Genomic DNA, 288,358 nt, shown 5'->3' with positions numbered 1-288,358 from the left:
GAGTTCATAAATATCTTAGTTTTAAGGCTTTTATAGCATTATGCAGTTTTATTTCTTGTCTTCGTACAGTTCTCGTAACTTTAACTTAGAGTGTTGTGCATGAGTGTCCTCTCTATTTCCGATAGCTGACTCTATTGTCTCTTGTCTGAGAACAAAACAAGACACTGAAATATGTTTTCTATTTTGTTCAGTGGGAAAATTCAGCTTCCGGTTACAGTTACTGGGGGATCATTCTACATGAACTTGGCATATTGCTTGTCAGCAAAATCTATTACATTCTTTTTCTTCAGGAGAGACAAAGATTTAAGGGTAACATCTAAAAAACTATTGGAAATAACAAATGATGGGAAGTAATGAACTATGGGAAATAATGAACCATAGGATATGATGAATACCGAGTAAACGAATTGCCGAATATATACGAAATGTAAATGAAAGTGACAAAACACTTTCCATAAGCTTATCCACTGAACGATGCCGACTATATCATGAACATTTGTATATGAAAATATAAGCGACAAACCCATTTTCAGATTCATAAGAAATCGACAAAAGTCATTCTTTATTCATGAGAAATCTATGACAAAATAAGAATCGATTGTACACTTCCGACAATATTATGAGCGTGCGTCCATTATTGACCATCAGATAGTTGTGAGATCAGGTGTTCACAAAAGGTGAGTATATCCTGCCCCGCCCCGCGCATCCGTCACTGACACATGCAAAAGCAAGTATACCGTTCACCTGAAAAGAAACCAACACAGGAACAAATGGTACAAGTCAACATACAAGTAATTTTTGTCACTGATGCGTCAAATGTGGAAAGGTTATCCAGACGTCCACTGTAAAACCTATACTTAGGCCTTGGATGTTGTTTTATTGATCAAACACCTTCTGAGCAAGAGTCGCATGACGCTTTTTAAAATCTTGGTAGAAAGAAAATTTTCGCTTGAACCTGAAAAGGAAGGAAATGTAGAACAAAGGCTGGAGCTGCGGGATTAGTGCTAATTTACGGTACCAGATCACTTATATACTTGAAGCGTAGATAAACCTCTTTACAAATCAGCAAGAAGGGAGCACAATTGGTTCGAATGGGGATTCCTAAATGTCTTACCACAAAGTTTACATAAATCAATTTGATTTCATGGAATTCATGGGGTGGCGGATAAACTTTAGTAACATGAAAGAATCGGGTGTTTTGTTAAGTAGAATATAAGTTTTCAAAACATGGGTCTGGTTGCCTTATAATTTTTGCAACTATCGCATTTAAAGTGGATTCTCTGATTCCTTTAATATTTGGGTTATAACAAGGAATCAATGACATCCATGCTTAATGTCAAAAAAGTGTATGCAAATAAACATGTGCCTCTTCGTCTTGGGTGATGAAGGGGCATACAGTTGATAAGAAACAAGTTGCGCTCGTATTTATATTCTTCCCATTGCCATCAAATCTGCAGGGAAATGAGCTAAGATTAATCTGTTGTATCTAAATTATTTTGCTTACCCATCATGGACTACAGTGTCATGAGGGGGTTTATGCAGAATTTGTTCCAGACAGTGTTCCTTGGAGGGCCTGTCAATATGAAAATTCCATGCCATAGCACATCACGAAATATATGCAATGAAAACAACATAAATGTCAGTGGTGTTCTGGACTCCAGTCAGCCTTCCCCAGACATTTCAAACGTTTGCAAGACGAAATAATTGTCTATGACATTTTTGAAAGAAAGACCATGCCATGCCCTGTGCACCCAAAATCAATCATGGTAGTTTTTGTGTATCTTGTGTTATAACCTCGAATATTTAATCTGGTGTCGGGGAGATGGGCGTATGATGACTGGCGGCTGACAACTGACGTGGATGGTTTACGGCGAGGCGGGCGAGGTGGATGTTGAAAACATTATCAATCAAATATAGCTGGAGCTCATTTTGACAGCATTATATGACCATCGTGTGTCCGTAGTCTAGATTTAAATAAGTTATCTTTGAAGAAAAGTGCATTTGATTACTTGAGATATTGAAGCAATAGACAGAGTTGTCAGATTGAGTTTATGCATCTTCGTGGAACAGACAGATTCACCAGGACTTGATGGAGTAATAGTATGCATAAAGGCTTATGAATATAATCAGCCTTCCATTGCGCTTTCCTGCTTGAGGTATTAAAACCAAATTACTCTTTCACCCCATCTAGGTACAGATGTGCATGCATACAGGCTAGAAATTTCATTGTATTGCTTATGATGTGGCGAAACATTCTTTGATTTGGTTTCCGCTTGTGTGTTCTTACATATGTCGGCTCGTCAGGTTTTCTGGATTTAACCGGTACAGTGGCTTATAACCCTACATGCATTATCTTGTTGTGCTGGACGCGAGAAGGCACACTGCTACTCAATATATTCCTGATGCGTCCTCGTCGTCGTCGCCCTCCTCCTTCTGCTACAACAACTACTACCCTACTGATGTTGCTACCATTGGTACTCACGCTACTGCTACTACAACTATAACTACTACTACAACTACTACTACTACTACTACTAATACTCCAACTACTACCACAACTACTACTACTACTACTACTAACCTACTGGAGTTGCTACCATTGGTACTCACGCTACTACTACTACTACTACTACTACTACTACTACTACCACTACTACTACTACTTCCCTACTGGAGTTGCTACCATTGGTACCCCCAGTACTACTACTACTACTACAACTACTATTGCTACTACTATTACTACTACTACTACCACTACTACTACTACTACTACTCCCACTACTACTACTCCCACTACTACCACTGCTACTACTACTACCTTACTGATGTTGCTACCGTTGCTCTACTACCACTAGTACCCTACCGATGTTGCTACCATTGCTACTCCCACTACTACTACTACTACTACTACTACTACTACTACAAAAACTACTACTACTACTACTACTACTACTACTACCCTACTTGAGTTGCTACCATTGGTACTCCCATTACTACTACTACTACTACTTCTACTATTACTACTACTACTATTTTCACTACTACTACTACTGTTACTACTAATGATGTTGCTCCCACTGGCACTCAAACTACTATTACTGCTTCTCTTACTACACTGCTACTGTTACTAATACTACTACTACTACTACTACTACTACTACAACTACTACTACAACTGCTACTATTACTGCTATTACCAATGCTATTACGAAATGCCAGATTGATTGTCCAAAAAGCTCTTTTCGGTTTCTATCCCAAAATGTGTGATTATGCTCGTTTCTGGAATCAAATAACCACAGGCGACAACCAGACTTAAAACAGTGTATTGCGTGAAGCTCCTTCACGCATCCCCTTCTGACAAAGCAAAACACTATCTTAGAACTGTGCCAGGGACATGTTGTTGTTTGTTTGTGGTTTAACACCACACTCAGCAATATGTCAGTTCATATATGAAGGCGGACTTTAAATCGCGTCTTGACCCGACAAACAAGTTATTGATATCATTAAGAATGAGCATTCTTCCAATGTACGATGACGCGCAATCACACAAATCACGGAGTCCGACCACCGCACAATCAATCGACTGGTACAAGACATGCATGAAGATAGAGTACGTTATCCCTGATATAAATATGCCTGTATGTGTGTCTCAACGATTGTGCTTTAGCTGATTGGACAAGTTCATCCTTTCCAAATACTCCACCTCCGCTCCCAGACACTTGTTTTACACTTGTTTTCCGTTTCATCTAACAATAGTTTATATGTTATGGTAACCCTTTGGGCAAATTAAGTCACACTTTATGCTGGTCCAGAAAGATGTAATTTGTATTTTATACCTGTGACATTTACTCTCAGATTATAGAGGCCACATTTCACACAGGGACAGATGGCGTGAGTTCTTCCTAAACATGCGTTTTTGATTGAACCGTTCCGGAAGGACGTGTAATAGATATTACATAATCCATGTGAAGATGATGTGTATCTGTACGAGTTCAGTGTATATTGGTGGCATGATCCCAATGAAATTGGATCCACTGTTAAGATTCACGCTGAAGTGATTGTGACAGCAAGCTTACCCGATTACAGATTTGCAGATGAGATGTACTGGTGACGTCTTATTGGTATCGTTACTGTATTGATCCATTTAAATGTATTGGGGACGTTTGCGATTTGTGTTGACGCCACTGATGCTACATGCTACAAATTGTACATTTGATAAAGACGAACGATCGAATTTCCGTGTTGATATATAACCATCAGGGCAAACATACCCTTGTTGGACACATGTTAGCCATGTGGGCAATATCGTACTTCAAAGCCTGGGATCATTGAGTATGTGCAAGTAAGCCAGAAGTAAAAGAAAATCAAATTAAAAAAGGCCTCTATGTCATGGATCTTATTGAGATAGAAAAAAACCTCATTAACGACTGTCCAGAGTAATTTTGAAAGTAATTTGTAGTATTTCTTTGGCGCCGAAGGTATGCTCTGCATTGATGTACAATCTAACCTTAATCATAGAAAAATACTCTGGTGGTGGAGAAGGGGGATAGGACGGTATCATCGTGTGAGAAGTCATGTAATCCTCATACACTGGCTGATTTAATCCCATTCTCTTCACTTTTTACTACCAAAACAAAACATCAATACTTATAACATGTACGTATCCTGGTAAAATAGTCACTAATTCAGTTGAATGCAGGAAAGTAAAACTGATTACATGCGTAGAATTACAGTCACGTGCTTTGACGGACCTGCTCTCGACACCTCGGAGATGGAAGCAAGGACTGGAACTATAGATTACTAGTTCCGTGCACATGACCATCAAGTGACACCAGTCAACCACTCCCCACTAGTTTACTTGTTTGTAATATATTGAACTCTATATGACCGCACTTTCTTCAAATAATAACATATAATGTCCTATTTTGAAAACTGATGTGGTACGTGTCGCACTACAATCATTGTTTGTTCTGATACATCGCAATACGCTATTAACAATAACACTAATTCCCGATTCCGTCTCTCAAGTACCACCACTCTCCATCATGAGCTACCATTTTCTTCCACTCGCCACCACTCTCCAACCCTCTCCACCACTTGCCACCCCTCTCCCGCACTCGACAGTGAGCCACCCTCTATCCTCGCAACCACATTCCAGCACTCGCCGCCAGTCACCATCAATCGCCACCACTCGCCATCTTGAGCCACCATTCTCCGCCACTCGCCACCTCTCTCTGATGCACGTCACCACTTGCTACCACTTCGAAACCTCTCACTATCATAAGCCTGCTCTCTCCATCACTCGCCACAGCTCGCCACTGGTCGCCACCGCTCCCCACCATGAGCTACTACTTTCCGCCTCTCGCCACCACTCTCCACCGCTCTCCACAACCCGCCATCTTCAGCCTCCACTTTCCACCACTCGCGATAATGAGCCATCATTAGCTACCACTCTCAACCACTCGCCATCATGAGCCACCACTCTCCACCACTTGCCATCATGACCAACCACTCTCCACCACTCGCCATCATGAGCCACCCCTCTCCACCACTCGCCATCATGAGTGACCACTCTCCATAATGAGCCATCATGGATATACGAGACTGAAAACAGTTTCAATAACTATCAACATGCAAAAGATCAAAACGGTTTTATACATCCTTGCGTTTGATGTGCAATCACCTTAAAGTGCAAGCGAGAAATTGTTCTGTGAATTGTTTCACATGATCGTAACAAATACATGTACATTGTTGAATCATTTAGCATAGAATTGTACACCAAGCGATATATATTCGTCAGTCAAAGTCCCCAAAATATTGGCCGACCTGCCATCGCTCCCTGTGACATTCAAGTATCATAATTGTTTTCGGCGCCGTTAGTCTGCTGTTAAAACACCGCCTACTGATATTTCGTTAACATTTCATGTTTTGTCTTTACAGGTAGTTGCTTAACTGTTATTATAGGCAGTAAACGCTGCAACTCGTGCAATTGAATGATAGATTGGTTGGTTGTTGTTTTTGCTTTTACGCCGCACTCAGCAATATTCCAGCTATATGACGGCGGTCTGTAGATAATAGAGTCTGGACCAGACAATCCTGTGATTGATATTATGAGCATCGATCCACGCAATTTGGATCGATGACATGCTTCAACCAAGTCAGCGAGGCAACTGAATGTGGCTATGGATAAGTAGGACATTTGAAACAGTGCTGTACATATTCACTTGAATATGTCTGAGATTGTGCTTATCGGGTGTGCTTATTCTAAATCATAACTTGAAGAATGCGTTTATGGCATGGATGATAGGAAATGAATAACATTTAGATGTTCACCGTCAATAATAATGCCGTTTGGAAAAAAACATTCCTTAAAACTGATTGAAAAATGAGACAACACTTTCCTCAGCAGAATTCATTCTTTTTTTTAGTGAACAATTTCAACATTAAATCAATAAATGTTTTGTATGTTTTGGACTTTTGTTTCACCAGTGCCAAAGACCATACTGCTTTCCACATGTTGCATTCCCAGATAAACAGGAATGAATAACCTCATAAACCTAACTCAGTTTTGGTGGCGCCTAAACAAGGAAAGAAACCTGTGAAGTTCAGCGTCTCGAATTACTGTATATGTGATCCTTTAAGTTGCCTCGATCCTTGACAGTAATATTCAGCTCATCTGCCCCACATGGCGCCCACAGTGCTGCAGACCGCCCTGTGCTAGGTCCCCTGGGAATGTCCCAGCACGGAACATTTCCCGCTAGTGTTAGGGTGGCGGGGAATCTCGCGCTATCTGACAGGCTAATACCATTCTTGATAATGGAGTTGTGATTATAGTAGTAGTAGTTATAATCAAATTCTGTATTACATTTACAAATGTAGTATAATCTGCTCGGCATTTGTGAGGTGGGAGATGAACCGAAGTGGACCGATGACACTTTCCTTAAAATGTAAAGTGTCTGGTCTTGCCTTTTTGCATTCCATCGAAATATAAACTGTCAGTGCAAGAGAATAACTGCCCAGATTTCCTGGTGAAACAGATTCCACTTGGTGTAAAGGGCAATTAGCTGTGGAAATGATATGAATGGACCACTGAAAATCAGTGATGAGTGAGTGAGTGAGTATGGTTTTACGCCGCTTTTAGCAACATTCGAGCAATATCACGGCGGGGGATACCAGAAATGGGCTTCACACATTGTACCCATGTCGGTAATCGAACTCGGGTCTTTGGCGTGGCGAGCGAACGCTTTAACCACTAGGCTACCCGACAGCCCCGAAAATCAGTGATGACACCAGGTGTTCCAGAGAACTGTTAGCATATCCTGCTAAAAAAATGCTAAGAAATATATTCGTTTTGCAACACAGTGGGGCACAGTTTTAAACAACTGAATTACAACTGACAGAAGGACCGTTCACTCATCAAGGTTACAATATGATTGACCAGGCGTTGTGGAGACTCACCCATTTGGTTGATTGTCCATATCTTTGACTATGGTTACTGTCACTGTGTATCTTTGAAAGACATCATTCAAGAAATTCTTACATAATGCCCAACAGCATTAGAGACAGCCTCCCAATATCGTTTTTCTAGAGTTCATAAATATCTTAGTTTTAAGGCTTTTATACCATTATGCAGTTCTATTGCTTGTCTTCGTACAGTTCTCGTAACTGTAAATTAGAGTTTTGTGCATGAGCGTCCTCACTATTTCCGATAGCTGACTCTATTGTCCCTTGTCTGAGAACAAAACAAGACACTGAAATATGTTTTCTATTTTCTTCAGTGGGAAAATTCAGCTTCCGGTTACAGTTACTGGGGGATCATTCTCCATTAACTTGGCATATTGCTTGTCAGCAAAATCTATTACATTCTTTTTCTTCAGGAGAGACAAAGATTTAAGGGTAACTAAAAAACTATTGGAAATAACAAACGATGGCAATTAATGAACTATGGGAAATAATGAAGCATAGGATATGATTAATACTGATTATACGAATTACCGAATGTAAACGAAATGTAAATAAAAGTGACAAAACACTTTCAATAAGCGTATCCACTGAACGATCCCGACTATATCACGAGCATGTGTATATGAAAATATAAGCGACAAACCCATTTTCATATTCATAAGAAATCGACAAAAGTCATTCTTTATTCATAATAATCTATGACAAAATCAGAATCGATTGTACAATTCCGACATTATCGTGAGCGTGCGTCCACTATTCACCATCAAATAGTGGTGATATCAGGTGTTCACGAAAAGGTGAGTATATCCTGCCCCGCCCTGCGCATCCGTCACTGACACATGCAAAAGAAAGTATACCGTTCACCTGAAAAGAAACCAACACAGGAACAAATGGTACAAGTCAACATGCAAGTAATTTTTCTATCTGATGTGTCAAATGTAAAAAGGTTATCCAGATGTCCACTGTAAAACGTTTTGAAACCTATACTTAGGCCTTGGATGTTGTTATATTGATCAAACAACTTCTGAGGAAGAGTCGCATGACGCTTTTTAAAATCTTGGTAGAAAGAAAATGCTCGCTTGTACCTCAAAAGGAGTGAAATGTAGACCAAAGGCTGGAGCTGCGGGATTAGTGCTTATTGAACGATATCAGATCACTCATATACTTGAAGCGTAGATAAACCTCTTTACAAATCAGCGAGAAGGGAGCACAATTGGTGCCAATGGGGATGCCTCAATGTCTTACCACAAAGTTTACATAAATCAATTTGATTTCATGGAATTCATGGATTGGCGGATTAACTTTAGTAACATGAAAGAACCGGGTGTTCTGTAACTTCTTGTGAGTAGAATCTAAGTTTTCAAAACATGGGTCTGGTGGCCTTAGTTGTTTTGCTACTATCGTATTTAAATGGGATCCTCTGATTCCTTTAACATTTGGGTCATAACAAGTGTATGCAAATATGCATGTGCCTCTTCGTCTGGGGTTTTTGAAGCGGCATACAATTTACAAGAAACAAGTTGAGCTCGTTTCTATATTCCTCCCATTTACAATCTGTGGGGAAATGAGCTCAGATTAATCTGTTGTATCTAAACTATTTTGTCTACCCATCATGGACTACAGTATCATGTGGGGGCTTATGCAGATTTTGTTCCAGACAGTGTTCCTTGGAGGGCCTGTAAATATGAAAATTACATGCCATAGGGACATCACGAAATATATGCAATGAAAACAACATAAATGTCAGTGGTGTTCTGGACTCCAGTCAGCCTTCCCCAGACATTTCAAACGTTTGCAAGACGAAATAATTGTCTATGACATTTTTGAAAGAAAGACCATGCCATGCCCTGTGCACCCAAAATCAATCATGGTAGTTTTTGTGTGTCTGGTGTTATAACCTCGAATATTTAATCTGGAGTCGGGGAGATGGGCGTATGATGACTGGCGGCTGACAACTGACGTGGATGGTTAGGCCGAGGCGAGCGAGGTGGATGTTGAAAACATTATCAATCAAATATAGCTGGAGCTCATTTTGACAGCAATATATGGCCATCGTATGTCCGTAGTCTAGATTTAAATAAGTTATCTTTGAAGAAAAGTGCATTTGTTTACTTGAGATATTGAAGCAATAGACAGAGTTGTCAGATTGAGTTTATGCATCTTCATGGACCAGACAGATTCACCAGGACTTGATGGAGTAATAGTATACATAAAGGCTTATGAATATAATCAGCCTTCCATTGCGCATTCGTGCTTGAGGTATTAAAACCAAATTACTCTTTCACCCACTCTATGCACAGATGTGCATGCATATAGCCAAGAAATTTCATGGTATTGCTTATCATGTGGCGAAACATTCTTTGATTTTGTTTTCCGCTTGCATGTTCTTACATAAGGTGGCATGTCTCAAGATGTTCCTGATTCGTCTTCGTTGTCGTCCTCCTCCTCCACCCACTACTACTATTACTACTACAAATACTACTACTGGTTGTGCTACTACTGACACGCCTATTACTACTACTGCTACTACGAAATGCCACATTGATTGTCCAAAATGCTCTTTTTCTAATTCTATCGACTTGACTTCGCTATTATAAAAGTATGAATTGCCTCCCTGTAGTTATTCATTGGTGTCATGAAAGTATGTCTTAATCGTTTCCAAACAAATAACCACTCGTGATAACCAGACTTTTCGCAGTGTAAACACCGCATGAAGCTCATTCACGAATCCCCTTCTGCCAAAGCAAAACACAATCTTAGAACTGAGATAGGGACATGTTGTTTGTTTGTGGTTTAACACCACACTCAGCAACATGTCAGCTCTTATATGACGGCGGACTTTTAATCGCGTCTTGACCCGACGACCCAAAGATTAATATCATTAGGAATGAGCATGCCTCCGATCCATCAGTCGACTTGTACAAGCATGGGTTGCTGGGGACCATGTCTTGGGAGAAATCCCACAGGAATCGATGGGGGAAGACATGTATGAAGGTAGAGTACGTTATCCCTGATATAAATATTCCTGAATGTGTGTCTCAACGATTGAGCTCAGCTGGTTGAACAAGTTCATCCTTTCCAAATACTCCACGACCGCCCCAGACACTTGGTTTACGTGTAGTTGATGTACAAATAAATACCCACTCCCTAGGTTGTATCTCCGTCTTATTTCTGTTCGATACTGAGGTGCATATATTGCCAACATTAAACCTTCCGAGGAAAACGTACACACATCTTAATCAAAGGCGCGGATACGGACAGTTGAGCAGCCGCACTTGATGTTGGTCCGTTATTGACCTGAGGTCATTAGAATTGGCTGCTGTGCCCATTGACCAGGCTTCTCAAGTGTGGAAATGAGCGCGCATGTTGATGGTCAGTAACCAATATGTTAGCAACATTGATCTCGATTACCACACAGGGTATAAATCTTTCGCCAATACCTCGTTCTGTTTGACTGTAGCTTGATTCAACTAGGTATACCAGGAAAGAACTCAAACCGTGCACGGATGTCTTCAAATTACTTGGGCACTCCTAGTCCAGATGAAAAGTTAATTTGAAGGGTTTGGTGTTACTGGGATGAAAAACGCCAAGAGACTGGACCCGGATCGAAATCCCCTGTAATTGCGGTTTTGATCTTTGACGCGAAAAGTCTATGTCGTTTTAGTGGTTGGTAGTATATTTGATCATTATCAACTCAGGAACGAATGGCCATATAGCATGTCTAGAACGGATGATGTCCAGACCAGATTTCACAAATGCAAAAAGATTGCGTTTTTTGAAGAAGAATGTAGTTGTTATCTGATTTCGTCTGTTTCACAGTAGGATCAAATTATTGTGATGAATCTGTAGGCATATATGTCTGGAGGCTAATGGATGTACACTCATGCACGGAGAATGGTTCTTTAGTGGCTGTATTCCCTTCCTCTATGGCTGTTATGCAACCGGTGTAATAGTGGTATATCTGTATTTCAGATCTGTTATCGCGCTCTCTGTTGACAGTAGTTTATATGTTATGGTAATCCGTTGGGCAAATTAAGTCACACTTTATGCTGGTCCAGAAAGATGTAATGTGTATTTTATACCTGTGAGATTTACTCTCAGATTATAGAGGCCACATTTCACACAGGGTCGCAGGACGTCAGCGCTACCTGAAGATACGTTATGATCGATCTGTTCCGGAAGGGCGTGTAATACATATTACATGATCCATGTGACGATGATGTGTATCTCTACGGGTTTCGTGAATATTGGTGGCATGATCCTCTTGTTTTGGTCGTGATCAACGTGGTAAAATGAAATTGGATCCACTTTAAGATTCACGTTAAACTGAGTGTGATAGAAATAATGTAAGCAGACGTGATTACCGATGTGCTGATGAAGTGTACTGGTGACGTGTTTATTGGTATCGTTACTGTATGGACGCATTTAAAAGTTTTGGGGACGATTACGATTGATGTTGACGTCATTGATGACATTCTACAGATTGTACATTTGATAAAGAGTAACGATCTAATTTCCGTGTTGATATATAACCATCAGGTCAAACATACCCTTGTTTGCCAAATGTTAACTATGTGGGCAATTTTGTACTTCAAAGCCTGGCATAAAAGAGAATATGTAAATAAAACAAAAGTGAAAGAAAATCAAATTTGAAAAGTCCTCCATGTCATGGATGTTCTGGAGACAGAAAAAAACTCATTAAATACTGTCCAGAGTAATTTTGAAAGTAATTTGTAGTATTTCCTTGCAAAAGAGCTGTGGTGCCGAAGGTATGCCCTGCATTTATGTACAATCTAACGTTAATCCTAGAAAAAAACTCGCCAATTTTGTACAAGCAGTTTGTCTTTGTGCATCCAAACAGATGTCCGTGACTTTCGTATTGGGAGTCGATGATTGCAAAACAGTACGACCACACGCGCACGTGGATCACTGAGTAAAATATTTTTGACAAAACTTCGGAAATGAAAGTTTTATGAAACTAAAACAATAAAAGATATAAAAGTGATCAAACCATGTTCATGGTCATAAGAATCTCTGCCACTGTAAGATTCTTACAATATCATGAACACGTTGTTATGAATCACAATCAAATAGCGATAATAACATATTTTCTCAAAAAGGTGAGTGCATCCTGTCTCATCGATGGCACGTCACAAACACATGCAAAGGCAAGTCAAATGTACATCTGATAAGAACATGGAAGCGAAAACATCAGGAATAACTAATCCCAAGTTACAGTTCTATTCTCCTGCTGTGCCGAGCTCAGATGTTCGTGCAACTGTTATACACTCTTGTGTGTGTGACAAACTCGATAACGCAACATAGCTATTGTCATTGCAGGTGCAGGAAAAAAGATATTTTGGAAACAAGATACCGAACATAACTTGGTCAATGATAGTCGGGTAGTGGGAAAGTTGGCTAGGACAGCATCATCGTGCGAAGTTGTCCCCGTAAACTGGCTGATTTCATCACATTCTCTTCACTTTTTATTAACAAAACAAAACGTGAATACTTACAACATATACGTATCCTCGTTAAATCAGCAAAAATAGTCACTAACTTAGTTATATGCAGTAAAGTAAAACTGATTAAACGCGTAGAATTACAGTCACGTGCTTTGACGGACGTGTCCTTGACACCTCGGCGATGCCAGCAAGGACTAGAACTATAGTGGAACTAGTTCCGTGCACATGACCATCACGTGCCACAAGTCAACCCCTCCCAAATTGTGAAACTTGTGCAAAATAAATTGAACTCTATATGACTGCACTTTCTTCAAGTAAAAGTGGATTCCGGGGTTTTCCTGAATATTAAATAACCTGTCTTGAAAACCGGTGTGGCATGGCATAATCAATAAGAAGGCAGCATAATTATGTGAAGGGTGACATCATCAAGTATCCAGTATCGATACGTGTCGCACTACAATCATTGTTTGTTCTGATACATCACAATACGCTATTAAAGATAGTACTTGATCCCGATTACGTCTCTCTTGGAAGCCAGTTGCCATCATGAACCACCACGCTCCATCATGAGCCTACAGTCGTCGCCACTCTCAACCACTCTCCAGCCCTCTCTACCACTCTCCATCACTGGCCACTACTCTCCACCTATTGCCACCATTCTCCACAACTCGCCATCATGAGCAAGCAGTTTCCACCATTCTCCACCACTCGACATCATAAGCCGTCACAAATCCTCATGAGCCATCACGCATCAATACTTGCCAACGTTGACTACCCTGACATTAAGAAAGGGAAATACTTATACTTGTATTCTTACTACTCCTATAGTCGTCAGAAGGGGAAAAAATTGTTCTTCCATTAACTGTCGAATAACCCGGTATACGAGACTGAAAATAGTTTCAATAACTATCCAGTCGCTTCGACATGCAAAAGATCAAAAAGGTTCTATACATCCTTCCGTTTGGTGTGCAATCACATTGAAGTGAAAGCGAGAAATAAATTGGGCAGCAAACGAAAGTATAGGTCGAGTGCCATGATCGATAAAAAAAATAACAAGGAGAGGTATTGTTGTGAATTATAATAATCTAGGGAGGGGTAACAAATGATTAATCAACCACAGTTGATGTAAGCTCAAGGTAAACAATGGTGGGGTAAGAAATTTCATTTTCAAAAGTTGTCTGAAATGTCACCCAAAAATTGTCAGACACACTACAAGTTCATTGTCGACACAGTTGCCTTCAATAGCGTGTTTTACCTCCAGCTGCCTCAATGCATGCTGTGAAGACATGGACTGGAATCCGTTTCACTCGTCAATTCTTGTCCGTTGACGGGAGGCTGGTGACGTGCTCTAATCTGTCTGTCAAGATGGTCCCGCAGATGTTCAATAGGATTCATATCGGGTGAGTGGGCAGGCCAGGGCAAAACGTCAACGTTCTGCTGGTTTAGACAGTTCCGAGTCAGTCTTGTAGTATGGGGTCTGGCATTGTCTTGTTGAAACAATGTCCCCTGCTGCTGGTTTTGTAAGAACGGAAGCCCAACTTGCAGCAACACTTGGTCACTGTACTACACAGCGTTCAGGTTTCCCTGTATAATCACTAAATCAAATCTCTCCCGCCGAATGGATGGACCTCTCGAATACACGCCGGAGCCAAACTTTCCCATATGCGTCGATAAACTCGTTCTCTGCCGTCATTTCGAAACAAGTTAAACCGACTTTCATCAGTAAACAGCACTCGACGCCAATTTCTCACATGCCTCGCCCATCGCAGTCTCAGGCGTCGATGTTGAGCAGTCAGTACCATTCCTCGGAAAGGACTATACGCTCGGAATGCCCTTACGAATCTGTTTCGCAGGTTACCGTCTTCTAATGGTGTTGTCACTCGGGGTCGTCCGATTCTAGGACTGTCCTGTGTCCTCCCTGTCTGCCTGTACCGTTGAATCAGCCTGGCTACTGTCAATGAAGTACAACCAAACCTTCTGGCAATTTGGACCTGTGTAGCCCCCCATTTCCGCCATAACGATGGCCCCCCGCCTCTCTGCTCCTGTGACAGTCGTTGCATTTCTTTTGTTTGCTTTCATCACACGTGGTTATACCCTGCAGACGAACGCATTTATACAGCTAACATGCACGTGCAGTTAATGCCATACGCGGGAAACCTGACAAAGATGGCGCGTTCGGGTGATGTATTTTTTGGTACCTGTTCCTGGGCTGTCATATTCCCAATACCCACTTTCCACTAGTTATCGCTGTTTTTAGGAAAATTACAAATTGCCAAACTGTACTTTCTTTTGCCATTTAGTTTAGTTCTGTGCATAATCTAAATAACTACCCGACTGCCATGAAAAGAAACAAACAGGATATTTCTGCGCATGACTAAACTGGCTATCCATTGCCATGGCATGCAAGAGAGATTATTAATCGACGCACTGATGGTAAATGTCTGTCAATAAATGAAGAGCTACCCCAGGGGTGAATGACGCAACCAGGTAATGACCAATAGTAGATCAGATACTGAAACCAATCGATGACTGATGGTTTCACATGATCATAACCAATACATTGTTGAATCATGTAGCACTGAATTATATACAGAGCGATACATATTCGTCAGTCACAGTCCCCTAACTATTGGCCAACCTGCCATCTCTCCCTGTGACATTCAAGTATCATAATAGTTTTCGGCGCCGCTAGTCTGTTGTAAAACACCGCCTACTGATATTTCGTTAGTATTTCATGTTATGTCTGTACAGGTAGTTGATTAACAGTTATTATAGGCAAGAAATACTGCAACTCGTGCAATTGAATGATTGGTTGGTTGGTTGGTTGGTTAGTTGTTTACGCCACACTTAGCAATATTCCAGCTATATGACGGCGGTCTGTAGATAATCGAGTCTGTACCAATCTTATGATTGATATCATAAGCATCGGTCCCCGCAATTGGGATCGATGACATGCTTCATCCATGTCAGCGAGGCAACTGAATGTGGCTATGGATAAGTAGGACATTTGAAACAGTGCTGTACATATTCACTTGAATATGTCTGAGATTGAGCTTATCTAGTGTGCTTATTCTAAATCAAAACTTGAAGAATGTGGCAGAATCTATTGCAGGGATGATAGGAAATGAACTACATTTAGACGTTCACCGTCAATAATAATGTCGTTTGGAAAACACTCCTTAAAACTGATGAAAAAATGAGACAACACGTTCTTCATTGTTTGAATTCATTGTTTGATCAGTGAACAATGTAAACATTAAGTTAATAAATGTTTTGGACTTTTGTCTCACCAGTGCCAAAGACCATTCTGCTTTCCACATGTACATGTTGCATTCCCAGATAAACAGGAATGAATAACCTCATAAACCTAACTCAGTTTTGGTGGCGCCTAAACAAGGAAAGAAACCTGTGAAGTTCAGCGTCTCGAATTACTGTATATGTGATCCTTTAAGTTGCCTCGATCCTTGACAGTAATATTGTGCTCATCTGCCCAACATGGCGCCCACAGTGCTGCAGACAGCCCTCTGCTAGGTCCCCTGGGATTGTCCCAGCACGGAACATTTCCCGCTAGTGTTAGGGTGGCGGGAATCTCGCGCTATCTGACAGGCTAATACCATTCTTAATAATGGACTTGTGATTGTAGCAGCTATTATCAAATTCTGTATTACATTTACAAATGTAGTATATTCTCCTCGGCATTTGTGAGGTGGGAGATGAACCGAAGTGGATCGATGACACTTTCCTGACATGTAAAGAGACTGCTTTTGCCTTTTTGCATTCCATGGAAATATAAACTGCCAATGCAAGAGGATAACCAGGGCAGATTTTCTGGTGAAACAGATTTCACTTGGTGTAAAGGGCAATTAGCTGTGGAAATTATATGAATGGACAACTAAAAATGAGTGATGACACCAGGTGTTCCAGAGAACTGTAAGTATGTCCTGCTAAGATAAATATTAAGAAATATATTCGTTTTGCAACACAGTAGGGCACAGTTTTAAACAACTGAATTACAACTGACAGAAGGACCGTTCACTCATCAAGGTTACAATATGATTGACCAGGTGTTGTGGAGAGTCACCCTCTTGGTCGATTGTCTATGTCTTTGGCTAAGGTTACTGTCACTGAATATGTTTGAAAGACAGTATTCAAGAAATGCTGCCTTATTTCCAATAGCGCTTTTCTAGAGTTCATAAACATCTTAGTTTAACGCTTTTATGCAATTACGCAGTTCTATTGCTTGTTTTCGTACAGTTCTCGTAACTTTAAATTAGAGTGTTGTGCGTGTGCCTCCTCTCTATTTCCAATAACTGATTCCATTGTCCCTTGCCTGATAACAACAAAACAAGAAACTGAAATATGTTTCCTATTTTGTTCAGTGGGAAAATTCAGCTTCCGGTTACACTTCCTGGGGAGATCATTCTCCATTAACTTGGCATATTGCTTGTCAGCAAAATCTATTAATCCTTTTTCTTCAGGAGAGACAAAGATTTGAGGATAACAATTAAGAGGTATGGGAAATAACGAACGATGGGAAATAATGAACTATGGGAAGTAATGTACTATGGGATATAATGAATACTGAATATACGAATTGCCGAATATAAACGAACGCGATCCCGGAGCACCTGTAAATGAAAGTGACAAAATCCTTTCCATAAGCGTATCCACTGAACGATTCTGACAATACCATGAGCATGTGCATATGAAAATGTATGCTACAAACCCATTTTCATATCCATAAGAAATCGACAAAAGCCATTCTTTATTCATAAGAAATCTATGACAAAATCAGAATCAGATTGTACAATTCTGACAATATTATGAGCGTGCGCCCATGAATGACCATCAAGTAATGGTGGTATCAGGTGTTCACGAAAAGGTGAGTATATCCTGCCCCACCCTGGGCACATGTCTCTGACACATGCAAAAGCAAGTATACCGTTCACCTGAAAAGAAACCAACACAGGAACAAATGGTACAAGTCAACATACAGGTATTTTTGTCACTGATGTGTCAAATGAGGAAAGGTTATCCAGATGTCCACTGTAAAACCTATACTTTGGACTTGGATGTTGTTATATTGATCAAACAACTTCTGAGGAAGAGTCGCATGACGCTTTTTAAAATCTTGGTAGAAAGAAAATGCTTTCTTGTACCTCAAAAGGAGTGAAATGTAGACCAAAGGCTGGAGTTGCGGGATTAGTGCTTATTGAACGATATCAGATCACTCATATACCTGAAGTGTAGATAAATCTGTTTACAAACCAGCAAGAAGGGAGCAAAATTGGTGCCAATGGGGATGCCTAAATGTCTTACCACAAAGTTTACATAAATCAATTTGATTTCATGGAATTCATGGGATGGCAGATTAACTTTAGTAACATGAAAGAACCGGGTGTTCTGTAACTGATTTGAGTAGAATATAATCACAGTTTTAAACATGGATCTGGTGGCCTTAGTTGTTTTGCTGCTATCGCATTTAAAGTGGATTCTCTGATTCCTCTAATATTTGGATCATAACAAGGACCCAATGACATCCATGCTTAATGTAAAAACAATTTTTGAAAATAAACATGTGCCTCTTCGTCTGGGGGTAAATGAAGGGGCATACAGTTGATAAGAAACAAGTTGAGCTCGTATTTATATTCTTCCCATTGACATCAAATCTGAAGGGAAATGAGCTCAGAGTAATCTGTTGTATCTAAACTATTTTGTCTACCCACCATGGACTACGGTGCCATGTGGGGGCTTATGCAGAATTTGTTCCAGACAGTGTTCCTTGGAGGGCCTGTAAATATGAAAATTACATGCCATAGGGACATCACGAAATATATGCAATGAAAACAACATAAATGTCAGTGGTGTTCTGGACTCCAGTCAGCCTTCCCCCGACATTTCAAACGTTTGCGAGACGAAATTATTGTCTTCGACATTTTCGAAAGAAAGACGATGCCATGACCTGTGCACCCAAACTCAATTATGGTATTTTTGTGTGTATCTTGTGTTTATAAAACCTCGAATATTCAATCTGGTGTCGGGGAGATAGGCGTATGATGACTGGCGGCTGACAACTGACGTGGATGGTTACGGCGAGGTGGGCGAAGTGGATGTTGAAAACATTATCAATCAAATATAGCTGGAGCTCATTTTGATAGCATTATATGGCCATCGTGTGTCTGTAGTCTAGATTTAAAAAAGTTATCTTTGAAGAAAAGTTCATTTGATTACTTGAGATATTGAAGCAATAGACAGAGTTGTCAGAATGAGTTTATGCATCTTCATGGACCAGACAGATTGACCAGGGCTTGATGGAGTAACAGTATACATAAAGGCTTATGAATATAATCAGCCTTCCATTGCGCATTCGTGCTTGAGGTTTTAAAACCAAATTACTCTTTCACCCACTCTATGTACAGATGTGCATGCATACAGCCTAGAAATTTCATTGTATTGCTTATGATGTGGCGAAACATTTTTTGATTTGGTTTCCGCTTGTGTGTTCTTACATATGTCGGCTCGTCAGGTTTTCTGGATTTAACCGGTACAATGGCTTATAACCCTACATGCATTATCTTGTTGTGCTGGACGCGAGAAGGCACACTGCTACTCAATATATTCCTGAAGCGTCCTCGTCGTCGTCGCCCTCCTCCTTCTGCTACAATAACTACTACCCTACTGATGTTGCTACCATTGGTACTCACGCTACTGCTACTACAACTATATTAACTACTACAACTACTACTACTACTACTACTACTACTACTACTACTACTCCAACTACTACCACAACTACTACTACTACTACTACTAACCTACTGGAGTTGCTACCATTGGTACTCACGCTACTGCTACTACAACTATAACTACTACTACAACTACTACTACTACTACTACTAATACTCCAACTACTACCACAACTACTACTACTACTACTACTACTACTACTAACCTACTGGAGTTGCTACCATTAGTACGCCCAGTACTACTACTACTACTACAACTACTATTGCTACAACTATTACTACTACTACTACTACTACTCCCACTACTACTACTACTAGTACTCTCACTACTACTACTCCCACTACTACCACTACTACTACCACTACTACCCTACTGATGTTGCTACCATTGGTACTCCAACTACTACTACTACTACTACTACTACTACTACCCTACTGGAATTGCTACCATTGGTACTCCCACTACTACTACTACTACTACTTCTACCACTACTACTTCTACTGCTATTTTCAATACTACTACTATTGCTACTGATGATGTTGCTCCCACTGGCACTCAAACTACTATTACTGCTTCTGTTACTACACTGCTTCTGTTACTACCCTGCTACTATTACTACTACTACTACTACTACTACTACTATTGCTTCTACTTTTACTACTACTACTACTACTACCAATACTACTACTACTACTACTACTGCTCCCACTACTTGTACTCCCACTACTACTACTACTACTACTACTACCCTACTGGAATTGCTACCATTGGGACTCAAACTACTATTACTGCTTCTGTTACTACACTGCTACTGTTACTACTACTACTACTACTACCACTATTGCTTCTACTTTTACTACTACTACTACTACTACTACTACTACTACTACTACTACTACTACCAATACTACTACTACTACTTCTACTGCTCCCACTACTTCTACTCTCACTACTACTACTACTACTACCCTACTGGAATTGCTACCATTGGCACTCAAACTACTATTACTGCTTCTGTTACTACACTGCTACTGTTACTACTACTACTACTACTACTACTACTACTACTACTACTACTACAACTGCTACTATTACTGCTATTACCAATGCTATTACAAAATGCCAGATTGATTGTCCAAAATGCTCTTTTCGGTTTCTATCCCAAAATGTGTGATTATGCTCGTTTCTGGAATTAAATAACCACAGGCGACAACCAGACTTAAAACAGTGTATTGCGTTAACACCACGTGAAGCTCCTTCACGAATCCCCTTCTGCCAAAACAAAACACTATCTTAGAACTGTGCCAGGGACATGTCGTGTTTGTTTGTGGTTTAACACCACACTCAGCAATATGTCAGTTCATATATTAAGGCGGACTTTAAATTGGCTTCTTGACCCGACGAACAAAATATTGGTATTTATTTAGAATGAGCATTCTTCCAATGTACGATGACACGCAATCACATAAATCACCGAGTCCGACCACCGATCCATCAGTCGACTCGTACAAGACATGCATGAAGATAGAGTGCTTTATCCCTGATATAAATATGCCTGTATCTGTGTCTCAACGATTGAGCTCAGCTGATTGAACAAGTTCATCCTTTCCAAATAGTCCACCTCCACTCCCAGACACTTGGTTAACGTGTAGTTGATGTGCAAATAAATACCCACTCCCTAGATAGTATCTCCGTCTCATTTCGGTTCGATACTGAGGTGCATATATTGCCAACATAAAACTTTCCCAGGAATACGTACAGACAACTTCATCAAAGGCGTGGAAACGAACAGTTGAGCAGCCGCACTTGATGTTGGTCCGTTATTGACCTGAGGTCATAACAATTGGTTCCTGTACCCATTGACCAGGCTTCTCGAGTGTGGAAATGAGCACGCATGTGATGGGTAGTAACCAATATGTTAGCAGCATTGATCTCGATATACACACACAAGAAAAATCTCTCACCAATACCTCTTCTTGACTCTAGCTTGATTCCACCGAATAGACCAATCCCGAGAAAGAACTCAAAACTTCCACGGATGTCTTCAAATTACTTGGCACTCCTAGTCCAGATGAAAAGTTAATTTGAAGGGTTTTGAGTTACTGGGATGAAAAACGCCAAGAGACTGGGCCCGGATCGAAATCCACTCTAATTGCGGTTTCGATCTTTGACGCGAAAAGTCTATGTCGTTTTAGTGGTTGGTAGCACATTTGATCATTATCAACTCAGGAACAAATGGCCATATAGCATGTCTTCAACGGCTGATGTCCAGACCCGATTTCACAAATGCAAATAAATTGCGTTTCTGTAAGAAAAGAGTTTTTTGTTTTCTGATGTTGGCTGTTTCAAAGCAGGATCAAATTATTGTGATGAATCTGTTGGCATATCTGTCTGGAGGCTAATGGATGTACACTCATGCAAGGAGAATGGTTCTATACTGGCTGTATTCCCTTCAACTGTGGCTGTTATGCAGCCTATGTAATAGTGGTATATCTGTATTTCATATCTGTTATCGCGCTCTCTGTTGACAATAGTTTTTATGTTATGGTAACCCGTTGGGCAAATTAAGTCACACTTTATGCTGGTCCAGAAAGATGTAATGTGTATTTTATACCTGTGAGATTTACTCTCAGATTGTAGAGGCCACATTTCACACAGGGTCGCAGGACGGCAGCTTCCTGAACATGCGTTATGATTGAACCGTTCCGGAAGGACGTGTAATGGATATTACATAATCCATGTACAGATTATGTGTATAAGTGCGAATTCAGTGTGTATTGGTGGCAAGATTCTGATGAAATTGGATCCACTGTTAAGATTCACGCTGAAGTGATTGTGACAGGAGTAATGTAAGCTTACCTGATTACAGATTTGCAGATGAGATGTACTGGTGACGTCTTATTGGTATCGTTACTGTATTGATCCATTTAAATGTATTGGGGACGTTTGTGATTTGTGTTGACGCCATTGATGCTACATGCTACAGATTGTACATTTGATGAAGACGAACGATCGAATTTCCGTGTTGATATATAACCATCAGGGCAAACATACCCTTGTTGGACACATGTTAGCCATGTGGGCAATATCGTACTTCAAAGCTTGGGATCATTGAGTATGTGCAAATAAGCCAGAAGTAAAAGAAAATCAAATTAAAAAAAGTCCTCTATGTCATGGATCTTATTGAGATAGAAAAAAACCTCATTAACGACTGTCCAGAGTAATTTTGAAAGTAATTTGTAGTATTTCTTTGGTGCCGAAGGTATGGTCTGCATTGATGTACAATCTAACGTTAATCATAGAAAAATACTCTGGTGGTGGAGAAGGGGTATAGGACGGTATCATCGTGTGAGAAGTCATGTAATCCCCATACACTTGCTGATTTCATCCCATTCTCTTCACTTTTTACTAACGTAACAAAACATCAATACTTAAAAACATGTACGCATCCTGGTAAAATAGTCACTACTTTAGTTGAATGCAGGAAAGTGAATCTGATTAAATGCGTAGAATTACAGTCACGTGCTTTGACGGATCTGCTCTGGACACCTCGGAGATGAAGCAAGGACTGGAACTATAGATTACTAGTTCCGTGCACATGACCATCACGTGACACCAGTCAACCACTCCCCACTAGTTTAGTTGTTTGTAATATATTGAACTCTATATGACAGCACTTTCTTCAAATAATAACATATAATGACCTGTTTTGAAAACTGATGTGGTACGTGTCGCACTACAATCATTGTTTGTTCTGATACATAGCAATACTCTATTAACAATAACACTAATTCCCGATTCCGTCTCTCTACGAGGCCAGTCGCCATCAAGTACCACCACTCTCCATCATGAGCTGCCATTTTCTTCCACTCGCCAGCACTCTACAACCCTCTCCAACGCTCACAACCGCTCTCCCTCACTCGCCAGCGTGATCAACCAGTCTCCACCACTAGCCGCCCGACACACTCCACCACATGCAACCACTCTCCCGCACTCGCCATAGTGAGCCACCAGTTTCTACTCCTCGCAACCACTTTCCAGCACTCGCCGCCAGTCTCCATCACTCGCCATCTTGAGCCACCATTCTCAACCACTCGCCACCACTCGCCACCTCTCTCTAATGCACGTCACCACTTGCTACCACTCGAAACTTCTCACTATCATGAGCCTGCTATCTCCCACACTCGCCACAGCTCGCCACTGGTCGCCACCGCTCCCCACCATGAGCTCCTACTTTCCGCTTCTCGCCACCACTCTCCACCGCTCTCCACAACCCGCCATCTTGAGCCTCCACTTTCCACCACTCGCCATCATGAGCCACCACTCTCCACCACTTGCCATCATGACCAACCACTCTCCACCACTCGCCATCATGAGCCACCGCTCTCCACCATTCGCCATAGTCACCCACCACTCTCCACCGCTCTCCACAACCCGCCATCATGAGCCACCACTCTCCACCACTCTCCATCATGAGCCACCACTCTCCACCACTTGCCATCATGAGCCACCACTCTCCACCACTTGCCATCACGTATCACTACTCACCATCGTTGACTATCCCGACTTTAAGAAAGGGAAATACTTCTGTGTATTCTTACTACTCCTATTGCTGTCATAAGTGTAAAAATAGTTTTGTGCATTCTACAATTTACTGTCGAATAACCCGATATACGAGACTGAAAACAGTTTCAATAACTATCAACATGCAAAAGATCAAAACGGTTTTATACATCCTTGCGCTTGGTGTGCAGTCACCTTAAAGTTCCAGCAAGAAATTGTTCTGCGAATTGTTTCACATGATCGTAACAAATACATGTATATTGTTGAATCATTTAGCATGGAATTGTACACCAAGCGATATATATTCGTCATTCATAGTCCCCAAACTATTGGCCGACCTGCCATCGCTTCCTGTGACATTCAAGTATCATAATTGTTTTCGGCGCCGTTAGTCTGCTGTTAAAACACCGCCTACTGATATTTCGTAAATATTTCATGTTTTGTCTGTACAGGTGGTTGCTTAACAGTTATTAAAGGCAGTAAACGCTGCAACTGAATGCAAATGAATGATAGATTGGTTGGTTGTTGTTTTTTGTTTTACGCCGCACTCAGCAATATTCCAGCTATATGACGGCGGTCTGTAGATAATCGAGTCTGGACCAGACAATCCTGTGATTGATATCATGAGCATCGATCCACGCAGTTTGGATCGATTACATGCTTCAACCAAGTCAGCGACGCAACTGAATGTGTCTATGGATAAATAGGACATTTGAAACAGTGTTGTACATATTCACTGGAATATGTCTGAGATTCTGCTTATCGGGTGTGCTTATTCTAAATCAGAACTTGAAGAATGCGTTTATGGCAAGGATGATAGGAAATGAATTACATTTAGATGTTCACCGTCAATAATAATGCCGTTTGGAAAAACATTCCTTAAAACTGATTGAAAAATGAGACAACACTTTCCTCAGCAGAATTCATTCTTTTTTTTAGTGAACAATTTCAACATTAAATCAATAAATGTTTTGTATGTTTTGGACTTTTGTTTCACCAGTGCCAAAGACCATACTGCTTTCCACATGTTGCATTCCCAGATAAACAGGAATGAATAACCTCATAAACCTAACTCAGTTTTGCTGGCGCCTAAACAAGGAAAGAAACCTGTGAAGTTCAGCGTCTCGAATTACTGTATATGTGATCCTTTAAGTTGCCTCGATCCTTGACAGTAATATTGTGCTCATCTGTCCCACATGGCGCCCACAGTGCTGCAGACAGCCCTGTGCTAGGTCCCCTGGGATTGTCCCAGCACGGAACATTTCCCGCTAGTGTTAGGGTGGCGGGGAATCTCGCGCTATCTGACAGGCTAATACCATTCTTGATAATGGAGTTGTGATTATAGTAGTAGCTATTATCAAATTCTGTATTACATTTACAAATGTAGTATAATCTGCTCGGCATTTGTGAGCTGCGAGATGAACCGAAGTGGATCGATGACACTTTCCTTAAAATGTAAAGAGTCTGGTCTTGCCTTTTTGCATTCCATCGAAATATAAACTGTCAGTGCAAGAGAATAACTGCCCAGATTTCCTTGTGAAACCAATTCCACTGGGTGTAAAGGGCAATTAGCTGTGGAAATTATATGAATGGTCCACTGAAAATCAGTGATGACACCAGGTGTTCCAGAGAACTGTAAGTATGTCCTGCTAAGAAAAATGTTAAGAAATATATTCGTTTTGCAACACAGTGGGGCACAGTTTTAAACAACTGAATTACAACTGACAGAAGGACCGTTCACTCATCAAGGTTACAATATGATTGATCAGGCGTTGTGGAGACTCACCCATTTGGTTGATTGTCCATGTCTTTGACTATGGTTACTGTCACTGTGTATCTTTGAAAGACATCTAACAAGAAATTCTTACATAATGCCCAACAACATTAGAGACAGCCTCCCAATATCGCTTTTCTTGAGTTCATAAATATCTTAGTTTTAGGGCTTTTATAGCATTACTCAGTTACATTGCTTGTCTTCGTACAGTTCTCGTAACTGTAAATTAGAGTGTTGTGCATGGGCGTCCTCACTATTTCCGATAGCTGACTCTATTGTCTCTTGTCTGAGATCAAAACATGAAACTGAAATATGTTTCCTATTTTGTTCAGTGGGAAAATTCAGCTTCCGGTTACACTTACTAGGGGATCATTCTCCATTAACTTGGCATATTGCTTGTCAGCAAAATCTATTACAACAATCTAAGACAAAATCAGAATCGATTGTACAATTCCGACAATATAGTGAGCGTGCGTCCACTATTGACCATCAAATAGTGGTGATATCAGGTGTTCACGAAAAGGTGAGTATATCCTGCCCCGCCCCGCGCATCCGTCTCTGACACATGCAAAATAAAGTATACCGTTCACCTGAAAAGAAACCAACACAGGAACAAATAGTACAAGTCAACATACAAGTAATTTTTGTATCTGATGTGTCACATGTGGAAAGGTTATCCAGATGTCCACTGTAAAACGTTTTGAAACCTATACTTAGGCCTTGGATGTTGTTATATTGATCAAACAACTTCTGAGCAAGAGTCGCATGACGCTTTTTAAAATCTTGGTAGAAAGAAAATGCTTTCTTGAAGGAATGAAATGTAGACCAAAGGCTGGAGTTGCGGGATTAGTGCTTATTGAACGATATCAGATCACTTATATACCTGAAGCGTTGTTAATCCTCTTTACAAATCAGCAAGAAGGGAGCACAATTGGTGCCAATGGGGATGCCTAAATGTCTTTCCGTAAAGTTTACATAAATCAATTCTATTTCATGGAATTCATGGGATGGCGGATTAACTTTAGTATTATGAAAAAATCGGGTGTTCTTTAACTTCTTGTGAGTAGAATCTAAGTTTTCAAAACATGGGTCTGGTGGCCTTAATTGTTTTGCTACTATCGTATTTAAATGGGATCCTCTGGTTCCTTAAACATTTGGGTCATAACAAGTGTATGCAAATATGCATGTGCCTCTTCGTCTGGGGGTTATGAAGCGGCATACAATTTACAAGAAACAAGTTGAGCTCGTTTCTATATTCTTCCCAATGACATAAAATCTGTAGGGAAATGAGCTCAGATTAATCTGTTGTATCTAAACTATTTTGTCTACCCATCATGGACAACAGTGTCATGTGGGGGCTTATGCAGATTTTGTTCCAGACAGTGTTCCTTGGAGGGCCTGTAAATATGAAAATTACATGCCATAGGGACATCACGAAATATATGCAATGAAAACAACATAAATGTCAGTGGTGTTCTCGACTCCAGTCAGCCTTTCCCAGACATTTCAAACGTTTGCAAGACGAAATTATTGGCTATGACATTTTCGAAAGAAACACCACGCCATGCCCTGTGCACCCAAAATCAATCATGGTAGTTTTTGTGTATCTTGTGTTATAACCTCGAATATTTAATCTGGAGTCGGGGAGATGGGCGTATGATGACTGGCGGCTGACAACTGACGTGGATTGTTACGGCGAGGCGGGCGAGGTGGATGTTGAAAACATTATCAATCAAATATAGCTGGAGCTCATTTTGACAGCATTATCTGGCCATCGTATGTCCGTAGTCTAGATTTAAAATAGTTATCTTTGAAGAAAAGTGCATTTGATTACTTGAGATATTGAAGCAATAGACGGATTTGTCAGATTAAATTTATGCATCGTCATGGACCAGACAGATTGACCAGGACTTGATGGAGTAATGGTATAAATAAAGGCTTATGAATATAATCAGCCTTCCATTGCGCATTCGCACTTGAGGTATTAAAACCAAATTACTCTTTCACCCACTCTTTGTACAGATGTGCATGCATATAGCCAAGAAATTTCATGGTATTGCTTATCATGTGGCGAAACATTCTCTGATTTTGGTTTCCGTTTGCATGTTCTTACCTAAGGTGGCATGTCTCAAGATGTTCCTAATTCGTCTTCGTTGTCGTCATCCTTCTCCGCCTCCTCCTCCTCCCACTACTACTATTACTACTACAACTACTACTTCTGGTTGTGCTACCACTGACATGCCTATTACTACTACTGCTACTACGAAATGCCTCATTGATTGTCCAAAATGCTCTTTTTCTAATTCTATCGAATTGACTTCGCGATTATAAAAGTATAGATTGCCTCCCTGTAGTTGTTCATTGGTGTCATGAAAGTATGTCTGAAACGTTTCCAAATCAAATAACCACACGTGATAACCAGACATTTCACAGTGTTAACACCACATGAAGCGCCTTCACGAATCCCCTATTGCCAAAGCAAAAACACTATCTTAGAACTGTGATAGGAACATGTTGTTGTTTGTTTGTTGTTTAACACCACACTCAGCAACATGTCAGCTCTTATCTGACGGCGGACTTTAAATCGCGTCTTGACCCGACGAACCAAAGATTGATATTATTAGGAATGAGCATGCCTCCTATGTACGATGACATGCAATCACACAAATCTTACCACCGATCCATCAGTCGACTTGTACAAGCATGGGTTGCTGGGGACCATGTCTTGGGAGAAATCCCTCGGGAATCGATGGGGGAAGACATGTATAAACGTAGAGTACGCTATCCCTGTTATAAATATGCCTAAATGTGTGTCTAAACGATTGAGCTCAGCTGGTTGAACAAGTTCATCCTTTCCAAATACTCCACGTCCGCCCTAGACACTTTGTTTACGTGTAGTTGATGTACAAATAAATACCCACTCCCTGGGTCGTATCTCCGTCTAATTTCGGTTCGATACTGAGGTGCATATATGGCCAACATAAAACTTTCCCAGGAAAACGTACACACATCTTAATCAAAGGCGCGGATACGAAAAGTTTAGCAGCCGCACTTGATGTTGGTCCGTTATTGACCTGAGGTCATTAGAATAGGCTGCTGTGCCCATTGGCCAGGCTTCTCGAGTGTGGAAATGAGCACACATGTTGATGGGCAGTAACCAATATGTTAGCAACATTGATCTCGATTACCACACAGGGTATAAATCTTTCGCCAATACCTCGTTCTGTTTGACTGTAGCTTAATTCAACTAGGTATACCAGGAAAGAACTCAAAACTTCCACGGATTTCTTCAAATTGCTGGGCCCTCCTAGTCCAGATGAAAAGTTAATTTGAAGGGTTTTGTGTTACTGGGATGAAAAACGCCAAGAGACTGGGCCCGGATCACAATCCACTGTAATTGCGGTTTTGATCTTTGACGCGAAAAGTCTCTGTCGTTTTAGTGGTTGGTAGCACATTTGTCATTATCAACTCAGGAACAAATGGCCATATAGCATGTCTTGAACGGCTGATGCCCAGACCCGATTTCACAAATGTAAATAGATTGCGTTTTTTGAAGAAGAGTGTTTTGTTATCTGATTTCATCCCATCACAGTAGAATCAAATTATTGTGATGAATCTGTAGGCATACCTGCCTGGAGGCTAATGGATGTACGCTCATGCACGGAGAATGGTTCTATACTGACTGTATTCCCTTTCTCTGTGGCTGTTATGCAGCCGTGTAATAGTGGTATATATGCTTTTCAGATCTGTTATCTCCATTTCATCTGACAGTAGTTTATATGTTATGGTAACCCGTTGGGCAAATTAAGTCACACTTTATGCTGGTCCAGAAAGATGTAATGTGTTTTTTTTATTCCTGTGACATTTACTCTCAGATTATAGAGGCCACATTTCAAAACAAGGTAGCAGGACGTCAGCGCTACCTCAACATGCGTTATGATCGATCTGTTCCGGAAGGACGTGTAATAGATATCACATGATCCATGTGACGATGATGTGTATCTGCACAGGCTCAGTGTGTATTGGCGGCACGATCCTGTTGTTTTGGACGTGGTCAACGTGGTAAATGAAATTGGATCAACTGTTAAGATTCACGTTGGACTGAGTATAACAGCAATAATGTAAGCAGACGTGATTCCTGATGTGCTGATGAGGTGTACTGGTGACGTGCTTATTGGTATCGTTACTGTATCGACGTATTTAAATGTATTGGGGGCGTTTACGATTTGTGTTGACGCCATTGGTGCTAATAACATGTTGCATAGAATAATTACAATTCAATAAGGTCCCGGTGTGTATTGTGTCAAGAATGACGTACTGTGCAGTATTGTGTCAAGAATTATGTACTGTGGAGTATTGTGTCAAGATTGACGTACTGTGCAGTATTGTGTCAAGACTGACTTACTGTACCGAATTGTGTCAAAAAGACGTACTGTGTCGTATTGTGTTGTATTGTGTCATGAAGGAAGTACCGGATTGTATTGTGTCTATATAAGTGTCTAGGCTCCAGCTGGCACACGAATACCACCCAGCCCCCAATACAACAACCCAGAAACAGACCGGCCCCAGAGTTGAGATCCCTTGCCTCGATCCTTGACAGGCTTTACAAATTAAGTATATTCTCCTCGGCATTTGTGAGGTGGGAGATCAACCGAAGTGGATCGATGACACTTTCCTGACATACCAAGAGTGTTGAAGATCGTTTGCTTGTTGGTCTGCCAGTCCTTCACGATTTCTTCATACAACTGTTCAGACGTAGTTTCTAAACAGTCTGGTTTGGCCGTTTTGCATTCAATGGAAATTTATATTGTCAATGCAAGAGAATAAGCAGACTAGATTTTCATGGCGTAAAGGGCAAGCAGCTGTGGAAAGTATATGAATGGACCTCTGAAAATCAGTGATGACCGGTACAAATGCTACCGGTACCACTTACCATTCATACAATTTGCATAAAAAGTAAGTATGTACTGCCATGCGACGTTAGCATGTAAACAAACCAGACAATTAAGTGATCGATGAACCATAACATACAGTGACACGAGCGTACCATAACTGATTTTGTTAAAATTGATAAAAAAAATGTTTCTTAATTTTGAAATTTGCAAAGTGCATGGATTTTGCTCATAAATAAAACGTCAAAAAATACATTTGTTTTGCAAAACAGTGGGGGACTGAATTACAGCTGACAGGTGGACCGTTCACTCATCAAGGGCTACAATATGATTGACCAGGTGTTGTAGAGACTCACCCACTTGGTCGATTGTCCATGTCTTTGGCTTAGGTTACTGTCACTGGGTGCGTTTCAAAGACAGCATTCAAGAAATTTTGACTTGCCCAAAAACGTCAGAGGCAGCCACCAAGTATCGCCTTTCTAGAGTTCATGAACATCTTAGTTTAATGCGTGTATACCATTATGCAGTCCTATTAGTTTTCTTCGTACAGTTCTCGTAACTTTAAATTATGATGTTGTGCATGTCCCTCCTCTCTATTTCCAATAGCTGATTCCATCGTTCCTTGTCTGAGAAAAACAAACAAACAAGAAACTGAACATCTCTCTTAAAGCTCACTGGGGAAATAGCTCTCCCCCTTAAACTCAAACAAATAACACTAAACTACTGGGCTACAGCATGCACAAACCCATTGTTAAGCAGCCTCATAACAACAACAGAAAATCTACCACTAAGACAGAAAGTCAGACTAATGAAAAAGAAAAGAGAAGACTCCCATTCACCATTTGGGTAAACCACCTTCTCAAAACATACAAACTTAAAAACATAAAACTCACCCCTATCATTCATGACTACTCATATCACCTGCCACCTCCTCATACTGACACTGGTCCCAACAAACATCGCAATAATAACATCAAACAAGCACCAACGAAAAATAATGGCAATGAATTACATACAACAACACTGGCCAGATTGGACTTACATCTACACAGACGGGTCACACAATCAGACGGACCACACAACAGCCCTCGCAATACACACAACCAAACCGAACATAACCACCACATCAGCACGCATCCCAAACCACCTATCCATACATACCGCCGAAAAAACAGCAATCCATATGGCCTTCAAAATGGCAGAGACAATAACGCAAAACAAACTTCTAATCCTCACAGATTCACTTAGCTCAATACAATCAATTAAAAACAGAAATTACACAAACAGGCCACATCTACTACACCGAATACTACACTTAACGAAAACATTAACAGAACAAAATAAACAAATCAATATTGCATGGGTACCCTCACATATTGGGATCAAGGGACACGAAAACGCAGATCAAGCGGCCAAACACGCAGCAAAAAGAAAGTACATTAATTACCCGATAACATACAGAAAACAGGAATATAAATACGTCATAAATAAACTAATAACCAAAGAAAACTTCACGTGCACACTCTACTTACCACACAGAATACTGTACATCAACACAATAGATGCAAAATACACAAAAACTATCCACACACTCCTATCCCCCTACAACTACAAAAAAAAAATCATAAATTATATCACAAAAACAGATATCATAAAACTAATCTAACACCACCCACAAAAGCGACTCAATCATCCAACCAACTTCCTAACGCATATAAACCAAACGCACCTCTCCCAAGACATTTAAAAAAAACTAAAAATCACAAATCATTATTTACTCTCTGCCCACTATCCTTCCAAACAAAACCCATGTGACACAAAACAACTTAAGAAAGCAATCAAATAATTTCTAATTCTTCCGCAAACCATACAAATCATAACCAACACTAAATACTCCAAATAAATCACACTATAGCTAGGCCCCGTCGCAACACACCAACCACTCAGCCCTCCAACCTATTCCCGTGCCCAATAAAACCTTACAATTTTTTTGTGTTGGCTACCTTAGCATATCTCCACTATTCACGTTATTATCAGGACCTTATTTATAAATGATTTATAAAGAATGAACTATGGGAAGTTATGAACCATGGGAAGTTATAAACAATGGGAAATAATAAACTATGGGACATGATGAATATCAAATATACGAAATTCCGAATATAAACGAACATGATCCTTGAGCACCGGTAAATGAAAGCCACAAAACCCTTTCCATAATCGTATCCACTGAATGATCCTGACTATATGGTGAGCATGTGTATATGAAAATATAACTGACAAACCGATTTTCATATTCATAAGAAATCTCTGACAAAAACAGAATTAATTGTACAATTCCGTCATGTCACGAGCGTCCTCGATTAACAATCGAATAGCGCTGGTACCCGTCTCTAACACATGCAAAAGCAAGAATATCGTTACAATGAAAAGGAAAAAAACAAATGGTACAAGAGAAAATACAAATAGTTGTTGTCACTGATGCGTCAAACTTGGAAACGATATCCACATGCCCACCGTAAAACCGTCTTTTAACATTCGGGCCATAACAAAGACCCAATGACAGCCATGCTTAATGTAAAAACATTGTATGCAAATAAACATGTGCCTCTTCGTCTTGGGTGATGAAGGGGCATACAGTTGATAAGAAACAAGTTGAGCTCGTATTTATATTCTTCCAATTGACATCAAATCTGCAGGGAAATGAGCTCAGATTATTCCGTTGTATCTAAACTACTTTGTCTACCCATCATGGACTACGGTGTCACGTGGAGGCTTATGCAGAATTCTTTCCAGACAGTGTTGCTTGGAGGGCCTGTCCATATGAAAATTACATGCCATAGGGACATCACGAAATATATGCAATGAAAACAACATAAATGTCAGTGGTGTTCTCGACTCCAGTCAGCCTTCCCCCGACATTTTAAACGTTTGCGAGACGAAATTATTTTTTGTGACATTTTCGAAAGAAAGACCATGCCATGACACATGCACCCAAAATCAATCATGGTTGTTTTTTGTGTATCTTGTGTTTATAAAACCTCGAATATTCAATCTGGTGTCGGGGAGATAGGCGTATGATGACTGGCGGCTGACAACTGACGTGGATGGTTACGGCGAGGCCGGCGAGAAGGATGTTGAAAACATTATCAATCAAATATAGCTGGAGCTCATTTTGACAGCATTTTATGGCCATCGTATGTCCGTAGTCTAGATTTAAATAAGCTGTCTTTGAAGAAAAGTGCATTTGATTACTTGAGATATTGAAGCAATAGACAGAGTTGTCAGAATGAGTTTATGCATTTTCTAGGACCAGACAGATTGACCAGGACTTGATGGAGTAATAGTATACTTAATGGCTAATGAATATAATCAGCCTTCCATTGCGCATTCGTGCTTGATGTATTAAAACCAAATTACTCTTTCATCCACTCTATGTACAGATGTGCATGCATACAGCCTAGGAATTTCATTGTATTGCGTTTCATGTGTCGAAACATTCTTTGATTTTGGTTTCCGTTTGCATGTTCTTACCTAAGGTGGCATGTCTCAAGATGTTCCTGAGTCGTCTTCGTTGTCGTCGTCCTCCTCCTCTCCCCCCACTACTACTTTTACCACTACAACTACTACTACTGGTTGTGCTACCACTGACACGCCTATTACTACTACTGCTACTACGAAATGCCACATTGATTGTCCAAAATGCTCTTTTTCTAATTCTATCGAATTAACTTCGCGATTATAAAAGTATGAATTGCCTCCCTGTAGTTATTCATTGGTGTCATGAAAGTATGTCTGAAACGTTTCCAAATCAAATAACCACACGTGATAACCAGACATTTCACAGTGTTAACACCACATGAAGCGCCTTCACGAATCCCCTACTGCCAAAGCAAAAACACTATCTTAGAACTGTGATAGGAACATGTTGTTGTTTGTTTGTTGTTTAACACCACACTCAGCAACATGTCAGCTCTTATATGACGGCGGACTTTAAATCGCGTCTTGACCCGACGAACCAAAGATTGATATTATTAGGAATGAGCATGCCTCCCATGTACGATGACATGCAATCACACAAATCTGATCACCGATCCATCAGTCGACGTGTACAAGCAAGGGTTGCTGGGGACCATGTCTTGAAAGAAATCCCACGGGAATCGATGGGGGAAGACATGTATAAAGGTAGAGTACGCTATCCCTGTTATAAATATGCCTAAATGTGTGTCTCAACGATTGAGCTCAGCTGGTTGAACAAGTTCATTCTTTTCAAATACTCAACGTCCACCCCAGACACTTGGCTTACATGTAGTTGATGTACAAATAAATACCCACTCCCTAGGTCGTATCTCCGTCTCATTTCGGTTCGATACTGAGGTGCATATATTGCCAACATAAAACTTTCCCAGGAAAACGTACAGATATCTTAATCAAAGACGTAGATACGAACAGTTTAGCAGCCGCACTTGATGTTGGTCCATAATGGACCTGAGGTCATAACAATTGGTTCCTGTACCCATTGACCAGGCTTCTCGAGTGTGGAAATGAGCACACATGTTGATGGGCAGTAACCAATATGTTAGCAACATTGATCTCGATTACCACACAGGGTATAAATCTTTCGCCAACACCTCGTTCTTTTTGGCTGTAGCTTGATTCAACTAGGTATACAAAGAAAGAACTCATATCTTGCACGGATTTCTTCAAATTGCTGGGCCCTCCTAGTCCAGATGAAAAGTTAATTTGAAGGGTTTTGTGTTACTGGGATGAAAAACGCCAAGAGACTGGGCCCGGATCGAAATCCCCTGTAATTGCGGTTTTGATCTTTGACGCGAAAAGTCTATGTCGTTTTAGTGGTTGGTAGCACATTTGATCATTATCAACTCAGGAACGAATGGCCATATAGCATGTCTTGTACGGCTGATGTCCAGACCCGATTTCACAAATGTAAATAGATTGCGTTAGTGGAAGAAGAGTGTTTTTTGTTTTCTGATGTTGGCTGTTTCAAAGCAGGATCAAATTATTGTGATGAATCTGTAGGCATATCTGTCTGGAGGGCTAATGGATGTACACTCATGCACGGAGAATGGTTCTTTAGTGGCTTTATTCCCTTCCTCTGTGGCTGTTATGCAGCCGGTGTAATAGTGGTAAATCTGTATTTCAGATCTGTTATCACGCTCTCCGTTTTATCTGACAGTAGTTTATATGTTATGGTAACCCTTTGGGCAAATTTAGTCACACTTTATGCTGGTCCAGAAAGATGTAATGTGTATTTTATACCTGTGACATTTACTTTCAGATTATGAGTTCAGTGTGTGTTGGTGGCATGATCCTGATGAAATTGGACCCACTGTTAAGATTCACGCTGAAGTGATTGTGACAGCAATAATGTGAGCTTACATGATTACAGATTTGCAGATGATGATCAATTGGTATCGTTACTGTATCGACGCATTTAAATGTATTGAGGACGTTTGCGATTTGTGTTGACGCCATTGATGCTAAACGCTGCAGACTGTACATATGATAAAGACAAACGATCGAATTTCCGTGTTGATATATAACCATCAGGGCAAAAACATACCCTTGTTGGACACATGTTAGCCATGTGGGCAATATTGTACTTCAAAGCCTGGGGTAATTGAATGTATGTTAATTAGCCAGATGTAAACGAAAATCAAATTTAAAAAGTCCTTTATGTCATGGAGTCCCCCTGGGAAGGTACGTAAGTCCAGTATCATTCAAGGTATCATTTCCTTTCTCTGTGATTTTAATCGTAGTATTTTTGTTGATTTTAACTCTTTGGCTAATCTGTCTGATAATCGCCAGTGCCCAGAGGGATGGTGTAAATCCTGCTGGGGTACCATGTAGGTAAAAGAAGTACCGTAAGTCCCCATGGTCCCTAGTATGGTTGCTGGCGATCTATAGCCCGTTTTTATATTGTATCGTTTGAATTGTATCTGTATACTATTATTTTATTGCTCTAAAACTAGTTTTAAAATTATAATCTGTGATATATTGCTGGTTGTTGTACTGTCCTTCGATGACAGCTTTTGATATATAATATCAATGCCTAACTTGTTTAAGTCACGATATGGCTGAAATACTGCCGATGTGACTTTAAATATTAACTCACTCACTCATTATGTCATGGATCTTATTGAGATGGAGAAAAAACTCATTAACGACTGTCCAGAGTAATTTTGAAAGTAATTTTTAGTATTTCCTTGCAAAAGAGCTATGATAAAGAAGGTATGCTCTGTATTGATGTACAATCTAACGTTAATCATAGAAAAATACTCTGGTGGTGGGGAAGGGGGATTGGACGGTATCATCGTGTGAGAAGTCATGCAATCCCTGCACACTGGCTGATTTCTGCACATTCTCTTTACTTTTTACTACCAAAACAAAACATCAATACTTACAACATGTACGAACCCTGGTAAAATAGTCACTACTTTAGTTGAATGCAGGAAAGTGAAACTGATTAAATGCGTAGAATTTCAGCCACGTGCTTTGACGGACCTGCTCTCGACACCTCGGAGATGGAAGCAAGGACTGGAACTATAGTTTAACTAGTTCCGTGCACATGACCATCACGTGACAAAAGTCAACCAGGCCCCACCATAATATACTGAACTCTATATAACTGCACTTTATGTGTTTCCCTAAGGTTTTCAGAACATATACTAACCTGTTTTGAAAACCGATGTGGTACGTGTCGCACTACAATCATTGTGTGTTCTGATATATCACAATACGCTATTAACAATAACACTAATTCCCGATTCCGTCTGCCTTCGAGGCCAGTCGCCATCAAGTACGACCACCTTCGATCATGAGCTACCATTTTCCTACACTCGCCACCACTCAGCAACACTCGCAATCACTCTCCCTCAATCGCCAGCGTGATCAACCAGTTTCCACCACTCGCCACCCGACACGCTCCACCACTTGCCACCACTCTCCCTCAATCGCCAGCGTGAGCCACCAGTCTCCAACACTCCCCTCCACTTGCCACCACTCTCCCTCACTCGCCATCGTGAGCCACCAGTCTCCGCTACTCGCAACCGCTTTTCACAACTCGCCGCCAGTCTCAATCACTCGCCACCACTCGCCATCTTGAGCCACCAGTCTCCACCACTCGCTAACTCTCTCCGACGCTCTCCACCGCTTGCCATCACGCGAAACTTCTCACTATCATGAGCCACCTCACTCCACCACTCGCCACAGGTCTACACTACTTTTCACCACTCCCCACCATTCGCCACTACTTTTCACCTCTCGCCACCACTCTCCACCACCCGCCATCTTGAGCCTCCACTCGCCATCATGAGCCATCATGATCTACCGCTCTCATCAACTCGCCATCATGAGCCACCGCTCGACATAATGGGCCACCACTCTCCACCACTCGACATCATGAGCCATCATGAGTCACCACTTGCCATCACGCCTCACTACTCGCCATCGTTGACTATCCTGACATTAAGAAATGGAAATACTTCTGTGTATTCTTACTACTCCTATAGTCGTCACAATTGAAAAAATAGTTCTTCCATTAACTGTCGAAAAAACCCGATATACGATATACGAGGCTGAAAACAGTTTCAAAAACTATCCAGTCGCCTCGACAAGCAAAAGATCAAAAAGGTTCTATACATCCTTGCGTTTAGTATGCAATCACCTTAAAGTGTAAGCGAGAAATAGTTCTACGCATTTTTTAAATAACTATCCAATCGCCTTGAAAAGGAGGAAACAGGATATTTCTGCGCATCCCCAAACTGGCTATCCATTACCGTGGCATGCAAGAGAGATTATTAATCGACGCACTGATGGTAACTGTCTGTCAATAAATGTCTGTCACCCCAGGGGTGAATGAAGCAACCAGGTAATGGCCAATAATAGATAAGATATTGAAACCAATCGATGACTGATGGTTTCACATGATCGTAACCAATACATTGTTGAATCATGAAGCACTGAATTGTATACTGAGCGATACATATTCGTCAGTCATAGTCCCCAACCTGCCATGTCTCACTGTGGCATTCAAGTATCATTATTTGTTGCCGCGCCGTTAGTCTGTTGTTAAAACACCGCCTACTGATATTTCGTTAATATTTCATGTTATGTCTGTACAGGTGGTTGCTTAACAGTTATTATAGGCAATAAACGCTGCAAATCGTGCAATTGAATGAGTGGTTGGTGGGGTGGTTGATTTACGCCGCACTCAGCAATATTCCAGCTATTTGACGGCGGTCTGTAGATAATCAAGTCTGTACCAGACAATCCAGTGATTGATATCATGACCCTAGATCCACACATTTGAGATCGATGACATGTTTCATGCAAGTCAGCAAGGCAACTGAATGTGGCTATGGATAAGTAGGACATTTGAAACAGTGCTGTACATATTCACTTGACTATGTCTGAGATTGTGCTTATCGGGTGTGCTTATTCTAAATCATAACTTGAAGAATGCGTCCGTGGCAAGGATGATTGGAAATTAATTACAAGTACTCGTTCACCGTCAATAATAATGTGGTTTGGAAAACATTCCTTAAAACTGATTGAAAAATGAGACAACACTTTCTTCATTGTTTGAATTCATTGTTACTCAGTGAACAATTCAAAAATCAATTAATTAATGTTTTGTATGTTTTGGACTTTTGTTTCATCAGTGCCAAAGACCATACTGCTTTCTACATGTTGCTGATAATGACGACATTCCCAGATAAACAGGAATCAATAACCTTATAAACTTAACTCAGTTTTGCTGGCGGCTAAACAATGAAAGAAACCTGCGAAGTTCAGCGTCTCGAATTACTGTATATGTGATCCTTTAAGTTGCCTCGATCTTTGACAGTAATATTCACCTCCTGTGCCCCACATGGCGCCCACGGTGCTGCAGACCGCCCTCTGCTAGGTCCCCTGGGATTGTCCCAGCACGGAACAATTCCCGCCAGTGTTAGTGCGAGATTCTCTGCCACCCTATCTGACAGGCTAATACTATTCTGAATAATCGAATTGTGTTTATAGTGCCTATTATCAAATTCTGTATTACATTTACAAATAGAGTATATTTTTCCTCTGCATTTGTGAGTTTGGAGATCAACCGGCACTTTCCTGACAAATAACCAGTCTGTTTTTGCCTTTTTGCATTCCATGGAAACATAACTTATCAATGCAAGAGATTAGCAAGCCAAGAATTTCTGGTGAAACAGATTCCACTTGGTGAAAAGGGCAAACAGCTGAGGAAATTATATGAATGGTCCACTGAAAATCAGTGATGACACCAGGTGTTCGCGAGAACTGTAAGCATGTCCTGCTAAGAAAAATGCTAAGAAATATATTCGTTTTGCAACACAGTGGGGCACAGTTTTAAACAACTGAATTACAACTGACAGAAGGACCGTTTACTCATCAAGGTTACAATATGATTGACCAGGTGTTGTGGAGAGTCACCCTCTTGGTCAATTGCCATTCATACAATTTGCATGAAAAAGTAAGTATTTATTGCCTGGCGCAGCACAGCAGTACTCCTGCCATGCAACGTCAGCCTGTAAACTAAACAGACAAATAGGTTATCGATGAAGCAGAAAATCCATTGGCGCGAGCGTACCATTTCTGATTTTGTTGAAACTAATAAAAACGGTAAGTTAATTTGTTAAAAATGCAGAAATCTTGCTCCTTATAGGTAAAAAAATAACGCTAAGCAATGTATTCGTTTTGGAACACAGTGAGGCACAGTTTTAAACAACTGTATTACAACTAACAGAAGGACTATTCACTCATCAAGGGTTACATTATGATTGACCAGGTGTTGTAGAGACTCGCCCACTTGGTCGATTGTCCATGCGTTTTGCAAAGGTAACTCTCACTCAGTGTGTTTCATTCCCAACAACGTTAGAGATAGCCTCCCAGTATCGCTTTTCTAGAGTTCATAAACATCTTAGTTTACGTTTTTATACCATTACACAATTCTGTTGCTTGCAGTCGTAGTTCTTGTAACTTTAAATTAGAGTGTTGTGCGTGTGCCTCCTTTCTTTTTCCAATAACTGATTCCATTGTCCCTTGTCTGAGAACAACAAAACAAGAAACTGAAATATGTTTCCTATTTTGGTTAGTGGGAAAATTCAGCTTCCCGTTACACTAACTGGGGGATCATTCTCCATTGACTTCGTATTTTGCTTGTCAGCAAAATCTATTACATCCTTTTTCTTCACGAGAGACAAAGATTTGAGGATAACATCTAAAATGTAAGGGAAATAACGAACGATGAGAAGTCACGAACTATGGCACGTATTGAACTATAAGAAATAAGGAACTATGGGATATGATGAATACCGAATATACGAATTGCCGAATATAAACGAACACCGGTAAATGAAAGTGACAAAATCCTTTCCATAAGCGCTTCCACTGAACGATCCCGACTATATCATGAGCATGTAGATATGAAAATATAAGTGAAAATCCATTTTCTATATTTATAAAAATCGACAAAAGTCATTCTTTATTCATATGAAATCTATGACAAAATCAGAATCGATTGTACACTTCCGACAATATTATGAGCATGCGTCCATGAATGACCATCAGAAAGTGGTGATAGCAGGTGTTCACGAAAAGGTGAGTACATCCTGCCCCGTCGTGGGCACCCGTCTTTAACACATGCAAAAGCAAGTATACCGTTCATCTGAAAAGAAACCAACACAGGAACAAATGGTACAAGTCAACATACAAGTATTTTTTTGTCACTGATGCGTCACATTTTATCCTTATGTCCACTGTAAAACGTTTTCAAAGCTATACTTAGGCCTTGGATGTTGTTATATTGAGTCGTATGACGCTATTTAAAATCTTGGCAGAAAGAAAATGCTCACTTGTACCTCGAAAGGAGTGAAATGTAGACCAAACGCTGAAGTTGCGGGATGAGTGCTTATTGAACGATTGCAGATCACTTATATACCTGAAGCTATGGGTGACTATTGAGGCATTTTTGACTATTGCGATACTATTGCGATAGTTAAAACAACTATTGCGATACTATTGCGATAGTTGCCCTACTATTGCGATACTATTGCGATAGTTTTCACTTGCAATTATAGCAGGCTTTAGCAGCATATATTTCAGCATTTTGACTGACACCATCAAATTAATTATAACTTTCTGATACTGTGTGTAAAGAAAACAAGAAATGAAATGAAATACAAAATTTCACTTCATGTAACTGGTAAAGTCTTAGGTTACTGCAGTGTTTTAGCACCAATGTGAATGAATGTGATAGAATGACTAGTATTTGATCCCCCTTTTTCACGTGGACGAATATCTGGGTGCCGTCTTGTCAAGTGGTCGGTCAGATAAGTAGTATTTCCTGAATACTTTAGAATTATCCGACAGATTCTACAACTTACTTTTTGCTTGTCTGTCTCGTTTTGCGTTTTGACAAAGCCAAAATGGTCCAATACCCACGATTTGCCTGCCTTATTGGCGACAATTTCGAACTGACATGTGGCGTCCGCCAACTTGTCAATGTTGCCTAGCGACGAGTAGCTAAGGGACGTAACTCTAAATCAAGCAGACAAAGTAGTGCAATCCAAACGAAAGCACGACAGAGGTTAGATGATCATAGGAAGTGTTTCTATGTTTTTTAAGAAAGTAAATGTACCAAACAATTTAACTATCGAAACTATCGATAGTTAGACAAACTATCGCCAATAGTATCGATTGTTTCAAGATGCAATCGATAGTGTACTATCGTGAGACAAGCAATCGCAATCAATCGATAGTTCGATGTATCGTTACACCACTACAAATCAGCAAGAAGGGAGCACAATTGGTGCCAATGGGGATGCGTAAATGTCTTACCACAAAGTTTACATGAATCAATTTGATTTCATGGAATTCATGGAATGGCGGATTAACTTTAGTCACATGAATGAACCGGGTGTTCTGTAACTTCTTTTGAGTAGAATATAATCACAGTTTTCAAAACATGGGTCTGGTGGCCTTATAGTTTTTGCTACTATCGTATTTAAAGTGGATTCTCTGATTCCTTTAACATTTGGGTGATAACAAGGAATCGATGACATCCATGCTTAATGTCAAAACAGTGTATGCAAATAAACATGTGCCTCTTCGTCTGGGGGTTATGAAGGGGCATACAGTTTACAAGAAATAAGTTAAGCTCGTATTTATATTCTTCCCATTGACATCAAATCTGCAGGGAAAGTAGCTTAGAGTAATCTGTTGTATCTAAACTACTTTGTCTACCCATCATGGACTACGGTGTCACGCGGGGGCTTATGCAGAATTTGTTCCAGACAGTGTTCCTTGGAGGGCCTGTAAATATGAAAATTCCATGCCATAGCACATCACGAAATATATGCAATGAAAACAACATAAATGTCAGTGGTGTTCTGGACTCTAGTCAGCCTTCCCCCGACATTTCAAACGTTTGCGAGACGAAATTATTGTCTATGACATTTCGAAAGAAAGACCATGCCAGGTGCACCCAAAATCAATCATGGTTGTTTTTGTGTATCTTGTGTTTATAAAACCTCGAATATTCAACCTGGTGTCGGGGAGATGGGCGTGTGATGACTGGCGGCTGACAACTGACGTGGATGGTTACGCCGGGGCGGGCGAGGTGGATGTTGAAAACGTTATCAATCAAATAAAGCTGGAGCTCATTTTGACAGCATTATATGGTCATCGTATATCCTTAGTCTAGATTTGAATAAGTTATCTTTGAAAAAAAGTGCATTTGATTACTTGAGATATTGAAGCAATAGACGGATTTGTCGGATTGAGTTTATGCATCTTCATGGAACAGACAGATTCACCAGGACTTGATGGAGTAATGGTATACATAAAGGCTTATGAATATAATCAGCCTTCCATTTCGAGGTATTAAAACCAAATTACTCTTTCATCCACTCTATGTGCAGATGTGCATGCATAAAGACTAGACATTTCATTGTATTGCTTATCATGTGTCGAAACATTCTTTGATTTTGTTATCCGCTTGCATGTTCTTACATAAGGCAGTGTGTCAGATTTTCTGGATTTAACCGTTACAATGGCTTATAACCCTACATGCAATACCTTGTTGTGCTTGACGCGAAAAGACACAGTGTTACTCAAGATGTTCCTGATTCCTCCTCCTCCTACTACAATTACTACTTCTACTACTGCTACTACCACTGCTATAACTACTACTACTACTACTACTACTACTACTACTACTACTACTAGTGGTTGTGCTACCACTGACACGCCTACTACTATTACTACTGCAACTACGAAATGGAATCTTGATTGTCCAAAATGCTCTTTTTCTAATTCTATAGAATTGATTTCGCGATTATAAAAGTATGTATTACCTCCCTGTAGTTATTCATTGGTGTCATGAAAGTATGTCTTAAACGTTTCCAAATCTGAAAGGTTTTGATCCCAAAATGTGGGATTATTCTCGTTTTTGGAATCAAATAACCACAGGTGATAACCAGACTTTTGGCAGTGTTAACACCGCATGAAGCGCCTTCACGAATCCCCTTCTGCCAAAGCAAAACACTATCTTTAAACTGTGCTAGGGACATGTTGTTGTTTGTTTGTGGTTCAACACCACACTCAGCAATATGTCAGCTCATAGATAATGGCGGACTCTAAATCGCGTCTGGACCCGACGAACAAAATATTGATATTATTAAGAATGTGCGTGCCTCCTGTGTACGATGACACGCAGTCACACAAATCACCGAGTCCGACCACTGATCCATCAGTCAACTCGTACAAGCATGGGTTGCTGGGGACCATGTCTTGAAAGAAATCCCACGGGAATCGTTTGAGGAAGACATGCATGAAGATAGAGTGCGTTATCCCTGATATAAATATGCCTGTATGTGTGTCTCAACGATTGAGCTCAGCTGGTTGAACAAGTTCATTTTTTCCAAATATTCCACCTCCGCTCTTAGACACTTGTTTTACGTGTAGTTGATGTTCAAATACATACCCACACCCTAGGACGTATCTCTGTCTCCTTACGGTTCTATACTGAGGTGCATAGATTGCCAACATAATACTTTCCCAGGAAAACGTACAGACATCTTAATCAAGGACGTAGATACGAACAGTTGAGCAGCCGCACTTGATGTTGGTCCGTTATTGACCTGAGGTCATACGAATTGGTTGCTGTGCCCATTGACCAGGCTTCTCAAGTGTGGAAATGAGCATGCATGTTGATGGGCAGTAACCAATATGTTAGCAACATTGATCTCGATTTACACACAGGGTATAGATCTCTCGCCAATACTTCGCTCTGCTTGACTGTAGCTTGATTCAACTAAGTATAGCAGTTCCGAGAAAGAATGCAAATCTTGCACGGATGTCTTCAAATTGCTGGGCACTCCTAGTCCTGAGTGAGTGAGTGAGTATGGTTTTACGCCGCTTTTAGCAATATTCCAGCAATATCACGGCGGGGGACACCAGAAATGAGCTTCACACATTGTACCCATGTCGGGAATCGAACCCGGGTTTTCGGCGTGACGAGCGAACGCTTTAACCACTAGGCTACCCGACCGACCCCCTAGTCCAGAGGAAATGTTAATTTAAAGGGTTTTGTGTTAATGGGAAGAGACACGCCAAGAGGCTGGGCCCGGATCGAAATCCCCTTTAATTGCGGTTTTGATCTTTGACTGGAAAGGTCTATGTCGTTTTAGTGGTTGGAAGCGCATTTGATCATTATCAACCCAGGAACCAATGGCCATATAGCATGTCTTTAACGGCTGATGTCCAGACCCGATTTCTCAAATGCAAATAGATTGCGTTAGTTGAAGAAGAGTTTTTTGCTAGCTGATTTCGGCTGTTTCAAAGCAGGATCAAATTATTGTGATGAATCTGTAGGCATATCTGTCGGGAGGCTAATGGATTTACACTCATGCACGGAGAATTGTTCTATACTGACTGTATTCCCTTCCTCTGTGGCCAGTGTAATAGTGGTATATCTGTATTTCAGATCTGTTATCGCGCTCTCCGTTTCATTTGACAGAAGTTTATATGTTATGGTAACCCGTTCGGCAAATTAAGGCACGCTTTATGCTGGTTAAGAAAGATATAATGTTCACTTAATACCTGTGACATTTACTTTCAGATTACAGAGCCCACATTTCACACAGGGTCGCAGGACGTAAGCGCTACCTCAACATGCGTTATGATCGAACCGTTCTGGAAGTACATGTAATAAATATTACATGATCCACGTGAGGATGATGTGTATCTGTACGGGCTCAGTGTGTATAGGTGGCATGATCCTGTTGTTTTGGCATTGGTCAACGTGGTAAATGAAATTGGACCCACTGTTAAGATTCTTGCTGAAGTGATTGTGACAGCAATAACATAAGCTGGCATCATTACCGATGTGCTAATGAGGTGTACTGGTGACGTGTTTATTCGTATCGTTAGTGTATCGACGTATTTAAAAGTATGGGGGATGTTTACGTTTTTATGTTGACCCCATTGATGGTACATGCTACAGATTGTACATTTGATAAAGACTAACGATCGAATCTCGTTGTTGATATATAACCATCAGGTCAAACATACACTTGATGAACGCATTTCAGCCATGTGGGCTATATTGAACTTCAAAGCCTGTGATAATTGATTATATGTAAATAAGCCAGAAGTAAAGGAAAATCAAATATAAAAAGGCCTCTCTGTCATGGATGTTCATTCTCGAGGCAGAAAAAAACTCATTAACGACTGTCCAGAGTATTTCCTTGATGTGGTGCCGAAGGTATGCTCTGCATTCATGTACAATCTAACGATAATCATAGAAAAATATTCTCCAATTTTGTAAAAAGAGTTTGTCTTTGTGTATCTCGTGTCAAAACAGATGTTCATGCCTTTTGTATTTGGAGGTGATGAGTACAAAACAGTACGACCACACGGGCACGTGGATCACTGAGTAAACATTTTTCACAAAGCTTCGGAAATGGAAGTCTTATGAAACTAAAACAATAAAAGAAATAAAAGGGACCAAATTATAGTCATAAGAATCAACAGTCCACTGTAAGATTCTGACAATATCATGAGCACGTTGTTATGAATCACTATCAAATAGCGATAATAACATATTTTTTTCAAAAAGGTGAGTGTATCCTGTCTCATCGATGGCACCTGTCACAAATACATGCACAGGCAAGTCAAACGTACATAGGAAAATGGAAGCGACAACATCATGAATAACTAATCCCAAGTTACAGTTCTATTCTCCTGCTGTGTCGAGCTCAGATGTTCGTGCAACTGTTATACACTCTTGTGTGCCTGACAAACTCGATAACGCAACATTTATTGTCATTGCAGGTGCAGGAAAAAAGATATTTTGGAAACAAGATACCGAACATAACTTGGTCAATAATAGTTGAGTGGTGGGGCTGGGGGCTGGGACAGTATCATTTTGAGAAGTTTTGTAGTCCCCGTACACTGGCTGATTTCATCACATTCTCTTCACTTTTTATTAACAAAAGACAACGTGAATACTTACTACATATACGTATCCTTGTTAAATCAGCAAGTATAGTCACTAATTTAGTTATATGCAGTAAAGTAAAACTGATTAAACGCGTAGAATTACAGTCACGTGCATTGACTGGAACTATAGTGGAACTAGTTCCGTGCACATGACCATCACGTGACAGAAGCGAAACCCTCTCAAATTGTAAAACTTGTGCAAAATATATTGAACTCAAAATAAAAGTGGATTCCGGAGGTTTGCTGAACATACAATAACCTCTCTTGAAAATCGGTGTGGTGTGGTGCAATCAATAAGAAGGCAGCATAATTATGTGAGGGAGGGACCTCATCAAGTATCCACTATCGATACGTGTCGCTCTTCAATCATTGTTTGTTCTGATACATCACAATAACAATAGTGCTAATTCCCGATTCCGTCTCTCTTGGAAGCCAGCCGCCATGACGCATCAACACTCTCCATGATGAGCCACCGCTCTCGATCATGAGCTTACAGTCGTCGCCACTCTCAACCACTCACCACCACTTGCCTCAACTTGTAAACACTCTCCACCCCTCTCTACCTGTCTCCACCAATCGCCATCACCCGCGAGCACTCGCCACAGCTCTCTACTACTATCCACCACTGGCCACTACTCTCCACCTATTGCCACCACTCGACATCGAGAGCCACCATTCTCCACAACTCGACATCATGAGCAAGCAGTTTCCGACATTCTCCACCACTCGAAATCATGAGCCGTCACGAATCAGCACTCGCCATCACGCATCAATACTCGCCATCGTTGACTATCCTGATATTACGAAAGGGAAATACTTCTGTGAATTCTTACTACTCCTATAGTCGTCACAAGTGAAAAGATAGTTCTTCCATTAACTTCAAATAACCCGATATACGAGACTGAAAATAGTTTCAATAACTATCCAGTCGCTTCGACATACAAAAAGATCAAAAAAGGTTCTTTTTAACCTTGCGTTTGGTGTGCAATCATTAGGGGTTGCAAGCGAGAAATAGTTCTGTGCATGATTTAAATAACTATCCGACCGCCGTGAAAAGGAAGAAACATGATATTTCTGCACATCCCCAAACTGGGTATCCATTACCGTGGCATGCAAGAGAGATTATTAATCGACGCACCGATGGTAATTGTCTGTCAATAAATGAAGAGCTACCCCTGGGGCGAATGACGCAACCAGGCAATGGCCAATTATAGATCAGATACTGGAACCAAGCGATGCTTGATGGTTTCACATGATCGTAACCAATACATTGTTGAATCATTTAAAATGGAATTGTATACAGAGCGATATATATTCGTCAGTCATGGTCCCCAATTTATTGGCCGACCTGTCATCTCTCCCTGTGACATTCAATTTTCATAATAGTTTTCGGCACCTCTAGTCTGTTGTTAAAACACCGCCTACTGATATTTCGTTAATATTTCATGTTATGTCTGTACAGGTAGTTGCTTAACAGTTATTATAACCAATAAACGCTGCAACTCGCGCAATTGAATGAGGCAATGGATAAGTAGGGCATTTGAAACCACGGTGTACATATTCACTGTGAAAATATCTGAGATTGTGCTTATCGGTTATGCTTATTATAAATCATGAAGAATGCGTACATGGCAAGGATGGTAGGAAAAGAATTACATGTACACGTCCACCGTCAATAATAATGTCATTTTGAAAAAAACATTCATTAAAATTAATGGTCAAATAAGACAACACTTTCTTCAGCAGAAGTCATTGTTGGATCAGTGAACAATTCAAACATTTATATTAATAAATGCTTTGTATGTTTTGGACTTCTGTTTCACCAGTGCCAAAGACCATACTGCTTTCTACATGTTGCTGATAACGACGACATTCCCAGATAAACAGGAATGAATAATCTTATAAACCTAACTCAGTTTTGCTGGTGCCTAAACAATGGAAAGAAGCCTGCAAAGTTTAGCGTCTCGAATTACTGTATATGTGATCCTTTAAGTTGCCTCGATCCTTGACATCCTTGGGATTCTTATTATAGTAGCTCTTATCCAATTCTGTATTACATTTACAAATTTACTATATTCTCCTCGGCATTTGTGAGGTGGGAGATCAACCAAAGTTGATTGATGACACTTTCCTGACATATTAAGAGTTTTGAAGATCGTTTGATTGCTGGTCTGCCAGTCCTTCAAGATTTCTTCATACAACTGTTCGGACGTAATCACTAAACAGTCTGGTTTTGCCTTTTCGCATTCCATGAAAAAATAAATTGTCAATGCAAGAGAATAAGCGGCCTAGATTTTCCCGGTTGTAAAGGGCAAGCAGCTGTGTATATAACATGAATAGACCACTAAAAAACAGTGATGACAGGTACCGATGCTACCAGTAGCACCCGCCATTTATACAATTTGCATAAAAAGTAGGTATTTATTGCATGACGCAGCACAGCATTACTCCTGCCATGCAACGTCAGCGTGTAAACAAACCCGACAATTAAGTGATCGATGAACCTGAAAATCCAGTGACACGAGCATGCCATAACTGATTTTGTTGAAATTAATAAAAAAATATTTGTTAATTTTGAATTTGCTGTGTACAAGTGCAGAGATTTTGCTTATAAGTAAATGTTAGGAAATATATTCCGAATAAGGACCGTTCAATCATCAAGGGTAACAATATGATTGACCAGGTGTTGTAGAGACTCACCCACTTAGTAATTTCATTGTCCCTTTTCGGAGAAAAATAAAAAAAGAAACTGAAATATGTTTCCTAATTTGTTCAGAAGAAAATTCAGCTTATAAGTGCAACTTCCGGTTACAATTACTGAGGGATCATTCTCCATTAACTTGGCACATTGCTTGTTAAATAATTCATTAAATCCTTATTCCTTAGAAGAGACAAAGATGTGAGAATAAGAACTAAGAACTATGGGAAATAACGAACGGTAAGAAGTAATGATATATGGGAAACAATGACCTATGGAAAATAATGAACTATGGGCAATAATGAACTATGGAAAATAATGAACTAAGGGAAATAATGAACTATTGGAAGTTATGAACTATGGAAATTGTGAACTATGGGACATGATGAATATCGAATACGAGAAACTCTGAATATAAACGAACATGATCCTGGAGCACTGGTAAATGAAAGCGACAAAACCCTTTCCATAATCGTATCCACTGAATGGTCGCGACTATATCATGAGTAGATGTATATAAAAATATAACCGACAAACCGATTTTCATATTCATAGGAAATCTCTGACAAAATCAGAATCGATTGTCCAATTCCGACAATATCATGAGCATGCGTCCATGATTCACCATCGAATAGTGGTGGAACCGTCTCTAACACGTGCAAAAGCAAGAACATCGTTATCCTGAAAAGAAAACAATACGGGAACAAATGGTACAAGTCAACATACAAGTTATTTTTGTCACTGATGCGTCAGATGTGGAAAGGATATTCAATGTCCACCGTAAAACTTTTTGAAAGCTTTTCTGAGGCCTTAGATGTTGTTTTATTGATGAAACAACTTCTGAGCAAGAGTCACATGGCACTCTTTTAAAACGTGTTAGAAAGAAATGCCCACTTGACCCTCAAAAGGAAGGAAATGTAGACCAAAGGCTGGAGTTGCGGGATTAGTGCTCATTGAACGATATCAGATCACTCATATACATGAAGCGTAAATTATACTTCTTGGCCAATTTACCTTGTTTTAACTTTGCCAACCAAGCAGAAATTCATGTGCATGAAGAAACAGATCAGAAGGGGTGCATAATTGGTGCCAATGGGGATGCCTAAATGTCTTACCACAAAGTTTACATGGATCAATTTGATTTCATTGAATTCATGGGATGGCAGATTAAGTAACATGAAAGAATCGGGTGTTCTGTAATTTCTTTTGAGTAGAATATATTCACAGTTTTCAAAAGATGGGTCTTGGGGCCTTATTAAATTTGCTACTATCGTATTTAAATGGGGTTATCTGATTCTTTTAATATTTGGGCCATACCGAGGACCCAATGACTTCCATGCTTAATAACGAAAAGTATTTGCAAATGTGAGACATGTGCCTCTTCGTCTGGGGGTTATGAAGGGGCATACAGTTGACAAGAAACAAGTTAAGCTCGTATTTATATTCTTCCAATTGACATCAAATCTGCAGGGAAATGAGCTCAGAGTAATCTGTTGTATCTAAACTACTTTGTCTACCCATCATGGACTACGGTGCCATGTGGGGGCTTATGCAGAATTTGTTCCAGACAGTGTTCCTTGGAGGACGTGTCATTTTGAGAATTTCCATGTCATAGGGACATCACGAAATACATGCAATGAAAACAACATGTTGAAAACAACATAAATGTCAGTGGTGTTCTCGACTCCAGTCAGCCTTCCCCAGACATTTCAAGCGTTTGCGAGACGAAATTATTGTCTATGACATTTTCGAAAGAAAGACCATGCCCTGTGCACCCAATATCAATCATGGTAGTTTTTGTGTATCTTGTGTTTATAAAACCTCGAATATTCATACTGGTGTCGGGGAGATGGGCATATGATGACTGGCGGCTGACAACTGACGTGGATGGTTACGTCGAGGCGGGCGTGGTGGATGTTGAAAGCGTTATCAATCAAATATAGCTGAAGCTCATTTTGACACCATTATATGGTCATCGTATATCTGAGGTCTAGATTTAAAAAAGTTATCTTTGAAGAAAAGTGCATTTGATTACTTGAGATATTGAAGCAATAGACAGAGTTGTCAGAATGAGTTTATGCATCTTCATGGACCAGACAGATTGACCAGGACTTGATGGAGTAATAGTATACATAAATATAATCAGCCTTCCATTGCGCATTCGTGCTTGAGGTTTTAAAACCAAATTACTCTTTCATCCACTCTAGGTACAGATGTGCATGCATACAGCCTAGACATTTCATTGTATTGCTTCTCATGTGTCGAAACATTCTTTGATTTTGGTTTCCACAAGTATGTTCTTACATAAGGCTGAGTGTCAGGTTTTCTGGATTTAACCGGTACAATGGCTTATAACCCTGCATACATTACCTTGTTGTGCTGGACGCGAAAAGGCACAGTGCTACTCAAGATGTTCCTGATTCGTCTTCGTAGTCGTCTCCTTCTCCTCCACCTGTTACTACTTCTAACCTACTAATGCTGCTACCAGTGGTACTCACATTGCTACTGCTACTACTACTACTACTACTACTACTTCTGCTACTAATACTTCCCTACTGATGTTGCTACCACTGTCACGCCCACTACTACTACTACTACTACTACTACTACTACTACTACCACTACTACCCCTACTACTACTACTACTGCTGCTGCTTTTTGTACAAAATACCACATTGATTGTGCAAAACGCTCTTTTCGGTCTTCTCATTCGTTCGGATTGATTATTAAAGTATTTATTGCATCCCTATAGATATTCATTGGTGTTGTGAAAGTGTGTATTTAGTTTGTCTAAATCTGAAGGGTTTTGATCCCAAAATGTGTGATTATGGTCGTTTCTGTAATCAATCAACCACAGGCGACAACCAGACTTTTTGCCCTGTTTTACGTTAACACCGTATGACGCTCCTTCACGGTTCACCTTCTGCGAAAGCCAAACACTCTCGTAGAACTGTGCTAGGGACATGTTGTTGTTTGTTTAGGGTTTAACACCACACTCAGCCATATTTCAGCTCGGACGGCGGACACATATACTGAACAACAAAAGTTCCTGTGGCATTGAATAAGATTTAATACAAAGTTATGTTTTTTACCACATCTGAAACAATTTCGGTTTGCAACAGAAAAAAAGACCCCTGTAGGTGTTCAAATGGTTTTATTTGCCATACTGACTTCAGAAAATGCGTGATTTCATAAAAAAACATGAATAGCCAAAATGTCAATTTACAAATCAATAGCCTGTGTGTCCACCTCTCTTTGCGATGCCAGCAGCACATCTTCGTTTCATGGAATGGACCAGGCGGCGCACAAAGTCCTGTGGGATATCTATCCAGATCTGCTGGAGCATGTTTCGAAGTTCCTGGAGTGTCTGTGGAACACGTGGTTGACGTCGAAGGCGCCGATCCATCTCATCCCACATGTGCTTGATTAGTGAGAGATCAGGGGAGCGAGCCGTCCAGGGATGACATTCACGTTGTTTTGTTGAAGAGAATCCTGAACAAGTCGAGCAATAAGAGGCCGGGCGTTGTCATGTTGAAAGCCCCACTGCAAGGCCGTCAAGCGTAGACGCTGTCTGCACCACTATAGACGTTCTTGACGGTGGTTTCATGTCAAAATGGGACGTCTGATGGGTCTTCTGGCGACAATCCCTGCACATCTGATGCGACGACGTACTGTTTGTGAAGATATTCGTCGAAGGCCAGGGATGCTTCTTGCAAACACTGTTGCTGGCTGGAATCGATTTCGTATGTGTGTTGTTCGAATCCAGTTGTCTTGTAGATTATTGGTTACGCGTGGCCTGCCACTCCGAGGATGACCTCTGACTGCATTCGTCTGTTGCCAACGTTGCCATAAACACCAAATGGTGTTTCTGTGGACGTTAAATTGTCTTGCAACATTACATTCACTCGATCCTGCTTCAAACATACTCGCAGACGCTCGCAGACGCTCATTTTCGGACAGGCGTGGCATTTCGTAATGTTGATTAATTGCGTAATTGTGTTGTTTTTCTGAGTGGTTATCAGCACGATGCTAAACCATGCATATGGAATCCCGTTAACGGACATGGTTTTGTACCAATTCTTTGGTAGTGAAATGTATGGGGCTTGCATAAAAGTCAACTTTTGCATGAAATGCATGCTTTTCTGAAGCAGTTGCGTTTTTGTGACTTGATTCCATACATGTACTGCAATATCAAAAAACAAATTTTACTTGTTTGAAAAATATACTAAAATATTGGTGTCACAGGAACTTTTGTTGTTGAGTATATATTAATGTTATGAGGAATTATGAGGAATGAGCATGCATCCTGTGTACGATGACAAGCAATCACACAAATCACCGAGTCCGACCACTGATCCATCAGTCGACCCGTACAAGCATGGGTTGCTAGGTACCAATGTCTTCGGAATAAACCCACGGGAATCGATGGGGGAAGACATGCATGAAGATAGAGTGCGTTATCCCTGATATAAATATGCCTGAATGTGTGTCTTAACGCTTGAGCTCAACTGGTTGAATAAGTTCATCCTTTCCAAATAGTCCACGTCCGTCCCAGACACTTGGTTAACGTGTAGTTGATGTACAAATAAATACCCACTCCCTAGATAGTATCTCCGTCTCATTTCGGTTCGATACTGAGTTGCATATATTGCCAACATAAAACTTTCCCAGGAAAACCTACAGACGTCTTAAACAAAGACGTAGATACGAACAGTTGAGCAGCCGCACTTGATGTTGGTCCGTTAATGACCTGAGGTCATTAGAATTGGTTACTGTACCCATTGACCAGGCTTCTCGAGTGTGGAAATGAGCACGCATGTTGATGGGCAGTAACCAATATGTTAGCAGCATTGATCTCGATTTACACACAGGGTATAGATCTCTCGCCAATACTTCGCTCTGCTTGACTGTAGCTTGATTCAACTAAGTATAGCAGTCCCGAGAAAGAACTCAAATCGTTCACGGATGTCTTCAAATTGCTGGGCACTCCTAGTCCAGATGAAAATTTAATTTGAAGGGTTTTGTGTTACTGGGATGAAAAACGCCAAGAGACTTGGCCTGGATCGAAATCCCCTGTAACTGGGGTTTTGATCTTTGACGCGAAAAGTCTATGTCGTTTTAGTGGTTGGTAGCACATTTGATCATTATCAACCCAGGAATGGCCATATAGCATATCTTGAACGGCTGATGTCCAGACCCGATTTCACAAATGCAAATAGATTGCGTTAGTGGAAGAAGAGGTTCTTTTGTTATCAAATATCGGCTGTTTCAAAGCAGAATTAAATTATTGTGATGAATCTGTAGGCAAATCTGTCTGGAGGCTAATGGATGAACACTCATGCACGGGGAATGGTTCTGTACTGGTTATATTCCCTTCCTCTGTGGCTGTTATGCAGCCAGTGTAATAGTGGTATATCTGTATTTCAGATCTGTTATCGCGCTCTCCGTTTCAATTGACTGTAGTTTATATGTTATGGTAACCCTTTGGCCAAATTAAGTCACACATTATGCTGATCCAGAAAGATGTAATGTTTATTTTATACCTGTGACATTTACTTTCAGATTATAGTGGCAACATTTCACACAGGGTCGCAGGACGGCAGCGCTACCTCAACATGCGTTAAGATCGATCTGTTCCGGAAGACGTGCAATACATATTACATAATCCATGTGAAGATGATGTGTATCTGGACGGGTTCAGTGTGTATTGACGGCATGGTCCTGATGAAATTGGACCCACTGTTAAGATTCACGCTGGGGTGAATGTGACAACAATAATGTAAGCTTACCTGATTACAAATGTACAGATGAGGTGTACTGGTGATGTGTTTATTGGTATCGTTACTGTATCGACCCATTTAAATGTATTGGGGACGTTTACGATTTGTGCTGACGCCATTGATGCTACATGCTACAAATTGTACATTTGATATCGACTAATGATCGAATTTCCGTGTTGATATGTAACCATCAGGGCAAACATGCCCTTGATCGACACATGTTAGCCATGTGGGCAGTATTATACTTCAAAGCCTGTGATAACTGAGTTTGTGTTAATTAGCCAGAAGTAAAGGAAAATCAAATTTAAAAAAGTCATTAACGACTGTCCAGAGTAATTTTGAAAGTAATTTGTTGTATTTCCTTGCAAAAGAGCTATGGTGCCGAAGTTATGTTCTGCATTTATGTACAATCTAACGTTATACCTAGAAAAATACTCTGGTGGTGGGGAAGGGAGATAGGACAGTGTCATCGTGTAAGAAGTCATGTAGGCCCCGTACACTGGCTGATTTCTGCACATTCTCTTTACTTTTTACAAACCAAACAAAACATCAATACTTACAACATGTACGTATCCTGGTAAAATAGTCACTACTTTAGTTGAATGCAGGAAAGTGAAACTGATTAAATGCGTAGAATTACAGTCACGTGCTTTGTCGGACCTGCTCTCGACACCTCGGAGATGGAAGCAAGGACTGGAACTATAGTGGAACTAGTTCCGTGCACGTGGTCATCACGTGACACAAGTCAACAAGTCCCCACTATGATATATTGAACTCTATATGACTGCACTTTCAGCGTATTCCTAAGGTTTGCTGAACATATAATAACCTGTTTTGAAAACCGATGTGGTACGTGTCGCACTACAATGATTGTGTGTTCTGATACATCGCAATACGCTATTAACGATAACACTAATTCCCGATTCCGTCTGCCTTCGAGGCCACTCGCCATCAAGTACCACCGCTCTCGATCATGAGCGACCATTTTCCTCCACTCGCCACCACTCTCCAACACTCGCCAGCACTTTCCTTCACTCGCCAGCGTGATCAACCAGTCTCCACCACTCGCCACCCGACACTCCCCTCCACTTGCCACCACTCTCCCTCACTCGCCAGCGTGAGCCACCAGTCTCCACTACTCGCAACCATTTTCCACCACTCGCCGCCAGTCTCCATCACTCGCCAGTACTCGCCATCTTTAGCCACCATTCTCCACCACTCGCCACCTCACTCCGACGCACGCCACCAACGCTTACCACTCCTCGAAACTTCTCACTATCATGAGCCACCTCACTCCACCGCTCGCCACAGCTCTCCACTGCTCGCCACCACTCCCCACCATTCGCCACTACTTTGCACCTCTCGCCACCACTCTCCACCGCTCTCCACCACTCGCCATCATGAGCCATCATTAGCTACCACTCTTAACCTATCGCCGTCATGAGCCATCATGAGCCACCACTCGACGTAATGGGCCACCACTCTCCACCATCCGCCATCTTGAGCCACCACTCTCCACCATCCGCCATCTTGAGGCACCACTCTCCACCACCCGCCATCTTGAGCCTCCACTCTCCACCACCCGCCATCTTGAGCCTCCACTCGCCATCATGAACAATTATTAGCTACCACTCTTAACCACTCTCCACCACTCGCCATCAAGAGCCATCATGATCTACCGCTCTCCACCACTCAACATAATGAGCCACCACTCTTTACCACTCTCCATCATGAGCCTGCACTCTCCACCACTCTCCATCATGAGCCACCACTCTCCATCATGAGCCATCATGAGCCATCACTCGACATAATGGGTCACCAATCTCCACCACTCTCCATCATGAGCTATCATGAGTCACCACTCTCCATCATGAGCCATCATGACTCACCACTTGCCATCAAGCATGACTACTCGCCATCGTTGACTATCCTGACATTAAGACAGGGAAATACTTCTGTGTATTCTTACTACTCCTTTTGCTGTCACAAGTGGAAAAAAATAATTCTGCGCATTCTTCCATTTACTGTCGAATAACCCGATATACGAGACTGAAAACAGTTTCACTAACTATCCAGTCGCCTCGACATGCAAAAGATCACAAAGGTTCTATACATCCTTGCGTTAAGTATGTAATCACCTTAAAGTGCAAGCGGGAAATACTTCTGCGCATGATTTAAATAACTATCCAATCGCCTTGAAAAGGAAGAAACAGGATATTTCTGCGCATCCCTAAACTGGCTATCCTTTACCGTGGCATGCAAGAGAGATTATTAATCGACGCACTGATGGCAAATGTCTGTCAATAAATGAAGAGCTACACCAGGGGTGAATGACGCAACCAGGTAATGGCCAATAGAAGATCAGATACTAAAAAACAATCGATGACTGATGGTTTCACATGATCGTAACCAATACATGGTTGAATCATGTAGCACTGAATTGTATACTGAGTGATACATATTCGTCATTCATAGTCCCCAAACTATTGGCCGACCTGCCATCGCTTCCTGTGACATTCAAGTATCATAATTGTTTTCGGCGCCGCTAGTCTGCTGTTTAAACACCGCCTACTGATATTTCGTTAATATTTCCTGTTATGTCTGTACAGGTAGTTGCTAAACAGTTATTATAACCAATAAACGCTGCCACTCGTGCAATTGAATGATTGATTGGTTGGTTGGTTGGTTCGTTCGTTCGTTTGGTTGGTTGGTTGGTTCTTTCGTTGTTTTACGCCGCAGTCAGCAATAGTCCAGATATATGACTGCGGTCTGTAGACCAGACAATCCTGTGATTGATATCATGAGCATCGATCCACGCGCTTGGGATCGATGACACGCTTCAACCAAGTCAGCGAGGCAACTGAATGTGGCCAAAGATAAGTAGGTCATTTGAAACAGTGCTGTACATATTCACTTGAATATGTCTGAGATTGTGCTTATCGGGTGTGCTTATTCTAAATCATAACTTGAAGATTGCGTCCATGGCAAGGACGATAGGAAACTAATTACAAGTAAACGTTCACCGTCAATAATAATGTCGTTTGGAAGACTTTCTTCAGCAGAATTCATTGTTTGATCAGTGAACAATTCAAACATTAAGTTAATAAATGTTTTGTATGTTTTGGACTTTTGTTTCACTATTGCCAAAGACCATTCTGCTTTCCACATGTACATGTTGCATTCCCAGATAAACAGGAATGAATAACCTCATAAACCTAACTCAGTTTTGGTGGCGCCTAAAACAAGGAAAGAAACCTGTGGAGTTCAGCGTCTCGAATTACTGTATATGTGATCCTTTAAGTTGCCTCGATCTTTGACAGTAATATTGTGCTCATCTGCCACACATGGCGCCCACAGTGCTGCAGACAGCCCTGTGCTAGGTCCCCTGGGAATATCCAAGCACGGAACATTTCCCGCTAGTGTTAGTGCGAGATTCCCTGCCACCCTATCTGACAGGCTAATACTATTCTGAATAATCGAATTGTGATTATAGTTCCTATTATCAAATTCTGTATTACATTTACAAATTGAGTATATTTTCCTCGGCATTTGAGAGGTGGGAGATCAACCGGCACTTTCCTGACATATAAACAGTCTGGTTTTGCCTTTTTGCATTCCAAGGAAACATAAATTATCAATGCAAGAGATTAGTCAGCCAAGAATTTCTGGTGAAACAGATTCCACTTGGTGTAAAGGGCAAACAACTGAGGAAATTATATAAATGGTCCACTGAAAATCAGTGATGACACCAGGTGTTCGCGAGAACTGTAAGCATGTCCTGCCCTACCGGTAGCACCCGCCATTCATACAATTTGAATAAAAAAGTGAGTATTTATTTCCTGGCGCAGCACAAAAGTACTACTGCCATGCGACGTCAGCCTGTAAACAAAACAGACAAATAAGTTATCGGTAAAACAGAAAAGCGCAAGCGTACCATTTCTGATTTTGTTGAAACTAATAAAAACGGTAAGTTAATTTTGAATTTGGCCAGAAATTTTGCTCATTATAAGTATAAAAAGCGCTAAGCAATGTATTCGTTTTGCAACACAGTGGGGCACAGTTTTAAAAAACTGAGTTACAACTAACAGAAGGACTATTCACTCATCAAGGGTAACAATATGATTGACCTGGTGTTGTAGAGACTCGCCCATGGTCGATTGTCCATGTGTTTTGCAAAGGTAACTGTCACTGAGTGTGTTAAATTCCCAACAACGTTAAAGACAGCCTCCCAGTATCGCTTTTCTAGAGTTCAAAAACATCTTTGTTTACGCTTTTATACCATTACGCAATTCTTTTGCTTGTAGTCGTAACTTTAAATTAGAGTGTTGTGCGTGTGCATCCTCTCTTTTTCCAATAACTGGTTCCATTGTCCCTTGTCTGAGAACAACAAAACAAGAAACTGAAATATGTTTCCTATTTTGTTTAGTGGGAAAATTCAGCTTCCTGTTACACTAACTGGGGGATCATTCGCCATTGACTTCGTATTTTGCTTGTCATTAAAATCTATGACATCCTTTTTCTTCACGAGAGACAAAGATTTGAGGATAACATCTAAAATGTAAGGGAAATAACGAACGATGAGAAGTCACGAACTATGGCACGTATTGAAAGATGGGAAATAAGGAACTATGGGATATGATGAATACCGAATATACAAATTGCCGAATATAAACCAACACGGGCAAATGAAAGTGACAAAATCTTTTCCATAAGCGTATCCGCGGAGCTATCCCGACTATATCATGAGCATGTGCATATGAAAATATAAGTGAAAACCCATTTTCGATATTTATAAAAGTCGATAAAAGTCATTCTTTATTCATAAGAATTCTATGACAAAATCAGAATCGATTGTACACTTCCGACAATATTATGAGCATGCGTCAATGAATGACCATCAAATAGTGGTGATATCAGGTGTTCACGAAAAGGTGAGTATATCCTGCCCCGTCGTGGGCACCCGTCTCTAACACATGCAAAAGCAAGTATACCGTTCACCTGAAAAGAAACCAAAACAGGAACAAATGGTACAAGTCAACATACAAGTAATTTTTTGTCACTGATGTGTCACATTTTATCCTGATGTCCATTGTAAAACTTCTAAAGCTATACTTAGGCATTGGATGTTGTTATATTGATCAAACAACCCATCTGAGCAAGAGTCGCATGGCGCTCTTTAAAATCTTGGTAGAAAGAAAATGCTTTCTTGTACCTCAAAAGGAGTGAAATGTAGACCAAAGGCTGGAGCTGCGTGATTAGTGCTTATTGAACGATATCAGATCACTCATATACCTGAAGCGTAGTTAAACCTCATTAAAAATCAGCGAGAAGGGAGCACAATTGGTGCCAATGGGGATGCCTCAATGTCTTACCACAAAGTTTACATAAATCAATTTGATTTCATGGAATTCATGGGATGGCGGATTAACTTTAGTAACATGAAAGCATCGGCTGTTCTGGCACTTCTGAGTAGAATATAATCAAAAGATGGGTCTGGGGGCCTTATAGTTTTTGCTACTATCGTATTTAAATTGGATTCTCTGATTCCTTTAATATTTGGGTTATAACAAGGATTCAATGACATCCATGCTTAATGTAAAAACAGTGTATGCAAATAAACATGTGCCTCTTCGTCTGGGGGTTATGAAGGGGCATACAGTTTACAAGAAATAAGTTAAGCTCGTATTTATATTCTTCCCATTGACATCAAATCTGCAGGGAAATGAGCTCAGAGTAATCTGTTGTATCTAAACTACTGTGTCTACCCATCATGGACTACGGTGTCATGAGGGGGTTTATGCAGAATTTGTTCCAGACAGTGTTCCTTGGAGGGCCTGTCCATATGAAAATTCCATGCCATAGCACATCACGAAATATATGCAATGAAAACAACATAAATGTCAGTGGTGTTCTGGACTCCAGTCAGCCTTCCCTAGACATTTCAAACGTTTGCGAGACGAAATTATTGTCTATGACATTTCCGAATGAAAGACCACGCCCTGTGCACCCAATATCAATCATGGTAGTTTTTGTGTATCTTGTGTTTATAAAACCTCGAATATTCAATCTGGTGTCGGGGAGATGGGCATATGATGACTGGCGGCTGACAACTGACGTGGATTGTTACGTCGAGGCGGGCGAGGTGGATGTTGAAAACGTTATCAATCAAATAAAGCTGGAGCTCATTTTGACAGCATTATATTGTCATCGTATATCTGAGGTCTAGATTTGAATAAGTTATCTTCGAAGAAAAGTGCATTTGATTACTTGAGATATTGAAGCAATAGACGGATGTGTCAGATTGAGTTTATTCATCGTCATGGACCAGACAGATTCACCAGGACTAGATGGAGTTATGGTATACAAAAATGCTTATGAATATAATCAGCCTTCCATTGCACATTAAAACCAAATTACTCTTTCATCCAGTCTATGTACAGATGTGCATGCATACAGCCGAGAAATGTCATTGTATTGCTTATGATGTGGCGAAACATTCTTTGATTCTGTTTTCCGCTTGCATGTTCTTACATAAGGCGGCATGTCTCAAGATGTTCCTGATTCGTCTTTGTTGTCGTCATCCTTCTCCGCCTCCTCCTCCTCCCACTACTACTACTACTACTACTACAACTACTACTTCTGGTTGTGCTACCACTGACACGCCTATTACTAGTACGAAATGCCACATTGATTGTCCAAAATGCTCTTTTTCTAATTCAATCGACTTGACTTCGCGATTATAAGAGTATGGATTGCCTCCCTGTAGTTCTTCATTGGTGTCATGAAAGTATGTCTTTAACGTTTCCAAATCGAATAACCACAGGTGATAACCAGACTTTTCACAGTGTTTACACTACATGAAGCTCTTTCACGAATCCCCTTCTGCCAAAGCAAAACACTATCTTAACACTGTGATAGTGACATGTTGTAATTTGTTTTTGGTTTAACACCACACTCAGAAACATGTCAGCTCTTATATGACGGCGAACTTTAAATCGCGCCTTGACCCGACGAGCCAAAGATTGATATTATTAGGAATGAGCATGCCTCCTATGTACGATGACATGCAATCACACAAATCTGACCACCGATCCATCAGTCGACTTGTACAAGCATGGGTTACTTGGGACCATGTCTTGGGAGAAATCCCACGGCGATCGATGGGGGAAGACATATATAAAGGTAGGGTACATTATCCCTGATATAAATATGCCTGAATGTGTGTCTCAACGATTGAGCTCAGCTGGTTGAACAAGTTCATCCTTTCCAAATACTCCACGTCCGCCCCAGACACTTGGTTTACGTGTAGTTGATGTACAAATAAATACCCACTCCCTAGATAGTATCTCCGTCTCATTTCGGTTCGATACTGAGTTGCATATATTGCCAACATAAAACTTTTCCGGGAAAACGTACACACATCTTAATCAAAGGCGCGGATACGAACAGTTGAGCAGCCGCACTTGATGTTGGTCCGTTATTGACCTGAGGTCATTAGAATTGGCTGCTGTGCCCCTTGACCAGGCTTCTCGAGTGTGGAAATGAGCACGCATGTTGATGGGCAGTAACCAATATGTTAGCAACATTGATCTCGATTACCACACAGGGAATAAATCTTTCACCAATACCTCGTTCTGTTTGACTGTAGCTTGATTCAACTAGGTATACCAGTCCCAGGAAAGAACTCATATATTGCACGGATGTCTTCAAATTGCTGGGCACTTCTAGTCCAGATGAAAAGTTAATTTGAAGGGTTTTATGTTACTGGGATGAAAAACGCCAAGAGACTGGGCCTGGATCGAAATCCCCTGTAATTGGGGTTTTGATCTTTGACGCGAAAAGTCTATGTCGTTTTAGTGGTTGGTAGCGTATTTGATCATTATCAACACAGGAACGAATGGCCATATAGAATGTCTTGAATGGCTGATGTCCAGACATGATTTCACAAATGCAAATAGATTGCGTTAGTGGAAGAAGAGGTTTTTTTGTGATCAAATTTCGGCTGTTTCAAAGCAGAATTAAATTATTGTGATGAATCTGTAGGCATATCTGTCTGGCATGGAGGCTAATGGATGTACACACATGCACGGAGAATGGTTCTATACTGGCTGTATTCCCTTCCTCTGTGGCTGTTATGCCGCCGGTGAAATACTGGGATATCTGTATTTCAGATCTGTTCTCGCGCTGTCTGTTTCATATGACAGTTGTTTATATGTTATGGTAACCCGTTGGGCAAATTAAGTCACACTTTATGCTGGTCCAGAAAGATGTAATGTGTATTTTATACCTCTGACATTTAGTTTCAGATTATAGAGGCCACATTTCACACAGGGTCGCAGGATGTCAGCGCTACCTCAAAATGTGTTGTGATCGATCTGTTCCGGAAGGGCGCGTTATAAATATTACATGATCCATGTGACGATGATGTGTATATGTACAGGCTCAGTGTGTATTGGCGGCATGATCCTGTTGTTTTGGACGTGATCAACGTGGTGAAATGAAATTGGATCCACTGTTAAGATTCACGTTGAACTGAGTATAACAGCAATAATGTAAGCAGACGTGATTCCTGATGTGCTGATGAGGTGTACTGGTGACGTGTTTATTGGTATCGTTACTGTATCGACTCATTTAAATGTACTTGGGGCATTTACGATTTGTGTTGACGCCATTGGTGACATGCTAATAACATGTGGCATAGAATAATTTAAATTAAATGACGTCCCGATGTGTATTGTGTCAAGAATGACGTACTGTGCCGTATTGTGTAATAAATAACGTATTGTGCTGCATTGTGTCAAGATTGATGTACTGTGCCGTATTGTGTCAAGATTGATGTACTATGCCGTATTGTGTCAAGATTGACTTACTGTGCCATATTGTGTCAAGAATGACGTACTGTGCCGTATTGTGTAATAAATAATGTAATGTGCTGCATTGTGTTAAGATTGACTTACTGTGCCGTATTGTGTCAAGATTGATGTACTATGCCGTATTGTGTCAAGATTGACTTACTGTGCCATATTGTGTCAAGAATGACGTACTGTGCCGTATTGTGTAATAAATAATGTAATGTGCTGCATTGTGTTAAGATTGACTTACTGTGCCGTATTGTGTCAAGATTGATTTACTGTGCCGTAATGGGTCATAAATAACGTGGGGCAGTCGGGTAGCCTAGTGGTTAAAGCGTTCGCTCGTCACGCCGAAGACCCGGGTTCGATTCCCGACATGGGTACAATGTGTGAGCCCATTTGTGTCCCCCGGCGTGATATTGCTAGAATATTGCTAAAAGCGGCGTAAAACCATACTCACTCATAAATAAAGTAATGTGCAGCATTGTGTCAAGACTTACATACTGTGCCGTTTTGTGTCAAAAATGATGTACTGTGCCGTATTATGTCAAGACTGACTTACTATGCCGTATCGTGTCAAGAATGACTTACTGTGTCGTATTATGTCATGAATGACGTACTGTATTGTGTCATGACTGACGTAACAGTTGGTATTGTGTCTATATAAGTGTCTAGGCTCCAGCTGACACGAATACCACCCAGCCTCCCATACTACAACCAAGACACAGACCGGCCGCAGAGTTGAGATCCCTTGGCGGAACGCACAAGACAGGAGATTGTTAATTCCGCTAACGCATGTTCCTTCCGGGACTATTGTCTAGAAATCGACCAGTAGCATACAGTTAGGTAAGAAACTAGGTGAAAATAACCATTGTTATCTTACAGTTATCAAAATAAACGGTTAAAGTAGAAAAATCAGAGAGCCCACACGGGATATAAAATATGTTCCATTTTCAATCATTTTCGTCTTATCAATTACTTACTATCACATAAACTTGGGATGAATGATGACCCATTCTCCCTCCTGACTGGTGATCTATAATACGTAGCCGACGCTCTTTAAATGAAAAAATAATCTGGTAATTGATCAGTGAAATAGTTGGCAATCCACGAAGTTTTTTTCTCTCTGTAAATTAATCAGTCGGTCGGCACAAGACTTCCGTCATGTTGGGAAAACTATCGCCAGATAATATTTCTCCATCATGAAGGGCTTTGTGAGTATTTGTGAAGACAACATTCGTCCCCTATCGCCACACCAGGGTTTTTCAATCGAACCTACAAGAAGAGAATGGTAGCTGGATGTGGTGGATTGGCCACGATCCTGCGCCTGAAGATAAACATCTCCATCATAAAACAGTATTCTCGAGAGGCGGACATCATAAAATGTGGTGTGCTGTAAATTGAAAATGTGGACTGGGCTATCAAGGAAAAATATATCAATATTGGCATTAACGAAGGAATGTTTACAGATAAAAGGTAGGAAATGGGAGAAAACCGAATCAAAATCATAAATGGAAATTTAAGCGCGGATTCGTGCCATTACATCTCCTTTTTAGTGTGGACACAACCATATATTTCCCTAGGGTCGTCTCAGTTACTTCAAGTCATTGACCCACTGCAAGAGCGAGTGAGTGAGTGCGTGAGTTATTGCCCTCTGTCAAGGCACACTGGAACGCACATCAAGCGCATGTGACAGGGAGCCCCGAGACCCGATGGGCGGACGCTTTAATCACTAGGCTATGCTTTGGGCCACCATGAGATGCCACATGCTTGTGAAGGATGAGATATTAGCGCGTGTATATACTCATATCCAAACAACTATAACGCCCTCGTCATCCCTCATCTTTGGAGCACAAAACACACAGCTCCTCCCTTACTTTAGAGATCCCAAGTCAGTTTTCTGTTTTTACTAAAGATTCTAAATTTTAACTTATTCAAATTTGTAAATTCAAAGTCAGTGTTATAGTTCTTTACACGCTTCCCGGTGATATGGTTTCTTATTTTCATTCCGAATGATGCACAGCATTTTCAAATGGAAAGTAATTTGGGGGATTGACATGCTTTATTCTTTACCAAAATATGTATTAAAACAGAATCAAGTCGTTTTGGTGAACAGTGAGAAAACTGGCATGTATATATTTTCAGTTATAAAAGAACCTTTTACTGTAATCATATGTTTGGCACTTGACAAAATGATGAACTTCCTCGAACTAAACACACTTGAACTAAACTTACTTGAACTGAACACATTTGAACTAAGCCCCTTGACTAAAAACACTCTGACTAAACATACTTTACAACATAACCTTCTAGATTTGAACTTAACCAGAATGTAATACTTTGGTACTCCGACTGAACACACTTGAACTGAACAATACCATATGCATTTACTTGAATTGAATTTGCCATGTGAAGTTACTGGAATTGAACAAACGCCACGTGAAGTAACTGGAATTCAACAAACGTCACTTTAAGTTACATGAAATGAACAAACGTCTCGTGAAGTTACTGGAATTGAACAAACGTCTCGTTAAGTTACTGGAATTGAACAAACGCTATGCGAAGTTACTGGAATTGAACAAACGCCACGTGACGTTACTGGAATTGAACAAACGTCACGTGAAGTTCATGAAATGAACAAACGTCTCGTGACGTTACTGGAATTGAACAAACGTCACCTGAAGTAACTGGAATTGAACAAACGCCACGTGAAGTTACTGGAATTGAACAAACGTCACTTTAAGTTACATGAAATGAACAAACGTCTCGTGAAGTTACTGGAATTGAACAAACGCCATGCGAAGTTACTGGAATTGAACAAACGCCACGTGACGTTACTGGAATTGAACAAACGTCACGTGAAGTTCATGAAATGAACAGACGTCTCGTGAAGTTGCTGGAATTGAACAAACGTCACCTGAAGTTACTGGAATTGAACAAACGTCACGTGAAGTTAAATACTTGAATTGAACACACGCCTTGTTAAGTTACATGAATTGAACTACCGCCATGTGACGTTACTGGATTTGAACAAACGTCATGTGAAGTCATGTGAAGTTACAGGAATTGAACAAAACGTCACGTGAAGTTACATGAATTAAAAATGTCACGTGAAGTTACTGGAATTGAACATACGGAAAATATATAGGCTCTGATTGAAGTCGGGTTTGAAGAGTTGGTCTTAACACTCGTTAAGTAGTACTTCGGTTACGGTGTACATAGCAGCATGTCATATCACTGTGAGTGGGGTGAGGTAAGTGAAGCAGGTCTGAGACCAAGGGAACGGACATGGTGCGGGGCATCTAAGGTTCATAATTGATCACCAATCAGGCACACCTTAATAGACACCTCTTTACAGCGAATCACAGCGTCTCGGTCGAATGGGCCATCTGCACTGACCAAGACGTGTATTGAGCATGCGCAAAGCGAACATGCACGAGTCGAGTGGATCTAGTTATTGACATTTCGGGGCTATGTCTATGAGGGCGTGTAATGGGGGCCGTGATCGGTATATACAGTACTTCCCCTCTCAGCGTGGTCTCTTAATTATTGCGGAAGTATGGCCAGTAATGAACTCAGCTTGAAATAGTTCGTTAGTGTTGACATCCGACAGTCTTCCTTACATCGTAATCAGCAAGGACAGTGCACCGAGCTCATACCGAGTGGAGTGTTGCTGGCTCGTGTTGTAATGTATTGATCCAGTGGAGAGTGGCGCCGAGGGGTAGCATAACAATATCTATCTCCTTTAATCGATTTCTATAGATGTGAATTTTGTTCAATACTTGGACACAAGATATTTTAGTGATGATGTGTGTGGTCCTGCGCCTGTCTAGACGTTACTGACGTAACCATGACAACACATGGGCGTGGAGTCTCCAAAATGATGTGATTACTGTTATCTCTTTGACGGAGATAGATGGTATTTATGATTGTGTGTGCGTTACGACAGATGGGACATAGATGGCCGAGGCAGGTCGTCGTCACACGGATATTTTAAGAGCGCTTCTAACAATTGTCAAATGCGTTCTCCAACAAACCAGTAAATTTCGGGTACACAAAAACAAAATTGTTTTATTCTATATTTATTGAAATTACAACGTAATAACATAAATTGTAATTTCAAGAAATATCGGAAGCATAATAATATAAGTAGCTGCGCATGCGATTCCTAAAGTGGGAATTTGTCTGACGGAGTGTAAGTGTCATTGGCTACAAAACACCGTCAGCATGACATTTAGTTTTTAATCTGATGGTTGAACGCCATGACTTTCAAAATATGTGTGTGAACCTTCCTGTCAACATCTGAGTGGGTTATGACAGCAGGAAAGGTTCGAGATGTCAGGTTAACACTTTCATAGATAAATCAATTTTTCACCCCAGGGTAAAAAGGATAGATGTATTTCTGATACGGGAAGAATTTACATTTTTCGCTTGTAAGTATTTCTAGAGATATGATTGGCTGTTTGGGGCTAAGTTATATTACAACGGCATTGCCTTGTTAAAGAATTACTGTTGTTCATTGGTCTTAATGGCTAGTGAAATAGTTCATTTCATATTTTTCTCCACTTCTGGCAAACGACATCGTTGGCAAATCATGTGACACTGCATTAGATTTTCTCGATTCTCAAACGCTAGGGGAGGGCGGGCGAGTATTGTAAGGCACCGTAGTGAACAGTCCAACAATATCCTGACACATACTCTTTTTTTTATTATGCCTCAAAGTGAGATTGACCAATCGGAGAGAAGAACTACTGACCCCACATGAGCCCGTACACCGTAGGTTAAAATCCAAGATGTTTTTACTGACCTAGTATGATGCCGTATACCGTCAGAACAGCCATTTTGGATTTTCCACCACCCACCTCACATATTTCACATGAAAATTCTGGTACAGAAATTCGTTTTGCGAAACTGTTTTGTGTTTTAATATCATTAATTTCGATGGTTAAGGACGTTAGTGTTTTTTTGGATCACGTTCGTGACTTTTATAAAGATTTTATAAAGTTAAAATTATCATCAAGGTTTGGCTTCTGAGGTTTGAAGAGTAGTCTCCCTTTGACCGTTAACGTCTCAAGTTGTAAGTGTTAAGTTTTGAGTTTTATGTTTTGAAATGACATGTGCGACAAAGATACCAAATAGTGTAATTATTTCGGCCTAATAAATTCGTTATGGTGTCTTTAGTTGCCGTATATGGGGTCATATTATGTTAGCAGAAAAGTATGACGCCTCGCCCAATATATTTCTGCTAACCTAATATGACACCGTATACGTCAACTTAAGACACCATAACTGATAATATCCCACTTCCGGTTTCCATTCCATGGTTTCTTCTGTTTCAAGTCAGGGATGCGACTGCGGAAACTTCGACAACCAAGTCACCGATATCGCCACTCTGCAAACGGGGATGAGTGAAGGAAGACGCAAAACCTAAAAACATTTTGGGAAAAATCTATCCGTGAATATATTATGTCCGCTTCAGTCACTTTTATCAGCTCCGTTCCATAAGCTGGGAAAAGAATAAAGGGCGATTTGGATATTACATAGTTTTATCTAAGTCTTCCTCATTTTGTCAATAGTTTTAACATTTAGAAGTAAGTTTTCTTTTCTTATCGTAGCAGCAACCACTTACAATGATCACACAGAAATACACCTGATTTCTGCCGTCATATAGCTGGAATATTGCTGAGTGCGTCGTTAAACAACAAACACAACAAACAACACCTGATTTCTGCCTGCGATTGGCCAAATCTGACCACAGCTGTGGAAATAAATAAATAAGTAAAGGATCACCCGATTCTTTACACAACAAAGTTAACCCTGTCATTGGATGACAGCTTAACTATAGTAAAATGAGAGAATTGGATGATCCTTAGCTTCTTGTGAGTTGTATACAAACAAATAATCAGAACACCCTTAAGATTAACCTTTGCAAAGTAAATATGCACAAACATTCGAAAACATATTCAGAGGATTACGTGAGGATGGTCGAGCATGCATTTCTATCCGATAAAACATCGGCTGAACCATTGCCGATGCGACTTTCACTTTTTTTAATTCACGATTAAAACCTTCTTCTAAGTTTAAATAAGCTGTTAGTAAATTGTTGCTTAGTGTTACTTTGATGAGTAGCACGTTCAAGAATGGAATTGAAAGTGTAGACACTGTGTTTATGCAACTAGGTTTTAACAAATGTTATGTTGACACAGTTAAGGGTAGGCTGTGACTACAACAGCTACAACTAAACGGTAACAACATCAACGGGTCACCAACGACAAGGGAGCCTTCAATGGAAACTCAAGTGCGTAAGCAGTCGTCACCACTCGTGACCTATCCATCAATGTCACGTTGGAAATACGAAAATCAAACAGAATGCACGAAAGGATTCACGTAATTTGATACAAATACCCGACAACTTAAATCGTAAAATGTATGGCAATACGCGATTTTTTAAATAATCGTGATTGTTTTTTATTTCGACATTATATTCAAATCCATACACGTACGTTCGTTCCACTCAGTCAACACTGAATTGAATGCAACATTTATTCCACGGAATTTGTCTTTCCAAAATGTAATTCCATTTAAGTGTTTTTCCAGAGTGAAAAAAAATTAAACGGTAGGAGTTATCTCCCCTTAGACAGGATTGTCCGCCTTTTAGTTTAGCGTACTTCCACATCCGGTGGCTGGCAAGCGTACAGTGGCGGCAAAATTTAATCATGGCAACGAGAGGTACGGAAATATTGAATCATGACAACGAATGAACAAGTCTATACATAAATCGCTGAGGAGCTCTGCGTGTGAGTAAGATCTACATACAGGTTGATACAGAGCTCCGGATAAGCTGCGTATCTGCATAAAATACGCATCAGATATGCAGAAATACACAGTAAAATAAAATGCAAGCGTATCAAATACGCAACGAACATTACAGATACGCTACAAAAATAAAACTTGTTCGTATCATCAAAATATTGTGAAGTAGCCCTGCGTATTCGATTAGCAAATCAGCAACTTAGTTTTAAATTATAAACGGGCATTCCCTCAACCTTGCCAAACTCCACGATGACATCATACATCATGATCATTTGCCATCACACTTTCTTGTGGAAGTATCGTGGTATTTTTGAGTCATATAAAGCTCTGGAACCCACACGACACCAGTTTGCAGGGACTAGATGAATAGTGTTTTTAAATATTTAACTTAAATACCCACATGTGTAAAAACTAGTGGGTAACAGAAATTTGAATACCCAGATAGAATTACTGATACCCAATGATTTTAAAATGCATGGGTAAAATACCCACAACACCAAAAGCTTATCTGGCGCTCTGTGATACATGAATGTTAGGATGAGTGTATTCGACTTGGGTAGTGCGACTGCTGCCGCGAGCGAAGCCCAGAAACCGCGTGCTTTCGATGTCAATGTAATTCCATTTAATATGTTTTTGAATCTGAACTGAGAGGTGATAAATATTTTAAAGCAAATGAAATATCAACCAGTTTTAAATCAATATGTATATATATATATATATATTCATATACATGTACCACAAAAGAAGAAGTTATATATTGTGTTCACATTTCAGTGGATTTGCACTGCTTTAAGAGCTGATAAGACAATGAAAGCTTAAATAAAGATAATGGAACAATATAGAAGCTATTTCATTTTGATTGAGATAACATTGTATTTCGTACTGAAGTGTTGAATATGTAAAAATACCATGCATCTGTAGAACCGGAAGAGTAGCCGTATGTTTTTTCATGTCAATTATATTACGTTCACCTTATTCATCGAAATATCAAACTTCCACTCGATGCATGTAAGACAGGTGGAATTTAGCCATGTACAAACATCTTGCCCACTACGTCTTCTATCTGACTCATTCTGTGAAACCCTTACTCCTTATGTCGATTTTATACGTGGACAAGCACCTATCGAGACTTCCCTATTTTATAGAAGTATCTAAATGTCTACCACAACAAGATAAAATATGCATGTAATCAATGCATAGTCATGATTTAGGACAAAATGAATACCCACAGTTGCTTCGATTTATCTGTTTGAATATGCATTTGTCAAATATTATCTGCGGAAATGTGGAAACGTGGAAATGATTAACGTGATTACAAACAAATTGTTACAAATCGAAGCTACATGTAGGAAAGACACATTTACGTTATAACATAACTGATATCTTGACAACAGTTTGGTTGGCATTCTAGAAGTTAGTGAGTAAGTAACAAAACGTACAACTTCATAGATAACAACTTCTGGTTTATTGCATATAGCGACGTTTCGATGTAGATTCTTATACAGTTATCAAGCTGGAGTGACAACAACCAAGTGATGAGAGGTATATATCCATGACATGTTGTGATAAGGCAGACGAGATGCAATATCTTTGATCTCTGTTGATCAAATGTTTGTGACGCCGGATTTCTATAAGTACTGAGAGTTTTCGTTTGGTAAAGTCCTAATGTTTGGTTGAGAGGATTTGGACTTTGTCAAACTGAATGTGATGGCTAGGAAATCTTTGATTGTGGTCTGAGAGGGCTGATTTGCTGTCTGCTTTGATGCGGGAATCTACTGGGCTAATGTAGCTGGTTTGGTTCTGAGCACTGCGCAGGGTGTTTCAGTGTAGAGTTGAGTCTTGGCATTTGAAACACATGGCAATATACTAACATTGTTCATCCCAAACTAATTTCTGGTTTTAAGACTTGTGTCCAGTGGCCCTGCTAAATCAGCAGGTGATTGTTGGATTCCACGGGTCAGTTTATTGTCCAGTTCGTGAATTTTCATCAGGTTGTTGTCCATGAGAGGAATGGCGACTCAGGTCCTGAGCTGGACCTGTACTTGGTAGAACAGACATTGGCGCGTTGTTCCACTCATGACGTCCATGCTGTATTCCTTCACTTCTGGAGGTTGCAGGATGCTGCACTTCTGTGGGATTCCAGTGAACAAAAGAAAGATTTCGTTCCTGGCCAGTTCATGAATTTTTGTCCGGTTGTCGGGTTGTTGTCCATAAGAAGAATTATGGATGAGTGGCGATTCAGGTCCTGAGCTTGACCTGTACTTGGTAGGGTAGACATTGGTGCGCTAATCCATTGTTGGCGTCCATGCTATATTCCTTCACTTCTGGTGGTTGCAAGATGCTGCTCTTCTGTAGGATTCCAGTGAACAAAAGTTCGTTCCTGGCCAGAGACTCCCCAAGACACTTCCGCCCACCAGTGGAGAAGGGAAGAATCTCCTCCAGGAGGGACTTGTTGATCTCACCAGATGCGTCAAGGAAACGCTCGGGTCGGAAGACATGCGGATCACCCCATACTTCTGGGTCATGGCTCATGGAGTACAGGTTGATAAGGATAACAGTGTTTTTGTTGATACTGTATCCCCCCGAGATTGGTATCGGTGATGGTGAGGCGAGGGAGACTAAGAGGTGTCAGTGCCACAAACCGTTTGATCTCATGGAGCACTGCAGCGGTGTAAACCAGCTTACCTCTATCCAGGATACTGGGTCGTCTCCCGCTGCCCACAACGTCGTCCAGTTCTTCCTGGACCCGCCTCTGCACTTTTGGTTTGGCGGCCATCAGCAGTCACATCCACCTGGCGGTGGCTTGCTGTTTGAGGAGGCGGCTGATGATGTGAGAGGCTTTTCCTATGAACGGGAGGCCGATGCGGAAGGGCGCTGTGTTCCCACATTATCAGCCGCCTCCTCAAACAGCAAGCCAACATCGACACCCACTTCACAAGCTCCCTCAAGACCCTGCTAGGAGCAAAAGGCAGGAACACAACCAAACCCCAAGAGCCTAAAGGTGTAGTTTACAAAATTGACTGCAACTGTGGACAATCTTACGTAGGTGAAACATCCCGCCCAATCAACACCAGAATGAAAGGGCACAAAACCTCCACCATTTAATCCGACAGTAAATCAGCCATCTCGGACCATATCAGCAACTGTCCTTATCACAACATCAACTGGGACAACGTCCAGATCCTCTCCAACAACCTCCATGATTTCACTAAAAGAAAACTATCAGAAGCAATCCACGTTCGTCGCCACAAGCCATCAATCAACAGAGATCAAGGCTATTTCCTCCCATCCGCCTACTATAAACTCATCAAGCAACAATCACTTATCCTGTTTATTGGCTTCATGTCCCATTGGCTTCCACCTTTGTGTTCTCTGTCCATCGTGTTGTTACAGTATTTTCCCCTTGTTGTTTACACGTTACCTATGTTATCCCACTCATATATGCAATTGTTGTTACTGTTAATCCTCTACTGTTAATCCTCCACCTACTATATTTATTCTGTACTATGTCCCTCATTCAGTCTTGCTTGACAACGGTATAAGGATCTATGCCGAAACGTCGCTATTTACAGTATGAAAGAAGTTGTTATCCATAAAATTGTGTCTACCTTGTCATCCGTCAACTTCTAAGTAATGCCAATCAAACAATTCATTGCAATCTGGTGATGCTTTTCTACTGAAGGCAGTCCATTACAATACGTGCGTGGTGGGAAAGAGCGTTATCGTTTTGAATGACAATAGTTTGTATTGGTTTGTATTGGTAGTACTGTCCCGTGACCCTTCCATGGACAACATGCAGTGGCGTTGTACCAGTCGTATCGGTACAGAACCACCCTACATCGGTAACGTTGCCTTACGTTGACGTTCGCATGGCGTTCATTCGGACGCTCTCACACACAGGTCCACGGCGATGCAGATTCTGGACTCACCTAAAAACATTTCACGAAACCATCGCGCGATTCCCCCACTTTCTACTTTCAAAACACTATTGGCGTCTGGCTAGAATGTGTCGGTCTGTTAACGGTGGCACGACACGTGGTCGACGGACATTCAGTCGATTTCTAATCGTTTGGTCAGTAACTTGAACTCTGGTGGCATGGCGTAAGTGAACAGTGTTTCGATTGGCTGTTTGAGCTCTGTTTCTTAAAGCCTGGTTTCTGGTTCATCGATCCTGCACTTGTGTTATGCACATAGGGCGCCTTGTTGGTTGGTTGGTTTGTTGTTTAACGCCGCACTCAGCAATATTCCAGCTATATGACGGCGGTCTGTAAATAATCGAGTCTGGACCAGTCAATCCATTGATAATTATCATGAGCATCGATCCCGTTAGTCGCCTTTTACGACAAGCATAGTCGCCTTTTACGGCAAGTATGGGTTGCTGAAGACCTATTCTACCCCGGAATCTTCATGGATCAGGGCGCCTTGTGCGGGGCAAGCATTGACAATTTGGTCCACAGAAACATGGTCAAACGTCTGCAAATCACAGACTGAAACGAACACTTGCTAAGCTCTACCAGTTTGCCAATAGCCCTGTGTTCATAACGCTGCAGACGACGTATTTCCAATCTGATCACAAATATTGCATTAAGCAAGAGTAGAGAGAATCCGTATTATTGTGGATAATGAAAATGACAACAATAATGTCTTCCTGAAGTGTCAGAATCAAGAACGATGCCCTGTCACATTCACCGAGGAGTTGCATTGTGTTGGGACGGCAGGTTTGGGTTCCGAAATCTCTGGCAGTCATTTATTAAATCTGATCTTTGATCGACTATCTGAAGATCCAGGTTAGAATAGGTCTTCGGCAACCTCTGCTTGCCGTTCAAGGCGGCTATGCTTGTCATAAGTGGCGACTAACGGGATCGGGTTGTCAGGCTCGCTGACTTTGTTGATGCATTCAGAGCTCCAGATAAGCTTTTGGTGTTGTGGGTATTTTACCCATGCATTTTAAAATCATTGGGTATCAGTAATTCTATCTTGGTATTCAAATTTCTGTTACCGTCTAGATTTTACTCATGTGAGTATTCAAGTTAAATATTTAAAAACACTATTCACCTAGTCCCTGCAAACTGGTGTCGTGTGGGTTCGAGAGCTTTATATGACTCAAAAATACCACGATACTTCCACAAGAAAGTGTGATGGCAAATGATCATGATGTAACTGTCATCGTGGAGTTTGGCAAGGTTGAGGGAATGCCGTTTATAATTTCAAAATAAGTTGCTGATTTGCTAATCGAATACGCAGGGTTACTTTACAATATTTTGATGATACGAACAAGTTTTATTTTTGTAGCGTATCTGTAATGTTCGTTGCGTATTTGATACGCTTTGATTTTATTTTACTGTGTATTTCTGCATTTCTGATGCGTATTTTATGCAGATACGCAGCTTATCTGGAGCTCTGTGCATGTCATCGTATCCCAACTGCGTGGATAGATGCTCATGATGTCAATCACTGGATTGTCTGGTCCAGACTTGACTGTTTACAGACCGTGGTCACACAGCTGGAATAATGCTGAGTGCGGCGTCAAACAACAAACAAAGAAACAATCTGACAACCGATCATTACATACATATTTCACGACCCCTACATTTTTGGGAGAGTATATTATCAACAATGAAAACGTCTCAAAGCTCTCAGAATGTTGAGTGTCCCACTTACGCACAGAGACGGTGAATAAACAGAAAGTTGAATAAACAAATCATTGCGTCTGGGGCGGTTTACTCTCACTTTGCCAGCAGGCTGGGGAGATTCACTTGTACGGTCCAGTGACTTGCCAGCTATAGCCTGTTCTGATTATCTGAGCTCCTTGATGACTTACCTATGACCAGCTGTGAGCCAAGCTGTGTTCAGCTTAACAGATATGGCTAAATTATTTGATGTGATCATCAACGGACAAATGTTTCAGAGAAGGTAATTTTTTATCATTAATGTCCAAAGAAGGATTTTAATTAACGGTGGTAACCATAATTTGTTCCCAGCACCTACGCTATTCGGTAATAACATCAACAGTTTAAATCATAAGTCCCAAGCACGAGAATCTGATGGCACACAAGTTCAGTAGCGTGTATGGCCACCACGTGCGTTGACAACTGCCACACAACGCCTCCGCATGGACCTTGTGATGCTTGTGAACACATGATTGGGAGACGACGCCATTGTTGCTGCAAAAGGGTGCCAAGATCTTGCAAATTCTGTGGTTGGTTCTGGAGAGTGCGCAGACTTCTGCCAAGAGCATCCCAGACGTGTTCGATGGGATTGAGGTCGGGAGAGCTTGACGGCCAGTCCATGACGTTGACTCCCGCATTCTGAAGGACATTCCTTGTCAAAATTGCTGTGTGGGGTCTGGCATTGTCGTGTTGGAAGATCAAACCGGGTCCATGTGCTGCCAGTACCTGGTCGCGATAGGCAGCAGCGTTGAGGTTGCCACGGATGACAAGAAGCCTGGAACGTGCATTGCCACAGAAAGCACCCCACACCATGACACTTCCGCCTCGAAATCTGTCAACTTCCTGTACACAACACTGGGCGTAACGTTCATGACGGCGCCTCCACACCCTCGCAATTCCATCAGCAAATCGAAGATTAAATCGGGATTCATCACTGAAGACGACTTGATTCCATCGTAAGTGTCGCTGTGCCCACAATTGACGTTGACGTCTGTGTAATTGAGTCAGAGTCGGCCCGCAGTATGGCCGTCGTGCTTGAAGGTGAGCAGTTCTCAGACGGTTTCGAACAGTTTGCGCACTCAGTCTATCCCTAAACAGTTCATTTCTGGTTGATGTACCGTCAAAAATCGGTTACGGAGGTGACGTAAGACAATCTGACAATCCTCTGCATGTGACGTCACACGTGGTGAACATCAATAGCATAACTGGGACGGGGTGGCTGTAGGTGAAAATATGGGACGTTACATCTTCATCTCATCTCTGGGGAATCGTGTATCCATATACTTCAAGAGAGAGTGCGTTAAACCATTGTTGTTGGTGTACAGTTCCAATATAATAATAATGTAATAATGGTGAGTAAAATAGGGATTTCAAGCCGTAAGTACCTGTCGTTATGATGTTTTTTGTCCAAAATACCTGAGTGGGTGAATGAGTGAGTTTGGTTCTACGCCGCTTTTCATAATATTCTAGTAATGTCATGGCAGGGAACACCTGAAGAAGGCTTCACACATTATATCCATGTGGGGAATCGAACCAGGGTCTTCGTCGTGACGAGCGAACACTTTAACCACTAGGCTACACCAACGTCCCGTCCCGGGATGATTGGATTTGGAAACGAGTTGGAACTAAACAACATGAAGGTGAAAGAAAATACACAAACTATACTTTCTTATGTGGAAAAACGTTTAACAGATAACGCAACCTGTTTTGATGGTAACCTTTTCTAAAACAAAGGTGGATCCAGGATGCCGTAAAAGAAGGGTTTCAAAGTTTGAATTCTTAACACCAGAGACCGATGACCGATGAACCATCTCTCTCTATTCTTATCTATTCTTAGCGGATCCGGCCAGCAAAGGGACGCAACTCATTCAAGTATGTGTTTTAGTCTAGCCATTCTCATTTTGCTGGTTAACATTATGATGTAAAATGCACTCAGTGGGGCGCGAAATCATGTTTCAACTGAAAATAAACGTTGTTTGATTAAGCCGTTTGGTGTAATAGGCCGTTTCCGTGGTCTCGTAGATACAACGTCTGCCTAGTGAGCGGAGGTCGGATCTGTTCGATCCCAAGCCGCGTTCTATCAAAAGACGTTAAGAGATGGTACTTGTTGTTACCCTGCCTGTTGATACTGTGCATTCATGTCGTAATTATAGTGCAACGATCTTGACGTCAATGGTTAACCCTTTTCCTCCCAGCCTCACCATATGAGTTTTGTTTATTATGGCGTCTTTCGCGCAGACATTATGGCGCCGATAATCGAGTACTGACTGTTATGGTGCAAACCTTTTCAATATTTTTTTTAAAAATTCGTTTATCCAAAATACCTTATTGTTTCAATATGTTTCAAAATGCACCGAAATTCTATCCTCTTTGTATACAGCAACCATTCGGCGTATCCCCTCTAAACATAAGTCCCCTTTTCCGGGCAGGACCCTTAATGCCCAGCGCTATCTTTAAATGTCAGCTTACAACCCCTTACGTCGCCGGATGTAACGTATGTACACGTACGTGGGTCACTGACCTTGCACCACGCTACGTAATTCGCCTATCTACAAAACGTGACTGACACGATCGTTGTGTCAAAGGTCCCGTACTGTACACTACCCTCCGCGCCCGCCAAGCTCGGTTCGCTCACCAGCTTAAATTGCACGGTCGTAAATCACCCAGGCCCATGGGACTGACAAATATGACTTATGTTCAGAATTACAAATGTTGAGAATCCGCCCAACTCTCAAGAGAACCAGACCTTGGCCCACTTGCACAAAGCGATTTTGCGCTGAGATGATCGTAACTCCCATACGATTTGTGCAAGTGGGCCCAGTTCTCGAAATGGTCAGCCCAACCCAACTAAAGGGAATCCCTTAACTATGGTCAAACATGACTTATAGTCAAGCCACACGAAATGTCCCTGGCCGTTTTAGGACAGATTCACGTCTTCCGGAACTGATTTAAACAATATTTATTTCCAAAAACAATGGTGAACAGGTTAAAGCTATTTAAACACCTCTCCCTACAAAGGACATTTAACAATTAATAAGAGTAAACTGTACATAAAATAATACATTTAGATTAATTGTACCTACTGTTGCAAATATTATGATGTGAATACACAAGTCACACACAAATATATAAATGGTTCTCCGGAACTAAAAACAAAGAAAAATCGATTATAGTGCCTTAAGGCATGCTTAAACGATAACAACCTCAATCCAGCTCACCCAAGGCTAAAATCGAACATAAAAGACAAAGAATGGTCTTATCAGACTCAAAGACACAACAGAACAGAAGGCCACAAACCAAATGGGAAAATGTAGTCTTTATATGAATTAGCGCAGACTTTTCACAAGATCGTAATAAGATTCTAACAGCTCAAGATATTGCCAAAGAGATGAGGCATAACAATACCATTAGCATATATAAGTGTGGAGGGGGCTACGTTGTTCGTCGGGGACAATCTCACAGAATCAATTGACATGCCCAAAAGCATTAACAAAATCAAACTAAATTGGGATACCCGAAACTGGCTTAGTAAAGTCAGATGTACCCGACCACCTTAATCTAGGTGGTAAGGACATAGAAACTATGCCATACAGAAAAAGGCCAATCCAATTCACAAACTATATGCTCTATGGACATACCAAAAAAATCATGCGACCAGCCACCCTAGTACAACGACTGCTCCCGAGTTTCTTGCAAAGAAAACTGCAACACTACGTGTAGTGACTGCAAAAAAAAAGGGTAATTCATCCTTGGCGCCGAAATGTCCAAAACGCTTGGTCAACAAATGCATAAATAAAACACCTCCTCAGCAATCTGAATCCAAATCTAATTAACTCACCAGGTTGAAAAAACCTGTGATGAAAAAGATATAAAGACAAAAAAACTTGAGATGAAGCCCTAGCTCGGAAGAAAATCCCTCACTATAGGCATCTGGGATAATAGTATGTGACTTCGGATGAAGTCACAATTGTGATGACATCAAACCACAAGGTCACTAAAAAGAGTTACACCCTCCTTTGACTTCACAAACTCCCCAAGGTTGAAACTGCTTTAACATCAGAAGTCACTACAAATAAAGAAAAAACAGCCCTACAACGATCAATAGCTGTCACTAAAATTCACACTACCTGGGACAGCTGGGCCCATATATACACTGATGGATCCAAAAATCAACAACAGTGATGGTCATGGGATTCATATCCACAGCTCCAATCCCCAAGCACATTCGGTTCGCCTGCCTGATGGTCAGTTAGTATTTACTGCTGAATTGGAGTCAGTTCATAATGCACTTAAAATCATACCGGAACTACCGAGAGCAAAGACAGCTTCCATAGCCCAAAGATGGCAAGCCAAGTGGGACAAAAGTACGATACAAGATTCAACCCAAGATTCACCAAAAGCCATACTCTTACTCAAATGAAAGGAAAGTTATAATAGCCATCTCACGCCTTATGTCCATCTTGCAATCAACCTGATTCCATTGCTCACTTGCTACTGGAATGTCAAGACCACGCCCCAGCCCAGGCTGGGTTCAAAACAAGAATTGCAGTAAGATCCGCTATCTGTCGTATATCTCCTAAAGCCAAGAGTTGCAATAGCGAAGGCAAAACTAACACTATTTCTAAGAGATCGAAAGCTATTGGAACGCATGTAAACACAGCATCCAAAGAAAAAATGAAATCATATCAATACAAAAACTTAAATTATGTTGATATTAAATCCTGCAATAGATATGGGTTCTCACAAACATGAGCCCCAAAGAGGGCCAGGTCAGCCGATATTGCTGAGGCAGAAGGCGACCTCTTAAACACTTAAAGCAACAACAACAACATCAATCAGGAGACAAGTCCAGATCATCGACAGAAGCAGACGGATTGTGAGCTAGTCAAGGCCGTCGACATCAAAGAATCGACGTCAGACTTCCTGTCTTCATGTAAGTGACAGAGCGGGTCTCTCCACCGGGAACATTGGCCAATCGGACCTGGAGTGCGTTCTGTGACGTTATTATCAACATGTACCCTTTCGACTTATTTCATCCCATCATCAATGACTGTTGTCGTCTGAAAACTCCACCCAAGAGTTTTGTCTTCCATCTTCATCCTGAGCTACCATCCGGTGGAAAACGTATGCCTTTGGACATGACCAACAACTGCCGTGGAGAAGAGACTGGTTAGTGCAGCCACAAGAGGTACACCAATTGTACAACATGGCCAGGAACTCAACAGCTAACCAGCGACGCTTTCAAACGTACTTCACTTATGTCACAGCGTGAAGTCTTAGAGAGTGCAACAGAAGATACCGAAACAGGTTGTTTCGCTGGATGACGCTGCTACAGTCATTCACCTTGAATGAACAATAGTAAAGAGATGTTGTGCCTCTGCATCCAGCATCCAGGGGCCACTATGCACGTTAACAATATTCCAACATTCTGATGTACATTGTGGTATACCTACTGAATGCCACATCAAGGATGAAAATGATACCAAAAAGCTGGTTGTCTGGTGGAGACTCGATTATATAAAAGCTGCCTTCATATAGCTGAAATATTGTGCGGCGTCAAAGGACAAACAAACAAACGAACTAAAAGATTAAGAATTTATATATAATCATTTGTCACATAAAACACAAGTATTTCTCGATTACAATCAATATGAGTATTTCGGTTCTTTGATTGATGTTGACACCAACCACTTTTTGTCTCCAAGGACAAATATAATTGGTAAGAATTTCAGCAACAGTTCAAATATACATGTATATCTGTTAAGCCGACGCATTGTGGGTGTAGCTGTGCATGTAGAACCGCAACATCATGGTATTGAAAAGAGACAACTCCTGCATATATGACTAAGAGCAGATTTCAAACTGATTCCATGTCTTCAGAGTAGCTGTACTCTTTTGCAGTTCCTTGTGTATACCTCGACTCCTGTGGATTCCTGGTTGGAGTCATCTTCCCGAGGCAAGTGAGTTAACTGACTATAAAAATCTAGTTTCCACCATTCAAAATTTCTTTATGGTTTTAAGGTTTGTGCCCTGTGCCCCTCTTCATACAGCAGATTATTATTGGACCCCATGGGTCAGTTCATTGCCCAGTTCATGAATTTTGTCAGGTTGTTGTCCATGAGAAGAACGCTGGGTCAGTGGCGAGTCAGGTCCTGAGCTTGACCTGTACTTCGTAGGGCAGAGGTTGCCGTGTTAATCCATTGTTGGCGTCCATGCTATATTCCTTCACTTCTGGTGGTTGCAAGATGCTGCACTTCTGTAGGATTCCAGTGAACAAAAGAAACATTTCGTTCCTGGCCAGAGACTCCCCAAGACACTTCCGCCGACCAGTGGAGAAGGGAAGGAACTCCTCCAGGAGGGATTTGTTGATCTGACCGGAAGCGTCAAGGAAACGCTCGGGTCGGAAGACATGCGGATCACCCCATACTTCTGGGTCATGGCTCATGGAGTACAGGTTGATGAAGATAACAGTGTTTTTGTTGATACTGTATCCCCCGAGATTGGTATCGGTGGTAGTGAGGTGAGGGAGACTGAGAGGTGCCAGTGCCACAAACCGGTTGATCTCATGAAGCACTGCGGCGGTGTAAACCAGCTGACCTCTATCCAAGATACTGGGTCGTCTCCCGCTGCCCACAACGTCGTCCAATTCTTCCTGCACCCGCCTCTGCACTTTTGGATTGGCGGCCATCAGCAGTAACATCCACCTGGTGGTTGAAGCAATTGTCTCAAAACCTGCCCCAAAGAGGTCGTTAAGCGTAGACAAAACCCTTTCCTTGGACAGCTTAGAGTCTTCCTCACTTACAGATATCAATCTGTCCGTGATGTCACGCATGTTATCACTAGAGAAGTTTGTTTTGTGTTCAATGATCTTCTTTTCACTTGCGTCAATACTTGTTTGGATGAGTGTTGTAAATGCCTTCACTTTCCAGGGCATGAGATAGCGGAGCCAGGGCATGACATCAACAGGGTTTCCGGCACCGACGAATTCCGCGAATGCAGCCGAGTTTAATATGAAATCAGCGAAATCCTTGTCTTCCCGGATGTTTTCTTGTCTGCCGTAGCACAGTTGGTAGATGACGCTTCCAACGGAGTGGTAGATGTATTCCCGAGGGTTGAATGTAGCTCCCTGCTCAGACATGAAGTCATCCACGAGAATGTCTACTTCTTCGTGAATCATATCTTCTATAGGATTTGACTTGGCATTCGAGAACTCGGTCAGGACTTTCATGCCAATTTTCCTATGAATTTTCCAGTGTTCGCCATACTCACCAAAGCCAATACTTTCACCGTTGCTGATAATCTGTGCTGACAAGAACTGGGGTCTACCTGAGAAGTCCTCGCAAGACTTATGTAGAGCTTCCTTAATGGCCTGCTTGCCATTTATAACCACGGCCGACCAACTACCCAACTGGATCTGGAAGATGTTTCCGAACCTTTCCTTCATCTTCATGAAGGTCACGTAGGGTTCGTTTCCCAGTAGCGGGAGGTGTCCAATAATAGGGAACCCCCAGGGACCAGGAGGAGGGGGTTTCAGGTCAGAGGTAAACTGTTTCACCACTTTCATTGCTAGCAATGACGCCATAAAGGTTACCATGCCAACCTGCATTTCTGTTGACTTCAAAAATGTTGACATCAGTTGAACTGGGGAAGATGAGGAATCCATGTTGAATCCTGTAAAAGGAGAAATAAAATAAGAAGGTATAAGTAAAACTTGAGACGAGTAGTAATGGAAAAGTATAACGTTATGATATGTGATATCATTCTAGCTCCGCCAAATTCAGATACTCGGTAAATATCTGCCATTATCATGTTAATATACTTCCCTAAAAGAAGGGGACACTATCACGTCTCCCGATCATGTACTAGACGTGCTCTATGGGAGAAAGGTCAGGACTCAAAGCTGGATATTGCAATCTGGTGATGCTTTTCTGCTGGAGGTAGTCCATTACAATACGTGCGTGGTGGGAAAGAGTGTTATTGTTTTGAAAGACAAAACGTGGACAAGCATGGCGCGCAAGCAGCAGGTAGCACAACTATTGGCGCCAATATTTTGCCTCGGTCGTACTGTCAAGTCAACATTCCATGGACAACATGCAGTAGCGCTCTTCTAGTCACAGTGATCCCGCCTCATATCGGTACAAATCAATCCCTAAATCTGTCACGTTTGATATCTGGCAAGAATGTGTCGACGAAAATTCAGATGATTTCTAGTCCAGCCCCCAGCCCCCCAACATAGTGCACAGCACTATTCAATCAGAGCCCATCTTTCCACTGACTATGAACAAACTGTTCTAGTTTTATAAGTATCTACAACATTTACACATACCACAATAAATAAAAGCCACCTCAAAACATTTAGTGTCAAATTTCTCTCAACATCTCTCGAGGACAGTTTTAAGCTTAATCTTCAGTGATTGAACATAGTAAGACTGGTCTCATAGCACACTTGAATGTCAAATATATTACTGGGATATGGCGGTCCGATTTTGATAATATAAGTTCATGTTTACGCAACAAGGACGTGTGTTTGACAGTAACAATATGCATACAATGTCATTAATTAAATCAGGACCATAGATTCCTGCGAAATACTGCTCTGACGACAATGCACACCAAGACAACTACGCAATATACAGTACTTACAGTGTTTCGTCACGATGCACTGTCCTGTCTCTGCGATGGCCCTGCTCGGAGTGTGTCGAATGTGTCAAGTGAACGCCAGGCCATGAAACGCGACCAGGTTGCTTTGCGCGCGATATCGAGTTCAAACGGGGGTCAAGCCTTACAACGCTTACCTAACTCCCAGAGACGGATCCATTTCTTTAGAGGGGTGTGTGTGTGTGTGTGTGATGGGGGTGGGGGGTGGGGGGCGGGTCACATATCAGCGGGTGGGTGGGTGTCGTGGGACAGGCTGTGCGTGTATGTATCGTGGGGTGTGGTGAGTGGTCGTGTCGGTTGTGATAGGTGGGAGTGTTCAAATTAGTGATGAATTCGGGTCAATATCAATCACAAGTTTGTTTGCTCCAGGCTCATACATGTATGTTCACAGACTGTTGTGCTGTGGCTGGAATATTGCTGACATAAGAACCGAGACATTGTGTTTGCGTCACTTGCACAAATAGCATGAATACGGGATGGCTTGAGGTGAAAATATGGGACGCTATATCAGCACCTTTATCTCATCTCTGGGAAATCGTGTATAACACCAAGAGAGTCGCCTGCCGCATTCGAGTTAAACAATTGTTGGCGTACAGTGCACCACCTTGTAGCACCACCCTGTAGCAGCATGCACCACCTTGTAGCACCACCCTGTTGCACCACAGCCACCTTGAAGTACCATGCACCACCCTGTAGCACCACCCTGTAGCACCACCCTGTAGCACCACCTTGTAACACCAGCTTGTAGCACCACCTTGTAGCACCATGCACCACCCTGTAGCACCACCCTGTAGCACCTCCTTGTAGCACCACCTTGTAGCACCACTCTGTACCACCACCTTGTAGCACCACCCTGTTGCACCACAGCCACCCTGGAGTACCATGCACCACCCTGTAGCACCACCTTGTAGCACCTCATTGTAGCACCACCTTGTAGCACCTCCCTGTAGCACCAACCTGTAGCACCATGCACCACCCTGTAGCACCACCTTATAGCACCATGCACCACTCTGTAGCACCACCTTGTAGCACCACCCTGTAGCACCAACCTGTAGCACCATGCACCTCCCTGCAGCACCACCTTGTAGCACCACCCTGTAGCACCAACCTGTAGCACCATGCACCTCCCTGTTGCACCACCTTGTAGCACAACCTTGTAGCACCTCATTGTAGCACCTCCCTGTAGCACCAACCTGTAGCACCATGCACAACCCTGTAGCACCACCTTGTAGCACCACCTTGTAGCACCTCATTGTAGCACCTCCCTGTAGCACCAACCTGTAGCACCATGCATCTCCCTGTAGCACCACCTTGTAGCACCACCCTGTAGCACCAACCTGTAGCACCATGGACCTCCCTGTAGCACCACCTTGTAGCACCTCATTGTAGCACCACCTTGTAGCACCTCCCTGTAGCACCAACCCGTAGCACCATGCACCACCCTGTAGCACCACCTTATAGCACCATGCACCACCCTGTAGCACCACCTTATAGCACCATACACCACCCTGTAGCACCACCTTATAGCACAATGCACCACCCTGTAGCACCACCTTGTAGCACCTCTGCACTGGTACATAAATTCCATTCCAACATTGTGGTTGTTATCAAGGGAGATAATTCATGTCTTCTCGGTAGTGTTTTATGCAGTTGTAATCTAGTTAAAGGGCAAACACACTCCAACTTTGAAATATGGGTGGGCTGTTTCTTGGCGGATTCAAAGTGTGCTTACTGTGGATATAATATCGACTGATTGGCATGTGGTGAATACGAGGGCTACGTGTATCGGCGGTGGCTAGACGACTGCAAGTTGGAGCATTATTATTGTTGCCATTTGAACACAGAAAGTGCATGATTAGAGAGTATGCAGCTAACCGCGAGGAATTATGGTTTCTCTGTCCTGAATAACGGAATGGTCATGAGCTTTTGGGGATAATCAGGATAATTTACAGTAATTATGAATTATTGAAGAAAAATGTATTGCTGAACTGAAGTCAGGCTATGTTTCTGAACCTTTTAAGTTTTGTTCACATCCATGCAACATTATTGCTTTGACTGATTAAAGATCTTTGATACTGGCTCAAATCAGAACAAAACTATGATTATATCATGTTTTCAAGGTAGAGCTATATTTGCTGTAGATTTGATACCGCTAAATTAAATTTGAAACCAAATACAAAGTACTTTCCTGTAAAGATGATCCCGATGCTAATTCTGCAATCACACCAACTGTTTAAATCAGATGTTATTATTGTAATTTGAAACCTCTGATTCACCAATCAGTATTGAGTATTAATAATTTCCACAAACATGGTAGAATTGACATTTACTAGACCTGGTGAATGAACATTCGCCTTCCTTTTATCAAGTGTTAACTTGTACCGGGGCAAATATTTATCCGATGTTAATTGTAAGACATCACAAAGTATCAGAGTGGTGAACTTGAATTACCAGCAAGGCCAAAAGCCTCCTACCTTTCACGAGCCTTTTGATAGAGATAATCAGCCGAGAGTGTTTCTTTACCGTAAATAAATATTAGGCATCAATAATGTGACAATGACTGCAGTGAGGTTAATATCTACTATTGATTACAGGCACAATTTTTGGGAATTTTAAAAATATTTTTCATTTCATATTAATTGCAGAACTAAGGTTCCAAATATTGTAACAATTCTCCCAAAATAACATGGTTAGCGCCCTGTGTGTATGTTTGCCACGGTTGGCGCCCTGTGTGTATGTTTGACAGGGCTGGCACCCTGCTAATGATGTGTATGTTTCAAAGGGTTGACGCCCTGCTAATGATGTGGATGTTCGCCATGGTTGGTGCCCTGCTAATGATGTGGATGTTCGACATGGTTGGTGCCCTGCTAATGGTGTTTACGTGTCACAGGTTTGGCGCCCTGCTGATGGTGTGTATGTTTGACATGGTTGGCGCCCTCTAATGGGCGTGTATGTTTGACATGGTTGGCGCCCTGTGTGTATGTTTGACATGGTTGGCGCCCTCTTATGGTGTGTTTGTTTGACAAGGTTGGCACCCTTCTAATGGTTTGTATGTTTCACATGGTTTGCGCCCTGCTAATGGTGTGTATGTTTCACATGGTTGGCGCCCTGTTGATGGTGTGTATGTTTGACATGGTTGGCGCCCTGCTAATGGTGTGTATGTTTGACATGGTTGGCGCCCTGCTAATGGTGTTTACGTGTCACAGGTTTGGCGCCTTGTGTGTATGTTTGACATGGTTGGCGCCCTCTAACGGGTGTGTATGTTTGACATGGTTGGCGCCCTGCTAATTGTGTGTATGTTTGACATGGTTGGCGCCCTGCTAATGGTGTTTACGTGTCACAGGTTTGGCGCCTTGTGTGTATGTTTGACATGGTTGGCGCCCTCTAACGGGTGTGTATGTTTGACATGGTTGGCGCCCTGCTAATTGTGTGTATGTTTGACATGGTTGGCGCCCTGCTAATGGTGTTTACGTGTCACAGGTTTGGCGCCTTGTGTGTATGTTTGACATGGTTGGCACCCTCTAACGGGTGTGTATGTTTCACATGGTTGGCGCCCTCTAACGGGTGTGTATGTTTGACATGGTTGGCACCCTCTAACGGGTGTGTATGTTTGACATGGTTGGCGCCCTGCTAATGGTGTTTATGTTTGACATGGTTTGCGCCTTGCTAATGGTGTGTATGTTTGACATGGCTGGCGCCCTGCTAATGGTGTGTATGTTTGACATGGTTGGCGCCCTGTTAATGGTGTGTATGTTTGACATGACTGGCATCCTGCTAATGGTGTGTATGTTTGACATGACTGGCATCCTGCTAATGGTGGGTATGTTTGACATGGTTGAGGCCAACTAATGGTGGGTATGTTAGACATGGTTGGCATCCTGCTAATGGTATGTATGTTTGACATGGTTGGGGCCTGCTAATGGTGGGTATGTTTGACATGGTTGGGGCCTGCTAATGGTGGGTATGTTTGACATGGTTGGGGCCTGCTAATGGTGGGTATGTTTGACATGGTTGGCATCCTGCTAATGGTGTGTATGTTTGACATGGTTGGCGCCCTGTTAATGGTGTGTATGTTTGACATGACTGGCATCCTGCTAATGGTGGGTATGTTTGCAGGACGGAGGCAAGCAGCTGCAGGAGGGGACGGAGGAGAACACCACCATCACCCAGATGGACCTGAGACTGACCGAGTGTGGCCAGGAGTCCGAGTACTGCATCAACCAGATCCTGCATCGCAACCAGGAGCAGGAGCGGGAGGCCAACATCCGGGACATGGAGGCTCACACGCCCAAGATGAAGAAGATCGCTCAGCCTCAGGCGGCTCACCGATACAAGAGCTCTGCAATCATAAGAGTGGCATAGGCGGAGACATATTGGGAGGGGGGACTTTCAGGGCTATTTTTTGTTTTGGCAGGGGATTTGATGAAGAGAAAGTATGTTTTTTGTTTTGCTGCAGGTAATTAAATTTCATTGTAAGTTAATATGGGAAGTGTATGTCAAAGTGTAATCTGTGTTGAAGGCACGAGATATATCATGAGATATATTTCTTGTTGGTATTTTTGAAAAAGATTGTGATCGATTTACTATTGTAAGATATATAATGTATGTGTTTTGGGGAATATTGGTGGATGTAACTCTATCAAATACCAGGAAGTCATTTACTAAATTATGTCTGATTGATTCTTATAATGATTATATACAAGTGTCAAATGTCAATACCAGTATTTGAAATCATGCATCTTTAATGTTACACATTGTCACATTTTGATGGATGAATTTGCTTTTCATAACTTACCCAACCAAATATACAATCGTGAAATCTTGCTTTAAAATAACATTTAAATGTAAGATTCTTAATGAGATATGAATGTTTACAACATGACATCCTTTAGTTATAAAAAGTTATCACCAAATGTTTGCAACAATATTAACCATGAGGTGTTTTGATGATGACAAACATGACATTTGGAAGTTTTATGCTTGTACCAGTCATGTATTAAAGTTTCCACCAAACCTAGAGCAATATCATCTTTCTGAGGCAAGGGAGTTAACTGAGTATTAGAGTCCAGCTCCCACCCTTGCCGAACTAGGCTGGTATTATGGAGTTACTTTTTGGCTGGAGTAACGAGTCTATGCATAGTCCAATCGAAATATCTCAACGAAATCGAAATCCGGTTCATAAACTGTCCAGGAGATTTCGGTCGATTGCAGGATTTGTAAAGCATGTGCACCACCACGGTATTACAAACTGCTACGAGTATTACCTTCATTGTTTCATCCTAACTTCTGGCTGGTGTCAAGGTGGTGCATGGTGCTACAGAACGGTGCATGAGGCTATAGGGTGGTGCATGGTTCTACAAGGTGGTGCATAGTCTCTTCAAGGTGATGCAAGGTACTACAAGGTGGTGCATGGTTCTACAGGGTGGTGCTACAAGGTGGTGCATGGTGCTACAAGGCGGTACTACAAGGTGGTGCATGGTGCTACAAGGTGGTGCTACAAAGTGGTGCTTAGTGCTAAAAGGTGGTGCATGGTACTACAAAGTGTTGAATGGTACTGCAAGGTGGTGCATGGTTTTACAGGGTGGTACTACAAAGTGTTGCATGGTACTGCAAGGTGGTGAATGGTTCTACAAGGTGGTGCTACAAGGTGGTCCATGGTACTACAAGGTGGTCCATGGTTCTACAAGGTGGTGCATGGTGCTACAAGGTGGTGAATTGTACTACAAGTCGGTGCATGGTGCTACAAGTCGGTGCATGGTTCTACAAAGTGTTGAATGGTACTACAAGGTGGTCCATGGTTCTACAAGGTGGTGCATGGTGCTACAAGGTTGTGCATGGTTCTACAAGGTGGTGCATGGTGCTACAAGGTGGTTCTACAAGTCGGTGCATGGTGCTACAAGGTGGTCCATGGTACTACAAGGGGATGCATGGTTCTACAAGGTGGTCCATGGTACTACAAGGGGATGCATGGTGCTACAAGGTGGTCCATGGTACTACAAGGGGATGCATGGTGCTACAAGGTGGTCCATGGTACTACAAGGGGATGCATGGTGCTACAAGGTGGTCCATGGTACTACAAGGGGATGCATGGTGCTACAAGGTGGTCCATGGTACTACAAGGGGATGCATGGTGCTACAAGGTGGTCCATGGTACTACAAGGGGATGCATGGTTCTACAAGGTGGTTCTACAAGGTGGTGCAAGGTGCTACAAGGGGATGCATGGTTCTACAAGGTGGTGCATGGTGCTACGAGGTGGTGAATTGTACTACAAGTCGGTGCATGGTTCTACAAAGTGTTGCAAGGTGCTACAAGGGGATGCATGGTTCTACAAGGTGGTGTATGGTGCTACAAGGTTGTGCTACAGGGTGGTGCATGGTATTACAAACTGCTACGAGTATTACCTTCATTGATTCATCCTAACTTCTGGATGGTGTCAAGGTGGTGCATGGTGATACAGAACGGTGCATGAGGCTATAGGGTGGTGCATGGTTCTACAGGGTGGTGCTACAAAGTGCTGCATGGTGCTACAAGGCGGTACTACAAGGTGGTGCATGGTGCTACAGAACGGTGCATGAGGCTATAGGGTGGTGCATGGTTCTACAGGGTGGTGCTACAAAGTGCTGCATGGTGCTACAAGGCGGTACTACAAGGTGGTGCATGGTGCTACAAGGTGGCGCATGATACTACAAGGTGGTGCTTGGTGCTACAAGGTGGTGCATGGTTCTACAAGGTGGTGCTACAAAGTGGTGCTTAGTGCTAAAAGGTGGTGCATGGTACTACAAAGTGTTGAATGGTACTGCAAGGTGGTGCATGGTTCTACAGGGTGGTACTACAAAGTGTTGCATGGTACTGCAAGGTGGTGAATGGTTCTACAAGGTGGTGCTACAAGGTGGTCCATGGTACTACAAGGTGGTGCATGGTGCTACAAGGTGGTGAATTGTACTACAAGTCGGTGCATGGTTCTACAAAGTGTTGAATGGTACTGCAAGGTGGTGCATGGTTCTACAAGGTGGTACTACAAAGTGTTGCATGGTACTGCAAGGTGGTGAATGGTTCTACAAGGTGGTGCTACAAGGTGGTGCATGGTGCTACAAGGTGGTCCATGGTACTACAAAGTGTTGCAAGGTGCTACAAGGGGATGAATGGTTCTACAAGGTGGTGCTACAAGGTGGTGCTACAAGGTGGTCCATGGTACTACAAAGTGTTGCAAGGTGCTACAAGGGGATGAATGGTTCTACAAGGTGGTGCTACAAGGTGGTGCTACAAGGTGGTCCATGGTACTACAAAGTGTTGCAAGGTACTGCAAGGTGGTGAATGGTTCTACAAGGTGGTGCTACAAGGTGGTGCATGGTACTACAAGGTGGTGCTACAAGGTGGTCCATGGTACTACAAGGTGGTGCATGGTGCTACAAGGTGGTCCATGGTACTACAAGGTGGTGAATGGTTCTACAAGGTGGTTCTACAAGGTGGTGCAAGGTGCTACAAGGTGGTCCATGGTACTACAAGGTGGTGCATGGTGCTACAAGGTGGTCCATGGTACTACAAGGTGGTGAATGGTTCTACAGGGGGGTACTACAAGGTGGTCCATGGTACTGCAAGGTGGTGAATGGTTCTACAAGGTGGTGCTACAAGGTGGTCCATGGTACTACAAGGTGGTGCATGGTTCTACAAGGTGGTGCATGGTGCTACAAGGTGGTGAATTGTACTACAAGTCGGTGCATGGTTCTACAAAGTGTTGCAAGGTGCTACAAGGGGATGCATGGTTCTACAAGGTGGTGTATGGTGCTACAAGGTTGTGCTACAGGGTGGTGCATGGTGCTACAAGGGGATGCATGGGGAAACAAGATGGTGTATGGTGCTACAAGGTTGTGCTACAGGGTGGTGCAAGGTGCCACAGGGTGGTGCATGGTTCTACAAGGTGGTGTATGGTGCTACAAGGTTGTGCTACAGGGTTGTGCATGGTTCTATAGGGTGGTCCTACACGGTGGTGCATGGTGCTACAAGGTGGTGCTACAGGGTGGCGCATGGTCCTACACGGTGGTGCATGGTGCTATAGGGTGGTACTACAAGGTGGTGCATGGTGCTACAAGGTGGTGCTTGGTGCTATAGTGTGGTACTACAAGGTGGTGCATGGTGCTACAAGGTGGTGCTACAGGGTGGCGCATGGTCCTACACAGTGGTGCATGGTACTTCTAGGTGTCTGTGGTGCTACAAAGTGGTGCATGGTGCTACAGGGTGGTGCTACAAGGTGGTGCGCTGTACGCCAACAATTGTTAAACTCGAGTGCGTGCAGGCGCACTCTCTTGGTGTTCTACACGATTCCACAGAGAGGAGATAAAGTTGATGATATAGCGTCCCATATTTTCACCTCAAGCCACCCCCCTATTCATGCTATTTGTGTTCGGCCACCCATATCCTGAAAGGAGCACATGGATGTCCCATGTGATGTTGATGGTTATGAAACGAAATGGTTATGAAACATTTGTATATACATAGAAACTGGGTTAATGTTATAAATTTATTTACACAAAAAAAACAGAAAGATACATTTGAAGCAATCTGAAACAATACAAAAGCTATATTAGTTTGTTTTTTTCGATTCTAGGGCATCGACAATCCCAGCGAGTTGGCAATATGATGTATATGTTGGTTGGTTGGTTGGTTTGTTGTTTAACGCCGCACTCAGCAATATTCAAGCTATATGACGGTGGTCTGTAAATAATCTGGTCTGGACCAGACATTCCAGTGATTAATATCATGACCATCGATGGACGCAATTGGGATCGATGACATGCATCAACCAAGTCAGCGAGCCTGACCACCCAATCCCGTTAGTCGCCTTTTACGACAAGCATAGTCGCCTTTTACGGCAAGTATGGGTTGCTGAAGACCTATTCTACCCCGGCGTCTTCACGGGCCTGATGTAAATATATATATATACAGGCTGGTGCATGGTGCTACAAGGTGGTTCTACAAGGTGGTGCATGTTGCTACAGGGTGGTGCATGGTTCTACAAGGTGGTGCATGTTGCTACAAGGTGGTGCATGGTTCTACAAGGTGGTGCATGGTGCTACAGGGTGGTGCATGGTTCTACAAGGTGGTGCATGGTTCTACAAGGTGGTGCATGTTGCTACAGGGTGGTGCATGGTTCTACAAGGTGGTGCATGGTGGTACAGGGTGGTGCATGGTGCTACAGGGTGGTGCATGGTTCTACAAGGTGGTGCATGGTGGTACAGGGTGGTGCATGGTTCTACAAGGTGGTTCTACAAGGTGGTGCATGGTGCTACAGGGTGGTGCATGGTTCTACAAGGTGGTGCATGGTGCTACAAGGTGGTGCATGGTGCTACAGGGTGGTGCATGGTTCTACAAGGTGGTGCATGGTGCTACAGGGTGGTGCATGGTGCTACAAGGTGGTTCTACAAGGTGGTGCATGGTGCTACAGGGTGGTGTATGGTTCTACAAGGTGGTGCATGGTGCTACAGGGTGGTGCATGGTGCTACAAGGTGGTTCTACAAGGAGGTGCATGGTGGTACAGGGTGGTGCATGGTTCTACAAGGTGGTGCTACAAGGTGGTGCATGGTGCTACAGGGTGGTGCTGGGTTCTACAAGGTGGTGCTACAAGGTGGTGCATGGTGGTACAGGGTGGTGCATGGTTCTACAAGGTGGTGCTACAAGGTGGTGCATGGTGCTACAGGGTGGTGCATGGTGCTACAAGGTGGTGCTACAAGGTGGTGCTACAAGGTGGTGCATGGTGGTACAGGGTGGTGCATGGTTCTACAAGGTGGTGCTACAAGGTGGTGCATGGTGGTACAGGGTGGTGCATGGTTCTACAAGGTGGTGCTACAAGGTGGTGCATGGTGCTACAGGGTGGTGCATGGTTCTACAAGGTGGTGCTACAGGGTGGTGCATGGTTCTACAAGGTGGTGCTACAAGGTGTTGCATGGTGCTACAAGGTGGTTCTACAAGGTGGTGCATGGTGCTAAAGGGTGGTGCATGGTTCTACAAGGTGGTGCATGGTGCTACAGGGTGGTGCATGGTTCTACAAGGTGGTTCTACAAGGTGGTGCATGGTGGTACAGGGTGGTGCATGGTTCTACAAGGTGGTGCTACAAGGTGGTGCATGGTGCTACAGGGTGGTGCATGGTTCTACAAGGTGGTGCTACAAGGTGGTGCATGGTGCTACAAGGTGGTTCTACAAGGTGGTACATGGTGCTACAGGGTGGTGCATGGTCCTACAAGGTGGTGCTACAAGGTGTTGCATGGTGTAACAAGGTGGTTCTACAAGGTGGTGCATGGTGCTACAAGGTGGTTCTACAAGGTGGTGCATGGTGCTACAGGGTGGTGCATGGTGCTACAAGGGGCTGCATGGTGCTACAGGATGGTGCATGGTTCTACAAGGTGGTGCTTGGTACTTCTAGGTGGCTGTGGTGCTACAAAGTGGAGCATGGTTCTACAGGGTGGTGCTACAAGGTGGTGCACTGTACGCCAACATTTGTTTAACTCGAGTGCGTGCAGGCGCACTCTCTTGGTGTTATACACGATTTCCCAGAGATGAGATAAAGGTATGATATAGCGGTATAGATATATGCTGATATAGCGTCACATATTTTCACCCACCCCCTATTCATGCTATTTGTGTTCGGCCACCCATATCCTGAAAGGAGCACATGGGTGTCCCATGTGATGTTGATGGTTATGAAATGAAATGGTTATGAAACATATGTATATACATAGAAACTGGGTTAATGTTATAAATTTATTTACACAAAAATAACTTTTAACAGATACATTTGAAACAATCTGAACCAATTGATATAAAAGCTATATTAGTTTGTTTTTTTCTATTCTAGGGCATCGATAATGCCAGCGAATTGGCAATAAGATATATACTTTTGTCACTGTTTTGTAGTAAGTGATTGCATGTGACGCAAACACAATGTCTCAGTTCTAATGTCAGCAATATTCCAGCCACAGCACAACAGTCTGTTAACATGTAAGTCCGGAGCAAACAAATTGTGATTGATATTGACCCGAATTCATCACTAATTTGAACACACCCACCTATCACAACCGACACAACCACTCACCACACCCCACGATACATACACGCTCAGCCTGTCCCACGACACCCACCCACCCGCTTAAATGTGAAAAACCCTTTTCCCCCTCCCCCTCTAAAGAAATGGATCCGCCCCTGGGAGTTAGGTAAGCGTTGTAAAGCTTGACCTCCGTTTGACCTCGATATCGCGCGCAAAGCAGCCTGGTCGCGTTTCATGGGCTGGCATTTACTTGACACATTCGACACTCTCCGAGCAGGGCCATCGCAGAGACAGGACAGTGCCTCCTGACGAAACACTGTGAGTACTGTATATGTTGCAGTTGCCTCTGTCTTGGTTTGCATTGTCGTCAGAGCAGTATTTCGCAGGAATCTATGGTCCTGATTTAATTAATGACATTGTACGTATATTTTTACTGTCAAACACACGTCCATGTAGCGAAAACATGAACTTATATTATCAAAATCGGACCGCCGTATCTCAGTAATAAATTTGACATTCAAGTGTCCGGTCTTACTATGTTCAATCACTGTAGATTGAGCGTCATACTGTCCTCGAGAGACGCAGAGAGAAATTTGACACTAAATGTTTTGAGGTGGCATTTATTGTGTTATGTGTTATTGTGTTGTAGATGATTGTAACAGAAAATTTGTAGATCTATAACAAATATTTGTAAAACTATGACAGTTTGTTCATATTCAGTGAAAGGATGGACTCCGATTGAATAGTATTGTGCACTATGTCAAACGGTGAGTTCCAAAATATCAAAATCCTCTCTCAGTGTGTGTGTGTGTGTGTGTGTGCGTGCGTGCGTGCATGCGTGCGTGCGTGCGTGTGTTTATGTGTGCGGATGGGGGGTGGGGGTAGGGGATGGGTGGGTTGTCAACATACAACATACTGCATTTGGTTTCCAAAAGGGGGTAGGGATGGGGGGTAGGGATGGGTGGTGGGGGGCAGGACTTGAAATCGTCTTAATGTTCTACGTGTTGTGCCACTGTTAACAGATCGACACATTCTAGCCAGACACCAAACGTGACAGATTTGGGGGCGGTTCTGTACCGATATGAGGCGGGATCACTATGACAAGTAGAGCGTCACTGCATGTTGTCGATAAAATGGTGGCTGTACTACCGAGGCAAAATAATGGCGCCAATAGTTGTGCTACTTGCTGCTTGCGCACCATGCTTGTCCACGTTTTTTTTTTCAAACGATAACGCTCTTTCCCACCACGCACGTATTGTAATGGACTACCTCCAGCAGAAAAGCATCACCAGATTGCAATATCCAGCCTTGACTACTGACCTTTCTCCCATAGAGCACGTCTGGTGCATGATCGGGAGACATGATAGTGTGCCTATTAGGGGAGTATATTAACACGATAATGGAAGTTACATGTATTTACCAAATATCTGAAACGAGCGGAGCTAGGATGATATCTCATATAAGAATGTTATACTTGTCGATCACTACTCGTCTCAGTCTATGCTCACAGCTTCTAATTTCATTTCTCTTTTTACAGGATTCAAAATGGATTCCTCACCTTCCCCAGTTAAACTGATGTTAACACTTTTGAAGTCAACAGAAATGCAGGTTGGCATGGTAACCTTTATTGCGTCATTGCTAGCAATGAAAGTGGTGAAAAAGTTTACCTCTGGCCGGAAACCCCCTCCTCCTGGTCCCTGGGGGTTCCCTATTATTGGACACCTCCCGCTACTGGGAAACGAACCCTACGTGACCTTCATGAAGATGAAGGAAAGGTTCGGAAACATCTTCCAGATCCAGTTGGGTAGTTGGTCGGCCGTGGTTATAAATGGCAAGCAGGCCATTAAAGAAGCTCTACATAACTCTGGTGAGGACTTCTCTGGTAGACCCCAGTTCATGTCCGCACAGACTATCAGCAACGGTGAAAGTATTGGCTTTGGTGAGTATGGCGAACAGTGGAAAATTCACAGAAAAATTGCCAACAAAGTCTTGACTGAGTTCTCGAATGCCAAGTCAAATCCTATAGAAGATATGATTCACGAAGAAGTAGACATTCTCGTGGATGACTTCATGTCTGAGCAGAGAGTAACATTCAACCCTCGGGATTACATCTACCTCTCCGTCGGTAGCGTCATCTACCAACTGTGCTACGGCAGACAAGAAAACATCCGGGAAGACAAGGATTTCGCTGATTTCATATTAAACTCAGCTGCATTCGCGGAATTCGTCAGTGCCGGAAACCCTGTTGATGTCATGCCCTGGCTCCGATATCTCATGCCCTGGAAAGTGAAGGCATTTACAACACTCATCCAAACAAGCATTGACGCAAATGAAAAGAAGATCAGTGAACACAAAAAAAACTTCTCTAGTGACAACATGCGTGACATCACGGACAGATTGATATCTGTAAGTGAGGAAGACTCCAGGTTGTCCAAGGAAAGGATTTTGTCTACGCTTAACGACCTCTTTGGGGCAGGTTTTGAGACAATTGCTTCAACCACCAGGTGGATGTTACTGCTGATGGCCGCCAATCCAAAAGTGCAGAGGCGGGTGCAGGAAGAACTGGACGACGTTGTGGGCAGCGGGAGACGACCCAGTATCTTGGATAGAGGTCAGCTGGTTTACACTGCCGCAGTGCTCAATGAGATCAACCGGTTTGTGGCACTGACACCTCTCAGTCTCCCTCACCTCACCACCACCGATACCAGTCTCGGGGGATACAGTATCAACAAAAACACTGTTATCTTCATCAACCTGTACTCCATGAGCCATGACCCAGAAGTATGGGGTGATCCGCATGTCTTCCGACCCGAGCGTTTCCTTGACGCTTCTGGTCAGATCAACAAGTCCCTCCTGGAGGAGTTCCTTCCCTTCTCCACTGGTCGGCGGAAGTGTCTTGGGGAGTCTCTGGCTAGGAACGAACTTTTTCTTTTGTTCACTGGAATCCTACAGAAGTGCAGCATCTTGCAACCACCAGAAGTGAAGGAATATAGCATGGACGCCAACAATGGATTAGCGCGCCAATGTCTACCCTACCAAGTACAGGTCAAGCTCAGGACCTGAATCGCCACTCATTTATTATTCTTCTCATGGATAACAACCTGACAAATTCATGAACTGGCCAAGAACGAAATCTTTCTTATGTTCGCTGGAATCCTACAGAAGTGCAGCATCCTGTAACCTCAAGATGTGAAGGAATACAGCATGGACGTCATGGGTGGAACAACGCGCCCTGACTCGCCATTCCTCACATGGACAACACCCTGAGAAAAATTCATGAACTGGACAGGGCCACAGGACACAAGCCTTAAAAAACAAAAATAAGTTTGGGAAGAGCAATGTTAATATATTGCCATGTGTGTCAAATGCCAGGACTCAAACAATACACTGAAACACCCTGCACAGTGCTCAGTAGCCCAGTAGATTCCCGCATCAAAGACCATCAGTCTCCAACAGCCAAAACAGACAGCAAATCAGCCCTCTCAGACCACCATCAAAGACTTCCTAGCCATCACATTCAGTTTGGCAAAGTCCAAATCCTCTCAACCAAACCTTAGGACTTACTCCTTATCTTAATCCTTACTGTACACCTGGCTTCATCACCCAGGTTTCATTGCCTGTGTGCTATTTGTTATCCTCACTGTACACCTGGCTTCATCACCCAGGTTTCATTACCTGTGTGCTATTTGTTATCCTCACTGTACACCTGGCTTCATCACCCAGGTTTCATTACCTGTGTGCTATTTGTTATCCTCACTGTACACCTGGCTTCATCACCCAGGTTTCATTACCTGTGTGCTATTTGTTATCCTCACTGTACACCTGGCTTCATCACCCAGGTTTCATTACCTGTGTGCTATTTGTTATCCTCACTGTACACCTGGCTTCATCACCCAGGTTTCATTACCTGTGTGCTATTTGTTATCCTCACTGTACACCTGGCTTCATCACCCAGGTTTCATTACCTGTGTGCTATTTGTTATCCTCACTGTACACCTGGCTTCATCACCCAGGTTTCATTACCTGTGTGCTATTTGTTATCCTCACTGTACACCTGGCTTCATCACCCAGGTTTCATTACCTGTGTGCTATTTGTTATCCTCACTGTACACCTGGCTTCATCACCCAGGTTTCATTACCTGTGTGCTATTTGTTATCCTCACTGTACACCTGGCTTCATCACCCAGGCTTCATTACCTGTGTGCTATTTGTTATCCTCACTGTACACCTGGCTTCATCACCCAGGCTTCATTACCTGTGTGCTATTTGTTATCCTCACTGTACACCTGGCTTTATCACCCAGGTTTCATTACCTGTGTGCTATTTGTTATCCTCACTGTACACCTGGCTTTATCACCCAGGTTTCATTACCTGTGTGCTATTTGTTATCCTCACTGTACACCTGGCTTTATCACCCAGGTTTCATTACCTGTGTGCTATTTGTTATCCTCACTGTACACCTGGCTTCATCACCCAGGTTTCATTACCTGTGTGCTATTTGTTATCCTCACTGTACACCTGGCTTTATCACCCAGGTTTCATTACCTGTGTGCTATTTGTTATCCTCACTGTACACCTGGCTTCATCACCCAGGTTTCATTACCTGTGTGCTATTTGTTATCCTCACTGTACACCTGGCTTCATCACCCAGGTTTCATTACCTGTGTGCTATTTGTTATCCTCACTGTACACCTGGCTTCATCACCCAGGTTTCATTACCTGTGTGCTATTTGTTATCCTCACTGTACACCTGGCTTCATCACCCAGGTTTCATTACCTGTGTGCTATTTGTTATCCTCACTGTACACCTGGCTTCATCACCCAGGTTTCATTACCTGTGTGCTATTTGTTATCCTCACTGTACACCTGGCTTCATCACCCAGGTTTCATTACCTGTGTGCTATTTGTTATCCTCACTGTACACCTGGCTTCATCACCCAGGTTTCATTACCTGTGTGCTATTTGTTATCCTCACTGTACACCTGGCTTCATCACCCAGGTTTCATTACCTGTGTGCTATTTGTTATCCTCACTGTACACCTGGCTTCATCACCCAGGTTTCATTACCTGTGTGCTATTTGTTATCCTCACTGTACACCTGGCTTCATCACCCAGGTTTCATTACCTGTGTGCTATTTGTTATCCTCACTGTACACCTGGCTTCATCACCCAGGTTTCATTACCTGTGTGCTATTTGTTATCCTCACTGTACACCTGGCTTCATCACCCAGGTTTCATTACCTGTGTGCTATTTGTTATCCTCACTGTACACCTGGCTTCATCACCCAGGTTTCATTACCTGTGTGCTATTTGTTATCCTCACTGTACACCTGGCTTCATCACCCAGGTTTCATTACCTGTGTGCTATTTGTTATCCTCACTGTACACCTGGCTTCATCACCCAGGTTTCATTACCTGTGTGCTATTTGTTATCCTCACTGTACACCTGGCTTCATCACCCAGGTTTCATTACCTGTGTGCTATTTGTTATCCTCACTGTACACCTGGCTTCATCACCCAGGTTTCATTACCTGTGTGCTATTTGTTATCCTCACTGTACACCTGGCTTCATCACCCAGGTTTCATTACCTGTGTGCTATTTGTTATCCTCACTGTACACCTGGCTTCATCACCCAGGTTTCATTACCTGTGTGCTATTTGTTATCCTCACTGTACACCTGGCTTCATCACCCAGGTTTCATTACCTGTGTGCTATTTGTTATCCTCACTGTACACCTGGCTTCATCACCCAGGTTTCATTACCTGTGTGCTATTTGTTATCCTCACTGTACACCTAGCTTCATTACCCGTGTGTTTCATTTCCTGTGTGCTTCATTACCTGTGTGCTATTTGTTATCCTCACTGTACACCTGGCTTTATCACCCAGGTTTCATTACCTGTGTGCTTCATTACCTGTGTGCTATTTGTTATCCTTACTGTACAGCTGGCTTTATCACCCAGGTTTCATTACCTGTGTGCTATTTGTTATCCTCACTGTACACCTGGCTTCATTATCCGTGTGTTTCATTTCCTGTGTGCTTCATTACCTGTGTGCTATTTGTTATCCTCACTGTACACCTGGCTTTATCACCCAGGTTTCATTACCTGTGTGCTTCATTACCTGTGTGCTATTTGTTATCCTCACTGTACACCTGGCTTCATTATCCGTGTGTTTCATTTCCTGTGTGCTTCATTACCTGTGTGCTATTTGTTATCCTTACTGTACACCTGGCTTCATCACCCGCGTGCTTCATTACCTGTGTGCTTCATTACCTGTGTGCTATTTGTTATTCTTACTGTATACCTGGATTCATCACCCGTGTTTTTCATTACCTGTGTGCTTCATTTCCTGTGTGTTTCATTACCTGTGTGCTATTTGTTATCCTTACTGTACACCTGGCTTCATCACCCGTGTGCTTCATTTTCTGTGTGTTTCATTACCTGTGTGCTTCATTACCTATGTGCTTCATTACCTGTGTGTTTCATTACCTGTGTGTTTCATTACCTGTGTGATTCATTACCTGTGTGATTCATTACCTGTGTGCTTCATTACCTGTGTGCTTCATTACCTGTGTGCTTCATTACCTGTGTGCTTCATTACCTGTGTGTTTCATTACCTGTGTGTTTCATTACCTGTGTGATTCATTACCTGTGTGCTTCATTACCTGTGTGATTCATTACCTGTGTGCTTCATTACCTGTGTGCTTCATTACCTGTGTGTTTCATTACCTGTGTGTTTCATTACCCGCGTGCTTCATTACCTGTGTGTTTCATTATCTGTGTGCTTCATTACCTGTGTGTTTCATTACCCGCGTGCTTCATTATCTGTGTGCTTCATTACCTGTGTGCTATTTGTTATCCTTACTGTACACCTGGCTTCATCACCCGTGTGTTTCATTACCTGTGTGCTTCATTTCCTGTGTGCTATTTGTTATCCTTACTGTACACCTGGCTTCATCACCCGTTTGTTTCATTATCTGTGTGCTTCATTTCCTGTGTGCTATTTGTTATCCTTACTGTACACCTGGCTTCATCACCCGTTTGTTTCATTATCTGTGTGCTTCATTTCCTGTGTGCTATTTGTTATCCATACTGTACACCTGGCTTCATTACCTGTGGGCTTCATTACCTGTGTGCTGTTTGTTCAGCTACTGCTTATTACAACATGTCATGCATATGTACCTCTCATCACTTGGTTGTTGTCACTCCAGCTTGATAACTGTGTAAGAATCTACATCGAAACGTCGCTATATGCAATAAACCAGAAGTTGTTATCTATGAAGTTGTACGTTTTCTTACTTACACACTAACTTCTAGAATGTCAACCAAACTGTTGTCAAGATGTCAGTTATGTAATAGTGTAAATATGTTTTTGCTAGATATAGCTTCGATTTGTAACAATTTGTTTGTAATCACGTTAATCAATTTCACGTTTCCACATTTCCAGAGATAATATTTGACAAACGCATATTCATAAAGATAAATCGAAGCAACTACGGGTATTCATTTTGTTCTAAATCATGACTATGCATTGATCACATGCATATTTTATTCTTGCTATGTTAAACATTTAGATACTTCTATTAAATATGGAAGTATCGAAAGGTGTTTGTCCACGTATGAAATCAACATAAGGATAAAGGGTTTTACAGTCTTTAAGGATCTTTAAGTAATTCCCAGGTTTCTTTCCTTGTTAAGGCGCCACTGAATAGTGAGTTGGGCTTAACGCCGCTTTTAACAGTATTGCAGTTAAATCACGGCGTGTCAGCTTAATGTGGGAGGAAAGCCTGAAGTAATGCAGGTCTCAGACGTTTACCACTTCGGTGAAACCCCCGAGCACGGGTATGGTGCTGACAAACCTAGAAACATAATTGGGGAGAACCGGGACTCGAACCAACAACCATCATAGGTTTCTGGCGTGCCCACCCTTACAGTGGCAGAGAGTGACTGGGAGCCTGATTTTTTTAAAATAAAACACTGCTCAACAATGTATGTAATTCTTGAGCCAGGCAATTCCTTATTTTTCAACAACATTGGGACAGTTTACTTTTTTTGGATAAAATCTCAGGAGATCAAATGGTTTGTTCCTTATGAGGGGCTCCCACGTTGACAGCTCTGCATTCAACAGTACCGGCAGCGTCTCGGACAGACAAAGGGTATTGACCGAGACTGAGAACACAGCGATGTTGGGACATTGGCACCCGTTCTCCTCTCTCGTTCACAGTTGTCTGATGTGAAAAAAGAACATTATTACAGATGAAGCATTAAATTGTGCCATAGCCACATCTGAAAGCCATGTTGTTTCACATATACTTTTCCACGGATCAATGCACATTTGTATTGTCACGTCCGCTCTTAGAGTATACAACTAAGATGCCTGTTAGGCGCTGTCAGGTGTGCATTTATATCATCATTTCATCCGATCGGGTACCAAGTCTCTGACGGATGAACTATGTATAGATATGACGATGATAATGATGATCTAAATAAAAATATAACAATACTACACCACATTATCACTTCCACACGACCATCACCACCAGCACCACCACCACTACTACTACTACTACAACTAAGATCTGGGATAGAATGTCAAAAGGTCGCACGGGAATCACGCACGCACGAAAACGGTGTTAGCGTTAGATTTCATGATGTCTCGGCGCAAGCATCTTTCCGATGAGAAAGGTTAAAATATTTGAATACTTTAAGGCTGAAAGTGAACGTCGTTCGCCCTTCTTTGACATGTCAAATGCATGAAAAGAACAATTCATGCGAAACAGCTTCCCAAACAAACCGTAGTTAAGATTTTGAACGCTCATAAAAACACATGCTACCCTACACATCCTTTAGGGGGCATCTCAAAACAGGATAGGAAATTAAAGTTCGATTCCTTTGATAAGAAAGTTGTCAGCGACGTGATTCGGTGGTTAACACGAGAAAATGAATTTATTTCAACACGAAAATTAAAACAAATTCTCCTTACAGAGCATGACTTAGATATTTCCAAATGGACCATTTGTAAACTCCTTTCCAAATTTGGATATCAGTACAAAAAGACGAAAGGGTCGAAACTAGCAATGTGTGAACGACCAGATATCATTCGTTTGCGTATCAATTATTTTCGCACTATTAAAAAGAAACGAGAAGAAGGCTATGAACCTGTCTATTTGGACGAAACCTGGATTAACGCCTGCCACACAGCGGCTTACCAATGGTCTCACCCAGATACCAGAGAGCCACTGCGCAAGATCCCCCTGGTAAATGGGAGCGCCTGATTGTCCTCCATGCAGGCTCCCACAGAGGTTTCCTCCCTGGGTGTGATCTAGTGTTCAGATCCAGATCTACAGATGGCAGAGACTACCATACCGAGATGAATTGTCAGGTTTTGTTACTGCGTATGTTGAGGAGCAGCTCCTCTTAGCACTGCCCGATAAATCCTTGGTGGTTATGGACAAAGCTCCCTATCACAGTTGTCGAAATCCTATTAACCGTTGTCCAACCTAAAATTCCACCAAAGGTGAGATATGTCAATGGTTGGACAACAACTGCATTGTTCGGCCCACGAAAGCAAAAAAAACCTGACTACTACCAACTGGTTCTTCAGAACAAACACCCGCCCTCTTATTTCATTGACAACATGTTGAGAGAACACGGTCACGAAGTGCTCAGCCTTCCTCCTTACCATTTTGACTTGAATCCGACTTGACTGGAGTAGGTCCAATAGTTTTTCAGATATTGCAGTAAACGTCGGTACCTTAAATAAACTTCCAGACTATTTATAGACCTTCCATAATAGGCGAGGCTACGTATAATATGTCATGAATAAATACTGTCTTTATACTTAAGCTTTTCGAATGCCGTATTTAAGCATGTTTATGCATTCAGAAATATGTTACTGTTTTCATTACCTTCGTTGCTGCGAATAATTTGAAAATGACACCTCTAAACAATAGTTATGACACCGTGCGTGAGCGACATTGGCGCTGACCGCATCGCCATTGTTAACCGGTTAATCACCCGAGATTGGTGATTACGGGTCGCTGACGCTGAATACGTCCCTATAGGCCGGATAGGAGTTGGACAGCAGAGAAAAAAGAAAATCCCAATGGAGGTGTTACTACAGGATGGGACTGTGAGTAATGATACGATCAGGGTGCTTGAAGAATGGAGACGATCGTACTGTGAACTTCTCAATAATCACTCGACTGAAAACCCAGTGCCTATTTCTAATATTAACGAAGACGAACACGATGAGCTAAATGCGCCCATCCCCTTGGATGAAGTAAAATTAACCATCAGCAAATCGAAAAATGGTAAATCACCTGGTCCAGATGAGATCCCAACTGAAGTGCTCAGAAGTAATAATTGTGTACTTTTTCTCCATAAACTGTTCAATAGGTGACCTAGGAATCCTACCATCTAGCTGCAGTAAAGGAATTATCTCCCCTGTTCCCAAATCAGGGGGTGATCCGAGGGACCCCTGGCTTATCCAGGCATCACTCTCACTAGTTGTGTGTATAAACTTTACTGTGGTATTCTCAATCGAAGATTCACGAAACACGTGGAAGACAATGATCTACTACATGATTCACAAAATGGATTTAGAAAAGGCTGGTCAACTGTAGAACACGTATCTAGTCTTACATCCATAATAGAAACCCGTAAATCTCAACGAAAATCAACGTACACTGCCTTCATTGACTTCCGTAAAGCTTATGATAGCCTTGACAGGAACCTGCTGTGGGAAAAATTGACTGAAACAGACATAAATGGCAACATGTATCAAGCTCTTGTCTCCATATACAAAAACGTTCAATGCTGTGTGCGAATCAACGGACTCCATACACAATGGTTTGATGTCCGATGTGGTCTTAAAACAAGGCTGTTCGCTATCACCGCTATTATTTAATATGTACATAAATGATCTGTTAGTTTCCACAGTTATTTGTCAATTGGGGTGATTGGTTGGTTGGTTGGTTGGTTTTTTGTTTAACGCCGCACTCAGCAATATTCCAGCTATATGACGGCGGTCTGTAAATAATCGAGTCTGGACCAGACAATCCAGTGATTGACATCATGAACATCGATCCACACAATTGGGATCGAAGACATGCATCAACCAAGTCAGCGAGCCTGACCACCCGATCCCGTTAGTCGCCTTTTACGACAAGCATAGTCGCCTTTTACGGCAAGCATGGGTTGCTGAAGACCTATTCTACCCCGGAATCTTCACGGGTCTCAATTGGGGTGAATGTCAATGATAACAATATCTGTATTTTAGACTATGCTGATGATGTCGTCCTTTTAGCCGAGAATGAAAATGATTTAAATGTAATGTTAGATGTTTTACATATGTGGTGTGAAAGTAACAAAATGACCGTCAATGTATCAAAGTCAAAGGTCATACATTTTCGACCTCCATCTACAGCTAGGTGTACATGTATCTTGAAGTGTGGTGATGATGTCATGGAAATTGTGGAGAGATATAATTATCTTGGTCTGCTCCTTACTGAGCATTGAGATTGTAAACGTCTGGCTAAAGATGCAGCTGCCTCTGCTGGTAGAGCTCTTGCTTTGCTTATTATGAAGTTTAAACTTCTTGGTGGAATGAATCATCATTCTTTTACAAAGTTGTATAACACAACGGTGTGGTCTACCCTAGATTATGGGTCATGTATATGGGGTATGTATGAGTTTTCGTGTGTAAATGCGGTACAAAATAGAGCTAGACACCATCATTTATTATGCAATGGTGTAGTGTTGTCAGATTTCATAGACGTTTGTGTAATATAGACCCTGATCGGATAACATCAAAAATATTTGTATGGGGCTATAACAAAGCACTTTTTAATAAAAGAAATTGGGGTTTTAGAGTAATAAAAGAGCTATCCGATCTTGGCCTAAATCATTTTGCTAATATCGCCAATAACTATTATGCCAAATATGTAGTTGCATCTGTCAAGAGTAAAATGTAGGATATATTTCGTACAAAGTGGAGTGAGGATGTGTGTCAGCCACAAAGTGTAAATGGTACAGGAGGAAACAAATTAAGAATGTATTGTAATTTTAAGTATTTTCCAAATTGTGAGGTTTATGTTGGTAATTTTATGCCTCGTTCTTATAGACGAGCAATTGCTAGTTTTAGAAGTGGAACAGCCCCTATAAGGATTGAGACGGGACGATACGATGGCACAGTTTTAAATGAGAGATATTGTTTTTCATGTCAGAATATTTTAGAAGATGAATGCCATGTTTTACTAAAATGTCCTTTATACAATGTTGAGAGACCCCAGTTACTGGATCTATGTTTTAACACTTGTCCAAATTCTGATATTTTACGTGATATTGAAAAGGTATGTTTTATACTGTCCAGCCATGATGTTTGCTTTTTTAAAGAAAAGAAAAGACATTTTATATCGTCGTTAAACACATTGTTTATATACTTTTTTAATATATATCTGTATATATGTGTAAATAGTATATATAGTCTCTCATAACTCCATGTGGAGAGACTCAAATTTTAATAAGATGCTGTATTTTATAATGTACATTTATGAGGTGAGACTTAAATAAAAAATATGTCTGTCTGTCTGTCTACGTCTGACGGACCCGTTGACTTTAGCTATTCACACCCAATTACATTGAATGTACGAACATGTCATACTTATTATCAGAATATTTGTACACGCGTCTACCGTATAGATATTTAAAACTATTGAATTCAGCGAATTATTCAAACCGAATGAATCAAAACTTTCTACGGTATCCTTATTCGGTACGTAAAAGCAAATCCACTGTAATCCCGAATGGGAAGCTGGCGCAGTGTTCACGATATAGGCTGCCGGTAAAGTCTCTCGTTTATGCGTACGTAGTAAATAATCCCTAGGTAATGTGCCTTTGTAGACGTCCTTTAACTCGTAGTCGCCTCGCACGAAAGCGTCTATATCCGAGGTGTACAACATCTTTACGTCATCATAACGTTACGGTACGCGTCCACTTCAATGCAGTTATTCATTTCCAAATAGGTAATCATGGTCAAAGGGTGAGCTAGCGGTTGTGAAAAGTACAGTTCGATTCCTACTTTGCCCGATTATTTAGGGTAGTGATGTCCTTCATCCGCGCCTAGATCATTACTACAATCGATAATGTACAGCGTAAAACCGCCACGGAATTGTGCGGGTGTTATACCGTGTAATCCATTTCGCCCCAGGCCACTGCCATTACGAAACAGGTCTAAATAAGTTTCGTACAATCTGGACGAGTCGTCGCCGTAATCTACGTAGATAGATTTACCGTGTACCTCTTGACCATTCAATTTTACGTTTAGATTACTCAAACTTTGATGGCCAAATTTGAAAGGGTTCAAATGGCATGTGAGTGAGTATGGTTTTACGTCCGCTTTTAGCAATATTCCAGCAATATCACGGCGGGGGACACCAGAAATGGGCTTCACACATTGTACCCATGTCGGGAATCGAACCCGGGTCTTCGGCGTGACTAGCGAACGCTTTAACCACTAGGCTACCCGACCGCCCTCAAATGGCATGTACCGGCATACGCATTATTTTCCACCAAACCAATATTAATGACCATACGGGGGATCTCCATTGACAATAGCTTGATTATGATAATCTCTTACACCCGTTGGTATATCGTGAGCAGTTGTCTTGACTCGCGTAATAGGATATTTTGCAGTTATCCCTTTCTGTAAAGCTTTAATGTGTAGTTCTCTTATTCGTGGCGAAATTTCCAATTGTCTGACGTAAAATTCCGCTCTGACGATCTCACTTTTATAAGTAGTCCCACCATCGGCGTACATCAACCAAAACTGTTCGGATGAACGAATGAGTTCTAGTTTTATATTAACACCGTCTATGAGATAACGAGGTTGTACAAATATATTAGGTCTTGACACGTATTCTACTTCACGCGTTGGAACTATTGATTGCCACCGTTTTTTCGTCCCCGAGTTGCAGCGACCATTGTTCATATTGAGATCGTCAAATTTGTTGGCTTCGTCCATATGCAATCCTTGACATGACTTAAAACTCTGTTTATATTAGATTCTTCGTCGAAGGACAGTAGCGGTTCGAGATAACTGTGGCAGGCTACGTAGCGAGACTGGGCGTGACCTCCTGCTGATTTTGACCGAGTTGTACCCTTACATCGCGGAAAAGACTGTGAAGGGAATTATTTATAGGCGCAACGTGGTCCGGAGGTATATCATTATCTTGTCTCGATGCTCTTGGGTTTGTATTGTCGCCATTACTTTTAGTTACTTTGACAACAATTCGCAAATAACACTGCGCTAAATCGATATAACTATTAACGGGATTTAGGATATCAAATCGTATGGGTCCAGTCCATACTCCGGTATATTGTGTTTCTTCTTCTTTGGAAATAGGAGGTAATTTGAAATAAACGGCGTGTTTCTTAATAGTTAAAAACTCCCGGTCCGTTGCATAGTAATAAAATTAATTAGGATCTACATCCGACAATTTCTTGGTTTCGGACTTGATACCCCTCTGTAACGATTCGTTGATCACAGCAACTAACTTTAGATTATTTCGAATCACTGAGTGGTGTTCGACAGGGCTGCGTGTTGAGTCCGTTTCTGTTCACGATGTTTATTCTTGAATTACAGTCTATGATAGAAAGTAGTGATTTGCAAGGGATTTTTATTGGAGAGGAGTTTAAAGACATATTACTTTTACTATAAGGTATGATGAACGATGGTTTTACTTACTATAGTGATTACTAGTACTTACTATAGTTATCTGGGTGTTCTGTTTTCAAATAAATTGTCTTGGACTAAATGCATTGATACTCTCAAGATAAAAGCCAATAAGGCTTTGTTTGCTATTAAACAATTGCAGTTTCACTTTGTAAATATGCCAGTTAACATTTTATTTAAATTGTTTGATACTAAGATAAAGCACATTCTTCTTTATAGTGCTGAGATTTGGGGTTGCAAAGGTAGTCAAATTGTCGAAACTTTTCATACTAAGTTTTTAAAATTTGTTTTAGGAGTTGGTAAATAAGTATCAAGTACAGTAATATAAGCTGAATGTGGAAGATATGGTTTGCATGTGGATTATCATATGAAGTGTGTTAAATACTGGTGTAAACTGATTAGAATGAATGATGAAAGATATCCCCGACAGTGTTATTTGTTAATGTAGAAGCTGGATGAATGTGGTAGAATAACTTGGGCAACTCATGTTAAATATTTATTCGATTATGGATTTGGTTATGTGTGGCACGAACAGAATATTGGTGATGTTAAGTGTTTCTTGCAGCTGTTAGACAGCGTTTGTTGGATTGTAACAAACTGAGTATACAGATGAAAATTTATGAGTCTTGTAAATTAAGGTATTATTCACACGTCAAGATATTATTGGATATGGAATATTATGTTACAGCTTTCAGAAATAGAGACCATAGACGTATGCTGTGCCTGTTGAGATTAAGTGAATTGCCTATACGAAGTAATCTGGGCAGAAGAGAGGATATTGTTTATTCACAACGCTTTTGTCGGCTATGTAACAATGGTTGTATTGAGGACGAAGTCCATTTTATGTTTGTCTGCCCGTTTTACGCATCATTAAGACAAAAGTATATATTCCTGTAAATTTCTATAACAATCCATGTATTAATACTTTTAGCAATCTCTTAAATAGCCAAAATGACTGTATGCTCAAAAATGTAGCTAAGTATGTGAAGGAAGCTCTGTTATTACGCACAAAGATCTAAAATTGTACCCTTAGTATCGTTTTCAATGTAACTTGCCTTAGTTGTGTGTAACTATATATAACTGAAATGTACATGGGCCCCATACATGAATAAACATATATACTAATTGACTGCCGGTATAATGTCCTTCGGGAATGGTTAGCGAACAGGCATGCGCGAAAGGCAAATCCACGTTGCCACGGGAACCGCTTAAGTTCGTAAGGATTTTACGACGATCGATATGCTAAGGGTGTTGAGAGGTTTATGTACGTTTCGCCATGTCACGGGTATTTGAACTTGAGATACCCCTACCTCCCATTCGTGTCTATTAAAATGTAATGCATAAGGTAAATCAGTCGTGAACTCATTGGCTTTGTTTTCAGGCCTGTTAACCATAGAGGCCTCACTCGGTAGCGTAACGTAAAAGTTTGTATGGTTTGAATCCCTCGCGGTTATACCCCTTTAACCTCTCGATCAAGTCGTATATAAGCTACTTGGTTTGTAAAATACTTTCTTTCGGTAACCACTGATTGAAAAATTTTGAGTACCCTTTCCAAGAAACAAACGCCTCGGGCAGACCAGTTTCAGGATTAATTCTTTCTGATATTATCTTATCAATTTCGTACATATCGGGCTCTTTAACCGACTGTAGTTCCTCCCGATAAAACGTTCCAACTAATTCATTCCGCGAATAGTCTCCCACTTTATACACCAGGGGAAGTCTACCTTTAAATACTCTCGTAATGTAAAACACTTCCCGTGTCCAGTTAGAAGTATAACCTTTCTCGAACGCCATTTTACTTTTACTTAATCTTACGGGAGTACCCACCTTTAACGCTAAATTTTTTCAGGCGTTTCTTTCGCGAACTTTTCACGAAATCGAGCACGCCTATTTCAACTACCGGGTTATCTCGCGTGACTTCCCGAGGTCTTCTGCCTATAGTTCTATGATAACTCGAATTGTAAGCCGTCACCAAATCTTGTAGTATATCGATATACTTGTAAGAACGGTTTTTAGTAAAATACCTCCACATACGTTCTTTTAGGGTTCTTTGAAATCTTTCAACACCCGCGCACATGGTTTGAGGATTCTGACTCGTATAATAGTTTGACTGCATTTCATTTTTTACGAAACTTTAAAATAATTCTTTTCCCTTATCGCTTTGAATACTTTCAGGAGTGCGAGGGTCAGCGCCTTTGAGAATGCGTTTAAACCCTTCGAGAACGTGTAAAGGATTTTTTTAATTTCAAAGGCTCCACCAAGACCATTTTACTAAACACGTCTATAACGCACAAGATATACTTATACGCGTCATTCTCGCTAGCCAAAGACGTCATAACGGTCAAATCCATTTGCCACAACTGATCGCTGGTAAGGATAGACGAATTAAACGAATCTCTGGGAAACTTATTTCGTACATCTCTGTGCAGTGTATACGCTGTCTGACTTTCTAACCATTCCACGCGTAGGTTTATAGCGTTTCTTAATCCGATCTATAGCATCCATTAAGGGTGTAACGCCGCTATGCGCCACGCTTTCTATCGTAATACACTCTTTTTAACCAATCAGCCCACTTTTTAATTAGAATGCGTGGCTTCCCACGATAAACTTTTCATATCATTTTTCATTTTAAGAAACTAAGTTTAATTTATTATCTCTTGTCCTCTCTTATCACTATGTGTATCGTAGCTTATCAAGATACATATCGAATCGTGATGTAAGTATCGAAATACGTATCATATCGTGACTAAGGTGTGTCGTTGAAGCCCTAGGGGATGCATTTATTAAATAACCAACAGGGTAAGAGTGGGCACGCCAGAAACCTATGACTGTGGGTTCGATTCCCGGTTCACCCTGATTATGTTTCTAGGTTTGTAAGCACCATGCCCATGCTCGATTATTTACAGACCGCCGTCACATAGCTGGAATATTGCTGAGTGCGGCGTAAAACAACAAACCAACCAACCAACATAGCAAGAATAAAATATGCATGTAATCAATGCATAGTCATGATTCAGGACAAAATGAATACCCATAGTTGCTTCGATTTATCTTTATGAATATGCGTTTGTCAAATATTATATCTGGAAATGTGGAAACGTGGAAATGATTAACGTGATTACAAACAAATTGTTAGAAATCGAAGATACATGTAGGAAAAACACATTTACGTTATAACATAACTGATAGCTTGACAACAGTTTGGTTGGCATTCTAGAACTTAGTGAGTAAGTAACAAAACGTACAACTTCATAGATAACAACTTCTGGTTTATTGCATATAGCGACGTTTCGATGTAGATTCTCACACTGTTATCAAGGTGGAGTGACAACAACCAAGTGATGAGAGGTACATATGCATATGCATGACATGTTGTGATAAGCAGCAGATACACATTGACAACAGGTTATAGATAACAAGAAGTACACAGAGAACTGGATGAAGCCAAATGTACAGTAAGAATAACAAATACCATGGAGGTAATGAAGCGCACAGGTAATGAAGCCAGTTGTACAGTAAGAATACAAAATAAGACACAGGTAATGAAGCGCACAGGTAATGAAGCCAGGTGTACAGAAAGAATAACAAATACCACACAGGTTATGAAGCACACGGGTAATGAAGCCAGGTGTACAGTAAGGATAAAGAGTAAAAGGATTTAACAGTTGACAAGCTGATAGTTTATAGCTTGATTAGATCTTCATTGGCAGACGAGATGCAATACATATGATCTCTGTTGATCAAAGGTTTGTGACGCCGGATTTCTATAAGTTCTGAGAGTTTTCGTTTTGTAAAGTCCTATTGTTTGATTGAGAGGATTTGGACCTTTCAAACTGAATGTGATGGCTAGGAAATGTTTGATGGTGGTCTGAGAGGGCTGATTTCCTGTCTGCTTTGGCTGTTGGAGTCTGATGTTTTTTGATGTGGGAATCTACTGGGCTACTGTAGCTGGCTTGGTTCTGAGCACTGCACAGGGTGTTTCAGTGTAGAGTTGAGTCCTGGCATTTGAAACACATGGCAATATATTAACATTGCTCTTCCCGAACTTATATTTGGTTTTTAGGCTTGTGTCCTGTGGCCCTGCTAAATCAGCAGGTGATAACAGGATTCCTTGGGTCGGTTCATTGTCCAGTTCATGAATTTTTATCAGGGTGTTGTCCATGTGAGGAATGGCGAGTCAGGTCCTCAGATGGACCTGTACTTGGTAGGGCAGACATTGGCGCGTTGTTCCATTCACGACGTCCATGCTCTATTCCTTCACTTCTGGAGTTTGCAGGATGCTGCGCTTCTGTAGGATTCCAGCGAACAAAAGAAAGATTTCGTTCCTGTCAAGATCATGAATTTTTGTTAGGTTGTTGTCCATGCGAAGAATTATGGATGAGTGGCGATTCAGGTCCTGAGCTTGACCTGTACTTGGTAGGTCAGACATTGGCGCGTTAATCCATTGTTGGCGTCCATGCTATATTCCTTCACTTCTGGTGGTTGCAAGATGCTGCATTTGTGTAGGATTCCAGTAAACAAAAGAAACATTTCGTTCCTAGCCAGAGACTCCCCGAGACACTTTCGCCCACCAGTGGAGAAGGGAAGGAACTCCTCCAGGAGGGACTTGTTGATCTCACCAGAAGCGTCAAGGAAACGCTCGGGTCGGAAGACATGCGGATCACCCCATACTTCTGGGTCATGGCTCATGGAGTACAGGTTGATGAAGATAACAGTGTTTTTGTTGATACTGTATCCCCCGAGATTGGTATCGGTGGTGGTGAGGTGAGGGAGACTGAGAGGTGCCAGTGCCACAAACCGATTGATCTCATGGAGCACTGCGGCGGTGTAAACCAGCTGACCTCTGTCCAGGATACTGGGTCGTTTCCCGCTGCCCACAACGTCGTCCAGTTCTTCCTGCACCCGCCTCTGCACGTTTGGATTGGCGGCCATCAGCAGTAACATCCACCTGGTGGTTGAAGCCGTTGTCTGAAAACCTGCCCCAAAGAGGTCGTTAACCGTAGACAAAATCCTTTCCTTGGACAACCTGGAGTCTTCCTCACTTACAGATATCAATCTGTCCGTGATGTCACGCATGTTATCACTAGAGAAGGTTTTTTTGTGTTCACTGAGCTTCTTTTCATTTGCGTCAATACGTGTTTGGATGAGTGTTGTAAATGCCTTCACTTTCCAGGGCATGAGATATCGGAGCCAGGGCATGACATCAACAGGGTTTCCGGCACTGACGAATTCCGCGAATGCAGCTGAGTTTAATATGAAATAAGCGAAATCCTTGTCTTCCCGGATGTTTTCTTGTCTGCCGTAGCACAGTTGGTAGATGACGCTACCGACGGAGAGGTAGATGTAATCCCGAGGGTTGAATGTTACTCCCTGCTCAGACATGAAGTCATCCACGAGAATGTCTACTTCTTCGTGAATCATATCTTCTATAGGATTTGACTTGGCATTCGAGAACTCGGTCAGGACTTTGTTGGCAATTTTTCTGTGAATTTTCCACTGTTCGCCATACTCACCAAAGCCAATACTTTGACCGTTGTTGATAATCTGTGCGGACATGAACTGGGGTCTACCAGAGAAGTCCTCGCCAGAGTTATGTAGAGCTTCTTTAATGGCCTGCTTGCCATTTATAACCACGGCCGACCAACTACCCAACTGGATCTTGAAGATGTTTCCGAATCTTTCCTTCATCTTCATGAAGGTCACGTAGGGTTCGTTTCCCAGTAGGGTGAGGTGTCCAATAAAAGGGAACCCCCAGGGACCAGGAGGAGGGGGTTTCCGGCCAGAGGTAAACTTTTTCACCACTTTGATTGCCAGCAATGACGCCATAAAGGTTACCATGCCAACCTGCATTTCTCTTGACTTCAAAAGTGTTGACATCAGTTTAACTGGGGAAGGTGAAGAATCCATTTTGAATCCTGTAAAAAGAGAAATGAAATAAGAAGCTGTAAGCATAGATTGAGACGAGTAGTGATCGACAAGTATAACATTATGATATGTGATATCATCCTAGCTAGCTCCGCTCGTTTCAGATACTTGGTAAATATCTGCCATTATCGTGTTAATATACTTCCCTAAAAGAAGGGGACAATATCACGTCTCCCGATCATGTACCAGACGTGCTCTTTCGGAGAAGGTCAGGACTCAAGACTGGCCTTGGCAATCTGGGGATGCTTTTCTGCTGAAGGTAGCCCATTACAATCCGTGCGTGGTGGGAAAGAGCGTTATTGTTTTAAAACAAAACGTGGACAAGCATGGCGCGCAAGCAGCAAATAGTACAACTATTGGCGCCAGTATTTGGCCTCGGTAGTACTGTCCAGTGACCCTTCCATCGAAAACATGCAGTGGCGTTCTACTAGTCATAGTGATCCCGCCTCATATCGGTACAGAACTAGAGCTGAAACGTTATCAGCGATTCACTCCATACGTTACGGTGCGCGATTTGTGAGATGCTGTATCTCGATTTTTCACGTTACGCTTTTTCAATATATATATATACGTCTTTGTTTTGTTTTTAATAAACCTTTATCACAGATACGTTTTAAATGTGTTTTAACTCTTTCAAAGCCGTAGTTATTATTTCTATCTTTCCGTGCGATCGCGTGTAATGCTAGTGAAATGACATCTCGGCTTTCGTCGCCTCGAATTCTCGGCTCGGACACGATATTCAATGACAAAATATATGCATGAAAAATCTTTATCACGGCTTGTACCCTGGCATGATACATCCACGAAGCTCCATACTAATAATATAGATCGCGATTTCCTGCTTAAAACGTTCATAATAACACGATTTAACCCAAATATTTCGTCCAAATCTGACATTCATCATACACGAGGATTTGTAATTTGATTGGCTGCCTCAGGTCACTCGTTCAAATTTGACCAATCACGAACCTTGTAAGAGATTTCGGCAAGAAAGCGTCATTAGAAACCAATTTTTATCCAATGAAATCGTATGTTATTGCTACGAAAAGACTCCGGGCGATGTTACGGGCGTGTGGATGAAAGTTTTTTATTGCGATGTGTCATAATTATGTCAGTCTTCCACGAACGTGTTATTCATAAGAAGCATTCGAAAACGGAAGTATTTCTTCATGTTTCTGAGCGGACAGTCGCTGTTATCCGGAAATGCGTGAAAACAGATACTATTCATAATTCTTTGAAAAATAATATTTCAGTTAGATCTACGTAAATAATAAAAAAGAAGAAGATATAGATAAATAGATCTTAAATTAATTAAATCCTATATTTGCAAAAACAAATCTTATTTTCGTCAAATTTTCACTTCCTTGGCCCTAACGCTGGACGTTATGAATGTGTTAGCTTACAATATTGTATGTACAACAAACTTAATTCAGTTGTAAATGGTTTATTTAAATAATGTGATAAACATATCTTTCATATTTATAAACAGTAGGATTAGACCTTTCAAATGGTGTATAACATGACTGTTCTGTAGGTTGCAAGAGTTGTTTTTAATTATTTTTTGCCCTAATACATGAAAATGGCAAATCATTAGTTACTGGACACTGGTATTTAGTATTTACTCCTTTTTTTTGTCACAACTCACAAATATGTAGGACTGTTACTTTTGTGTTTGTTACATGGAAATGGCTGATGATCCATTAAGTTATAATACTATTTACATTATATAGTTTATGAATCATGAACATTAATTCACTTTCATTTAATTTTTCATTTTAATAAACTAAGTTTAATTCATTATCTCTTGTCTTCTCTTATCACTATGTGTATCGTAGCGTATCAAGATACATATCGAATCGTGATGTTAGTATCGAGATACGTATCGTATCGTGACCTAGGTGTATCGTTGCAGCCCTACAACTGACACAGTCTTATTTAACCGACCGTTTATGCCTAGAATTTTTGCGGGGAAATAACTCCGGGATCTCCACGCCTTCAAAAACAGACAGAGGTTCTCAGGAGAAATGCAGGAATATTTATTATATATGATATCAAAAGGCAACAAACATCCTTTCAACAGCATCTCAGTATTCCATTTTATAGTTAAGACATCATAATGAGCAATTAACTAGTAAAGCATTTATATTGAAATTAATTTAAAAAAATTTAATTTAATAATAATTTTAATTTTAATGAAATTAAAATGACAATGAGTTATTTTACAGTGGAATCATTAAGGTGCCATATTATAAGCACCTTGGTCACTAACAACATTGTGTTCAGTGAATGTCAATCAAGTTCATAACGTACATCATTCATAAATTCAGTTAAAATATGGACATAAGGATGATCTTACAATACTCTTCCTGTACAATGAATTCATCATTACAGTATAGTAAAATACTTTCGCTCAATAATTCATTCCGAATATTCTTAAACTTAATTACCTCAAAATTGAACTGAATTGATAAATAAGTAAAGTACATTACTGGTGCCTTGTTGCAAACATAACAATGATAACATAGTTGCTGTAACCAGGGTAACTGCGGTACAGATACCTGGGGCTTAAGCCGGGTGTCACGGTTCGTGCACCACGTGAACAATGGCAGACGGCCGAGCGTGCGTTGAACCATAGCCTTTACAAACGAGGTAACTGCAGATACTGACTTCAAGATAATGACATTTTAACACTAATCAAAACTTCTTCTGACGTTTACCAATTATAAGTAAATAACTTATAACATGAGAAAGAGTTTACATAAGAAATGCTGGATATTGAATTGTATTTTATATACGAGACTGCCACTAAAAATGCCTGTATCTTTATAGACTATTCTACAACATGAAACACAAAACCTAGCTACCGGCGCTTCACGATAGTGCGGATGCACTTATATGGTAAATATTTAAAAGACATTACCGAGTCTGTGCGTAATTAGCTACAGAAACAGTTTTACTTTTCGTGTATTGTATTCTAGACATATACAGTCACAGACTGGTTATCTTTACATACATTTAGCTGCCGATGCCATGCTACTTATTATATTGAGACATGAAAGCAAGCAATGAGACGAATGTCATGACAAAAAATATAAATGCAGATAATAGAACACGTTGTCACTTGATACAGAAAACGTTATACACGTTGAACATAATGTTTAATAAGCATCCACGACTTCCATAACTAAAATGGCGTAATATGTTAGATTGATACTTAAACGACTGGAATACTAACGCTAGTATTTTATCCGGGACTCTCTATTATTCTCTATTATTCAGAAAAGTATTTGATGTCTAGTTGAACTGCATGAAATTAACATGAAGCAGCCAAATCGTAGATTTCGAACCATACTTTTTGATTTACTGTAACATAAGCTCATTGTACCAGTAGAGTAACAAAGTTAGAATTATTTACAGCAAGTTTAACAAAATGGCAAAGTAATAAATAAAAGTAACTTACCTTCAAAAACAGACAGAGGTTCTCAGGCGAAATGCAGGAATGACTCAATGCCAAGATACCCCTGCATTTATACCCGAGACCTCCTGTCCACGTTTGAAAGCATGTCACTACCCGTATGGAATTGATAACAATGGCTTCCCACATGTTGGTCAAATTATGCAAGTTTTGATGTGCTGACTTGCTTAGTTAATTGTTTATAGGCTGGTCAGCTGTGCCTGAAAGCGGCCAGCCGGGTCTAGAATTTCAAAAGCGCTAACTGATTAGCATCCGCCAGCTCGTTTGACTGGTTTCGACCGCTCGATCTCCAAGCGTTACGTATTAAGATACAAGTCCTGTAAACTACGTAGCGTTTACTGGCTTGGGAATGTGAAACTTAATGTAGTAGAATATATTTGATTTTGCTAAAACTTGAAGACAAATATAATGATTTTTAGCACTGTTATGGTAGGATGGACTTTCAGTTGGGGGGTGGGGGGTGAGTGGGTTGTCTACAGCATACTGCATTTGGTTTCCAAAAGGGGATAGGGATGGGGGTGGGGGGGGTGGGGGGGTGGGTGGGGGAGGCGCAGGACTTGAACTCGTCTGAATGTTCGTCAACCACGTGTTGTGCCACCGTTAACAGATCTATCCAGACGGCACCGTGGCAGATTTAGGGGTGGTTCTGTACCGATATGAGTGAGTGAGTGAGTGAGAGTGAGTGAGTGAGTGAGTGAGTGAGTGAGTGAGTGAGTGAGTGAGTGAGTGAGTGAGTGAGTGAGTGAGTGAGTGAGTGAGTGAGTGAGTGAGTGAGTGAGTGAGTGAGTGAGTGAGTTGGGTTAAACGCCGCTTTTAACAGTATTCCAGTCATATCACGGCGTGTCAGCTTAATGTGGGAGGAAAGCCCGAAGTGATGCAGGTCTCAGACGTTTACCACTTCGGTGAAACCCACGGGCACGGGTATGGTGCTGACAAACCTAGAAACATAATCGGGGCGAACCGGGAATCGAACCGGGAATCGAACCCACAATCATAGGTTTCTGGCGCGCCCACCCTTACCCCGTTGGTCATTTAATAAATGCAGCCATCAGCACCAACCCCATATCCTTGCTCGTTGGTTTCATAAAAATGGTAAACATGTTAAACCTGCATTACCTCGAGCATTCCCCCGACATGTAACTAACACGCCGTGACATCATTAGAATATTGTTTCAACACGGGGTTAAACCCTTCTCACACACTCACTTACTCAGTGGACCACCTATAACTAACACTTACGGTGGCAACAACGATCCACGCCAATTTCGGAACCCGTCACCAGGTACCAGGGCAAACTACTCTCAGCAGAACGCATCAATGTAGAATGCTATAAAAAAATCAACAAGTCTTTATAGCAAATAAATGAGAGAAAAAAACGGGGAAAAAACGAAGAACGAAGAAATAATGTCTGAAATTATGTATATTTGGGATTACATTTAGGAAATTTGTCAACCATTTGGTGTGATGAAAGATGAGAGTCCTATGATTTTCAAATTATTATAATGGAATGGTCTCAGTGATGTAAGGGTGTAAAATTGGATTTAGTCAAAACATGAGAATAAACACAAAACTTGATTTTTCATCATTTTTTATTCGTATAGCAGCAACATTAACGGATCGACCATTTGAAATAATTATCTGAAATTATAGTGCGGGGGTCAGAGAGTGACTGGGAGCCTGATTTTTAAAAATAAAACACCTCTCAACAATGTATGTAATTCTTGAGCCAGGCAATTTCTTATTTTTCAACAACATTTCCAGGGACAGTTTACCTTTTTTGATAAAATCTCAGTAGATCAAATGGTTTGTTCTTTATGAGGGGCTCCCAGGTTGACGGCTCTGCATTCAGCAGTGCCGGCAGCGTCTCAGACAGACAAAGGGTATCGACCGAGACGGAGAACACAGCGATTTGGGGACATTGGAACACATTCTCCTCTCTCATTCACAGTTGTCTGATGTGAAAAAAAGGACATTATTACCGATGAAGCATTAAATTGTGCGGTATGCACATCTGAAAGCCATGTTGTTTCACATATAATTTTCCACGGATCAATGCTCATTTGTATTGTCACGTCCACTCTCAGAGTATACAACTAAGATGTGTGTTTGGGGCTGTCAGGTGTGCTCTTATAGCATCATTTCATCCGACCGGGTACCCAGGGGCAGAATTATATGACGTCATTACTCTGGGGGTGAAATCAGGCTGGGTACCCGGTCGGATGAAATGATGATATGAAGCCAGTTGTACAGTAAGGATAACAAATAGCACACAGGTAATGCAATCCACATGTAATGAAGCCAGGTGTACAGAAAGAATAACAAATAGCACACAGGTAATGAAACCAGGTGTACAGAAAGAATAACAAATAGCACACATGTAATGAAGCCAGGTGTACAGAAAGAATAACAAATAGCACACAGGTAATGAAACCAGGTGTACAGAAAGAATAATAAATAGCATTCAGGTTATAAAGCACATGGGTAATGAAGCCAGGTGTACAGTAAGGATAAAGATTAAACGGAATTAACAGTTGTGACAAGCTGATAGTTTATAGCTTGATTAGATCTTGTTCCACCTATGACGTCCTTGCTCTATTCCTTCACTTCTGTAGGATTCCAGTGAACAAATGAAAGATTTCGTTCCTGTCTAGTTCATGAATTTTTGTCAGGTTGTTGTCCATGAGAAGGATGACGGATGAGTGGCGAGTCAGGTCCTGAGTTTGACCTGTACTTGGTAGGGCAGACATTGGCGCGTTAATCCACTGTTGCCATCCATGCTATATTCCTTCACTTCTGGTGGTTGCAAGATGCTGCACTTCTGTAGGATTCCAGTGAAGAAAAGAAAAATTTCGTTCCTTGCAAGAGACTCCCCGAGACACTTTCGCCCACCAGTGGAGAAGGGAAGGAACTCCTCCAGGAGGGACTTGTTGATCTCACCGGAAGCGTCAAGGAAACGCTCGGGTCGGAAGACATGCGGATCACCCCATACTTCTGGGTCATGGCTCATGGAGTACAGGTTGATGAAGATAACAGTGTTTTTGTTGATACTGTATCCTCCGAGATTGGTATCGGTGATGGTGAGGTGAGGGAGACTGAGAGGTGCCAGTGCCACAAACCGGTTGATCTCATGGAGCACTGTGGCAGTGTAAACAAGCTGACCTCTGTCCAGGATACTGGGTCGTCTCCCGCTGCCCACAACGTCGTCCAGTTCTTCCTGCACCCGCCTCTGCACGTTTGGATTGGCGGCCATCAGCAGTAACATCCACCTGGTGGTTGAAGCCGTTGTCTCAAAACCTGCCCCAAAGACGTCGTTAAGCGTAGACAAAATCCTTTCCTTGGACAACCTGGAGTCTTCCTCACTTACAGATATCAATCTGTCCGTGATGTCACGCATGTTATCACTAGAGAAGTTTGTTTTGTGTTCACTGATCTTCTTTTCATTTGCGTCAAGGCTTGTTTGGATGAGTGTTGTAAATGCCTTAACTTTCCAGGGCATGAGATATCGGAGCCAGGGCATGACATCAACAGGGTTTCCGGCACTGACGAATTCCGTGAATGCAGCTGAGTTTAATATGACATCAGCGAAATCCTTGTCTTCCCGGATGTTTTCTTGTCTGCCGTAGCACAGTTGGTAGATGACGCTTCCGATGGAAAGCTGTATGTGTTCCTGAGGGTTGAATGTGGCTCCCTGCTCAGACATGAAGTCATCCACGAGAATGTCTACTTCTTCGTGAATCATATCTTCTATAGGATTTGACTTGGCATTCGAGAACTCAGTCAGGACTTTATTGGCAATTTTTCTGTGAATTTTCCACTGTTCGCCATACTCACCAAAGCCAATACTTTGACCGTAGTTGATAATCTGTGCAGACATGAACTGGGGTCTACCAGAGAAGTCCTCGCCAGAGTTATGTAGAGCCTCCTTAATGGCCTGCTTGCCATTTATAACCACGGCCGACCAACTACCCAACTGTATCTGGAAGATGTTTCCGAACCTTTCCTTCATCTTCATGAAGGTCACGTAGGGTTCGTTTCCCAGTAGCGGGAGGTGTCCAATAATAGGGAACCCCCAGGGACCAGGAGGAGGGGGTTTCCGGCCAGAAGTAAACTTTTTCACCACTTTCATTGCCAGCAATGACGCCATAAAGGCTACCACGCCAACCTGCATTTCTGTTGACTTCAAAAGTGTTGACATCAGTTTAACTGGGGAAGCTGAAGAATCCATTTTGAATCCTGTAAAAAGAGAAATGAAATAAGAAGTTGTAAGCATAGATTGAGACGAGTATCGATCGACAAGTATAACATTATGATATGTGATATCATCCTAGCTAGCTCCGCTCGTTTCAGATATTTGGTATATATCTGCCATTATCGTGTTAATATACTTCCCTAAAAGAAAGGGACACTATCACGTCCCCCGATCATGTACCAGACGTGCTCTATCGGAGAAAGGTCAGGACATAAGGCTGGATATTGCAATCTCGCGATGCTTTTCTGCTGGAGGTAGGCCATTACAATACGTGCGTGGTGGGAAAGAGCGTTATTGTTTTAAAAGACAAAACGTGGACAAGCATGGTGCGCAAGCAGCACGTAGCAAAACTATTGGCGCCAGTATTTGGCCTCGGTAGTGCTGTCCAGTGACCCTTCCATCGAAAACATGCAGTGGCGTTCTACTAGTCATAGTGATCCCGCCTCATATCGGTACAGAACTAGAGCTGAAACGATATCAGCGATTCATTCCATACGTTACGGTGCGCGATTTGTGAGGTGCTGTATCTCGATTTTTTTCACGATACGTTTTTTCAATATATATATATACGTCTTTGTTTTGTTTTTAATAAACCTTTATCACAGATACGTTTTAAATGTGTTTTAACTCTTTCAAAACCGTAGTTATTATTTCTATCTTTTCGTGCGATCGCGTGTAATGCTAGTCAAATGACATCTCGGCTTTCGTCGCCTCGAATTCTCGGCTCGGACACGATATTCAATGACAAAATATATGCATGAAAAATCTTAATCACGGCTTGTAACCTAGCATGATACATCCAAGAAGCTCCATACTATTAATATAGATCGCGATTTCCTACTTAAAACGTTCATAATAACACGATTTAACCCAAATATTTCGTCCAAATTTGACATTCATCATACACGAGGATTTGTAATTTGATTGGCTGCCTCAGATCACTTGCTCAGATTTGACCAATCACGAACCTTTTTGGAGGTTTCGGCAAGAAAGCGTCATTAGAAACCAGTTTTTATCCAATGAAATCGTATGTTATAGCTACGAAAAGACTCCGGGCGATGTTACGGGCGTGTGGATGAACGCTTTCTCGCGATGTGTCATAATGATGTCAGTCTTCCACGAACGTGTTATTCATACGATGCATTCGAAAATAGATGTATTTCTTCATGTTACAGAGCGGACAGTCGCTGTTATCCGTAAATGGGTGAAAACAGACATAATTTAAAAAAAAAATATTTCCAATTAGATCTACGTAAATAATAAAAAAAAAGATATAGATAAATAGATCTTAAATTAAGTAAATCTTATTTTCGTCAAATTTTCTCTTCCTTGGCCCTAACGCTGGACGTTATGAATGTGTTAGCTTACATTGTTGAATGTACAACAAACTTAATTCAGTTGTAAATGCATTATTTAAACAATGTGATAAACATATCTTTCATATGTATAAACAGTAGAATTAGACCTTTCAAATGGTGTCTAACCTGTCTGTTCTGTAGGTTGCAATAATTGTTTTTAATTATTTTTTGCCTTTATACATGAATATGGCAAATCATTAGTTACTGGACACTGGTATTTAGTATTTACTCCTATATTCTAGTCACAGCTCACACATATGTAGGACTGTTACTTTTGTGTTTGTTACATGGAAATGGCTGATGATCCATTAAGTTAAAATACTCTTCACATTATATATTTTATGAATCATGAACATTCATTCACTTTCATTTAATTTTTCATTTTAATAAACTAAGTTTAATTCATTATCTCTTGTCTTCTCTTATCACTATGTGTATCGTAGCGTATCAAGATACATATCGAATCGTGATGTAAGTATCGAAATACGTATCGTATCGTGACCTAGGTGTATCGTTGCAGCCCTACAACTGACACAGTCTTATTTAACCGACCGTTTATGCCTAGAATTTTTGCGGGGAAATAACTCCGGGATCTCCACGCCTTCAAAAACAGACAGAGAGGTTCTCAGGCGAAATGCAGTAATATTTATTATATATGATATCAAAAGGCAACAAACATCCTTTCAACAGCATCTCAGGATTCCATTTTATAGTTAAGACATCATAATGAGCAATTAACTAGTAAAGCATTTATATTGAAATTAATTTTAAAAATTTTAATTTAATAATAATTTTAATTTTAATGAAATTAAAATGACAATGAGTTATTTTACAGTGGAATCATTAAGGTGCCATATTATAAGCACCTTGGTCACGTACAACATTGTGCTCAGTGAATGTCAATCAAGTTCATAACGTTCATCATTCATAAATTCAGTTAAAATATGGACATAAGGATGATCTTACAATACTCTTCCTGTACAATGAATTCATCATTACAGTATAGTAAAATACTTTCGCTCAATAATTCATTCCGAATATTCTTAAACTGAATTACCTCAAAATTGAATTTAATTGATAAATAAGTAAAGTACATTACTGGTGCCTTGTTGCAAACATAACAATGATAACATAGTTGCTGTAACCAGGGTAACTGCGGTACAGATACCTGGGGCTTAAGCCGGGTGTCACGGTTCGTGCACCACATGAACAATGGCAGACGGCCGAGGGTGCGTTGGACCGTAGCCTTTATAAACTAGTAACTCCAGATACTTACTTCAAGATAATGACATTTTAACACTAATCAAAACTTCTTCTGACGTTTACCAATTATAAGTAAATAACTTATAACATGAGAAAGAGTTTATATAAGAAATGCTGGATATTGAATTGTATTTTATATACGAGACTTCCACTAAAATGCCTGTATCTTTATAGACTATTCTACAACATGAAACACAAAACCTAGCTACCGGCGCTTCACGATAGTGCGGATGCACTTATATGGTAAATATTTAAAAGACATTACCGAGTCTGTACGTATTTAGCTACAGAAACAGTTTTACTTTTCGTGTATTGTGTTCTAGACATATACAGTCACAGACTGGTTATCTGTAAATACATACATTTAGCTGCCGATGCCATGCTACTCATTATATTGAGACATGAAATGTTTCCCGTGAAAATGCAAGCAATGAGAGGAATAACATGACAAAAAATATAAATGAAGATAATAGAACACGTTGACCACAAAGTCACTTGATACAGAAAACGTTATACACGTTGAACATAATAATAAGCATCCACGACTTCCATAGCTAAAATGGCGTAATATGTTAGATTGATACTTAAACGACTGGAATACTAACGCTAGTATTTTATCCGGGACTCTCTATTATTCTCTATTATTCAGAAAAGTATTTGATGTCTAGTTGAACTGCATGAAATTAACATGAAGCAGCCAAATCGTAGATTTCGAACCATACTTTTTGATTTACTGTAACATAAGCTCTTTGTACCAGTAGAGTAACAAAGTTAGAATTATTTACAGCAAGTTTAACAAAATGGCAAAGTAATAAATAAAAGTAACTTACCTTCAAAAACAGACAGAGAGGTTCTCAGGCGAAATGCAGGAATGACTCAATGCCAAGATACCCCTGCATTTATACCCGAGACCTCCTGTCCACGTTTGAAAGCATGTCACTACCCGTATGTCCAGTTTGGAATTGATAACAATGGCTTCCCACATGTTGGTCAAATTATGCAAGTTTTGATGTGCTGACTTGCTTAGTTAATTGTTTATAGGCTGGTTAGCATCCGCCAGCTCGTTAGACTGGTTTCGACCGCTCGATCTCCAAGCGTTACGTATTAAGGTACAAGTCCTGTAAACTACGTAGCGTTTACTGGCGTGAGAATGTGAAACTTTATGTAGTAGAATATATTTGATTTTGATAAAACTTGAAGAAAAATATAAAGATTTTCGCACTGTTATGGTAGGATGGACTTTCAGTTGGGGGGGGGGGGGGGGGGGGCGGTGAGTGGGTTGTCTACAGCATACTGCATTTGGTTTCCAAAAGGGGATAGGGATGGGGGGGGGCAACCACGTGTTGTGCCACCGTTAACAGATCTATCCAGACGGCACCGTGGCAGATTTAGGGTAGGTTCCCCCTGGATTGGGGGCAAGTGATACTTGTACAGATATTTGCCCTCCCTGTCAAAAAATGTTAACTACGGCCTTTGTCATGCTTGTCCACGTTTTGTCTTGTAAAACGTCACCCGATTGCAATATCCAGCCTTGAGTCCTGACCTTTCTCCCATAGAGCATGTCTTGTACATGATCAGAAGACGTGATAGTGCCCCCTTCTTTTAGGGAAGTATATTAAAACGATAATGGCAGATATTTACCAAGTATCTGAAACGAGCGGAGCTAGGATGATATCACATAAAAGAATGTTATACTTGTCGATCACTACTCGTCTCAATCTATGCTTACAGCTTCTTATTTCATTTCTCTTTTTACAGAATTCAAAATGGATTCCTCACCTTCCCCAGTTAAACTGATGTCAACAATTTTGAAGTCAACAGAAATGCAGGTTGGCGTGGTAATCTTGTGGCGTCATTGCTAGCAATAAAAGTGGTGAAAAAGTTTACCTCTGGCCGGAAACCCCCTCCTCCTGGTCCCTGGGGGTTCCCTATTATTGGACACCTCCCGCTACTGGGAAACGAACCCTACGTGACCTTCATGAAGATGAAGGAAAGGTTTGGAAACATCTTCAAGATCCAGTTGGGTAGTTGGTCGGCCGTGGTTATAAATGGCAAGCAGGCCATTAAGGAAGCTCTACATAACTCTGGTGAGGACTTCTATGGTAGACCCCAGTTCATGTCTGCACAGATTATCAACAACGGTCAAAGTATTGGCTTTGGTGAGTATGGCAAACAGTGGAAAATTCACAGAAAAATTGCCAACAATTCTATAGGTTCACTGGTACTGTAGGTTCGAGGGTACTGTAGGTTCGAGGGTACCAGTGAAACTACAGTACCAGTGAACCTACAGTACCCGTGAACCTACAGTACCAGTGAACCTATGGTACCCGTGAACCTACAGTACCAGTGAACCATGGATCAGAAGGAGTGGTCCCGATGACCAAACCATAGAGCGATGAGTGTTGTTTAACGCAATCAGTATAATCCAGCTTTACAACTGCGGTCTGCGGACCAGATAAACCATTGACTAAAATCATGAGCAATGACCGAGGCTGTCAAAATACGATGACATCAATCAGTCAAGTCACCATGTATGCCAATTCTATCCCACTGAGTCGTGTGTTACGACAAGCGTTAAACACTGGAGACATATTCTGACCTTGGAATCTCCGCGGAGGTGAATGTAACATGTTCGCTTGGGAATTAAAACATCACAACCATTTCTATAGTCATCTATTCTGCATTGTCGGAGTACAACTAAATCATAAGCATTTGTTTCTGAATCACTATCAATTTGTGATGTTACAGGTCATCCCGAAAAGGTGAGCATATCCTGCCCCACCGGTGCCACCTGTCACAAACACATGCAGAGACAGGGTAAGTATTAATCAAAACAAACATATGTGTCCCCATCATCTCAATGACATATATAGTGTTCTATGTTCTCTCTCTATGTGTTATGCACAATCAGATAAATAAACAATCAAAACACAAGTAAACGTGTTGCCTCGACCACCACCACAACGCTAAGAAGCAGCAACAAGAGCATCGTATACTTCATCATTGTCCCACTGTCCCCCTATCTCTGCTTATTATAAAAGATTAATATGTATTGTCGCGGGTTCTGCCAACGATGTAATTGAGGGAACTGAGGCGGTGCGGATGAGGTATAAAAGGATTTATTACCTGTAAACATATATAAATCCCATCAACATGAATTGATGAGTCGAGGAAGAAAGAATGTCTTCCCTCGGCGATGGCGTGACATAAAGTCTAACATAATTACGTTGAATAGCATGGCACAATATAATATTCAAACGCTGTTACTTTATATAATATAAATGTAGCAATAAATGTTTTCGGCGGCACACGTTAGGTGTGACGTCACCACATTATAAACAAAGTAACATTTTTATGATCTTTTATGTAATAATAAAATATATACACATGATAAACAAATGGAACTTAAGCAGATCTTTCACTCACAATCTTACTTATAGGATGGTGCTTTAAACTTAGTGTTTGAATTAGTAATCTCGTGCAAAGCCATGCCTTTTGACCGAGTATGATATTCACAATTTACTACATTTATGATTTAGTTTCTATAATCGCGTTACCTATTCTATTGACTAGATTTCCATAAAGAAAGTGGATAGACAAGGGTACATACCTGTACGAGGAAGAAAGAATGTCTTCCCTCGGGATGGCGTGACAAACAGTGGCATTCGAAAGTGTCCACGTCACACCCCAGGTATCAGCACGAGATACTGCTGGTAGGACAACCAGGAGTATGACTGAGAGATGAAGCGTCCGTAAAATGAAACAGATAACTCTTGGCAACTAACCCTAAATAAATCCGGCGGCAGTATGTTCAGGTGTAACAACTTTAAAGTTGCAGTTGAAACTGGAAGACATTCTAAAATCCCATATGAAGAACGTGTGTGCGTGTATTGCCACTCCAAAGGTTTAACTCTAATTGAGGATGAGTATCATGTATTGTCAATCTGAGTGAGTGAGTGAGTATGGTTTTACGCCGCTTTTAGCAATATTCCAGCAATATCACGGCGGGGGACACCAGAAATGGGCTTCACACACTGTACCCATGTCGGGAATCGAACCTGGGTCTTCGGCGTGACGAGCGAACGCTTTAACCACTAGGCTACCCGACGCCCCTTGTCAATCTGTGACAGATACCGAGCTGCAAGAAGAGAATGCTTTGCTGAAAGTCAAATCAACTTTAGCACATTTCAACAGTTATGTCAACAAACTCAACAAGAACTTTAAAACACCTTGGACTATTCCTATCTAAAGTTATGAATACACGTAACTCATCACTGTTCTAACGTATTCTAAAACTATTTGTCATAACATAACGCCATGGTATATAAACATGTATGATCTACATTATGTTAACATGTATAATGGGCTGGAGGCCTGATTACTGAATAAATCTTTCTGTCTGTCTGTCTGTCATTGTCCACACAACATCGTCGACAATATGACAGAAATCGTGTCCTTTTCATAGAACACTCGTGTTGATCTGAAAATGTGACACGTACTTGTAATTGGAAAACGTATGTGCATTTGTACGGTTTAGTCGTAAAATAGACCTTTCAGCAAATTTCAATATGCTATCATGTTTGAAACGCAAGCGTTATGCCAGTGCAGCCGTAATTAATTCATCGTAATCTTGTCAGTTAACAAAACATTTGACGGACATTTGATATGCCACTAAAAACAAGGCAATGAAATGACACAATGAAGTCACGTGACATCATAACTGTTAATCTGTGTGTCATTTTCTTTCTTAAATTTCTGTTGAATTGCAAATCGTTTGAACAGTTATAAACGTCTGAGACCTGCATCAATTCAGGGTTTCCTCCCACAATAAGCTGACACGCTGCGTTATAACTCGAATACTGCTAAAGTCGGCGTTGAACCTAACTCACTCACTCACTCACTCAATATTGCTTTTAAATAGACTGCAAATGTATTCTTTTTGATGAGTATGCTAAGCAAATATTTCAAAATGGATGGTCGCATGTCAAATTCTAAATGTCGGAAATTGTACAGTGGACGCACGACAGTAGGTGAGGTGAAATGGGGTTTAACGTCGCGTCCAAGATTATTGCACTTATATAGCGACGTGCATGCACGTGTGTGTGTGGCTGCTTGTACTAGTCCGGACTGATGCCGATTTATAGTGCTAGCTCACTGAGATACCAGTTTAACATGAATATCCCACTCAGACACAGTATACTGACCCCGAGCCGACCAGTCCTTGTTTTAGCCCCTTAATGCCGAGCGCCAGACAGGGTAAAAACAAGTACCATCTTTTGACGTCTTTTGGTATGACGCGGTCGGGGATCGAACCCCGGACCTTCCGCTCTCCGGGCGGACGCTCTACCACAAGACCACGGAGGCGGTCCGCACGACAGTAACATGATGTAACAGGCGATGTGCTGATACCATGCAAACAGAACCGCCTTCCTGTAGAATGTACGTACGTTGCCATATAAATATTGTCCACTGGGAAACTCAAAAGCTTCAACTTGCAATTAATGGGAAACAGACAAATTTGTAGTTTTCGATGTTATAGCATCGGCTCCCTGTTTGTAAGGCAAAAATGCAATGCAGTATAAGTTGGGTTGAAGCTGGGTCAAACCTGGACCAATAATGCGGGCGAATCTGTGATTGGAGCCAAAAGATCCCAGGTTCAGGATACGCTGAAGGGACGCAACTCTTAACAGCGCTTCAGATGACTGAGTCAGCCATTCCCCTTATCATCTGACCACAGTCATAGTTCAACACTTCAGACAGTTTCGTTGCTGTGATCAGAACCACAACAAGGATACCAAACTTGGAAAAGTATATTCTCGTCAGCCATAGCGTGACAAACTAATGTTATTTAACGCCACACTCCAATATTCAAGCTATATGACGGCGGTCTGTAAATCAGCCAGTCTGGACAAGACAATCCAGTGATTGATATCATGAGCATCAATCCACGCAATTCGATGACATGCATCAACCAAGTCAGCAAGCCTGACCACCCGATCCCGTTAGTCGCCTCTTACGACAAGCATAGTCACCTTTTACGGGTGATGTATTTTAGGGGTATCATAGTTGACGGTTGGATCTTAAGTTTGCAGTGTAGTAACGCAATGATAGCGGTTCTAGTTTTTTGGTTAATTCTAATTTTGAAGAGTATTCTTTCTTTTGCCTCACGTCTCATTCCAATATTCTTATTTTGCCAACATTTACCAAATATAGTGACGATTGTAAAAGTACTGGTTGGAAAAAAAGTTTAAAATTGCCAAACATAAATTATTTGTCGTTGTACTTTATCCATATGAATCACAGGAAGAGTAATACAGGTTATATAAATAGCAGTACATCATTATTAATATGACAGTTCCTCAGTCGCGTTGTCCTGATATGAACACTTGAAGTTTATAGTGATGCTGTTCCATCTCGCTTCGATCAACGCTTGTTACATTTGCATCAACTTTTTCAGATATAGTGTTAAATACAAAACATTTACATGTGGTGTACATAAAGTGTACATGCATGATGGTAGATATCACTGATGGACTTGATTTGTTCTTATATTATAATATTCGCACCCACGATCCTCGTCACGCTGGGGGCACGGGTGGCCCAGTCGTCTAAGGCGCCGCGATTCGCTGTGCAGAGTTACGTCCCTTGGAAACGCCGGAAACGCCGGAAACCTATGATTGTGGGTTCGAATCCCGGTTCGCCCCAATTATGTTTCTAGGTTTGTCAGCACAATACCCGTACTCGTGGGTTTCACCGAAGTGGTAAACGTCAGAGACCTGCATCAGTTCGGGCTTTCCTCCACATTAAGCTTACACGCCATTATAACTGTAATACTGTTAAAAGTGGCGTTAAACCCAACTCACTCACTCACTCGTCCGACAGGTGCTCAATGGGATTTAAATCGGGACTGAGGGCAGGCCACTGCATGGTTCTGATGCCATTCTGCTGGAGGAAGTCTCTTGTTGCTCTCGCAGTGTTGGCACGGGCGTTATCATGCTGAAACTCGTGGTTGCTGCGACGTGCCAAATGTGGTATGACGTGTGGTCTCAAGACTTGATCAATGTACCGAGCTGCTGTGACACCATTGCCTCTCCCTGGACCGATGTTCTGGAAGACCACAGGGCCGACCCTCTGTGCAAGACCAATTCTATCCCACACCTTGATGCTCAGACGACCCCACGAGTCTCAACAACACAAGCATCCGAATAACGTTCCCCACGGCGTCGCCTGACTCTCCCTCTGCCATCTGCTGTTGAGATACAGTAACGGCTCTCGTCTGAGAACAGGACTCTTCTCCACTGCTGGTGGCGCCAATGCTACTGCTGTGTTGCCAACTGAAGACAGTCCCGGCGATGACGTGGTGTCAGAATGAGTCATCGGTGAGGCCTATGACAGTGGAGGTGTCTGCAGTGACGGTGTCCGCACTAATGTGTCGCTGGTGTGTCCCCATGGTCTGTCGAGTAGTTTCTACAGCAGTAACAAAGCGATCTTGAAGATGCTGTCGCACAATCTGACGATCCTGACGTCGGGTGGTGACCCTTGGTTTTCCACTACGTGGTTGGTCATCTGTAGTGTTGGTGGTCTGGTACCGTTGTTGGAGCCTGTATATGGTCCTTACGTGGACTTGCGGTTTGTCAAACCTGCAATCGTTCAAGGGCTTGGTGTCGCTTATTCCTCGTCAATCTTGGCATGTGGTAGCAATTCAATAACGAATGAATGTTATCTGATCTGGTTTATAGGGCAAGAAATGGGGGAACGCATGTGCATTTCAATTTCAACGGAACTCACGTGTATCGGGTTACCATGGCCGTTTCCGTAATGCGTTTAAGCGATCGGTTTTATTGTCATCTGATTTGGTTTTTTATCATCTAATTTCATTTTTCCGGACAAGGTAATGTTAAATTTTAGAAACTTTGACAAATTACCCAGATATTTAAATGACAACTGTTCATGCAATGTTACTTGGTGTGACGTTTCTTTTGCGGTTTCGGTATATATTGCCCCATGCACGTCATATACTGCCTCATGAACGTTATATACTACCTCATAAACGTTATATCTTGCCTTACCACTGTTATATACTGCATCATGACCGTTATATACTGCCTCATGAAGGCATGCTTCGTGCCTAAGTTGTGCTCTACCAGATTTACGATACCCTGTGTTGGTGTGGTTGTGCGCGTGTGCGTGTGTGTGTGTAATTTAGTTAGTGTGAATGTGTGTGTGCTTGTGTGTGTTAAATACTGCCTCATGAACGTAATAAACCGCCTCACGACCGTTATAAACTGCCTCATGAACGTTATATACTACCTCACGGTCGTTATATACTACCCCATGTACGTTATATTATGCCTCATGCTTGTTATATACTGCCTCACGACTGTTATATACTTCCCCATGAACATGATATACTGCCTCATAAACGTTAAACGCGAGTGTGTGTGTATTTTAGTAAGTGTGAATGTGTGCGTGTGCGTGTGTGTGTGTGTTTTAGTTAGTGTGAAAGTGTGTGTGCGTGTGTGTGTATTTTAGTTAGTGTGAATGTGTGTGTGTGCATGTGTGTGTGTATTTTGGTTAGTGTGAATGTATGTGCGCGTGTGTGTGTGTATTGTGGTTAGTGTGAATGTGTGTGTGGCAGTGTGTGTGTATTTTAGTTAGTGTGAATGTGTGTGTGTATTTCAGTTAGTGTAAATGTGTGTGTGTGTGTGTGGGGGGGGGGGGGGGGGGGGGGCTGTGTGGCTGTGTGGCTGTGTGGCTGTGTGTGTGGCTGCTTGTACTAATCCGGACTAATGCCGGATGAACACCCAACTCAATTCAATTCAATTCAATTCATTTCTTTATTGTATGAAAGGCCATACCCATATACAACGGAGTTACATAACATATTTTATAAGATACAAAGTCAAGGTAACAATTCACTTCGTAACAAAAACGCATGATGTATGCACAAAGCCAGTTGATGTTGTGTTAGAAGATCCTTGCAGGACAGTAATGAAGACAATGTTATAGCGTTAACACGAGCTAAAGACCACTGCGGTAAGTACTTGTTTCTTAGATTTTCGTAAATAGGGCAAATAAACATAAAATGGTATTCATCTTCGACAACAATGTCACAGAATGGGCATAACCTTAGAGATTTCTCAATAGATGAAAATCTCCCTGTGTTTATTTATGGATCATTCAGGCCAATCTAAAACGAATAATGATGTTACGAAAATTTCTGTACCGTAAGTTTGTTAAATAAGATTCTGGTTCGAGCAATGGCTTGAAATGGCGATAAGTATCATATCTTGAAATTTCGTAAATATCTGAATGTCATTTCTGATGAAATCAATGGCACGCATGCGAATGTACACACTCAGACACAGTATACACACAGACACAGTACACACACAGACACAGTATACAGACTGCGAGCCGAGCGGCCCTTGCGCCTGGCAAACAAGGGGTACAAAAGGCCGAGGATCGTACGGCGGATACCACTCTATCCACTAGACTATATCTACCTTACCACAGAGATAATGTGAATGCACATAATGTCGGCAAAGAAAGCGTAACCTTTTCTCCACCACATCTATTTAAACACTATACAGCGACTCAGCCATAACGCTGTAAAAAATATTAAGGTAGTCAAAACCCCGGCAACACCCCGTGAGCTTCAATCCCTGTGTGACAGGTAGGACGGATATGCTCTGAAAAACAGCAGATCACAGTGTTATATTCAAAACGCTCCCTCTTTGTAAAGGCGAGTTTAGAAAAGTAGGCGTGGGTACGTTCTGTGTCTATCATAGTGACACGAGAACCCCAGAAAAGCTCTCACTGTCATCACAGTTCCCTGGGGACTGCAAAGGTTATGGTGTAGGTATTGATGTCTGTGGTTCCTGAGGGCGTTGTTGGGACAACAGCCAGGTGAAGTTTCATGTGAAGCAATCACGTGGAGTATCCTGACGTCGTAAAATGCAGGATTGATTATTGCGCTTGAAATCCTTCAATACTGTACTGGTAGGTACTGTTTGGCGGTGTCAATGTCTTTTTAACATCGGGTACTATCCATGTCAACGTATCTCTTGCATTGGATATAGTACATGTTCGTCAGCAAGGTGATCAATGCCTATGGCATGCGGATATATGAATACGATCTTGAATGACGTGCAGATCAGTGTAGTCAACACGGGGAACGTATGATTCAGTCTCACACAGCCATTATTCACTGACCAATACAAGGATTCCCCGTTTCAGTCACTTGATAGTGGATCTCCGAATACATACCCCATCTGGCGTTGGTGGTTGGAGTAAACGACACATTCGGGATGTTTCGCCAGCTTAAAGCGTCTCTCATGAGAAAGGTAAATATACTACATGTATGTAGTTAATATTTAGCATATTGTGGTACAGTATACTGCGGTTAAAACGAAGTCAAAAGGACCACTAATTTAAGGTCGTTATAACCGTAGTTCGTTATCAGCATACATACAAAATCTGAACAGCAAATTGAGGGGACCAAAATATTTAGTTCGTAATATCCGCCAGTTCGTTATAAGCGTGTTCGTTATAAACGTATTTAACGTAACCCTATGTGAACGATAACGTCGACTATTCGAGAAGCACATGGATGTCTCCTTGCATAGTCAGCTGATGCAGGTCTATAGTTAAAGACAAAGGTCCTCAAATGGACGTACAGTAAAAAACGTTTATAACGAACACGCTTATGACGAACTGACGGATATTACGAACTTAATGGTCCCCGCCATTTGCTGTATAGATGGTGTATGTATGCTTATAACGAACTACGTTTATAACGAACTTAAATTAGTGGTCCATTTGAGTTCGTTATAACCGTAGTTTACTGTACACAATGCATGCTGTCACACCTAATTAAGGGATGGATTAATCCATATTTGTTCTAATTATTTCCTTACGTCGATACCTCACGAAGGTTACGTGTTTTGTATTTAGGATACAGGACCTAATTTATTGTGATCATATATAATGCTGTACAGGGTTTGAATAGGGGTACGTCATTTAGAGGAGCAGATAACACGCAACATTAGGAAACTGATAACCTTACTGATAAATGTCCAATCAACATCATTTCGATATGCATAAATCCATTGATATTTCCCTTTAAACCTAAACCTACATTTTTTTTATATCTACGCTTGTTTATTCTCTGTTGTTGAATCAACACGAATGTTATGGTGTGAAAGTATGAATCTCCATGGATATCTGTACAAAACTAATTCAATGAGGACGAAGAAGCGATCCTCACCACCTGGTATATTGTCATGGTAATTCTGGGAGCCCAACAGCCGTCAAGACCGGGAAGTTAGGGTGAGCAGACACTAAGGCCAGGTTCACACAGTGCCGATTATGGCTCCCGTTTGAGATCAGACAGCGCTACGACACGAAAAGTGAAAAAGTCGTATTACTATCCTCAATGATCTGGAATGATCTAAATGCAGTCATATATACGTTCGTAACAGAGTCCTACGGATCGGGAAAGGTCCAGAGAAGTCGGCCAAGCACTCCCGACAGTATACTGCGTCCCGTAACATTTGGGAAACTCAGCCGATTTTGTCTCGTTGGATTACAAACGTGAATGTGTCGTGAGAGATTCTGCTTTATCGGTTCAAAATCGTAACGATGTCCTGTGACGTCTGGACGGTGTCCTGTAGATCGGTACGCTCACGTGATGAACGGGCATGAATCGAGTCCAGATTGCATCCAGATCTTGCCAAATGCAAACCGTCTTTGTCGGTTCACTGTCCGGTCACTGTCTGATCTCTGTCGGATGGCATTCGGGAGAATCGGGACGCTATAGGGACACGTTCGGTGGGTTTTTTTTACCATGCAGAAGATACAAATCGGATCAGATTCGGATTGAGAACGGGAAACGGCTGAATGGGGACGCTTCCTGAACAATATCTGATTGCTTGTGAATTTCCCGCCACGAATCACAGGATCTTGATCAGACTTTTGACAAATTGTAATCGGGAATGGTCCTATCAAGGACGGCAGTAAAAATCAGGAATGTGTGACTGAGCCCTAACCTACACCCGAAAGTCAGACTGACCCACATAGCACTACCTCGGCGTTACGAAATGTATATATGTACTATTTACTGTATTTGAAGCATGTGCATTCATTTGAAAAAATCTTTACCATATGAAGCCGACACTTAATATGAAGTAATCAATCATCTGCCTCCATATGCTTGTACAGATAAACAATCAATTTCTTTGCAACATTCAGTTCAATAATTTATTTCAGTATAAAGGCCATAGCCCCACGTACAAATACTCATTGAAAAATACAGTATGAGGCAGTTGACAGAGGGTATTAAGTGACAGTATTTCGGATTGCAAGTGCTTCCAGTATATATACTGAGTCAAATTAAAAACTTCACATTTTAAAAAGTAATCCCATATATGATATACAACGGACAAATGTATCAGAGAAGGTAATTTTTAATCATTAATGTCCAAAGAAGGAGTTTAATTAACGGTGGTAACCATAATTTTTCCAAGCACCTACGGTATTCGGTAAGAACTTCAACAGTTTAAATCATAAGTCCTAAGCACGAGAATCTGATGGCACACAAGTTCAGTAGCGTGTATGGCCACCATGTGCGTTGACAACTGCCACACAACGCCTCCGCATGTACCTTGTGATGTTTGTGAACACATGATTGGGAAGACGACGCCATTGTTGCTGCAAAATGGTGCCAAGATCTTGCAAATTCTGTGGTTGGTTGGAGAGTGCGCAGACTTCTGCCAAGAGCATCCCAGACGTGTTCGATGGGATTGAGGTCGGGAGAGCTTGACGGCCAGTCCATGACGTTGACTCCCGCATTCTGAAGGAAATTCCTTGTCAAAACTGCTGTGTGGGGTCTTGCATTGTCGTGTTGGAAGATCAAACCGGGTCCATGTGCTGCCATAAAAGGCAGAAGTTCTGGTGCCAGTACCTGGTCGCGGTAAGCAGCAGCGTTGAGGTTGCCACGGATGACAAGAAGCCTGGAACGTGCATTGCCACAGAAAGCACCCAACACAATGACACTTCCGCCTCGAAATCTGTCAACTTCCTGTACACAACACTGGGCGTAACGTTCATGACGGCGCCTCCAGACCCTCCCCCTACCGTCAGCAAATCGAAGATTAAATCGGGATTCATCACTGAAGACGACTTGATTCCAATTCCTCTGAGTCCATCGTAAGTGTCGCTGTGCCCACAATTGACGTTGACGTCTGTATAATTGAGTCAGAATCGGCCCGCAGTATGGCCGTCGTGCTTGAAGGTGAGCAGTTCTCAGACGGTTTCGAACATTTTGCGCACTCAGTCTACCCCTAAACAGTTCATTTCTGGTTGATGTAGCCGTCAAAAATCGGTTAGGGAGGTGACGTTAGACAATCTGACGATCCTCTGCATGTGACGTCACACGTGGTCGACCTGGCCGAGGGCGATCAGCGGTGGTACCCGTTGGCTGTAGACGCGTCTGTAAATCATAAACAGTCCGTCGACTACAACCCATCATCCTTGCGACTTCAGCTACGGACGCTCCCGTCTGCAACATGCCGGTGGCACGTTCACGTTGCACATTTAAAAGGCGTGGCATGACAAATGGCCGTAAAGACTTCTGGTTTTCTTGTGTTTTTCTTTTTCTGTTAATGACTGCTAACAAGTATGGCTGAAAACACGTGCGGTATTATGGCCACGTGACCAGTTGCACGTGAAAAACCACTTTTGCCACTATAGTGCTGTGCACATGATTTTGATCGATTCACCTGCACAAAACGGGTGTTATCTGAAGACAATACGTGGCCATTACTGTTTAAATACACAATAAGGGCCCACAATGATAACTGGTCATGATAACTAGGATTATGAAGTTTTTAATTTGGTTCAGTATTCTTAACACAATTAGTTACAATACTAGTGCGGTTACAAGATAATAGTGTATTATATTTAAATAAAGTAGGATTAAATATCTGTAACATGGGCAGACAAGCATAAAATTAAACTCATCTTCAATTTCCTGTAAATTACAAAATCTGCACTGCCTATTACAGTACTCTATACAGCATCTTCTACCTAAATTTACCATGAATGGCAACTCGCCAACTCTTAACAGACAAAACATACGTCTATAATGACGGCTTGTGATTTCCCAGAGATACTTTTCAACTGTTAGCAATGACTTATATTCCTTATACATTGATAATTTACGTATTTCACAAACTTTACAATACCAGTCATGTTGGTTACAGTCTTTTAACCTTTGAATAAATGCATTAATAAAGAGGTCTCATTACCAACTTCCTGCGAAATCCACACGTGGCCAAATCCATAACTGAATAATAATCTTTTGACACAAGTTACCCATGTATTGCGATAAACTTCATCTAAAGATTTCAGTATTAAATAACACTGCTTAGGGTATCTATAACTGGGTAAAGATAACAATTTCAACCAATATTTAATACATCTCTTGTGATAATCAATAAATAATCCATATCTACCACATTCGCCAAGGGCAGCAACATTTGTAACATGACTTCCAATTCCAATAGTAAATTTACAGAATTTAATCTGAATTTTTTCAATTGCTGCAATTTTTGAATATCCCCATATTTCTGAAGTGTATAATAATACAGGCTTAATTTGACCGTCAAATATTTTAAAAAGTATATGTACGGGTATGTTCTTCAAACAATGCTGTAATTTCTTAACAACGAACAAGAGAGTTGATACCAGTCGTCCAACACAGCCGATTTGAAAATAACAAACCTAGATAATTATAATAGGTAGATACATTAACATTAACATCTCCAAACCTCCATTTCTCAGTACACCTAAGTTTTCCACCATTTCTGAAAACTAAAATTTCAGTCTTACTAAGGTTAACTTCTAAACCCCATTTAGTACAGAAGGATTTAAGGATATTAAGTTTTCGTTGGAGATCAACTACAGTATCATCAATTATGCACAAATCATCGGCATATAATAACAACAAAATGTCTAGAGATTCTTGACTCACAAATATCCCCCTCTCGCCGGAGTACTGCAACATTGATTCTAATTCAACAATATAAAGCAAAGAGAACAATATTGGGCTAAGGGTGCAGCCTTGGCGTACACCACTTAGCGTTTCAAAGTAGCAAGTTGCTGTGCTATTTGATAACTTTACAGCCGATTTCACTTTTAAATACATATCTTTAATGACATAAAATAACTTTCCATGTATACCCTTATTTAACATGACATACAACAACAATTTTCTATTTACACAATCAAAGGCTTTTCTAAAATCAACAAATAAACAGTAAAATCTGCCATTAGCTTTAGATAGGTATTTCTGTATTAGACTTTGCAACACAAATATATTATCAATGGTGCTGCATCCAGTCCTAAAACCTGCCTGAGACTCTGGTATCTTATCGTAAATGTCACAAAACATAGTAAGCCGTTTATTAAGAATAAAAGTAAATATTTTACCCAATACATCACTAAGTGTAATACCCCTATAATTGTTAACATCAAATTTGCTGCCTTTCTTATGAAAGGGAGTAAGTAAACCTCGAGCCCAATCCTCAGGAAAATTACCACTCTGCAAAATAGCGTTATATAATATAACTAGATAAGGAAGAAGATTACCCTTGCAACACTTTATCATTTCTGGTAGAACTCCATCGGGACCAGCCGCCTTACCATCTTTCAAATGATTAATAGCATGTAAAATTTCTGGTTCAGTGATTTCACAATTCAAAATATCATTTAATTCTTCATCATTGCAGACAAAAGAGTTAAATTCCTCGTGTTCATAAACAAAACTCTCAGCGGAACCAAGATTATCGTGATCAACATCATAATCAGTTATATTCAAAATATTTTTAAAGTAGGAGACCCATTCTGATGGAGCTATAAACTGAGTTGCATTACTGTTTTTTGATACAAGTCCCGTCACTTGGTTCCTGAAGATCTTAGGACTACAAGTATGAAACATTAAATCCTCAAGTAATCGCTCTTCAAAAATCAATTTCTTTTGTCTACACATATTTCGATACGCATTTCTTGACTGTCTAAACTGTTGTAAATAGTTCAGATCACCAGTTATTCTAAACATATTAAGAATACGATATTTCTCTTGGTTTCAGCTCTTTACATTCGCTATCATGCCATCTTGCTCCTGAAAATGTACATATGTTTGAACTTGTAATTACCTTCATATCACTGACAGCAGCACAAGTAATGATCAATGATGTCAATTTTGTAACAGTACAATCAACACCGCTAGAAATATCACCCATGAAATCATCAAAACTATATGATGATAGCGAGTCCCGAAGTAGCTCAGAAAACGCTTCAGCCTTACCAGCACACCATCGGTATCTACAAATAGATTCTGCATTATAAGCATTCATGTTACTGACAACATTCTCTGCATCTGTAACAGCAATCTTAAACACAATGGGAAAATGATCTGACTCACATCTTGTTGCTACACTGAAATCATAATTAGTCCTAAATAATTCAGATGAACATAAACAATAATCAACCATGCTGGCACCCCCACCAGCAAAGCATGTAAAATCCCCGCGGGGATCTGATATTGTTCTCCCATTCATCATATGTATATCAAGAGAACAGCATAAATCTATTAAATCACAACCATAGGAGTTTACACGATCATCTGTCCACTTTCTAGATAGGCTAAAACTGTCAGTTTTACAATTCAAATCTTCCAGTGAAGGAATGTATTTGTTGCCATCCTGTAAAATATAATTCATTAAGTTGCCTGTTCTAGCATTCATATCACCCATAATCACAAAAACAAAGTCTTCAATATCAGCATATGTGATGCACGAGAGCAAACAGTTTTCTAAATAATCAATCCCTTTCTGCAGTCTTGGGTCGCTCCGGACATTTCAATGTGACATAGTGACATGCCCTACAGTGTGACATAGTGACATGCCTTACAGTGTGACAGTTCAGTGTGACATAGTGACACGCCTTACAGTGTGACAGTTCAGTGTGACATAGTGACACGCCTTACAGTGTGACAGTTCAGTGTGACATAGTGACACGCCTTACAGTGTGACGGTTAAGTGTGACATAGTGAATGGCTTACAGTGTGACACTTCAGTGTAACATAGTGACATGCCCTACAGTGTGACAGTTCAGTGTGACATAGTGACATGCCTTACAGTGTGACAGTTCAGTGTGACATAGTGACAGTTCAGTGTGACATAGTGACATGCCTTAAAGTGTGACACTTCAGTGTGACATAGTGACATGCCTTACAGTGTGACATAGTGACATGCCTCTAAGTGTGACAGCTCAGTTTGACATGGTGACATGCCTTACAGTGTGACAGTTCAGTGTGAAATAGTGACATGCCTTACAGTGTGACGGTTCAGTGTGACATAGGGACACGCCTTACAGTGTGACTGTTCAGTGTGACATAGTGACATGCCTTACAGTGTGACAGTTCAGTGTGACATAGTGACACGCCTTACAGTGTGACTGTTCAGTGTGACATAGTGACATGCCCTACAGTGTGACAGTTCAGTGTGACATAGTGACATGCCTTAGAATGTGACAGTTCAGTGTGACATAGTGACATGCCTTACAGTGTGACAGTTCAGAGTAACATAGTGGGGATACAACAGTAGGTCATCTTCTGCGTTGCCCGACCGTTGTGCATATCTGAATAATAAGTGTACTTTGAACAGGTTTCATAATAATCGCGGGTCCTTCAAACGGTACAGCTGAAACATAATGCTAAAACATACCAAGTGTGACAGGTTCTGGCTGTATTGTATTGACACGTGTATGTCTGTGTCCTGTACAGGTTCTGGTGCGGACTTGTATTGACACGTGTATGTCTGTGCCCTGTACAGGTTCTGATGCGGACTTGTATTGACACGTGTATGTCTGTGTCCTGTACCGGTTCTGGTGCGGACTTGTATTGACACGTGTATGTCTGTGCCTTGTGCAGGTTCTGATGCGGACTTGTATTGACACGTGTATGTCTGTGTCCTGTACAGGTTCTGGTGCGGACTTGTATTGACACGTGTATGTCTGTGCCCTGTACAGGTTCTGGTGCGGACTTGTATTGACACGTGTATGTCTGTGCCCTGTACAGGTTCTGATGCGGACTTGTATTGACACGTGTATGTTTGTGCCTTGTGCAGGTTCCAAAGGTGACCCACTGTGTCACGAAGAAAAGGGTACTATGTTTCCTGTTCTTCCTGGTAACTGCTTCCGTTATCATCGTCGTCAGATTCAGTAACCCTCCAGTACAGGTACGTAGAAACAAACATAGAAGTACACAGAGAGAGAGAGAGAGAGAGAGAGAGAGAGAGAGAGAGAGAGAGAGAGAGACAGACAGACAGAGAGAGAGAGAGAGAGGCCATTCGTATTCGAAAGCCAGTGACTTTATTTGTATTTACAATTTTCATTATTTCATGTTTATTTAGAGCCAATTGCATGGATCGATCCTCATGATGTCAATCATTGGATTGTCTTATCCAAACTCGATTATTTATATATTATTCATATAGCCGGAATATTGCTGAGTGCGGCGTTAAACAAACAAACAAACAGATACAGGTTTAATTCTTCCACATCATTTCGCTGCCACCGTCTTCTCTGTTGGCTCTCTAATCAGCTGAGTGTAGCACTGTACTTAACGCTGTACTCATTCTGTAAATATGGACAAAACAGAGTTGTAGTTTGTTTTATAAACGGTGGTAACTTATCAATAAAAGACAAAATGCATTATAAAGGAAACCCTGAAGAAGTAGTTTCATTTTATAAATACGTGGGCGTATATTTTACAGGAAGATAAAAAGAGACACGTAAAATTGCATTGCCAAAACAAATTAGGTAGGCATATCAAAAAGTTGTTGACAATATAACATATGCTTACTTTTAAATATCTGATACAGATATGTGGGGTCTGGAACATTTGGATGTCATTGAAGAGGTACATGCAAACGCATGAAAACAGGGTTTGGTGTAAAATCCAGTACACAAAAGTCAAGGGTACATGATGTTTGTGGAAGGGTTGATAAGGTTCCCAGAATAGCTTTAAAGAACAAACAAACAAACAAACAAACAAACAAACAAATAAACAAACAAAAAAACAAAACCAATGCTGCATAAAGTAATGTTATTCATTTCAGAAAGAAAATTCACTTCTCTTCCCAATTCCCAGAACAATATCAATTCGGGACAAACTCTTTTCACTTAACACCCATCAGTCTGAGGAATGCCATGCGGATCATTGTGTTACCTCCAAGTGGAGGTCACTGTGAACAGATCGTAGAAATGATGTTTCACTGATGTGTTGTAACATCGCACTGGGCCCTGTTAATGTTCTACTGGGATGTAGGCCTTGTTTGAATGAAGGTGAATACATCTTAACAATATTGTCTTTACTGAAAACATATCGACGCACACATTCCGATATCTGCACAGTGTCAACATATCACTTTTCAGTTATTCTAGGCATTTGATTGGCTGATTGTGAACTTCGACCTTTACAAACTGAAGCCCTGTTTGTTATTGGTTCATTCACAGAATGGTTACATACTGATTTTTCAGGAATACTATGCTGGGACGTCGTGCGAATTTTGTCGAAATCAATCAATCAATCAATCAATTAAGTGGGGGTCTTCTCAAAAGCAACGTGTAAATAATTCAGGGTTCATCAAATGAGATGTGTTGTTACCTAGCATACATGGGCGTATGAATTGATGTACATAACGTTTCAAATTCCTTATCTTCTTTTACTATCCAAACTGGCAAGGTGTAAATATTATGAATGTTGTGATCTTGATCATACAAAGGGGGAGAAAGAGCTTGCACATCAAAAGCTGTGAACAATAGTCACTGATATATTGCTCGATGAAAAGGCAAATTTAACAAATGAAAAGTAAAAGTGATCTCTCTTGCTGATGGCCTTTTGGTCTTGTCACACAGTCTTGTGCAATAGAATTCACATAGGACGAACCATTTCAAATGCAATTGAAAAGAAAGCAGTGTCCTATATAATTCGTATTTCAAACATTAAAACGCTACCTTTAGAAGCGCAGGAGTTATTTCGAGCAGATATGCCTTTCAGTCAATTCGTGCCCACGCAAGTACAAATGAATTCACTCTTTGAAATGTATAGCAGATTTACAGCTTTACGCGTGCTAATACCATTCATCAGATTCATAATAGCGACAAAACGGGAAATCATGAATTATTTATTAGGTTGTGTTCCTTTAGGGCTATATTTGAATGTGACCAAAAACTTCTGAGCATAAGGAATGCCGGCTGTCGTGTTTCGTGTTGCGGATGGTCTTGCGTAGCACCATACTGTCGTGCCATGTTGACTCTGTATACATTAGCTAGCAGCAAATGTTTGCATTATTATTATTATAGCGAATGGGACTTCTCCCATGAAGCGCTGCCTAGTCGAACCTACCCTGGACCTTTTCGGAGAATGTGAAGACAACACTGCAGCCTTCTGCATTACCCAGATTGTCAGAAGGGCTTTATTCCTGGTAGCAAACCCGGGTACTCTCCCGATGTCAGTCAACAGATTGGGAGGTACCAAACCTAAGGCACCGAGAACAATGGGGAGTCGGACAACTTGGTAATTGGGATGCAAGCGTGACATTTCGAAAACAAGGTCCGCATATTTACCATGTTTTTCCTCAATCTTGTAAATCACATTAGTGTCAAAGGAGATGATATAAATGATTTCATTGGATTAATCAAAAAGGATAAGTTCAGGTTTGTTAGCGTGGATACTTCTGAGGCTGTAAATGGACCTATTCCAAAGAAATTTGTATTTATCATTTTCCATTACGCCCTCTACATACTCCGGGTCGTACCATGTGTGGACCTCACAACAAGCATTGCGAAGACGGTGATAAAATGATCGAGCTACACCATCATGTCGTTAAAGATACTGTGTTTGTGCTAAAGCTGGGCATCCATTGACAACGTATTGGACAGTCTCATTAAATTCATTACATAATCTACATTTCATTTATACATTTTGATGCAAAATCACACATTGACGGTTTCGAGTGGGAAGTGACTGGTCCTGAGCAGCGAACAGAAAGCCTTCAGTTTCACTTTTCAGGCCAGACGACTTCATCCAAACAAAGGACTCTGCAGGATTGCTGATCTTCTCAACACACTGCACTTAAACTATTATTATTATTATTATTATTATTATTACCCTCGTTCAGCACAGTGTTAGTACTCCTAATGCTTCCCATGTACACAGTCCTACATGAGATGCTCACAATCGTGTCTGTTACCCTCGTGCCTTTTGTGGAGGAAAGCTTCATAAATGTGGTGAAATTTGGTATTTGATGGGGATGTAATAAAGGCAATGTTGTTGAAAGAGCTTCACATCTAAAACAAAACTCATCGCCAACTACAGTTGAACTGTACAGTTTACATATTCTGTTTTCCCTTGATATATTCTGACATCTGTCAGTTTCAATCAGTAAGTTATAAGTAATTCAAATACACTCTTCAAAGATAGAAACGCACAGGTAGTTATGCAGTTTATTGAATCTGACTACACAAAAAATCCGGTATATAAATTGAATATAAATTATTGGAAATGTTGGTGGCCTGATATTCGACAAAGGGTGCGTCAAAACGCAGCCATTGTCGATTTGCAATGTCTTAAACGCAATTGTTTTCACACTTGTTAAAAAAACAGTAAACCAAAATGCATGTCCAAGTTATGGCCTTCGTAACTCTTGGTAGTGGCTATAAAAAGGCAAGCATAAGCCAATAATTTGTCACTCAGTTTTCAAGTTTGAAAATGCCGAGACTCAGCGCTGCCGATCGGAACATCGCCATAGGACATATCAAAAGAGGGGAATCTTCTGTTGCACGCCACTTCAGCATCCACCACAGCACCATTTGCCGGCTTTTGTGACCTATACACATAGTTCAATTCCACTGCAGACTGTCCGAGAACCGCCCGACCAAGCGTTACCACCCCTGCACAGGATCGCCATAGCTACGGAGACTGCAGGACGCATCCCTCGTTTGAGAAGGATATCGGACCAGACTGTCAGGAACCATCTTCGCGAGGCTGGAATCCGACCCAGAAGACCATTTATTGTCCCTGTTTTTCAACAGATCCATCGACAGCGACGTTTGCGTCAATGCCATACTTTACAGCCTTGAAATTTGAGAAACTGGAGACGAGTGTTGTTAAGCGATGAATCACGATTTCTTCTTAATCGGCGAGATGGAAGACGACGCGTTTATCGTCGTCGTAATGACCATTTGCCCCACATTGTGTGGCATATCCTACACTACGAGATCTGACTTAGGTGTGGTTAAGGGAAATTTGACAACAAATCGCTACATGAATCAAATTGTTCAACCTCACCTTCTTCCAATCATTGACCGCCCGAGGGAGCTGTTTCAACAAGACACCGCTCCACCGCACACAGCTCGTGTCAAGGTAGACTACTTTCATAAAGCCAACATTAACATCCTGTCCATCTCAACCCAATCGAACACATCTGGGAAGAACTCGATCGACGTGTACGTCAACGTCAGAACACGCCGCAGACACTCCCACATCTGGCCAACATGTTACAAGCAGAATGGCGCAAAATTCCGCAAGACAGAATTCATCCACTTATCCAGTCAGTGCCGAGGAGATGCAGAGCCGTGATTGCTGCCCGGGCGGTCACACGAGAGTTCAGCCCAACCTTGTGGCCTTATGTGTCATGTCAGTGAACAGTTTTCTTTGTACAACGGCCACATGTGACTATCGAGCTCCAAAATTTCATCTTTGTATCTATGATATTAAATTAAATATATCGACTTTATTAGGTGCAATAACTTTACTAAAAAACTACCTGTGCGTTGCTTTCTTTGAAGAGTGTATGCGTAAATTATTTCATTTCCTTGATGTAGACTGTATTGTTGATTATTCCATCTTTATAGGAGTGTGGTCACATACGCTTTTAACCCACACGAGTGAAGAGGCACTTTTTTGTAAATTTACTTCCAAATGGCATTTTAGCAATCTTAATAACGAATCTGTGTTTATAATCAGTCCTCCCATATGCCTACATCATGCGTCATTTAGCGGGAGGCAGCTTGAACGACACATGGCATGTCGAGACACCATACACCTCTGTCTCCGCTGCCACCCGCACAGCTGGTCAGACCGCTACACCTATGGGAGGTATGTAGTACAAATGAGGCAGCTACAACCAAGCAGACCTCTACAACGGCAGCATCAAAGCCTCAGGCCAGACACAACCAGACATATTTTTCAGGTTATTCGTAAATATTTTTTGTAAAACTTCAGTTTAGCATTGACTGTTTCAGAGACCGCCATGCGACCCGGGAACGATTCCACACACCAACTCGCAGCCTCTTGACGTCACAGTTGTCACTGCCTATTTCAACCTGGGGCGATTCAGGAAAGGCAGTGGATCGTTCTTCGACACTCAGTTGTACATGTCGTGGGCAGGAGTGTTCAAACATCTACGGAATCCTTTCGTCTTTTACACAGACTCGGAGGACATTGCTGAGCAGTTTCAACAGATGCGAGTCGGGAAGGAAGGAACAACCAAGATTGTCTTGGTCGACAGAAAGAATCTGTGGGCGTTCGGATGGGTAGATAGGATCAAGGAAATCTATTCCAACCCAGGATATCCAAAGTTCCACCCAAACACCGTAGTGCCTGAATACTCCTGTGCTCAACACGCGAAATATGAGTCTGTGGAGGCAGCAGTCAAAAGTAATTATTTCAATACCACCTATTACACTTGGATCGATATCGGCTATTTCCGACACATCTTGAAACGGGGTAAAGAGTTTGTTATCGTGAAACCCCAAGGTTTTAACGAGTCTCGCGTGGCCATGAACAAAGTGTACGACGTGGATATGGACACGTCCCCTGAGACTGTTTTCAAAGGAAACCATGTCTGGCTTGGTGGTGGGATGCTCTTCGGGTCAAAGTTCACACTTCCAATCTTTATAGCAGACTATCGACTAGCCGTACAACACTATCTCGACATGTCTTTAAGCAATACAGACCAACAGGTCATTTTTTCTATGAACACTAACAAGGAAAAGCTTATTGTTAAACAAAGAGTGACTATTCAGCAATATGTAGCCGACGTACCCGGAGACTGCTGGTTCTATCTTGGATATGCTTGTTACAGAGAATTGGTAGAGTGACGTGCAATAAACTATGTACATGTCTGTCTGTCTGTCTGTCTGTCTGTCTGTCTGTCTGCATGCATGCATGTGTATGTTTATGTTTCTATGAATATCGGTTATATGTTTAGTTGATTGGTTTGTTGTTTTGTTGTTTTGCGCCGCACTCAGCAATATTCCAGCTATATAACAACGGTCTGTATATAATCGAGTCTGTACCAGACAATCAAGTGGTTGATATCATGAGCATCGATCCACCAATTGGGATACGATGATATGCTTCAAACAAGTCAACGAGCATGACCACCGGATACCGTTAGTCGCCTCTTACGACAAGCATACTCGCCTTTTACGGCAAGCATGGGTTGCTGAAGACCAATTTTACCCCGGATCTTCACGGTACTATATATGTATGTGTGTTTATATGTGTGTATATATGTATGTAAGTAAAGCATACAGTTTCATGACGAACGGGGTTGTGTAAAGTTGCCATTCAATTTCTGTTATGTTTTGTTTGTCCGTCCGTTATACACATCACATGGACGGGTCGTATGTCTCTCGTGTCTGTGCAGTGGGGCTTGCCGATCACATGATGTCCGCAACAGCAAACAGGTGAATAGCTTTGATGTTTTATTCTGACATCATTAACGGTATATTAATATTAACGTACCCGACTGCCGTAAGAGATTCTACATATCAATGGTCACATCTAAATTCAGAGAAGAGAAGAGAAAACGCCAAATGTGAACCACTGATTGCTATATATACCAGACGCCATCGTCCGAACACACACATTGAAGACCGGGATAGAGGGCTGCTACAACTAATTATACCTTAAAGCAATACACTGATAACCAGGGGAATGACGACAACCACAGGTGGTAGGGTTGTGCTGTGTGAAGATGACGACAACCACAGGTGATAGGGTTGTGCTGTGTGAAGATGACGACAACCACAGGTGGTAGGGTTGTCCTGTGTGATAATGACGACAACCACAGGTGGTAGGGTTGTGCTGTGTGATAATGACGACAACCACAGGTGATAGGGTTGTGCTGTGTGAAGATGACGACAACCACAGGTGGTAGGGTTGTCCTGTGTGATAATGACGACAACCACAGGTGGTAGGGTTGTGCTGTGTGATAATGACAACCACAGGTGGTAGGGTTGTGCTGTGTGATAATGACGACAACCACAGGTGGTAGGGTTGTGCTGTGTGATAATGACGACAACCACAGGTGGTAGGGTTGTCCTGTGTGATAATGACGACAACCACAGGTGGTAGGGTTGTGCTGTGTGAAGATGACGACAACCACAGGTGGTAGGGTTGTGCTGTGTGAAGATGACGACAACCACAGGTGGTAGGGTTGTCCTGTGTGATAATGACAACCACAGGTGGTAGGGTTGTCCTGTGTGATAATGACGACAACCACAGGTGATAGGATTGTGCTGTGTGAAGATAATGACAACCACAGGTGGTAGGGTTGTGCTGTGTGAAGATGACGACAACCACAGGTGATAGGGTTGTCCTATGTGAAGATGACGACAACCACAGGTGGTAGGGTTGTCCTGTGTGAAGATGACGACAACCACAGGTGGTAGGGTTGTCCTGTGTGATAATGACGACAACCACAGGTGGTAGGGTTGTCCTGTGTGATAATGACGACAACCACAGGCGGTAGGGTTGTCCTGTGTGAAGATGACGACAACCACAGGTGGTAGGGTTGTGCTGTGTGAAGATGACGACAACCACAGGTGATAGGGTTGTCCTATGTGAAGATGACGACAACCACAGGTGGTAGGGTTGTCCTGTGTGAAGATGACGACAACCACAGGTGGTAGGGTTGTCCTGTGTGATAATGACGACAACCACAGGTGGTAGGGTTGCCCTGTGTGAAGATGACGATAACCACAGGTGATAGGATTGTCCTATGTGAAGATGACGACAACCACAGGTGGTAGGGTTGTCCTGTGTAATAATGATGACAACCACAGGTGGTAGGGTTGCCCTGTGTGATAATGACGACATAAAGCTTTAACATAAGTACTCGTTGCACAAGAAGTAATTAGGATCACCGAAAGAGAAGGGCAGTTTCTGTTTTGTGCACACGAAGACGTAGTTGCTTTGTCAGGCACTGTATATTAATATTTACTTTGAAATTAACGTCACAATTGCCTCGTTGGTGTAAAACGTCAGGAATGCCTACACCTGTATCACAAACGAAAACTAAAAGCATAACATGCAACATATATTTGAATAATATACTATGAATTTTACCAATGTAACCTGTTTCAGCAGTTAATAGAGATTGAGTATTCCCCGGTGCTGAGTTACCTCAATCATTCTGTGTCTTTCAGGGTCTTTTATCATACGCAGTTTTCCAAATTTATCAACAGAGTCTTTAAAATCAACGTTTGAAGTCCGAATTTTCTCATAAACTAAGATTTATATGGTGAGTTACTTAGACAACGTATGTAGAATTTTCTAAGAGTCAATCATTCCTACACCTTTGGCATAGAAGTCCCATTAAAATATATAAGCATTCGACGAAACTGATTTGGTCCAACCATTGAGCTGAAAATATATGCTGTTATACTAAACATCAAATCAGTTATATTACTTAAAAACAACGTTTAATTTCCCCAACAGATGTATATTTGAAAACATCAACAAATCTCACATAAGGTCATCCGGTCACAGCTGCCAGATCTCTCAATCTACATTCAATCTTTCTCTACTGAAAGCTGCTGGCCGAACGACTGATTCTGATTTGGTGTGGTTGTAGTAGACACCCTGCAGGATGGCGCCAGCATACTAGGGTGAGGCGAGGAGACAGGATTAAGTACATAACATAAGCTGGCTGCACGCTTTACGCAAGTGGTTCTAATGCAAGTCTGTCGTGTGTTTTCATATCGTTGGATACCTGTTATAATAAAGAAAGAAAAACAAAAAAGTATGTAATTTGTTGAATACAGTTTTGGGAGAGTTATGCAAAAGATGTTTGAATACAGTTTAAGGGGAGTTATGCAATAGATGTTTGAATAATGTTTGGTTGAGGGAAGTATATGGCGCTGAATCAGAGTGAGTGGTCAGCCGGGTTTATAACTATATCAACAATCATATTATATGCAGGCAAAGTGAACCACATCAGTGTTTTGAATCCTAAAACTTACTGGATTGGGAAGGTATGCTTTAGTCATGAATGAAGAGTAATTACAATTTGAGATATTTAATATGTGGTCAGCTGAGATTTGATTCAATTTGTGTAAGTTAATACTTATAATATATCCTGATCCTTAATGTTTTGATCATAAGTGGATAGTGTAAAGTAGTGTAAAGTTCAAGTGGCCTCTGTGACGGATTGTCTGAAGAATACCCAATGAACAAAACCAAAGGCCTCAGTTACATTTATATTGTCGATTGTTACTTCATCTCTACATACTGGATTTAGTTTAATGTCAGTATTGATGAGTTATAATCAGCACAAAATCAAAATCGTAACTAAAATACACATTATCAGTCAGAAGTACATGTTGTGCATGTACCAACATTTTCTACGCACATTGCCAACTCCACATAATACTTCTTAAAATTACCAGATATAGGAATCTATCTTATGCATGTGCCAACAGATTCTCAGTGCATCAACAATGAACACAAGTAATTTACAAAATCATAGGATTGCAATCTGTGCATGAGTCAACAGTTTCATATACATTCATATTTGGCAATACCAGATGATTAAATCATCAACTGATAGGATCTAGGAATGCATACTATGCATGGGTCCACAGATATTCATTAGAGGGTCAATCACCGCATGATTTAGCTTTCAAGGTCCTTGGGTTGGGGAACCAGTACATGTACTTACAGTTTATAATACCGTTGATCACCAGTATACGTACTAACAGTTTATAAGACCGTTGATCACCAGTACATGTACTTACAGTTTATAATACCGTTGATCACCAGTACATGTACTTACAGTTTATAATAGCGTTGATCACCAGTATACGTACTAACAGTTTATAAGACCGTTGATCACCAGTACATGTACCAACAGTTTATAAGACCGTTGATCACCAGTACATGTACCAACAGTTTATAATACCGTTGATCACAAGTACATGTACTTACAGTTTATAATACCGTTGATCACCAGTACATGTACTTACAGTTTATAAGACCGTTGATCACCAATACATGTACTTACAGTTTATAATACCGTTGATCACCAGTACATGTACTTACAGTTTATAAGACCGTTGATCACCAGTGCATGTACTAACAGTTTATAAGACCGTTGATCACCAGTACATGTACCAACAATTTATAATACCGTTGATCACCAGTATACGTACTAACAGTTTATAAGACCGTTGATCACCAGTACATGTACTAACAGTTTATAAGACCGTTGATCACCAGTGCATGTACTAACAGTTTATAAGACCGTTGATCACCAGTACATGTACCAACAATTTATAATACCGTTGATCACCAGTATACGTACTAACAGTTTATAAGACCGTTGATCACCAGTACATGTACTAACAGTTTATAAGACCGTTGATCACCAGTACATGTACCAACAGTTTATAAGACCGTTGATCACCAGTATACGTACTAACAGTTTATAAGACCGTTGATCACCAGTACATGTACTAACAGTTTATAAGACCGTTGATCACCAGTACATGTACTTACAGTTTATAAGACCGTTGATCACCAATACATGTACTTACAGTTTATAATACCGTTGATCACCAGTACATGTACTAACAGTTTATAAGACCGTTGATCACCAATACATGTACTAACAGTTTATAATACCGTTGATCACCAGTATACGTACTAACAGTTTATAAGACCGTTGATCACCAGTACATGTACTAACAGTTTATAATACCGTTGATCACCAGTACATGTACTAACAGTTTATAAGACCGTTGATCACCAGTACATGTACTAACAGTTTATAAGACCGTTGATCACCAGTATACGTACTAACAGTTTATAAGACCGTTGATCACAAGTACATGTACTAACAGTTTATAAGACCGTTGATCACCAGTACATGTACTAACAGTTTATAAGACCGTTGATCACCAGTACATGTACCAACAGTTTATAAGACCGTTGATCACCAGTACATGTACCAACAGTTTATAAGACCGTTGATCACCAGTACATGTACCAACAGTTTATAATACCGTTGATCACCAGTATACGTACTAACAGTTTATAAGACCGTTGATCACCAGTACATGTACCAACAGTTTATAAGACCGTTGATCACCAGTACATGTACCAACAGTTTATAATACCGTTGATCACCAGTACATGTACTTACAGTTTATAATACCGTTGATCACAAGTACATGTACTTACAGTTTATAATACCGTTGATCACCAGTACATGTACTAACAGTTTATAATACCGTTGATCATCAGTACATGTACTAACAGTTTATAATACCGTTGATCACCAGTATACGTACTAACAGTTTAAAAGACCGTTGATCACCAGTACATGTACTTACAGTTTATAATACCGTTGATCACCAGTACATGTACTTACAGTTTATAAGACCGTTGATCACCAGTACATGTACTAACAGTTTATAATACCGTTGATCACCAATACATGTACTAACAGTTTATAATACCGTTGATCACCAGTACATGTACTAACAGTTTATAAGACCGTTGATCACCTGTACATGTACTTACAGTTTATAAGACCGTTGATCATCAGTACATGTACTAACAATTTATAATACCGTTGATCACCTGTACATGTACCAACAGTTTATAAGACCGTTGATCACCAGTATACGTACTAACAATTTATAATACCGTTGATCACCTGTACATGTACTTACAGTTTATAATACCGTTGATCACCAGTATACGTACTAACAGTTTATAAGACCGTTGATCACCAGTACATGTACCAACAGTTTATAAGACCGTTGATCACCAGTACATGTACCAACAGTTTATAATACCGTTGATCACCAGTACATGTACTTACAGTTTATAATACCGTTGATCACCAGTACATGTACTTACAGTTTATAAGACCGTTGATCACCAATACATGTACTTACAGTTTATAATACCGTTGATCACCAGTACATGTACCAACAGTCTATAAGACCGTTGATCACCAGTGCATGTACTAACAGTTTATAAGACCGTTGATCACCAGTACATGTACTAACAATTTATAATACCGTTGATCACCAGTACATGTACTAACAGTTTATAAGACCGTTGATCACCAGTACATGTACTAACAGTTTATAAGACCGTTGATCACCAGTACATGTACCAACAGTTTATAAGACCGTTGATCACCAGTATACGTACTAACAGTTTATAATACCGTTGATCACCAGTACATGTACTTACAGTTTATAAGACCGTTGATCACCAGTACATGTACTTACAGTTTATAAGACCCTTGATCACCAATACATGTACTTACAGTTTATAATACCGTTGATCACCAGTACATGTACTAACAGTTTATAAGACCATTGATCACCAGTACATGTACTAACAGTTTATAATACCGTTGATCACCAGTATACGTACTAACAGTTTATAAGACCGTTGATCACCAGTACATGTACTAACAGTTTATAATACCGTTGATCACCAGTACATGTACTAACAGTTTATAAGACCGTTGATCACCAGTACATGTACTTACAGTTTATAAGACCGTTGATCACCAGTATACGTACTAACAGTTTATAAGACCGTTGATCACCAGTACATGTACTAACAGTTTATAAGACCGTTGATCACCAGTACATGTACGAACAGTTTATAAGACCGTTGATCACCAGTACATGTACCAACAGTTTATAAGACCGTTGATCACCAGTACATGTACCAACAGTTTATAAGACCGTTGATCACCAGTACATGTACCAACAGTTTATAATACCGTTGATCACCAGTATACGTACTAACAATTTATAAGACCGTTGATCACCAGTACATGTACCAACAGTTTATAAGACCGTTGATCACCAGTATACGTACTAACAGTTTATAAGACCGTTGATCACCAGTACATGTACTTACAGTTTATAATACCGTTGATCACCAGTACATGTACTAACAGTTTATAAGACCGTTGATCACCAGTGCATGTACTAACAGTTTATAATACCGTTGATCACCAGTACATGTACTTACAGTTTATAATACCGTTGATCACCAGTATACGTACTAACAGTTTATAAGACCGTTGATCACCAGTACATGTACTTACAGTTTATAATACCGTTGATCACCAGTACATGTACCAACAGTTTATAAGACCGTTGATCACCAGTGCATGTACTAACAGTTTATAAGACCGTTGATCATCAGTACATGTACTAACAATTTATAATACCGTTGATCACCTGTACATGTTCATTTACAGAATCCTGTAATGTGAAGACTATTTTAAGCACAAAGTCACACATCACGTGATGTTGTTGTACACACTCCTAGGAATGAATATATGCAGTTTGTATGTATCTTGTCAATCACCGCGTAAGTACTCAGGTGTTGGGGTTTGGCTGAGCTGTATAAGCACTTTAAGTCTGTTCTTCATACACTTCCTATCTGTTTTTCATACACTTCCTGTTGTCACCAGATGCAGGAATCTGTCTTGTACACGTGCCAACAGATTCCAGGGGCACAGACAATGAACAAATAAAAGTAATTTACAAAATCATAGGATTGCAATCTGTGCATGTACGTTCCAACAGATTCGAAGTGCACAGACAATGAACACATGAAAGTAATTAACAAAATCAAAGGATTGCAATCTGTGCATATGCCAACAGTTTCATATACATTCATATTTGTCAAAACCGCATGATTACTGTATTGACAAATAGGATCTAAGCATGAATGCTATCCCTGTGTCCACAGATATTCAGTGGATAGTCAATCAACACATGATTTATCTACAAAGTCCTTGGATTGAGACAGTAATTCCTGCACTAACAGTTTATAATACCATTGATAACCCGTACATGTTTATTTACATATTCCTGGAATGTGCGCACGTTTTAAGCACAAAGTCAGTCACCACATGCTATTGTCTTAACCACTCCTAGGAATTAATAGGTGCAGTTTATATGCACATTGTCGGTCACCACTTGGGTTTTAGGAGTGTGTGCGGGTATCGCGAACGACTTGTATCATCACTATTTGATAGTGATTCATAAACACATGTTCATGATATAGTTGGAATCGTACAATCGACTCTGGTTTTAGCAGAGCTTTCTACTGAATATGGAAAGGGTTTTGTTGCTTTTATTTACAGTCAGTCGATCTAAAATCTCGATCGCTCCAGCTACACACGCCTTGACGACCCTGTCCTAGCCGAGCCTGTCCTGTCCATGTAAATGTGTATTGGGAGATGGACTGAAACTTAGTAAACTTATGTGAGTATCAAACCTTGTATTAGTCCAGTATGTGTGTGCGCCGGTACATGAATGTTTATGTAGTTAATGAGCATCAGACGCCTCACTCCTTGACTCCTGGCTATGCGGGTTGTAGAGTCATGGCTTACATTGACCATGACGACACATAACGGCAATACGTTTAAGTAGCTGTTTAGTGTTTAGGGTCCCTTTACGCCCCAAAACGCAGTTACGACAATAGGTACAAGTATATATCAACAGAATGAATGTTCTAAATGTGGCAGACATGCCTATGGTTATGATTATGACAGACATGTACTTCTACACTGTGAATATTTTATAAATGATCGAAATGAATTCTTCTCCACCCTCATTGACAAACTGGAAATCGAAAGTTATGTTCAAATTGAACTTCTGGAAGAAAATGACATGCTCGCACTATTCTGGGGCTCATTAAACATACAATCTGGAATTATGAACCAGTTTACATGGGAAAACATATCATTGATATTCTGTAAATATGTCTTAAATTTCAGATTAGATTAACCCCAAATTAATCTGACGTATCGTAATAGTGCTCACTTGTGTACATGGTAAATGACGAAAATATATGTGTGTGTGTGTGTGTGTGTGTGTGTGTGTGTGTGTGTGTGTGTGTGTGTGTGTGTGTGTGTGTGTGTGTGTGTGTATTTTATTTGTTAATATTGCACCCATCTATATAAATACTAGCACAATGCAAGATTTTGTGAATCTTCGTATGTAACATCTTGATGAAATAAAGAAATTCATTCAGAAATTCAGAAATTCATTATATCAATCAGAATGAATCGGTATCGTAACATTGGGGTGAAATACGAAGTGAGGAGGTCACATAGAATCGCCTGCACTTCCGGTACCCTCGGACAAAACGCCTGGCATTAAAACATAACTTTCTGCCCTGTTCACTGTCATTAATTCCCGAAGTACGATTATTCTTCACCATGACTATATAATGTGCATAGACATGAACCAATCACAGATAAGGGGAGACTCATGTTTGTGCCTTCAAAAAGTTGAACGCTAGACATTTTTTGATAATGGATATCTGATTGTTTGTTTGGTGAAACATGTTAATCAATTGTCACTTGTGTGTTACTAAAACTGTTCGCTAGATATACAAACAGAGAATATCAAAATAACCTTCAAGACACAAAGAGTAATTTTAATTTTAATGATAGAATAAATGCAATTTAAAGATATTCTGTCCTTGACAGAGATGAGATGTGCACCATGTAAGACATACGATTCTGTATACGAGGAGCTCTGTCTGGGAATGTTCACTGTGGCTGCAGAGGTATCCATATTCAATGTAAAGGTGGGAATGCTTCTGTACGTGAACTACGTCATGCGTGACGTCATCAGTGTATGTGGATGACCCATCGTCAGGAAATGATTGAACCGCCTTTACGAGTTTTCGTTGTTATTTGCTCCTGGCCCAAATATGTCTGGAAATGTTTACAGAGGCTGCAGAGGTATCCCTGTGTAGTGTACAAGTAGGGATGCTGTCAAATATGAGTGAGTGAGTGAGTGAATATGGTTTTAAGCAGCTTTTAACAATATTCCAGCAATACCACGGCGGGGGACACCAGAAATGAGCTTCACACATTGTACCCATGTCGGGAATGGAACCCTGTCAAATATGACCCACGTGTACCAAACTCCGCACTGGACATGACATTTCAGAATAATACATGGAAAATAAATTTTCGACAAACCTGTGAGGGTAGTCAATTAATATTTTCAACTGCAATTTAACTTTACTCGAATCATCCATGCAAAGTAAATTATTTAGGGATCCGTTAACGTTAGCTTAAAGCAATAAATTAATTCTTTCATATGAAATGAATGATCATTTATCTACCTTCCACTACTCACCAAACGCTGTTTTCAAACACACGAGTGACTCGCAAAACACTACCATAACTCTATTGCGCAGCAGAAAGATTTGTGGGTAACTGTGTCATGAGGACGTAGGCCTGGGCGCTGGAGGGAAACAAGGTAGGAGGGGTGTCGATCGTGATTACAAACCAAGTGCTGATAACCGAGAGCGGTTGTTCTCTGGCGTTCACATTTCATTCTAATGTACTTACAATGGCAGCTCTCGGTGAATGGAACATCAAGTCAATCTACCAAGCACAACGAGTAGATTCTACTTTCGATATTACAAACACAAATACAAACGGGTTAGACGAGTGTGGGGGTTATTCAGTAGTAATGCGCCAGATATGGATGTAAAACCAATACAGCAAACCATTTGAATTTATATTTCATTATGCAATACATGCATGGGTTTAAATAACATGCGTAATTGTAGTATTGATAAATGTTTGAAATAAATTCTGAACAAGGAGTATGTCTACTTTCGATATGACTCGCACCATGGGTATTGCCAACGTGACGGAAATAATTCAAGGTCAAGGTCAATGTGGATGAATGGACACGTTTTTATTTTCTATTTTATTTTCATTGTTATTTTTGTATGGAAAGAAGATCTAAATAGGTTCTGTTGTGGTTATGTTTGGTAATAAAACAATGTAGTGATACATAACTATCAATGTTTCGAAACATTTAAAACCTCAGGAAATTCATCCAATAATGAATAAACGGTAAATCTACACTCATATCAGTCAAATGTACTCACGGGCCATTTAAACGCAATGTTTCTGCATTGGATTCTAGTGTAAACATTAAATTTACAAAATATATACAAGAGCTATTCTTCGTCAGCATCCTACTGTTTGACCCCCCACCCCACCCCCCACCCCCTTTCCCCCCCTTTCAGTATATTGTAATCAATGTGTGTTGATACATAGTGCTGCTCACAGTGTGTATGCTTTCGACATCGCTAAACATTAATTATTTTGTAAGTTTATTTATTAAGTCTTTGAATGGTATTTAAAAGTGATTCATGTTTATTATTTTTGTTGTTTAACGCCGCGCTCAGCAATATTCCAGCTGTATGACGGCGGTCTGTAAATAATCGAGTCTGGACCAGAAAATCCAGTGATTGATATCATGAGCATCGATCCACGCAATAGGGATCGATGACATGCATCAACCAAGTCAACCTGACTACCCGTGATGGTTAAATAACCAATTATATTATATTGATTATAAGTTTTGTTCATAAATCCCAACTCTGGCTTATATCAATGTGTGATACCGTGTGGTTGAATGAAAGTCAAATGAGCTTATTTCATTACCTGCCTGCCCGACGTTGCAGCTTCTGTGAGCATGTTCTCCACAGAAACCACTTAACCAATAACCTGACTCTTCACATGCATTTCCCCACCAATGACAATACTGCAATTTGTTCACAAGGTTTGAATTCGATTTTGTTAAAAATGTAACGGAATTTGGTACATGGATGATTGGTTAGTAGTGGGGCTCATGTTTTAAGATATCATAAATTAAGTTTATCTGATATTTGCACTATGACCATGCTCTTGCAGTAATTCTGCTAAAACGCACTCTAGTCTACTCTGAAACCACTGGACCAACGAAGCTGATACTTTACATACTTGCTTCAAAAGTGATGTTACCCGAATTTGTTATGTTATGATTCCGACTTTCAATATGGCCACTGAAACAACCTTTTTTCGAAACGGTTTTGACGTGGTCATGTACCGATTAACTGCGACATATATGAATGGATGTGTACTAATTATTTATGCTGCAAGAAAAAAATATCAAGTTTTGCCATCTGTGCCATGTCATCATGCTTCGACAGAAATATTTTTAAGAAATTAGAGGTTGCCAGTGGTGTCCACTGCACATAAAAATGTATGTCTTCCTCTTTATAGATGGCAGCCGCCAGAAAGCTGGACAGTGTGCATGAGAACTTCTTGACCTGTTCCATATGTACGGAGGGATACAAAGACCCCTGTACTCTGACCTGTGGACACACCTTCTGTAAGGGCTGCCTGGGGGAATTCCTGAAAACCAGACAAGACGCCATCAGAGCCAAGTCCATCCCGTGTCCCTACTGTCGTCAGATGACCCGAGTTCCCAGGCCTGACAGACCAGTGGAGGAGTGGGTGAAACAGATCAAGCCCAGTTTTCTCATACAGGGACTTCTGGACACTCTAGCCTGTGGGGGAGGTACTGATCATGGTAAGTAAATATGAGTGAGGTCAAGATGAAACTGTTGCTGCGACAAGAGGGCTATCAAGTAAAGAATGTCTTGAATCAGTGTTTCTCATACATATACTTCAGGACACCCTGTCCTGAGGTATTCAGTAACCACAGGTGTAACTAAATGTTCATTCCCCAGGATAAGCCTAAATAAACCCCGTGTCCTTTCAGCTTGTACATACCTCATCTACTCTTAGCCATGTTAGTTTGGGTTGGAATATACTCATGGTTTGGCTGTTGCAAATGTACAGCTAATGTACTTAGTGCACTCAGAACGTGGTAGGCAATCCTACCAAGGAGTGGTCAAAGTAGAGTTATCGCCTAAAACTACTTAAACACTGTTGTCATTTGTAGAATAATGGATTATGGTAGGATTATGTTTATTCTGCTAAACCACACGTGTTGCGTGAACAAAATTTGAAGACCCGAGCCGATAACAGCAAGTGTAATTATATACCCGCCCCCCAAAATATGGTAGAAGACCACATAGAAAACATGCCAGTTGCTTCTAAGACGTGAATCCTGATTGATTAGGTACGTTTTGCTTTTCGTTTGAAGATGGGGCATAATTTTATCCGACGGAGGTGAAGCAAGTAGTAGAACATATGCATTGAAAAGTATCGATCAAGCAGCGGCACATTGTAACTAGAGACGTACATGTTCAAGAGTATTTATATCTGACACATTGATAGGTGGGATGAGGATTATGAATATGTTACAGTACTAGTCAGGTGAAGAAAGTATAGATGCACATGTACACTGATAATAGACAATGGACGTTACTGCTTTTTTTATGTTGATGCTGTTTCCATATATTTGTCTCTCTACTAAGAGTAAGGGCCCAGTTAATTCATTTGTGTATCCCAAAACCACCCCAAGACAAATATATTTGTTAAAGTTAGTCGTTATTGTAAGTACTCTATCAGGTTTAAGTATGTTTGATTTCATGTTTTATATAAACAGTAATCAGCACCACATGTTAACGTATTGTGTGTTATTATATTAGGAAGTCTACTGATGGTAGCCAATATGGTTCAGTGGACATGGATAACATGCTTGGGCGATACAATGCTGTGATGTGAAAATAGACATGAGTTTATGGAAAAGGCAGTTAACATAACTATTTGCATCTCTAGGTAATGCCAACAGTTGCTTCTCCTGCGAGAAACTTGGGGATAAAAGTGAGGCCAGGTCCCACTGCCAGGACTGTTCTGTCCCGCTCTGTGACAGATGTGTCAAGATGCACTTGGCCAATCCTGCGACATCAGAACATGACATAGGTGACATTGGAGATGGCGCAAAGGGCAGCAGACGGCGAAGACAAAGGTGCACGGAGCACAATGAAGTTGTGGACTTCTGCTGTAGAGATTGCAATAAAGCAATATGCCAAAAATGTTGTATCATATATCACAGAACATGCATCTCCGTGGTCACTATTCAGTCCCTCATGTCTGAGATGAAACGTGCTCTGACACAAAATGAGGGCTTGTTCAGACGTCAGTTTGAAGACACAAACAAATCACTTCTACAAAACATGTCTCAGATTGATGCGATTGACCACAACAAAGCCTCAGTTGAGTCAGAGATCAGACATGCCTCACAACGGGCCATAGACGTGATCAAACAGAAGGAAAAACAACTGCTGGCCGAACTGAATGACATGGCAGATAAGCAGTCTGGAAAACTGAGAGGACGGATGAAGTCCAAAGAAATAGACATGCAGATGTATCAACAATACATAGAATACATTTCCCAGGTGTTGAAGTCAATGAGTGAGACTGACATGTTTGATATTTACCAGAATTGTCAGTCAGGGGCAATGGCTGCTGCAGCAGACAGGGCTGTCAAATTTACAGATATTCCCGAGTCAGAAGTTGTATTCATTAGCGAAATAGATGTTTGGAACATTAACAAGCATGTCGGATTAGGTAGACTGGAGTTGGGGAGATTCGACATCATGGGTACCCCTCTGTTAAGTCACACAGTCAATCCTAGGTTAGAGGATGACAAAGCGAAGCCCGACCCTCATGATGCCATGGTCCTCGATGTGGATGGTGAAGAGATACTGGTCATAGCAGACTACAATAATAAATGCCTGAAATCCTTTTTCACAAAAGATAGCCAATCACAACAAAGAAAATTAAAACTTGCAAGTTTCCCACACTCTTTGTCAAGACTAGGAGAAAACCTGCTGGCTTTAGCATTCTGGTCAAGCAATGAAATTCTAGTTGTACAGGTGACCCCTGACCCTGTACTGAAGTCACATGTTACTACAAAGAAGAAGTACAGATGCCTTGCAGCCTTGAGTAAATCAATATTAGCAGCAGGTTGTGTATATCCCGCCTGTGTCGACATCCTGAATATATCTGGGGTACTGCTGAGGTCAATCAGTACACTCAACGCAGTAGAGAACCTGCTATGTGACCCGAGGTTCCTCTGTGCTACACCTCGTGGCCACATCCTGGTGTCAAATGATTGCTCAAACTTTCTCTACTGTATGACACCAGAGGGGGAGGCTGTGTTCACCTACAGACCCACAGGAGAAGCTGCAATGAGAGGGCCACGAGGTATCACAACTACCAGAACAGGACACATTCTGGTGGCGGACAAATGGACAAACAAGGTAACACTACTGACAGCAGCAGGGGAGTTTGTCCGAGACCTTCTGACATCGAAGGATGGAATCGAGCAGCCGTATGGTTTGTCTGTCCATGGAGATAAACTGTTTGTGACACAGCGCAATACAACTGTTAAGGTATTTCATTGCTCGAGGTCTGTGTAATCACTATTATGTCAAGAATATTCCATCTACCATTTGTCAAGCAGTGAGTCAGTTTTATTTTAGTGCATCATAGTTGTTGATTTTTTTAGTGTGGCTTTGTACTGAAAATCATGCAACTATATTTTTGACATTCTGATAAAAACAACCCAATTGGGATTGACAGGATGATCGGATGCAGTTGCAATTCTTTGAAATACAAGAAACATCATTTTAAGCTTACTTTGCTGATTAGAAGTTGCTCTGCTTTTGTCTTACTTTGTTGTCACTTAATACAGCTGAAAAGCACTTGTATGAACTTTTGCAATTATTCCCCTGAAGGTTTGTTTTCTTTTGTCTGCTCTCAATGTTTTGTCCACTGTTCTAGGAAACAAAACGTTAAACTTTAAGTCTTTACTGTCTACATGTACCTGTACTGTAGGTTTGTTTTCTTTTGTCTGCTCTCAATGTTATGTCCACTGTTTTAGGAAACAAAACATTAAACAGTATGACATTATTGTCTACATGTTACTGTACTGTAGGTTTGTTTTCTTTTGTTTGCTCTCAATGTTATGTCCACTGTTTTAGGAAACATAACGTTAAACATTATGTCTTTATTGTCTACATGTACCTGTACTGTAGGTTTGTTTTCTTTTGTCTGCTCTCAATGTTTTGTCCACTGTTTTAGGAAACATAACATTAAACAGTATGTCTTTATTGTCTACATGTTACTGTACTGAAGGCTGTTTTCTGTAAATGGCTTCACTTTTCAAAAAAGGTCAAACATGTGATTGGTCCTTTGTTATATATCGATTACTCTTACATATATACTCAATTCCAAATGAAAGCACATCCTAAAGTATGGACGTCGCCATCTGAGATTCGCCATGGACAATGACACAGGACCCACTTGCACAAAGCGATCTTAGCGCTACGACTATTGTAAGCCTATGTTAAAGTATGAGAGTTACGATCATCTTAGCGCTAAGATTGCTTTGTGCAAGTGGGTCCAGGTCTGTGGTGGGTTCTAAATGTCTGTCTAGCAGCAGTTGACACTGGTAGGTGTTGTTGGCGCAAGTGAGAACGTATCGAGTAGTACAGATGATGGGGGTTCTGCATCTGGCTCCAGTGGAAATAGTCCAGAACCATCATTGTCTATACTACTGATCGTGACCATGTCTTTACGTTAAAAGGTTCCATGTTTACGCCCGCTCTTTTGGCGACACTGCACCCTGTTCTTCAGTGCATTATCTGCCGTAGAACAGTAGATTGTTGTGTGAACGTGTAAATCTCTTGCCTTTCTTGCCGTGTTTTCCAGCTTCAATCATGATCAACACTAAATGACGATTGTTTGTGCCTAATCTGGACTTTGGCTTTTCGGTGTCACTCAAAGAATAATTGTTTAACAGTTGTTGCAACGTTTCACTTTCGTGGGTTCCTTCAATCAACAAACCATGTTTCATGTTAAAAACGTGCATGTTGCTCTTATATTATTTTGTCTCATAGATATGTACAGTCTTTGTTCAGTGTTCGATTCTTAATACAATGCATGAAACTTTTTGTGTGAAAGATTGGCATGCTTTTACTCGTTGTTTCCAACAGTATCTCGGTATTTCAAGTGATTTGTATCTCCTTGATTCAATATTTTTCTCGTTATATCCATTATTTTCTCGACATTTGGATTATTTTCTCTTTGCATGAATATTTTTCTCGTTACTTCAATTATTTTCTCGTAATCTCGATTATTTTCTCGTTATTATTATTATCCGTAATAAATTGTTCAAGTCCGTATTTTCTTGTTATTTAATTTCAAGTTTATTTCAAACATTTCAATTTATTTCACATTATATCAATTATTGTACTCGAAATTACGAGTTTTTGCTCGTAATTTCGATTATTTGCTCGTTATTTCAATAGCTTTCTCAAAATTTCAAGCTTTTGAAATAAACTTGAAATACCAAGAAAATAAGGAATGGAACAAATTATTACGGATCAACATGGATAACGAGTAAGTCCGTATATTGATCATATACTTGGATCATATGTTGGAAATTTTGTAGATATATATTCATGATATGTTTAAATATGTCAAATAAATTCTCTTTTTATGATCTTTCCAAAAATACTGTTTTAGTTTTTATACTGGACAAAAATGCTAACTACTTTGCAGCTGCTCATGAACAATATTATAACACTGGACATAATTCCCAGGGACCTAATATCCTCCGGCTCCACCAGGTGATTGATCTTAATAGTTACTTGGCTATGCCACTATTATGTAAGAAAGTGTTGAAACTCTTTTATTGAATCAAGGGAATGTTTTCTACTGCCTATCAGTTTGATTAAAATATTGCAAATTTGAAATACCATTTTTCTTCAATAGATTGTCTTTGTCATTATCTAACCGATCTATTACCAGGTATTCCGCAAAACAAATCTTCAAATGCTCATAAAACAGCAACTAATTATCGCACAAGGTTAAATCGAGTATTTTTCGGAAGCTTATCAAGGGAACTGTCATAATGTGCATGATATCATGAATGTAAAACTGCAAAATCTTTCCAATCACTTTCAAACATAATGGCGGCCTTTTTGAAAATGCCATCAGGGGGAACTTGTGCCAGGAGCTTCAGTTTGACTTTCTAAAGGTCTCCAGAAACATCCAGCTTTCTACAACTATTTTTCCAGGTTGTTGTTAATTTGTGTTTAATGCTCTTGGCCTGTGGGAACACTTTAGAAATACGTGTAATTTAGTCATCTCTTAAATTCGGAAATGCAAAGTTGAATTGAATTCCGAAATTGACCACATTATAAATACTACCCAAGGTAACATCTCTCTGTGACTACCGGTCAAAATAATCTTTAAAACTCCAGAAAACGTGGTGGCCAGTCTTTCCCATAGAACAGGAGGGAATGCTACATGAGGACGATATTGATAAAGTTAATGTTCTTAATGATTATTTTGTAGATCAAGCCTCAGTTACAGATACAGATGACGTCATTAATGATAATGCTTTTTCGGTTAATGATTATCCCTAGGGCATATATATCTATCTAATAAAGACTTAGAGTATGTATTGTTGTAGTAGTAGTATATTAAAAACTTTGGCTATTGTTTTATCGAGACCACTTTGTGGCACTTGCATGGTTTGATGGGTCAAGAAGATGTGGTAGTCGAATAGTTTTTCCCCTGGCCCTTATACCTTTACCTATGATCAGAGAGGTTTATTTAAAAGGAAACAACAATAGATGTCAGCACACTTTTATAGGCAGTGGTTTCTGCAAACGTACAGCATAGTGTCTTAGGACGCAGAACCAAACACCTTGACCTCACAGAACTGTAGTAGGTCCCCTGTACCATTCTTCCTCCCCTTCAGTCTAACATATCGTCCTTTCACAGGTCGGACACATTTTACGTTGACCGTCCTCCCTGGCACCGTGACAGCACCGTTGTAGGTCCCACACAGTGCAGCCTGGGCGCTGTGTTCAGTGGCCGGGTTCTTTGTGAACACCTCCAATGTGAAGTCGTGTAGTCTTTTTAGCTGTAACAGGTGACAATGACTTACATAACGACACTGGTTGCAACAAGAGACATCAGTTTCCTAGCTCTGCATTCCTATGTATTTCCTCATAAGTTTGCTTGATACCCGGGGATTTGCCAAGATCATGCTTTGTACTGATTGTTTAAGAAACTGGTACGATCTCATCAAAGTAGTTACTGTTCAAAGCAGTGGCCAATAAACAGAGCTCGCTATAGCTTGGCTGTATTGTGTACCAAACATGAAATATGATTAAGTATGTGAGTTCCACTTTAACATTGCAAGGGTCATTTGCTTCATTCCAGAAGTGAGAAAACATCATTAACTCTTTGTAGTAAGATCACAAAACATCTTTCAAATCACTGGAATATTTGTAGTAAAGTGCGAATCAGTGGAAATCATGCTTTTATGTATATTTTTTTATCAAGGGACAACATATGAAACTTAGTGGAAAAGTGCTTGTGTGAGTGGCAGGTGTCACCGGTAGAGCATGACATGCTTACCCTTTTTCGCAATTAACTTGTGTCATGCTTGAGCTTCAGTGATCCATTCATATTATTTTCACAAATTAAATAACTTAGCCTTTTATGCCAAATGGAATCTATTTCGGGGGATGATAGAGACTGATTATTCTCTGGCTTTTACACAAAATGCACTTGTAACACATGCTTTATATTTCTCTTTAAGGAAAGATATATAATTTCCAAAATTAACATGAATGACACTTTGCCTCATAAATTCAAATTCGTCTCACCACCAGCAATAATGGATCCGACCTTGACCTCGCAGAACTGAAGGAGGTCGCCTGAACCGTTCTTCCTCCCCTTCTGTCGGACATATCGTCCTTTTACAGATCGGATGCATTTTACATTGACCGTCTTTCCTGGCACTGTGACAGCACAATTGTAGGTTCCACACAGTGTAGCCCTCGCACCACTTTCAGTGGCCGGGTTCTTGGTGAACACCTCAAGTGTGAAGTCATGTAGTCTCTCAAATGAAACAGGTGACAATGACATTTATTATGACACTCGTTACAATGGGAAATTTCAGCGTCCTGGATCATCCTTGTGACCAGGGACACGTGGATTTGCCGGGATTATGCTGTACACATGAGGACTATTAAGCCACCAACCACTTTATAGGATATGTCCTATACATTAAAAAATGTCTGTAGTGATTCATTGTTGTTCATACGGATTTATGTGTGATATGTAGTCTCTCAGCTGTGACAATGACATATATTATGATAGTGGATGATAGTTTCGTAGCATGGCTGATCCTTTTGAAGAGATTTGTGAGAAATCAAGTGTTTAGAACCACTTCAGTGAGTGTAAGTAAGACATTCTCCTACAGGAGTCATTACCTTATTTCTGAAGTTTCGGAATGGAAGTACATGTATTTTCTCAATAGTTTGATCGATTCCGGGGATTTGCCAAGATCATAATATTTTCAGATTTGTACAAGAAACTGATACGATTTCGTCAAAGTAGATTTATAGTTTAATGTACATCGGTTCTGAAAAGTAACATTTACTCACGACAACAATCACTACTGCTTGTCACAGCAACGTCAATAATCCTCCAAATCGACTTGCCACCAGGGATGATTGTCCCCTTCTCTCACGGCAAAGCAACTGCCGTGTTTCCAGTCAGTGTAGGGGAGGCCGTCTGCAGCAACTCCAGGCAGAGCTCGCTGTTGCTGTTTGCCTCTAGCTAGGCTAATCAAGGCACTGCCTACAACATTCATGAGGTGAGGTGAAATGGGGTTGAAAGGTTGCTTACAAGATAATAGCACTAACTATTTAAATTCATTTTAACCATTTTATCATCAAGGTCATTTTGGTGTCATGTGTGAAAAACTGCCATACATGCATGATGAACCATGGACAATTTGCAAACCAGATATATATTACATATAAAGTACCAATATACAGCAAGTTTTTGTGCATGCGCGGAAAGTTTGGCATTTTCTCATTTCAGTCAGTCAGTACAAAACATGTCAATAATGATATGTTTGTTTCCCCGTTCAAATATTCATAGGCTTCTTCAGTGGAGTAGTTTAGTTATTAACAGACGAGCAAAAGATACATTACCAAACGAAAAGTTGGACACGTTTCTTCCAAACCCCGTATAGTGTTACAAAACTGTTGAGAATCTATCCCCTAACACAACTGAAACATTTTGCACGTCTTTATCAGGTAAGTGGAAATTGAGTTTGAAGTGAAAATGTTGCTGAACGTGCATCATGCCAATCAACAAAGGGGTATAAAAGGAACAATGTTTTGTACATTCACACTCAAACCGTGGACAGTGACAAATAACATGCCGATATTAATGCTGCAACAGAGAGAACAGACCACTGGAGTGATACGTTAAGTAGCTAGTTGTAGCCAGATGACAGTAACCAGATCCATGGCAGACTGGGCGGACGAAAGACAGGCTTGGGAATGGCAAACCCCCTGACATGGGCCATCCTGTCAGGCACTGGACAGTATCTAGAAGACCTTACAATATCAGAGCTTACAGATCTTGAACACTGACGTCTAAGACGCCGAAAAGAGAACACTGAGGAGGAACAGAAGCTGGCTAAGAGTCATGTTCCCAGGCGGGAGCAGGTTCCAGCTTTTCAGAGAAGATGGAAGAGTTCTGGTCTACTGACAACGAGGAGATCACTTGGACCTTCAAATGAGAACACGACTAGTTCGCCCTTATAACAGGGATCAAACACAAGCTCCTAATATAATTGGAATCATACAATCGACATTGCTGATTTTTTTTTTAATAAATATGGAAAGAGTTTGTCGCTGTTTCTTATTACGGATTCGGTAAGGGTGTTTTGCCACTTGTTTTAGCACAGTTTATGAAGTAGCCATGATTTCAGTGTCAGCGATTTGATTGAGGCGCTCGTACACTGTCGAGTTTTGTCCTTGACCGTGTGATTGTTCCTAGTCCAAATTCAATCCCAGCTCTTGACACTTTCGTTACCTTCCGGAGTTGAGAGCTCCACTACAAGGAACTTGTTTACCGACTTATTTACAGTTATCCACTTCCGTGAACATTATGATTTCAGATGCTTCGAAGAATGCTGACTGTACTGAGTGAGAGGAGAGAGAGATGAGACCTTCGTTCAAAATCCTGACTTGTAACTTATCTTCTTTTCCATACTTATTGGAAAACACCGAATTTGCTTCCTACTTCTAGCGCTTTTCTTATTCAAGAATAGATACAAATGCTTTGTTCAAGACAGATACTGGACATTCGCGAGTGCAACTGACTTTGGGTTGGTCAATTTAATTTAGAGGTAACAGGCATGGGGTTCTATTAGCTGTGCACTCAACTGCGTATGTGGGGTCTGGGGAGGAAGCCTTCAATGCCACACTAAGCAATATGTCCCCGATATCGCTCCTCGTATTTGGTGTTCCGCTGATGGATCAAAACATGCTGAAATTTAATATTTGAAGAGAAATCGAATATATTTAAGGATTGACCGTGTATTTTGCACAGCGAATCGCGGCGCCCCAGATGACTCGGCCACCCGTGCCCCCGCAAAACTGAAGAATACATGGCAAGTCAGATAGAAGACGTAGTGGACAAGATGTTTGTACATAGCAAAACTCCATCTGTCTGACATGCATCGTGTGGAAGTTTGATATTTCGATGAATAAGATTTTCCGTATTTCCCACGTGACATATTGGATAAAACATCAGTGCATATTGACTTTGCAAAGGTTAATCGTTGAGTGTGTTCTGATTATTTGTTTGTATACTACTCAAAAGAAATTAAGGATCATCGAATTCTTTCATTTTACTATAGTTAAGCTGTCATCCAACGACACAGTTAACTTTGTTATGTGAAAGAATCAGGTGATCCTTTACTTTCTGGAGCAGGTTATTTATTTCCAAAGCTGTGGTAAGAATTGGCCAATCGAAGGCAGAAATCATGTGTATTTCCGTGCGATCATTGTAAGCACGTGGCCGAAAGAGTGGTTGCTTCTACCTCTAGGAAAAAAACCTTACTTCTAAATGTTAAAACTATTGACAAAATGAGGAAGACCTAGATAAACTATGTTATATCCAAATAGCCTTTTTATTCTTTTACCAGTTTATGGATCGGAGCTGATAAAAGTGACTGAAGCGGACTTAAAATATTCACGGATAGATTTTTCCCAAAATGTTTTTAGGTTTTGCGTCTTCCTTCTCTCATCACCGTTTGCAGAATGGCGATATCGGTGACATGGTTGTCGAAGTTTCCGCAGTCGCATCCCTGACTGGAAACAAAAGAAACCATGGAATGGAAACCGGAAGTCGGATATTATTAGTTATGGTGTCTTAAGTTGCCGTATACGGTGTCATATTAGGTAAGCAGAATAATATTGGGCGAGGCGTCATACTTTTCTGCTAACCTAATATTACACCGTAATTGGCAACTAAAGACACCATAACGTATTGATTATGCCGAAATGTTTACACTGTTTGGTATCTGTGTCAAAGTTGTCAAAGGTCAAAGGGAGACTACTCTTAAAACCTCAGAGGCCAAACCTTGTTGATAATTTTCGTGCCGGTGAGGCGCCAATATGGACCATGTGATATTTATCATCCAAAAACTGGCTCCAGCAGGAGATATCGCTTGGTTGAGATCAAAATTGCATCACAATACTTTGCAGACCATTGTGACGTCATTGGTTACCATGACGTCACAATCAAATCACATCACCAAAGGCTCTACTAATGAAGCTGCTAGCAATACTTTTTACACGTAAGACACTTCTAATTACTGTCTACAAACTGTAAGAATGATGTTGGATGATAAATATAATCTCACCCGAGTGTCTTTTGATATCAGATATATCAACAACTTTTATCAACTCGTGTTATATTTGATATCCAAAGACACTTGGTTGAGATTCTCTATATGATTACAGGCCATATGTTTTGGGATCCTCTCCCAGGTGGTGATGCAGAACAGTCCATAAACCTTGTAAGCAGCATGCACCACCTTGTAGCACATCATTGTAGCACCATGCACCACCTTGTAGCACCATGCACCACCTTGTAGCACCATACACCACCTTGTAGCAAAACCTTGTAGCCATGCACAAACCTTGTAGCAAATCCTTGTAGCATCATGCACCACCTTGTAGCACTACCCTGTAGCACCATGCACCACCTTGTAGCATCCCCCTGTAGCATCATGTACCGCCTTGTAGTACTACCCTGTAGCACCATACACCGCCTTGTAGCATCCCCCTGTAGCATCATGCACCACCTTGTAGCACTTCCCTGTAGCACCATACACCACCTTGTAGCATCACCCTGTAGCATCATGCACCACCTTGTAGCATCCCCCTGTAGCATCATGCAACGCCTTGTAGCACAACCCTATAGCATCATGCACCACCTTGTAGCACTTCCCTGTAGCACCATGCACCAGCTTGTAGCACTACCCTGTAGAATCATGCACCGCCTTGTAGCACTTCCCTGTAGCACCATGCACCGCCTTGTAGCACTACCCTGTAGCACCATGCACCACCTTGTAGCATCCCCCTGTAGGACCATGCACCACCTTGTAGCACCATACTCCACCTTGTAGCAAAACCTTGTAGCCATGCACAAACCTTGTAGCAAATCCTTGTAGCACCATGCACCACAAACCAGTGATTAATATCATGAGCAGCACTCCATGTATCACTCTGCAACTTTTTGCCACTAGTAAACAGCCAGTGCCTTGCAACATTGCTGAGGAGCTGAGCTGTTAATAGTCCCGCCATTATGTTACAGTTTGCCTGAAACTGAAGCCAAACGATATAACGTCCACAAACAGTCTGTAAAAGGCGACTATGCTTTTCGTAAGAGGCGACTTACGGGATCGGGTGGTCAGGCTCTCTGACTCGGTTGACATCCTTGAAGCACCATGAACCGCCTTGTAGCACTTCCCTGTAGGACCATACACCACCTTGTAGCATCACCCTGTAGCATCATGCGACACCTTGTAGCACTACCCTGTAGCATCATGCACCAACTTGTAGCACTACCCTGTAGCATCATACACCACCTTGTAGCATCCCCCTGTAGAATCATGCACCACCTTGTAGCACTACCGTGTAGCATCATGCACCACCTTGTAGCATCCCCCTGTAGCATCATGCACCACCTTGTAGCATCACCCTGTAGCATCATGCACCACCTTGTAGCACTGCCCTGTAGCATCATGCACCGCCTTGTAGCACTACCCTCTACCATCATGCACCACCTTGTAGCATCCCCCTGTAGCATCATGCACCGCCTTGTAGCATCCCCCTGTAGCATCATGCACCGCCTTGTAGCACTTCCCTGTAGCATCATGCACCACCTTGTAGCACTTCCCTGTAGCACCATGCACCGCCTTGTAGCACTACCCTGTAGGACCATACACCACCTTGTAGCACTTCCCTGTAGGACCATACACCACCTTGTAGCAACCCCCTGTAGCATCATGCACCACCTTGTAGCACTTCCCTGTAGGACCATACACCACCTTGTAGCACCACCCTGTAGCATCATGCACCACCTTGTAGCATCACCCTGTAGCATCATGCACCACCTTCTAGCATCCCCCTGTAGGACCATACACCACCTTGTAGCATCCCCCTGTAGGACCATACACCACCTTGTAGCACTACCCTGTAGGACCATACACCACCTTGTAGCACTTCCTTGTAGCATCATGCACCACCTTGTAGCATCCCCCTGTAGCATCATGCACCACCTTGTAGCACTACCCTGTAGGACCATACACCACCTTGTAGCACTACCCTGTAGGACCATGCACCACCTTGTAGCATCCCCATGTAGGACCATGCACCACCTTGTAGCACCATGCACCACCTTGTAGCACTACCCTGTAGCATCATGCACCACCTTGTAGCATCACCCTGTAGCATCATGCACCACCTTGTAGCACTACCCTGTAGCATCATGCACCACCTTGTAGCACTTCCCTGTAGCATCATGCACCACCTTGTAGCATCCCCCTGTAGCATCATTCACAACCTTGTAGCATCCCCCTGTAGCATCATGCACCACCTTGTAGCACTTCCCTGTAGCATCATGCACCACCTTGTAGCATCCCCCTGTAGCATCATTCACAACCTTGTAGCATCCCCCTGTAGCATCATGCACCACCTTGTAGCACTTCCCTGTAGGATCATGCATAGCCTTGTAGCATCCCCCTGTAGCACTATACACCACCTTGTAGCACCACCCTGTGGCATCATGCACCGCCTTGTAGCACTACCCTGTAGCACCATGCACCACCTTGTAGCACTACCCTGTAGCACCATGCACCGCCTTGTAGCACTACCCTGTAGCACCATGCACCACCTTGTAACACTTCCCTGTTGCATCATTCAGTACCTTGTAGAACTACCCTGTAGGACCATGCACCACCCTGTAGGACCATGCACCACCTTGTAGCACCATGCACCAACTTGTAGCACATCCTTGTAGCACCATACATCACCTTGTAGCACAATGTACATCCTTGTAGCACCATGCACCACCTTGTAGCACATCCATGTGGCACCATGCACCACCTTGTAGCACTATGCACCACCTTGTAGCACCATGCACCACCTTGTAGCACATCGTTGTAGCACCAAGCACCACCTTGTAGCACCATGCACCACCTTGTAGCATCACCCTGTAGCATCATGCACCACCTTGTAGCACTACCCTGTAGGACCATACACCACCTTGTAGCACTACCCTGTAGCATCATGCACCACCTTGTAGCACTTCCCTGTAGCATCATGCACCACCTTGTAGCATCCCCCTGTAGCATCATTCACCACCTTGTAGCATCCCCCTGTAGCATCATGCACCACCTTGTAGCACTTCCCTGTAGGATCATGCATAGCCTTGTAGCATCCCCCTGTAGCTCCATACACCATCTTGTAGCATCACCCTGTAGCATCATGCACCGCCATGTAGCACTTCCCTGTAGGATCATGCACCGCCTTGTAGCATCCCCCTGTAGCACCATACACCACCTTGTAGCACCACCCTGGAGCACATTCACCACCTTGTAGCAGCACACTGTACCACATGTACTGCCTTGTAGCACCACGCACCACCTTGTAGCACCAGGTATCAGGTGCAGGTGCTTTCAACAATAATTCAGGAAGAGAAGCTGAAGCAGAAAGTTGCCAGCAGGTTCTTCGTGATATAAACAAAATCGGCTATGGTCCACTTCGCAAAACAGTGGGTCAATTGTTGTGAACTAGCCAGTCAGCATGAAGAAAAACTTGTAATGCCAAGTGAGAATTATACTGAAAATAGTTTTATCTATATCTCAGCCACAATGGTAATATAACCTACATATGTAACAGTGTTTCAACCACAATTTCTTGCATGTCTTCTCTTTGAGAATCAAAATTTAATTTTCGGTTAATTTGATTACTTAACCCAGTGATACATCAAAGAATACATGATATTCATCTTACAAGAATATGTCGATGGTCAGAGGTGAGGTCAGGTGAAATGGGGTTTAACGTCGCGTCTAAGATTATTGCACTTTTATAGCGACGTGCATGCACGTGTATGGCTGCTTGTACTAGTCCGGACTGATGCCGATTTATAGTGCTAGCACACTGAGATACCATGCCGCAGTTTAACATGAATACCCCACTCAGACACAGTGTACTGACTCTGAGCCGACCAGTCCTTGTTTTAGCCCCTTAATGCCGAGCGCCAGACAGGGTAACAACAAGTACCACCTTTTAACGTCTTTTGGTATGACGAGGCTGGGGATCGAACCCCGGACCTTCCGCTCTCCGGGCGGACGCTCTACCATTAGACCACGGAGGCGGTCGTCGATGGTCAGAGCTGTTAAGTGGATGCAATATCTTTCTACCAGGTCAGTTTCGTTGACGTAGCAGTATTTTAGCTCTCATGTCTCCCATCAGAGAATGTGTCAACAGAGTGTTGACGATGATAACCTATAGCTCATATATTTCTTAATATTCAAAGGCTTATAAAATGGTAATAAAATTATTTGTGCTCTTCTCAATATTACTTTACGCTGCTGACTTTACAAATCATGGTTCAGACAAACCAGTGATTAATATCATGAGCAGCAATCCAAGTATCACTCTGCAACTTTTCCCCACTAGTAAACAGCCAGTGCCTTGCAAGAATGCTGATGGGCTGCACTGTTGATAGTCCTGACATTGTGTTCCAGTTTGCCTGAAACTGAAGCCAAAAAACAGTCCGTAAAAGGCGACTATGTTTGTCGTAAGAGGCGACTGACAGGCTCGCTGACTTGGTTGATTGCATAGATTGATGCTCTTGATGTCAATCACTGGATTGTCTGGTCCAGACTCGATTATTTACAGACCGGCGTCATATAGCTGGAATATTCCTGAGTTCGGCATGAAACAACAAACAAACAACCATCAGAACAACAAACAACATTGGCGAGTTATACTACTTTATTATATCATGCTTCATTGTTGTCACCATCCAGAAGCTAGGATGAAACAATGAAGGTAATAGCAGTTTGTAATACTGGTTGTCACAGCACTGAAGTTAGGTTCGTTATCAGTGGACTTCACATCTACAGCTGGAAAACTTGTATATAATGCTCTGTACCCCAGCCCAAGGAACAGCATGAACAAAACATAAGTATACTGACAGGTAATATTGATAATACTAGGATAATATTCACAATTATGTTTGGAAATGAACATGTATATGTTTGATGTAGTAGTTGACAGAATGGTGTAAAGATTCACAGGTCAAGCCAATACTGCTTCTTCTTCACGAGGCAAGGAAGTTAACTGACTTTAAAAGTCCAGTTTCCACCCTTGCCGAACTAGGCTGGAATTCCTGGGCTCGATCATAGCGCCACCAGTGGCTATAACGAGTTATGTCCCTTCTAAGCCTCTCCTGTGGACCAATCAGATTCCACCTCTCTTATCACTTGCATTTGCTTCAAACAAAATGGCGGCACCCAGTCAAGATGATCTGATAGATAATCAAGATCTATATTGTTATAAAACGGATATTTCATCGCGAAGTGCATCAAATCACATGAGCACCTTGATTAAAATCATGAAAAGATTTGGTAAATATCTGTTGACAACGAGTTGGCGGTGTACATGCTTTGCAAATCCTGCAATCGACCGAAATCTACATGACAGTTTATGAAGCGGATTTCGTTGCAAGATTTTGATTGGACCATGCATAGACTTATTAGTCCATAATGCCAGCCTAGTTCGGCGAGGGTGGAAGCTGGACTCTAATACTCAGTTAACTCCCTTGCCTCAGGAAGATGGTACTGCTCTTGTTTTGGTGGAAACTTTCATACATGACTGGTACTAGAATAAAGCTTCAAAATGTCATGTTTGTCATCATCAAAACACTTCATGGTTAATATTGTTGAAAACATTTGGTGAGAACTTTTTATAACTAAAGGATGTCATGTTGTAAACATTCATATCTCATTAAGAATCTTACATGTAAATGTTATTTTAAAGCATGATTTCATGATTGTATATTTGGTTTGGTAAGTTAAGAAAAGCAAATTCATCCATCAAAATGTGACAATGTGTAAAATTAAAGATGCATGATTTCAAATACTGGTATTGACATTTGACACTTGTATATAATCATTATAAGAATCAATCAGACATAATTTAGTAAATGACTTCATGGTATTTGATAGAGTTACATCCACCAATATTCCTAATTAACACATACATTATATATCTTACAATAGTAAATCTATCACAAGCTTTTTCAAAACTGCCAACATGAAATACATCTCATGATTGCTCCATCAATCATGTGCCTTCAACACTGATTACATTTTGACATACACTTACCTAAAAAAACTTCCCATGACATTTAACAACCTGCAGCAAAACAAAACACATACTTTCTCTTCATCAAATCCCCTGCCAAAACAAAAAATGGCCCTGAAAGTCCCTCCTCCCAATATGTCTCCGCCTATGCCACTCTAATGATTGCAGAGCTCTTGTATCGGTGAGCCGCCTGAGGCTGAGCGATCTTCTTCATCTTGGGCGTGTGAGCCTCCATGTCCCGGATGTTGGCCTCCCGCTCCTGCTCCTGGTTGCGATGCAGGATCTGGTTGATGCAGTACTCGGACTCCTGGCCACACTCGGTCAGTCTCAGGTCCATCTGGGTGATGGTGGTGTTCTCCTCCATCCCCTCCTGCAGCTGCTTGCCTCCGTCCTGCAAACATACACACCATTAGCAGGGCAACAACCATGTCAAACATACACACCATTAGCAGGATGCCAGTCATGTCAAACATACACACCATTAACAGGGCGCCAACCATGTCAAACATACACACCATTAGCAGGATGCCAGTCATGTCAAACATACACACCATTAACAGGGCGCCAACCATGTCAAACATACACACCATTAGCAGGGCAACAACCATGTCAAACATACACACCATTAGCAGGGCAACAACCATGCCAAACATACACACCATTAGCAGGGCAACAACCATGCCAAACATACACACCATTAGCAGGGCAACAACCATGTCAAACATACCCACCATTAGCAGGCCTTAACAATGTCAAATATACACACCATTAGCAGGGCGCCAACCATGTCAAACATACCCACCATTAGCAGGGTGACAACCATGGCAAACATACACACCATCAGGAGGGCGTCAACCATGCCAAACATACCCACCATTAGCAGGGTGCCAACCATGGCAAACATACACACCATCAGGAGGGCGTCAACCATGTCAAACATACACACCATTAGTAGGGTGCCAACCTTGTCAAACATACACAACATTAGCAGGGCGCCAACCATGTCAAACATACACACAGTGTGCCAACCATGTCAAACATACACACCATCAGCAGGGCGCCAACCATGTCAAACATACATGCTATCAGCAGGGCGCCAACCATGTCAAACATACACACCATCAGTCGGGCGCCAACCATGTCTAACATACACACAGGGCGCCAACCATGTCAAACATACACACCATTAGCAGGGTGTCAACCCTGTCAAACATACACACAAATTAGAAGGGAGCCAACCATGTCAAACATTTACACCATTAGGAGGGCGCCAACCATGTCAGACATAAACACAGGGCGCCAACAATGGGAAACATATATTCACACCATTAGCAGGGGGCTAACCCTGTCAAACACACACACCATAAGCAAGGTGCGATATCTCCTGTGGGATCCAGTTTTGGATGATAAATATCACATGGTCAATGTTGGCAACTCACCGGCCCCAGTCTGTTGCAGGACAGGTCTATGGACTTGACGGTGTTGTTCTGCATCACCACCTGGGAGAGGATCGCCGCTGTTGGTTCCGCCATGTCGTTACTGCCGACGTTCACTTCCCGTAAGGTTGTGTTTTTCAGGAGTGACCGACAGATGGCTTGACCTCCATCGTCTCCCAATCTGAAATAGAATCAGTGCTCAGGTCCGGTCATCCAGGAACTGAATAATACTCTGTATCATATAAAGGCTTGTGCTTTCAATTCAATAAACCAATTTGATAATCATGGCGATGCCTTCTTTCTCAAAGAAACTATTGATTAACGGTTGTAATTTCCATCAGTGTCCGAAATAACTGCCTGCCCACCGGTCTGTGGCAGGTAACTTTTCTGTAGGGCTGCATGAAATTTTATTTCACCTGCCCGACTGTCTGGCAGATACTTTTACAACTACTTACATTTTATTATACTTTCTTGTAGAAGCTCAAGTAATTGTTAGCATTATTTCAACTGAATCAAGACACGATTTGTCTCATATTTTAAAGATTTTTCAATATTTGTAATATCTGAATGCGGGCAGGTAACTTCAAAGATGGGCAGGCAACACTTATAGGTCACCTGCCCGACTGTTTTTTTTGGTTTCATAATTATTTCAAACACTGATTTCCATGTGTCATGTAACATGTTATGAACAAGACTGACATGGAAGACATTTGGCACTACGTGATAAATCAGGCGGTTCACTCAACAATTGTATTAACATACATTTCCTGAAGCTACTTCACTGTAAATTACATCTTAAACATCCATTATTTTAAGAATGACATTACATTATACAAGTATTATTACCCTCATGTGCATCCTTATAGACAAAATCATATATTAGGAATAAATATATGTTATGCTTGCCAAAAGATTTTTCCTGATATATACTGTAATATGATATGATATTTACAGTACAGAAACATTTCATGCTGGTTAAGGCTACAAAAAATAAGTCTTGGTTCTCAGGTACCACCCACATCATCATAAAGTTTGCCGGATGTTTCATTTTAATTTCCATTTTAAAAACAAACAAACAAATCCTTAAATATTCCAAGTACAACGGTTTTCAAATACTGTTTATTTAGTTATGCAACTGTTTATTTCATTACATACCAGTTTGAACAACTACAAAAAAACAAAAAAAACACTGCCCGCCCGTAATATATTTTCAAAAGCCTGCAATATATTTTCAGAAGCCATTGCCTGAGAAAAAAACTTTTTCTTGCAGAGTTATCTTTTGATTGTACAAAGAGTAAACTTATGTCACCAGGAACTTATTGAATCTTTTTAGTTTAATTTAATCATTTACACCCTAGTTCATTGGTCACTAATATACATTTTATTTGGAACTTTTTACAATACTCTTTGACATGTAACTTATTAATGGAGTCATCCAGCATGTAAAGGGAAACTGGTTGCCGGACTTTAAGTTGTATATATAGAGACATAACAGCTTTGTACATTTCACAAACTCATCAACATCCCAGAGTTTCCTCAGGATTTAGTTCCTCCAACAAATAAAACTTTGTCTGTTTATAATCAGATAATCTGAGACATCAAACTAATTTTGCAATTCCCTAAGCTCAAACTGTCCCTCCCTTTCCCAACTCTTTTGTCCATCACAGAAGATATTAGTGGAAAACTTTTCAAACTGAAATAAAGGACACTTCATTATCATTATTCAAAAATAAGACAATCAAAGTTCCTGTAAAGGTGCCACTATTCTTCTTGCTGGGTTTAAAAAAACATTCCATTCTCAATTAATTTCTGAAAAAGTGATGTAAGCTTTATATTTGATACAATTTTGTTTGGCAATGAATAAATTTCAGAAAGTTTGAATGAAGTGTCTTTTGGCACAATCCATTCAAATATGATTGCAAGCCACAGATTCCATGGCCGATTTTAATTAACTACGTTTTCTCCAAATTTAATGATACATTTTTTAAATACATTTTCTATTATATATGTGGTGATTCACTCAAACAAAGTGGATTCATCATGTCTATATTATTATTCCTACAGTGAAGAAAACAGAATCTTGGATCAACCACAATCTAATTCTCAAGCAGCCTACCGGGGAGAATGTCTGGTCCAGTCGTCTTAAGCGCCGCGATCCACTGCGCAGAGTTGCGTCCCTTGGGCACGCCAGAGACCTTTGATTGTGGGTTCAAATCCCGGTTCGCCCGATTATGTTTCTAGGTTTGTCAGCACCATACCCGTGCTCATCGGTTTCACCGAAGTGGTAAACGTCTGAGGCCTGCATCACTTCGGGCTTTACTCCCACATAAGTTGACATGCCACGATATAACTGGAAAACTGTTAAAAGTGGCTTTAAACCCAACTCACTCACTCACTCAAACCGCCTACCTGTTGAGCCTGAGGTTGAGGAACTGCAGCGTTGTGTTTTTAGTGAGAGCATGAGCGATGGCCTGGGCCCCTGCTGCCTTGATCTGGTTGTCACACAAGTTGAGACGAACAAGCTGACTGTGATTATTGAGGAACTTGCCAACTGCGCGCGCTCCTCGGTCACCGATCAAATTATGCGACAAATCCAACTCGATGAGGCTTGGGTGATCAAGAATATGACTGATCAAAACTCGCACTTTGTCTTCATCCACTTTACTCCTGTGCAGTTTGAAAACCTTGAGCGTTTTGCACTTAGCAACACATTCTGCAAGCTGCAGACAGTCCCTGGCTGTGAACTGAAACAGATTCCATTCAAAATTCATGCCACAGTCTTTGACACCGTAGGTCAGATGAAGCTCCTCCAGGTTGGGCAAAGCTTTGAGGACGGGAGTGAAATTGAAATGATCACATTCTGGTTCTTCCCCTATATCACTGCCAGCATCCGAAGCTTCGTCAAAATCAGGACCCTTTGGCGCCTCTCTGACAGGTGGGAGTAACTGATTAATGTCAATCTTCTTAATATAGTTGGCAGATAGAGCCAGAGTTTCAGTCAACTTGGTTGGGTCTGTGGTTTCAGGAACAAAGTGTTCAATAATTTCTTGCAGATGTTTCTCAAAGTACATTCGTTTCCAGCTTTCACCATAAGCAGAGACGTCACAGATTTCCCAGCGTGCTTTGCAGCATCTCTTCCAGTAGTCTTCATCCTGGACAAGATTAGCTGTTACTTTTAATGGGAGGCTTGGTGATATCTTCTCCAGGACCTTGTTCTGGTGTTTTGGTAAGAGGTCAGTCAGAATTTCAGAATTGTCTGATGGAAAGAAAATTCAATTTCATTAGCAACACAAAAACACGAGAAAAAATTAACTTGTTGCATTAGTAACATTGTAAATATTGATACTGATAATGCTATTCTCCATACGTGACCCACCGGGACAAAAGGGGCCTTATGGTTGCTAGGATACAATTGTGCTGTGACGTCATAACGACGTTTGACGTCAACTTACTTCAGTGAAGATCGCGATGTGTGTGGACTGTACAAAATATTTGATTTTTCTCTGGTTAGTTTGTGATGTAATAAAAGCATTATTTAAAAACCTCCTCAGCATACATATCTACTTTCAATTCATAAGACATTATGTCTAAAAACTGTAATTATTGCATAAACAGTTATAAGTCGGAAAATGAGTCCAAATGTTTGATGCCATGTATCTCTGTAATAGATATGAATTGAAGCTTGTGAATTGTATTTTTATGTGCCGAAGATACCGTTGTTTTAAAATATAATGAAAAGTCAAAATGTGACTTTTCACCCATTCACACATAGATAGTCTCACCCTCGGCTCTTTTGATATCAAATATATCAACGAGCGTTGATATATTTGAAATCAAAAGACAAGAGGGTGAGATTTCATTTATCATCCAACATCATTCTTCCAACTTTTTAAGTTTGTAGCCAGTAATAAGCAGTCTTAAGTGTAAAATGTACTGCTAACAGCTTCAGTAGCAGAGTCATTAGTGATGTCATTTGATTGTGATGTCATGGTAACCAATGACGTCACAATGGTCTGCAAAGCATTGTGAAGCAATTTCATTGTAGCATACTACACTGTAGATATCGCTCAATCTCACCCCAAGGATATCTCTTGTGGGAGCCAGTTTTGGATGATAAATCATAATATTCATGAATGTCTTTGAATTCAATTTTCCTTCAAATTAACACTAGGAATATTTCAACTGATACTGTTATAATTATATCCTAAATGTGAATTGTTTAGAAGTAAATAAGTGAGTTGCTTTAACAATTATTATATATCACGGCAACTAATGTGGGAGGAAAACCCAAAGTGAGGCAGGTATCAGATGCTGAAAATCGTGGAACCCACAAACACTGGAATGGTCCTGACAAACCATGAATATTGGATTTGAACCCTCTATCATAGGATCCCTGCATGCCAAAGGGATGCAACTCTGTACAACTTATAATAACTTCTAGTAGCAAGTTTAATTTTGATTGTTAGATTTAATAGATAAATACAATCTGAATATACTGCAACTACAGAACGTTTTAATCAGATCATTCTAACAACACTTTCTTAATGTTTCACTTTCCCTATTTTATCTAGCAAAACCTGATTATGCTTGTCACAAAGAAGTCCCATACAAATGTCTCGAGGTATGACATAGACACCTGAGTGTAGCATTTTCTGTGATTACGGTATGCTTTCAATAATTACTCAATGCTCATGATGTAAATCACTGGATTGTCTGGTCCAGACTCGACTATTTACAGACCGCTGTATTCAACGTAATAAGCGCCCAGGGCGCTCTCAAAATTAGAAATAGGGGGGTCTTATTAGAATATTATTTTGGTGAAAAAAAAGTTGAAAGATAAATTTCGTGTTTATGCTGACAGCCTGAAATGTTTATGTACGACAGATATATTGTTCCAGAATTTAATTGCCCATGATTAAGGGTGCATATATCACACGAGTGCGTATTATACGCGAAAAATTAAGTCTTGTGTACATTGATCAATTGGGAAGGGGTGCCAATTGGGATTGTTCACTAGCCAATATATTAGCAAATATCGCCATGGGCGCTTATTACATCGAATACGGTAGCTGGAATATTGCTGAGTGCGGCGCTAAACAACAAGTAAAACTAACAAAAACTCACTTTCAAAATTTTCAACAATGTGCTTCACAGAAAGCTCTGTTAGAAGTGGCACTGTTGCAAGTGACCATTCTGGATCCTCCGCAATGATTCTTCTCATGTTCCGCCAGTCTGCCGCTGGATTATCTTTGGCTGATCCTGTGGGGGTTTGAACAAATTCTCTCCCCCTCTTACTTCCCTGACTCTTTCCACTCTTGTGGGAACCTGCTGACCCCGCTCTAGAGGTTGGCTTCGAACCCCCCTGGCTCTTGGGCCCACTCTTCGTACTCTTCGCATCCTCATCAGCAGGAGAACTCTGTTTATCTCCCCCCTCACTCTGCTGAGTTTGTTCTGTCAGTGGTGGTTCAGCCATCCTGTAAAGTGTTGTTTGTTGTCATTAATATAATTGAAAACAAGCATGAAATACTCATATCCCGCGCCAATATGACATTGTGTGCAAGGCATAAGCCCTCCGGAAACAAGCACTACCACCATTTTCAGTCTAAGTAAAAGTTGTTGCTATGGAAACTTGAAAAATTATTTTTATTTTAAAATCTCCAATTATCAATAGGCACCAGTTTAACACTAGACCTATCTATGTGCCAAGTTTGGTTAAGATATCAAGACAGAAGACAGAAGACAGAAGGACAGATGGACTGCACCCATTCCTGAATCTCCCTTCAACTTCGCGGAGGTGGATAAAAAGATTTGCAAAGGAAAGTGACATTTTTCATTACCATAGTTACAAGAAAATACAACAAGCTGTTTCAACTTTCCTAGAACAGGGTTAGAAATTGGCACTAGTCCTATAGTCCTTGCCAAACTGCCCAATAGTAAAGGTATCCTAAGGACTAGTAGAATTTGGCATTTTTAAAGGTTTTGCTATATATCTATCTATCTATCTATCTATCTATCTATCTATCTATCTATCTATCTATATATATATATATATATATATATATATATATATATATATATATATATATATCATTATAAGGCTATAAAGTTTGAAAAGGACATAATTAATAAATGATTAGCTTTTCATCCCTCTCTGACTCAGTACCAAAGGCCAGCCTTAGAATTTCATTTTACAAAGTACCAAAGACGAAGAAACTCTGTTTCGTTCTTTCTACATACCTGATGAAATACACCTGATGAAATTAACAATTAAAGTATTGTGACCTCATAGCCTTCCAAAAGATAGATATGGAGGTTGTATACTTTGGACTTATCTGCTTATTATCCAACATCATAATGAGACAGGGTTCTTGTCATCAAAGGTTCAGTGTACTAACTCAGTGGAAAACAGTTAGGCTAGTAGCATTCAGCAACGAGAAAATTTCATGTGGGGTAAAACATGACAAATAATATACCCATTGCCCAAACTAACGAAACAAATTATCTCACAGAGCAATCAGATTTTATTTTTGATTTGACATGGTTGGATCGAAGTATACCGGAAATGATTCTGCTAATAAAAAGCTTTTCTTAAAAGTAAACGACATTTCTAGTTACCAAAGTCAATTAAGATTACTACTTGTTTGTTGACAATGCATGGCACTGATGGGGTTGTACGCCATTATGAAACTTCTGTTTTTGAGTAATTTTGTTTATGTGATTTTCGATGTTGATGAACTGCTTTCAGTTTCAAGGTTTTATCAGGTAAATGTAAATGGGGTCACTTTTTCTGGTTATTTTGAGGTAACACATGCATTAGACCAGACACCTATCCGCTATATTTGTTTGATGCTACCAATACAGCCACACACGACAGCATCACTATTTGAAAAATAGGGCGAAGAAGCTCAAAATAGGCATTATGACCTGCTTGCATTTGTATGGTTTAATATGATTAGACCTTGAAATTCAAAATTAAAACGATGTAAAATTGTTGAAAAGTGGACATCAACGCTGAAAAAGTACTTAAAAATTGAAGATCCTTGGCGTTTGACAACCCTGGGGACATCCGTCAGAGCTACACTCCAGCAAACACATATTTTGTATCTACTTTGGTAATAAAACATTACATTTACTCACGAAAGCATTTAATTAAAGTCATACAGTGAGGGGGGGACCCAAACTCCCTGTTATTTAAGTGAGACAACAAAAATGGTGTCTGAAAAACTTAGAAACCGTTACTATGGGCACATCCTGTGTCAAAATGGCGAAAGGTGTATGAGATATACTGCATTCTTGACATTTTGAGTATTATCCCCTATATATTTGCTTCTTTTTTGTGTTTTTAAAAAAAATATATATAGATGAATATAACCAAGCTATAAACCAAACTTAACATTTCGTACACAAAACTTTCCCTCCAAAGATGGAATTATCTTGAAGGTAAAAAAATTGATGGATCAACAAAAAACAAATGGATCCATCATGTTATGCTAAAACGGGAATGTTTGTTAATAAACTGATAAAACAAATTAGACTATAATGAAACCTGACGTGTTAGCCTATATTCCCCGATACACTTGTTTAGCCTGGATCAGCTAAACAAAATCTATATGCTCTTGAAAGCTATTACATGAATCATTTCAACGATACTACCTTAAGTCTGAATCGAAGTGCCTTCTTTCGTCTCTGTTCAGAAATCAAACAAAAAATCCGTAGACATAACGAGCAGGAACCGACGTTGTGATGGGGAAAGCTTCCTTTGCCAACTTGTTGAAAGAGTTGCTATGGATGCAGGAAGTAGGAAGTGAGGCAGACGCATGCGTGACTCAACGCTTCCGGGGAATTTAAGTATGGCGGCGCCCATGTGAAAACATGGACCAGATTTTAGTCTGTCAAATAGGATGGTTTCGTTCTTATTTAATACATAATTTCGGATACTCACCCGAAGATTAAACAACAGTTATAATTGCGATTACATCTGTTGTACACGTATACTGTGACAGTTGGCAGATTAAATAAGCCATGTTAAAACGACCTAAGCCAGGTGAAAGTGAAGATGATTTGCTTAAGTTTCAGCAGGAATTTCTTGCTCGTAATGAATCAGATCCATCAGCCAGCGTAAAGAGGGCAGACAAGAGAAAACCAAGCGGCGATGAGAAGATAGATGTCGTCAAACTTGATGGTGCTTATACAAAAATAAATAACTGGTTTTAACTTTCAGGCCTGCAACTCGAGCTGTCATTTATTTTTCGTCGATAATCAGTCTAGCTTTACAATTATTAGGAATCTAATAAGATTAAACATATTTAAAATGTTTGTTAATTAATGTACATACCTGTCAGGTAGGGCAGGGACGAGCCCAAATTTACTACCCGGGTACCCGCTGTAAGTCTCAAAAGATAAGTACAAACTGTCCGATTGGGAAAAGTTTGCCCTTGCAAAATGTATTTAGAAACACATATAAAACGATCATGCATACACTGAAGTTTACTGCATGAAGTTTTATCTTTATTCAAATGTATCAGAAGGAATGGGAACATTGGTGACTTGTAGTGTAAACATGGAGTTTTAGATAATTTTTGTCATTAACAATATATCACGTGACTAACCACAGGTCCGGGTAGTCCCGTGGGTATCCGGGTCCTACTCAGTACCCACCCAACCTGAGTTACCCGTCCAAGTCCTACTGTCTGGTCAAGGTTCTTGTCATTCATCGGGAGTAGTGCACTTTACCAGGTTTTCGGATTTCAATTAGCGCAGGGTGGAGCATCGAACTCACGTTGCCAGCTTGAAGCTAAGTAGGCTGATGTGTTAATCTAATGAGACAATGCCCTACCACAGGACCAGGGGTGCTATCACAAAAAAATAGTGCTCGTTTACCAAACCATCAGTAGTAGCCATTTTCTCTGTGAAGCTTGATAAAAATTGTATGGCATTTCTTCAAATTAGATTGGATTAATTCATTAAAAGAGATAGCTAACACATACCTTACCTGCCTCATAACTTACCCAAGGATCGTAAAGGGGTGTTCAATTGGTAAGTAGCGCCTAGTCCTAAGGATCGTGAAGGGATGTTTGATTGGAAGGGGGACCTAACCCTGATGATTGAAAAGGGGTGGGAAAGGGGATCAAAGGCTAAGGAGAGAGTTTGGGGTAACTTTCCCTCAGGATCAAACTGCATCTTTACCTCATTCATGTTATACATGGTTGCTGTCAACTTTGCATGTCTACCACTTGTTTAAGGTGGGTGAGACTGAGAGCCAGTTGAGCATGTCATGACATTGGCTGCCTATATGGACAACTCTGTAGGAATGTTCAGCTGCATTTCAGTAGACAATAATTCACAGTTGTCTTTGCGGAAAAAAAATATGTATTGTAAATAGTGATTCAAATGCATGTTCTAAACCAGGGTTGTTCAAATACCAAAATTTCCTACTTGCCCAGTCTGATTTTCAACTTGCCCTTCTGATTCAAAGAAGCAAAGAAAACCTTCATTTTAACAACAAAACTATATGATTTATCAACTGCAGCAACAGCTGATGGAAGATGTGCAGAATAGAAAAATGACTAGTTATTTGTAGTTCATCCGAAGTTGACAAAATCATGATGCATCTTCTAAGTTTCAAAGACAATACCGCCGGCTTTCATACTTGCCTGAGAAAAACTAAATTAAGTTTTCCCTCTTGCCTGGCACTTTATTTTCATAGGTCAGCAAGTCGAGCATGTTTTGAACACCCGTCTAAACACTCTTTTCGGGGCGGTCGGGTAGCCTGGTGGTTAAAGCGTTCGCTCGTCACTCCAAAGACCCGGGTTCGATTCCTGACATGGGTACAATGTGTGAAGCCAATCTCTGGTGTCACCCGGTGTGATATTGCTGGAATATTGCTAAAAGGGGAGTAAAACCACACTCACTCACTAAATACTCTTTTCATTCCTTGAAATGAAACAGGCATTGAACTTGTTCAACAATTTCTTTCACTTTGATTCATCAACCTTGTCAAGCATAATTTTTGTTTTGACAACTTCTATTCTCGAAATCAAGCACTTGGCATTCAACAGCTCTAAATTCTTAATAGCTTCTAGTTAAAGGGTTAATATTGTGCCATCAGTGAATAGACAGACGTTTGAAAACACTGTTAGGATAACACAATCATACATATTTCGGTCCATGAATGACAAAATCATGATAAGAGTATAATATGTATTACATGTGTGATGAAAATATTTGTTGAATTATTCATAGTTTGGCTTAGGTAAAGAACAGATTCAAAATCAGTTTCATCATTTATGTCTTGTGTAATGATATTCTGTTCCCTATGTTTTAGAACTACCTCAAACTTTGCCACCTGGACCAGCACCAGTAAAAAAATCCAAGTTCAGAAGAGCTCGGGAAGAACAACTTTCCAAAGAAGCTGCTGACAGGGCGAAAACAGACGATGCTGAAGAAAGACTTGAAAGTAAAGACTGTATTCCTGTCTTCCTGTTTAATGCCAAAATAAAGATATAAGGAGAGCTCCAGATAAGCTTTTGATGTGGGTATTTTACCCATGCATTTTAAAATCATTGGGTATCAGTAATTCTATCTGGGTATTCAAATTTCTGTTACCCACTAGTTTTTACACATGTGGGTATTTAAGTTAAATATTTAAACACTATTCATCTAGTCCCTGCAAACTGGTGTCGTGTGGGTTCGAGAGCTTTACAGGACTCAAAAATACCACGATACTTCCACAAGAAAGTGTGATGGCAAATGATCATGATGTAACTGTCATTGTGGAGTTTGGCAAGGTTGACGAAATGCCTGTTTATAATTTCAAAATAAGTTGCTGATTTGCTTATCGAATACGCAGGGTTACTTCACAATATTTTGATGATACGCACAAGTTTTATTTTTGTAGTGTATCTGTAATGTTCGTTGCGTATTTGATACGCTTGGATTTTATTTTACTGCGTCTTTCTGCATTTCTGATGCGTATTTCAAGCAGATACGCAGCTTATCTGGAGCTCTGTATAAGGATATGATAAATAAAGGAATAAGAGTAATGAAACTAAGCATGCAGGATTTTACCATAGTTTGTTAAACTTGTGATGGCGAGGAAGGAATTCTTTAACTTCAACGTGTTTTGTGTCCCGATGAGAGGGTCCAGCCTATGACACAATGGCAGGTCAACTTTAAAATTTTGAATATGACTCTTAAAACGTAAGCAGTGATAATCATGATATATTAACTGTATTTACAGATAGGATCTTTTCAAACCACCGATAACGAAAATAAATACAATGTTGAATATTTAACCTTTTTACCAAGCCGTGCATTTTTGTTTATTAACATGTTGAACAAACATTTGTGTGTCATGTAAAGTCTCTGTGCATGATTTGAATCATGACTGTGTGAGATTTGATTATCAAACATTTACGTTCAGACACAACCCATTCATATACATGTATGAGTGTAACCAAAATTATCAAACTAAGAGATGTCATCATTGTTCATGATACAAACTGTATCGGGATATCAATTTCACTTGTTGTCACTCTTGGCCTTTTGTTTACAGAAGATGACCGACATATGGCTCAGGTTTTGACACAAATTATAGTAAGTACCCTTAATTTGTATTTTTTTTATGGCTATCATTAACAAAATCATTAAAATGTTGAGCAGCAATTTATTCATGTTTGAGCAGTAGTAAGGTTGTGCAGTAACCCTGCTTAGAGTTTATGAAAAGTTCACATGTACTGAATCTTCCGGAGGCAAGGGAGTTAACTCTAAAAGTCCAGTTTCAACCCTTGCCGAACTAGGCTTGAAATTCCAGGCTCAATCGTAGCGCCACCAGTGGCTATTACGAGTTATGTCCCTTCTATGACCTTCCTGTTGACCAATCAGTTTCCACCTCTCATATCACTTGCATTTCCTTCAGAGAGAATGGCAGCGGCCAGTCATGGCGATCTGATCGATAATCAAGATCTATATTGAAATAAAACAGGGCTTACCTCACAAAGTGCAGGAAATCACTTGAGCACCTTGATTGAAAACATGAAAAGATTTGCAAAATATCTGTCGATGCCCAGTTATAGTATACACGCTTTGCAAATGCTGCAGTCGTCTGAAATCTGCACATAGAGGTCCGTGCCTGAAACGAATATCTTGTTCATTGCGCAATTTGCATCAAATCACCTGAACACCTTGATTAAAAACATGAAAAGATTTAGAAAATATCTGTCGACGCACAGTTGGCTGTAAACATGGTTTGCAAATCCTTCAGTCGATCGAAATCTGCAGGTTGAAATCCATGTTGTCTACGAACCGGATGTCTAGCTCGTTACGTGATTTTGATTGGACTATGCAAAGACTCGTTAGTCCAGCCAAAATGTAACACTAGTGAAGTAGCAAATTGTTTGGATGTAGTCATGGTGATGGATAAAAGTTGACGATTTCAGGGATTTACCCAGAATTCTAAACTAAGTGCTCTTGGCAGGCAAATTGGGTCAAAGTCTTTGTTTTATTAAAAAAAAATGATTTGTTTAGAGTTGTTATTGTGCCTGAATTCTGAGGCATTTTAGCAATGTATTCAGTGCCGCACCCTCTTTACTGGTCCTGTTATCTGTGAAATACAGGTCTCCTCTTTGAAGCCATGAGATTTGTTATAACTATATCCATTTGAATTGGGAAATTTCTTACTTCATGTTTGAAGGTTCTGTTCTGTTCCATAGGAAAGGGACACGCGAAATGCAGCTGTGTTTTTACCCAGACAGACAAGCCAGGCGTTTCCATCAGCTCTCCACCGAGGCAACACACCGCAGGTTGACAATCTCGCATCACATTGCTTGTGCTATCGTTGCTGTACAATAGGGGAATGGTTAGCCAGTGGTGTCTCCTCTCTTGTGCACCACACTGTGCAGAGTTGCATCACTGACTGCAGCCGACCCGTGAAGATCCGGGGTAGAATAGGTCTTTAACAACCCATGCTTGCCGTAAAAGGCGACTATGCTTTTCGTAAGAGGCAACTAACGGGATCGGTTGGCCAGACTCGCTGACTTGGTTGATGCATGTCATCGATCCCAATTGCGTGGATCGGTGCTCATGATATCAATCACTGGATTGTCTGACTCGATTATTTACAGACCGCCGTCATATAGCTGGAATATTGTTGAGCGAGGCGTAAAACAACCAACCAACCAACTGCGGCCAGGATCTGCTGAATATAGGTGTGATTTCCCAATGTGGCACAACTATTGTCCTTGGTCTGTCGGCCCCATACCTATGCGACCGCCTCCGTGGTCTAGTGGTAGAGCGTCACCCAGAGAGTGGAAGGTCCGGGGTTTGATCTCCGGCCCTGCATACCAAAAGACGTTAAAACATGGTACTTGTTGTTACCCTGTCTGCTTCTCGGGATAAGGGGCTAAAACAAGGACTGGTCGGCTCGGAGTCAGTATACTGTGCCTGAGTAGGGTATTCATGTTAAACTGTGGCAAGGTATCTCAGTGGGCTAGCAGTATAAATGGGCATCAGTCTGGGCTAGTACAAGCAGCTACACAAACACACACATTTGCGATGTTAAACCCAATTTTACCTCACCTCACCCATACCCACTCTGGGTTTCATCTATGTTGTCTACATCTGGGACCTGCATCAGGCAACTGAGGCGACTGATGGGGTCGGGGTGGTCAGGCTCGCTGACTTGGTTGATACATGTCATTGTATCCCAATTGCATGGATGAATGTTCATGATATCAGTCACTGGATTGTCTGGTCCAGACTTGATCATTTACAGCCAGCCATCAGCTGGAATATTGCTGAGTGTAAACAACAAACAAACAAACAAGCACCTGCATCACTTTAGGCTGATGTCAAATTGACATGATATGCGCCTGAGACTGTTCAATGCAGCTGTTTAATTTCACTTTTGGCAATATATGTATTAACATGATTACCGTATTCGACTTAATAAGCACCCCGCTCTAATAAGAGCCCACGGCGATATTTGATAATATATTGGCTAGTAAACAATACCAATTAACACCCCTTCCGATTGATCAATGTACACAAGACCTATTTATTCGTGTATAATACGTGTGTATTATGCATCCTTTATTATGGGAAATTAAATTCTGGAAAAATATATCTGTCGTATATAAACATTTCAGGTTGTCAGCATAAACCACGAAATTTACCATCTTTCAACTGTATTGTTTTTCATCAAGTAATATTCTTATAAGAGCCCCCTATTTCTAATTTTGAGAGCGCCCTGGGCGCTTATTATGTCGAATACGGTTATTGTTTTAAACATGAGGCAGCCCTATGTGATATTTACATACTGCTGGATTTTGGTCTGATTTTACTTCTTGATAAATGTATTTGGGATGGGTTATGGGTTTTGTGTGACAATTTTCATTTCAGATTTTGAAAGAAATTTTGTGATGCTAATGTATATATTAACATGATAAGCATGTCAATGTTGGAAACACACCATATCTCCAATCTCATTAAAATCAGACCTTAGTTCTCGCTACCGCTAAACAAAGATCTGAAGACATCCCATTAGGAGTCACGTCAGAACGACCTTTCATCCAATTAAAGCGTCGCTTACCAGATCATGAAAGTGACAGTCGAAATGGAATTTCTAATCATGCAACCTCGGAAACTTTTACATTGGGTATTCCGAATGATAGTTATGGGTTTAACACTGAATCCATACAATCTAGACTATCTATTATCCATTCCAGAATGTTCTTTTGTTCAGGTTTCAAATTTGTAATCGAGAATTTGTCAAACTATGTTTCGAAGCAAAGTCGCCAATTTGAAATTAGGGCCGTAAAGTACGAGAAAGCTGCCTTCTGATTGGTCATTCCATTGTTCGGTCAAAGTTTGCGCAAGGTCTGTCTGACATGATCCGTAACGGGATGTCCTCAGATCTTTGTTTAGTGGTAGCTAGGACTAAGATCTGATTTTAATAAGATTGACCATAGCTCTAGTTCAGTCCAAGATTTTCTTCTATTTATAAATTTTCTGACTCACAACCATGTATGCTTCAGTCCGCTGCCTCAGTTGCAGCATCGTCCGGTAAGAAGAAGAGCTTGTTTGCGCAGCACCTAGCTACGTCGGGGGTGAAGGACTTTGGTGTGGTGCTTCAGCAGGAGCTTCAGAAGACGGGGGAGATGCCACACAACCCCAACACCGACGTGGAGGAAAGGGGAGGTAACTACATATTCCAACTATATTTGTTACTTTTTGGCACAATAGTAGATGGTGAGCAATCTCATTAAGATCATATCGTAGTTCGCGCTGCCACTCAACAAAGATCTGAGGACATCCCATTAGGGGTCACATCAGAACGACCTTTCATCCAACCAATCAGTGCATCACTTACCAGATCATGAAAGTGACAGTCGGAATGTGATTTCTGATCATGCAACCTCGAAAACGTTTTACACAGGGTTATTCCGAACGATAGTTACGGGCTTAACGACTGAATCCATACAATCTAGGCAATCTATAAGCCATTCCAGAATGCTCTTTTGTTCAGGTTTCAAATTTTTAATCGAGAATTTGTCAAACTATGTTTCGAAGCGTAGTTGCCAATTTGAAATTAGTGCTGTAAAGCACGATTAAACTGCCTTCTGATTGGCTTATGTCGACTTCTTGTCAGTCATTCCATTGATCAATCAAAGTACGCGCAAGGTCATTCAGACGTGACCCATAATGGGATGTCCTCAGATCTTTGTTTAGCGGTAGCGAGAACTACGTTCTGATTTTAATGAGATTGGATGGTGAGTGAGTGAATGTTTTTGAATACTGCAGTCAGCAATATTCCAGATGTATCATGGCACCCTCTGAACAATCAAGTCTAGTCCAGGCAACCGGTAATGTTATAATGTACCCAGTACTCCTTCCTGATTCTCTTTATCTGGACATCTTCCAATTAGGCACGGCTTGGAGTAGTGAACAGATTATTAACACCTAGGACTGACCAGGAAACTTGGTATCAGTGTCCAGATTGTTTCACAGTTACTTAATTCTATTCTTCTTACAGTGAGTGATTTAAATTTAACGTCGAATCAGCATTATTCAGCCGTATAGTGCTGATATAAGCAGAATAAGGGAGATTTGGCAGGAATGTACACGCTACAGGCTTTTATGTATCAAGCTGGAGAGGACAAAATCTGTAATATAGAAATGTTTTCATGTCTATGTATCGTGTCACATATATAATGTATTTATATGCTAAATTTTGATGATCACAACAAAGTCTTTATTTGTCTTAAACCAGCCATCATTTCAACATACAGTTTCCCACCAACAGTTTCAGATAATTCTGTCTCAAGCACTACGAGGCTGACTTAGACTTGTCTTGATCGCTCCTACATCTCAGGCAGGAAGGTTCCTCCCACATTCAGTAGACATGCTGTGATATGTCGGATATATCCTGGAATAGAACTGTGATATATCCTGTGATGGAACTGTGGTATATCCTGGGATAGAACTGTGATATATCCTGTGATATATCCTGTGATAGAACTGTGATATTTCCTATGATAGAACTGATATATCCTGTGATAGAACTGTGATATATCCTGTGATAGAACTGTGATATATCCTGTGATAGAACTGATATATCCTGTGATAGAACTGTGATATTTCCTGGGATAGAACTGTGATATATCCTGTGATAGAACTGTGATATATCCTGTGATAGAACTGTGATATATCCTGTGATAGAACTGTATATATCTTGGGATAGAACTGTGTTATATCCTGGCATAGAACTGTGATATATCCTGGAATAGAACTGTGATATATCCTGTGATGGAACTGTGGTATATCCTGGAATAGAACTGTGATATATCCTGTGATATATCCTGTGATGGAACTGTGGTATATCCTGGGATAGAACTGTGATATATCCTGTGATATATCCTGTGATAGAACTGTGATATTTCCTATGATAGAACTGATATATCCTGTGATAGAACTGTGATATATCCTGTGATAGAACTGTGATATATCCTGTGATAGAACTGATATATCCTGTGATAGAACTGTGATATTTCCTGGGATAGAACTGTGATATTTCCTGGGATAGAACTGTGATATATCCTGTGATAGAACTGTGATATATCCTGTGATAGAACTGTGATATATCCTGTGATAGAACTGTATATATCTTGGGATAGAACTGTGTTATATCCTGGCATAGAACTGTGATACATTCTGTGATACAACTGAAGTACGTCTACAGTGTTGTAAACTCCATCTTGCAGACGGTGATTCAACATCCAGGATCGTGCAGGGCTCTGGTCTGAGTGCTACACTAGGAACAAGTGAAGCAAGAAAGATCCACGAGGAGAACTTGGATAAAATCTCTACAATGACACAGGAGGAGATTGATGAGGAGAGGAAGAAGCTGATGGAGATGATGGGTTAGTTACCTCCCTTGGCTGCCAGGATCCTATGTAATGATTAAGATGATGTGTGGGTTGTCTCCCTAGGCTGCCAGGATCCTATGTAATGATTAAGATGATGTGTGAGTTATCTCCCTTGGCTGCCAGGATCCTATGTAATGATTAAGATGATGTGTGGGTTGTCTCCCTAGGCTGCCAGGATCCTTAGTCATGATTAAGGTGATTAGTGAGTTACCTCCCTTGGCTTCCAGGATCACCAGGTCATGGGTTAAAGAAATATGTACATCCTGATAATAATGTTTGCTCTGTCAGCACAACATTTTAGAACTTATCCCATCTCTTGTGCATGCATGTCGCTGTACAAGTGCAATAATCATGGACCCTATTTCACCTCACCTCACCTCGAATCCTTGTGGAAATAATCCTAAAACAAGTTTCCAGCTTCAAAAACACCTCACCCAAACACATCCCAGCCATAACAATGGCTACCATCACTAACACTGGACTGTGCCCTGAATGATTCCCACGCAACTTCATGTGATGTCCCAAGCTTACTCTTTCTCTTTCTCATCACCATTGTGTGGAGATGTTTTTCGAACTGAAGAGAATATGCTTTTGGTTCCTTTCTACATTCTCCCTTGGGCACGCCAGACACCTATGATTGTGGGTTCGAATCTCGATTCCCCACGATTATGTTTCTAGGTTTGTCAGCACCATACCCGTGCTTGTTGGTTTCACCAAAGTGGTAAACGTCTTAGACCTGCATCACTTCGGGCTTTCCTCCCACATTAAGCTGACACACCGCGATATAACTGGAATACTGTTAAAAGCGGCGTTAAACCCAACTCACTCACTCCTTTCTACATTCCTGAAAACACAAAGTTTGTGATCCATGCCCATAATCCCCATCTAAAGTGTTGCAATTACCGTGGCTGCGGCACAGACACCAAAAGATGTAGCCAATGCAAAAAAACTGTCTACTGCTGATTTCACACTCTTATAAATGCAAGTGTCGGGATAGTGATCGCACATCTAAATCTATTTCCGTGGAAGTTGGTTCCTCATCAGTGAAAAAATCAGAAAGGACCATTCTTACTGCCATTATAACAGAATTGTCTGCATAACAAAATGTGGGAAATTCAGTTGCTTTGCCTGCCCTTCTTTAAGATGATGATAATGGCTCTGAATCCTGAGAGTTACAGCTGCAAGACCGCGTTCAGTCTAATACTGCAGATAATACTGTTACAACTGTCTGCTGAAGATCGGTGTCAGGTGCTACAGCGAGATTTGTCTCAACTGACTACTACACTCCCCTTGACAAAGGTTCGGGTGGACTATCGAACAAGTTGTCACAACGTGATGATCTCATGCTCTGACAGACATTCATTGCTTATCTCATTCATTGTGTAGGTGGGGGCACGGGGGACCCAGTTGTCTGAGGCGCAGCAATTCGCTCTGCAGAGCGGCATCCCTTGGGCACACCAGAAACCTATGATTGTGGGTTTGAATCCCAGTTCGCCTCGATTATGTTTCTCGGTTTGTCAGCACCATACTACACACAATGAAGTGAAAATTATTCCTCTGTAGACCTCAAGTAAAAAATCAAGTAAAATCCTAGATATTTTTTTATATTTGTATACTTATCCTGCATTACTGCGTCTAAAGAGACCCACCCATCGCAGAGCTGCATCCCCATGATACCTTCCAATGTTTGAGTAATGTGATGATCCGTGACATCACTATACTTGGTCACGTGGGAGCTGTGTGACAGGGTTGGCTTCTTCATGCAAGATCTTCACACAGCTCTTTCTCTCTGTCAAGAACAAGCAGTAAATGCATTAAGAAGTAATGTAGGATAAGTATACAAATATAAAAAATAGCTAGGATTTTAATTCCACTCATGTTTGAGGCTTGGGATAAATGCATTGTGTGAAATAGGTTAACTTTGAAAAATGTGTAAACTTTACAATTAGCAACCTCATTATAATCAGATCTAAGTTCATGCTGCTGCCAAACAAAGATCTGAGGACATCCCATTACGGGTCACGTCAGGACCACCTTTCGCAAACTTTGACCAACCACTGAAATGACGATATCAGCCAATTAGAAAGCAGCTTTCTCGAGCTTTACGGCACTGGTTTCAACCTGGCGACTTCCATTTCAGACTACGATTGAAAAATATGTTGACACAGTTCTTGACTAAAATTTTGAAAACCAAACCAACAAACATTCCACAATGTCTAATATATGGTTGAGAGTGTATGGCAGTGCTTCCCACATACTGCGCAACGCCTCCTCCGTTCAAATGTTTATCCTAAGGAAGAGAGAGATAGACTATAATTTTGATGGAATCAGTCGTACGGGCCGTAACTGTCATTCGGAATACCCCTTGTTAACGTTTTTCAGGTTGCATGATTAGAAAATAAATTCCGACTATCACTTTCATGATTTGGTAAGATCTTTGTTTAGCCGCAGCAAGAACTTAGGTCTGATTTTAATGAGATTGTACAAGTAGTTGTATATATATAAATACTTGTCCTATGTCACACGATTTACAGAGATTGTTAGTGGCTGTACCCTTGAATGGGATTGAAGTAGTGTGAAAATGATCGTCCCCCAGAGAGGGTATGGTATGTAAGACCCCGTCATTCAAAATATATTTATTTCTGCCATCTATGTATGTAAACAAAGATGGGAATTAATTAAATTACGAAAAATGGGCGTAATGGGCGTGCGTAAATAAATGGCTTGTAACTTGAAATATGTTCTTATGTTATTACTTCATAAATGAATTTTATTTTACGGGCACCAATTTAGTGTCGCACCGTGTAAACACAAAATGGCGACATGTGCTGGCGACACGCGACCAGTCATCGTAGAAAAAGACAACGCAAGATAAACATATTTTTATTGCATATATAATGTTTGTGCGTGCACTTGTGATGTGTTTCATTCCAGGTCGCCTTATACACGGAGTATAGGATTTTGGGTTGATTTCGAAGGCGTGTACAGGGGGGTCGTCTTATACGTGGGGTCGCCTTATACACAGCGTTATACGGTAAACCTTGTAGGTAGCAAATGTATGTCAAGTTTTAACTTTAAATTGTCAAGTCTACGACCTATTATGCTTTGCCCTTTCCTTCCATCATAATCGGACACACCTGGATACGACAGAATTAAGGCTTTGTGTTAAACCCCGGATAACTGACTAACTTGTCTTCGGAGCTGTGAGGTCACAGTATGTTTACCATGACACAGATGCTAACAGTGGTGCTTACATTATTCCAGATCCAAAGTTGCTGGCATTTCTGACTTCCAAGAAGAAGGTGAAGTCCGAGATCAAGGAAATGGAGACTGAAACAAATTTGAGGGAAAATGTTGCCAGTGGGAAGAAGATTTCAAAGAAAAAAGGTGTCTTTTTCTTTGCCCTATCTCATGGTGTTGTTGTTGTTGTTTTTAGGTGGCCCAGTCGTCTAAGGCGCCACGATTCGCTGTGCGGAGTTGCTTCCTTTGGGCACACCAGAAACCTATGATTGTGGGTTCGAATCTCGGTTCACCCCGATTATGTTTCTAGGTTTGTCAGCACAATATCATGCTTGTGGGTTTCACCGAAGTGGTAATCATCTAAAACCTGCATCACTTCGGGCTTTCCTCCCGCTTTAAGCTGACGCGCCGTGATGTAACTGGAATACTGTTAAAAGCGGCGTTAAACCCAACTCACTCACTCACTCACTGTAATATTGCTGACTTATGTTCTCCTTTCTCCCCAGGGCCAACTTGCACAAAGCAATCTTAGCGCTAAGATGATCATAACTCCCATACTTTAACATAGGCTTACGACAGTCTAAGCGCTGAGATCGCTTTGTGCAAGTTGGTCCAGGTCATTAGATCTACATATAGTTTGGCTCCAACTGAGAATGATGGATTGCAAAATAACTCAAAATCAGGAATAGTCTATTGAATGTCAATACGGTACTGTAATGAATAACCTGTACCCAACAATATCTGCGGCTTGTTATTTTTATTCCCATCACTGGAAAAAGTTGTTGAAGAAACTATCATGTTGTTGTGTGGCATTAAACAACAAACAAACAAATCTCTATCCAGGTTACAGTGACCCAGACATGGTATTCTCTTACTGAACATAATCTGTGTCTCTCTCCAGGTCACAGTGACCCAGACATGGTATTCTCTCACGGAACATAATCTGTGTCTCTCTCCAGGTCACAGTGACCCAGACATGGTATTCTCTCACTGAACATAATCTGTGTCTCTCTCCAGGTCACAGTGACCCAGACATGGTATTCTCTTACTGAACATAATCTGTGTCTCTCTCCAGGTCACAGTGACCCAGACATGGTATTCTCTCACGGAACATAATCTGTGTCTCTCTCCAGGTCACGGTGACCCAGACATGGTATTCTCTCACTGAACATAATCTGTGTCTCTCTCCAGGTCACAGTGACCAAGACATCGTATTCTCTCACTGAACATAATCTGTGTCTCTCTCCAGGTCACAGTGACCCAGTTCTGCCGGTCCAGCCCGACCCTACATGGGTGCACATGGAGAAAGTGGAGTATGACAAGCTGGAGTGGATGAGAGACCTCCCTCCTCCCAAGACCGGGGATGCCAAGGTACTCACTAAACAGAGAGATTCTTTACGAAAGAGGCTTAGGTACATAACAGTAAACAGAGTAAAAACAGTAAAAAGAGACACTCTATCAGGGGCGCTAAGGTACACATCAGTAAACAGTAAAAAGAGACACTCTATCAGGGCGCTAAGGTACACATCAGTAAACAGAGTAAAAACAGTAAAAACAGTAAAAAGAGACACTCTATCAGGGACGCTAAGGTACACATCAGAAAACAGTAAAAACAGTAAAAAGAGACACTCTTTCAGGGGCGCTAAGGTACACATCAGTAAACAGTAAAAAGAGACACTCTATCAGGGGCGCTAAGGTACACATCAGAAAACAGTAAAAACAGTAAAAAGAGACACTCTATCAGGGATGCTAAGGTACACATCAGTAAACAGAGTAAAAACAGTAAAAAGAGACACTCTATCAGGGACGCTAAGGTACACATCAGAAAACAGTAAAAAGAGACACTCTATCAGGGATGCTAAGGTACACATCAGTGAAGAGAGAGATTCTTAACGAAAGATGCTGAGGTACACATCAGAAAACAGTTTACATTAGTCAGAATCCATGTTGAGATACTGTTCTACATTTGTCAGATACAAGGATATATATAAAGTCATCTCTTACAGCTGTTTCATCTTGGATGTTGGAGTCCAGAAACTGAGGATAGCTTATAGATTATGAATGTGTTGCAGAATGGCCTGCCTGCAAGATTTGATTTCCATGGCAACATTCTTCCAGCTGATTCTGATTTGCCTGTCAATCAAGGTCTTCATCACCATGGCAATGAACCAGAGGTTGGTTTCTTTTTCTTTTCATTTTACAATAAGAGAATGATTGGATGATAACTTGTGATTGCTTCCCTATCTTGGTAGATGACCATTCAGACACCATACACGCTGCGTGAGTGGGATGTTTACCTGTGGGAATGCTTCATTGCATATTTAGGAAAGTCTTTCTATATGTTTCATAATTCTTCTAGCCAGTGGTTGAAGGCCCCAATGAGGATTCAGTTTAAGAATACATCCTCAGCAACTGATGCTACTCATAAGAGGAACTTTAATGAATTGGTTTGTGATGTGGTTGAGAGCATGTTATCGTACCCTGATGTTGTGGATCGTTGTTCATGATATTGCTCACTGGATTGTCTGGTCCAAACTTAATTATTTACAGGTATGTCGTCATACAGTGGTCAGGGGCACGGTTCTGACCATAACCCCAGGAAGTAGCCCAAAATGGTTATGTTAATGAGATGTTCTCCTAGTATGTGTGGGCTACGGGGTACAGCTACCAAACTGTATGCAGAGTTGTGACCCCTAGCTGGCAGGATCTGCTGGTCATGGTTTCAATCCTGATTCACCCCCGACCCTTGACCTGTCGGCATGTTACTTGACATTTAGGTTGTCACCATACTTTTTGCATCAACCACCTGCGTAACAATGGCCCTCCTCCCACATTACAATGACAGCAGTGATTGGCTGGTCATGTTCAGGGAGTTGCATGTTGTGATGCCCAGATGGTGTGTGGAATGTTGCTCAGAATATCAACCACTGGTTTACCTGGTCTAGAATCAGTTACTTACAGGCTGAAATATTGTTAACTATGGCATAAGAATACAAACAAGAAAACCAGAAGTCCATGTGTCTGCTGTTGCCAGCAGTGTTAACCAACTCCATGTGTCTGCTGTTGGCAGCAGTGTTACCAACTCCATGTGTCTGCTGTTGGCAGCAGTGTTAACCAAGTCCATGCCTCTGCTCTTGGCAGCAGTGTTAACCAACTCCATGTGTCTGCTGTTGGCAGCAGTGTTAACCAACTCCATGTGTCTGCTGTTGGCAGCAGTGTTAACCAACTCCATGTGTCTGCTGTTGGCAGCAGTGTTAACCAACTCCATGTGTCTGCTGTTGGCATCAGTGTTAACCAAGTCCATGTGTCTGCTGTTGGCAGCAGTGTTAACCAAGTCCATGTGTCTGCTGTTGGCAGCAGTGTTAACCAACTCCATGTGTCTGCTGTTGGCAGCAGTGTTAACCAGCTCCATGTGTCTGCTGTTGGCAGCAGTGTTAACCAGCTCCATGTGTCTGCTGTTGGCAGCAGTGTTAACCAACTCCATGTGTCTGCTGTTGCTAGCAGTGTTAACCAACTCCATGTGTCTGCTGTTGGCATCAGTGTTAACCAACTCCATGTGTCTGCTGTTGGCAGCAGTGTTAACCAGCTCCATGTGTCTGCTGTTGGCAGCAGTGTTAACCAACTCCATGTGTCTGCTGTTGGCAGCGTGCCGGCTAACTCCATGTGTCTGCTGTTGGCAGCAGTGTTAACCAACTCCATGTGTCTGCTGTTGGCAGCAGTGTTAACCAACTCCATGTGTCTGCTGTTGGCATCAGTGTTAACCAAGTCCATGTGTCTGCTGTTGGCAGCAGTGTTAACCAACTCCATGTGTCTGCTGTTGGCAGCAGTGTTAACCAACTCCATGTGTCTGCTGTTGGCATCAGTGTTAACCAAGTCCATGTGTCTGCTGTTGGCAGCAGTGTTAACCAAGTCCATGTGTCTGCTGTTGGCAGCAGTGTTAACCAAGTCCATGTGTCTGCTGTTGGCAGCAGTGTTAACCAACTCCATGTGTCTGCTGTTGGCATCAGTGTTAACCAAGTCCATGTGTCTGCTGTTGGCAGCAGTGTTAACCAAGTCCATGTGTCTGCTGTTGGCAGCAGTGTTAACCAAGTCCATGTGTCTGCTGTTGGCAGCAGTGTTAACCAAGTCCATGTGTCTGCTGTTGGCAGCGTGCCGGCTAACTCCATGTGTCTGCTGTTGGCAGCGTGCCGGCTAACTCCATGTGTCTGCTGTTGGCAGCGTGCCGGCTAACTCCATGTGTCTGCTGTTGGCAGCGTGCCGGCTAACTCCATGTGTCTGCTGTTGGCAGCGTGCCGGCTAACTCCATGTGTCTGCTGTTGGCAGCGTGCCGGCTAACTCCATGTGTCTGCTGTTGGCAGCGTGCCGGCTACACCCTGGAGGAGATGTTCCAGCTGGCTCGGAGTTCCAACATCCAGCAGAGGGCGCTGGCGCTGCAGGTGCTGGGCCGGGTCCTTCACAAGGTGAGACACGAATATAGCTGGCTAATAAGATCAATAATTGGATTTATCGTCGATGCGAAGAAATATTAACAACAATCGATATGATAATTGTCATCGATAATATCTTACATAAGCAATTGTGATGAAATGAACTTTAGATATACCCAAACAGACTTGTTTTTTGTAAATCATGTCAGTTGCCAAAGAAGTAAAACAACTGTTTTTGTTATAACTCTAATATCCACAAGGTAATCCATGCATAAATGTGTCACCACTCACCAGTGGCATGAAGTGTGTTGATTTCTTACGGATATTTGTGCGTATTGGCTCAAAGTTACTTCTCCGATATTTATCGATAATTGATTGAATGATATTAAGTTAATGAATATCGATCTGTATTGATAGCCAGCCCTAGACATTACATACAGCAGGATTCTCACAGCTTTAGTTCATTGGTTACTTACCAATATGGTCTTGCATTTTCCCAATTTGTTCTTTTATTCTCTTTGTTTTTAATGGAAATTCTATTCCTTAGTGACAAGTACCATATAAATTACACCGTAACGATGTATCACCAGTTGTATTAAGCACATCTGTTGTAATCTGCATGTTTCATTGAGAACCTGTGCTGATCTGTATGTTCAGGCCAAGAGAGGAGCCTATCGAGATGTTGTCCAGACACCGATCTTGCCGGCCGTGGTGGAGTCTGGCGTTGTCTTCCTGTTCCGCTGGGCTCTAGATGATGCTGTTGACACTGTCCTCGCTGCTGCTGTTGCTGCCATGCATGCCCTCATCTGTAACCCAGCAGATCAGGTAGGCTTCTCACCTGTAAGGAGTCTGGGTAGAATGACCCCGAGTGCCCATGCTGTCATCAGGTAGGCTTCTCCCCTGTAAGGATTCTGGGGCAGAATGATCCCAAGTGCCCATGCTGTCATCAGGTAGGCTTCTCCCCTGTAAGGATTCTGGGGCAGAATGACCCCAAGTGCCCATGCTGTCATCAGGTAGGCTTCTCACCTGTAAGAAGTCTGGGTAGAATGACCCCCAGTGCCCATGCTGTCACCAGGTAGGCTTCTCACCTGTAAGAAGTCTGGGTAGAATGACCCCGAGTGCCCATGCTGTCATCAGGTAGGCTTCTCACCTGCAAGGTTCTGGGGTAGAATGACCCCGAGTGCCCATGCTGTAATCAGGTAGGCTTCTCACCTGTAAAGATTCTTGGGCAGAATGACCCCGAGTGCCCATGCTGTCATCAGGTAGGCTTCCCACCTGTAAGGTGTCTGGGGCAGAATGACCCCCAGAGCCCATGCTGTCATCAGGTAGGCTTCTCCCCTGTAAGGATTCTGGGGGAGAATGACCCCCAGAGCCCATGCTGTCATCAGGTAGGCTTCTCACCTGTAAGGTTTCTAGGGTAGAATGACCCCGAGTGCCCATGCTGTCATCAGGTAGGCTTCTCACCTGTAAGGAGTCTGGGGCAGAATGACCCCCAGTGCCCATGCTGTCATCAGGTAGGCTTCTCACCTGTAAGGATTCTAGGGTAGAATGACCTCGAGTGCCCATGCTGTCATCAGGTAGGCTTCACCTGTAAGGAGTCTGGACAGAATGACCCCGAGTGCCCATGCTGTCATCAGGTAGGCTTCTCACCTGCAAGGTTCTGGGGTAGAATGACTCCGGGTGCCCATGCTGTCATCAGGTAGGCTTCTCACCTGCAAGGTTCTGGGGTAGAATGACCCCGAGTGCCCATGCAGTCATCAGGTAGGCTTCTCATCTGGGGATTCCAGCTACAAATCTGACCCCAGTAATCATGTTCTCATCAAATAGGTTTCTCATTTGGCTTTTCAACGATTGTATCAACCGACATAAACACTGTGGGGAAGTGATTTATTTAGAGTGAGTGAGTGAGTTGGGTTTAACGTCGCTTTTAACATTATTCCAGTTAAATCACGGTGTGTAAGCTTAATGTGGGAGGAAAGCCGGAAGTAATGTATTTCTCAGACAATTACCACTTCGGTGAAACCTACAACCACGGGTATGGTGCTGACAAACCTGGGAACATAATTCGGCCGAACCGGGGTTCAAACCCACAATCATAGGTTTCTGGCGTGCCCAAGGGACGTAACTCTGCACAGCGAAATACGGCGCCTTAGACAACTGGGCCACCTGTGCCCCCTATCGTTGCCTGAATAATAGGTTCCAATAATATCAAATCGAAAACACAGTCAACATGTGATCAATCAAGTCAGCAAACCTAACCACAAACTAACAAGTGGGGCGAAACAGGAGTCAAACCCACAATCATAGGTTTCTGGCGTGCCCAAGGGACGCAACTCTGCACAGCAAATTGCAGCGCCTTAGACTACTGGGCCAGCCGTGCCCCCTGATTTATTTACAAGATAGTTAGAACTGGATTTCAAGGAACAAGGGTTTAGTGAACATTCTGTGTCCATACAGATTTATGTTGTAACATTCAGCATATTTAGGATAGGATCCAAGCCTGATTATGCTTGACGTTAGAAAAAAAATCCAGACTGTTAACTGTCAGCGGACATTTTCATGCCAATTCTATCTGACGCCGTTTGATTCCAATCCTCTCTACTTCCAGGAATGCCTGGATAGATCTTTCAGCTGGTTTCAAGGTCATGTTATGCCGGGTCAGTGTCCCGTTACCATGGAGACGGAAAGACAGGATGGGGAGGAGACTGTTGATGAGACTGATGCTGAAGTAGCCAAGAGAGACGTTGTTCTGGTAGGATACTTTGTGTGTACCTTGTTACTTGTGATGCCGTGACATTCTATGATCCAATTGTTTTACTGACAGGAAGCGAGTTCATTGGTCCAGGAGTTGTGGATTATTTCTTATCCTGACGCAACACATTTCATTCTGGACTTTGATCCTAAAACCCCAAACCCAAAACGTGCCTCTTCCTCCGCAAGGGCGCCCCCAGGCCTTGGTTACCAACAGGAGTTATCTGTCCCTGATCCTTTCACTGTCTTCTCATCAGCGCTTCACTTGAATGTCAGACGGGACGGACGGGATTCTTGTGTTACAATAAGCGTACTAATATTAGAATTAGACCACTTTGTGGAACAGGGCCCCGATCTATTCGTGAGGAACATTAGATTCAGCTGCCTCCATAGGTTGTTGGCAACTTGATTCCAAAGTCTGTCCTCAAACTTGAGATGTGCTTATACCAGGTGTATCATGTCCCTTTATAAAAGTTCTGGTGAGTCTGGTGTTTGTTTATATGAAGCTTTGGATGTTTTGTTTTGGTGGAAATCAGAAGACTTGATATCGGTATGAATTTGTCAATGTTTACAGAGCTCCAGATAAGCTTTTGGTGTTGTGGGTATTTTACCCATGCATTTTAAAATCATTGGGTATCAGTAATTCTATCTGGGTATTCAATTCTCTTTCTGATTAAATCCTCCTTGGGGCACTTATTGCATTTTCCTTGCTCAAGAAAATCTACATGACATAGTTGTAACCATTTTCCTTAATAAAAAATGTTACCACACAAAAAACTTCGTTTTTGTATGATATACGACCACCCTTACGGGGCCTCACCCCCAACGGCGCCTCACGCCAGGGGGAGCAACTCTCACCCAAATCACTTTCCTTATGTCATCTGTAAGAGACAGACATGTTGATTTTTCACACAAGACAAAAATAAGAAAAATCTGTCGTTCGACAAGAACCATGGCTGACCAAACTGTATGTATGGTACATTTCTTTCATTGCAAAGGCGTAATACCTCGCATTGTGAAGTTATAGAGTTGTAATAAACGCCACGTGCACGGTACCTTTGAATTCAAATGGCCGTAATGGCGTCCATATTGTAGTTCCACGGGCTGATACATGTAACACCAAGGCCATTAAGAAACGGCTTGGGGTTTTGTTATATCATACAGCATTGGTCTACAATTTTTTCCTTTACAAAACCCAAGGTGGTGTGTTAATTCATAAACTACACTTACCTTTTTTACGGGTTTTACACCTTAGCGCGTAACACACCCCTTTGGTGTTATAATTATACTACGACATTGGCTATTAGTATCGCGTTACAAATCGCATTCGACATTACGCCTTTGCTTCTAGTTTCACAATTTATGCACGTATCTTTCCGATCTTTATATCGCACTGATACACGTTAATACCCTTCCCGCCCACCTCAGAAATTACGGTCTTGTTTACAAGACCTTCAAACTGTGTACGGGTTGTTCTAAGACAGGCGCGAACGCTGCCTAATATGTCTGGCGGAGGACATTGCCTTTACCCCCCGGGGCCCCCAAAAAGAGACAAGTTGACTTGTTCCACTTTATAGAAGTCTATTAAAGGCGGGGGTAGATATCAGATCTACTAAGACATCCCCCCCCTCCCCATCTAAAAAGGGTAAAAAAGCTGCCGAGATTGTCTCCCCCGCTCCCTCTCCGGGGGCCGGGGGAGAAGGCTCGAGGGTCCCCGTAGTAAGCACTGCACCCTCTCCTGCACTGTCTTTGGCAGACTTTTCTGCGTTACTTAAGTCGCAGATGGCATCGATGATGGAGGAGGTAAAGTCTCAGCTCCGAGAGGAGATGCGGACCGAGCCTTCCCCGTTGTCGGCGCCGGACGCGGCTTCGAGACCTTGTGATATGCCCGGCGTCGGCCGAGGCAGGCCACTTGGTCTCGGGGACAATCTCAGACCGGGCTTCGGCGCCGGCTCGAGGTCGCTCCCCAGCGGAGGGGTGGCGGGCGCCGGCCCGTGCACTACCGACGCACAATTTTTCCCTAGCGGAGCCAGACGCCTCTTCCGAGGCCGAGGCTTTCACTAGTTGTTTCGTAGCCCGGAGCCAGGGGGGTTCCCTTGGTCTCGGGGACGATCCGAGACCGAGCTTCGGCTCCGGCTCGAGGTCGCTCCCCAGCGTAGTGGTGGCGGGCACCGGCCCGTGCACTACTGACGCACAATTTTCCCTAGCGGAGCCAGACGCCTCTTCCGAGGCCGAGGCTTCCACTAGTGGATACCTAGCCCGGAGCCAGGTTGGTTCCCTTTGTCTCGGGGTCGATCCGAGACCGAGCTTCGGCTCTGGCTCAGGTCGCTCCCCAGCAAAGGGGTGGTGGGCGCCGGCCCGTGCACTACCGACGCACAATTTTCCCTAGCGAAGCCAGACGCCTCTTCCAAGGCCAAGGCTTTCACTAGTGGATATCCGTGCCGAGGTCGACGCACTTCTTATGAAAGCTGCGATCGAACCGGGTCCCGAGGGACAGGAAAGCGAGGGCTTCTACTCGACTTGTTTCCTAGTCACCAAACAGTGATCTCAACTGTCGAGACAGGAGAATGGCTAACGTCAATAGACTTAAAATACGCCACATACCAATACACCCCGAGTAGAAGAAATACCTGAGGTTTTCTTTCGACGGGAGGTGTTATCAGTTCAGGGTTCTACCATTCAGGATCTCCACGGCCCCGAGGGTGTTCACCAAGCTGATGTTGATTCCCGCTCAAGTGGCCAGGTCAAAAGGTCGGTTCTGCCATCGGTACCTCGACGACTGGTTACTAAGAGCTCTATTGCAATCCCTGAGTCAGATAGCTACACAACAAGTGATAGATATTCTGATCCCTCTAGGGTGGATGGTCAATCTCAAGAAGTCAGATCTGAGCCCCACTCAGAATCTAGTCTTCCTAGTGGCTAATTTCAACACGGTGAGAGGACGTGTATCTCTGTCACAAGATATCAAGTCCCTTAAGCGCAAGTCACACTGCTCGTACATGGCTCCAGTTACTGGACAACATGGCGGCGACAGTGGATTTGGTCTGGCGGGCGCGCTTGAGAATGAGTCCCATTCAACAAGCACTCCGTCGACTTTGGGCGAACTCGGAAGATCTCGAGACTGTGCTCGAGACTCCGTATAGTGGCTCATTACACACCTCCAGTGGTGGACCGAGGTCGGGAATCACTCGCGTTCCATCTCTCACAGTTCAAACAGACGCGTCACTCTCCGGCTGGGGAGGCGTTCTGAATGATCACACTGCCTCGGGACTATGGTCCCAGCAGGAGATCAAACTGCATATCAATGTGCTAGAACTGAGAGCGGTCAGGTTGGTGTTCCAACGCTTCCCGGATCTGCTTCATGGCCAAGTGGTTCGTCTAGAGATGGACAACCAAACGGCGATGACTTACATCTGGAAGCAGGGGGGAACGGCGCCTCCGTCGCTTCGACGAAAGACGTGGCAGTTCCTACTATAGTGCGACTCTCACGATATCAGGGTGCTACCTGTTTATCTCCCGGGGGTGGACAACGTCCGTGCGGACGCTCTGTCTTGCCGGATCCTCGCTCCTTACAAGTGGAGGCTCGACCCGGGGATATTCGGGATTTTCTCCCTGTTATACAGGTTGTTACAGGTGGATCTGTTTGCGTCTGGGTTAAATAACCAGTCCACGAGTCCACGACCCGAGGTCGGTGGCACCGGACGCCTTTCAGCTAGATTGGACGGACAGTTCTGTGGGCATTCTCCCCAGTACCTCTGATTTCCAAGGTCCTGTCTCAGCTAGGCACTCAGCCTGCGCGACTAATTGTGCTCCTGGCACCTCTTTAGTCGGCGCAGAGTGGGTTTCCAGTAATACTCAGGTTTCTGGCTCAGCCTCCTGTTATATTACCTTTACGACCGGACCTCCTATCCCAGAACGGGGCCCTCCACCCGAATCTCAGGATTCAATGGGTGGCTTGGCCACTGTCAGGAATCGCCTCCAAAAGAGCGGTATTCCTGCACGAGTTGCAGACACAATACTGGCTTCGCGGAGGGATTCGACAAACGTTCAGTACGATAGATAGGCCTGCTATGCGCCCTGGTGTGTCGATAGAGGGATTGCAGATCCCTGCAGATCTCGTATCCGTGCTTGAGTTTCTCCAGTCACGACTAGATGACGGCCTGGCCGCATCAACAGTCCGGGGGTACTCTACAGCTATCGCAGCTTTTCACGTCCCTGTCAACGGGGCACTTCTGGGTGCACACCCATTAGTGCAGCGCTTTTTAGCAGGTGTGGACAGGATCCGACCGCCAGTCCGGCGGATCAGTCCCCCTTGGGACTTGTCAATCATTCTCGATTGGCTGTCCGGTCCTTCCTTTCGGGATCTGTCGTCTCTCTCTCTTCAGCTGTTGAGCTGGGAGACGGCGTTCCTTGTGGTGGTAACGTCCGGCAGACGGGTAGGCGACATTCGTGTTATGTCAGCCGATCCCAAAATAACTGTCTTCCATGGGGTCGATAAATATCACCGGGACAGTCAGTTTTCGTCTACCGGACTATTTCCGTCCTAGGGTCGCACACGATTCCACGTGAACGGCTCCTATTGAGCTACCTGCTCTTTCACAGCCTTCCTCGTCGGGGACCACTGCAAGACATGCTCATGTCTTGGATGTCCGCACGACTCTCAAGGCCTATATCAGCAGAAATATGGGTGTCCGTAAGGATAACCAACTATTTTGCTGTTACTGCGGTAGGAAGGTTGGCTCACCTGCGAGTAAACAATCTATCTCGAGGTGGATAGTTTCAACCATTTGTACAGCGTATACGCTTACAGGCAGGGACCCCCCTACCAGGTTGAAAGCTCATTAGGTTAGAGCAGTGGCTGCGTCAAAAGCGTACGCCGCAGCTCTGCCCATTGAGCAGATCTGCTCCGCGGCTATTTGGAGCCAGCCAAGCACGATTCATCAAACCTTACCAACTCGACAAACACTCAAGCGAGCGTACTCGGTTTGGTCAGTCAGTTCTCCGAACTGGGCAAAGTTCTAATCTCTAGCTGATTGAGCATTCGAGATTTTAGACAGTCTTCCGGTTATACTGCTCAGTAATGGTCCGGATTTTATCTTCTGCGGTCGATAAATATCAGTCCTTACTACTCGATAATACTCGTATTTTGCGCACGCACTCCTTCGATCCTCGGGGACCCTCTGGCCTAGCTCAGCGCTGGTTATGGTCTCTCGTGATCTACGCCCTTATATCACTTGTTCAAAAAAAGTGTGGGGGGGTGGGAGGTGTTTCGAGTTTTCAACTTATGACAAGCCGCAAAAACAGGCTTTATCATAATATATGGTCGACCACGCCCTGTCTCTAGCCCCCCCTTTCGACGGTGGTGCCTCACGATAAGGTTGGTTCCATTTATTGAACTCAATATTTTATTCTGTTGAATAATCAAATACGATGTATTTATTTACGCCTGTTGCTGACGGATGCCACTTCCTAGATTATCTTTGGGAGTCTGCCTTGATGCAATAAGTGCCCCAAGGAGGATTTAATCAGAAAGAGAATTTTACAAACCTGTAGAGGTTATGAATTCTCTGATGAAATCCTCCTTGGGGCACGGCCACCCACCTCCCCACATTCCGTCAGCATTTGACATATGGAAAGTGATTTGGGTGAGAGTTGCTCCCCCTGGCGTGAGGCGCCGTTGGGGGTGAGGCCCCGTAAGGGTGGTCGTATATCATACAAAAACGAAGTTTTTTGTGTGGTAACATTTTTTATTAAGGAAAATGGTTACAACTATGTCATGTAGATTTTCTTGAGCAAGGAAAATGCAATAAGTGCCCCAAGGAGGATTTCATCAGAGAATTCATAACCACTACAGGTTTGTAAAAATTTCTGTTACCCACTAGTTTTTACACATGTGGGTATTTAAGTTAAATATTTAAAAACACTATTTAACTAGTCCCTGCAAACTGGTGTCGTGTGGGTTCGAGAGCTTTATAGGACTCAAAAATACCACGACACTTCCACAAGAAAGTGTAATGGAAAATGATCATGATGTAACTGTCATCATGGAGTTTGGCAAGGTTGACGGAATGTCCGTATATAATTTCAAAATAAGTTGCTGGTTTGCTAATCGAATACGCAGGGTTACGTCACAATATTTTGATGATATGCACAAGTTTTATTTTTGTAGCGAATCTGCGTTGCGTATTTGATACGCTTGGATTTTATTTTACTGCATATTTCTGCATTTTTGATGCGTATTTCACGCAGATACGCAGCTTATCTGGAGCTCTGGTTTATCAACCACTGTGTCAGGGCCTGGTGTCTATGAATCTGTGAATGTTTATCAAACACTGTGTTTATTGTACACTGTGTTTATTGCAGGGCCTGTTGTCTATGAGTCTGTGGATGTTTATCAAACACTGTGTTTATTGCAGGGCCTGATGTCTATGAATCTGTGGATGTTTATCAAACACTGTGTGTTTATTGCAGGGCCTGTTTATGAATCTGTGGATGTTTATCAAACACCGTGTGTTTATTGAACGCTGTGTGTTATTGCAGGGCCTGTTGTCTATGCATCTGTGGATGTTTATCAAACACTGTGTGTTTATTGAACACTGTGTGTTTATTGCAGGGCCTGTTGTCTAAAAATCTGTGAATGTTTATCAAACACTGTGTTTATTGTACACTGTGTTTATTGCAGGGCCTGTTGTCTATGAGTCTGTGGATGTTTATCAAACACTGTGTTTATTGCAGGGCCTGATGTCTATGAATCTGTGGATGTTTATCAAACACTGTGTGTTTATTGCAGGGCCTGTTTATGAATCTGTGGATGTTTATCAAACACTGTGTGTTTATTGAACACTGTGTGTTTATTGCAGGGCCTGTTGTCTATGCATCTGTGGATGTTTATCAAACACTGTGTGTTTATTGAACTATGTGTGTTTATTGCAGGGCCTGGTGTCCCGAATGGTGCTGCTCCAGCGACTGCGGCATGTACTGGAGACTCGGAAACCACAGGCCGTGACTGTGCTACAGGTCCTGGATATGCTGACCAAGATAGCCCAACACTCCCCTGGCCTGGCGTACGAGGTACAGGGACTCGCCATCTGCATTTTGGTCATTAAGTAGACTCTAACACTGCTTTTGTGGAAGTTTAGATGAGAGAAACTTTGTTAAGATGGCCAGTGACTGTTTTGGAGTGTGTAATACTTTTCTTTCTTTTGTGTTTAGGACCATCTTCCTGAGGCAAGGGAGTTAACTAAGTATAAAAGTCCAGTGTCCACCCTTGCCGAACTAGGCTGGAATTATGGAGTTATACTTTCGCTTAACGAAATTGACATCCGGTTCGTAAACTGCCGTGCAGTTTTCCGTTGATTGCAGGATTTGCAAAACATGTGTACCGACAACTTAGCGTCAACAGATATTTTCCAAATCTTTTCATGTTTTTAATCAAGTTGCTCACGTGATTTGATGCACTTTGCCAAGTAAGACCCATTGTTACAATATAGATCTTGATTATTGATCAGATCGTCTTCACTGGGCGATGACATTTTATTTAAAGCAAATGCAAGTGAGATGAGAGGTGGAATCTGATTGGTCAAAAGGAAGGACATAGAAGGGACATAACTTGTAATAGCCACTGGTGGCCCTACGATCAAGCCAAGAAATTCCAGCATAGTTCGGCAAGGGTGGTAACTGGACTCTTACATCATTTAACTCCCTTGCCTCAGGAAGATGGTTAAGGACATAAAATTTGCAACATTTTTTATTTTCTGTTAAAAGATAGTTCATTGTCCGAGATTGCTTGACGTGGTGTTTCTAGAGTTCCTGCCCACAGCCTGGGAGCCTCAAGGTGAGCGACATGACACATGGGTGTTCACACAATACTAGACGTGAATACTGAGAATGTCTGACCATGTCAACAGAGGCATATATGCTGCCTGATGTTTTGCAGGAAAATTGTTATAACTCTACTTCAAACAATATGGCAAATGTTCAGCATGATAGTGTTTGGTGGCCTCCGGTTGTCTTTCATGTATAAATAGGCGAGGTCGGGTAGCCTAGTGGTTAAAGCGTTCGCTCGTCACGCCGAATACCCGATTCGATTCTCAACATGGGTACAATGTGTGAAGCCCATTTCTGGTGTCCCCCGCCGTGATATTGCTGGTATATTGCTAAAAGCGGCGTAAAACCATACTCACTCACTCATGTATAAATTTCATTTAAAAAATTAGCTCCCTTTTATCATTACCTTGTGTGGGTGTCAGTCAGGTAGCCAAGTGGTTAAAGTGTTCGTTTGTTGTGCCAAGGTGCTGAGTTTTATTCCCAACATAAGTGCAGTGAGTGAAGCCCTGCTTTGTTCCAACCTCATGATATTGCTGAAAAACAAGTTGAAGCTCCTAAAGTCAAACACACCTTCGATATAATTATCACAATACATACCTGTATCATGTTTTCTAAGTTGTAGTGACTGTCATTGTTGATGAACTCTGGCAAGTTTGACCGTGTGTGATTGTTTCCACTGTTGTACATTGCCAGACTCAAATGCCCAGCTGTCTCGTGTCTATGGTCTCCCGCTGACTGCTGCTCTGAGACTGGTGGCGGCACTGTGCCAGGCTGGCCGGAACATGGCGGCACACATGGTAATACACCTCCACAACACAGAGGAATAAACTTGTATCACATATGGTAATATTATGCCTCAACAACATGGAGGAATAAAGTTGACATAAATTTGTGTCATCTGGAATGTATTTATCCACCTGGAAAAATGCTTAGCACATCTTTACTGTTTCCATGCAAAAAGGTCATATTTGGAAATCGTAACCATGGTAACTGTCCCATGGCAATTGTTGTTTGACTGTTCTTTCATCAGCTTCCCCTGCTACTTTTCCTTCTCTGATATGACCCTGTCCTGTAGCCCTGTGAAGGACCGAACATCGTTCTTGTAATAATGAAAATGATAATAAGAAGAATAGTATGTCCATTTATATTGAACTGAAGCAACTGTATGACTTTTGAGGAGGTATTGGGGATATGAAAATGAGATCTATGTCCGATGTCTATATTGTATGTTAGGATTATGTAAGTTAAGAAAGGATGATGATGATGATGATGATGATGGTGATATCTCCAGGTGAGAAAGACACAAGTTACAAGATTCCTGTCACATTCACAAAACCGTATTGACGTCATTTGTATTTTTTGCTTTTCTTTCACTAAATGAAGTATAACTACCATATTAGACATAATAAGCGCCCAGGGTGCGCTCAAAATTATAAATAGGGGGCTCTTATTAGAATATTATTTTGGTGAAAAACAACAGTTGAAAGATCGTAAATTTAGTGGTTTATGCTGACAGCCTGAAATGTTTATATACGACAGATATATTTTTCCAGAATTTAATTGCCCATAATTAACGGTGCATGTAACAAACGTTTTTTAAACGAATAAATAAGTCTTGTGTACATTTATCAATCGGAAGGGATGCTAATTGGGATTGTTCACTAGCCAATATATTAGCAAATATCGCCGTGGGCATTTATTAGAGCGGGTCGCTTATTACGTAGAATATGGTATTTAGCATGCATTTATTTACCCAAATGTCCCTGTGAGGTCGGAATCTTGTTTTCCTGGAAAATGTTTAGCTAGTCATTTGGACTAGTCATCTGGTCATTATGATTATTATTGGAAAAGTCAATAATAACATCTGCTCTTTTCTCTCATTTCAGATTTCAAAATACAAACTACAGGACATAATAATGAGATATATGGCAGTGAAAACAAGGTAATCTCATCTCTGTCACAGTCGACTAAGTTGACCATTGATTGCAGATGTGCATTACCACAGCAACTGTTGTCTCAATCTTGGGTTACCTCCCCTGACTATGTGAGCATCAGTACTGAGTACTATCAGTTCTGGGAGAGTCTGCTGTCTGTCTCTTGACTGCATCTCTTCTCTGTGTCTACATGCCTGAGCCTTGACTGCAGGGTGGGAGTGGGTCGGTTTTTGCCTTGTGGTTATAGCGTCCACTCAATCATGTCGAAGGTCCGGTTCGATCCCCCACGTGGCTGCAATGTGTGAAGCACAGTCTCCTGCTGTGATATCACTGGATTATTGCTGAAAGCTGCGTAAAACCATACTCACTCACTCACTCACTCACTCTGCCTGTTGTCTGAGTGTCTGTGTCCGAGAGTCTGTGACAGAGCGTCTATTACCTGTTTCAGTGTCTGACAGAGTGTCTGTTGTCTGTGACAGAGTGTCTGTTGTCTGTGTTCGAGTGTCTGAGACAGAGCGTCTGTTGTCTAACATTTGTTGTTGAGTGTCTGGTGTCCGAGTGTCTGTGACAGAGCGTCTGTTGTCTGTTTCAGTGTCTGACAGAGCATCTGTTGTCTGTGACAGAGTGTCTGTTGTCTGTGTCTGAGTGTCAGTGTCAGTGACAGAGCGTCTGTTGTCTGTTTCAGTATTCTACAGAGAGTCTGTTGTCTGTTTCAGTGATCTGCAGCTTCCAAGGGAGGAGGCCGAGATGTTGCAGACCCACAGTTTCCGTGTGTGGAGGATCTGTCTGTCCTATGGCCTGGCAACACAGACATATCTGTAAGACCATCATTGTGTTCAATCGGACAAGTTTTACGTGAAAATAGAGACTTGAACTAAACCTCAAATTATGTTTCAGATAAAGCAACAATACATGGGAAACATTGATACACAGACATTTTCTTCTGTGGTATCTATCATGTCATTAATTTACTAAATTTCAAAGGTCTGAAATGTTTTTGATCTGTAAAATCAAGACGTGTGTTAATTGTGTTTCACATCTGCTCTGAATTTCTGTTTGACATTTCGAAGGTATTAAAAACGTGTTGTTCTTAGTTCTTGCTCACTTGTAAACATTGAGTCTCCTTGATCATCCACCCAGGGACCTCTATTCCACCCTGGTGGGCAACATCCAATCTGCCCTCAGCCCTGGACGTCCCAGTCAGCAGCAGATGGAGGCGACCATGTTGGCTTGCTGTGAGACGGTTGTCAATGTCGCTGGTTCTGTTGAGGCATCCACTGGTTTTGTCCGGAGGTAAGCCTTGTACACTAAACAAATGTTGTCGTAAATGTGGGGTACCTATCAAAATAAACTTTGTATTGAGTGGTTTGTTTTTTAATTTATCCTGACTCGTTCTTTTTGCTTATCTCATCTCGTTTCCAAAATGTAATGGAAACTTCCTGAACTGTGTTCCCAGAGAACAGAAAAATAGCTCACCTGAACACACCCTAGGGCTGCACAACCGCACATGAACCATGTGACCGAGCTGCTAGACTCGTCACTCTCCCATTTTCGTGCATACAAGCAGTTTGATAATTTGTTCCTATTCTGGCAATCCTAGCCATTCTGTCAAAAGTATCATATTTTTTAACTTAAAGTACACAATCCCCCCTATCTGCTTGTCCTGTGTTCCTGAACACAGCACCTTAAAAGAGAGAGGTAGTTTTTGTGCTCCTAAGGAGAAGTAGACAGGAAGACGACATCCATGAAGAAGTGTTGGTTAATGCCTCCACCTTCTTCATGAGAAGACGGACCTTCTGATGTAATAGAAGGAATTCAAGTTGATCTTCCTTCTTCGCAGTGTAAGGCAGTCAAGCCTCCACTAAGTTCTTCCTTGGTCAGACAGGACATCGACTCTCTTCTGAAGAGTTCGTCTAGATCTGAGGAGAAGTCTCCTGCTGTTACATCCTGATGCAGTAAGAACCTACAGGCCTTAAGCTGAGGAGAAAAACAGTTTTTCCTCTTCATCAAAGTCTTCTTCAACTACGAGAGAGCATCTCTTGGTGAAGGTCATCACCTCAACAAACCTCTGGCGTCGTGATCCGTGAAGGAGTCCACGAAGCCAGCTTCTAAAGCATGGAAGAGTACCAACTTCTGGTTTCAAAGCAGACTTAATCCTTCAGAAGGAGCACTGACTTTTTACTAAAGGGTGCTTAAAAAAGAGGAGCAGGTCGCCAACTTCACCTTCAGACCCTGGTGAAAATCTTCAAGCAGTAGCAAAGAACAAGGAAATTTTATTTGCATCTTCTCTTTTCGTGAAGAGGCTTGCCTTCACGAAGGCTCTTTTCTCCACAAAAACAAGTTATCATCCATGGAAGGGTCCACGAGGCCCCCCCACCTCCTCTGGAAAGTAGACATCTGCGTGCAACCCTCAGCGTTCACAGCATCAGATGGATACCAAGCCTCCTACAGTATCACAGGTTCTCCAACTGTCGCAGACCATCGCACAGATGCAGTCCTTCACAAAGACTCGGACCTGACCCCATCATTCCGTCTGCAGTTCATCAGGGGCCTGTTTCTCATGGACCAGGACCTCCCCAAGTCCCCAGGGACAGGTGGTTGAAAACCCTCTCTCACCTCTACCCTGCCCTCCAGCAGGCTCGAACTCTCAGCCAATGGCAGATTCTCCTGGGCCTCCTCACATCGGCTCAAGACTCCAAGAGGCTGCAAGAACTCCCTGGCTCCCACCGAATGCAAGCTCCACCCAGAGATCTTCACCGTACTTTGTCAAACGATCGACACCTCAAACATCAATCTGTTCGCCACATCTTAGAATTGCCAGCTGTCGACTTACATTTCACCGGTCCCGGATCCGGCCGCTGTAGCAGTCGACACCTTCAGTGTTCCCTGGGAGTGAGTTAAGTGTGTACATTTTTCCGCCACTGGTTCTACTTCCCAGGGTTCTTCAAAAGATCCAGGCAACTCGGCACCTGACTCTGATTTTGGTTGCACCTTGGTGGCTGGCCAGAAGTTGGTTTATCGACCTCCGAAACATCGCCAGAGACAATCCCCTGGAACTTCCTGCGTGGCCCAACCTTCTGCTCCACCCATAAAGTCGGTTGACACACCCAAGACCCGCTCGGTTTCGTCTTCATGCCTGGCACATTTGCAGAAAGCCCTAGGAGCTAAGGGCTATTTGACTAGAGCGGCCAAGGCTATTGCTTTAGCCCATCGTCCATCAACACGGGGACTGTATGATGATAAATGGTCCTTGTCCCAGGCATTCTGCTCTGACAAGCACCAGGATCCGATGACAGCGTCATAAAAGACTCTACCATCTCCACGTACTTGGTCGCTATTAACTCCGTTCTTGCCATCCCGGATGACCGGAGAATGACGAAAATTCCCGAACATCAGGCCTTGCTGCGCTCGTTTCGTCTCGAAGACCAGAAAGCCAAGTTCAGACCGCCTGCTTGGGATCTGAATGTGGAGGCTACCTTCGAACCACTCCACTCATCTTCCTTTTACGACCTAAAGAAGAAGACGGTGTTTCTACTGGCCCTGGCTACTGCCGCCCGTTTTAGTGAGCTCCATGCCCTCCGGTTCAAACGGGGGACTCATGGTGCTGTTCATCTTGGGCTGTGCTGGAACTTCAGCGCAAAGAATCAACTCCCAGGACAGCCTGATAGATCATTCACCATCCCTCCCCTTTCGTCGATTGTGGGTGCCGACGATAATGAGGAGCTTTTATTATGCACAATTAGGGCACTGAAGGTTTTCCTACGGTCTCCACTTTATCGCAGACCGAGGTCAGAATACTATCTCCCTGTGGCTCCGGGTGGTCACCCTCCAAGCTTGTAAAGTCACCGGATTGGACCCCCCCCCCCCCCCCCCCCCCCCCAAGGCTAACAACCCACATAACATTCGGGCTGTCGCATCTACCATGGCTCTTCACAGTAACTACTGTTCCCTCAAATCGATCATGGAAGGCTGTCTTTGGCGATCTGACACCGTCTTCGCCAGCCGCTACCATCGTGATGTAGCCTTGGAAGATGTCGCCGGCATTCATAGCTTTGGTCCCCTGGTGGTAGCCCAACAGGTCACCAACCCCTGACGCCACTGATTCTCCGATACCCCGAGCGGGGCCCGTTGACCTCTCTGGTGTTTATCACCCAGATTAGAGGGCTCTACTGCGTTCTGCATTCGCTCTTAGGGCAGTTCTAGTTTTTGGCTTCCCCGCCTCATTCTATTTCTGTCACCTATTTCGGGTTCCCTCTTTTGCATCGACTCTCGTTTCCTTCGACAGGAACGGTCGCTGATGTTCCAGTCATCTCTTATATGCGGTGAAGTTTCATCGGACCTTGTCGAGGGTTTCTTATGGCTCACATCTGAAGGTATGCCCACCGGCTGTGCCGTCTGATAAAGATGCAATAGGGAGTAATGCAGGATAAGTTAAAAAATTTAGTAAAATCCAAATATATTTTACATTTGTATACTTATCCTGCATTACGAAGTCTAAGTGCCCTCCCCTTCGCTCCGCTGCCTCCCCACGAAGTTTCAGATGTTATGTTTAAAGCAGTTACCCCAGGTATGTGCTTTGACGTGACGTCATGACTTCCGGGTCACGTGCCGACTGTATGGAGGCGCTGCTTTCTGTACAGATGGAAACAACTTTCTTCAGCAGCTGGATCTCACACAGTTCGTCTCTCTGTCAAAGACAGCAGTAAATGCAATACGGAGTAATGTAGGATAAGTATACAAACATAAAAGATATTTAGATTTTACTGAATTTATACGACCCCTGACTCATACACTGAAGCACCTGCTGTCCCTGCTCACTCTGATGTGATCTGCACATGGAAGATAAAATAATGAGTGATATGTCATACTGGTTGGTCGTATGGTTCCAGCGCCTCACGTGAGAGGGGTGTGTTTTGGTGAAATGCTTTCTTTTCACTGGGAACACTGCACAAGAGGTTTCCACTGTTTATCGGGAATATGAAGAGATGATCAAATTAGTATGATCAAGATAAGTATTAATGACACTTTTAACATAAAAACTTCATAATGATACAGAGTTGCACTGGAAATAATGTATTTTTCTGTGCATATATTCCAGTTTTGTTATCCAGATGACTAAACAAGTCGTCAAATAACTCGAAGACTTCCTGGCACCGCACATCAGCGTAAAAGAAAAAGACAAATTATCTTCTTTTTCTTTAATGGTCTCAGTCTCAAGCAGGAAGTGTTTCTACTTGAACCTATTCACCATTATTAGTAACTTCATAAGCGTGGGACCCGTGAAGATTCCGGGGTAGAATAGGTCTTCAGCAACCCATGCTTGCCGTAAAAGACGACTATGCTTGGCGGAAAAGGCGACTAACGGGATCGGGTGGTCAGGCTCGCTGACTTGGTTGATACATATCATCGATTTCAATTGCGTTGATTGATGCTCATGATATTAATCACTGGGTTGATTGTCTGGTCCAGACTCGATTATTTACATACTGCCGTCATGTAGCTGGAATATTGCTGAGTGCGGCGTAAAACAACAAACAAACAAAATATTATTTCAGAAAGTGTGAGTTAAATGTCGGATGAGAGATATTTGTCAATGGGAATCACATGTGATCCACTTTCAGCCATGACAGCAGTGCAATGGAGACGGAGCGAAGTGAGGAGGTTATCTCCCCTGATGTTAACTGGAGCCATGTGGCTGGTCTGTTCCAGCCAATCACAAGCTGTGTGCAGTGTGTATTGGAAGACATCAGAGACAATTATCAGTTTAAGGTACATGTGTCTTGCTATCTGATACCTGTTTTCCATATATAATATACTTCAATATGTACCATAGTTAATAATGTGCCAAACATGCTTTGGAAGGCTTAAGAAAATAAAAGACATTTTTTTCAATGCTTTTTGAAAATATAATGCAGGAGGGCGGTGTGTTTTTTTCCTTTATTTTCAAGCTAGTATGTATCCAAATAAACAGTTGTGTACCATCAACCTGAGAAAGGGCATCCCTACATAAACAAGCATACAAACTCCTATTGCCACCATGACCATAACACAAGATGTGCAGTAAAGCAGTGCACATGTAAAGAGAAGCAACTGTGTGCTATATTGGATCGCATTGCTTTTAAGTATTAGGATTTTTATATATTTTTTAAAAATGGAAATAAAAACGAAATGTGCGGCGGACTTGATTATGATGTGGGTGATGCCTGAGAATATTATAAAGACTATTATTTTTTTTAGCCTAAATATGATATATTTTCGAAAAAGATCAAAAATATTGTATAAGGTAACATTTTAGCAGTGTATGAAACTGATCCACCTGCAGTCATGTAGTCATAAAGTAAAAACAAACATTCATTTTCAGAAATGTGATCTTCACTTTGGAACATCTTGTGTCAACTTCCTTGCAACATTCTACCAGCAGGTGCAGAAACAGGTGATGTAACTACCCAGATAAACTACCTTGTTCTAAACACTGATAGGGGTAGAGCGGTAGACTGGTAGAAACATGTGGTGCATCTACCCAGATCAACTACCTTGTTCTAAACACTGATAGGGGTAGAGGGGTAGACTGGTAGAAACATGTGGTGCATCTACCCAGATCAACTACCTTGTTCTAAAGCCTGATGGGGTGGAGGGGTAGAAACAGGTGGTGCATCTACCCAGATCAACTACCTTGTTCTAAACACTGATAGGGGTAGAGCGGTAGACTGGTAGAAACATGTGGTGCATCTACCCAGATCAACTACCTTGTTCTAAACACTGATAGGGGTAGACTGGTAGAAACATGTGGTGCATCTACCCAGATCAACTACCTTGTTCTAAACACTGATAGGGGTAGAGCGGTAGACTGGTAGAAACAGGTGGTGCATCTACCCAGATCAACTACCTTGTTCTAAACACTGATAGGGGTAGAGCGGTAGACTGGTAGAAACAGGTGGTGCATCTACCCAGATCAACTACCTTGTTCTAAACACTGATAGGGGTAGAGCGGTAGACTGGTAGAAACATGTGGTGCATCTACCCAGATCAACTACCTTGTTCTAAACAAATGATAGGGGTAGACTGGTAGAAACATGTGGTGCATCTACCCAGATCAACTACCTTGTTCTAAACAAATGATAGGGGTAGACTGGTAGAAACATGTGGTGCATCTACCCAGATCAACTACCTTGTTCTAAACAAATGATAGGGGTAGACTGGTAGAAACAGGTGGTGCATCTACCCAGATCAACTACCTTGTTCTAAACACTGATAAGGGTAGAAACAGGTGGTGCATCTACCCAGCACAACTACCTTGTTCTAAACTCTGATAGGGGTAGACTGGTAGAAACAGGTGGTGCATCTACCCAGATCAACTACCTTGTTCTAAACACTCATAGGGGTAGAGGGGTAGAAACAGGTGATGCATCTACCCAGCACAACTACCTTGTTCTAAACACTGATAGGGGTAGAGCGGTAGACTGGTAGAAACATGTGGTGCATCTACCCAGATCAACTACCTTGTTCTAAACACTGATAGGGGTAGAGCGGTAGACTGGTAGAAACATGTGGTGCATCTACCCAGATCAACTACCTTGTTCTAAACACTGATAGGGGTAGAGCGGTAGACTGGTAGAAACAGGTGGTGCATCTACCTGATCAGGGTTTAGACCAACTATACTATTCAAATGAAGTTTATGTCAAAATATATAGCTTTGATAACTTTAACATATTCAGACCAACTATACTACTCAAAAGAAGTTAAGGTCATCCATAATAATATGGAAGAATTTGTGGTCCTTAACTTCTTTTGAGTGGTATGAGTCATCATGAGGTTATGCATCAGCCCCTGACTGCTGTCTGTTTCTTCAAGGCTTCGTACAGTCCCGTCGAGTGTCTGCAGGAAGTGGAGGAGTTCTGCTGCAAGAGTCTTCTCCCTTGCTGGAAGTCTCTTGGTTTGAAAACAATTCTCAGAGACTTAAGGTAATGTTGCTATGTGTGAAGCAAGTGTTGACACCCACAGATCTATCAATAGGAATAAGTCTCACTAAACTTCACATTCTGTCTGTAGGGCTCAGTAATTTGTGCCAGTATTCTACTTTTATTACATCTTCGCCAAAATACAGCATTGTGGCTGTCATCACCCTATGACTTGTTAGTGCATGGTCAGGTGTTGTAAAGGTTGTGTTCACTTGTTAGTTTGTGTTCACATGTTAGTTTGTGTTCACTTGTTAGTTTGTGTTCACTTGTTAGTTTAAGTTCAAATGTTAGTTTGTGTTCACTTGTTAGTTTGTGTTCACTTGTTAGTTTGTGTTCAAATGTTAGTTTGTGTTCACTTGTTAGTTTGTGTTCAAATGTTAGTTTGTGTTCACTTGTTAGTTTGTGTTCAAATGTTAGTTTGTGTTAGTTTGTGTTCACTTGTTAGTTTGTGTTCACTTGTTAGTTTGTGTTCAAATGTTAGTTTGTGTTCACTTGTTAGTTTGTGTTCACTTGTTAGTTTGTGTTCACTTGTTAGTTTGTGTTCAAATGTTAGTTTGTGTTCACTTGTTAGTTTGTGTTCACTTGTTAGTTTAAGTTCAAATGTTAGTTTGTGTTCACTTGTTAGTTTGTGTTCACTTGTTAGTTTGTGTTCAAATGTTAGTTTGTGTTCACTTGTTAGTTTGTGTTCAAATGTTAGTTTGTGTTCACTTGTTAGTTTGTGTTCACTTGTTAGTTTGTGTTCACTTGTTAGTTTGTGTTCACTTGTTAGTTTAAGTTCAAATGTTAGTTTGTGTTCACTTGTTAGTTTGTGTTCACTTGTTAGTTTGTGTTCACTTGTTAGTTTGTGTTCAAATGTTAGTTTGTGTTCACTTGTTAGTTTGTGTTCACTTGTTAGTTTGTGTTCACTTGTTAGTTTGTGTTCACTTGTTAGTTTAAGTTCAAATGTTAGTTTGTGTTCACTTGTTAGTTTGTGTTCACTTGTTAGTTTGTGTTCACTTGTTAGTTTGTGTTCACTTGTTAGTTTGTGTTCACTTGTTAGTTTGTGTTCAAATGTTAGTTTGTGTTCAAATGTTAGTTTGTGTTCACTTGTTAGTTTGTGTTCACTTGTTAGTTTGTGTTCACTTGTTAGTTTGTGTTCACTTGTTAGTTTAAGTTCAAATGTTAGTTTGTGTTCACTTGTTAGTTTGTGTTCACTTGTTAGTTTGTGTTCACTTGTTAGTTTGTGTTCAAATGTTAGTTTGTGTTCACTTGTTAGTTTGTGTTCACTTGTTAGTTTGTGTTCACTTGTTAGTTTGTGTTCACTTGTTAGTTTAAGTTCAAATGTTAGTTTGTGTTCACTTGTTAGTTTGTGTTCACTTGTTAGTTTGTGTTCACTTGTTAGTTTGTGTTCAAATGTTAGTTTGTGTTCACTTGTTAGTTTGTGTTCACTTGTTAGTTTGTGTTCAAATGTTAGTTTGTGTTCACTTGTTAGTTTGTGTTCAAATGTTAGTTTGTGTTCACTTGTTAGTTTGTGTTGACTTTAGTTTGTGGTTAGGTTTGATGACTTGATTTATCATATGTTGATCGGCTTTCAATTTGATATTATTGGAACATATTATTCAGGCAACGATAACCACTCAACATATATTGTGATGATTTATATTACCATGGTTTAGCATGCCAGTAGTTTGTAGAGGAAGGAGTTTCATGTAATGTTGAGTCGACTGTTCCAGCGGCTCCAGTGCTATGTTGTTGCCAGCTGGGGTATTCAGATTACAGTCAGAGTGTACCCTATTCTATCCAATTACTACAGTTAATCTGTCATGCCATGACAACCCTCTCTTGTTGGGGACCACCCTATTCTATCCAATTACTACAGTTAATCTGTCATGCCATGACAACCCTCTCTTCAGTGGGGGTGAAACGATACAGCAAGGTAACGATACAATTTGTATCACGACATGCATGTTTATGCCAAATCGCGTAGAAAAGTCTAATAAATACTTAATAGGTTCAAAAGGAAAAGCTAGCTTCAGGCACATTTTCGTAGCTGTTATTGTTAGTAGTGCACTTGAAACACAAATTACAACACATTTTGTAATGACAAATGAAGCTGTGTTAGCAGCATCTTGTCGTGCTTGAGAAACAACAAAGATCTGAGACCAATGCTTGCTGTTTCAGCCAGCACTCCAACCTCCTTTCCCCACCCGAATCTGCCAGCCAGGAGGTAGCCCCATGTCTGGTGGAGCTACTTGCTTCCCACCCTGACGAGGACTTCACTGTTCCGGTCCTCAGATCCGACTCTCCGTACGGCTTCCTCACAGCCCTGCTCAGACTCCTACACATTCTGTGTCAGCTACACAAGGGCATCATTGACAAGGTGAGTCCCCCTCTGTCCTCAGATCCCACTCTCCGTACGGCTTCCTCACAGCCCTGCTCAGACTCCTACACATTCTGTGTCAGCTACACAAGGGCATCATTGACAAGGTGAGTCCCCCTCTGGCCTCAGATCCCACTCTCCGTACGGCTTCCTCACAGCCCTGCTCAGACTCCTACACATTCTGTGTCAGCTACACAAGGGCATCATTGACAAGGTGAGTCCCCCTCTGTTCTCAGATCCCACTCTCCGTACGGCTTCCTCACAGCCCTGCTCAGACTCCTACACATTCTGTGTCAGCTACACAAGGGCATCATTGACAAGGTGAGTCCCCCTCTGTCCTCAAATCCCACTCTCCGTACGGCTTCCTCACAGCCTTGCTCAGACTCCTACACATTCTGTGTCAGCTACACAAGGGCATCATTGACAAGGTGAGTCCCCCTCTGTCCTCAGATCCCACTCTCCGTACAGCTTCCTCACAGCCCTGCTCAGACTCCTACACATTCTGTGTCAGCTACACAAGGGCATCATTGACAAGGTGAGTCCCCCCTCTGTCCTCAGATCCCACTCTCCGTACGGCTTCCTCACAGCCCTTCTCAGACTCCTACACATTCTGTGTCAGCTACACAAGGGCATCATTGACAAGGTGAGTCCCTCTGTTCTCAGATCCCACTCTCCGTACGGCTTCCTCACAGCCCTGCTCAGACTCCTACACATTCTGTGTCAGCTACACAAGGGCATCATTGACAAGGTGAGTCCCTCTGTTCTCAGATCCCACTCTCCGTACGGCTTCCTCACAGCCCTGCTCAGACTCCTACACATTCTGTGTCAGCTACACAAGGGCATCATTGACAAGGTGAGTCCCCCTCTGTCCTCAGATCCCACTCTCCGTACGGCTTCCTCACAGCCCTGCTCAGACTCCTACACATTCTGTGTCAGCTACACAAGGGCATCATTGACAAGGTGAGTCCCTCTGTTCTCAGATCCCACTCTCCGTACGGCTTCCTCACAGCCCTGCTCAGACTCCTACACATTCTGTGTCAGCTACACAAGGGCATCATTGACAAGGTGAGTCCCCCTCTGTCCTCAGATCCCACTCTCCGTACGGCTTCCTCACAGCCCTGCTCAGACTCCTACACATTCTGTGTCAGCTACACAAGGGCATCATTGACAAGGTGAGTCCCCCTCTGTCCTCAGATCCCACTCTCCGTACGGCTTCCTCACAGCCCTGCTCAGACTCCTACACATTCTGTGTCAGCTACACAAGGGCATCATTGACAAGGTGAGTCCCCTCAGACTTTTCTTTACATTTGATTCAGACCTGGAAGATCCGGGGTAGAACAGATCTTCAGCAACCCATGCTTGCTGTAAATGGCGACTATGCTTGTCGTAAGAGGCGACCAACAGGATCGGGTGGTTGGGCTTGCTGACTTGGTTGATGCAAGTCAACGTATCACCATTGCGTGAATCAATGCTCATGATGTCAATCACTGGATTGTCTGGTCCAGATTGATTATTTACAGTGCTGTGTGTGGCGTTAAACAACAAACAAACAAACAAACATTTGATTCAAGATGTCTTGGCATCACTATCTTTGTGTGATAACCCTTATCTGATTGTTAATGATGATCTAATAATCAGGAGGACTTGATGAGTGTTGCCAGTTCCTACAAGGGACAGCTACAACATATAGGCCTTGGATAACAGACATTCTCCCCAAAAACTGCTCCGTAACTGTTTCCACGGATGATGCCATGAATTGGGTCGCTCAAGTTCATTTAAGTTATTTCCAGTCTTACAATCAATCAAGATGGCAGCCATATTACTAATTTAGGCCATTTAAACATGTATCCCTCTCTGCTTTGTTTCAATGATAGCTGTTCATGTGTTGGTTGCAGATACTGGTAGATGTGATCCAGGATGAGGACTTGATGGGTTACATGAAGAAGGTGTCTCGCAACAAACCATCCTGCTTGGTGGACAACTATTTCACACGACACGAGAACTACCTCCAATACTACTTCCTGAAGCTGGCAGCACTCAAGGTGGGTTAATTAGTCCGGATTTTTACAAGCTGCTGTGCATGCAAGCACACTTGATATATAAGTGTTATGATCTTGAATGAGACCTTTAAGCCCATTTCACCACCAACTGGTATGAACCATCTTCTGAGGCAAGTGAGTTAACTGACTTTAAAAGTCCAGTTTTCACCCTTGCCGAACTAGGCTGTAATTTCTGGGCTCGATCATGGCGCCACCAGTGGCAATACAAGTTTTTGCCCTTCTAAGCCTCTCCTATGGACCAATCAGATTCCACCTCTTGTATCACTTGCATTTGCTACAAACAAATTAGCGGCACCTAGTCAAGACGATCCGATCAATAATGAAGATCTTTTTTGTGATAAAATGGATCTTACTTTGCGAATTGCATCAAATCACATGAGCACCTTGATTAAAAACATGAAAAGATTTGGAAAATCTCTTTTGACGCCAAGTTGGCAGTGCACATGCTTTCAAATCCTGCAATCGACTGAAATCTGCACGACAGTTTACGAACCAGAATTCGATTTCGTAACGTGATCTTGATTGGGCTATGTATAGACTCATTAGTACAGCCAAAATCTAACTCCATAATACCAGCCTAGTTCCTCAAGGGTGGAAACTTTATTTTTAAAGTCGGTTAACTCCCTGGCCTCAGGAAGCTGGGTATCCGCATGCATGGAACAAGAGTCTTCTGAGTTTTAAGCTGATGTTCAGGCACCAGTCCCATCAGTAACATGTTACTCTGTGTAGGAGAATACCATAAAGTGGTCTGTAGTGAGCAGTGAATACCATACAGTGGTCTGTAGTGAGCAGTATATACCATACAGTGGTCTGTAGTGAGCAGTGAATACCATACAGTGTTCTGTAGTGAGCAGTATATACCATACAGTGGTCTGTAGTAAGCAGTGAATACCATACAGTGGTCTGTAGTGAGCAGTATATACCATACAGTGGTCTGTGGTGAGCAGTATATACCATACAGTGGTCTGTAGTGAGCAGTGAATACCATACAGTGGTCTGTAGCGAGCAGTGAACACCATACACTGGTCTGTAGCGAGCAGTGAACACCATACACTGGTCTGTAGCGAGCAGTGAACACCATACAGTGGTCTGTAGCGAGCAGTGAACACCATACAGTGGTCTGTAGTGAGCAGTGAACACCATACACTGGTCTGTAGTGAGCAGTGAACACCATACAGTGATCTGTAGTGAGCAGTGAACACCATACACTGGTCTGTAGTGAGCAGTGAACACCATACACTGGTCTGTAGTGAGCAGTGAACACCATACACTGGTCTGTAGTGAGCAGTGAACACCATACAGTGATCTGTAGTGAGCAGTGAACACCATACACTGGTCTGTAGTGAGCAGTGAACACCATACAGTGGTCTGTAGTGAGCAGTGAGTACCATACAGTGATCTGTAGTGAGCAGTGAACACCATACACTGGTCTGTAGTGAGCAGTGAACACCATACACTGGTCTGTAGTGAGCAGTGAACACCATACACTGGTCTGTAGTGAGCAGTGTTTTCTGTGTCATTAAAGTCATCCATGATTTTGGTTGAATGAAGCATAGAATAAAGATGGATCAAAGTCATTCTCTGAATATAATATTTCACTTCGAGTACATTTTCCTTGCAGCCTGGCCCTGGCATGTCCGTCCTCCATCGCTGTAGCCTTCACCTTCTCAGTCGACTGCCGGACGGGGACGAGTACCTGGCCTTTGACCTTCTCTCGACCACCATCTTCAGTCCTGACTTCTTACCGTAAGTGGCGGTGCTCTCTACTCTTGGAAGGATGTACGGCACATGTCTTCCAACTTTCATATGTGCTCAGCCGCACTTTAAAATATCATTGCATTCGTCTATGGATCAGTGCTGTCTCGAATTTTGTTCTCGGCTCCCTTGTGAGTATACACCTCAGGCTGAAAGTTAACAGTCACGTTACCATCTCAACCTACCAGGGACCCATTCCCTGCTGTGGCTAAAGTCCAGGTGACTCAGTCGGGGCGTTATGACTAAAGTCCAGTTGACTCAGTTGGGGCGTTATGTCTAAAGTCTGGTTGACTCAGTTGGGGCGTTATGTCTAAAGTCTGGTTGACTCAGTTGGGGCGTTATGGCTAAAGTTCAGTTGACTCTGTTGGGGCGTTATGACTAAAGTCCGGTTGACTCAGTTGGGGCGTTATGGCTAAAGTCCAGTTGACTCTGATGGGGCGTTATGACTAAAGTTCAGTTGTCTCTGTTGGGGCGTTATGTCTAAAGTCCAGTTGACTCTGTTGGGGCGTTATGGCTAAAGTCCAGTTGACTCTGATGGGGCGTTATGACTAAAGTCCTGTTGACTCTGTTGGGGCGTTATGGCTAAAGTCCAGTTGACTCTGTTGGGGCGTTATGGCTAAAGTCCAGTTGTCTCTGTTGGGGCGTTATGACTTAAGTCCAGTTGACTCTGTTGGGGCGTTATGGCTAAAGTCCAGTTGTCTCTGTTGAGGCGTTATTATTGAAGTCGATAGTTGACATTTCAGAGATGGGAAGGAAGACGGACTGGCCTGTGAGGATCTGGAAGAGATGAAGCTTGGTGAAACGTCCCAGCTGAAGAGTGCAACACAAAGGGAGATAACTGCCAGTCGCGGGCAACTCCTGCGTGAGGTGTACACCAGATTGCCAGGCATCCGAGCCACGTATCTCACAGCCTTCTCCGCCAGTCAGCAGGCAGTCACCGCATCAAAGTATGGTCAAATTCAGACTCCAATCAGTTTTTTATTGGCATGCAGAGTTCAAAACTAATCTTTGTTGCCAAGGTTGACCTAAACAAGTAGACAGGCCGTGGCCATTTGTCTGAGTGAGTGAGTGAGTGAGATGAGTATGGTTTTACGCCGCTTATGGCATTATTCCAACAATATCACAGCGGGGGACACCAGAAATTGGCTTCACTCATTGTACCCATGTCGTGAATTGATCCCGGGTCTTTGGCGTGACGAGCGAATGCTTTAACCACTAAGCTACAGGACCACCTCCCATTTGTCATAGGCAGCCATTGGACAACACATAACGTAGCATTCTTTGGTCCTCGGTATCGAATAAAAAGAAATAGCGGACTACATGAAATAAAAGTGCTCTCGACATAATTAACATTAGCAGTTTGTTGAAATTATTTTAGTTCAAAATAAACTTTGGAGTTGAAGTCATGTCTCAATGTTTATTTGCATTCGTAACCTCCTGGATGTTACGCATGCGCATCTTTAACCAAATATGGAACTGGTTTGTACCACTTTTTATGGGCCGCCGCCTCCTGGCTAAAAAACAAGTCCTTGTCCTAACCTTGATGATCAATGTAGATTTAGGGCGTCCCAGGATTAAGATACTATCAGCATACCTCACTGATCAAACCATGTAGATTTAGGTGTTCTGTAAATGCAATCATTAATTGGACATTGTTCTGTAGGTACACTGTTTAATGTTACTGCGATGTTTTCCTGAACACAGGAACCGCCTGGCCTACAACACAGCTCACACGGACTGCCTGATGACCAGCAGCTCGGGGGGAGGTGTGCTGCCTCGCGACTGGATGTACCTGCCCCTCATCCAGCTCTATGTGAAAGCTTCAGCTCCGTGAGTACTACCACAGCAGTTGAGTTGGCCTTGCATCTATGTGGTGTTCGTTAGAGTGTGGTTGAGTTGGTCTGGTATGTCCCCTAAATACCAGGGTGGTGTCTGTCAGTACTGCCACAGTGGTAGAGCTGGTCTGGTCTGTCCCCTAAATACCAGGGTGGTGTCTGTCAGTACTGCCACAGTGGTAGAGCTGGTCTGGTATGTCCCCTAAATACCAGGGTGGTGTCTGTCAGTACTGCCACAGTGGTAGAGCTGGTCTGGTATGTTTACCTAAATACCAGGGTGGTGTCTGTCAGTACTGCCACAGCAGTAGAGTTGGTCTGGCATGTCCCCTAAATACCAGGGTGGTGTCTGTCAGTACTGCCACAGTGGTAGAGCTGGTCTGGTATATCCCCTAAATGTCAGGGTGATGTCCGTCGATACTACCACAGCAGTAGAGTTGGCCTCGCATCTACCTTTAATACCATGGTGGTGTTCGCTAGTGTATGGTAGAGTTGGTCTGGTCTGTCCCCTAAATACCAGGGTGGTGTCTGTCAGTACTGCCACAGTGGTAGAGCTGGTCTGGTATGTCCCCTAAATACCAGGGTGGTGTCTGTCAGTACTGCCACAGTGGTAGAGCTGGTCTGGTATGTTTACCTAAATACCAGGGTGGTGTCTGTCAGTACTGCCACAGCAGTAGAGTTGGTCTGGCATGTCCCCTAAATACCAGGGTGGTGTCTGTCAGTACTGCCACAGTGGTAGAGCTGGTCTGGTATATCCCCTAAATGTCAGGGTGATGTCCGTCGATACTACCACAGCAGTAGAGTTGGCCTCGCATCTACCTTTAATACCATGGTGGTGTTCGCTAGTGTATGGTAGAGTTGGTCTGGCATGTCCCCTAAATACCAGGGTGGTGTCTGTCAGTACTGCCACAGTGGTAGAGCTGGTCTGGTATATCCCCTAAATGTCAGGGTGATGTCCGTCGATACTACCACAGCAGTAGAGTTGGCCTCGCATCTACCTTTAATACCATGGTGGTGTTCGCTAGTGTATGGTAGAGTTGGTCTGGCATGTCCCCTAAATACCAGGGTGGTGTCTGTCAGTACTGCCACAGTGGTAGAGCTGGTCTGGTATATCCCCTAAATGTCAGGGTGATGTCCGTCGATACTACCACAGCAGTAGAGTTGGCCTCGCATCTACCTTTAATACCATGGTGGTGTTCGCTAGTGTATGGTAGAGTTGGTCTGGTATGTCCTCTTAATACCAGGGTGATGTCCGTCAGTACTACCACAGCGGTTGAGTTGGCCTCGCATCTGCCTTTAATACCATGGTGGTGTTCGTTAGTGTATGGTAGAGTTGGTCTGGCATCTCCCCTAAATACGTGACTTTGTAAGACTGTAACTCGTGTGTTGCAGAGGCTCGTGGATTCAGGACAGTGTGCCACCCCACCTGGTCAGCATGGCCTCTGATGTGCTGTACTGGGGATATGTGCTGGAGTGTTGGCGCCCCCACATACTGGGCGTGGTCTCCACCACCCTCAAGGTCACCAGGGTCATGTGTGCCTTCATGGCTGGTAAGATGATGCTCTTGTATTCCTCCATATATTCCCTTTTTTTTTTCGAAATGTTTATTCTCACTTCTTAATTGCTTGTTATTTCACCTGTGAGAATTACGGGTAAGAATATAGGTCCCCAGCAGCCTATCCTGGTCATAAGGGGCGGGCGGTTAGTCTAGTGGTTAAAGCGTTCACTCGTCATGCCGAAGACCTGGGTTCGATTTCCGACATAGGTACAATGTGTGAAGCCCATTTCTGGTGTGCCCCGCTGTGATATTGCTGGAATATTGCTAAAGTCACTGGATTGTCTGGTCCTGACTTGATTATTTACTGCTTTCACACAGATGGAATAGTGCAGACTGTGTCGCTTAACAAACAAACAAACAAAATTTATCATATAAACTGCTGGAGAGTGGGCACATGGGATGAATGAAAACATAGCACTAGTGTGGCCTAGTGGTTTAAACATTGGAGTCCATGGACCCGAGTTTGATTCCCCACATGGATACAATGTGAGAAGATCTTTCCTGGTATCCCCCAGCTTGAATATTGCTGACTCTCTGGGTTGAATAGGCCTTCAGCAACCCATGCTTGCCGAAAAAAGCGACTATGCGTATCGTAAGAGGCAACTAGCATGATCGAGTGGTCAGACTCGCTGACTTGGTTGATGCATGTCATCGTATCCTAATTGCATAAATTGATGCTCATGACATCAGTAATTGGATTGTCTAGTCCAGACTTGATTATTTACAGACCGCCGTCATATAGCTGGAATATTGCTGAGATGCATAAGCATCAGTTAGCAAGCCTGACCACCCGATCACCCAATCCCGAAAAACACAGTCGCCTCTTATGACACGCATTGGTTGCTGAAGACTTATTCTACCAGATCTTCACGGGTCTAGATTACAGTGGTTCCTGTGTATAGACTGATGTTGTGTTCCATGTTCCGCAGGCAATGACCTGTTCCTGGACAGGTGTGTGAGCAGCTACCTGGCCGCGCTGCTGCAGGAGTACACCAAGCCCGCAGCTCTTGACCGCCTCGACTTCACCGAGAATATACCCGGTCTCTCCTCCTTCTACGACTTGTAAGTTGACCTAATGGTGGTTGCCATGGTGACTAGGGTCTGATCGAGATCATATCCCTTGTCTGCTACTTAGACCAACACCCCACTTGATTTGTAGAAAGAGTGCTGCCGAAAATTGCCAATTATTTTGTGTTTAGATGTTGATAAACTGATTTTATGTTGATGGTTGTGAGATGGAGGGTAGTGTGCATGGTTTACAAGGTGACTTAATGGATCGGGTGGTCAGGTGTTTGACTTGACTGGTGATGACTTGTCATTATAACCTTATGTCTCATGTCTCCCCAGGGTGGCGATGAGAATGAAAATGATGTGGCAGGGGTAGTCATGTGATCAGATGGTGTAGGTCGCTATGCAAGGGATTACACTGTGTGACCCATTTGTTTGGGTGGTGACCATGGTGATGCTGATATGAGTTCAGGTGAATTGTTTTTAGAAGCTGTAAACTTTTGTTCCACAAAGGATCGACGGAAGGAGAAATGCAGTGTGGGATAGGAGAAGTTTAAAAATATAGCTTTAATAATTTCTTTAGATCTTACCTATTATAATTTCCAGGATTTGAATTTGGACACAAATGTTTTTTAGTGAGTGAGTATGGTTTTACGTGGCTTTTAGCAATATTCCAGCAATATCTTAGTAGGGGAGACCAGTAATGGGCTTCACAAATTGTACCCATGTCGGGAAATGAACCCAGGTCTTCACGTGACGAGCGAAGCTTTAACCACAAGGCTACCTGACCGCCCCTTATGTGTTTTAAGATGTGTGGGTTATATTGAGTATTTGATGCCCACAAGTTTCATTTGGAAGTATTACAAAAGTTATCAATCAGTCTCTGAAGCACTCCCTGTAGTCATTTTGGAATAAGATGACATCAGGGTACAGAGGATGACTTCTATGATAACTGAACTTGGCCACAACCACAATCCTTGTTTTTCCCCTTATTGGCCAAAATGGGGCCATGGGTGGCCCAGTCGTCTAAGGCGCCGCGATTCACTGTGCAGAGTTGCGTCCCTTTGGCACACCAGAAACCTATGATTGTGGGTTCGAATCCCTGTTCGCCCCTATTATGTTTCTAGGTTTGTCAGTACCATACCCATGCTCGTGGGTTTCACCGAAGTAGTAAACGTCTGAGACCTGCATCAATTGGGCTTTCCTCCCACACATTAAGCTGACACACTGCGATATAACTGGAATACTGTTAAAAGCGGTGTTAAACCCAACTCACTCACTATTGGCCTAAATGGCGAGCACCAGGCAGGGAAACAGCAACGTCCATCATGCACCAAATTCTTGACAAGCAATATAAAGTTCCCGTGAATATAGTAATTATAAAATCTTACTGTACAGTACGCTACCTCATTTCATTACTTTACACAACCCTCATATTTTCTGAAAGGACCCTTGAAATAAGTAACTGGGGGTTCTCTGGATCCCTAGTTTTGTAGGTCAAGGTAAAAACCCTGCATCTGTCCAGTTAGGTCAAGACCCTGTCCTTCAATATCCAGCAAGATGCGCCGGCAGTATCGCTCGGTGCAATGGATTTTGTGACTCTGGGATGGCTAGCATAGGACCTGTGAAGATCCAGGGTAGAATAGTTCTTCTGCAAACCATGCTTGCCATAAAAGGCGACTATGCTTGTCGTAAGAGGCAACTAACGGGATCGGGTTGTCAGGCTTGCTGGCTTGGTTGATGCATGTCATTGTATCCCAATTGCGTGGATCGATGCTCAAATGTCAATCACTGGATTGTCTGGTCCAGAGTCAATTACCGTATTCGACGTAATAAGCGCCCAGGGCGCTCTCAAAATTTCATGGTTTATGCTGGCAGCCTGAAATGTTCATGTACGACAAATATATTTTTCCAGAATTAAATTCCCCATATTTGAGGGTGCATATCACACAGGAGTGTGTATTATACGCGGATAAATAAGTCTTGTATACACTGATCAATTGGAAAGGGTGCTAATTGGGATTGTTCACTAGCCAATATATTAGCAAATATTCCTGTGGGCGCTTATTAGAGCGGGGCGCTTATTACGTCGAATACGGTATTTACAGACCGCCACATTCAGCTGGAAATTTGCCGAGTGGGGTGTAAAACAACAAACAAACAAACATGAGCAATCAGGATACCCAATAGGGTTTTACTGGTTGCAATATATCGTGTCCATCCATATAGCTGGAATATTGCTAAGTGCGGCGTTAAACAACAAACAAACAAACTAGCATGGTGAGCTTCATTGGCGCCTGTTGCATCTTGCAGATTCAGTGAGCTGCTTCAGCAGTATGAGTCGGTGTCGTTCGGGGACTCGCTGTTTGCCTGCTTCGTCCTGCTGCCACTGCAGAGGAGACACGGTGTTCAGATGCGGAGGTTGGTGTGGGGGGAGAAGGCTGCGGTGCTGAGGACATTCATGGTGCCGCTGAAACAGGTAGAGTTTGTTGTCGGGTTAAACATCTCAAGTAAAAACCGGACAAGATAAGACATGACAAGACCACTTAGTATCAAAATCTGGCTCCCACAGGAAATATATCGCTTGGGTGAGTTCAAGTGATATCTACACTGTAGATATCGCTGCAATGAAATTGCATCACAATCCTTTGCAGACCATTGTGCGCCATTGGTAACCATGAAATCACAATCAAATGACATCACTGATGGCCATGCTACTGAAGCTGTTAGCAGTACTTTTTACACTAAGACACTACCGGTACTTATTACTGTCTACAAACTGAAAAAGTTGGAAGAATGATGTTGGATGATAAATAAAATCTCACCCTCGTGTCTTTTGATATCAAATATATCAACACTCGTAAAAAAAAAAAAATTAAACTCGTGTTGATATATTTGTTATCAAAAGACACTCGGGTGAGATTCTTTTATCAGAAGGTGTGAGAAGATTGAATAAGAGCCTGCTGTAAGAATCAAAAGTTTAAGTTCTGGAAATCATTTATGTATTGGTGAGATAATTATAAGTCCACTTTGCTTTTTTGTACTCACAAGTTTGGACTTTCTGACATCAAGGGCACAAATATGGCTGAAATGAGTGAGGATGGCAGATATTTTAAACTACAAGAGATTTTCTAACGATGAGCAAGTTTGTGACCCAAGATGAATTTGTACCATGTTTCTGCTCATGTTATCTCGGAGTCAGTATACTGTGTCTGAGTGGGGTATACATGTTAAACTGCAGCATGGTATTTCAGTGGGCTAGCACTATAAATCGGCATCAGTCCGGACTAGTACAAGCAGACACACACACACGTGCATGCACGTCGCTATATAAGTGCAATAATCTTGGACACGACATTAAACCCAATTTCACCTCACCTCACTCTTATGTTATTTGTATGTGTAGGAGAAACTATGTCTTTGAGGGATTACTTGAGATTGTAAACCCTCACATTCGGGAACGTCCCGAGGGGGCCTAGTAATCTCGAGGAGACATGGTTTGTCCAACTTATAAACCGACTCATCGCATAGATTTTTTTAAATAAATAACTGTAATAAAAACTCTCAAATGTATAACCTGTATCGGAGATGAAATATCGCCTGCAGTCGTGAACTTGGTTCAATGAAACCAGTGACCTCATCACATGGGTTTCGCAACGGTGCGAAATCTGCATATGCGTCTCGCAATGGCACGAAATCTGCACGTGCGTCTTGTAGGCTGTCTGTAGTTTTTGTTCTATCAAGGGTTTACAATGATTGTAATACCTCCTACGAGGTGTTACCACAATTTCAAAAAACCCATATCGAGTTACACAAACAGCCAGTAGGTTAATAAATTGTAAGAAAGCCAGTTTTTGTCAAAGACTTTCTAATGTTCACATGTTAGAAAAATGTTTCCTGAAAAAAACCCAATTAGCCTTTTTGACCATCTAGGTACCGTACCTTATCTTAGTTGCCAAATATGCAATTGATGGAATCAAAAAAGTCTGATTTTCCTTTCTGGAAACACATCTGATACATTTCTTAAATTATACAGATGTTTTGGGCCTTGATTTTTGTCCTTTGGAAAGCTGTTTATCACATAGTATTGTTTTTGGACAGAGTTGTTGTAAAGTAGACAACTTCTTTACTACTGTAAAGGTGACGTTTCGGTATAGATCCTTATACCATTGTCAAGCAAGACTGTTTTGTTTGACAATGGTATAAGGATCTATACCGAAACATCGCCTTATAAAGAAATTGTTATCCATAAATTGTTTCTACTTTGTCATCCGCCAACTTCTTAGTAATGGCTATCAAACAGTTCAGAGTTGTTGTAATCTTGATCTTATATGATATGATTTTCACCTCAGCACAAGGATCTTATTGTATGGCACATCGTCTTTTCTCTTTTGATTTACTATATGAACAAATCGTGTTATAATTATCAACATACTCTTAACGTGTCAAGCTCATCTCATTCAGCCGCTTCTGATTTTCTGCTCTTACTGTTTCAGGTTGTAATACCGATTGAGCGGTTCCTGGAACCTGATGAGAGTGACCTCCCCTTGCTACACCTGTATTTCCAGTGTCTGATTTCACAGACTGTACGGCCGATGTGGGCACCAATCATGTACCTGACCGCTGTCCACCACGTCAACCGATTTCTCTACTACCAGGCTGACCGGCACCATCAAGGAACTAGGGATAAATTGTGGCGCCAGTTAATGGCATGTAAACAGGAGGTTAGAATTAATGTTTTGTTGCTCGGTATGATTTTTTGCCGGTTTGTGGCATATTGTCTTTCAACAGTTTAGATTGTGTGATAAACTATGCAGTGGGAATGGAACAGTGAAAATGAATGCAAAGAGCAGAATGGAATCCTCAGTACTCAATACTTGTCTCCCCTGTGGGGATTCTTTGCAGAACAGAATCCCCAGTACTCAATACTTGTTTCCCCTGTGGGGATTCTTGGCAGAATGGAATCCCCAGTACTCAATACTTGTCTCCCATGTGGGGATTCTTTGCAAAACAGAATCCCAAGTACCCATTACTTGTGTCCCCTGTGGGGATTCTTGGCAAAATGGAATCCCCTGTACCAAATGTTGTCTCCCCTGTAGGGATTCTTGGCAGAACAGAATCCCAAGTTTCCCATATCGTCTCCCCTGTGGGGATTCTTGGCAGAACAGATTCCCCAGTACCCCATGTTGTCTTCCCTTTGGGGATTCTTGGCAGAACAGAATCCCCAGTTTCCGATGTTGTCTCCCATGTGGGGATTCTTGGCAGAACGGAATCCCCAGTTTCCCATGTTGTCTCCCCTGTGGGAAATCTTGGCAGAACGGAATCCCAAGTACCCCATGTTGCTTTCCCTGTGGGGATTCTAGGCAGAACAGAATCCCCGGTTTCTCCATTTTGCGTTATCTAGGCAGAACGGAATCCCCAGTACCCAATACTTGTCTTCCCTCTGGGGATTCTTGGCAAAATGGAATCCCCAGTACCCCATGTTGTCTTCCCTGTGGGGATTCTAGGCGAACAGAATCCCCGGTTTCTCCATTTTGAGGATTCTAGGCAGAACAGAATCCCCAGTACCCAATACTTGTCTCTCCAGTTGGATTCTTTGTGAAACGGAATCCCCAGTACCCAATACATGTCCCACCTGTGGGGATTCTTGGCAGAACGGAATCCCCAGTACCCCATGTTGTCTCCCCTTTGGGGGTTCTTGGCAAAACAGAATCCCCAGTACCCAATACTTGTGTCCCCTGTGGGGATTCTTGGCAAAATGGAATCCCCAGTACCAAATGTTGTTTCCCGTCTGGATTCTTGGCACAACGGAATCCCTAGTTTCCCATGTTGTCTTCCCTGATGGGATTCTAGGCAGAACAGAATCCCCAGTACCCCATGTTGTCTTCCCTGAGGGGATTATTTGCAGAACAGAAACCCAAGTACTCAATACTTGTCTTCCTTGTGGGGATTCTTGGCAGAATGGAATCCTCAGTACTCAATACTTGTCTCCCATGTGTGGATTCTTTGCAGAATGGAATCCTCAGTACTCAATACTTGTCTCCCATGTGTGGATTCTTTGCAGAATGGAATCCCCAGTACTCAATAATTGTCTCCCCTGTGGGGATTCTAGGCAGAATGGAATCCCCAGTACCCCATGTTGTCTTCCCTTTGGGGATTCTTGGCAGAACGGAATCCCCAGTTTCCGATGTTGTCTCCCCTGTGGGGATTCTTGGCAGAGCGGAATCCCCGGTTTCCCATGTTGTCTTCCCTGTACGGGATTCTAGGCAGAACTGAATCCCAAGTACCCCATGTTGTTTCCCCTGTGGGGATTCTTGGCAGAACCGAATCCCCAGTACCCAATACTTGTCTCCCTTATGGGGATTCTAGGCAGAACAGAATCCCAAGTACTCCATGTTGTCTTCCCAGTGGGGATTCTAGGCAGAACAGAATCCCTGGTTTCTCCATTTTGAGGATTCTAGGCAGAACAGAATCCCCAGTACCCAATACTTGTCTCTCCAGTGGGATTCTTTGTGAAACGGAATCCCCAGTACCCAATACTTGTCTCCCCTGTGGGGATTCTTGGCAAGACCGAATCCCCTGTACCCTATGTTGTCTTCCCTATGGGGATTCTTGGCAGAACGGAATTCCCAGTTCACCATGTTGTCTTCCCTGTGGGGATTCTAGGCAGAACGGAATCCCCAGTTCACCATGTTGTCTCCCCTGTGGGGATTCTTGGCAAAATTGAATCCCCAGTACCCAATACTTGTCTCTTTTATGGGCATTCTTGGTGAAATGGAATCCCCAGTACCCAATACTTGTCTTCCTGCGGGGATTCTAGGCAGACATATTCCCAATTACCCAATAGTTGTCTCCGCTGTGGGGATTCTTGGCAGAATGGAATCCCCAGTACCCAATACTTGTCTCACCTGTGGGGATTCTTGGCAGAACGGAATCCCCAGTACCCCATGTTGTCTCCCCTGTGGGGATTCTTGGCAAAACAGAATCCCCAGTACCCAATACTTGTGTCCCCTGTGGGGATTTTTGGCAAAATGGAATCCCCAGTTCCCAATGTTGTTTCCCCTATTGTGATTCTTGGCAAAACAGAATCCCCAGTACCTCATGTTGTCTCCCCTGTGGGGATTCTAGGTAGAACGGAATCCCCAGTTCCCCATGTTGTTTCCCCTGTGGGGATTCTTGGCTAAACAGAATCCCCAGTACCTCATGTTGTCTTCCCTGTGGGGATTCTAGGCAGAATGTAATCCCAAGTTCCCAATGTTGTCTCCCCTATTGTGATTCTTGGCAGAACAGAATTCCCAGTACCCAATACTTGTGTCCCCTATGGGGATTCTAAGCCAGAACAGAATCCCCAGTACCAAATACATTTCTACACAGCATTGATTTTGATATTTTGGTTTGATTCCAGGAAGTGAAACATCATGTCCTCTACTACAAGATGGCAGATGTAGAACAAGAATATGGCATGACATTCTACACACAGCTTCCAGCCATCAGACAGAATGTCGTGGATGGACACACGCCGGATGTCCAACACAGGGGACGTGACGCTACACTCACAACTTAGAGCGATCAGTCAGACGGTACTTGACAGATTTATGCCGGACATCTGGCACGGGTGAAGTGACGCTACACTCATAATTTAGAGCCATCAGTCAGACTGTACTTGACAGATTTATGCCGGACATCTCGCACGGGTGAAGTGACACTCCACTCACAACATGGAGCCATCAGACAGACGGTAGTTGACAGATTTATGCCAGACGTCCAACACAGGTGACGTGATACTCCACTCGCACCTTGGCGCCATCAGACAGATTGTTGTTGAAAGTTATATGCCAGACATCCTGTATAGTTGTTTGAATCAGTAAATTTATCAAATTTACGAACCACATCATGTGCATATCTATTTTGGTTAAAATTGCACTCAAAGTTCAGAGGTTGATTTTAAAGACTAGTTTAGGGAAAGGATTGATTGCAATTTTGTTGCATACATCAATTTTTTCAAGATAAATGAGTTTAAGAAAGAGAGAGAGGTCATGAAATGAGAGAGAAAGAGCATTACATTTGTAGGAACTGATGAAATGTCCAAGTGAAAGTGCGGACATACCACGCTCTGTAATTAGCTTCCAAAACAAGCCTTTGTTGTTGTTGTCTAATATGTAGACATCTATCCTCTATCCGATCTATCTTATGATGCTTAGCAGCTAGGCGGCTACATCAGGAAGCAGTCTGCCATAACTAAAACATCCCTCAAGAACAAATGTAGAATTTGTTAATCCTACAAAAAAAATAACAATTCATGTATTGTTGAGTGTGTGAAACGGCCTTTGAACCTGACGTTGTGAACAATTAAAATAACAATTAATGTCTGAAAGTAGCGTTTTATGATGACATCCTGTTTGGGTCCACAACCCACCTTCTGCCCTTGGTCCTATTCTACACAATGAATGCCTGGAAGATACTGATAACTTCCATGTTGTTACATGCCTTTTCTGCAATCCACCATTGGAGACAAATTTATTTTTCTCTTTAAATGCAATGCCCTCAAAGATGAAAGGTCAATATAATTAGGTAAATATTATTATTCATGGCCACATTTATGTAAATATTAACAACTTTCATGTTCACATTAATAACTGAAAAAGGAACTGAAAAAATGGTCTAAATTTATACAGTTGATAGTTGATACTGTAAATAAAAAATATTTCTACATTTCTACGATGATACCATCTTTGTGTTTTGTATGTAATACACCAGTGATATGCAAAATATGCTCTTGTATCTTGAGAATAAAGGCTGATATTGATACAAATTCTTTGCAGAAGTTGTATACACAGTATTAAAATGGAAGAGTAAAAAGAAAAGCTCCAGTAAAAAAATCTTAGGCAGAAGTTCTGCTGTGCAACAAACACTAGAACCTTTTTAACCCCAGTGGCAGATGAGTTAGTCTGGTATTTTCTGTTGTCTGTCTTTGGCTATTTCTGGTTTTCAGGTTTGATTTTTGTCAAGCAGTTGTTATAAGCCCTTACGTATTATAATCTGCAAAGATGATATGTTTACTATACTTGTCCTTTAAGTTCCTGAGCATGTACAGTGATATGGTATTAATAAGTCTAGGAAATCTCCCCCAAAATGTTTCAAAGAGCTCCCAGTATAGGGGGGGCACGGGTGACCCAGTCGTCTAAGGCGCCGTGATTCGCTGTGCAGAGTTGAGTCCCTTGGGCACGCCAGAAACCTATGATTGGGGGTTCGAATCCCGGTTCACCCCGATTATGTTTCTAGGTTTGTCAGGACCATATCCGTACTGGGGGTTTTACCGAAGTGGTAAACATCTGAGACCTGCATCACTTCGGGCTTTCCTCCCACTATAAGCTGACACACCGTGATATAACTGGAATACTGTTAAAAGCGGTGTTAAACCCAAATCACACACTCACTCACTCGAGACCCGTGAAGATCCTGGGTAGAATAGCTCTTCAACAACCTATGCTTGCTGTAAAAGGCGACTAACGGGATCGGGTGGTCAGGCTCCCTGACTTGGTTGAAGCATGTAATCGTATTCCAACTGCGTGGATCGATGCTCATTATGTCAATCACTGGATTGTCTCGTCCAGACTCGATTATTTACAGGCCCCTGTCATTTTGCTGGAATAAATTAAACATCACAAACAAAATGTGGGCACATAAACACCAAAAGGTAACTTTGCTACAATAAAAATAAATTTATTTTGAAAAGAAATAATTCATGTTTCAATACATATTCATGAAGACATCTCCACGTCTTTAAGGTCGTGATTCACAACTCGCACATGTTTTGGTTGGGAGCATAATAATAACACCCGTTGGTCATAAACGTGAACAGCACACAATGATTGTTTAGCTATCAGGTTCTCATAAAACCACTTTTGTTTGGCCGTAAATAACATCTACGCAATGCCGCGGCTTTCTGAAAGTCAACGTCTACGCGCCATGGGTATACCATGAATATATACTCAACAACAAAAGTTCCTGTGACGCCAATATTTTAGTGTATTTTTCAAACAAGTAAAGTTTGGTTTTCAATATTCTAGTACATGTATGGAATCAAGTCACTAAAACGCAACTGCTACAGAAAAGCATGCATTCCATGCAAAAGTTGACTTTTATGCAAGCTCCATGCATTTCACGCCCCAGAATGGGTATAAAAACGTGCGTTAACGGGATTCCATATGCATTGTTTAGCATCGTGCTGACAACAACCACTCAGAAAAACAACAAAACTACGCAATTATTCGACATTATGAAATGCCACGCCTGTCCGAAAATGAGCATCTGCGAGCCATTGTTAGCTTGAAGCAGGATCGAGTCAACGTGATGTTGCAAGACAATTTAACATCCACAGAAACACCATTTGGTGTTTATGGCAACGTTGGCAACAGACGGAATGCAGTCAGGGACCATCCTCGGAGTGGCAGGCCACGCGTAACCAATAATCGACAAGACAACTGGGTTCGAACAACACACCTACGAAATCGATTCTAGCGAGCAACAGTGACTGCAAGAAACATCCCTGGCCTTCGACGAATATTTTCACAAACCGTACGTCGCCGCCTCAGATGTGCAGGGATTGTCGCAAGAAGACCCGCCAGACGTCCCATTTTGACAGGAAACCACCGTCAAGCACGTCTACAGTGGTGCAGACAGCGTCTACGCTGTACGGCCATACAGTGTCTATTGTGTCTATTTAGCTATCATAAAACCTAAATAACGCGTCATTAGTTTCTGGAATGCTCGTCAATACCTTCATCCGCCTCGTCAATAGTTTTAACAATTCGTCACTAGTTTCAATAGCTCTTCAATAGTTCTGTACTATTGACGAGCTATTCGAAAAGACATAACATTCTTCGGGGACCAGTGTAGAGGTCCGTCAATAAGTTTATTTCTCTGCCATTTTCTCTCAAATGATATTGCAGTGACATTAAAATCTCATGAAGGGTATTGCCATGGTAGTCTTCACCTTTCAAAATTTTTACCTCCGTTATGAAGGCGATAAACATTTGATTTAACTCTCCGTCAGACGCTTGTAAAAGATACTTGTCTACTTCTTGTCCTTTCCATTTTCTTGCTTTGTACCAAGTAGACAGTAACCGAAGGGGCCAGTCAATTTTTTTTAAATAAAGTATTTTTACTTTTAGCAGATCTTTCCAAATCGAAACGGCGCGACACCGGACTTAAGGGGGGTGGAGGGGGAGTTTCAGCTTTTTGTCGTGCAATCTCCACAGTATTAAATCCTTAACTGCAAGGAATAATTTCATCATCAGATTAAGCGCCGAGTTCTTTGTGGAAATTGCCGGATGTTTCACCGACCGGAGAAAGAAAATTTAAAGCTTCACGGCCTCATCAGAGCGATTAGGCAATTCGGTCATAGATTTACTTGTACCGACATTGCCGTCATCATCGTACGCGGGAGAGTTGTTTAATAAATTTTCAGAGTCACTGTTTATATCTTGTGTATCAAAGTTTTGTCAAAACTTACTCTGGGTAAAAAATAACTCGCTGTCTGAGTCCGATTGACAAGCCATTTGGTAATGTCGAACGAAATGCACGCACACAACGAATGACATGCAACTGAAACCGGTTTCGCACGATTCTGGTGTGTTCGAGTGAACTGCACGCACACAACTAATGACGTTCAACTGTTACCGGTTTCTGTTCTCAGTTACCTAATTGTCTGATACTACGGGATTCAAACTTGCAAAAGCTATAAAAAGCATTTTGAGTTTGTTTTTAGTTGAGGTGTATATACTATTTAAACGCATAATAGATTTTTAAGGGGATGTAGCATTCCAATGAAACGAAAGCCGCGACAATTTAGGTTTAAGTAGAATAAACTCCGAAGACGCGTCAATATTTGTGCACGGGGTTTGGTCTGAGACGCGTATGACTCAGTGGAACACACCAACTCAACTCGAAAGGGTGCACGGGAATCACGCACGCACGAATACGGTGTTAGCGTTGGGCGTCTCAACGTGCGTGATTCCCGTGCACACTTTCGAGTTGAGTTGATTGGTTCAACTGTGTCATATGGCCCAGTGACGCAGGGGTAGCATTATGCAGATGGCTGTTACAATGAATGCTCGTTCCACCCATGAGGAACAGGTCTGGTTGTTGATGAAATATAGTGATAGCTAAATAGACAGATTTTTTATTCATGCACCGATTGTCTTTAAATGTAATATCCAGTTATGTATGACTGTTTAATAATCTCATACCAACTTTGACTGGAGCAGGTCCGATAGTTTTTCAGATATTGTAGTAAGCGTCGGTACCTTAAATTACCTCCCAGACTATTTTTTTATATACATGCACCAATTCCCCTATAACTGATTTGACACTTGCCCTCAAACAAGCGTGACAATAACGTGACAAGCCTGAGTTCCCCGCCGCCCACATTTGCGCATGCCGCCCGTGCGCCACGTGCTGTCCAGAACACCACACCTTAACAAGTGCTGCGTTCGCGCGAATGTTTTTGAATGATTTGTCATCCTTCTGTTCACACCCCTTGCTCTACACGCACCCTTCCTCTACATGCTCCCCATCCTCTACATGGACCCCTTCCTCTACATGGACCCCTTCCTCTACATGCACCCCTTCCTCTACATGCACCCCTTCCTCCCCTTCCTCTACATGTACCCCTTCCTCTACATGTTCCCCTTCCTCTACACACACCCCTTCCTCTACACACACCCCTTCCTCTACATGTACCCCTTCCTCTACATGTTCCCCTTCCTATACACACACCCCTTCCTCTACACGGACCCCTTCCTCTACATGTTCCACTTCCTCTACACACACCCCTTCCTCTACACTGACCCCTTCCTCTACACGCACCCCTTCCTCTACACACACCCCTTCCTCTACACACACCCGTTCCGCTACATGTACCCCTTCCTCTACATGTTCCCCTTCCTCTACACACACCCCTTCCCCTGCATGGACCCCTTCCTCTACATGTACCCCTTCCTCTACATGTTCCCCTTCCTCTACACACACCCCTTCCTCTACACACACCCCTTCCTATACACGCACCCCTTTCTCTACATGGACCCCTTCCTCTACATGCACCCCTTCCTATACAAGCACCTCTTCCTCAACACCCACCCCTTCCTTTACACACACACATTCTTCTACACACACCCCTTCCTCAACACACGACCGCCTCCGTGGTCTTGTGGTAGAGCGTCCGCCCGGAGAGCGGAAGGTCCAGGGTTCGATCCCGGGCCGCGTCATACAAAAAGACGTTAAAAGATTGTACTTGTTGTTACCCTGTCTGGCGCTCGGCATTAAGGGGCTAAAACAAGGACTGGTCGGCTCGGAGTCAGTATACTGTGTCTGAGTGGGGTATTCATGTTAAACTGCGGCATGGTATCTCAGTGAGCTAGCACTATAAATCGGCATCAGTCCGGACTAGTACAAGCAGCCACACACACACATACACGTGCATGCACGTCGCTATATAAGTGCAATAATCTTGGACGCGACGTTAAACCCAATTTCACCTCACCTCACCTCCTCAACACACACCCCTTCCTCTACACACGTCCATTCCTCAACACACACACCCCTTCCTCTACACACCAAACATACCTCTACATACACCCCTTCCTCTACACACCCCCTTCCTCTACATGCACCCCTTCCTCTACAATAACCCCTTCCTCTACACGAACCCCTTCCCCTACACGCATCCCTTCCTCTACATGCATCCCTTCCTCTACACGCACCTCTTCCTCTACACACACCCCTTCCTCTACAAGCACCCTTCCTCTACACACACCCCTTCCTGTACAAGCACCCCTTCCTCTACATGTACCCCTTCCTATACACGCATCCCTTCCTCTACACGCACCCCTTCCTCTACAAGCACCCCTTCCTCTACATGTACCCCTTCCTATACACGCATCCCTTCCTCTACACGCACCCCTTCCTCTACAAGCACCCTTCCTCTACACGCACCCCTTCCTCTTCACCCACCCCTTCCTCTACACGCACCCCTTCCTCTACAAGCACCCTTCCTCTACACGCACCCCTTCCTCTACACCCACCCCTTCCTCTACACACACCCCTTCCTCTACACGCACCCCTTCCTATACAAGCACCCCTTCCTCTACACCCAACCCTTCCTCTACACGCACCCCTTCCTCTACACGCACCCCTTCCTCTACAAGCACCCTTCCTCTACACGCACCCCTTCCTCTACACCCACCCCTTCCTCTACACGCACCCCTTCATATACAAGCACCCCTTCCTCTACACCCACCCCTTCCACTACACGCACCCCTTCCTCTACACCCACCCCTTCCTCTACACGCACCCCTTCCTCTACAAGCACCCTTCCTCTACACGCACACTTCCTCTACACGCACACTTCCTCTACACGCAACCCTTCCTGAACACGCACCCCATGCTCTGTGGTAGTTTCACAATATTGATTTATCATATCATAGAATATGCAGAATGATATTGATTTCTTTTGATATCCCACTGTTTTATTTGAGTTTAGAGGTGTTAGGTCCGTCAAACACTTCGGGGAAACAGATGCATCCGGGATGAAGATGACATGCAGCTCTTATAAATTCACATCTGGATTTACTCGCACATCCGATGTAATAGTTGAGTCCTACACGATGTCACTGAAGCAGGGTGTTGAGGTAAGTCTTTTATTCTCTGTCAGTTTCTACCGTTCATAGCCAATCTGGTTAGTTAAATGCCTGATGAAATATTAGATCCAAACAGAAACATTGATGACAATCTTTTCTTGTTGGTTAACCATTTTCACTTTTTGTTAGCGTGTTTGTTGTTAACGTCGCCCCCAGCAATATTCTGGCTGTATTGCGGCCATCTGGAAATAATCGAGTTTGGACCAGACAGTCAAATGATTGATATTATGAGCATCGACCTACACAATTACCTACGACTACATACATCAATCAAATCAGCGAGCCTGACCACCTGATCCTGTTAGTCGTTCCTTACAACAATCATGGGCTGCTGATGACCAGTTTCAACCTGAATCTTTACAGGATAATATGATTTGTTTGTTTGTTTGTTGTTTAACGCCGCACTCAGCAATATTTCAGCTATATGACGGCGGTGTGTAAATAATCGAATCTGAACCGGACAATCCAGTGATTGACAACATGAGCATCGATCCACGCAATTCGGATCGGTGACATGTATCAACCAAGTCAGCGAGCCTGACCACCCGATCCCGTTAGTCGCCTCTTACGACAAGCATAGTCGCCTTTAACGGCAAGCATGGGTTGCTGAAGACCTATTCTACCCCGGATCTTCACAGGCAGGAGAAGAAGAAAAATGTAAATACATACCATATATGAAATCGTATGTATCATTAGAACACAAGTGCCTTGAGCTATTGATGACTCTATCTTCGTATTTAACAAGAACAGTGTCACATTTTATTTTAAAAGTAAAAAGGTCACCAGTAATTTAATTTAAAAAATGGTTTGGACATATGGAAACACCTAACAAGGAACAAAGTATTTGATTCAAATCCTAAACCCATCCTTCTTTATGGACGCGAAATAGGGGAACACCAAAGATTAGAGGTTGCGAAAGGGCCGAATATCTAGCATGTAAATATCATCTTGGTACAGATATTAACACTCCAAATGTAATGTCATTAGGGGAATGTGGATCAGTTGTTCATAAAGTTCGCTGAGATGCATTAAATAGAGGTTAAATCTACTTCATATGCCAACTAGAAGACTTCTCCATAAGGCATACGAAATGTTATTTAATCTTGATTCAGGGGGCACGGGCGGACCAGTCGTCGAAGGCGCCGCGATTCGCCATGCAGAGTTGCGTCCCTGGGACACCCAAGAACTTATGATTGTGGGTTCGAATCCCAGTTCGCCCCGATTATGTTTCTAGGCTTGTCAGCACCATACCAATGCTCGTGTGTTTCACCGAAGTTGTAAACGTCTGAGACCTGCATCACTTCGGGCTTTCCTCCCACATTAAGCTGACACGCCGCGTTATAACTGGACACTGTTAAAAGCGGCGTTAAACCGAACTCACTCCCTCAGTTAATCTTGATTCAGTATTCAGGTAGAACTGGGCATATTCTATATAGTTCAGGTCGTGGCTTTGCTTGGGTTTACCAAAATGTTGGGTGTGTACTTTGTTTTCTTCACCCTTTTTCAACCCAGATTAGACAGAAATGGACTAATTTATTATTATCTAGTACTACCTTTGAATGTTATACACCTTTTTAAGATAATCCTAGAAGCAGAGAAATATTTAATAGATTCGACCTTGTGTACATTTGCTACCGATTTTGCTCGTGCTCTCGTTGGATGTACAAGACTCAATATTGATATCGAGACACCACGAAATACAAATTCAACATAACCTAAACAATATCGGCGATCTGATTCATTTTATCTTTATATATGTCCATCCGTTAAAGACAATTCGACCATTGAGACCTTACACATAGAAAGACAAACTTATCATAGTAATATTAGAAAGTATTGCTTGGAATATAAAATATACTGAACCGCAAAAGAAACGTCACCCCAAGTAACATTGCATGAACAGTTGTCATTTAAATATCTGGGTAATTTTTGTCCAAGTTTCTAAAATTGAACATTACCTTGTCCGGAAAAATGAAATTTGATGATAAAAAACAAAGCAGATGAAAATAAAACCGATCGCCCAAACGCATCACGGCAACGGCTATTGTAACCCGATGCACGTGAGTTCCGTGCAAATTGAAATGCACATGCGTTCCCCAATTTCTTGCCCTATAAAAATCCACCCAGATCGGATAATGTTCATTCCTTTTTGAATTGCCACCACATGCCACGAGAAATCAGCGACACCAAGCCTTTGGACGATTGCAAGCTGAACAAACCGCCCGGCAAGTATCCAATGCATTTCAAGTCCACGTAAGGACCATATACAGGCTCCAGCAACGGTACCAGACCACCATCACTACTTATGATCGACCACGCAGTGGGAGACCAAGGGTCACCACCCGACGTCAACGTCAGAGGGAGAGTCAGGCGACGCCGTGGGGAACGTAAATCGGATGCTTGTGTTGTGGAGAGAGATTCGTGGGCTGGTCCGAGCATCGTGGGGTTGAATTGGTTTTGCATAGAGGGTCGGCCCTGTGGTCTTCCAGAACATCGGTCCAGGTAGAGGCAATGGTGTCACAGCAGCTCGGTAAATTGATCAAGTCTTGAGACCACACGCCATACCTCATTTGGCACGTCGCCGCAACAACGAGTTTCAGCATGATAACGTCCGTGACCACAGTGCGAGAGCAACAAGAGACAGCAGAATGGCATCAGAACCATCAGTCCCGATTTAAATCCCATTGAGCACATGTCGGACGAGATTCAAAGACGACCGAATGACGTCCGACCAAGGCCGACAACTGCAGCTGAACTGCGTCACATCCATTCTATGTATCGACGTTGCATGGCAGTCATCAATGCACATGGCGGACACACGAGATACTGACTTGTGATGCTATTTTCTAAGAGACCAGTGTTGTGTTTCACTTTAAGAACATTTGACACTTAAATTTCAACCTTGATGATCAGTTTTGCCAAGTTTCATCTTTTTCATTTGTCTCAAAGTATGTTTACAGTTTTTGGACAAATATGGTTTCTCATATATCTATCCATGGTGATGTTTCTTTTGCAGTTCAGTATATATGTTTAATTTTTGTTCATGTAAATTGATCATAAAAAATCGCATCTGAATGATTTCATGAAATACTTGTTGTCTTTTAATTGATTTAACTGAGCACCAGTCCAGTATTTAACCAGTATGTTCCCTGCACACTGTATGCTTGTTTGTAAATGATCCCTTGTATCTAGACTCAGCACTTGATTTAGTTACTCTACATATGCAAAAGACAAGTACGACACCTTTACATGTATGACATCTTGTAACAGTTTCTGTAGCATGCTAGTTTGAGAGGACTAACGACAAATTAACGATGATGTAGTTTCACCTTGAGGTGTTGAGACTTGATTATCAACCTGTGTTTGTTTGCCTGGACAATGGGGCCCCATGAATTTTAGTTGATGCCAAACAAGGTGAGTACGCCGGTCAGTCTATCCATTATTCTGCCACATGTCCTATCCAAGCACAGCTAAAGGGGCGTTCATATGGTAGAACTTGCAATTAGTTGTACGAATTTAAGTTGTATACAATACAGGATTCACTCGGCGTCAAGTTGCATACAACTCGGATCTCGTTAAATCTCTGACCAAAAGCTTATCATTAAACTTGATACATGACATTAGCTCAACATCGATGATCCACGTGCTGACGTTTGCCACATCACTGACACCTCTAATTCAAATGAGGTGCAGCAAGTTCTGGGATGACATGTGGACGTCGTGCACGCAAATGCCATCCGTGCAGACGATTTCACACTCTTACTCCTGCTGGTTGTTGCAACCAGTACCTTGTCTGAGTGGCAGTTTGCAACCGATTTCTCAATGCCACTATGCCACTATTCTGTCCTGTCCTGGAGTTGTTGCTCTTCAGTGTCCAGAAAGGAGTCGATCACGGACGTTTTGCGTTCGTTGGCCATGACAGATTGAGAAACATGCAGCGTTTGGGCAACATATTCTAATCCACTGTTGCACTGCTGGATCTTCTTTAGAGGCTACAGCAAACCCGAGGTCTTGTGTCTTCCTCCATATGGCTTGGTTGTAGTGGAAGAAGCAGCCCCTGACTTCAGCGTTGGGGAACTCCAGCTGGATGGCACGGATTGCTGCTTCTTCAAAATCTGTCTGCAGGCGAGTGGGGTAAAGTTCTCTGTTCTGCAACATTGGTCTTCAAAAGGCTGAACAGTCTTCTGTACATTGTCATCTGGCAGATGGGTAGCAAAGCAGAAACTACAGGATAGCAGGCAGATTCACTTCTGACGTGAAGTATGTACACTTGACCCCAAAGGGCAGGGCAGGGGGTAAAGGTACCATCCATGTATGTCGTCTCAGCACCTTGTAGGATCTGTAGCTGCTCATCTGTGGCAAAGGCAAGGATCTTATTTTCTTCTCCATCGCTAAATAGGAGGAAGCGGCCCCCATCTGATGTATGGCTCCAGGCATCATCTAGGTCAACTTAGGCTCTGGTTTGGGGCAGGGCGGGTATGGTCTTCCTTCTGTGGCGGTAAAGGGCAGTGCCCATGCTGGGGAAGGCTGGGTGGGCTTGGGCCTGGTCATCATCTTCTTCAGCGATCTGTTGGCTGTAGAGCTGCTCTATCGGGGTTGTTTGTTTCCTCTCTTGCTCTCTTGCTCTCTTCCTCAAGTTGCTGACAAAACGAACTCGGTTTGAATTCTCTAAGGGCCGGTTGTGCTCTGACACATTCCTCACAAAATCGCCAACAGTAGTGCACTTGCCGGAGCAAGATTTAATTACACAACGCCAGTGTAGTGCTGTCTGTCTTGTTGCATTCTTGTTGCACGCGTATCCTTAAAAGAGAATCTGCTGGGTACCGCGGGCTGACGTAACGTATTCTACAAGTCGCAGAGCCATGATTGTGAATGATGTAAAAGCAATTGATACAGTATTTATACATATGTGTGTGATTACAAAATACATCTCATCAGTTAAACAGTTTTTCATCTCAAACATCTCTAGTCTCCTTTCATAGGATTACATGAATTACATTTAGTAAACTCAAAGGGCAAAGTATATATTAAAACAACATATCAATTATGTGTTAGTAAAAGAACTCACAAGATAACCAGCTCACAACAACTCACCCTTTATGTCCTCGATCGTAGGGCCACCAGTGGATATTACGAGTTATGTCCCTTCTAAGCTCCCTCTTTAGACCAATCAGATTCCACCTCTCGTATCACTTGCATTTGCTTCAAACAAAACAGTGGCGCCAAGTCAAGACGATCTGGTTGTGATGGTCTATGTTGTGATGAAATGGGCAGTGCGTGAGCACCTTGATTAAAAACTCAAAGGGCCCATGAAGGGATCGATGATTATTCTGTCGAGTTCAATATTAGCAGCACGTTTATGGATGTTAATACGGTAAATGCCAGGTTATTTCTTAGGCATGAAGCCTGTATGTTGGTTAATGGAAAATATAATACTTTTAGGTCTGTTATAAATGGACCTTAATAAGGTATAAATCGTTGTCAATATTAACTTTGCGATCATATTTGTTGGAGAATTTTCATTCGTTATTTAGAGCATTTGGAGTAATTTTAAGCATTTGAGACATTTCAATATTATGCATGAACGGGGCCAAAATGTATCCAAGTTGTCAAGCATGGCCCTATACGTTTAAGTAAGTACCAGTAAGTCGCTGTAAAGGTCATTTTATGGAAACGCATCGGGAATCTTGTTGACAAGAAACTTGTCACATTTAGTAAATTCTCCTGAATGTCTACCATACAATATCTGCAAATAACTTGACCAGGCCTTTAATGGTGAAGCTGTATTTGAAAAGCTTTACTGTAAACAAATGTGTCTTTCCACGAAATTTGAAAAAAATGTACATACTCCATTACCTAGACTAACATATAGACTCTGAAATGAACATATTGTACATAAAAAAACAGTTGTTCAGTTATCTTAATAAAAATATAATAAAAGGAGCCCAGTGACTCTCTTCATTTTCAGATACTGCAGTGATCTAGACTTGCCAAACATTATAGACTTGCATGGGCTGTTTTTGATTTATATTTGTATCAGGGTCTGTAAGACAGACTATCCATTACCAAAGCAACTGAAATATAGACGTCCTACTCTGGAGCTGATGATACTATTGCTTGACATATATATCATGAAGGGCAAAGTCACGATGGTAAAACAAAATCAAACAGCTTGGAACAGAGACTGCCATGATTTTGAATTTCTGTGCATTGATCCAGAAAGGACAATGAATATGGTTCTCATTTTTTTCCTTGACTCTAGTGGGTAACTATTATTCTTAATACAATTAAGGAAGGGCTTTCTTTATGATATTATATATTATATATTTTCTTCATACTGATGTTAACACCATGTGGATGCTCAAAAGCTCAACGGATGTTCCTGATTTTTTTGCAATTGAGCTTTGTCAGACAGCTACATGTATACCTCATTTGTGGTTGGTTGGTTTGTTGTATTACGTCGCACTCAGCAATATTCCAGCTTTATGACGGTGGTCTGTAAATAATCATGTCTGGACCAGACAATCCAGTGATTGATATCATGAGCATTGATCCAGGCAATTGGGATTGATGACATGTTCAACCAAGTGAGCGAGACTGACACCCGATCCTGTTAGTCGCCTCTTACGACAAGCATAGTCGCCTTTCACGGAAAGCATGGGTTTCTGAAGACATATTCTACCCCGGATCTTCAAGGGTCATCCATTTGTGAACCACACAGGTGTGGTGTTGACGTGGTATTATAACATCATCACACGCATATCATTTGGCAATTAATATTGAATTACCGCTTTGTGTTACTTTTAGTTGAGTTTTGAAACAACTTGGCAAGGTTTAAAATCGATTTTCAGTAACTATATTTTAGGCAGTACATAAAACCCTATGCTTCCTTTCCTAGAAATAGAAAATATATTACTGAAACAGACGGATCATTTTTTTGCAGGTATTGGTGACACTACTGCTACTGAATGCAACTTACCGATGTAAGTAACCTACAACATAAAAAATAAACGCAACTCTTAATGGAACAGTATTTGTCATCCAAAACTGACTCCCACAGGAGATATCACTTGGGTACACTACACTGTAGATATCACTGCAGTGAAATTGCATCACAATGCTTTGCAGACCATTGTGACGTCTTTGGCTGCCATGATGTCACAATCAAATGACATCACTAATGGCTCTGCTACTGAAGCTGTTAGCAGTACTTTTTACACTTAAGAAACTGCTTATTACTGTCTACAAACTGAAAAAGTTGGAAGAATGATGTTGGATGATAAATAAAATCTCACCCTTGTGTCTTTGGATATCAAATATATCAACACTCGTTGATAAAAGTGGAAAAAAATCCCGGCAAGCCTCGGGGTTTTCCCACTTTTAACAACTCGTGTTGATATATTTGATATCAAAAGACACTCTGGTGAGATTCTCTATGTCTCAATTTGAATACTGATTGTAGGGATAAATTATGTTGTACTTCTATTCCGGATTGAAAGGATTTGTTTTAATTGTGTTTGTGCATACTTTGGAATAAGTCACGTTTAGTCTCAATTTAATCTAATGTTACGTTTTGATTCCAAAATTAAAACCCGAATTTTAACCCAATTTGGTAATTACAGGACTAAAGTGTGAATTCAGTAAATATCCACACAGATAAAAAACAAACAATCAACAGATCATCTTGAAATACACATGCTTAGGTTTACAATCATAAAAATGGCAATACAATGGCTCTATTGTGTGTTATCTGGTGCCCCCCACCGTGATATTGCTGGAATAGAGCTACAAACGGCGTAAAACCATACTCACTCACTAATATGTGTCAGCAGCAACAAATAATAGGCCCAATTACAAAAAGTCAGTTGCACTCGTGAATGTCCAGTATCTGTCTTGAACAAGGCATTTATATCTGTTTTTGAATATAAAAAAAGTGCTAGAAGCAGGAAGAAAATTCGGTGTTCTAGTATGGACAAGAAGATAAGTCATAAGTCAGGATTTTGAACGAAGGCCTTATCTCTCTCTTCTCTCACTCAGTACAGTCAGCCTTTTTCGAAGCATCTGAAATCATGTTGTTCACGGAAGTGGATAACTGTAAATAAGTCGGTAAACAAGTTCCTTACAGTGGAACTCTCAACACCGGGAAGGTAACGAAAGTGTCAAGAGCTGGGATTGAGTTTGGACTAGGAACAATCACACGGTCAAGGACAAAACTCGACAGTGTACGAGCGCCTCAATCAATTCGCTGATACTGAAATCATGGCTACTTCATAAACTGTGCTGATAAAAGTGGTAAAACACCCTTTCCGAATCCGTAATAAGGAAAAGCAACAAACTCTTTCCATATTTATAAGAAAACTCAGCAAAGTCGATTGTATGATTCCAATTATATCAGGAGCTTGTGTTTGATCCCTGTTATAAGGGCGAACTTGTCGTGTTCTCATGTGAAGGTCAAAGTGATCTCGTTGTCAGTGGACCAGAACTCTTACATCTGCTCTGAAAAGCTGGAACCACTCGCTCCCGTCTGGGCAAATGACTCTTAGCCAGTTTCTGTTCTTCTAGTATCGCAGTGTTCTCTTTTCGACGTCTTAGACGTCAGTGTTCAAGATCTGTAAGCTCTGATATTGTAAGGTCTTCTAGATACTGTCCAGTGCCTGACAGGATGGCCAATGTCAGGGGGTTTGCCATTCACAAGCCTGTCTTCCGTCCGCCCAGTCTGCCATGGATCTGGTTACTGTCATCTGGCTACAACTAGCTACTTAACGTATCACTCCAGTGGTCTGTTCTCTCTGTTGCAGCATTAATATCGGCATGTTATTTGTCACTGTCCACGGTTTGAGTGTGAATGTACAAAACATTGTTCCTTTTATACCCCTTTGTTGATTGGCATGATGCATGTTCAGCAACATTTTCACTTCAAACTCAATTTCAACTTATCTGATTAGGACGTGCAAATTGTTTCAGTTGTGTAAGGGGATAGATTCTCAACCATTTTGTAACACTATTCGGGGTTTGGAAAGAACGTGTCAAACTTTTCGTTTGGTAATGTATCTTTTGCTCGTCTGTTTATAACACAACTACTCCCACTGAAGAAGCCTATGAATATTTGAACGGGGAAACAAACATATCATTATTGACATTTTTTGTACTGACTGTTTGAAATGAGAAAGTGCCATACTTACCGCGCATGCACAACTTGCTGTATATTGGTACTTTATATATTCTCACACGCAAAAGAAACGCAAGTGGTTTCAAGCAAATAGGTAACAAACACGGAACCATAAATTGATACGAGTTTCAGCATGTAGTGAAGCCTGAGGGTGTTATCAGTATTTTTGGTTGCAATTTGGAAGCCCCGAGAAAAAACGCAAAATGAAAAACGAATCGCCAAAACGCACCATTTCAATGAATATGTGGGTATCATGCACCCATTTCTCGCGAAATCGAAAATGCACGAACTGTCACGAACTGTAGTGGGTATAAAACTGTGTCCGATTCTTGGACCTACCACTCCTTGGTCAACAATGCCACACCTAGCTCAAATTCAGAGAAACATTTCAACGTTAACATAACCACAATTTACCGTCTCCTGCATAGATACAATGCTACACAGACCACAGATGACTTTCCTTGGAGCGGTCGTCCTAGGGTCACCACACCTCGACAAGATCGGCAGATTACCCGTCAACACCAGCGACATCCGTTCCTAACTGCAAGTGAAAGTGCTTGACAGACCATAGGAACACATAATCGACACATTAGCCGGGACACTGTGATCCGAAGTCTCCGTTCCAACAACCTCAGCACGTCGTCCTGTTCTCCAACCACGGCATCGACAAGCATGACTTCAGTGGGCACAGGGTCATCACAATTGTCGCCATTGAGAGTGGAGGCGTGTCATCTTCTCTGATGAAAGTCGCTTTTGTGTCTCCCATGCAGACGGAAGAGTCAGAATTTGGCGGCGTCGAGGTGATCCTTTCGCTGACAGAAACGTTGTGGAAAGGGACCCATGAGGTGGACCTAGCGTCATGATATGGGCAGGGATTGGACTTAATGCGAGACTTGGACCCATGTGCTTTCTGAATGTTGGTCAAGGTTGGGGACACGGCGTCACTGCTCAGTGGTATATCGAGCAAGCGATCAGACCCCACGTTGTTCCATTTTTTGCGCAACATTAACAACACATTTTCCAGCAGGACAACGCTCGTCCCCATGTTGCCAGAGCTACCATGACCTTTCTGCAACAACACAACATCCGTGTTCTACCGTGGCCAGCCCTCAGTCCTGATCTGAACCCCATCAAACACTTGTGGGGTTCAAAGGCGTCTGCACAATGTGCGCCCATTCCCTACAACTGCCGATGAACTACGCACAGCTGCTCTGGATGTGTGCAGGAGGATCCCTAGGGCCTTCACAAATCGTCTGATCCACTCAATGTACAGGAGATGTGTGGCAGTGATCAATGCTTATGGTGGTCACACCAGGTATTGATTGACATTTTGGGTATTGACCCGAAACTGTGTAAGCCCTTAGCATTTGAAAAAAACAGTTATGTCATCTGCCCTTTAATCCATTAAACTGTCTTCAGTCAATTTTTTGTCAATCTTGCCCTATTAGTATTTCTTGTCTTTACTGTTGAAAATAAATAACATGTATACTGCATACTCGACTTGCGTTTCTTTTGCGTGTGAGTATATAATAAATATCTGGTGTGCAAATGGTCCATTCCAACCCCATTTCACCTCACCTCGTGAATGTTGTAGGCAGTGCCTTGATTAACCTAGCTAGAGGCAAGCCAGCAACAGCGAGCTCTGTTTATGGGCCACTGCCTGGAGTTGCTGCAGACGGTCTCCCCTACACTGACTGGAAACACGGCAGTTGCTTTGCTGTGAGAGAAGGAGACAATCATCCCTGGTGGCAAGTCGATTTGGAAGCTTATTCGAGGATTATTGACGTTGCTGTGACAAGCAGGAGTGATTGTTGTCGTGAGTAAATGTTACTTTTCAGAACCGATGAACATTAAACTTTAAATCTACTTTAACGAAATCGAATCAGTTTCGTGTACAAATCTGTAAATAGTATGATCTTGGCAAATCCCCGGGATCGATCAAACTATTGAGAAAATACATGTACTTCCATTCCGAAATACTGTAGGATAAGGTCTTACTTACACTCACTGAAGTGGTTCTAAACACTTGATTTCTCACAAATCTCTTCAAAAGGATTAGCCATGCAAAGCTAGGAAACTATCATTCACAGTCATAATATATGTCATTGCCACAGCTGAGAGACTACATGACTTCACAATTGAGGTGTTCACCAAGAATCCTGCCACTGAAATTGGCACGAGGGCTACAGTGTGCGGAACCTACAATGGAGCAGTCACAGTGCCAGGACAGACGGTCAATGTAAAATGCATCCGGTCTGTAAAAGGACGATATGTCCGACTGAAGGGGAGGAAGAATGGTTCAGGCGACCTCCTTCAGTTCTGCGAGGTCAAGGTTTTCGGATCCATTGTTGATGGTGGTGAGAAGAATTTGAATTTATGAGGCAAAGTGTCATTCATGTTCAGTTTGTAAATGATATAGCTTTCCTTAAAGAGAAATATAAAGCATGTGTTACAAGTGCATTTGCTTGCGATGTAGAAATACACAGTGTAAAAGCTAGAGAACAGTCGGTCTCTATCATCCCTCGAAACAGATTCCATTTGGCATAAAAGGCTAAGTTATTTGATTTGTGAAAATGATATGAAAGGATCACTGAAGCTCAATCATGACACAATTTATTAGCGAAAAAGGGTAAGCATGTCATGCTCTTCCAGTGACACCTGCCACTCACACAAGCACTTTTCCACTAAGTTTCATGTTGTCCCTTGATAAAAATATACATAAAAACATGATTTCCACTGAATCGCACTTTACTACAATTATTCCAGTGATTTGAAAGATGTCTTGAGATCTTACTTCAAAGAGTTTATGATGTTTTCTCACTTTTGGAATGAAGCAAATGACCCTTGCAATGTTAGTGTGGAACTCACGTACTGAATCATATTTCATGTTTAGTACACAATGCAGCCAAGTTCAACCTAGCTAGAGGCAAGCCAGCTATAGCGAGCTCTGTTTATGGGCCACTGCCTGGAGTTGCTGCAGACGGCCTCCCCTACACTGACTGGAAACACGGCAGTTGCTTTGCTGTAATAGAAGGAGACAATCATCCCTGGTGGCAAGTCGATTTGGAAGCTTATTCGAGGATTAATGACGTTGCTGTGACAAGCAGGAGTGATTGTTGTCGTGAGTAAATGTTACTTTTCAGTACCAATGTTCATTAAACTGTAAATCTACTTTCATGAGCTCGTATAAGTTATCAGTTATCGGAAATAAGGTAATGACTCCTGTAAGAGAAGTGATTCTGAACACTTGATTTCAAACAAATCTTTCCATTAGGACCAGCCATGCAGTGCTAGGAAACTAACGTCCACCATCATAATACATGTCATTGTCACAGCTTAGAGACTACATATCACACATAAATCGGTAGCTATTGCTGGTGACAGCTTCATTATGTGTGTGATGGTATTGCCATACGTTCTGTTTGTCAGTTTACTACTCTCTTGTCGTGTTTCCAACAATGAATCACTACAGACATTTTTTAATGTGTAGGACATATCCTATAAAGTGGTTTGTGACTTAAAAATCCTCATGTGTACAGCATAATCCCAGCAAATTACACATATCCCTGAAACCATCTCGTCACAAGGATGATCTTGTAGTGCCAGGACGCTGAAATTTCCCATTGTAACGATTGTCATAATAAATGTCATTGTCACCTGTTTCAGCTGAGAGACTACATGACTTCACAATTGAGGTGTTCACCAAGAATCCTGCCACTGAAATTGGCGCGAGGGCTACACTGTGCGGAACCTACAATGGAGCAGTCACAGTGCCAGGACAGACGGTCAATGTAAAATGCATCTGGTCTGTAAAAGGACGATATGTCCGACTGAAGGGGAGGAAGAACGGTTCAGGCGACCTCCTTCAGTTCTGCGAGGTCAAGGTTTTCGGATCCATTGTTGATGGTGGTGAGAAGAATTTGAATTTATGAGGCAAAGTGTCATTCATGTTCAGTTTGTAAATTATAGAGCTTTCCTTAAAGAGAAATATAGAGCATGTTAGAAGCGCATTTGCTTGCGATGTAGAAATACACAGTGTGAAAGAATAATCAGTCTCTCTCATCCCCCGAAATAGATTCCATTTGGCATAAAAGGCTAAGTTATTTGATTTGTGAAAATGATATGAAAGGATCACTGAAGCTCAATCATGACACAAGTAATTCGTGAAAAAGGGTAAGCATGTCATGCTCTTCCAGTGACACCTGCCACTCACACAAGCACGTTTCCACTAAGTTTCATGTTGTCCCTTGATAAAAATATACATAAAAACATGATTTCCACTGAATCGCACTTTACTACAATTATTCCAGTGATTTGAAAGATGTCTTGAGATCTTACTTCAAAGAGTTTATGATGTTTTCTCACTTTTGGAATGAAGCAAATGACCCTTGCAACGTTAGTGTGGAACTCATTTACTGAATCATATGTCATTTTTGGTACACAATGCAGCCAAGTTCAACCTAGCTAGAGGCAAGCCAGCTACAGCGAGCTCTGTTTATGGGCCACTGCCTGGAGTTGCTGCAGACGGCCTCCCCTACACTGACTGGAAACACGGCAGTTGCTTTGCTGTAATAGAAGGAGACAATCATCCCTGGTGGCAAGTCGATTTGGAAGCTTATTCGAGCATTATTGACGTTGCTGTGACAAGCAGGAGTGATTGTTGTCGTGAGTAAATGTTACTTTCAGAACCGATGAACAGTAACTACTTTGATGAGATCGTATCAGTTTCTTAAACAATCTGTACATAGCATGATCTTTGCAAATTCCCGGGTATCGAGCAAACTAATGAGGAAATACATGTACCGGTACTTCCATTCCAAAACATTCAGAATGTATTGTGCTGTAGAAATAGGAATGCAGTTCTAGGAACCTGATGTCTCTTGTTGCAACCAGTGTCATAATGTAAGTCATTGTCACCTGTTACAGCTGAAAGACTACACGACTTCACATTGGAGGTGTTCACAAAGAACCCGGCCACTGAACACAGCGCCAAGGCTACACTGTGCGGAACCTACAATGGTGCTGTCACAGTGCCAGGGAAGACGGTCAACGTAAAATGTGTCCGACCTGTGAAAGGACGATATGTTAGACTGAAGGGGAGGAAGAATGGTACAGGCGACCTACTACAGTTCTGCGAAGTCAAGGTGTTTGGTTATGTGTCCTAAGACACTATGCTGTACGTTTGCAGAAGCCACTGCCGATATAATAAAAGTGTGCTGACATCTTTTGTTGTTTCCTTTAAAATAAGCCTCTTTGATGATAGGTAAAGGTATAAGGGCCTGGCAAAAAATTATCCTATTCCTTTCCTGCAACGTCATGGCCCGGGATTGACATTTCAACAGGACAACGCTCGTCCTCATACGGCTAGGGTCGCAATGGATTTCCTTCACCATAACAATGTCATGTTACTGCCATGGCCTGCAAATTCTCCAGATCTCTCCCCAAGTGAGCATGTGTGGGATGAAATGGAGCGCCGTCTGCGTCGTCTTCCACATCCTCGAGATAACGTGCCATTCTCCAGGCCTTCTATGCCCATTTGGTGGACTCCATGCGTCGCCGATGCACTGCTGTGATTCACGCACAGGGTGGTCATACCCATAATTGACTTTGTGACTTTGTCGTTTCACCCCCTACTCCATTTTGATCTTCTGACGTCATGGTAACAGATGTTGTTCAGGTCCCGTTGACATTTTCTGATAGTCCGATCATTCAGCTGCTACAGCGTCTGCATCATTTTGTTCTTGCTGTGTTGTATTTCAATCCAGAATATATTTTCTCTGTGCACAGTTTCTTTATGTGGCTAGTATATATATGCTCTAGGGATAATCATAGGTGTTTCTGACCCGTGAAGATTCCGGGGTAGAATAGGTCTTCAGCAACCCATGAAAGCCGTCAAAGGCGACTATGCTTGTCGTAAAAGGCGACTCAAGGGATCAGGTGGTCAGTCTCGCTGACTTGGTTGATGCATGTCATCGATCCCAATTGCGTGGATTAATGCTCATGATGTCAATCACTGGATTGTCTGTTCCAGACTCGATTATTTTGCAGACCACCGTCATGTAGCTGGAATATTGCTGAGTGCGGCGTTAAACAACAAACAAACAAAACATTAACCGAAAAAGCATTATTATTAATGACGTCTTCTGTGTCTGTAACTGAGGCTTGATAAACAAAGTAATCATTAAGAACATTAGCTTTATCAATATCGTCCTCATGTAGCACTCCCGCTTGTTCTGTGGGAAAGACTGGCCACTACGTTTTCTGGAGTTTTAAAGATTATTTTGACTGGTAGTCACAGAGAGTTGTTACCTTGCGTAGTATAATGGATTTTTCTGGAGACGTTCAGAAAGTCATACTGATGCTCTGGCACAAAAAGGCCGCCATTATGTTTGAAAGTGATTGGAACATTTTGCCGTTTTAAATTCATAAATAATGCACATTATCAAAGTTCCCTTTATAAGATTCCGAAAAATACTCGATTTAACCTTGTGCGATAATTTGGTGCTGTTTTTTGAGCATTTGAAAATTTGTGTTGCGGAATACCCGGTAATAGCCAATCTATTGAAGAAAAATGGTATTTCGAGTTTGCAATACCTTAATCAAACTGATAGGCAGTAGAAAACATTCCCTTGATTCAATAAAAGGATTTCAACACTTTCTTACATAATAGTAGCATAGCCAATCACCTGGTGGAGCCGGAATATATTATGTACCTGGGACTTATGTCCAGTGTTATTATATTGTTCATGAGCAGCTGCAAAGTAGTTAGCATTTTTGTCCAGTATAAAAACTAAAACAGTATTTTTGGAAAGATCATTAAAAGAGAATTTATTTGACATTTAAACATATCATGAATATATATCTACAAAATTTCCAACATATGATCCAAGTATATGATCAATATACGGACTTACTCGTTATCCGTGTTGGATTCGTAATAATTTCTTCCATTCCTTATTTTCTTGGTATTTCAAGTTTATTTCAAAAGCTTGAAATTTCAACAACCCTATTGAAATAACGAGCAAATAATCGAAATTACGAGCAAAAAACTCGTAATTTCGAGTACAATAATTGATATAATGTGAAATAAATTGAAATGTTTGAAATAAACTTGAAATTAAATAACAAGAAAATACGGACCTGAAGAAATTATTACGGATAATAATAATAATAATAATGAGAAAATAATCGAGATTACAAGAAAATAATTGAAGTAACGAGAAAAATATTCATGCAAAGAGAAAATAATCCAAATGTCGAGAAAATAATGGATATAACGAGAAAATAATTGAATCAAGGAGATACAAATCACTTGAAATACCGAGATACTGTTGGAAACAACGAGTAAAAGCATGCCAATCTTTCACACAAAAAGTTTCATGCATTGTATTAAGAATCGAACACTGAACAAAGACTGTACATATCCATGAGACAAAATGGCCAGATGTGCTAAGAGCAACATGCACGTTTTTAACATGAAACATGGTTTGTTGATTGAAGCAACCCACGAAAGTGAAACGTTGCAACAACTGTAAAACAATTATTCTTTGAGTGACACCGAAAAGCCAAAGTCCAGATTAGGCAAAAACAATCGTCATTTAGTATTGATCATGATTGAAGCTGGAAAACACGGCAAGAAAGGCAAGAGATTTACACGTTCACACTACGATCTACTGTTCTACTGCAGATAATGCACAGACAAACAGTTGAGGTGTCCCCAAAGAAGCGGACGTAAACGTGGAACCTTTTAACGCAAAGACATGGTTACGATCCAGTCTCACTTGCGCCAACAACACTAACCAGAGTCAACTGCTACTAGACAGACAATTAGAACCCACCGCAGATTTCCACTGGAGCCAGATGCAGAACCCCCATCATCTGTACTACTCGATACGTTCTCACTTGCGCCAACAACACCTACCAGTGTCAACTGCTGCTAGACAGACAATTAGACCCACAACAGACCTGGACCCACTTGCACAAAGCGATCTTAGCGCTAAGATGATCGTAACTCTCATACTTTAACATAGGTTTACAATAGTCGTAGCGCTAAGCGACGTCCATATAACAAAGGACCAATTACATGTTTGACCGTTTTCGAAAAGTGAAGCCACTTACAGAAAACAGCCTTCAGTACAGTAACATGTAGACAATAAAGACATAAAGTTTAATGCTATGTTTCCTAAAACAGTGGACAAAACATTGAGAGCAGACAAAAGAAAACAAACCTACAGTACAGGTACATGTAGACAGTAAAGACATAAAGTTTAATGTATGTTTCCTAAAACAGTGGACAAAACATTGAGAGCAGACAAAAGAAAACAAACCTACAGTACAGTAACATGTAGACAATAAAGACATACTGTTTAATGTATGTTTCCTAAAACAGTGGACAAAACATTGAGAGCAGACAAAAGAAAACAAACCTACAGTACAGGTACATGTAGACAGTAAAGACATAAAGTTTAATGTATGTTTCCTAAAACAGTGGACAAAACATTGAGAGCAGACAAAAGAAAACAAACCTACAGTACAGGTACATGTAGACAATAAAGACATAAAGTTTAATGTATGTTTCCTAAAACAGTGGACAAAACATTGAGAGCAGACAAAAGAAAACAAACCTACAGTACAGGTACATGTAGACAGTAAAGACATAAAGTTTAATGTATGTTTCCTAAAACAGTGGACAAAACATTGAGAGCAGACAAAAGAAAACAAACCTACAGTACAGGTACATGTAGACAATAAAGACATAAAGTTTAATGTTATGTTTCCTAAAACAGTGGACATAACATTGAGAGCAGACAAAAGAAAACAAACCTACAGTACAGTAACATGTACACAATAAAGACATAAAGTTTAATGTTATGTTTCCTAAAACAGTGGACATAACATTGAGAGCAAACAAAAGAAAACAAACCTGCAGTACAGGTACATGTAGACAATAATGACATAAAGTTTAATGTATGTTTCCTAAAACAGTGGACAAAACATTGAGAGCAGACAAAAGAAAACAAACCTACAGTACAGGTACATGTAGACAATAAAGACATAAAGTTTAATGTTATGTTTCCTAAAACAGTGGACATAACATTGAGAGCAGACAAAAGAAAACAAACCTACAGTACAGTAACATGTAGACAATAAAGACATAAAGTTTAATGTTTTGTTTCCTAAAACAGTGGACATAACATTGAGAGCAAACAAAAGAAAACAAACCTACAGTACAGGTACATGTAGACAATAATGACATAAAGTTTAATGTATGTTTCCTATAACAGTGGACAAAACATTGAGAGCAGACAAAAGAAAACAAACCTACAGTACAGGTACATGTAGACAGTAAAGACATAAAGTTTAATGTATGTTTCCTAAAACAGTGGACAAAACATTGAGAGCAGACAAAAGAAAACAAACCTACAGTACAGGTACATGTAGACAATAAAGACATAAAGTTTAATGTATGTTTCCTCAAACAGTGGACAAAACATTGAGAGCAGACAAAAGAAAACAAACCTACAGTACAGGTACATGTAGACAGTAAAGACATAAAGTTTAATGTATGTTTCCTAAAACAGTGGACAAAACATTGAGAGCAGACAAAAGAAAACAAACCTACAGTACAGGTACATGTAGACAATAAAGACATAAAGTTTAATGTATGTTTCCTAAAACAGTGGACAAAACATTGAGAGCAGACAAAAGAAAACAAACCTACAGTACAGGTACATGTAGACAGTAAAGACATAAAGTTTAATGTATGTTTCCTAAAACAGTGGACAAAACATTGAGAGCAGACAAAAGAAAACAAACCTACAGTACAGGTACATGTAGACAGTAAAGACAAAGTTTAATGTTATGTTTCCTAAAACAGTGGACAAAACATTGAGAGCAGACAAAAGAAAACAAACCTACAGTACAGGTACATGTAGACAGTAAAGACATAAAGTTTAACGTTATGTTTCCTAAAACAGTGGACAAAACATTGAGAGCAGACAAAAGAAAACAAACCTACAGTACAGGTACATGTAGACAATAAAGACATAAAGTTTAATGTATGTTTCCTAAAACAGTGGACAAAACATTGAGAGCAGACAAAAGAAAACAAACCTACAGTACAGGTACATGTAGACAGTAAAGACATAAAGTTTAATGCTATGTTTCCTAAAACAGTGGACAAAACATTGAGAGCAGACAAAAGAAAACAAACCTACAGTACAGGTACATGTAGACAATAAAGACATAAAGTTTAATGTATGTTTCCTAAAACAGTGGACAAAACATTGAGAGCAGACAAAAGAAAACAAACCTACAGTACAGGTACATGTAGACAGTAAAGACATAACGTTTAATGTTATGTTTCCTAGAACAGTGGACAAAACATTGAGAGCAGACAAAAGAAAACAAACCTACAGTACAGGTACATGTAGACAGTAAAAACATCAAGTTTAATGTTATGTTTCCTAAAACAGTGGATAAAAGATTCAGAGCAGATAAAAGAAAACAAACCTACAGTACAGGTACATTTAGACAGTAAAGACATAAAGTTTAATGTTATGTTTCCTAAAACAGTGGACAAAACATTGAGAGCAGACAAAAGAAAACAAACCTACAGTACAGGTACATGTAGACAGTAAAGACATAAAGTTTAATGCTATGTTTCCTAAAACAGTGGACAAAACATTGAGAGCAGACAAAAGAAAACAAACCTACAGTACAGGTACATGTAGACAGTAAAGACATAAAGTTTAATGCTATGTTTCCTAAAACAGTGGACAAAACATTGAGAGCAGACAAAAGAAAACAAACCTACAGTACAGGTACATTTAGACAGTAAAGACATAAAGTTTAATGTTATGTTTCCTAAAACAGTGGACAAAACATTGAGAGCAGACAAAAGAAAACAAACCTACAGTACAGGTACATGTAGACAGTAAAGACATAAAGTTTAATGCTATGTTTCCTAAAACAGTGGACAAAACATTGAGAGCAGACAAAAGAAAACAAACCTACAGTACAGGTACATGTAGACAGTAAAGACATAAAGTTTAATGCTATGTTTCCTAAAACAGTGGACAAAACATTGAGAGCAGACAAAAGAAAACAAACCTACAGTACAGGTACATGTAGACAGTAAAGACATAAAGTTTAATGCTATGTTTCCTAAAACAGTGGACAAAACATTGAGAGCAGACAAAAGAAAACAAACCTACAGTACAGGTACATTTAGACAGTAAAGACATAAAGTTTAATGTTATGTTTCCTAAAACAGTGGACAAAACATTGAGAGCAGACAAAAGAAAACAAACCTACAGTACAGGTACATGTAGACAGTAAAGACATAAAGTTTAATGCTATGTTTCCTAAAACAGTGGACAAAACATTGAGAGCAGACAAAAGAAAACAAACCTACAGTACAGGTACATGTAGACAGTAAAGACATAAAGTTTAATGCTATGTTTCCTAAAACAGTGGACAAAACATTGAGAGCAGACAAAAGAAAACAAACCTACAGTACAGGTACATGTAGACAGTAAAGACAAAGTTTAATGTTATGTTTCCTAAAACAGTGGACAAAACATTGAGAGCAGACAAAAGAAAACAAACCTACAGTACAGGTACATGTAGACAGTAAAGACATAAAGTTTAACGTTATGTTTCCTAAAACAGTGGACAAAACATTGAGAGCAGACAAAAGAAAACAAACCTACAGTACAGGTACATGTAGACAGTAAAGACATAAAGTTTAACGTTATGTTTCCTAAAACAGTGGACAAAACATTGAGAGCAGACAAAAGAAAACAAACCTACAGTACAGGTACATGTAGACAGTAAAGACATAAAGTTTAACGTTATGTTTCCTAAAACAGTGGACAAAACATTGAGAGCAGACAAAAGAAAACAAACCTTCAGGGGAATAATTGCAAAAGTTCATACAAGTGCTTTCCAGCTGTATTAAGTGACAACCAAGTAAGATAAAAGCAGAGCAGCTTCTAATCAGCAAAGTAAGCTTAAAATGATGTTTCTTGAATTGCAACTGCATCCGACCATCCTGTCAAACCAAATTAGGTTGTTTTTATCAGAATGTCAAAAATATAGTTGCATGATTTTCAGTACAAAGCCACACTAAAAAAATCAACAACTCTGATGCACTAAAATAAAACTGACTCACTGCTTGACAAATGGTAGATGGAATATTCTTGACATAATAGTGATTACACAGACCTCGAGCAATGAAATACCTTAACAGTTGTATTGCGCTGTGTCACAAACAGTTCATCTCCGTGGACAGACAAACCATACGGCTGCTCGATTCCATCCTCAGATATCAGAAGGTCTCGGACTAACTCCCCTGCTGCTGTCAGTAGTGTTACCTTGTTTGTCCATTTGTCCGCCACCAGAATGTGTCCTGTTCTGGTAGTTGTGATACCTCGTGGCCCTCTCATTGCAGCTTCTCCTGTGGGTATGTAGGTGAACACAGCCTTCCCCTCTGGTGTCATACAGTAGAGAAAGTTTGAGTCATCATTTGACACCAGAAGGAACCTCGGGTCACATACCAGGTTCTCTACTGCGTTGAGTGTACTGATTGACCTCAGCACTTCCCCAGATATATCCAGGATGTCGACACAGGCAGGATATACACAACCTGCTGCTAATATTGATTTACTCAAGGCTGCAAGGCATCTGTACTGCAGTATACGGTCAGGGGTCACCTGTACAACTAGAATTTCATTGCTTGGCCAGAATGCTAAAGCCAGCAGGTTTTTTCCTAGTCTTGACAAAGAGTGTGGGAAACTTGCAAGTTTTAATTTTCTTTGTTGTGATTGGCTGTTTTTTTGTGAAAAAGGATTTCAGGCATTTATTATTTTAGTCTGCTATGACCAGTATCTCTTCAACATCCACATCGACGACCATGACATCATGAGGGGCGGGCTTCGCTTTGTCATCCTTTAACCTAGGATTGACTGTGTGACTTAACAGAGGGGTACCCATGATGTCGAATCTCCCAAACTCCAGTCTACCTAATCCGACATGCTTGTTAATGTTCCCAACATCTATTTTGCTAATGAATACAACTTTTGACTCTGGAACATCTGTAAATTTGACAGCCCTGACTGCTGCAGCAGCCATTGCCCCTGACTGACAATTCTGGTAAATATCAAACATGTCAGTCTCACTCCCTGACTTCAACACCTGGGAAATGTATTCTATGTATTGTTGATACATCTGCATGTCTATTTCTTTGGACCTCATCCGTCTTCTCAGTTTTCCAGAGTGCTTATCTGTCATGTCATTCAGTTCGGCCAGCAGTTGTTTTTCCTTCTGTTTGATCACGTCTATTGCCCTTTGTGAGGCCTGTCTGATCTTTGATTCAACTAAGACGTTGTTGTGGTCAAGTGCATCAATCTGAGATGTGTTTTGTAGAAGTGATTTGTTTGTGTCTTCAAACTGACGTCTGAACAAGCTCTCATTTTGTGTCAGAGCATGTTTCATCTCAGACATGAGGGACTGAATTGTGACCACGGAGATGCATGTTCTGTGAGATATGATACAACATTTTTGGCATATTGCTTTATTGCAATCCTTACAACAGAAGCCCACAACCTCATTGTGCTCCGTGCACATTTGTCTTCGTCGTCTGCTGACCTTTGATCCATCTCCAATGTCACCTAGGTCATGTTCTGATGTCGCAGGATTGGCCAAGTGCATCTTGACACATCTGTCACAGAGCGGGACAGAACAGTCCTGGCAGTGGGACCTGGCCTCACTTTTAACCCCAAGTTTCTCGCAGGAGAAGCAATCGTTGTCATTACCTAGAGATGCAAATGGTTATGTTAATTGCCTTCTCCATGCACTCATGTCTATTTTCACATGCAGTAGCATTGTATTGCCCTTACGTGTTACCCATGTCCACTTAACTCTTCCATATTGGCTACAATCAGTAGTCTTCGACATAGAATAACACATAATCAGTTAACACAGACTTAAACCTGATAGAGTCCTTACAATAACGACTAACGTCCAGTGATATAGTTTTCTTGGGGTGGTTTGTGGCTACGTAAATGTATTAACTGGGCCCTTACTCTTAGTAGAGAGACAAATGTATGGAAACAGCATCAACGACTAAAGTCCATTGACTATCATCAGTGTGCATCAATACTTTCTTCACCTGACTAGTACTGTTACATATTCATCATCCTCATCCCACCTATCACTGTGCCACATATAAATACCCTTGAACGTGTACGTCTCTAGTTACAATGTGCCGCTGCTTGATCGATTCTTTTCAAATCATAAGTTCTACTACTTGCTTTACCTCCGTTGGATAAGATTATTCCTCATCTTCAAACGCAAAAGCAAAACCGTACCTAATCAATCAGGATTTCTCGTCTTAGAAGCAACTGGCATGTTTTCTATGAGGTTTCTTCCATATTTTGGGGGACGGGTTTATAATTACACTTGTTGTCATCTGCTCGGGTCTTCAAATGCTGTTCACGCAACACGTGTGGTTCAGCAGAATAAACATAATTCTACCATAATCCGTTATTCTACTAATGCCAACAGTGCTTAAGTAGTTGTAGGCGATAACTCTACTTTGACCACTCCTTGGTAGGATTGCCTACCACGTTCTGAGTGCACTAAGTACAATAGCTGTACATTTGCAGCAGCCAAATCATGAGTATATTCCGACCCAAACTAACATGGCTTTGAGTAGACGAGGTATATGCAAGCTGAAAGGACAAGGGATTATTTAAGCTTTTCCCAGGGGATTGAACATTTGGTTACACCTGTGGTTACTGAATACTTCAGGACAGTGAGAAACACTGATTCAAGACATACTTTACTTGATAGCCCTCTTGTCGCAGCAACAGTTTCATCTTGACCTCACTTATATTTACTTACCATGATCAGTATTTTCCCCACAGGTTAGAGTGTCCAGAAGTCCCTGTATGAGGAAACTGGGCTTGATCTGTTTCACCCACTCCTCCACTGGTCTGTCAGGCCTGGGAACTCGGGTCATCTGACGACAGTAGGGACACGGGATGGACTTGGCTCTGATGGCGTCTTGTCTGGTCTTCAGGAATGCCCCCAGGCAGCCCTTACAGAAGGTGTGGCTACAGGTCAGAGTACAGGGATCTTTGTATCCTGTCGTACATATTGAACAGGTCAAGAAGTTCTCATGCACACTGTCCAGCTTTCTGGCGGCTGCCATCTACAAAGAGGAAGACATATTTTTATGTGCAGTGGAGAACCTCTAAATTCTTAAAAATATTTCTGTCTAAGCATGATGACATGACACAGCTGGCAAAACTGGATAGTTTTTTTTCTTGCAGCATAAATACTTAGTACCCATGCATTCTTACATGTCGCAGAAAATAGGTATATGACCACATCACAACCGTTTCGAAAAATGGTTGTTTCAGTGGCCATATTGAAAGTGATGGAATCATTACATTACAAATTCACTTTTGAAGAAAGTATGTAAAGTATCAGCGTTGTTGGTCCAGTGGTTTCAGAGTAGACTAGAGTGGGTTTAACAGAATTACTGCAAGAGCATGATCATAGTGCAAATGTCAGTTAAACTAAATTTATGATATCTTAAAACATGCGCCCCACAACCAACCAACTATACATTACCAAATTCCGTTACATTTGTAACAAAATCGGATTCAAACCTTGTGAACAATTTGCAGTATTGTCATTGGTTGGGAAATACATGTGAAGAATCAGGTTATTGGTTTAGTGGTGTCTGAAGAGAACATGTTCACAGAAGCTGCCACGTCGGGCAGGCAGTCAATGAAATAAGCTCATTTGACTTTCATTCAACCACACGGTATCACACATTGATATAAGCCAGAGTTGGGATTTACGAACGAAACTTATAAGCAATATAATATAACTGGTTATTTAACCATCATGGGTAGTCAGGTTGACTTGGTTGATGCATGTCATCGATCCCAATTGCGTGGATCTATGCTCATGATATCAATCACTGGATTTTCTGGTCCAGACTCGATTATTTACAGACCGCTGTCATACAGCTAGGATATATTGCTAAGCGGCGTTAAACAACAAAAATAATAATAATTAATCACTTTTAAATACTATTAAAAGACTTAATAAATAAACTTACAAAATGATGTCCAAAGCATACACACTGTGAGCAGCACTATATATCAACACACATTGATTACAATCTACTGAAAGGGAGGTATTTTTAAACAGAAGGATGTAGACGATGAATAGCTCTTGTATATATTTTGTAAATTTAATGTTTACACTAGAATCCAATGCAGAAGCATTGCGTTTAAATGGCCCGTGAGTACATTTGACTGATATGAATGTAGATTTACCGTTTATACATTATGGGATGAATTTCCTGAGGTTATAAATGTTTCGAAACAGTTATGTATCACTACATCGTTTGATTACCAAACATTACCACAACAGAACCTATTTAAATTTTCTTTCCATACGAAAATTACAATGAAAATAAAATAAAAAATAAAAACGTGTCCATTCATCCATATTGACCTTGACCTTGAATTCTTTCGGGCACGTTGGCAATAACCATGGCGCGAGTCATATCGAAAGTAGACATACTCCTCGTTCAGAATTAATTTCAAACATTTATCAATACTACCGTTACGCGTGTTATTTAAAGCCATGCATGTATTGCATAATGAAATATAAATTCAAATGGTTTGCCATATTGGTTTTACATCCATATCTGGCGCATTACTACTGAATAACCCACACACTCGTCTAACCCGTTTGTATTTGTGTTTGTAATATCGAAAGTAGAATCTACTCGTTGTGCTCGGTATATTGACTTGATGTTCCATTCACCGAGAGATGCCATTGTAAGTACATTAGAATGAAACGTGAACGCCAGAGAACAACCGCTCTCGGTTATCTGCACTTGGTTTGTAATCACGATCGACACCCCTCCTACCTTGTTTCCCTCCAACGCCCAGGACTATATGAGACTGTTACCCACAATCCTTTCTGCTGCGCAATAGAGTTATGGTAGTGTTTTGGCGAGTCACTCGTGTGTTTGAAAACAGCGTTTGGTGAGTAGTGGAAGGTAGATAAATGATCATTCATTTCATATTAAAGAATTAATTTATACCTTTAAGCTAACGTTAACGGATCCCTCTTCTGAAACAACGAGCCATAAAATACTTTACTTTGCCTGGATGATTCGAGTAAAGTTAAATTGCAGTTGAAAATATTAATTGACGACCCTCACAAGTTTGTCGAAAATTTATTTTCCATGTATTATTCTGAAATGTCATGTCCAGTGCGGAGTTTGGTACACGTGGGTCATATTTGACAGGGTTCCATTCCCGACATGGGTACAATGTGTGAAGCTCATTTCTGGTGTCCCCCGCCGTGATATTGCTGGAATATTGCTACAAGCGGTTTAAAACCATATTCACTCACTCACTCATATTTGACAGCATCCTAACTTCTACACTACACAGGGATACCTCTGCAGCCTCAGTAAACATTTCCAGACATATTTGGATCAGGAGCAAATAACAACGAAAACTCGTAAGGGAGGTTCAATCATTTCCTGACGATGGCTTCATCCACTTACACTGATGACGTCACGCATGACGTAGTTCACGCACAGAAGCATTCCCACCTTTACATTGCACATGGATACCTCTGCAGCCAAACTAAAAATTCCCAGACAGAGCTCCTCGTATACAGAACCGTATGTCTTACGTGGTGCATATCTCATCTCTGTCAAGGACAGAATATCTATTAATTGCATTTATTCTATCATTAAAATTAAAATTACTCTTAGTGTCTTGAAGGTTATTTTGATATTCTCTGTTTGTATATCTAGCGAACATTTTTAGTAACACACAAGTAACAATTGATTAACATGTTTCACCAAACAAACAATCAGATATCAATTATCAAAAAATGTCTAGCGTTCAACTTTTTGTAGGCACAAACATGAGTCTCCCCTTATCTATGATTTGTTCCTGTCTATGCACATTGCATAGTCGTGGTGCAGAATAATCGTACTTGGGGAATTAATGACAGTGAACAGACAGAAAGTAATATTTTAATGCCAAACGTTTTGTCCGAAGGTACCGGAAGTGCAGGCGATTCGATGTGACCTCCTCACTTCGTATTTCTACCCAATGTTACGGTACCGATTCATTCTGATTGTATATACTTGTACCTATTGTAACTGCGTTTTGGGGCGTAAAGGGACCCACAACACTAAACAGCTATTTAAACGTATTGCCATTATGTGTCGTCATGGTCAATGTAAGCCATGACTCTACAACCCGCATAGCCAGGAGTCAAGGAGTGAGGCGTCTGATGCTCATTAACTACATAGACATCCATGGACCGGGGCACACACTTACTGGACGAACACAAGGTTTGATTCTCACATAATTTTACGGCGGATGTGCTTGTAACGGCGGGTTGGCTTGACGCAGCGGCGGCGGTGGTTGGACTTGCGGCGGCGGCGGCGTTAGCGGGTGGGCTTGTAATGGCGGGTGGATTTGCGGCGGCGGCGGCGGTAGCGGATGGGCTTGCGGCGGCGGCGGCGGCGTTAGCGGGTGGGCTTGTAATGGCGAGTGGACTTGCGGCGGCGGGTGGGCTTGTAACGGCGGCGGTATGCTATGTTTATTTCTCCTGTGTCGTAACATGACATCTCTCCTTGAAAACATTTTTTCACAGTCCGGACAGGTGGCAACCCCCATGGTGATCCAATACGGTGTGCGATTAGAGGGTATGAAGCTTTCTTTTATACCCTTGACTCTGTTGACGCTTCAAGGCAGCAAGTGCCCATTCCACCACAGCCTTCACCTCCGACATATGTTGTATTTTCACGGGTTGGGGTGTTGTCTTCGATCCCTGTTTGGTTGTCATCGTTTTCATTTTAGGTGTTACCTGTCTCTACTTTGTCTTCAGCGTCGACTTCTTGGCTGCTTGTGGTTTCTTTCTCTGTTGTGATTTTCTCAACGTAGTCTTCCTAAATATATCTCTAGGGTCAAGTCTAATCTCTGATGCTTTCTTCATGTTGTTCCGGCCAATCCGTTTGCTGGCGAGAGTAAAACTGTTTGTCGGGCTACACTACTGTTGAGTTTATACTGTCTTACACGTGCAGGGATTCTTAGAAGACATTCTATTCTTCATAGCACACTTGTGAGTATGTTAAAAAAGCGATCATATTAGTATAAAGTCTTCGTCATACTACACCCGTGAAGGTCCGGGTTATAGAATCGACCTTCAGTAACCCATGCTTATCCGCGACTGACGGGGATCGGTTGGTCAGTCTCGCCGACTCGGATGACACGTGCCATCGGTTCCCAGTTGCACAGATCGCTGCTCATGCTGTTGATCACTGGATTGTCTAGTCCAAGCTCGTTTATTGACAGACCACCGTCCTAGAGCTGGAATAATGCCGAGTGTGGCGTAAAATTAAATTCACTCATTCACTGATACCAATACATCTAAAAAGTAATGTCATCATTTAAATGGTGAGTTTAAACGCGTATTTTACCCTTACAAGGACGAGTGCATTCCACACACCCTTCCTGTTATCAATGTGTCACTGTTTACAGTTCGGGCGATCATAACCCTATAGACATGTGTGCGGGCGATTTCATTCATCAGAAATCTATCATTTACGATGTGTTTATAAATATGAGCTGCTAACCACGCTCATAGTCATGTTGCGTGTCGTGGTTAGAACCGTTATTGATCTATTGAAAGGTGTCATACATTCGTGTTCGGATATAGGTACAACATCTACACGCACATACTTTCCTACATCATTCAAATGTATTAAATACCGGATACGTTTAATAGACACCAACGAAAGAAAGGTTTAATGAGGGGAATACCCATATATATCCTCTCTGAAATAACTCCCTTTTAAAATAACAAATGTACAACACATGTTCCCTAACATATAATAAATACGGGACACTGGTCACACAATTTATGAATGGGAAGCTTCAAGCGAGGCTGTTATGTTAACATTAATTGTAAGGCCGGGGTATGTTGACATTGTTATGGGCGGTCGGTCGCTTAGTCTCTCTGCTATACATTAGCTATGAATAAACCTGCTTCGACATATATTTCCAATAAAACATTTTCCTCGTCAAACAATTTTCCATGATAAATTCTGTTCTCTCTTCGAATTAAGGATGAGTATTGTAAACATGAAAATGTCCTATAGATTGCTTCCATCACTTTCCCAACAAACCTAGCTTCGTGCCGTCACACTGGTACATGTACTTAAAAGTTTTCTATCTATTTTCAAAATAGCACGTTCTGTAGTAAAACTGTGCACATCATGTTACACGGTTAAAACTCAAACCGTAGGGCTTATTTGTCATCGCGTTAAATGGAAAAGCTAGCATTGAAACATCAACTATGCAAGTCGGGACAGGGCCGAATAATTCTTTACAAATGGTTCACAATAGTACGCAGCGCGGGTGATTAGAAATCCGGCTGTCTTCAGCGTTATAGTCAATGCAGGGTGACGTGACTACCTCGTTTTTGCGCGCTAAATGTAAACTGCTAGCTTGCTGATTGTGTAGTCTTATCTATTTTGTCTATATTTTTTTCTATACAGGTTGTCTAACGTTCATGGTGTACAACGTGTAGACCGTACAAGATGAATTTGATCCAGCTAGACGTACATTTTTTGTTGTTGCCTACTATACCGGCGTATATCATGTTGACACAACCCGTCTCTATTTTGGTATGATGTACTTTCAACACACACCCTGTATTCATCAAACCAGGTCATAACCCTTTACTTTTGTTTTCTTATGAATTCTTTTCTGCCTTATAAACACACACCTTTCATCCCCCCTCACCTGTGACGTGCTGTTGATGCATGAGTCATCATATCCGATCACGTGACTTTGATCAGCCAATCAACTTCGGATTCGCCTGGATCAACCGGATCAACCAAAAAGGGTTTATATACTACTCAGATTGCAATCCAATGATTTTGTAAATTACTTGTGTTCATTGTTGGTGCACTGAGAATCTGTTGGCACATGCATAAGATAGATTCCTATATCTGGTAATTTTAAGAAGTATTATGTGGAGTTGTCAATGTGCGTAGAAAATGTTGGTACATGCATAATATGTGCTTCTGACTGATAATGTGTATTTTAGTTACGATTTAGATTTTGTGCTGATTATAACTTATCAATACTGACATTAAACTAAATCAAGTATGTATAGATGAAGTAAATATCTACAATATAAATGTAACTGAGGCCTTTAGTTTTGTTCATTGGGTATTCTTCAGACAATCCATCACAGAGGCCACTTGAACTCACTTTACACTATCCACTTATGATCAAAACATTAAGGATCAGGATATATTATAAGTATTGATTTACACAAATTGAATCAAATCGCAGCTAACTACATATTAAATATCTCAAATTGTAATTACTCTATGCTCATGGCTTAAGATTACCTTCCCAATCCAGTAAGTTTTAGGATTCAAAACACTGATATGGTTCACTTTGCCTGGATATAATATGATTGTTGATATAGTTATAAACCCGGCTGACCACTCATTCTGATTCAGCGCCATATACTTCCCTCAACCAAACATTATTCAAACATCTATTGCATAACTCCCCTTAAACTGTATTCAAACATCTATTTCATAACTCCCCTAAAACTGTATTCAAACATCTTTTGCAGAACTCTCCTAAAACTGTATTCAACAAATTACTTACTTTTTTTGTTTTTCTTTCTTTATTGTGACAGGTATCCAACGATATGAAAACACATGACAGACTTGCATTAAGGCCACTTGCGTAAAGCGTGCAGCCAGCTTATGTTATGTACTTAATCCTGTCTCTCGCCTCACCCTAGTATGCTGGCGCCATCCTGCAGGATGTCTACTTCAACCACACAAAATCAGAATCAGTCGTTCGGCCGGCAGCTTTTAGAGAAAGATTGAATGTAGATTGATAGATCTGGCAGCTGTGATTGGATGACCTTTTATGAGATTTGTTGACGTTTTCAAATGTACATCCATTGAGTAAATTAATAGTGACCCAGTTTTTCCAATATTTAGTGTTGTCGATGACCAATCTTGATTGTGACCATGACCATGCACTGATGTTTTCGAGGCAGGTGACATTTGGCGCGGGACTGAGGTTGGTGTGTTTGACTTCCTGTACTCGTAAAAGGACCTGGCTGATCAGCTGACCAGAATTTGTGTTTTAATTGTAGCTTTAAGGCCAGACTATGCACACGTAGAGATGTAGTGGTGATGTGCAATATGCCTACTTGTTATTGATTGATGTGTATATTCATACATACAAATATACACACATACTCAGACAAAAAAGCCTAATTGTAGAATTGGCGAATTGGGTACAGTACCACTTAGCATTAAAATTGCTAAACGAGCCATACCAAACTGGTGTAAGTAAGCATTACCTAATCCTAACAATACGATATCATCATTTATCGTTGATTGGTCATATTTATCCCTGGCTAATATTTACTTCTCCCTGATCATATTTCTAAACCTTTACTGTTTTTGGAACTGCTTACCACAAACTTCCAATAGTGAGTGAGTGAGTGAGTTGGGTTTTACGCCGCTTTTAACAGTATTCCAGTTATATCGCGGCGTGTCAGCTTAATGTGGGAGGAAAGCCCGAAGTGATGCAGGTCTCAGACGTTTACCACTTCGGTGAAACCCACGAGCACGGGTATGGTGCTGACAAACCTAGAAACATAATCGGGGCGAACCGGGATTCCAACCCACAATCATAGGTTTCTGGCGTGCCCAAGGGACGCAACTCTGCACAGCGAATCGCGGCGCCTTAGACGACTGGGCCACCCGTGCCCCCACAAACTACCAATAGAAACAGGCCGAGGAGAAACTATACGACGAGCACAAAGGATATGCATACTGTGTGACTCCCAAGTAAATGGTGACGAGTTCCACTATTTATTCACCAGGGAATACTCAATCTCTATTAACTGTCGAAGCAGGTTACATTGGTAAAAGTCATATTATATTATACAAATATATGTTGCATGTTATGCATTCGGTTTTCGTTTGTGATACAGGTGTACACATTCCTGACGTTTTACACCTACGGTGCAATTAAGACGTTAATTTCAAAGTAAATGTTAATGTACAGTGCCTGACAATGCAAATACGACTTCGTGTGCTCAAAACAGAAACTGCCCTTCTTTTTCGGGATCCTAATTACTTCTTGTGCAACGAGTCCTTGTGTAAGAGCTTTAAGTCGTCATTATAACACAGGACAACCCTACCACCTGTGGTCGTCGTCATTATCACACAGCACAACCCTAAAACCTGTGGTTGTCGTCATTATCACACAGCACAACCCTAAAACCTGTGGTTGTCGTCATTATCACACAGCACAACCCTACCACCTGTGGTTGTCGTCATTATCACACAGCACAACCCTACCACCTGTGGTTGTCGTCATTATCACACAGCACAACCCTACCACCTGTGGTTGTCGTCATTATCACACAGCACAACCCTACCACCTGTGGTTGTCATTATCACACAGGACAACCCTATCACCTGTGCTTGTCGTCATTATCACACAGCACAACCCTACCACCTGTGGTTGTCGTCATTATCACACAGCACAACCCTACCACCTGTGGTTGTCGTCATTCCCCTGGTTATCACTGTATTGCTTTAAGGTATAATTAGTGGTATCAGCCCCCTGTCCCTGCCTTCAATGTGTGTGTTCGGAAGATGGCGTCTGGTATATATAGCAATCAGTAGATCACTTTTGGCGTTTTCTCTTCTCTTAATATAGATGTGACCATTGATGTGTAGAATCTCTTACGGCAGGCAGGTACGATTAAACAGATTAAAGGTGCAGTGCAATACCCGTGGATGTTAAGTGAACAAAACTAGATATTACGTATTGAACGTCATACCTATGTGTCAGGCTTCTTAATGCTTAATTTTTTTTCTTCTTGAGAATGTGTTTCTTATATTAGTGCTATACAACATTTCAGCATTAAACTATATAATATTTATACATAAAGCCCAGCGTATGAAGATAAATGTAAATACGTTTGACAATGTAATAGATGTCAACACCTTCTTACGCGGTAACATTTATATATAATCAAACGATAGCAGCTTATCATACTTGAAATTGAAAGCACTACAAGTGGTGTTTTCGTATAATCAATGGTACAGAATGACAATTAGAAAACATGGTAAACTCGTTCACAGATTAATTTTTGTCGATTTTTATTAATATTCAAGACCTCTATTTCAATTCAGTTGTTTCACCACTTTACCGTCATTGTATTGTTCCAACCGTGTATTATTTCCCACGAGCAATTTCCCCCAAAAGCATGTAGCTGAATCAAACTATCAACATGAACATGCTCACCATGTGAATCAAGTTTTGTATTCACGACATCGTTGCACATTCAAATGCCTGTTTCATTTCGATACAGGTGTAGTTGGTTGTATTTGAGCGTTGGCTCTTCGTCAGCGTTGAATTATTTATGTTAAACAAATACCCTCGTTCTTTCTTTATGCACATAAACGTCGGTACGAACCAACGTAAAGATTTTATCATTTCATGATGTTATTACCTATTTGCTAGTCTATGAAACGAACAAATCAAAATTGTTTTAATTCAATACCTTGTCATTCAGAATGTATCAGGGGTTGGACACCTCCCCACACAGACATTTTGCCACAATTCACTACGAATAGAGGGTCAATTCCCCACACCAATCAATATATTCTTGAATGAATGTTAATTTATTGTATGGATTGCATACACATATCACAAAGATGAGATACAGTTTGCTTAAGAATAGAATGCAAAAGGTTTGCTGTTTCTAATAACTCGTGGAGGATATTTGAAATGACTTAACATGGAGAAAGCATGAAACTCGTAATAGATGTGACAGATCGCACAGGCTCATTACCTTGTGATCATGTTTACGTTTTTC

At 41.7% G+C, this 288,358-nt stretch overlaps 10 protein-coding genes across 15 annotated transcripts; 5 read left to right on the top strand and 5 right to left on the bottom strand.

Annotated features, from left to right (window-relative positions):
* Window positions 1-82,849: 82,849 nt before the first annotated feature.
* Window positions 82,850-86,055, bottom strand: LOC124152829 (cytochrome P450 1A1-like). The gene is made up of 2 exons (XM_046525876.2): window positions 85,900-86,055; window positions 82,850-84,927 (listed from the first exon to the last, which is right to left on the bottom strand). The coding sequence occupies exon 2, from the start codon at window positions 84,917-84,919 to the stop codon at window positions 83,402-83,404; it is 1,518 nt and encodes a 505-aa protein (XP_046381832.2). The 5' UTR covers window positions 84,920-84,927; window positions 85,900-86,055; the 3' UTR covers window positions 82,850-83,401.
* Window positions 86,056-97,169: 11,114 nt separating this feature from the next.
* Window positions 97,170-100,694, top strand: LOC124152827 (cytochrome P450 1A1-like). The gene is made up of 2 exons (XM_046525874.2): window positions 97,170-97,271; window positions 98,491-100,694. The coding sequence occupies exon 2, from the start codon at window positions 98,499-98,501 to the stop codon at window positions 100,014-100,016; it is 1,518 nt and encodes a 505-aa protein (XP_046381830.2). The 5' UTR covers window positions 97,170-97,271; window positions 98,491-98,498; the 3' UTR covers window positions 100,017-100,694.
* Window positions 100,695-114,859: 14,165 nt separating this feature from the next.
* On the bottom strand, window positions 114,860-122,410 carry LOC124152826 (cytochrome P450 1A1-like). Its single transcript, XM_046525873.2, has 2 exons — window positions 122,327-122,410; window positions 114,860-117,602 (listed from the first exon to the last, which is right to left on the bottom strand). The coding sequence occupies exons 1-2, from the start codon at window positions 122,400-122,402 to the stop codon at window positions 116,077-116,079; spliced, it is 1,602 nt and encodes a 533-aa protein (XP_046381829.2). The 5' UTR covers window positions 122,403-122,410; the 3' UTR covers window positions 114,860-116,076.
* A 285-nt stretch (window positions 122,411-122,695) lies between these two features.
* On the bottom strand, window positions 122,696-125,314 carry LOC124152803 (cytochrome P450 1A2-like). Its single transcript, XM_046525849.2, has one exon. It carries the CDS (start codon window positions 125,310-125,312, stop codon window positions 123,795-123,797), a length of 1,518 nt encoding a protein of 505 aa, XP_046381805.2. The 5' UTR covers window positions 125,313-125,314; the 3' UTR covers window positions 122,696-123,794.
* A 12,383-nt stretch (window positions 125,315-137,697) lies between these two features.
* LOC124152824 lies at window positions 137,698-152,212 on the top strand. Of its 3 annotated transcripts, none has more exons than XM_046525871.2 (4): window positions 137,698-137,959; window positions 138,197-138,303; window positions 146,149-146,259; window positions 151,331-152,212. In XM_046525871.2, the coding sequence occupies exons 2-4, from the start codon at window positions 138,268-138,270 to the stop codon at window positions 152,186-152,188; spliced, it is 1,005 nt and encodes a 334-aa protein (XP_046381827.2). In that variant the 5' UTR covers window positions 137,698-137,959; window positions 138,197-138,267; the 3' UTR covers window positions 152,189-152,212. The 3 variants fall into 3 exon arrangements, with proteins under 3 accessions (XP_046381827.2, XP_046381828.2, XP_048259251.1); XM_048403294.1 differs by having other exon boundaries at window positions 137,707-137,815; XM_046525872.2 differs by lacking the exon at window positions 146,149-146,259 and having other exon boundaries at window positions 137,698-138,303.
* An 8,312-nt stretch (window positions 152,213-160,524) lies between these two features.
* Window positions 160,525-169,652, top strand: LOC124152823. 2 transcript variants are annotated; one of them, XM_048403293.1, is made up of 3 exons: window positions 160,525-160,627; window positions 164,449-164,758; window positions 165,916-169,652. In XM_048403293.1, exons 2-3 carry the CDS (start codon window positions 164,449-164,451, stop codon window positions 167,559-167,561), a joined length of 1,956 nt encoding a protein of 651 aa, XP_048259250.1. In that variant the 5' UTR covers window positions 160,525-160,627; the 3' UTR covers window positions 167,562-169,652. The 2 variants fall into 2 exon arrangements, with proteins under 2 accessions (XP_048259250.1, XP_046381826.2); XM_046525870.2 differs by lacking the exon at window positions 160,525-160,627 and adding an exon at window positions 162,566-162,643.
* Window positions 169,653-180,527: 10,875 nt separating this feature from the next.
* LOC124152822 (dynein regulatory complex subunit 5-like) lies at window positions 180,528-191,141 on the bottom strand. The gene is made up of 5 exons (XM_046525869.2): window positions 191,006-191,141; window positions 188,477-188,826; window positions 185,762-186,608; window positions 183,356-183,533; window positions 180,528-182,307 (listed from the first exon to the last, which is right to left on the bottom strand). The coding sequence occupies exons 2-5, from the start codon at window positions 188,823-188,825 to the stop codon at window positions 182,062-182,064; spliced, it is 1,620 nt and encodes a 539-aa protein (XP_046381825.1). The 5' UTR covers window position 188,826; window positions 191,006-191,141; the 3' UTR covers window positions 180,528-182,061.
* A 54-nt stretch (window positions 191,142-191,195) lies between these two features.
* LOC124152821 (RNA polymerase II-associated protein 1-like) lies at window positions 191,196-248,123 on the top strand. Its single transcript, XM_048403292.1, has 31 exons — window positions 191,196-191,534; window positions 193,677-193,808; window positions 194,907-194,947; window positions 196,063-196,152; window positions 198,385-198,547; window positions 200,611-200,769; window positions 204,040-204,162; window positions 205,265-205,386; window positions 206,088-206,189; window positions 208,374-208,475; window positions 209,100-209,267; window positions 211,051-211,194; window positions 218,127-218,264; window positions 218,958-219,027; window positions 219,714-219,817; window positions 220,907-220,962; window positions 221,671-221,772; window positions 222,095-222,247; window positions 226,576-226,723; window positions 227,316-227,387; window positions 228,807-228,916; window positions 231,074-231,272; window positions 233,168-233,314; window positions 234,954-235,078; window positions 235,831-236,034; window positions 236,792-236,917; window positions 238,312-238,469; window positions 239,407-239,539; window positions 241,799-241,964; window positions 243,982-244,209; window positions 246,891-248,123. Exons 1-31 carry the CDS (start codon window positions 191,375-191,377, stop codon window positions 247,047-247,049), a joined length of 4,104 nt encoding a protein of 1,367 aa, XP_048259249.1. The 5' UTR covers window positions 191,196-191,374; the 3' UTR covers window positions 247,050-248,123.
* Window positions 248,124-254,021: 5,898 nt separating this feature from the next.
* LOC124152820 lies at window positions 254,022-268,575 on the top strand. 3 transcript variants are annotated; one of them, XM_046525867.2, is made up of 8 exons: window positions 254,022-254,175; window positions 261,128-261,167; window positions 264,948-265,169; window positions 265,468-265,710; window positions 266,259-266,474; window positions 267,020-267,262; window positions 267,791-268,018; window positions 268,280-268,575. In XM_046525867.2, exons 1-8 carry the CDS (start codon window positions 254,074-254,076, stop codon window positions 268,516-268,518), a joined length of 1,533 nt encoding a protein of 510 aa, XP_046381823.2. In that variant the 5' UTR covers window positions 254,022-254,073; the 3' UTR covers window positions 268,519-268,575. The 3 variants fall into 3 exon arrangements, with proteins under 3 accessions (XP_046381823.2, XP_046381821.2, XP_046381822.2); XM_046525865.2 differs by having other exon boundaries at window positions 254,023-254,175; window positions 266,247-266,474; XM_046525866.2 differs by having other exon boundaries at window positions 254,024-254,175; window positions 266,247-266,474; window positions 267,803-268,018.
* Window positions 268,576-270,152: 1,577 nt separating this feature from the next.
* On the bottom strand, window positions 270,153-280,373 carry LOC124152819 (E3 ubiquitin-protein ligase TRIM56-like). The gene is made up of 3 exons (XM_046525863.2): window positions 280,314-280,373; window positions 278,261-278,570; window positions 270,153-277,170 (listed from the first exon to the last, which is right to left on the bottom strand). The coding sequence occupies exons 2-3, from the start codon at window positions 278,568-278,570 to the stop codon at window positions 276,224-276,226; spliced, it is 1,257 nt and encodes a 418-aa protein (XP_046381819.1). The 5' UTR covers window positions 280,314-280,373; the 3' UTR covers window positions 270,153-276,223.
* Window positions 280,374-288,358: the final 7,985 nt, after the last annotated feature.

This window comes from Haliotis rufescens, unplaced genomic scaffold (assembly GCF_023055435.1).
Source record: "Haliotis rufescens isolate VD_foot unplaced genomic scaffold, xgHalRufe1.0.p SCAF_3, whole genome shotgun sequence".
NCBI classification, from domain to species: Eukaryota; Metazoa; Mollusca; class Gastropoda; order Lepetellida; family Haliotidae; genus Haliotis; species Haliotis rufescens.
The sequence above is the reverse complement of the archived record's forward strand: the minus strand, read 5'-3'. Positions and strand labels throughout refer to the sequence as shown.

Excerpts from the sequence above, each read along its gene's own strand:
- LOC124152824 (XM_046525871.2), top strand. The coding sequence starts at position 138,268 with ATGTTTCGCCAGCTTAAAGCGTCTCTCATGAGAAAG. Across the intron at positions 138,304-146,148 it reads AAGCGTCTCTCATGAGAAAG|GTTCCAAAGGTGACCCACTG; the intron begins GTAAATATACTA and ends TGCCTTGTGCAG. Across the intron at positions 146,260-151,330 it reads TCAGTAACCCTCCAGTACAG|AGACCGCCATGCGACCCGGG; the intron begins GTACGTAGAAAC and ends TGACTGTTTCAG.
- LOC124152827 (XM_046525874.2), top strand. The coding sequence starts at position 98,499 with ATGGATTCCTCACCTTCCCCAGTTAAACTGATGTTAACACTTTTGAAG.
- LOC124152821 (XM_048403292.1), top strand. The coding sequence starts at position 191,375 with ATGTTAAAACGACCTAAGCCAGGTGAAAGTGAAGATGATTTGCTTAAG. Across the intron at positions 221,773-222,094 it reads CTGGCAACACAGACATATCT|GGACCTCTATTCCACCCTGG; the intron begins GTAAGACCATCA and ends TCATCCACCCAG. Across the intron at positions 236,918-238,311 it reads TATGTGAAAGCTTCAGCTCC|AGGCTCGTGGATTCAGGACA; the intron begins GTGAGTACTACC and ends CGTGTGTTGCAG.
- LOC124152823 (XM_048403293.1), top strand. The coding sequence starts at position 164,449 with ATGGCAGCCGCCAGAAAGCTGGACAGTGTGCATGAGAACTTCTTGACC. Across the intron at positions 164,759-165,915 it reads TGGGGGAGGTACTGATCATG|GTAATGCCAACAGTTGCTTC; the intron begins GTAAGTAAATAT and ends TTGCATCTCTAG.
- LOC124152820 (XM_046525865.2), top strand. The coding sequence starts at position 254,074 with ATGAAGATGACATGCAGCTCTTATAAATTCACATCTGGATTTACTCGC. Across the intron at positions 265,711-266,246 it reads CGGATCCATTGTTGATGGTG|TACACAATGCAGCCAAGTTC; the intron begins GTGAGAAGAATT and ends TTTCATGTTTAG. Across the intron at positions 267,263-267,790 it reads CGGATCCATTGTTGATGGTG|TACACAATGCAGCCAAGTTC; the intron begins GTGAGAAGAATT and ends TGTCATTTTTGG.
- LOC124152819 (XM_046525863.2), bottom strand. The coding sequence starts at position 278,570 with ATGGCAGCCGCCAGAAAGCTGGACAGTGTGCATGAGAACTTCTTGACC. Across the intron at positions 277,171-278,260 it reads TGGGGAAAATACTGATCATG|GTAATGACAACGATTGCTTC; the intron begins GTAAGTAAATAT and ends TTGCATCTCTAG.
- LOC124152826 (XM_046525873.2), bottom strand. The coding sequence starts at position 122,402 with ATGCGTTCTGCTGAGAGTAGTTTGCCCTGGTACCTGGTGACGGGTTCC. Across the intron at positions 117,603-122,326 it reads CGTGGATCGTTGTTGCCACC|GATTCAAAATGGATTCTTCA; the intron begins GTAAGTGTTAGT and ends CTCTTTTTACAG.
- LOC124152803 (XM_046525849.2), bottom strand. The coding sequence starts at position 125,312 with ATGGATTCTTCAGCTTCCCCAGTTAAACTGATGTCAACACTTTTGAAG.
- LOC124152822 (XM_046525869.2), bottom strand. The coding sequence starts at position 188,825 with ATGGCTGAACCACCACTGACAGAACAAACTCAGCAGAGTGAGGGGGGA. Across the intron at positions 186,609-188,476 it reads CATTGTTGAAAATTTTGAAA|ACAATTCTGAAATTCTGACT; the intron begins GTGAGTTTTTGT and ends TCTTTCCATCAG. Across the intron at positions 182,308-183,355 it reads CCTGCAACAGACTGGGGCCG|GACGGAGGCAAGCAGCTGCA; the intron begins GTGAGTTGCCAA and ends GTATGTTTGCAG.
- LOC124152829 (XM_046525876.2), bottom strand. The coding sequence starts at position 84,919 with ATGGATTCCTCATCTTCCCCAGTTCAACTGATGTCAACATTTTTGAAG.